At 33.4% G+C, this 288,358-nt stretch overlaps 1 protein-coding gene across 2 annotated transcripts; it reads right to left on the reverse strand.

The window, feature by feature from the left end:
• Positions 1-2,487: 2,487 nt before the first annotated feature.
• LOC114331443 (transcriptional regulator Myc) lies at positions 2,488-219,620 on the reverse strand. 2 transcript variants are annotated; one of them, XM_028281025.2, is made up of 4 exons: positions 219,242-219,620; positions 193,573-194,439; positions 12,915-13,158; positions 2,488-11,581 (listed from the first exon to the last, which is right to left on the reverse strand). In XM_028281025.2, exons 2-4 carry the CDS (start codon positions 194,336-194,338, stop codon positions 11,215-11,217), a joined length of 1,377 nt encoding a protein of 458 aa, XP_028136826.1. In that variant the 5' UTR covers positions 194,339-194,439; positions 219,242-219,620; the 3' UTR covers positions 2,488-11,214. The 2 variants fall into 2 exon arrangements, with proteins under 2 accessions (XP_028136826.1, XP_028136825.1); XM_028281024.2 differs by having other exon boundaries at positions 193,573-194,436; positions 219,242-219,618.
• Positions 219,621-288,358: the final 68,738 nt, after the last annotated feature.

Raw genomic sequence — 288,358 nt, forward strand, 5'->3', positions numbered from 1 at the left:
GTTTAAAAAAAACGGTGTATTTTACCAACTTAAAGCAAGAGTAACTTTTAATACTAGAATACCTCATCATTTAATAATCTAGTGTCAAAAATTCTTAAAAATTAAAGACAAAAAGTTAAGCGATAAAATCATTTGGCGTACCCAAAACGGGCGCATATGACCGGTACTAGAAATTCGCAATTAATGAAATTGATTCATCTCTGGAATATAAATAAATGTACCAGTTTTCGTTTTTCTAAATAGTTTTTTGGTATTCAAAAAACGAAAACTTTTCAAATCGATTTTTCTAGAAAACGGTGTATCCTATCGACTTAAAGTAAGAGTACCTTTTAGTACTACAATACCTTACGTTTTAATAATACAGACTCAAAAATGCTTAAAAATAAAAAACAAAAAAGTTATGGGATAATATAACTGTTGCCCTACCCAAAACGGACGCCTATGACCGGTACTAGAAATTTGCAATGAATGGAATCGATTTATCTCTGGAAGATAAATATGTGTATCAATTTTCGTTTGTCTAAATAGAAGTGTTCTGGAGATATTTAAGAAAAACTAATTACCAGGCGCCATTTTCAAATAGCTCTAGCTCCTTTAGGAAGTCTTTTCGGACTAGATGAATTGTATTAAATTGTCTTAAAATAATCTAAGGAATTTCCTGTCTTCGTTTGTCGGTAGAGATTCTGGACACCCTGTATAAAGATATAGTACATGTCTCTATATACGCTCCATTATTACAAAATTAGCGCTGTTCAGTTTACTATCTGCTGTTTTATCGCATGCGTCTAAATACACAAGAGAGAAAAACTACCCAACCAGTCTGTTTTCGCATAAGAGAGACTGCATGTTAAGGTCGTCCGCACATGAAGTAAACAGGTTGTAAATTTTAGTAGCTGATCAGCTGCTTATTAGTCGCTGTGCATGTATTTTAATGAGTATCCGCACACAGTGCTGCTAGTTTCTAACTGGTCAATACATACATTTTTGAAGTTATACTTCTTTAGGCATGAGGGTGAATTTTTACATTCCCTGGCGCATGCGCACACCGACACTATGGTATTAGTCGCTACATCTTTATGTAGCGCAAATAAGGTGTGCGTGAAAAGAATATATTATTAGTGTTTTTAGTAAATATATTTATTATAATTTTTGTGTCTTTGGATTTGTCTTCCTCGGGAATAAGATATTTTATAATAATAGTAAGTATATTTGAAGTATTTTTGTATACTTCACTTGGTCTATTAAATTTGTCACTATGTATGAGAAATCTTGTAACCTGTCAAAGCAAAGGGAGTAGAGCGTCTGACCGGAGATCGAGAGGTCCCCGGTTCGAATCCGTGTGTTTTCCATTTTTTTTTTATTTTTGGTATTGTTTTAATAAAAATTTGTGGAAAGTAGTAAGTAAAAATTAGTTTAATATTTAAATAAAATACAAATATCCTGTTGAAAAGTATATTTATTTCGTTGAAATCATATAATAGAAGTATAACTTCTTACGTGCGTACAAAGTACACACACATTTTTTTTCTGCTTTTTGCGTCTTCTTTTATAATAATAAAGGATAAAAATATCTTCACCGCTTGAATAGACATTTTTTACGCAATGGTTATCAATAATATTTAGTGAAGATTTATAATTTAAACATCGTATTTAATAACAAAGCTATAATCGAGAAGTGACTTGTGTTTGTTAATTTTCAGTTGCGTAGTGTGCGATTCAGTTGGTAACCAGTTGTTGGTGATTGTAGTTACCAACTAGTTTAGTTTCTAAAAATAAAATAAAAATTCCGTTTTTATTCAGTTGCAATGCGAAGGCAAAACAATTTTATTTTTCACTTAGAATACGGAGCCCAGTCCAGCACTCTGAATCGACGATTTTCGACTATTGTTGGAGTCTCATCGGAGAGAACGTAGGCCTGCTACTCCATACTCGTAAGTGACCAACACCGAGAGTTTATCCCCCACACCGCAACTGACGTGAATGGACTAGGTGACTAGCGTCATCAATTGAAAGATGAAGTAGTTTTCAATCCTAATAGCAATATTAATATTTAAAAAAAAGTTTAGTTTCTTTTTAGTTGCTTTATGTGCAGAGGGCCTAAGGGTAACTTGTTGGAATTCTATCGATTGGCTGTTGTTTTTATCTCTTCAATTAAGGAGAGTTCCCTTTTCGTAGTCTGTTCAAACCAGTACATATTACTTATAGTGAAGTTAACTAAAGCTTTTTTGTTGAAATAATTCGTCGATATTTTTTATTTTATTAATATTCGATATTCTTTGTTCTGGTATTATGTCCACCCAATATGCCTTTGTAAATTCTTTCTTATGTTTACATTCCATTTTGTTTTTATTCAGTTTTTGGTAGAATATGCTGGACTATTTATTCTTTTTCTATGTATGTCTTTTTATCCCAGCTTGTCCACATCTTTTCTACCTGTGTTGTTTTTTAATTGTGGGTGTCGGTGATAGTTGAAATAAAAAAACCAAATATATTCAAGCCAACATTTTATTATGTAAAACCTATGAGGAACTAAAGGTACAATATAATCAAATCCTTATAAATTTTACTAACAAAATTAGTTAAAGGAAGATTATGATCAATTGAAAAAGATAGATAAGTACTAAGTAACAATTGTTAGGATTATGGCATATTATCTTTATTTAATACAGTAATAAAAACGATAGACTACACTCAATAAGTTTATTAACATTACTTATACATATCGATATACACACAGGGTGGCGTGATTCTTAATATATGCCTATTGCTACGAAAATATCGATAGAACACCATACATTATTCACAATATGTTATCGATTACTAAGAGGTAATGATTTTTTTACAATCGATTATGTTTACTCGCTATAAAACTATCGATATTTATCGATTGCCTATTTATGTATTACTATCGACGGCAGTATCGATTAAATTGAATGACTACAACTAAGTTGATTACCACTATATAAGTTCACTCCACCCTGTATATTTCATTTAGGCTAAAAATCATGCCATACATCCTTAGGGCTCATTATATTATAAAACGTATATAAGATATTTGCTCATTTAGCAAAGTCACCGACTTACAACTAAGCATACAGCTCCTTCTACCAATTTCTATGTATACTTAAAGGGGGCGCGATTACCCCCGTCCCAAAGGGACCGACCTTGTCGAAGTGACCCTGCTGGTGGTCGCTAAGAGAATTGCCCTGTTATATATTTACCACTAAGAGGGACAATAGAAAAACAAAATCATTGAAGAAATCAAATATGTGCATTTATAGTCTATATATTTGGTCAACAGCGAGGTTACATCACAGGTACGTTCATCGAGCAGATATTTTGACGTTTCTTTCTCTTGCAATGTGAAGAAAACTAATATATGCCAAATAGTCTATTTAATTTTTAACGCCAACATTGAAATACCTGTTAATTGCATCTCTAGACACAACTGTCACCTCAATATGTTTTAACAGGTTCCATGACATCTCGTAACCGGACAACTGGTAACGGACAATTCGTAACAGCGACACTTCGTAACGGTGACAGTTCGTAACGGACAATTCGTAACGTCCAAATTAAATTATTCTGTTTATTTTTGTTAACGTGGAAACTAAATGTTATTACAATTATAAATGAAATTGTTATTACAATAATTTCAATTTTAAAACAATTATTGTGTTTATCAATTTAACGAATCAGTATCAGGATAAACATTTTTAAGGCATTTCATATTTCGTGTTTCAGAATATAATAAAAACATTTAAACCGAGTATTAAAGTATTAAAAGCCATCCCTCGTATCAACTATAACCGTTGATTGAATACCCCAACGCTATAACCAATCACAAGGTTTATTATATTAACGGATAATTATAATATTTCCTTTATAAAATGTTTACTAGAAAATTGGGAATGTCTGAAGACGGTTGTTGGCCTAAATATTTGAGGAATTACTTCATTATTCCTTTGTCTAGGTATATGCAAATTTAAGGAACAATAAGAGGGATAAACGTTTAAAAAGATTGTTAAAAGTTTGTGTGTATTTAAATATTTGTTTGTGTTAAAGACTTGTTAATATATTCTGAAACACGAAAAATAACATGTTTTGAACATATTTTACCCGGTACTGATTCGTTAAATTAATAAACAAAATTTTAATTATAACTGTAATAACAGTTAGTTTTCACGTTAACAAAAATAAACAGAATAATTCAATTTTGACGTTACGAATTACCCGTTACGAATTTGTATAGTTACGAACTGTCGCCGTTACGAAGTGTCGCCGTTACGAACTGTCGCTGTTACGAATTGTGCGTTACCAGTTGCCCGGTTACGAACTGTCGCGTTACGAGATGTCTGGTCACGGTTTTAACAATTAATTGAAACACTTTTGACAAAAATGTATCACTATCAAGAATGTTTCCAAAAATTTTAAAGCCACTTTTTAACAAGAATAGAGGCATTTTGATATATAAACTGTGACCGAGTTTTTATACTTTCACAACAGGAATAATGAACTCATTATACGCACATCACATTATAATAGGCATTTTGATATATAAACTGTAACCGAGTTTTTATACTTTCACAACAGGAATAATGAACTCATTATACGCACTATCACATTATAATTCATAAAACTGTCACCAGTGACAATTGTTACTCACTAGTTATTAAAACTAGTGACATTGTGCTACGTAACTTGCCACGTGACCTTTTGGTAAGCTATCAAATGTGATTTGTACGCGTTATATTTCAATGTGAGCATTTTTCTCATCCAAATGTGGATATGAAGACTAAACTACAACAATACCAAGATAAGCTGAGCTAGCTATCACTCCATCGGTGGGTATGTCGTGACATCACGACACGCCTACCGATGGGCGTGACCTCGAGCTAATATTGGTTTTGAATGTAGTATAGAAATATAATGTTGTTCTGAAGCTATTTCCTTGTGGCATTTTTATGATTAACTATTTAGATGGGAAATAAGCCACAATTAAATTGAAAAAATAATTTTATTAACGTTCCGAAGCCAAAATCTTACTAAGCAACAACATTTTTGTTTAATTTAGTAGTATTTTGTATTTTGACAACGAAACCCGATTTGGGCTTCGAAACGTTGATAAAATTATTTTTTCAATTTAATTGTGGCTTATTTCCCATCTAAATAGTTAATCATAGAAATATAATAAACTACATACACATGTCATTGGACCTCTTTATAAAATACAATTTTTTATCATTTTTTAGTTAAGCAATAAGCAATTTTTAGAAACGTTTTTTAAATTATTTATCTCTTCTAACGACATTTTCTTCTCTTTTCCTACGAATAATTAACACTAACTGTACAAAAAGAAAAAAACACTCCTGAGTTTAAAGTGCACCCTGTTACTTTTACATAATTCTAAAACCTATAACTACTTATCGATATTATCACTCAAAATTCACTAAAAGTAACGTTTACTTTATTTATCTTTTGTTTTTTATCAGGTTAACGGTTTTAAAGCATTTCAGTATATTTGTGAAAAAGTACTTATTGGTTATTAAAATGAATTTTTGAATAACCTTTTCACTCTTATAAATTATAAACAGTATTAAACTATCAAACCTACACTTATTGAAGATTATTATGTTATCATGGGATTATGTCATTATTGAGGAATCGAATTAAAAAAATGGGCAAAATAATTATTAAATAAAAAATAAAAACGTTTTTAAAAAGTATAAAATAATTTCTTATACATCTAGAGAGATTTATAAAGCTATGCATGCAGACTTATAATCCCATACAAATTGTTCTAAAAAATTGTGATATTGAATTTAAATAACTTTGAAAATACTTATAAAATAAAAAATAAAAACGGGGGGAGCCTGCTATAGCATTGAAGAGAGTAAAGAGTAAGTAGTAAATATTTATACAATAGTTCATATTATTCATTTCATAAATGTTGTCTCATTGTCTCATATAGTCTGATGTTGTATATAAAATCATACACGAAACGTTTTCCAATACAATGATCTGAACTGTGTTTAAAATTTCAAGTCTCTCTTCACCGAATAGTTGGTTCAAAATTCTATTACAAAATACCTCCCGAACAGACAGATAGAAGAAAGTTAATGAAAATAAACGTAAAATAAAAGAAGAAATATAAAAAATGCGTGAGTATAAAATCCTAAAAAAATGTCACAGATGGGTTTTTGATTACATATTATATAGTCTTTTATATCGTGATGTGAGGTTATTTTAGCGTTATTATAAACCAAGTACTTTTCCCCAAACAAATACATATCTAAGAAATACAGGTCCAACTGTGTAAATGCAACAATTTTAAACACATAATGCAAGATTAAGAAACTCTTGTAGGCCATTTTACCGGTTGAAAACCCGATTATTTTACATTTTTTTTGGTTTTTTTTATTATTTTATATTTTTTTGTATTTATAATTATTTTATCAAAAGTATAAAATACTGTAAAATATGATGAACACAACAATTCTCTTCTTCTCACGACTTTTTTTAAACTCTAAAACTACTATGTGCAGAGGAAGACTTATACAAATTTTTATCATGCACGAAAAATTCCCATTAATATAAGTAGCATATGAACTAAGAAAAAACACCACTATAATAATTATAACAAAATATATAACACTTTGAGCATTTTTTTATATATTTCACGTGTCTGTTGTGATTGGTTCTCTAAATAAACACTTTGTTAGCAATTATCATGCATAGTTCTTCAGCCATCAGTTTTCAGGTTTCAACTTAACTCCAAATCAGACCTTGTCAGAACATGATTTTAAATGAAAAGGTTAAGTATATAAGAAAATATAATTAGGTAATTATTGGTGATTTTACTGTAAATGTAAAACGTACCATGCTTTGAAGGGCACGTACAGCCGTCGATCCCCGCGCTTGTGCGCATTGACACTAGCTACTTCAAACAGGGTTAAAGATGTAATTGGTGGAACAATCCAAAAGGATCACACCCGCAAAAATTCCATATATTATTATTATTACTGTAAACTGTGAGCGGCCGTGGTGTAACGGCATAATCGCTGGCCTCATACGCCAGTGCACGTGGGTTCGAGCCCTGCCAAAGACAAACCATTTTCATTTCCAATAATGACACGAGCCGTCTCACCGTGCCTCGGAGAGCACGTTAAGCCGTCGGTCCCCCTGGGCTAGTGTACATCGGCACTAGTTACTTAAAACAGGGTTAAAGATGTAAATGGCGCCGGAACTGTCCGAAAGGATCTCCCCGGCAAAAATGCCATACGATATTATTATTATTATTACTGTAAACTAAATGTGGCAAGAACCTTGTCAACATTTTAGATGTTAAACAATGTCATCGTAGATTCGAATTTTGTTAGCAGTACTGAATGTACTTGTTTTATTTTTGATTGGCCCTTCAATTAAATTTAATATCACGTAGCAGACGATTTAGGTAAAATCTGAGTAGAACTAATAAATAAAAGGGGTTTTACCTATATTTAACGATTACCATGAACCAATAATGAATATTAAGAGACCAATACATCCAAGATGGCAACTTGAACAAAACGTATTAAACAAATCATCAAATCAGAGGATTTCTATTTAATTACTCAACAGATTTGCCTTTATTTGGGAGCAAATAATCAACATAAGAACAAGCTTACAGAAATGAAAATTCCAATTCCAACCACGAGGAAAAGACATGACAGACGTCAGATGTTCCTTAATGGGGTTCAAGTGACTTTAAGGGTTTCAGTTAAATCTGTTCAGATATACATTTCTTTCGATGATACTACGATCACTATGAATAAATAAGTAGAAATCCTCTTAACAAAAATTCATTAATGAACATTTAACACACCAAAAGATTAGTTTTGTGTATAACTCAACAATATTAAAAATAACTAACAATAAAAGCACTTAAAACTTACAAAAAGTAAAATGATAAGATTTTTACACCGTTTCGTTTCATTACATTTACATATATACAATAACACAATATTATAAAAAGCGTATTATGCGTTTTCGAACAGAATAACATAAATTTCTGTAGAAAAATAAGTTTTTAAAGGTCTATATGGATCCCACTCTAAACGGATTTCGATATATATCTATGAATTATCATTTCATATGATTTTTAAGTATGTAAAGTGTACTAAAACATGCCAAAAATTTGTTAGACCTTTATTATAAAGAAGTAAACATCAAAATTTTGATATGTTTTTGCGTTAGATAACAAATATATTTATAGGTGTAGTGCTTTCCCTATAATTATTCAATATGAACTATAAAAATGAAAATCTAACCTAAAAATGCAGGTCTGTACTTAAGACTAAATAAAAATCGTAAGCTATAACAAATATTCAAAGAGTGACTGTAGAGTCAAAGTGAACTCATCAAGAAGCTATTTTTTAAGATTCAGAACATTCGTTTAACTCATGTAAATTACTTGTATCTTGTATACTTCATTTTCAATAATAACTGTGGATGTCATTATTCTCTACTGCCCATATATGTATATCCATATCCATATTTTGTGCAAACCATGGACTAGTTTTTGAAGTTATACTTCTTTAGGTGCGAGGGCGAAATTTTATTATTCTGGGCGCATGCGCACACATACAGTATGTAGTTTGTTGCTAATCTTTCAAGTTATGTATGTATCAGCGCAAATAAGTCATTAAAAGAATATATTAGTGTTTTTAGTAAATGTATTATTAATAATAATTTTTGTGTCTTTGGATTTGTCTTCCTCGGGAGTAAGATAATAAAGTATCTATTAGAACATTGTTATCCTTCACTTGATCTATTTGTCACCGTGATGTGTAATTATATCCGAGACGTCACCTACACAGGGCTTGATAGCTTCGTTGGTAGAACATTGGACCAGAGATCGAGAGGTCCCCTGTTCAAATCGCGGACGATTTATATATATTTTTTTTATAATTTTTGGTATTGTTTTAATAAAAAATTTTTGAAAGTGGTAGGTAAGTATTAAAGTTAGTTTAATATTTAAATAAAATACAAATAAACTGTGAAGTATATTTATTTCGTTGAAATTATATAATGAAGTATAACTTCTTACGTGCGTACAAAGTACACACACATTCGTTTTTTTATCAATCACTCATCATCATTTTTTAAATATTTAAGCATAATATGCTTAAATATTATTATATTATAATAATTTCACTGCCAAAATATTTTCTTATGTACCCAACATCTTACGGTACTACAGTGACTGTATGTAGATGTGTCTGCAAAACCTGAACACTGTCTCATCATAAACACAAGTTTTGAAGGCATAACAACAATATGCTGTTTTTTAACTCACAAGTGAAAATAACTCCTGATTTAACACTTTTGAAAATTTGAAAAGACTTGCTGGTCACAATTCTTTTAGGTAACCAATCATATTTGAACCTAAGTGACGCTACAAGTAGGAGTAAATTCATTGTTTTTAACCCTCAAATTTGACAATCATAAACAAACCATTTGAGGACACAATGTGGTATAATCCATAACTATTGGTCAATTTTATTCGTCAGTTTTGGTCAATTTTTTATACCATTTATTCTTCTAATGACTTACAAGTGTGGATACTTAGGACGTATTCAAATGAATCCATATTGAATCAGAGATGGAAATAGTTCGTGACCGTCCATATTTTAAGGATCATTGACTTGGGCTGTTACTTTTGAGTATGAGTCTGTAATCCCGGACTAGATGTTAATTATGGGCCTATAGATGAGTCGCTGAAGTATGGCATTCATGTGAGCACCACTGTTTGTGTATTGAGTTCCATCAGATTTGTTAACAGTGCAGGCAAAATTTTGTGTAAAATGATAGTCACATTACAAATATAAACTTATTACTGTCGATTTAATGAGTATCAGCAACATATAAGAAGTCTGTACATGAGTCAGTAAGTGAAAACCGAGTTACAGGTTACTTTAAGTCACAATAATGTGATCAATAGCATTATCTCTATATCAAGAACGAAATGAACTCAAATAATGCTTCTACAGTCTTGTACATAGCAGGTAGAGTGGGATAACTAATCTATCGTGACCTTATAAATAAATTTATATTATTCTTAGTGGTGGACCAGCGAGTCCGTGTTAAATGAGCACTCCAAAGCGATGGAAAATATTGAAGTGAACTACCCAGCAATTAAAATATATAGTTCATCAGGAAAACCTTAGATGGTAAATCATATTTCAAATTATATGCCAGATGACGACTCTGCAATAAGTTTTCTACTTATTGCAATAAGTTTTTTTACTTATAACTGAAAGAGTGCCGTTAATTTTCTTGATAGATGTTAGGACTGTTTGATGGATCGTCAGTCCGGACGAAGATAAAAAAAAGCCAGATAAAACTCTGGCGAAATTAAAGTTCTAACTCACACACTTAAAATTGCATGACTTCAACTTAACAAAAACATTTAAAAAAATACAAAAAAAAAGAAAAACACCAGAAATATAGAATGTCTCATTAAAACAAAAGTTATTGCTTTTCAAATACCTCTAAATGTTTTGCTCTTTCTTCTTAAAGAAAATAAAAAAGAAGTAAGTAACCTACTTGAAAATTTCTAAACTAAAAAATATGCGATATACGGAAAAAATCAGGTGTTATCACAAAGATTTTTATCACCAAAAAATTCAAAAAGAGACATTATTAAAAGTATCTGACAAGTAACTAAAAACAAGTGAATCCTTGCAAACTATAAACGATAACAAAAACTATTATTCTAACCCCTAAATGATCAAATCACAGCTAATTATTATTTAACAATTTATAAATACAGGGTGTGTAGCTACTAGTGAGTGACCAAATTTCGAAAAAACAAAAACGGCATTCAAAAATCAATTACAATTAATGTAAGGTATAAAATACGACTGGTAAACGTAACATCTTTTTGTTTGTTGTATTTTTGAACTCAGGATCACTTCAGCTATCCACAATGATCGCAGGATAAAACAACCTGCTTTTGCCTATTAGTGCTTTCGAGACTGAAAATTTAAGATAATGTATATAATGTTGCTAGAACAAGTTCTGTTTTTTGAAACCAAAAATATAACAAATAACTGAGATGTTTCCCTCTTTTGAGTCACTCATTAGTCTCTCCGATACTCGGAATTTTTCTATACAATTCTAAACACACCCTTTACTACAAATCGCATTATTTCTTACAAATTATATATTTACTTAACGATTTGCTGCTAAATTCCTTCGAAGTTGTGACACTCTCCGCCTAAGGAATTCCTGCTTCTTTTTTAATTCATCGAAGTGTTTCGAATATTTTGTGGAGGTGTTGGTGAGGAAATCGCAATATTGAGCTGCCTCTCTGAGGATCACCACTTTGGCGGCTCTCTCTTTCTTGCTAACTTCGGGAACCAATACTCGCAGATCTTCAAAGGCATTGCGCAAGTCTATTCTTCGCTGCCTCTCCATGTTGTTGTGTAAACTTCTCTTCTCGGATGGTTCTGGTTCGCTATCGCTGCTGTTGCCGTATTGTCTACGTTTGTATGGAGTGCTCACCGGTGTTCTGTATTGCCGAGTTTTTTTCCCACTCCTAAAAAACAAAAAAAGTATATCAATTAAGATTTTCGAAGTATTGAAAACTACTGAAAGTCATCCGTAACTAAACATTAAACTGGACACAGACATGAATACTACGCAATTTGGGTTAAGCAAAGGCCTAGGAACGCGTGAAGCTCTTTTTTCACTTAATATAGCAATACAAAGGTGTCTGGACGTCAATCAAGGTATTATATGCGTGTTTTATTGACTATAATAAAGCATTTGACAAAGTATGACATGAACAATTAATGCATTTTTCCTGAAATCAAAGAAGATGGACTACAAGGACCTCAGGATTATATCGAATTTATACTGTAAGTAGCGAGCGAAAGTATGTATTAACGATCAGCTGTCAGAGGAAATTAAAATCAGACGTGGAGTGAGACAGGTATGCGTCTTGTCGCCAATTCTTTTTAATGCCTACTCGGAAGAGATCTTGAAAAGGCCCTTGATGGTGAAACAGCTGGAATAAAGATAAATGGAGTTCGCATTAGATATGCGGATGACACTGTCAACTTAGACGAAAATATTGATGATCTTCAGAGGCTAGTGACCAGAATAGCAGAGTATGGACAAGAATATGGTCTAACAATGAACGTCAAGACGACAAAATTTGTGAGAATATCGAAAACTCGAAAAAATAATGAGAATATTTTCATAAGCGGGACCAATGTCGAACGAGAACAATATGCATTATCTTGAAAAAAAAATGATCAACCCCACAAATGATTACTTCCAGGAAATCAAAATCAGAAAATAGAGAAGTCTAGAGGAAATTTTAACAAAACGAGAAGAGTTCCTACTCTGTTTAACAGATTTGAAGTTGGAGCTAAAAGTTAGGTTGTCTAGGTGTTACAATCCGACAAGCGAGAGCTGGCTGGTGACCTTCTCGTATTGTATATTTCTCGTAGTGTATTTTCGCGCAAGGTCAGCCGTCAGCTCTCGCTTGTCGCATTGTACGAATGGAAGCTTGGACCTTGAATGCGGCCATAATTGAAGAACTGGAATCATTCGAGCTGTGGGTGTACAGAAGAATTCTGTAAATATCGTGGACAGAACTAGTCACAAACAAAAAGGTTCTGAGAAAGAGCACAGATGGCACTTGAAGGAGAAGAAGTATTAAATATGACAAGATATGACATTTTAAACACCATGCAATTCTAAGCACCTAGGAAACATTGGAATAAAAGAAAATAGCAGATAACTGAAGAAAACTAATAAGACAAACAGCAAAAATAGATCTAAAATGTTCGATAAATGATTTGCAAAAGATTGATAACTAATAGATAAAATAAAGCTACAAATTCACAATTTCAATAATTTACCTTGTGGTTTCCACGGGTTTCCTTTTGATAGGTGACGCCTCCGGTGTGGCTGTTTTCCTAACGGGCATGATAGTCTTGATGCCTTGAGCTTGGGCTTGTATTCGCTTCTTGGATATAGCAGTTGCCATACGCATCTGGATCTGTTGGCGATCTTTCGTCGATGGATTATTGGGGAACGAAAACACCGCCGTTTTATTGAACGGGAACTTCTCGTTGTTGACATTGACAACATCTATTTCCTCCTCTGTAATTAAAAAAAAATAATTAATGATTACATCGGACAATCAGGTAAATTTATTTAACAAAGATTAACTGGAGGTAATATAACAATAATAATAGTTTTAAAAATAAAAGTGTTTTGGGAAGTTTATTTGGACACTGTCAAAATAAGTAAAATAAGTATCCGACAACAGGAAAACAAGCTTTTATTAATAGAATCTCATAGTTTTCAAATTTTCTTTAGTAAAACGGTTGCTGCATATTTTTGTTAAAAACATTGTACATTCTTCGTTGGTTATTTCGTCGGTAGAAAGCAATTACGAAGATAAATAACATAATTAACATCTTGTGCAGTTGTAGTTTAATATTTGCTTCAGAATTCGCATTCAGTTTATTGACTTCTAGAACGAGAGCGGGTGTAACAGCAAATACGTCTGATTTAGTCCAGGAACAGATGCGACAATAGTACAATATGCGGCAAAATAAACAGTACTGAAATGAATACATATTAAAATGTGTTTGTATTTATATATTTAGTACACACATACATGATATAGCCGTTCAAACATTATTCACGACGACGCCGACGTTCCCGATAAAACAATGTTAAAGATGCCCTCTTCACAAAAAAATCTTAAATTCTAGTCAGCAATTACGAAATGTCAGACAGTGGCTCGGTCTGCCTCCTTCAGCATTCTCCGTATGTACGCATCAGGTGGCGTTAGGTCTGATGAGTGGCGATCTCCCAAAATGATCGCGCAGTATTCGAAGAGACTCCCTGACCGTGTGACAGGTTGCCTCGTCCTGCTGAAACCATTGCTGATTTTAAGCTTGAACCGTTTTACGAGCTTTTTCCATATGACCGAAAATAGTACTCCACAATAAAAAATTTTTCTGCAAACCTGAGAACCATCCTGAATCACCTAACATCAACACAACATTCACATACGTTAGAACGACGTTTGAAAACCACCCAATATGTTTCGCCGCATGACACATACCAACTTGAGGCGTACGCATTTCAGTACTGTTTAGCTTGCCACATACCGTAGTAAAATCTAATTTGATTTAAATATCTATATCGTCTGATTTTTATTCATTTTTCTTCTGGATTGTACAGGTTTACGAAGCAACTGGATCACCAAATACAATAATTTAGAAAGATAAAGACATTAGATAAGACTCGATTCGTTTCTATAAAAAATAAAACAATCACCTGGCCTAACCTGGAAGAAATAAATGATGAAAAGATAAACACGGAAAGAAATGACAACACCAGTAGCATATAGTATGAACAGTATTGCACAAATCAATAAACAGCAAAAGAAATGTTGATATAATAGGTATGTATATTTAGAAAAGATTATGTTAATAATTCCTACATAGCTTAGAAAACAGGTATTGCGAGGTTACGAAGGATGCAATCAAAAATATATACATAGATCTAAATGAATGGGAATATTATTTTGCAGAATTTTCTTTGGAAAATACGATTTTCTTACTATTTAACTCTTGGGATACTTTAAAACTATGAAATATGAACTCGTAGTTCATCTAGCTCCCTAACTACGAGCTAGCGCAAATGCAAAATAGCTTGCCACTGGTCCGCGAGCAAATCGGGCATTGTGCCAAAAGAATTACGGCCTTACTTTATTGCAGTTGCTAATTTACATTTTTTTGTATCCACTAATGCTTCCCATAAAGCTTTTTGGAAATTCCGATATGAAAAATCGTTCAAATCACCTGCGTGGGCTTCGTCTCAAACCGCTGACTCATATCTTCGACGAAACCTAAATGTCATGTGGATGACGAAGGGGTAACTTTTTATTAAACATAAAACCTTTTTATTACTTGTTAATTACTAGACCACTTTTCTAACATGAACAGGAAGAAAAAGGTATGAATAAAAATTAAAGCGGTAAAATGATACGGGAGCGGAAACGGTTTATGATGTTGTTTAATGTTGTTTATTATTTAAAATTATTCGTTAGCTTCTTTTAAGTGACTTCGAAAGTAACTTAATTCAGAAAACAATTAAGAACAAAATTAAGAGGTAAGGTGCTGTAAAAATGTGACATTGCGTGAGAAAATTTATAATAATAGTAGTTTGTGCAACCAGAGTAGATATGGTTTGTACGCACACTCTATTTTTACTATGGCATATTAAAAAGTTTTAGTCCATTTTACGGTATAACGGAACACTTAAATGGAAACAAGTATCAACCACACGACCGAAAACGCATTCTGCAAAAGAACACAAATAGTAAACGAAGACTTTCCTGTTCGGTGTTTTGTAAAAGTTTGTTCCTAATATTTACCTCAATCACTGAATAGGATGTTACTTTTACACCTTTGCAGAAGAAAAACTCTCTTGGAGAAGACCAGACAGTTTCAGTTTCAAGTGATAACTGCTATCTTTTTGAGATTTACCTTCTCCTTCTTAAGGTGCCGTGTATTTCTGCGTAGGCGTCCACCGTACATTATCTTGTCAGGTGAGATGTTAGATGATCATCATTCAACCCATTCTATCCATTGCTGGATATAGCTCTCCCTCAGTCTTTTCCATCATGTACATATTCCTGTTTTGTGCCGTTTGCATCCAATTTTATGTCATCAGACCATCTTGTTGGAGGACGACCTATAGCCAATTTGCTTCTCGGCTTGGTCTCCAGTATAGTACAGTCACAGTATAAAGAGAAACAGTAGAACCACTCTCCGAAAAATTGGAAGTAAAATATGTAGTCGCGCATGGCGACCGCGCAATGTTGACAGTCGCTTTTGCCCCACTCTCGCATTGCTAGTCGCATAGAAACGTATGGATTTTAACAGGGAAAACCCGCATCCACCACTGGTGAATGGCAGCTATGTACGCCGTTGCTCCCGTTTGGCGGGGCTAGTATAGTTGGGGGTCAACGTTTTGACAATTCGTGAAGTTTGTATATGGTGTTTTTGTTTACGATTTAATAAATAATACATTATGACAGAAAAATACGGATCTTGGACTGTTTGTACGTTGAAAAACAAATTGAGGAGAAGGAATGCGAGAGCTACTGGAAATAGGAAGCCCTTTAACAGCCTCCACTGTTTATATAGTCTTCTATTTTCTAACTGCCCTGTCCCAGTTTCTTAGTCCTTTGTTGCCACAAGATAAAATTTATATTTTTTGGCTTCGTTTTTTCCTTCCTGGAATGATCCAAGTCGCTATTTTATAGTTCTTCTTTATTGCCATTATCTTGGGTTTCACCTTATTTTCCATTACTTTGGTCTTTTCTGTCTTGCTATCCATCTGTACCAAATACATTTTGTCTCCCAGCTTTCTTGCTTCATTAAAGTTTACTTTTACTCGCATTTCCTTTTCTATGAATTTTTCTACCTCATTTCCTAGCAAGAGTGGTTGATCGGTGCTAATCTGCAGTCCTTGAATAACAATATTTTTCCTTCTCCCCCCTCTTTCTAATTTTTGTACTCTTTCGTTGGAGATCTTTAATTCATTTCGTAATTGATTAATATCTTGGAAGTGCCTTTTCATTATAAAGTTTCAGGTCTTCCATTTTTTTTCGATATTCTTTTTGCTGGAATGAGTTACTATGTTAATCATCGTCTTAATATTTTATTTCTATAGCTCAGACCAAAATAAAAATATTTATGTTGATCTGAGTTTTATAGTGAAGTATTCGATTTTTTACAGTCGAATCCAGGGACAATACGTAATCTGTTTCATCAAAATGTTTATTGCAGATACGTGCATTTATTGTTAGAAGATATTTATCCCTTCTTATTGCTACAATCCACTTTTTTCTCATCAGAAATCTTTGGGAAACCTGTATCCTGATGTTCTCAATAAGCATAAAAGCACAGCACCACATTGAGCATTTTATTTTCTCAAATTAAATCCACACAGCGAAACAAATATGCAATATTTACTTGAGAAATATATTGATTTGAATAGTTGACGTAAGTTGACGTGACCTCCAACTACACAAGCGCCATCTACGTTGAGCTTTCCAGATTAGCTGCCATTACCAATTGCGTACTGCCGGTATTACTTCTTGAGATCAAAGCGCCGACAGAGGAGTGGTTTTACTGTGGAACCTCTATATAATGTAGTACAGTACAGAGATGTTAGATAGTCAAGATTAAATAATTCTGTTTTTAGCAGCATTACGAAGCATTTCGATATCTGTGGATTCTTGTCCATTGGAGAATATTACTCAGCCATGACATAGGTATAGAGATATACCTATATGTATAAATGGAATATTCTAGTAAAATATATAGGTACTGAAAAATATGTTCTTTATCTTCCTCAATGGTTTTAAACACACGTAGGTACTAGCGAAAGTGGTCAAAGTCAAAAGTCTTATCAATATCTACAAAGTAGTAAAGTTTAAATGGTTCAAAAACGGTAATATATACGCGAATCCGTAAAAATTATCACACGAAAAACTAGTAAAAATAATAAAGAATCATAAAGATATATTTTATGGTTTCCTGGTTTATATACAACTCGTCGTGTATTATTATTTGACCGATAATTACACATTTACAGCACAGCAAGCAATCTGCAACTTGCGTATAAGCCTGGGTATGCAAACATAAATTTTATTTTTATGAATACATTAATATTTATAGTGCAGCTAAGAATGGATTTTACTATGTAAAATACGCGGGAAAAGATAGCTATGACCTTTCGTACTACCTACGAATACATTCTGCATAATTTTGTTACGTTTAACTAATTTAAAATCTACCGTTTTTAATGTAAAATACCAACGAATACAATATCGAAACGTATTTTACAAAAACGACAGCTCTACGGGTTTTTCGTATGTTTTTTCCTTTCGCCACTATTTATCTTTGTGGTCACCGATTTGAAAATTTTTGGCCTGATTACTATCCTCTACACTCTACAACAAACACAATGTTAATTCGCTCATCCGGAAGAAAAAAGTCACATCTCAAAAAACAACTTTTTTGAGAAAAGACAAAAATGGAATGTTTCTAATCGTGTAAGAAGAAAAGATAAAGAAACTATATTTGGTACAACAAAGAAAAAATATTAAAATTTTGAGTTATGTCACTTTTCTTTTAAAACTTTTTTAAACGTTTACGAAAAATACCTAGGACACTTCTGGAAATACAACGGTTTTCGTGATAAATAAAGATACGTTCACCTCAGAGCAAAAGTGTCGTAACCTGAAAAGTGTCATTGTTCCGCAATAAAAATATTTTTACCGCCAAAAAAATAAAGACACTACCGCCGTCATGTTGTGACATTTTTCCTGGTAAAAGTATAGGATTTTTTGGAGTCAATTTAGATAACTGGAATTATGCATTTTTTGAGATGTGTCACTTTTCTTCCGGACGAGTGAATTGTTAGAAATTTTGATGATCTTTTATGCATTATTAAGCATAAAGTATTTGATGTATTTTTATTGTAAACAGAATTTTATTTATTAAGGTTTTACACGACTGTTTTCCACAAGAAACAGTATCTTGGTATATTCCAGCCATTAGATAGATTAATAACAATGATCTAATTGACACCCCCCGGGTAAATGAACCCAACCTACACCACTAGTGAGCAATCGACGGTGAATGATCTACGCCATTCAATTAATCGAGTTTATTTAACGTATTCAGGTTAATAAGGATTTAATAAGAGCTAACGAAATAATATTGGAATTTCCCACCTTTACATTACACAATATGAACTCTGGACAATAAATACCATGGGTAGACACTCCACAGGTACGGAGTTAGCGAATTTAGAATGCGAAAATTGTATCTGCGTGGCAATCTACAATACGTAAACAAAAAAATGTTTTTCACCCTCAATTCTTTTTAATTCAATGTTTTCTCTAGAATTAGTGCTTAAATAATAATATAGTGAAAATAAAATTAATTATGACTTTGAACCACTTTTTACTATCCACTAATCTCCGATACTTTCATAGAAAAACAACAGCCAGACAACAACAGAAATAAACAACAGTCTGCAATAGGCAACATTTAAGCGTTTATAAATTATTCAGAAAAGACCACCCATATAATAATAAGCCGACAGCTTATAATATGGTATGGAAACAAGAAAAGATGAATCACAATAAATTGCCAAACAGAGCGTTAAAATATCATCCTGCAAAATGCAAATAGAAGAAGACGCGGACGACCAAAAATAACATGGAAAAAGGAATCGAAGATGTAAACAGCATGCTATGGAACAATATGCTATGGAACCCCGTGATATGATAATTGCTATGCATTAAACGCTTACGTGTTGGCCAAACAGGCAAACTTTTTAAAAACCGCATATTCACAGCACAGGAGTCTATCAGAATATAAAACTATACACACTTGAAGTAACAGAGAACAAACATCCAATCAATGTTTTATTAACTCCAATGTTTCATTTATACAGTCAGCACCACGCTACTAGATACATGGGTAGGTACCTAATTGCTATGCATATGGGCTGGCTAATCCGGTCCGTTCTTAGATGTGACTTTCATCCCTGTCATGTTAGTGTCGCTATTCAAAATAATTGTTTTTCCATACAAAAAATACATTAATTAATAGTATTGTTACTCTGCTTTAAAATAATTTTAATCAAACACCAAGAATATTCAATACTTACAACTTACAACTTTAACAAAATAACAACTATAAACGTCAAATACAGCTGATCTATTATTTGTCAATTTTGTGTTTAATATGCAGTTTCTATACATTTCTGAAGTTCTAAACGTCACTAGACATAAAAATAAACATTGCAACAAGTGAAGGGTACAGGAATGTAATAGCTCAATGTTCCTATGTATCTAGTAGGGTGGCGGTTACTGTATAAAATCGCCTAATGTTTACACATAAAATAATTTTGATTTTCGCAAATGGAGTGCGGTCCTGGCCGCCGAACAACAATCCACAGAAACTTTCTGCCAACGAGATCGTCTACAAAGCAGTGGAAGAAGGAGAGAAGAAGAAAAAACCAAGTCCGTTACCACGATGGAATGTGAAAGGCGAGTTGTTGTTGGCGGTTCCAGTTCTGTACCGGCATTCCTCCATGTGAGGACTGATTATCTTAAAAACCAATTAAACTTTATCGAAAGGCGATCAAGTGCACAGAACGGGGTCAGTTATGACGGCGACTGACGTTTCTGCGCGTTCGGGGGTGGGCCCGAGCTCCGTTCTCCTATTGTTTTAACTTTTGCGCCGTTTCTGTTACAGCTACAAACACCGTCAATGTCTCTCATTGAAGATCAGCTAGTCTTTCCGTTTTAAATTCCAAGATTTAATAAGATTCTTAGTTTTATTTAATAATATTTATCGTTCATTCAGAAGAAAAGTGTCACAACTCAAAAAACCTTTGTCAGGGGTAGGGTTAGGGTAACCAAATCATAAACTTGAAATAACGGGACACATCCAAGGAGCAGTGGCGCACCTAGAATTTTTCCCTAGGGGGAGAGGGTTGGTTGGGCGTCGAATTTTTTTGTATTGTTTTGTGAAAGACATGTTATATTTTCCTACGATTTTTTGTATATTTTTCATATCTCCTGGGGGGTTTAACCCCCAAAACCCCCTGAGTGCGCAACTGCCAAGGAGGGTTTGGAGCGATACCCAAACAGGAAGGGGAAATTAAAACATGGTCTTTTAGCTAATTTGGGACCTATAAATCCTTTTCAATTTACTTTTGAATGTGTAATTTACGTACGATCAAGACTGCGAAACAGAAAACTATAAAACTCCGCCAGAATGGCATGGATCAACAACCCGTCAGAACAAAACAGAGAATAATACAAAATATCGAGAAAGAAAAACAACTCAACAAATAAAAAGAAGAAAACTGACTGGTTTCGCTGGAGGATATTGAAAAAGACAGAGAAAACTATCAAATACAACAATAATTTTACAAAAAAGTCAAAGCAGCAAAAAATAAGCCCAGCATTAAAACAAGAGGACTAAAAAAGCAAAAAATGAAAAACCTTGTTTGAGGACAAACAAATCAGCAAAATATGGGAAGAATATTACGAAAAAATAGTTCACTGTGAAGGAAATACACTGCGATGAAGAAGTAAGGCCGTACAAGATAACGACGAAGGAAAAATTTTCACAGAAGATGAAATAACTGGAATAAAATACGGAGGAAGAGAATTACGTAAAGGAATAAACCAGCTAATACAACAAATGAATAAAACAGACTACCAGCCGATTGGAACGCAGGTATTATAGTAGGTACCTATATATAAAAAAAGGAGATCTAGAGGAGTGCGAGAATTACAGAGCAATAACTTTATTAAACAACACATATAACATTTTAGAAAATATACGAAACATAAGACTTAAATCATGCACTGAACGAATATTAGGAAAATACCAGAACAGGTTCAGACCGGGGGAGGTCGACGATTAATTCCATACATACAGTGGAGCAAATAATTCAAAAATCGAGAGAGTACAACAGAGAAACGCACCTAATATTCATGGATTTCAAAAGTGCTTTTGATACAACCAACCGGACAAAAATGATGGAGCAGCTAGAGAATGTTGGAATCAAAGAAAAATTAAGACAACGGAACAACTTCTAAGGATATTAATGTACACAAAGGCGTGAAACAAGGTGACTCTATCTCTCCGACAGTATTATTTAATCTGATATTGATAATATCAGATATTGACATAATCTGTAATCATGAGGATGACAAACATGCAAACAAAAACATTATTACAGATCAACTTCAAATAGTAACATAATATGCAGATGATTCAGTCATCACAGTGAAGACAAAAGATAACACTTGCAGTTGGAAAATTACATAAGGAAGCGAAGAGAATAATAGGACTAGAGATAAACCAGCTCACAGCAAAATACATGGCGATAGGGAAAGATGACCCAACTCAGAAATATCTAATAACAGAACCATAAATTTGAAACTGTATCCATCTTTAGCTACTTAGGAGTAAAAATAGGGAAAACCGGAAAAAGAGAGAACAGAGGAAAGAATTCTGAAGGACAGAAAAACATCTACACGGTAGAAATCTGTCGAGAAGCAAGTATAATATGAAACTATATAAGACCTTAATAAGACTTGGTGTTACATATGGGATTGAAACAACGACGATTAACAAAAAAGAGGAAGATAGCCTTCTGAAATTTGAAAGAAAAATAATGAGAACAAACTGGGCCGCAATGTAACAAAAGAGGGAGAAGTAAGAATGAAAACAAATGCAGAAATTGAAGAAAAATTAAAGAGAGAAAATATAGTCAGATGCAAAAACTCAACCCAACGCAAATACGGGACATTTAAGAGTCCCGAGATACTTTTTCAGGACTCCGGGATAAATCGTTAAAAAACGGGACAATCCCGTTTTTACGGGACGTTTGGTCACGCTAGGGTAGGGTGACCGACCACGCGTCCCATGAAAACGGGATTGTCCCGTTTTTAATCTGCAAAATCGTTGTTTTTATTATTTATTATGCACCCCAAATTTTGAATTAAATTACATACATATTCATAGGTAAATTGAAAAAGGTTTATGTCTAAAATTAGCTTGTTTCAATGACAAAAGCATGTTTCAATGATTACGTCTCGATGGAGGCTCCTGAAGAATATCACTCCCAAACCCTCTTTGGATGTGTTCCAAGTTTATGATTTGGTCACCCTAGTGAGGAGAGACAAAATAGATTTTTTTAGATCTTAATTTAACTGTAAGTTTTAAATGGTAACTGCTAAAATTAATAAATTAACAATGGAGAATATGGATAAATTAATGTTTCTAATTGAGGCGCTCAGAGCAACAGTTGCCTAACCCCAAAAACGAAGTTTTGAGATAAATGCAATCTTTGTATTCGTATTTCCATTGTGCTTATGGAAGGCCATTAGCCAAAAATATAGAGGTAGGTTTTGTAGAACCTTGTTAATCCAAAGATTTAATGTTGCTGCTTTTATTGATATTTTAATCTAAAAATGCTCAATTTGTGGGTTAGGCCACTGTTGAGGGTTAGACCTCAATTGTGTAAGAAGCAAAACCAAAATATTTATGATAATATCTGATTGAGCAAAGAAAAAAAATCAACATTTTAAGTTGTCACTTTTCTTTTAGTATAATATACTTTTTAAAAATTAACGTAAAACACGTAGGGCACTTCTCGAAATACAACAGTTTTCGTGATAAATAACGATACGCTCACGTCGTATGTCAGAGCATGACTGAAAACTGTCATTGTTCTCGAATAAAAATATTCATTTTACCGCCAAATGAACAATGACAACTATCATCATTTAAGTAAACATTTATGTGACACTTTCCTGTTAAAAGTCTAGGATTTTTGGGGTCAATTTAACAAGATAACTGGAACTCTGCATTTTTTAAGTTGTGTCACTTTTCTTGCCGATGAGTGATTTTATTATTATTCTGTGTTCTTGATTACAACATCCTGATTTAAACGTTGTAGAATAATGAACAATCAAAACCATTCCTCAGAAACTATTTGGTAAATCTTACTTCCTTTTTATAGTTTTTTCCCTTAGAAACAAAACTAAAATAGTTTCTATGGAAGTAACCTTTGTAGATTGCCGCTAAACGTCAAATTTAATTACCTGGCAAGATTTTTTATCTTTATTTTTTATTTCAGTTCGGGCGTTCGTTGAACTACTAGAAATGAAAATAAAACGATTTCTGGCTAGACAACTAATTGGAAAGGTTCCATTGCCAAAAAGAGGGCTTTCTATTCCTGAAGAAAATGCGTTTGTCGAATTTCATTGTCATACCTTTCATTAAAAAATATGTAGACAAGGCGAAAACGGCGGGTTCGTTGAGATAAATATTCCCATGAGATTTTGTTGCATAATCACATTCGTGAGACATCCCAGAATAAGGTTCAAGAAGTCGCCCAAGTGAAAAGTGGTCCAAATTTTTTTTTAACAATTTTTTTTTAATCAAATTGCAATAATCAATATTTTTGGCCCGGAGCAATTTTTTTAGGTTACTTGGACTATTCTCGACAAAAAAGGTCTCTTATAATTTTTCTCTAGAGTTGATCGTTTTTGAGTTATAAGCAATTTAAAATTGAAAAAAAAACGAAGAATGGACATTTTCAAGGCTAAAGTTTTCGGTTAAAAGTTATTATTATGAAAGTCATAAGGTGACTAAATCAAAGTTTAAGCCCCCCTACAAGATCCTGAAGAAATTTGTCATTATTTTATTACTAAGATGTTATTTTTAAGTAATAATAATGAGCGCCATGCACGTGTTAGGCGACCGTAAATGCTGAGTGCGAGAGAGATGCCATTCCGGCAGTCCAATTGTGCATCTTACTCGCACTCACATAATATACAGCCATATCAATACGATCTAACCGCTCATTGTTATTAATTAAAAATAACAGCTTAGTAATAAATTAATGACACAAATTTCTTCAGGATCATGTAGCGGGGGCTTTAAACTTTGATTTAGTCACTTTCTAACTTGCATAATAATAATTTTTGACCGAGTTATTAAGTCTTAAAAATGGCCATTTTCGCGTTTTTCAAATTTTAAATTGCTTATAACTCGAAAAAGATCAACTTTAGAGAAAAATTATGAGACCTTTTTTGTCCAGAATGGTCCAAAAAAACCCAAAAAAAAAGTTTTCCCGGGCCAAAAATATTGAATTTTGCAATTTGATTAAAAAAAATTGTTAAAAAAAATTTGGACCACTTTTCACGTGGGCGACTTCTTGAACCTTATTCTGGAATGTCTCACGAATGTGTTTATGTAAAAAAATCTCATGGGAATATTTTTCCCAACGAACCCGCCGTTTTCGTCTTGTCGAATGTAAAAAATAGGTAATAATATGAATTATGACTTTTAAAGCTTTATAAGGTTTGCACTATACAGGGTGAGGCAAATAAAGGGCCTATTAGAAATATCTCGAGAACTAAAGGCAACAGAATCATGAAAATTTGAATTAAGGGGTTTTGAAGAGTCATCTATTTAATGAAAATATTTTCATCTATTGGCTACTTCCGGTTATGTCGTAAAACCACTAACTTCGTGCACAATGGATTTTAAATGGATGTTTACTCTTTGCACTAACGCATTCAATTGAAGTTCGCCCTCCTTGATTTGCTCCTGCGATTTCAGATATTTCTGTACAAGTGTATTTCAAGTATTGAAAGTATTATATTAAAATAAGATCAGTAATTTAAATCGTTAACGTGTTAATTGTATTTTTTAAATTTTACTTGTTTTGAATTGTACTTATTTTGTAAAACGGGTTCGCCCGTGAATAAATAAATAAATAAATAAATAATTACTGAACAGATAAGACACAAGAATAATTAAGAAAACGACAACCATAAAGAGCGAAAACCTGAAAAAATTTTAAAATACACAAATATTTGTGGAGAATCTCCAGTTTGTTTTTATTTATTATTTACGAAGTCGAGGTCAGTCACAAATTTCAAGAGAGCCCTCTAATATGCGTCATTTGATAAAATATTTGTCTGGAGTGGAAGGGGGAGAGGGAGCAAGACCTCGGGAGCAGAAATGTGGAGAAGTAGCACGGCGAAAATTTCCCTCGCTGTATTGGAGGAGAGAAATCTCAGTGGCGCTGCGCAGATGACTGTTACATTACATTATTTTTAGAATAACATGATAGGCTTAGATAGGTTAGTAAATAAGCATGAAAAACTTTAAGGGGTAATTCTACTTGAAAAAATAACGACATTATGCTCTATAAACGTATGTCCGCAAATGCTTCGATTCCAAGATACGGGGTGCTGAAATTTTTTCACACTGCGAATTTTTTTTTATTGCTCTAAGACCTTTTAAAGCTATGAAAATTAAATTTGGTGGGTTTCAAGGGGTAGCTGCGCATTTTTTGGCAAACAAATATTAATTTTATATTCATCATTGGCGCGCCTACGGGTAATGGTCTGAATTTTACGCCACTGAGATATTTCAAATTAAAAATTTTTTTTTGGTATTCCACGTTTAATTTATGATAAAGAACCTTTCTTTTCTTTTTTTCATATGGTGCACCGTTTTTATAAAAAAAAAAACATCTTCGCGCGTATTCTTCATTTCGTAATACATTATCAAGAACTCTGCAATATAATAATGCGAAACTAGAACAATAACAGAAAATATTTCTAAAAAGATTTTAACTATGTGCAAGGCTACAACAAATGTTCAAAATTACCTCCTTTAAAGGTGACGGAGTAATTTTATATTCACCATTGGCGCGCGTACGGGTAATGGCCCGAATTTTTTAAAGAAAAAAATAGTACGCCACTGATGTCAAATTAAAAATCATTCTTGAATTCCTCGTTCAATTTACGACAAAAAATCGTTTTTATCTTTTTTCATATGAGGCGCCGTTTTTATGCAAAAAAATAAAATATCTTAACGTTTACAAAGTATTTGAAATAAGTTTTAGTCCTGTCGCCAGGGGGGTACAACGGCCTCCTTAATTCAGATGGACTTACCTAAGTTTTTTTTTTATGTATTTTGACCCGTAGAACACGAATTTTTTGGGTAACAGTTGATCCGGATGTCGATAAGATTGTTATAAACAAATAACTTGAGAAATTACATAACAGCGATTTTTCGCAAAACAAATCATTTTTTTGTATTTTTGGGTGATTTTCAGCACAAAATGGTCTAGTTTTTTCGTAGGATGCATAGTTTTCGAGATAAACTCGGTTGTTAAAAAAATCGAAAAAGTGCAATTTTTGAACTCGAATAACTTTTGATTAAAAAATAAAATAGCAATTCTGCTTACTGCATTTGAAAGTTCAAGTCAAATTCTATCGGTTTTGATTATTTGCATTGCTAGAAATTAAGTTTTATTTGTTAAACAAAGCCATAAACACAAAGTATTTCCCGTGCCCAATGCATACGTTTTAATGTATGTCTACGTAGAAATTGTCTGTATGCGCGCCTACTCGGTCGATTTCAAATGAGAAATGCATTGAAAACAACATCATTCAATCATTATGTGCTTATAGCTTTGTTAACAATAAAATTAATTTTTAGCAATGAAAGTAATCAAAACCGATTGAATTTGACTTAAACTTTAAAATACGGTAAGCAGAATTGCTATTTATGTCTACGTAGAAATTGTCTGTATGCGCGCCTACTCGGTCGATTTCGAATGAGAAATGCATTGAAAACAACATCATTCAATCATTATGTGCTTATAGCATTGTTAACAATAAAATTAATTTTTAGCAATGAAAGTAATCAAAACCGATTGAATTTGACTTAAACTTTCAAATACGGTAAGCAGAATTGCTATTTTATTTTTCAATCAAAAGTTATTCGGGTTCAAAAATTGCAATTCCTCAAGTTCTTTATTTATAACAATCTTATCGACATTCGGATCGACTGTTACCCAAAAAATTCGTGTTCTACGGGTCAAAATATATAAAAAAAAAACTTGGGTAAGTCCATCTGAATTAAGGAGGCCGTTGTACCCCCACTGGCGACAGGACTATTTCTATGCATATGGAATCTACCTCGAATAATTTGTAAGCGTTAAGATGTTTTATTTTTTTGTATAAAAACGGCGCCGCATATGAAAAAAAGATAAGAATGATTTTTTGTCGTAAATTGAACGAGGAATTCAAAAATGATTTTTAATTTGACCTTTTTCAGTGGTGTACTATTTTTTTCTTTAAAAAATTCAGACCATTACCTGTACGTGCGCCAATGGTGAATATAAAATGATTATGTCACCTTTACAGGAGGTAATTTTGCACATTTGTTGTAGCTTTGCACGTAGTTAAAATCTTTTTAGTAATATTTTCTGTTATTATTCTACTTTGGTATTATCATATTGGAGAGTTCTTGATAATGTATTAAGAAATGAAAAATACGTTCGAAGATGTTTTATTTTTTCGCATAAAAACGGTGCACCATACGAAAAAATACAAGAAAAGTTCTTTTTCATAAATTAAACGTGGAATACAAAAATAATTTTGAATTTGAAATATCTCAGAGGCGTACCATTTTTTTCTTTAAAAAAATTCAGACCATTACCCGTAGGCGCGCCAATGATGAATATAAAATTGTTATTTGTTTGCCAAAAAATGCGCAATAACTACCTATTGAAACCCACCAAATGTAATTTTCATATCTCAACCGGTTTTAGAGCAATAAAAAAATTGGCAGTTTTAAATAAAAATTTCAACGCCCTGTATCTCGGAAACAAAGCATTTGCGGACACACGTTTATTTGCGGTGTGCAAGTCCTTGGAGGGGATACGAGAAACGATCGTGCGAGAATAGCGGAGAAATATTGTAACTTTCTTAAATAATTCATTGTCAATTGAAATTGTCAAATTGAGGTATATTTCATATCTAAATATCTACTGTCACTGACGAAGAAAAATGATATATTGCTCCACAATTTTGATATGATATACAATTATTATATAAAGGTAAATTTAATTAATTGTATTTTGCTTGCAGTACTGCATTTTAATAACTAATTTTATTTACTACATACAATTGTTTGCGTTTTAATAACACAACCTGATTCTTATTTTTTCTTCTTATTATTTTTTTGGACTATGGCGTTGACAATTATCCAATAACCAGGACTAATATAATTGGCAAATATAATTAAAAGTGCGAATAATGTTGCTGAGCGTAGAAACCAGGTGTCGCTTTGCCGAACTTGCACGGTCCCAATAGAGCAAACTGCCATTATTAATTCATGTAGAATTATCCCTTAAAGTTTTTCATACTTATTTACTAACACCCCGTATATGTATTTATTAGAGTGACATCGTCGTACCTTTTAGGAACAGGTATTTCATTAAAAAACCAATTAGTAATTGAAGAGTCAATGTCACGAATAAATCGTCGCGTCTTGGATGTTCCAGAAATTCGGAAGGGTGCATGCCACTGCCCGGTAAACAACCCCTCAGGACGCATGAACCGCGTCGGCTAGACAGACGCCCGTCGGACGATTCGACGCGACTCCCAATAACCTTGGATGGGATAACCGCCAAACCACCTCCCTTCTCTCCTTCTCCCGATTTCTGTCTGCAGCGCAAAAGGGATGGTCGAGCGTCGTTAAAAAAAAACAGAATACAATGTATACTTATTGCGCCTCGGAAAAAACTCCCGCCAAATTGGTCGCGTGTGTTCTATGCCCCCGAGTGCTAATTGTTTACATTTTCAACGTAAACAGAGCAGTCTGGGAGCGATTGTCAGGTTAAGAAAACAAGAATATATACTTCTTTATGGTGACTCTACTATGTACAACTTATTCCTGTGAATGAATTATCTTTCTCAATTATTTAGATGGCCTCCACATTCATAAAACTAAGTAATTCTACAGTTTGTGTACATTAAAGACCCGAGTGATATTTATCTTTGTGATATTTGTAAATAGAATAGAATTCCTTGGAGTTCTTGTTCAATATTGACTTTGTTTGATAAGAAAGAACGATAAAAATGTCAGATTTTGGTGGCACCATCCGATAATTTAAAGGTTTTAGATTAAAGAGTTTATATTTATAAAGAGTAGATATTTCGACATTTTTATCTAACTACACGTGTGTAAGTACTTGAAAATGAAAACGTTTTACAGAACTAAACATTGATATATTATTAAATAAATTTTGCAAAAGCAAATGTTAAGTTTACTGAAAATTTCGACGAAAATACATAATTTTGTTCGCGTTTCTTCTTCTTCGACTTTCTTTATAACTGAACAGATATAACTGAAACCTTCAAGGTCACTTGCACCGCATCAACTAACGTCTGTCGTGTCTTCTCTTCGCAGTTGCAGATAAATGGGTTTTACTGTACCATTTTCCAAAAAATTTTATTCAGTTTTTCTGATTGCTCTTTTGTGTTTAGTCTTTTCATATTTTTCGTACATGATGTTTCCCAAGATTTTCCTATTTCTTTTCTCATTTTATCTTTCAAAATATATATTGCCCAATCATTAACACCTCTTTCATATACATTTATGAGTGTATATAGGTATTATGTTTTTCTATTACTCAAAATTTCATACTTTTTGGCAACAAAACACGTTTTTTATGGTGGTATTGATAAGCCCAAAACTACTTTTCCTATTTTATGTCGAAATTTTTATTACTTAGTTATATTTTTTAAGAACCCTTATCTGATATCTTTTTAATAAATTCATAATTGGAATAATACTAATATCATTTTATTGAAACAATCTTGTATGGTATCTTTGTTATTTTTGTTGACAGTAGACTCATTATGGTCAATTAGATTAGATGAAATTTGTAGGAAACTGAAAAATTACTGTAAACAGACAATCATTGACAAAATAATTTCTCACAGAGATAAGTTAGTGGGTAGGAAAAATAATAAACCAGCGGTGTAGAGAAAGAAAGTATGCAGTGTATTTGAGAGGTTTGTTTGTACTCGTATATTGCGTGGATTTGGAAGTACAGGCTTGGAATTATGGGCCATTCCACGAACATACGCCTGTTTTGGATTACTTCGACAACGAATATTTTACTGTGCAAAATAAGAAGTACGAAAGTAAATGGCGCTAATAATTATTCCAATAAACAACAATGTAATTTGCAATTTACTTTCGTTCTTCTTATTTTGCACAGTAAAATATTCGTTGTCGAAATAATCCAAAACAGGCGTATATTCGTGGAATAGGGTATATCACTCAGCTAAGCCTAGTTCTAGTTACATTACGGCTTGGCTAGGTACTGGCTTACCAAGCCCGACGGTCTGGGTTTCATTCCGGCAGATACCAGAAATGTTTCAATTTATAATTTAATTGAGCCGCCACCGTGATTCGGACGCCATGTAAAGACGCCGGTCCCGGTTAGGTAAGTAGTAAAAACCTGAGCCAGAGGGTTATAACGGAAGATGTAGAATATGCCAAGTGACTGCAGTAAAACCTGGTGCTAAACATAAGTCAACTCTACAATGGTTCTCGATTTCAGTTCAGGATTAAACTTCAACATCTTTGTTACAGCACACGTCATTTATCGTGGTGCGCTCCTTGCGCGTGGCACAGTGCCTGAGGCGTAAGAGACTCGTTATTGATGGTATTTTCCTTGATGGGCCATTTGCGAGGAAACTTCACCATAATTAGCATTATTGTCTTCACGTTTGTTACGTAAAATACTTAGGTACAGCTTCTGCTTCTTCAAGCATTGTTGGTAAAAGAAACCAAAACCAAAATTCATCAATTTCAATGATCCTCGATCTTCTACGTGTTCTGAATTTGATCAAAATGTCTTACACAACCAAGATAGGATTAGTCAAGATTTCCACGAGACTTCGTAACTATGATCTAAATTACTTTTGTGGTATTTCCTTTCATTTTTAAACTATTCTTCAAAAGGTGAGTTTCACCTTTCACCGTTAGCAGAAAACTTACCTGTTGCTTCAGCATAAAGATTTTTTTGTCGCGATCTCACGATGAGTTCATTCATATTCGCGATTCCGAGAAGCAGAAATAAAAAAAGAACGAATTAATGCAGATGAATTAATTCCCATTTGCATCCGAATGACGTAAGTAACGAAAATATAAAATCCTCCTGAACCACCAGACATGAGCGCGCGGCTCACGAGACGAAGACCGTGTTGCCGGATGTAAGATTTTTGAGAGATAGTGTTTCTCCAATTAAGCACATTGTTTAGTGGTTAATTAACGAAGCTGCAGACCGTACATATAGCGGTATTTCGATGCACTTATTGTAATAAGACCAGACTGGCTGGGTACGATGCTCTGATAACAAAAAACTCTTCGAAAATCTATATGAGACGGAATATTTATAAAAAATATTGGGTTATTGAAACAGTTCATTGAAACGAGTTTTTTAAAATATTGATATTGAAAATATAAATAACAACAATTAGAGGTTTTCAGTTTTCAGTTTCAGCAACTATTTTGGAAGCACATAGTATAGTCCGTCCAGAAAGTATCCGGAATTTTATATTTTTCCTAATTTTAATAGAATTCATTTTTGTAACATTTTAAGACAAAAGTAATGCATCAAGTAGGTTGTGCCGATAGTAAGTTATGGACAAAATCGCATGACAACACCATCTGTCAAATATTGTTGTTTGTAAACAGACTCAAGATTTGTGAAATAATGTCGCAAGTAGAAAAAAGAAATGTGGTGGAATATTTGCATAGAAAGAGTGTGCGAAACGTTAAAAAATTAGTGCAATTGACTGAACTCGGCAAAAGTGCAGTGTATGAGACAATAAAGAGCATAAAAAATGGCATAGATTTTTGTCAACGTTTTCGAGAAGATAATTTTAATAATGTCTTTATAACTGATGAAAGTTGTTTCCAGCTTGGTGCAAATCATCTAGAAGTTCTATCAAGAGAAAATGTTACCGTTCAAATTTCCCACTAAAATAATGGTTTGGGGAGCAATATCTCAGCGTGGTGCTACACCTCTCTGTATAGTTAATGGTACTGTTGATGATAGTGCGAAATATTGTGACATCCTAAATGGTTTTCTTCTTGAAACGGCTCATGTTTTATATCCAGAGGGGTGGAGTTTTCAGCAAGGTAATGCAAGATGCCATACTTCTGCTTATACTCAAGCTTGGATGCAAGAACACGAATTGGCAACAATTCCGTGGCCAGCACCATCTCCAGATCTTAGCCCCATTGAAAACATATGGGGACTGATGAAGATTGAAGGGGAACGAGCAGCGCCACGAGATAAAGAAGGTTTGATTCGGTCAGTTTTACAGGGCCTGGAACACCATTACCGAAAATTATGGCCTTGAACTAGTTTCGGGTGTACCTGGACGTTTAGTTAAGTGTTTAGGTTTAAATGGAGGTTGTATAAGTAAATGTGATGAATTATTTGTTGAAATTTTATATTTCAAGTAATAGAAATAAATACCGTAAAATTATAATTCTGCTTTCTTTTTTCCGGATACTTTCTAGACGGACTATACAATCCTATAAAAATTTGAGGTAAACATTATCTCGACCATCAGATCAGTTTCTAGCGTTTGTGTCTTCTCATTAATTTCTCGTGTTACCTACTTCCATCTTTCTTATGCCTTCTTTCTACTTTTTCATTTATTCATTCTTATATTATTTATATTCTATTAATTTATAAGGTCTATCAATTTCAAATTATGGTCTATCGTCTAAATTCAAAATTTTTGTAAGAAAACAAGTTTCAGTAAAACGTATCTACATATATATTTTATTAAAATCAAACAAACCCTGGAAACACCCGCCCATGGTCTATTTACCGAGTACTACCTTCATTGTAGATAAGAAGCCTAGGGGCCTCCAAGGGCTAATCTTGGCCTGAAATAATAAATTTTTTACAGACAAAAGTTCCAGTGGAGCTCTTATCCTTTCTTTACACTTTGCGGTTCTTTTCTTCTGACGTCTCTTCCTAGAATGCCAATATTGTTATGAGTTTTAGGAAGTACCGCCTTCAGATCCTCAATTCAGAGAATTGCAGGCCCAGGTAGAATCGACAACGTTCGTTCACGTGCTAGAAATTGCATAAAGATAGCGGATAGATTTGTTAAGGTAAGGATAAGGCGTTCACACAACATAAATATTATCTCCCCCTATTCTTGGATGTCTATGAATAATATACCTATAATTTCTTTAAAATTCAATGATAATAAATTCTAATATATTATATCTACAATAATATTAACTATAATAACACGGGAGCAGTCGCGCCGTTAGAAAAAATCATTTTATCCTTTTCCGTGATAACTTAATGAAAAATTTTGCAACATATAGTCCATCCGCTATAACTTTTCCCATGAGTACGATTCATTTTCAATCAAATTAAGTCAAAACATAAATTGAAACGAACGTCGATGTGTATATACATTTTGTATACTGTATACCAGCGGTTCTGAATCTGTGGTACATGTACCACTGGTGGTACATTTCATTTGTTGAGGTGGTACACAAAACGCAAAAACAGCCAAAATCAGCACCACTATTATAGTTAATTAGATCACCTAGTTAGATATGTATTTCAGTTAGGTGGTACCAAAAATAATAAAAAGTATTTGGTGGTACATGACACAAAAAAATTGAGAACCGTTGCTGTATACTATATCGACTCATTCAGCAAAGACTGTACTAACTCATTTTTTTAAGTTTTTGAATAAAGCAAGATAAAGTTTTGATTGATGCAAAAAATCAGGGGTTCTTATTTACTAAATTGTTTTTATATTTATCCATTATGTTTACCGTATTGTTTCACTTGTGCTTTTGAACATGTCAATTTTTTTATTTATATGGTTTTTGAATGAGTTAGTACAGTATTCACTGGAAAAAATCGGGAAAATCCTGGATAGTACATCCTGGATACTTATTTATACTTATAAAATGCACCTTCTATTCACATGTATTATTTTTAATAGAAATTTATAGGCTGTACAACTTTTATAACGTAAAAAATGTTGTTCATGTACTTTACTTAACCTTAAAATGCGAAAACTATACTAACTCACGAGACAACGACGCTTCCGTTCGGAATGCCGAGGAAGACTATGACTATACTAACTTTCGATATGGGATAGTTTTCGTTTTATAATGTATACAAGTTAGTACAATATCGAAGTGCAAAATTGGTTGCCTAAACGTGAACAAATTAGCTTCTTTGTTCGTTGAAAGGCATCACGGTTATCTAATTTTTCAGAGGTGTAAAAACGCCAAAAATTGAGTTAGTACAGTCTTCGTTGGACGAGTCGATATACTACACACATCGGCGTACGTTTCACTTTCTGTTTTGACTTAATTTGATTGGAAATAAATCGTACCGCATGGGAAAAGTTATAGCGGACGGACTATAACTTTCCATTCGTAAGTGCCTCGAGAAAGGTTGTAGTAATGCGTAGGTATTTTTTTTGTGGAATTTATGGCTTTGGTGAGAACCAATTAGCTCTAAAATTGTTAGAAATATAATATATTTTTAACAGAACAAGTAAATAAAAATATTATAAAATAGAAATTTAGTTTTAAATTCGGATAGCTAATAGATAATTTAATCTAATCGCCCGACTGCTTACGTGACAGAAGTGAGCGCGACTGTTCCCGGGTTAATGTTTCTTTTTGAGTAAAACACTTGTCAAAATTGGCATATTATATATAATATACATCGTCGCTGATTTGCAAAAACGGGCCAAGTAACATTTTTATATTTTTACCAAGTGGCAAGTGGAACTTAGCTCCTTTTTTACACAACCAGTTTAAAAAAATGTTACTTGGCACCAGAAAATTATAAGACTATCTCAACAACAATAAAATACACTTGACCCCTTTTTACAGAACAGGTAGAACCTTCATACCTATCATTTTTGCACACAACCCCTCTTTTGAATAAAATGTCACTTGGCACCTTTTTGCAAATCAGCGACGACATGCAAAGAAAATCCTCAGAATTATGGGCCCTATAAGAATGGAAAACGGAGAAATGAGAAGAAGAATGAACCATGAACTAAGAGACATAATGATGGGAGAAGATATAGTTAGATTTATTAAAACACAGAGGCTGGGACACATAGAGAAGGAAAAACGACCTACTGATTAAGAAGATCACCAGTTGGAAATCAGAAACTGAAAGACCAAGGGGATGACCTAGAGAGAGATGGGAGGACCAGGTCATGAGGGACATCAAAACCCTGAAAGTGAGAAACTGGAGGGTACTATGCACCTATTGAAATAAGTGGAAGAAAACTATAACGAAAACCATACAACAACCTTTGACAATACACAACACAAGAAGAATGTCTTGAAATGAAGAATGTCAAAAAATCTTGAAAGCGGCAGACATTTCATCCGGAATGAAGTCTTGATGATGAATATATTATATGCGATATTGTTGCCCTTCTTTTTAAAACGGACAAAAACATTTATAAGCAACAACTCGTACCCTACATCCCTGTACATTTGACCTACTAAAATAATTTCTAACACCTACAGTTATAAAAACAAAATGGAATCTATTTCCATAGAAATCTATTATTTTAAAACATAAATGTTTTTCTCTCGAAAATGCAAGTCTCAGAATCAGAACTATTTTTACACGAGAGAAAAATAACACGGAAATTTTTCCAAGAAATTTGTCGCCAACACGAAAGTGAAAATGCATCAGTCTAGCCGTTAATTATGCGAATGACAGTAACGACAGTCATATGGAAAATATTAATGATAAGGTAGAGGAACAATGTATGATAAAAACTGTATAATTGTCTTGGTAATTGACTTTAAAAATAGAATTGCAATTAACACATTTTGTTTTAAAATCAGCGCAGGAAGAGGATTTTTAGCAAAAAGGGTCAAACAATCCTATAAATATCAACTTCTCAGGCCATATATCTGAGCCAAATGGAAAATCAATTTAATAATATTGTTTATTACACCAAACCGAACTGCCATTATCTCAATAAAAAAGTAGCGCCCACAGCTAAGTGGCTGGTCCTGGCTTACCAATTTACAATTTAACTGAGCCGCCAGCGAGCCTCTTTGAGCCTGTCCTTGGAGCAGCAGGATAATTTGTGATAAGAACTAACAAAGAACTTCAAGAACTTCACAAATGAAATTAGGTCCAGAAGACTCCAATGGGCAGGACACCTCAGAACACATTCTGACGAAAGAATTAATAGTAAAGCTGTTATGAGAAAAAGTCACAACTAGAAGACCACGCAGGCGACTTGGAGTCCGGTGGTGAGGTGAGATAATATTGCTGGAGATGAGCGTGGAGAATTGGAAGGAGATTAAAACTATGAGCGTGGAGAATTGGAAGGAGATTGCTCAAGACAGAGAGAAATGAAGGCAAGTCGTCTAAAATCCACGAAGGATTGTAACGCCACGAAGTAAGTAAGCCAATTTGCTTCGGAGGACCCGTAAAGCCGTCAGTCCCAGCTAAGGCTACGTATTCTTTGAAGTATTATTTAAAATATTATAAGAAGCTGAATTGTGGATACACAGGAAAAAACATACCTATGTGCTTATCCATTTATTGTTTAGCCGTATCGATTATACGGGGCCCCCAACATTGAGGGGCCCAGCGCGGCATGTCGAAACAAAATTCCATTCAAAAAATTGAACAAAATATTTTACAATTACTTCACTATTAAAACGCTTTGAATAGTGTGCATTGTTTGTTTATCGACATTTTCGTGAAATGGATTCTTTATCTACATATAAACTATATTTTTATGCACATGCACAGGTACCTATCTATTTTCTGCCTCTCGCCTCTCTATAACTACAGAGCTTTTTTGTTTTCAAGCTAATTTTTATTGTCTATCCACCGTTGGCTGTGTGAGACATTATATAATGTTAATGCCAAATTGCAATATTTGTAATCGTTTTACCTTTGAATATTAAACACTGTGTATTGTTTGCTTATATTTTCGTGTACTCTGTTCTTTATCTATAAATTGTATTTAGGTATATCTATGTATTTGCCGGTCGTTCGGCGTTGAAGTACAGAGTTTCTTTGTTTACGTTCATTTTCAATGTTAATTTACCCTTGGCTTGAAAAAACTGAATCTGTTTTAAAATAATGAGTCTCAACAATTCAAATCTATTTTTCGACTTAGGCTTATTAGGTTTATTATTATTATCTATATTTGGGTGTTATACGCAGAACTTATTAGTTCCTAAGGTTGTATTAATGCAATTTACAATTTATTTAAATTTTGCAATATACAGTTTCATTAATAATAATTGGAAATAATGTAACTGTATATTCGTGGTCTCAAAATATTAAGATTTAAGCCAAATCACCTAGTCCGAAAATGCTTCCTAAAGGAGCTAGAGCTCTTTGAAGAAGGCGTCTTATAATTAGTTTTTTTTAAATACCTCCAGAACACTTCCATTTAGAGAAACGAAAACTTCTACGCCTATTTATATTCCAGAGATTAATCGTCTCCATAAATTGTGAAGTTCTAGTACAGGTCATGGGCGTCCGTTTTGGGTAGAGCAACGGGTATTTTATCGCATAACCTTTTTGTCTTTTTACCTTTGAAGCCTTTTTGACACTGGAGTATTAAATTGTGAGATATTCTAGTAATAAAAGGTACTCTTGATTTAAGTCGGTAGGATACACCGTTTTCTAGAAATGTCGATTTGAAAATTTTGTGATTTTAATTTGAGAAAAATTAAAAAAAAAATTATGAAAACAAAAAACGAAAACTGGTTACGTTTTATATAGGTTTGTTCGTAGTACGATCCAATCGATCAGCAACCGTTGCCAACCATCAGACGCATGCGCAGTGAACAGTTAGCGTTGCGCAGTTAACAGTTAGCGTTCGTAGACTACGAACGCGCATGCGTCTGATGGTTGGCAACGGTTGCTGATCGTTCTAGGAACAAACCTTATATAATACGTCTTAATATTTTCAGCCCAGGAATCTATAGTTAAAATATTTCCAATTATTAATGAAACACCCTGTATTGTTTTGTTTTATTTTATAATCTTTTATTTTGTAAAATAATATTGACGATTTATGTAATTTCAGTCAACTGTATTTGTTATTGTTTTTTCCTAATCTTTGTAAGCTTTGTCCATAAAATTGTGAAACTTTCCGTGACAATAAAGCATATTTCTATTCTATTCTATACAAGCGATTTTGCTTCTTTTGTTGAACATTTTTTTAGCACTATGCCATATCAGTGGTGGCTGATAGAAAAGGGCCCCGCGACAAACTTTGATATGGGGCCCCTGTGAGGCTAGCTACGCCACTTGTAAAACAACTGGATGAACTTGCTGCCATACTAATAGCGAAAGAATACACTCAACTACTTTTAACTACGAAAAGCAGTTGAACCATTGAAGCAGACTAAACCATACTAAAACTGCAGCAGTTGGGAACACACCACTTGAAGGTACAAATGATGTTCTAATTAGAAATCCTTTATAAAACACATTTTACAACAGAATATATTTTCGGCAAGGTATAACATACCGCATGTCAGAGGTTAAAAGTTAATCCGCCAATAGCTTTTTTAAGGGTCAATATACATTTCTGAAGAGTGTTTTGATGAGTAGGATCTAGTTTTATGTTCGACTCGAAATGTTCAGGAAAACCTGACTTTTCCCACTATAGAAATAGAACGATATTTGGGTTACTCTTAAAATACATCGGACCATTATATCTTTCATTATATACACCTCGCGGCGAACTATTAATACCCCAGTGTTGAGTAATACTCTCGCAGTTACACTTTGTTGCAGCTTTCGTTGTGTCTCTCGAATCGAGTTTCCCGCAGAATTTATGGGAGATGAGGAATCCCGACGCAGACATATCAAATGTATTACCACACTTTTCAACTATTTCGATACCGCAGGTCGTTAGTTTACTTGAAACGACGGAAAAATGACCTAAATGTCGGACTAAGACTGTCGGTTTACGGGGGAGGACCGAAAATTTCTCAAGAAATAACGGAAAAAGAAATTTTTGTCTGATTTTGTAGAACTAAAACAATTAAATAATAAAAATTTATTAAAAATCCTTTATACAAGGTATATTTGTATACATACATCACAAAATGTTTACGAAATAAACATTTCATCATCAGTGCTGCTAGAAGGTTAACGTTTACATGCTTGAGCCACCAAAATATATGGGTGAAAACTCTTTAATGTTGTAATGTTGTAAAAAAGTTACATGTTTGTATAAAAAATTAAACTATTCCTTAATTTTACATATCGCCAGTCCGGAAGAAAAATGGCGTAACTGCAAAAGGTCAAATTTCTCAGGAAAACAAGAAAACGATTTTTAAATATTTAAAATAATGACTAAATGAGGAGTAATCGTCCAGGAGCATCGATATGGCGTTTATTCTTACAATGATGGCTTTTATTTTTATCCCTATTGGTTCGAATTTCATTATCTTGATTTAATCCCCCCCATTTTCCACCCTATCTACAGTTGCGTCATTCTTCATCTTAACATTTTTCTGTACAAAAAAAAAAGAATGTGTGTGTGTACTTTGCACGCACGTACGAAGTTATACTTCTATTATATGATTTCAACGAAATTAATATACTTTTTATTTATATTTTATTTAAATATTAAACTAATTTATACTTACTACTTCTCAAACATTTTTATTAAAACAGTGCCAAAAATTAAAATAATAAAATAATAAAACACACACAAACACATTAAAAATGCCACAAATGATTTCTGAACATTAATTGTCGGAAATTTTTTTAACTAAATACGTATATTCTGAAAATAAAATTATATAATAAATATACTTACAATCATAAAATGTATAAAAAAATAAAAGTTTCTATTGGGATTCGAACCAGCTTATCAGCGCGGTTGGTATTGGGGTTCATTCGCCTTAAACGCTTCGCCACGGAGACAATGTGTCATTATATGCGAAGATCGACTAACTAAACGGATTAAACTTTTGACATTTTTGAAATTAAATCAAATTATTTTGATTTTGAATTGAAATGATTTAGAATTGAAAAAATACAACAAAACATAGAGTAAGAAAACAATATATTAGGTGAATATTGATAGAAATTTTGATGGTAATCAAATTATGTAAATAAAAGTATTACATACTATGTATTTTGGTGGGTTCAAATAGGTAGGTACCTACCTATGAATTTTTTTATTAGGATACTGATACATTTAACAATTATTACGTACCTGTTGCTTTTAAAAACAGTCACTACAGTTATAAACTTTTTTGTTTCTGTCCTCACAACAATAAAACTAATATATTATACAACATTTGTTTACCTCCATATTGAACAATTATTTATTATTGACAGATTATTTCAACATCCAATCAGAGCCCGTATAACGACTAATACAATAGCTTTGATCGCGCAGTACGTCCTGGGTATACCCAGAGGGAGAACGCCTGCGCATTACAAAATTAGGCGTTCGCGGAGTCCAAATCTTTCCCTCTGAACACCCTCCGGATTTTTAATTCGGTGTTCGCGCAGTACAGAAAAAAGATCCTGAACGTGTCCGGGATACGCTCTCGACGTTCGAGAGTTCGATATAGTTCATAACATTTAATTAAGGGGTTTTCATCCAAATATTTTAGTGGTTCAAGCATGTAAACCTGTTAACACTGATGATGACTCACGCAACTTTTTGCGCAGCGGAGTTATTTATTTAAAAATATAAAATATGTCTTACACGTGTCTCACGTCATTGACTCTGGCTAATAGCAAAAATCTAATATTTATTCTATAAACTAAATAATAAGAGAGATAATTGCACAAAAATCTCTACTTCTGTCAAGAAAAATCTTTGGAAACAAAGTAGATTTAATACAAATTTAAAAATATAATAAAATCTGTCGTATTACACGTGTATAATGTTATTGACTCTGGCTAATAGCAAAAATCTAATATTTATTCTTTAAACTAAATAATAACAGTGATAGATAATTGCACAAAAATCTCTACTCGAGTGTCAAGAAAAATCTTTCGAAACAAAGTAGATTTAATACAAATAAATGCAAAGTGATAGTGTCAGCTTTTTTAAACTTATGTTTGTTTATATAAAAAAAGCAGATAAACGTCTTACACAACTTATCTAATAGATTATGTCACAACAACCAGGATAAATATAAATGGGAGATAGTAAATACACATATTCGCGTATGAACATTTTATTGTATTATTATTATTTAAAATATTCAAAATTGAAAATGAGATGGAAAGACTACATTAGGGAGTTCCGAAAAAACCAAAGTTTAAAACTGTTGATTTCCCCGGCTGTTTTCTAACGATGGGTATCATAAACCCTCAATTTCAAATTTCAGCCTAAAAGGTTAACCGTAACCATTGTTCCAAGCCCCCCACTTTTTTTGAGTTTTTCAAACATTTTTAATTATTTTAATCTTAAACTTTTTGTAAGAAAACAAACAAGTAAACTCAGTTTTAATTTTTTTTTATATACATAACATCAGTGGCGGCTCGTGATTTTTACAATAGGGGAGGCTATACCTAACTGTAAAATATCTAGACAAATTTGCACTAGCAAAAAAATGCGCCAAAAAATATAATTTAGGGCCCCATTTTTTATTTCTTCTTCTTCTTTCTCGAAACTCCTTATGCCCCTTAGGGGCGTCGGAGCCATTTTTTATTTACATTTCATAATATCATCATAATTCATAATTTCATATCATAGTTTAAAAATACTTAGTCTAATTGTAAAAGTTTAATACCAAAGTTTGTGTCGTTTATTTGTTAACAATTCCATCTTTGTAACTAGATATGCATATCAAAATAAATACAGATATGAAGTTTTGCAGTCCATACAGGATGAAGCTTCACATTTTTTAAGATACTCAACTGAATTTTTTTAATTCTAATCTAAATGCGGCCTACTGCGAATTCAAAAACACTATAAATTACCGATATTTTGCTTTGCGTTACAGATATCGGAAAAAGTTATTTGAACAAGTTGTCCCAAATATTAGTCTAACCCCACATACCAAATTTCATAACAAAATTCGCACTTTTAGCTTTTTCATTATTTTTAGTCAGGACCCTAAAACTTGTCCCGAGATGCACGCAACCACGCAACGGAGCCGAGAAGCTACTTAGCCTCCCTTGGGATATCTCCGGGCAGCGTGTGATGGCACCGTAACTGCTCCACTTCTCGGCTCCGTTCATGCATCTCGGGATAACCCAGGGTCCTGCCTACATACAATAATAAAAAAACTGAGACGCAATCATGCGTTCTGTTCTAATGATAATGCTCCGTACATATGGATATTGAGTGATAATATGGAATTTACACGTTGTATAATAGTGAGCGTGCTTGTTGTTTTCGCGATTCATGATAAACAAAACCGTGTAGCGTGTGTAAAAAATTTATCGGAAGGCTAAGCCTCCCTTGCCTCCTCTGACGAGCCGCCACTGCATAACATGATAACACGTTCAATATGGGGATTAAAATATAATTGTCCCGCTAACGATAAACTAATAATATGCCAATCGAGAGCTGAGAATTATAGCACATTCGTAAAATTTAAATAGATAATTTTAAATGGGTATCATTATATTGTACAGTCACTTATAAAAAAAAGTAAATGCTCTGAATACTCATTTCAAAAGCCTAGAGTGTCATTTTCTACTTCTCAGAAAAGCTTAGAAAACCACACCCCCGATAGGACAACAATAGTGTCGTTTTAAGGGTACCCAATGCAATACTTTCAGCACTGATCAGTACCTGGAGCTTTCTCTGGCTGGCAATAATGTAATGGTTTCCCTTCTCTTTATTATTTATGAATTGAATAGCTGGTCCATATGAAAATATACTGTAGGTTTAAATGTATTGAAGACATAGGCGGAGCACGAAGGGAAGCTACAAATTGACCTACACAATATATAGCAACATTGTTTTTGTCAAAATTTAGATATTTTTAACCTTTAGCGTTTGGCCACACGGGATGTTTTTTACGGCCGCCGTAAGAGCAGTAAAAATCAGCGCGAGAATGGGTCCCACGGTGAGAATAGTAGTGTTCGCGCAGTACAAATCGAGCATACCCAGAGTAAGTTCGGGATTAGTTTCCAATGCGCAGACGTCAACGTAAACTTATCCTGGACATGCTCAGGATTTTTCGCTCCGCGAACAATTTTCGGATTCGCAATGTAATGACGGGTTGCATACATTAAGGTTAGAGAAGGAAGCTTTTTGTTGTCTCTTTCTTATTTCGAAATAAATGTCATAAATAATGCAAATGCAACAATTTTGTATGTCAACAAAGAGAAAAAGAAAAGAGAATAAAGGCAACAGGCAAAGGATTAACTTTCTATTCAATAATTCAATGACTTTCTTAGAAGGTAGAAATTTGATTAGAGTCTTTCTTTATTATTTCCACAATATAATGTGGTTATTTCCACTCTGAAATCCAGCTTACATTTTTGTAGAGAGTAAAAGATTGTTGATATGTAGATATAAAAATTACCTTTAACTTCATGAGGGTTGAACATTATCTGAAGGAAGGAATAATTTAGTAAAACAATCATTTCCAATTTTGATATCTATGTATTGAATTTAATGGGTTGTGGCATTGTGTTGTGGTTTATTACACCACAAAAATAATGAAATATAACAAGACACAAGAAATAGTTTCAGAATAAGTTTGATGTATTGTTTATGTTTCATTATATTCAATAAGAGACTAATTTAACTCATAAATTAAACTGAAAAATAAACCACAAGAATATGTAGGTACTTACTTATAAGCTCATTTAGATAGAAGAAATTAAGTAAAAACAGAGTACAATTTATTGTAATACATACTACCGTAATAGATAATTATCGAATATCGAATGAAAATAATACTTGAAAAGGTACCTACTTATTTATAAACATACGAAATGGAAAACATTGACAAAAACAACTAAAAAAGCTTTAATATAAAAAATATTAAAATTTGTTTGAAGAATATTTAAATGACACAACACTTTACATAATTTCAAAACTTTAAAAACCAGAATCTACATCTACAAGTTGTTGAACAAAACAATATTTTAGGTTAAGAATTGGAAGGAGTAAGAACATAATGTCAAGAAATTCTTCCCAAATATTTTGTGCGCCTGTGCGAACTTAAAATCCGAAACAAAATCCTCGAACGTCGAGAGCGTACCCCGGGCATGTTCAGGATCTTTTTTCTGTACTGCGCGAACACCGAATTAAAAATCCGGAGGGTGTTCAGAGGGAAAGATTTGGACTCCGCGAACGCCCAATTTTGTAATGCGCAGGCGTTCTCCCTCTGGGTATATCCAGGACGTACTGCGCGATCAAAGCTAATAGTAGATGGCCAGACTGAGCTGTAAAATATCGAGCAGCAACAGTCTGGCCATCTACTATTCTCACCGTGGGACCCATTCTCGCGCTGATTCTTACTGCTCTTACGGCGGCCGTAAAAAACCGCCCGTGTGGCCAAACGCTTATGCGGTGTACCATACCGCACTGAAAATATATTTTGTTGTAAAACGTGTTTTATAAAAGATTCCTAGAACTCCATCTGGTACATTCAAGTGGTGTGCAATTGGGCCTGCTCTCAACTGCTGCGGTTTTAGTATAGTTTCGTTTTTAAGCTACGTTTACGCAAAGTTTTCTTGCGGTATCACGTACCGCATGTCAGTGTTTACGTTTCTATAGTTAAAAGCAGTACAGTGTATTTTTCCCTATTAGTATGGCATCAAGTTAATCCAGTTGTTCTACCTATCAACTTACTATGAGTATTATTTTACTATTTTTTAATTATCAATAATCAATTTTTTTTTTAAATTCGGTTTATAAAGATTGTTTAAGAACCTCCACTCCGTTCATAATTTTCTTGAAAAAATAAAGTTTATTTTATTTGGAGCAGTATTTTATTTTACAGCAGTATGAAGAATCATGTCGTAGAGGCAAACTCATATTAAAAACAAAGGATAATAGGCAACGGTAGGACATACCGCATGTCAGTGTCTACGTCCAGAAACATCTACGTCAGTAGTTACGGGTTAACTAAAGAATCATGCAAAACAATTGTGTGATAATTTTTGTGTTAAACTGGTCCGTGGCACCACGACTATTTCGTATGGCTTGTCCTTGTTATATTTTACATTCCGTCATGTAGAGACGGAATAGTCGTCAAATTAGCATATCTCTAAGTGACTGATTTTCTATCCGCCCGTATCACATAGATACACGGTACTGATTCGCTTGACTTACCTCTTGATAGGCACATAGCTATGTGAACCCGGATTTCCGTGTCTATGAATGTCTCTACGACACTACACCTGATAACAGAAAAGCCGCAAGACTTCAAAAATTAATAGCCTAGATAGAAATACAAACATTATACATATATGAGCACCACACTCTCGGCGAAGTCGATCGAAGTTCAACAAGTACGAGAGTGTAGACGGCCACTTTATGCTACTTTGCTGCGCCTCGGTCTACTTCTATTCTGAGGAGGTTTTTGCGATCGAGTCAAAGGGATCGATGTCGGTATTGCACCGCTTGAATGTGTTCCTCGCGAAGTAGAACGAGGAACGAGTGTGTAGTGAGTAGTGACGGTACTTCGGACTTCGGTCAACTTTGGCGAAGTAACTTCGCCGAGAGTGTGGTGCTCGCTTTAAATAAATATGAAAATAGAGTTGAAGTTCAGGAAGGAGGTCCAAGAAAACGATAGGTATTACAGTAACAGGCAATAATACCAATACATGAAACAAAGAAGAGGAGAAGCTATAAAGAGATAAATATGATTTTTCTTATTGTAAGTTCCACAAATTCTTATACGGGACGCCAATGTGTAAATATACCTGTGAGTGGGTACACTGTACACTATGTAGCTGAAAGTTGCACATAGAAAGTAGATATAGATCTATTCACCTTCTTGCATCTGTAATACATACTACAGACTCCTACAAACTTCCTGCTAGAGAGAACAACGCCTTTTTAATAAAGTCTTCATTATGAATGCCTTCTTGCCCAATGAATCTATTAATCAGATAATTTGTGTTTTGAAAATATATATTATAAAGATATCAATTCCTTTTGTAAATATCTCGTTAGAATAAAGCACAAAATACGATCTTTATTTGACGTTTCTGATTCCAAATCGCAAGTTATTTTCAAAATTAATTTAGAAAAAATTTTACTACAAGTTCTAGAGGAACAAAATCAAAATATCGCTTTTTACGAGGTGAATTGTTTTAACCAATTTGATTATCTTGTTTAATCTAATGTTTGTTGCTTTATATAATTTCTATGATCTTCTACTTCTTCCTGCTTCTTAACCCTTCACCACCACCACTGACATGCGGTATGCGGTATGCTATACCCCGACGAAAACATATTTTGTTGTAAAACTTGTATAAAAAATTCCTAGAAAACCATATCTGTGTATTACCTTCAAGTGGTGTGTAATGATGGCATATCTGCTTCCAACTTGTTTATCTTGTATAATTTCTATGATCTTCTACTTCTTCCTGCTTCTTAACCCTTCACCACCACCACTGACATGCGGTATGCGGTATGCTGTATGCTATACCCCGACGAAAACATATTTTGTTGTAAAACTTGTATAAAAAATTCCTAGAAAACCATATCTGTGTACCTTCAAGTGGTGTGTAATGATGGCATATCTGACGTATATTTGACGTAAGAGAACTGTCAAAACATTAGAATGTGACTTTTCATTATTGCCATGTTTATTATAAACATGGCAATGTTGATTGAAAAGATAAAGTTTATTTTATTTGGAGCAGTATTTTTTCTACAGAAGTGTGAAGAATCATTCAGTAGTTGATGTAAAAACAAATACAGTGGTAATAAGACAAATTCATATTGAAAACAAACGAGAATGGGCAACGGTATGACATACCGCAAATCAGTGTCTACGTTCTGAAACATCCACGACAGTAATTAAGGGTTAATGTATGATAACTACAGTAAACTACATCTACATCACCTGCAAAAATAATAATCGAAGAGGTGAATTCCAAAAGTCAAAAAAGTAAATTTTTCTGGAACGAATTTTTTCTATGTTTAAGAATATATGTAATTAAATGTTACTTTGGAATAGAATCAGTCATGTAATTTGCAGGTTCAAATTCTTGTTTCAAGACAATTTAAAGTAAGATTTGAACTTATTAAGAAGTTAAACATTATGTTTTTTTTTCAAAACGACCTTAAGTCAGTGAGTTAAGCACTTTTGGAAACATTACTGATTTGTAATCTGTATAGTATACAGTATACTTGACTTAGGCTGTTATGGCATGAATTGTTTTTCTAATGTTAGAAATGATGCTCTAGAATCAGCTAAAACCTCAAAATGTGAAAAAAAATGACTTCAGCCCTTTTGGAATCCACCTCTTCAATTGTGCCATGTTTTTGTTATAAAGCTTTAGTCACAAAATCTACATTCTATTTTTTCTTCTTCCTTGTATATATTTTCTCAGATCTACTTGTATAAAATGAATTACGATGAAGTACTGCACCGATCATTTTCATAGTTTTTTTTTTGAAGATATCTCTGTAATTTATTTTATTTTCCTTGAATTGTATAATATCTTTGCTATTTTCATATCTCAAACACGCAATTTTTTGTTTCCATGTGTGGTCACCGAAATAGGCAGTTGACCTTTGTTGAAGTGATAATGATAACGAAATACGCAACTGCGTGTGACTACTCACTCCGTTCGTTCGTCGATCTGGTCTCAAGTCTCAAGTGAACACGTGTGGGACATAATATACCTAACTCATTTTTAATTTCTCATAAAATAGTAAATTTATTGTCGATGTCGCGAACTTGGTGACATAACCAGACGAACATTTTTTAGGCCAGGGATTGTTTCGACAATTATGTCGTAAAATTGGCACAGCTTCTCGAAACTGGTACAAAACCATTAACGATAGAATAGAAGGAATATAATCCAGAGTAGAGCATAAAACGAGTAATAATGCGGAAAAATTTCGAATATTTTTGAATTTAATGAAAATTTAAGAACATTTTTAACTCCAAACAAATAGTTATAAAAATTAAAAATACAAAAATTATAGCTTTACAAAAACGATTTTTTTGCATAAATCGACAATTTCATCGCGTAAAATCATATTTCTGCGTAAAAGCAGACATTTTGGCATTATAACCTTATAGAAATGACATTTTAAGGTACGTGGAGCCTAGGGCATTCCAACATGCGGTCAAAATAAAATCAATATGGCGGATGGGATGCTGGGAAGCAAACTGGGAGGCAGGAGGAAATGTTTGGATTGTCGCGTTGCACAGTGGTTCCAAATGCCGAAAACGTAGTCATGAACCTTTAAAAGCGTATATTGTTTATACATTTCGGAATTACTTTCGTTCTTAGGGGTTTTTGGCATCGCTGATTACGAATTTGACATTATTTTTTCTGAAAAACAAAATGGCAGATCCAACATGGCGGAAAGAAATTGAAAGTATCAATCAAAACGCAATTTTTTTTGTCAAATTTGGTAATTTAAGGTCGTTGATTACAAATCTAACATTACTTTTTATTAAAACAAAATGGCGGATCCAATATAGCTGAAAGAATTTCGAAAATTTTATTTTAAATGCATATGTGTTTAAAAATTTATATTATAAGGGGTTTTTAAAATTGCTGATCACCAATACATTTTGATTATGAAGTACAATATTCAGAACCTATTACTTTTGTACAACCACCCATAAATACTCCACAATCGCCAGAATAGTGTAATATGCGTCATTTTCCACTTTTGCATTCAAACAACTGCCAGCAATGCATAGGCAGTTATAGGCAGCTAGACCAAAGTGATTATGTATCTTCTTACAATATATTTTAAGACTAATAAACACTAGTCGCAGAATTATGCAGAATTTTGTACTTTTTGAATGTATCTTTACAAAATTTTGATTATTTCAAGTATATTTTCACTATTTATGTAGTAACAAATTTAAGGCATTTATTGTTACTAAAACTTAAGTTAACTTACATCTTACATTACTACATACTTAAAAAAGAAGAATCTGCTTTATAGCGATAAAATTGATAAACCACAAAACGTTTTACAGCGTTTTCAATATACGCGTTCTTTTACACTTTCTCTGCCGGCCAAAATAACCTCGGACATGGCTCACTTGTTCCTGAGCTGTGAACCACAATACATCCAGTCTGATCCTCATACCTGCGTATTACGACTTTACGATAGTATGAGAAAACAACTGTAAACATGAAAATCCCTAGATAGGGACTTTTTCCTTCGCCTCATGACCACGTTTTCAGCATTTGGAACCACTGTGCGTTGGTCTCATGAAGATCAGCAACCCGCAAAAGAGACGACCCCAAGAGGAAAACAAGTTTTTTGTATGTCCTACAAACTCTGTATTACTCGGTGCCTTAATTTTTTTTAATAATTTGTTTTTCTTTTCGAAAACATCGTTTATTGGAAAAAAATTTTTCGGGGAAAGTAATAAGTTTTTGAACAGAACGTGAAGTTGCCGATATTGAGAATATTATAATCAACTAAAAATGCCGTATCTTATAATCAACTACTAAATTATATTTATAATCAACTAATATTATAATCAACTAAAAATGACGCATATAATTCGGTTGTCATTTGTTTTGGTCCCGATAAATCGAACACTTGACAGGCCTATTACTCGCCATAATACGCTGAAAAAGTTTTTTAAAAGTGACAGTACAATCCCGCGCTTTTATTATGTCAAGGTTAACCATGTCCACGTGTTATGCGGTTCACTTCCTGAACCTGTCATACTGTATATGCGGTGGTGGTGGGTTTAAAAACCATTGCTGCTGATTTGGCAACATTTAATCATTAATTTTTCAAATATTTCGAGAATAATAGCCTACATATTTTTGATGTCGTTTTAAATCGAGAGATTAGGCTTGTCTCAAATATGTATAAATGTCACAATTAATAATTTTGTCTACGTTCTGTCTACGTTCTGAAGTAAAATTTGTATGATACCTTTAAGGTAATCTCAATCGCACGTTCGTCACAAGCCAATCATTTTACAATTTATCAATGGGATTGATAAATCAGTTGTTCTCTGGCTGTTTTTCTGTGTGATGGTTTTTAGGATAAAATATTTTTAAATTTAAGTAACTGTTATTTCTCACATGTAGGCAAATGCCTATAAATTTGGTTTATAGCTTTTTATTCGACTGATATTGATCTTAATCTAACTGGACTTTAATGTTTCTTAAATGTATTGTTTACCCCTAATTAAGCCTTTTATTACCCATTTCTACTATTACAGTTTTTAATAAAAAAATGTTTCTTTGTACCAATAAAAAATTTCACTGGGGAACAATACTTTCCATGTAAGACTGTCATAAAACGCCAAATTAAATTTAAAATTAAATAAATGTACCGAGGCTTCCCAAGCTTTCCATTTTTTTTCAAATCTTTTGTTGGCGGTATCAATGAAACCGTACAAAAAGCGGCGATTACAAAAACATAAATATGATTGCGTGTTTGTGTTTATAACGTCGAAAAAAAGTAGTACCAATGTCAATGGACGTATTGACAAATTTCTATGCTAACGAACCATAAAATAACAATCGTCAAGCTTTGTTGTCGTCGTCGTCACATGTATCATCGTGCAGAACTAATATAAAAATGGTATTTTTGCGCTAAAAAGTTGCGGAATTGGGATTGTAGGTCAATTAGATCATTAGTAAAAAGGTAGACAAGGTATGTTGTTCATCTCTTTTAAAACATGCTGAATCTTATTTCCGTATCACACGGACTACGGACCAGAAAAAGTAAGACTAGGCCAAAGCCCAAAAACGATATATAATAACCACATCCATGGACATCGCATGAAAAAAACCATAAAAAAGCTCAGAAAAACGATTCAATAGAAATTATCAAAGGGATTCCTTGAAATTTGGTAGCAAATTTTTAACCCCATGAAAAAGTGGCGGCCATAGTTCAATAACTGGGAACTGGCTTAGAACAGGGAGACGCAGAATATCGTGGCTGCGCAATCTGAGAAAATGGTACGGCTGTACATCAGATGAACTTTTCAGAGCAGCCGTCTCTAAAGTCCGAATAGTGATGATGATTGCCGACCTCCGTCGCGGAGATTGCACTTAAAGAAGAAGGCATAGAAGACACATCACAACCTACATAATATACATCTTGGAGTAACTCTGGATCGGTCCTCAGATCTACAGACAACATTGCATACAAACGAGAGGGACAACTAGGAACAGCATACTAAGAAAGCTAACGGGAAGTAAATGGGGAGCATGTCTAGCGTCTTAAGAACAACGGCAAGGCACTGTGTTTTTCAATTGCTGAATAAGCGTGCCCCGCTTGGGGCAGATCTACCCACATCAAACAAGTTGATACTGCGCTAAATGAAACATGCTGGATACAGGGCCGGATTTAAGGGGGGGCAGGCTGGGCAGCTGCCCGGGGCCTCCACATTTCGGGGGCCCCCACAAAGCCCCAAACATAAGAGGTTCATTTAAACAGATATTGGCAGGAGATACAGGACCTCGACAATGTATGACAAGTATAAAATGAAGGAGCGTAGGAGTGATAATATAATTGTTCATGGTTATGTTTTTCACCTTCCACCGAATGAGTGTATTGCTTCGTTTGTAAATTCTTAAAAAAATTCTTCGTAAAATCTAGTGTAGTGTTCGCACACATTTTAGTCAGAGGATTTTGTGATTGAAAACATGCAGATAGTAGGCTTATGGATCACGAAATGTCTAAAAGCACACGAAAGAATTGGGCGTATTGATACTGAAATAGCAAAACAGGCCGAAAAAATAATGAATTATTGGAAAATGGTAACTCAAAGACTAATTTTAGTGTTATAAAGTTTATTTGTGAACGAGATTTAGCATTTCGCAGCGAAAATGAGTTGTCGAGTTCATCACAAAATGAAAATTAATTGGGAATACTCCAGTTATTAGCTGAATATGATCAATTTTTGAAGCACCATATTTTCAAAAAATATTCAAATCCTGGAAGCGGACATGTCAACTATCTTGCATCAAGCATATGTGAGGAAATTGTACATCCAATGGGTCAAAACGTATTAAATGAAATAGTTTCAAGGATTAAGAAGTTAAAATATTATTCAGTTCATACCAATCAATTAACTGTGATATTTCGTTACATAGAAGGTTGAAGGTTCACTCCTGTAGAAAGGTTTGCCAAATTTTTGCCAAATCGCGGTCATAAAGCAGAAGATATATTTAATTCTCTAATGACATTATTGCAAGAACATGATATCGATTTGAAAAACTGCAGGAGACCGTCCTACGTTAATGCCTCAACTATCAGTGGAAAATACAATGGTGTTTAGGCTGAAATTATAGAACAAAAAGGTACATATCCATACGTGGGTGCTCCGTGTAGCTGCTCAAATGGATACGGCATGCGCTCCCCTACATAAAAACCTCAAACCGGTTGAATTAAATATGCCGTGTGGCGAGCACCGACGTATCCATTATGTGGAGCTGCTACACCGAGCACAGAGCACCCACGTATGGATACGTAGGTATGTACCTTAATATCTTGGAGTTGTGGATTCCCCGTGTCGCCCACTCTCTAAATTTAGTTTCAAAAGCTGCAACTGAGTGTTATCATGCAATAGCATAGCACAGCATTCTTTAATTTCTTAGCTATGTATATGTATTTCTCAGTTCCTCTACATATAGATACAACTTAACAGAATGTTTAAAATTAAAAGCTGCGTCTTTAAGCGACAGTAACGCAGACCGTGGCAAAAATATTATTGTTCCTAAAAGAGCAAATACTAGGTACTAGATGGTCATGGAGGTAATGCCGCAAAAGTACCTACTAGTTAAAGGTCATAATCAGATTAAAGGAGCATTATCCAAAATTTCGGAAGACTATGAGCAACAATTTAAAACTCGTAGCATTGCAAATGGTTTGTACTTATAATCGAATATGTTTACTGGAAACAGAGAGGATATTAGGGAGGACAAACAGCACAAGTCGTATTCTTCAAGATCCAAATACTGACCTTAATTCAGGAGTGGCAGCACTTAGATCACTTAAATAAATTATACCGTCAATACGTGACAATTTCGAAAAATATGCGAACATCAGAGAAGTTTAGAACTCAAAATTTTATCGCTATTATAGATCACTTCATTACCTCTTTAAGTCAGAGGCTTCCTGCATATATTAATTCATTCCAATTTTGGGTTTTTACATCATTTTGGAAAATTGGAAAATTTAACTCTCAATGAAATTGAAGCTCACTCACTAAAGCTAACCAACATTTATAGCAATGATTTAGATTTAGATGAAAACTTATGTGTCCATCTGGTACAGTTTTTAAGATTCTTCAATTCATTTAAAGAGGAAATCGGCTCATCAAATATAAGCCAAGAACTTCAAATGTACCAATTGCCAAAAGAAAAGAATATGAATGATGCTTTTCCAAATGTTGAGGTGACACTTTGTTTATATTTAGTTCTGATGCGAACTAACTGCAGTGGTTAGAGATCATTCTCAAAATTTAAGTTAATTAAAAATCGACTTCGGTCTATAATGGACCAAGAGTGTTTGAATTATCTCTCTACAATGAGCATTGGTGACGATGTCTTAATGCAACTAGATAATAGAATGCAACATAATCAACAAAATTTTCAATTAAAATATCTCGAAAAGTTCCCGGACTTTAACCATACTTACAATCTTACTATTATTTTTAATATTTTACTGGAACAAGTTACAGCTCTTGTACTTTTTATTATTTAAAATTATATTTATAAAAGTAGATCAACATTTTTTTAATGGTAGGAGGTAGGGCCCCCACACCAATTCTGCCCAGGGGCCCCCACACCAATTCTGCCCAGGGGCCCCCACTGCCTTAAATCCGGCTCTGGCTGGATAGGATAAGAACGGGGGGTCGTTCCAGTAAAATCAAACATGGTAAAATGGGTGAAAACAGACCAAGATGATATGAACTGTGACTGTGGAGAACATGACAGCGGACATGATAAAGTAAAGACGCCATTAAGCCGCAACTGTGTTTCGGAGGGCACGTAAAGCCGTCGGTCCCGACTGCATAAGTACTCGTTACAACACTAAAATCTGAGTCAGAGGGTGACACGAATATATGACGTACAATAAACCAATTGGCGTATTGCAGTATGACCGGTTACAACAACAAAACTGCCGAAGAAAGAAAACGATAATACGTAATTTAAACTTTAGAATTAAAACATTAAAGTATAAACGAATATGTCAACGAAAGGGAAGACAGTGATAAAGCAGTGAAAAATCTGAACATAAATCTTATGTTATTAAAAGTTTTTGGAGGGATTTTGCCTTATTTTTTATTTATATAATATTTCTCGAGATGATGGCTCGTTTCGCTTCGGATACGGTGTTATATCGACCAATGTATAGAATTAGTATTCTGTTTATGTCATTTATTTTTCCCATACAGTCTTGAAAAGCTCAAGAATCGTGCCAGGAATATCTGTATTCAGAAATTTTATTTTGGGGGAGAGTGTGCATGTATTTAAAAAAATATGTTTTTGTGTTACAGAAAAATAAAATTTACATATATCGTCGGTGTGAAATTAAAACGGTATAAGTGCAAAAAATCAACAAAATATTTCTCTTATTTTTGTCTTTTTTTATGTCAAACCGCCATAAAATTATGTCAAAAGAAAGTATGTCAAATGGCGTTAGGCCGGTTGGCATAATGTTTTAATCATTTCTTTCCTGAATAGAAGACCTACCGCCTCACTTCCTAAACTTTAAGATGAAAGGTTACGCGACCTGTAAGTAAAACTGAATTATCTCACATCCTAAATCTGAATTAGTGGCAGATAATCAGTTGTCACTGCGGCTTAAGTGCATACAGTAATCACACTTTAAAATCATAGTGGCATATCTGCATATTTCTCTGAATTTAGTCAATAACCTGGTTATTTGGTAACAATACTTCAAGCAAGCAAGACTTTTCATAATTTTATCCAAGCAAATCGTACCCCTATATTATATTATGAATTAAACGATACTAAGCGATAAAACATGAATTCCAAAATCTTTCAAACGCTCTGGTGAAAAATGTCTCTTTTGCATTTATGTCGGTTTAATTTCACAGCGACGAATATGTGTAGAACATAAGTGAATACTTATAGTGCAGAGAGAGATTCATGTTAAGATAATTTGTTAAGTAATTTACAATTTTTATCAAATCAACGGTTCATTAATAAAAAAGTGTTCCCACAAATCTAATCTCTCCCCCTATTTCTTCCTCTTCTCCACCACAACCGATATACAAATGTTCGGCGTTGTGTGGTTTCACAATTTTATCTAATCGTTTTTTTTTCGTTAATTTTTTTTGGTTGATAGCCGGCCTGAGAATATGTTTTAAAACAGTTTTATCTAACTCGGCATTGGACCACAGCGATATACAAATAATGTTTTATTTAATAGCATTTTTCATATCTTCTCAGTGAAGTAAGCGAAGGTTACTGGGTGGTTTTATAGGAAGTTGGAAAATACAATTTGAAATAATCAAGGGGTATAATCATTAGAATGAAGTAAAGTACAAAAAGTTCTATAAAAACTACAATTTTGAGTTTGCTACGTTCTATGTAAATACCTATTTATTTTCATATTTCTGATGTCTCTGTTTAAAAGACCAAAAAATAAGCATTTCTTCAAGATTTTTTTCTCAAAACCTTTATTAAAAATGAACGTGAAGCTTTTTATATATTAATATCTAACTCTTAGAGAATGCAAAAAATATATATACACGTACACTAATATTGTAGAGGGCGCCAAAGTAGAGGCCTCGAAAAAAAGTAGTTCCGATGGCGGACAGTTAATCTCAGGATTGTGATCTCTGAAACAAAAAAATCGTACGGCATTTGAAAAATGAAGGTTTCTTACGTGACAATTTACCACCGTTAGTGAAAAATTCCGCAAAAAAAAGATTTTACGGAAATTTGAAAAATTTTTGTGAAAAAATCGCCCGTTTTTCTTCAGTTGTTCATGGTTAAAAATATTTATTTTAATTTTTGATCAAATTGTGGTAAATTGTCACGTAAGAAACCTTCCTTTTTCAAATGCAGTACGATTTTTTTGTTTCAGATATCCCAATCCTGAGTTTAACTGTCCGCCATCACTTTTCGAGGCTTCGACTTTTGCGTCCTCTACAATATTAGTGTACACACCATTCAAATACAAATGACTTTGTAATAAGCTCAAGATTAACGCTTTCTGCAACAACTTGATGGCAACTATACGTGCAAGATTTTCGTCTATTGCTTTTATTGTTTTAAAACTTCTTTTGATCATAACGTTGGATAATTCTGTGTTCTACCCAAACCCAAGATAGCCTTTTCGTTGTCCTTCCCAGCTCCCTTCTTTTTACTTTGCTGGGTTGCTTCTTTTCTAGACATTTTATCTCTTCTTTATAAGATACATTCAACCTTCGTTTTAATATACCTATTCCTATCAGTATTTTATTTTGTATATTGAATTAGTGTTGTATCCAAACAATAATATTGACGTACAACGTATTTATTTACTAGAAAATTTCATTGAGTTTATTAACATATTAACACCAATTATTGCTTATTGTACAAAGTACGGTGTTTGACATCAAAACGGGAAGTTTAAAGTTTCTGTAACATGTTGCAAACGCTGACTATTGTGTATTTTTTTCGCTTTATGACATTCCTAGAATTCCATTGATATCTAAGTAAAATGCACTGAACTTTGTACAAATGTTTTGAACAATATTCTATTTCGCTGAAATTTAATAGTCACAGTATGTTTGTATTATCATAGTATCATTTTGGCATCTGATAACACTGCCATTGATATCATTAAGATGTGATTGTTCAATCTTTCCTATTTCCATAAGTTTTATGACCCTCTCTTCCAAACAGTTTCAAAATATTTCATAGTTTCTAGATATTTATAAGTATAATGTAGATATAATATAAGTAGAAATAGTAAATAGTATAATATAAATAGAAAATAAACATTTGTAATCAGTAACAGTTAGAAATAGAGATAAGCAAAAATTTAGGTTATCAAAAATGCCAAAAATGTCGAAAATAAGGAAGTAAAATATTCTTGCAAATTTTAATTGATAAGGTGTCCCACATCTGAAGGTAATCTAGTGGTTGATTTTTGAACAGAATTTTGCCCAATAAAGTTCAAAAATTTCAAATTTTAAATTCTTAACCTCTATGTATAAAACATAATCAATAAGTACCAAAACACGATGGTTCTTTTTTAGCTCAAAATAATTACGTTTACATGCTGTAATCGTTTGTAAAAAGCGATCTAATGAAGGCCCACGCTACGGTACTAATGTTCGCACCTCATTACGTTCATTAGAAGGTAGATAACGCGTGTCGAAAACTTTTCTGATTACAGTGTTAAGTCAGAAGAATTTCGTGTGATATACCTCTTCAAGGCGAACGACTCACCAGGGAAAGTTTTCGTAAATATTTGATTTCTGCTGTAAGTAGCAGTCGTACCGGTTGGTAATATTCATTCATACTGTTCTTCTGTAAAGCATTGATGAACAATTTTTTTATCAATGGAGCCTAGAGCCTACCGATTTGTTTTGCCCTCGTGACACTTTCGACATAATTTTAAAATTAATAAAGTGTCACTCGGTATACAAATCGGTAATTTTAGAGCTCTCGCGTAATTACTACTGAAAATTTAACATCCAGAACCAAAAATGTTAATATAAAAGTTTGAATAATACAAAAAACATTTAAAACTCAAATTTTATATACATAGTTAAATTAATAGAAATCCACTTTATGGGCGTTTAGTATATAATGTATTGTTTGTGTAATTGCCAATAAATACTTGAAATCTCGTTTCCCTTTACGATCAGCAGTATAATAACTAAAGCATTTTACAAGCCAAAGTTTTCAACTTAATAAAATATAAAATAATATTAAATTAAAAATTTTATTGGGACCATTTTCTGCTTCGTGGCTTCTAAAAATGCAAGCCAAGCGGATGCTGGAGAAAAGGGAGATGAGGGAATTCTATAATTTGCAATTCACATCCACCTGTCCAGCGCGGAAAAATTCCAACGGAAATGGAACTCTACATACTCAGGTAGGAGTAATACATACTAATAGAAATAAAAATTAATAGGTAACCATTTTTATCTCGTTGCGACACGAAGCTAAAGCCGTCTTATTATCTGATGAAAAACTAACGAGTTTTGAAACCGTTCGGTCAGAGTGCTTGTTGCGCTCTCTAAACGAACTTAAATATAACTTAATATTTGTTTGTTGCGTGTTGCATTTTTATTTATATTAGTATTACTCCTATCAGAGTATACAGGGTTCCAATCTCGTTGTAATTTTTCCGCGCTGGACAGACGAGATGTGAATTGCAAATTATAGGATTCCCTCATCTTCCATTGCTTCAGCATCCGCTTTTCTTGAATTTTAGAAGTCACGGAGGTGTAACCAAAAATAGTCCCAAACTTATTACATATTATATAGCCGACAAAAGGTAACAAATGACGCCATGATCCTGTGAAGTGATATTTTTAATTCAACGAGACCACATAAAATTTGGTGCTTGTTGCCTTGGTGCAACAACCTCTTATATCAAAGAAAATATTTTTAACAACAGTAAATATATATAAAAACTAACTTCCAACATTTCTCATTCGAATTATTTTTATGTCCCAATTCAAAGCAAAAGAAATCGTTTATGTCGAAAGTCCACCTTTAAGTTCATTATGTATACACTGTTTACCTAGTTTCGGTTTACGACTGGCCGTAAAAAGTGCCTTTAATAGAACAATTAAAACCCCAACACATATAATATCAAACGTAAATATCAAAAACAATCAAGAAGTAAAATGTTTGCCTCTAACCCTTCCCAATACAACTCGAATCGATAGATTAATGGACAAGTTCGCATCATGATTTTACTAATAAAATTTAGGATATTCATTGTTGTCGGACCTACAAAAATATCTTGGATCTGGAGAATACGATGTGAAAAAATGCTCTGATCGAGTCCACTCTTCAGGAAAAAATTTTTGAAACATGTTATGGCGAATTTGCGACACTGAATTGAATTATCAAAGCAATCGGGTCTGTAGATTGGTGGGTGGTATGGCAAGTTAAGGTCTCATAGTTCGACAAGACTCATTGATTCTTGTGAGAAGACGCAAGAAATGTGAAACATGCATAAATAATTTACGCTTCTCAAAAAAATAATAATTAAAAGAAAGATATTTGTAGACAAACTAGTACAAAGGGGCCGTAAGGACAAGAAAACAAAAAACGGATCAGATATTTGAAAAATTGTATTTTTTAACGGACGACAACATAGAGTACTGAATAAACATTAAAAATGAGAAGTGCTCAAAATGGACAAAGGTAGAATCTCAAAACAAGTCCGTAATTGGACACCAGGATAAAAATAAGACCTGGAGCAACCAGAATGAGCTGGAGAAGAATCGATCAAGAGATGGTAGAAAAGAACCTGGAGGACTTATGGAATGACCAATCGAAGTAGATATTTGGATAAAAGAAGCTTTTTTTCACAAAAAAAAAGGAGGATACAAACAATACTGCCTGAAGTACGAAAACACTTATAGCACTTACGTATAATTATTGATGACTTATAAGTGTTAGGTTCTCAAAAGCGGAATGTCGCTGTATACAAAGCATGATATAACACTTTTAGCTGTTTATATTGGGCGATCAGCCGACTTGGCAACGTTGCCGGTATAGATATTTTAAAATGGGACTACTACCGGTTGATGGAGCCAAAACATTAGCATTATTTAGATATGCGTAATTCAGACCTTGGCTAGAAAAGTTTTGAATTATCTAGTTCTCCTCGAAAAAAGTTTCTAATGAAATTTCTCACAATCAAAATTTTTAATTTAAACGATTTGATTTTTATGTAAGATCGATACTGTCGTGTGTATGCTAATTCAGAAACATTTCCATATATTATGGGGTTTTTAAATGACCCATTGGCATTTTTAATCATGTTGAGAGGTTGTCTCAATAAATCGACCATATACGATTAAGATGCAGAGAGTTATTGTTTTCTACGTTCATATTAAAAAACGATTTATGAAAGAAAGACAGAGTATCTTAAAATAGGAGATGAGGAAGAAGGACCAGAGTTAGAAATTAGAACCATAAAAACATGTAAAGAATATAAATATCTTGGATCTATAATATCTAAAGAAGGCACTATCCAAAAGAGATATCGAAAACAGAACGCAGCAGGGCAAAAAAGCGGTAAAATTCTAAGCTCTCTACTATGGTCTACGACAAAAAACGAAATTGACAATCTATCGAACCTTAGTAGAGCCTATTATGACTTATGAAGCAGAAGTTTGGCAGATTACGAAAAAAGACAGAAAAAGAACAGAAGTAGTAGAAATGGATTATCTAAGGAGAGCATCTAATGTAGCATCATAAGAAGAGATTATCTAAGATCACATCAGGAATGAAGATATTAAAAGAAGGACAAATACTGTAAATTATTCCAGTGTAGATAGAATTAAAACTTGACAACTAGTGTGGTATGGTCACGTGAAACGAATGAATGAAGATAGATGGCCGAAGAAAGCTTTGAATTACATACCACAACAAAGAAAAAGAAGGAGAAATGTCTCCCCAGTTGCCTGGGAAGAAAATGTACGGCACACAACGAGAGATACGAGTCATCAAAGAGAACAAATGGATGGACAGAAAACGATAGCGGTCGAAATGCGAGAAGCGGAAGAGGCTGTAGGAACCTCGCCCATAGCTAGATAGATAGATGAACGTTGACAACTCTATAACAACTAATAATTTCTTTGTATGTCTGGTTATCTCTTTTGTTAATAAATTTAAAGTATTCAAAGGGACTGACTGTGCGAATGTTTTTTTAAGCAATAACTATTTATTTACCTAAACCCGTTTAAAAATGGAAGTTCAGCAAGATTGAGCTCTTTACCTTCTTCATGTATTCATAAAAAAATTTGTACAGAATCAAAAATTCGATTTAATTTTTTGTAATAATGAAACCTGTTTGAAAATAATACGTTTTCTAAAATACAACAATATAAATGGGTATTATACTTATACATCAAACAATACAATTCGGCAAAAATCTGTCAAGACGTAGATATTTATCAAGCAATTATTGTCAAATTCATGTAACAGTAAATTCAATTCGTTCTTGAATATCTCGAAACTGTGAGGATTAAAAATATTCTTAAGAATTTAACAAGGCCTCACAAGTTATTTATTCATTAACGTATGTAAAAATACCAGAAAGCAAAAAAGCAGCAATTATGTGGTTAGGATTAGTATTTCTATAGGGAAACAACAATTCCCTTTCATAAAAACTACAAAACAAGCTTAGTTAGCAACAAAAAACTGTACAACAATATCTACCCCCTTTTTCATAGAGTTCTCTAATCCTCTACTCATTAGGCAAATTGGTAATTTTTTTAGGGTGCCTAGAGGTCACGGTTAACACCTATTCCCAATTTAACCAGAAATACTAGAACATCTCCCCTTACATTTCGACCTGAACTAAAAATAACGATTTCTCTATTTTTACAAAATGTTCTTGTCCTCTAGGGCATTGACACATATAGTCGGTATTACGTTCCCGGTGACTCACTTTCCTCGACCGGCTAATTTACAGGGGGAACAATCATACCCGTGAAATTTAAAATTATTAGAAAAAAAAGTTAGAAAACATCTATATGGGATTAAGTAACTCTCCATCCAATTAAATTTTTAGGAATAAGAGAACCGAAGCCAATTTGAAAGCTTAAAAATTTTATCGTGAATCTGATAGGAAATGGACAAGGGCCTGTGGGAAAATAAGATATTATACGAAGGAAAAATACAAAATGGGAACAATGTCTATAAAACACAAGCTTTAATTAAATATAATGAATCATCGAAATCGCAGGATTAAAACAATTGAAAAAGTCAACATTTACAGTTTAAAATGAAATAACAGTGATAAAGAAACTGATAAAAAAACCAAATAGCTGATATAAAATTATTATCAAAATAATGTAGGAAACATTCAGAAAACATAATACGAGAAAAAATAATAGCTTAAAACACAAATAAAACAACAATTTGAAAGAGTTATCATCTAAAGTTCGGATTATAAGCATTTCGCTTTTTTCTTGCTTTTTTTGCTTATAATTAGGATTTTTAGTAAAAATGCTTATTTTAAAGATATGTTGCTTATCTTTGTTTATTTTACTTCTTATGATAAACTATAGTGAAATTTCATGTTACTTCCTGTCGTAAGCAAAATTCTATGAAGTATACAGAGCTATAAAACTAAAATAATTCAATAAACCATAAGAATTTTAATTTATTAGGCTTAGGAGATAACCGGGAAACTCATCTTTATACCTGTCCATGTAATAAACTAATATTTGTCTGCAGACAGCCCAAATTTATTATATTGTTGTAAAATAGTATCGGTACATTTGTCTAAATTTAAATACGCACCAATCACATCTGCAGATGTTGAAAGAACTTTTTCTACCTATAAATATAATATATTTATAGGTAGAATATAGTATACATAAATTGGAAGAAAGTTGTACAGTCAGCCAGGATCCACCCAGGGTTGTAGCGCTACGTGATGATGATGATGAATATAGTATACAGATAGAAGACATAGCTTTTTACAAGAAAATTTTGAAAAACATTGTTAATTGTTTTTATGCTAATGGCCATGAATAAAAAATATTTCGATTTTTTTATTACATTATAGCTTAACACTTTTGTCATTTTTTTATTTATTGTTAATAATACGATAATTAAATATTAATGTAATTTAATGTTAACGTCGTTTATTCATATTTATATCATTATATCCATGTTAACTTACGTTTTTTTTCTTAAACCTTGCTTATTTCATAAAAACTTTGCTTATTTTGCGACATTTTTTGCTTATTTTGTGACATTTTTTGATAAGTGCTTATTTTGACCTTTCTGTCATGCTTATAATCCGGACTTTAGTTATCACCATTACGAACAAGAATGAAAGTATAATTAACCCATAACTAATGACGTGGATGTTTCAGGACGCAGACTCTGACAGGCGGTATGTCATACCGCTGCCTATTCTCCTTTGTTTTTAATATGAATTTGTATTTATATGACTGTTTTTGTTTTTTTAATCAACTACGGCATATAAAGTACTACTGCAAATAAAATAAACTTTATTTTTTCAGGAAAATCGGGGAAATATTTAAAAAATGGTGGAGGTTCTTACAAAATCCTTTTAAACTACAAAAAAACTTTAGTTTAACTAAACTTAGCTAACTTAAAAATAGTAAAATAGTGCTTTTCTCCTTAAAGGTAGAACAACTGGATGGACTTGCTGCCATACTAATAGCGAAAGAATATACTGGACTGGACTCTTTTTAACTATAGAAACGTAAACACCGATATGCGGTACGTGATACCGCAAGATAACTTTACGTCAACGTAGTTCAAAGACTAAACCATATTAAAACTGTAGCAGTTAAGAGCAGGTGCAATTATACACCGCTTGAAGGTACACAAATGGTGTTCTATGAGTCGGATAGAGATGAACAATATACGGATAGAGATGAAAAATAAAGTGTCAAAATGAATCAAAAAAACTTAGGACAAAGAAAAACAACAAGAGGACATTGTGAACACTAAAAGTTCAATCAGAAGTAGTTTTGATTAAAGATAGCGAACAGGAGAATGAAAAAAATAATAAATAAAAAATGACAAAAATGTGTAACTATCATAATAGGCTATTGATTATGTTCAAAATAAGCGAGCTAAAAGGAACTACAACGTTAACGGGATTTTATTATCTCATATAGTCAACGGACCTCTAAATTTGAAAAAACCGCGGAGTGCTACCATTTAAATGGGTGCGTTTTTGAGAAATGGGTGAATTAGTCCCTAGGCACAGAGTGAATTAGGGTGAGTGCCATGCACTTTTGGTACGAAGAAGTCTACAGGAAAATTGTTTCAGGTTAAATTTACTATCGAAATATTACATTTTAGAGTAAAAAATATTTTATTTACAAAAATATATTCAAAAGAAAAGCAAAAAACAACACGAAAAAAGCAATTTTGTTTTATGCCCCATAACTTTTTTCCACGGGGATATAGGTATAGACACTGCTTCAGCAAAAAATAACTTACATTCTTTCTCTTTAAAATGACGTTTAATAGAAGTCTCTAGGATTTATATTTTCCGAAATAGGATTTTTCAAAATTCGCCGCTTACAGCATTTTTGGGCCATTTTCCCCATTATTTCGCAAACATTGTTCTGTAACTTTTTTTACGCATTTCTAGGTATATGCAATGGTACATTTATTAGAAAAAGGAGTCAATTACCTTTAAAATGGTCTATTTTATAAGGTTGCTTGACTATTTTGAAGCAAGTTCTGCTTTTTCAAACTTTTATACTTTTAATGATTTTTGATATTTTTTATGGTTATTTTTTAAATTTCTCATTATGACTTTTTTCTTGTACATTTAGGGATATACATTGTACAATAGAAAACTACATATTTTCTTTACTTTAAAATGGTGTATTCCAAAAAAATCGAGGGCTATTTTTAAACAAGATATCGGTAGGATATCCAAGAGTATCCGTAATTTGAAAAAAAAAATTAAAATTTTTATTTTTTTTTCAATTAGAAGAATATAATTGCATATTATAATATAATTTTTAATTCCAAATAATTTTTCTTAACACTTTTCGATATTGTGAAATATAAAGGTACTTTACTCCCGAGCAAATTCATATTTTTAACATACCTACCTCGTACACTATTAATAAAATTTTATATCTGGTGATTGCATTTTAGGTTTTAGACTAGGCAGAGCATTTTATAAAGAATAACTTTTTTTCATAAAATTAATACTAAAAAATTTTTCTATATGGTTCCAACTACATATTGCATGTGTATATTATGTATTATGTCACACTTTGAAAAAGCATATCTTGTTTAAAAATAGTCCTAGAATTTTTTTGCAGTACACCATTTTAAAGAAAATGAGCTGTCCTTTTTATTACACAATGTATATACCCAAATGTACAATAAAAAAAAGTTATAATGGGAAATATAAAAATAATCGTAAAATATATCAAAAATCATTAAAAGTATAAAATTTTGAAAAACCATATCTTGCTAAATATAGACATACGGCCTTCTACGACAGAACATTTTAAAGGTACATATTATGTAATTAACTAACTGTAAGAAGTCAATTACATATTATGTAATTGACTTCTATTTCTACTAAATGTACCATTGCGTATACCTAGAGATGCGTAGAAAAAAGTTACAGAACAATGTTTTCGAAGTAACAATGAAAATATTCCAAAATCGCTGTGAGAGGCGAAATTTGAAAAATCATATTTTGGAAATTTTAAATCACAGGGACTTCTACCAAACGCCAGTTTAAAGAGGAAGGATGGAAGATTCTTTTCTGTGAAGCAATGCCTATACCTATATCCCCGTGGAAAAAAGTTATGGGGCAAAAAACAAAATTGCTCTTTCATGTTTTTTCTTGCTTTTCTTTTGGATATATTTTTGTAAACAAACATGTTTTTGACTTTAAAATTTGATATTTCGGTAGTAAATTTAACGTGGAACAATTTTCCTAATTCGCCCTGTGTCTAGGAACTAATTCACCCCTTTCTCAAAAACGCACCCATTTAAATGGTAGCACTCCGCGGTTTTTTCAAATATAGAGGTCCATTGACTATGAAACAATAAAACCCTGTTAACGTTATAGTTCCTTTCTAAAATACATAATCAATAGCCTATAATATTTTACCGTGTAAACAAAATTAATACATAGCAAATGAGGAGTAAATTTTCGAAGATCCAAAAATGTCATCAGTATGATTATTGCATGGCATGAATATTTTTGAGTTTTTTGTAATGCAGAGGTGATTTTAATAAAGGTGATATCAGACATCTCAAAACATCCTCGAGATACAAAAATATTCGTCCCAGCCTTCTGCTCGAACAATAAATTGATATAATGAGTCTCATATCAACACGAGCAGCATTATTTATATAATATCTTTATCTTACTAGGTCACAAAAGTGTCTATATTTACGCTTTTTTTTTTCGAAAACTACATCTCGTGGTAGTGGTAATAAATATTAACGGAAACTTGACGAAAACGGCTCCGGACGGCATGTGTGAATATCGTAAACTTAAAAAAGTAGAGCGAAGATGCCATAACAATTAATAAATCAGCACTCACTATCAAAGACCCACGCGCAGATATTCCTGCACGACCTTCCCGTTTTTATTTTTGTTCGATTATTTTATTGCACGGCGAGTTTTTCATTTTCGATACATGGAAAGGATTGCAGTATTGGCAACGGAATGTTTCAAGGCAAGAGGTCCCTAAGGAGAAACAGCTCAAGCTAGAGTTAAAAAATTAGCTCGCTCATCCGGAAGAAAGGTGACAACTCAAAAAAATGCATAATTCCAGTTATTTAATACTGTCGCCAGGGGGGTACAACGGCTTCCTTTATTTAGATGGACTTACCCAAGTTTTTTTTTATATATTTTGACCCGTATAACACGATTTTTTTGGATCATAGTTGTTGGTCCGGATGTCGATAAGATTGTTATAAACAAAAAACTTGCAAAGTTACAAAAAAGCAATTTTTCCCAAAACAAAACATTTGTTTGTATTTTTTGGGTCATTCTACGCAAAAAGTGTTCTTACAGGTTTTTTCATAGGATGCATAGTTTTAGAGATAAACCCGGTTGAACTTTCAAAAAGTCGAAAAGTTGCAATTTTTGAACCCGAGTAACTTTTAATTCGAAAATAAAATAGCAATTCTGCTTACATTATTTGAAAGTTCAAGTCAAATTATACCGGGTTTGATCATTTGCATTGTTAAAAATTAATTTTTTTATTGTTAACACGTTTTTCCACGTCAATTTCCATTGATGTAATGTGACACAACGTCTATAGACGTTGCATTTTTCCCTATTCTACTTTGCGAAATATATATATATTATAGTGTCACAACACTTGCTTATACATTTGACGCACTGTCCGTCAACGTGTCAAAGCTGTTTAAGCATTTTGTGTGTCCGTCAATAGTGTTTAAGCATTTTGACGTGAGCCCAATGCATGCTACGTTTACGTAGAAATTACCTGTTTGCCAGGCGCTTGCACTTGTATCTACTCGTTCGATTTTAAATGAGAGATACATTGAAAACATCACTCAAGCACTATGTGTTTATAGCTTTGTTTAACAATAGAATACTTAATTTTTAGCAATGCAAATAATCAAAACCGGTATAATTTGACTTGAACTTTTAAAATGTTGTAAGCAGAATTGCTATTTTATTTTTGAATCAAAAGTTATTCGGGTTCAAAAATTGCAATTTTTCGATTTTTTGAAAGTTCAACCGCGTTGATCTTGAAAACTATGCATCCTACGAAAAAATATGTATTTTTTGCTTAAAATAACCCAAAAAATGTTTTGTTTTGCACAAAATCGCTTTTTTGTAATTTTGCAAGTTTTTTGTTGATGTCTTATCGACATGCTGACCAACTCCTACCCAAAAAATTCGTGTTTTACCGTTCAAAATACATAAAAAAACTTGGGTAAGTCCATCTAAATAAAGCAGGCCGTTGTACTATATCTTGCCCCTAGCACTGTATCTTGTTGCTTCACAAATCCTATACTTTTACCAGGAAAAGTGTCATTTACTTCCAACTTCGTAATAAATGTGGCGGTATATTTTTATATTTTTATTCGGGAACAAGGACACTTTTCAGTTATGCTCTGAAATTTGACATGAACCGTTATTTATCACGAAAACAGTTGTACAAATCTGAGATCCAAAAGTTTTTTGGATCCAAAATTGAGTTAACACCTGAGTCACCCGCTCTGCTTCTACTGTTTATCGGACACCGCACATTAGTGCACATCGTCCACATTCTAGATTCACAATTCACATAGAATGTGGACGATGTGCAGAATGTGCAATGCCCCAATTTCAATATTTTGTCACATAGATATTTACTTCCAACTTAGTAATAAATATGGCGGTATGTAGTGTCATTATTCATTTGACTGTAAAATGAATATTTTTATTCGGTAACATGAACCGTTATGTATCACGAAAACAGTTGTAGGTACAAATTGGAGATCCAAAATTGCGTTAACACCTGAGTTACCTGCTCTGCTTCTGCTGTTTATCGGACACCGCACATTCGTGCACATCGTCCACATTCCACATTCACAATTCACATAGAATGTGGACGATGTGCACAATGTGCAATGCCCCAATGCCTTCACTACCATCACCACTCTTCTAAATGACGAGATTTGATCATCACTGCAACTCTAATCTAAAATAATAGATCGTTAGATCAATCATGATTAGTGTGACCAACTTCCAAGTCAGTCCAATTCGGGACAAGGCTGAAAAAAAACCTAAATCCGGGACTTTTCAATCAAAATCGGGCCATTTTTTAAAATAGAACTTTAATATCATTTTATTGTTTATTTAACATTTTTATGCTGACAAACATTTTTTTGATGGGATGGGTTGTAATGATAATTACATTTTTATTAGTTTTTGATGTTTCGACTTCCAATGTTGAAATCGTTCTCAAAAAGGGAAAAATTAGAAAATATAACTGATGTTCGATTTCCATGTAAATAGAACCTTAAGTTAATATCAAAATCTAATTATCTATTTGATATTCATGTTTTTGAATCGTCTTTCAAAAGACGATAATTAAAATACAGAAACGGAAAAAAGTCCAGGGTTTGCGTTTTTGTAGAACAACTGTAGTAATACCACGATATAAAATGCATTGGATGTGATATTAGTATTACACTCTAGAAATCGTCGACTTTTTTTCGTCCCACCAATTCAATTTGATGTGAATTCTTACAAGAATAACGTATTCAAAATTTCACAATAGAATTTTACCAAAACGTTGAAAATTCGGATGGCCCGGAAGCCTTGCCCGGGACGTCGGGATACGACTTCGTAATTCGGTCCATGTCCCGGATTTTTCGGGCTAGTTGGTCACACTAATCATGATGCAACTCTATACTTAAATCGTAAGTACGGTACGGGTTTCATTATTTCATATTTCACAATTCTTGTTTTGATTATTTGTGGGCCGATCCCGGCGGTACTGCAGTAACCCGTGATAGAAGTGGAGCAAGCCCCTTAACCTTCCATATACATATTTCCAAAAATCAGTTTAATATACGAGAAGTGTTAGCTATTTTACATTAATTTTTAAAAATTTTAAGTAATTATTTAATTTTTAGTAATTTTTCATTATATTAATTTTTAAAAAAGTGATCAATATTTTAAAAGAAAAGTGACAACTCAAAATTTAGATGTTTTTTTATCATAGTTTTGTTTTGACTCTTACAAAATTAGAATCATTCACTTATCCATACTCTTCGTTTTTCATTTATAAATTTTAGCCGTTACCGTTTAAAACTTACGGTTAAATTAATATCTAAAAAAATCATTTTTGTCTCCCATGAAAAAAATTTGTTTATTGAGTTGTGAGTTGTGACACTTTTCTAGTGGATGAGTGAGCTTTAGTCAAATTTTTATTGTCAAAACAGTGTGCAGTGTCCTTTGTGCAAAAAAGCGCAACAGTTAATACAAAGGCTGTTGTAATTATGTCGATATTCAGTGATATTTGAAGTACTGGTGCTAACAACCGCAAAACCAAACAGTAATTATGTTCAAATTGGAGACTACATACTTAAAAGTATTAAATTAAACGACAAGTCGATAAAAGTAGATAGGGAAACAAGTTATGTCCCTACTGGAAACAGCAATTAGATCATTTTTGGTCTGTAATAGCCTGCCAACTCAATACGTCAAAACGCAAAAATGAGAGACGTCAGAAAGATAAAACGTATTATAATGATCTCATTGACCTACCTCCATTAGGATTTTGGTGAATAAATACGTGTTTCTTACACCTATCATTAATGAGACATCAAACTTGCAAAGCTTAAATCACCTACAATGATTTTGTCTAGAAGTCTAGAATACTAGTATTACTACAAAAACGTGTTTATTATATGCAATTTCTGTCGTAGACAGCCAAATCTAACACTCGGGGTAATGCCTTTCTATGCGTGTCTTATCACTGCTTTAGAAAAAATTATAACAACGACCAAAGTAATTTAATATGCGCTTTTATGGCCAGAAAGATGTAAGTTTTACGATATATATGTACCTTTTTTCCGTTTTATAGTCGGAACAAAACATTTTGACGTTGTTAAGCAAACTTAGTCCTAATTTGAAAAATCGCACATCCCGTTCAAAAGTGTATTAACTCTTTATCTCACCAACAAAATGCATTATTAAATCTTTTTTCTCAGAAAACTGTAGTATCGCAGCCTTAAAAATATTTCAGTAGATGAAGCGAAACGATATAGGCCTGGATCCCGCGTAACAAAAAAAGTTGATAAATGGCAAGCTAAAAATTTGTTAACAGCTTAACGGTGTCTAGTCGGACAAACTTTGATGTACGGGAACACTGGAACAGGGGAAGTTTTAATTGTGGAACAGTTTAAAAATTTGGAACGTCAGATTACGAAAACGCCCCATGTATTTTGTCGGACAGAACTTCCAATTGATTTGTTACCGTTTCATTAAACTCTCATGCAAAAATCAGACTGCTAATTATTTATCACCAATATAATTCCGGTCCAATATGGTCCGGTAAAAATAGTACCATTCGAACTTGTGACAGGAAGGTGCGCTAGTTTCCCGTGAAAAACGTATTACAAATGTATTAATTCAAAATGCGTCCATATAACACCAATGGGTTTTAACGTTTCTTTCGGGAAAAAGTGTCGCAAATCAAAATTTTTGGAGGAAAACTATTATTTCGAATTAAAATGTCGTTTTTTAGTTATTTTCTTACAACTAATATACAAATATTTTTCGTATGTTACTCTAGCCGCTAGCCCAATAATTGTATTAACAGGTAAAATATTGATACAAAAGTTAAATGTGCCTAAGATCAAAATATACTAGGAAATAAAGCAAATGTTGTTTTCGCTCTTCTGTAAAACTTTCATATTTTGAGTTGGTACAGTTTAGAACTTTATGTGTGAAATAGCGTATTTGTGTTCATTAATGATTGAATTTAACTGTCAAAAACAATAAATAGCATCTTTCATATCAGACATGATTTTTTATAATCTGGCATCTCGTCTGCTTCGTTGTTTTTCACACCAAAGTCTATAACCTTCATTATAAATGCAATACCATTACGAAATACCTGCCTGAAAATCTTACTTTACTTAATAAAAGAAGTACTTTAGAGAACATAATATTTCATGTTATAAAAATTTATATTAAGAGAGTTAGTTGTCAGGCAGGAACATAATATTTTCCTCCCTTGTTATTAAATAACTGCTCTGAGGCTACATAGTTAATAAAAATATTTTTGGATCTACAGACGACACTGTACTATTAGACACATCTTATGTAAATAAAGTATAGTATAGTAACGTAAAATGTATATTATAATAGTTACCTCCTATTTAGTTCAATATTGAAGTGTTCACTGTTGCTTACCTGAAAAGAAGAAAAACAAATATTAAAAGGAAATAAAAAACGTAGGTTGTATGATATTTTACAATTATTACTCTATTCAATTAGAATTAGAGCTAAAAAAATTGGATTTTGGCGCTAAAAATTCTTAGCGTCCTGTATACATACTGCCATTTGCACTTGAGATGTGATACTATAGAAGGATTGCGAAAATACCATGGATCCAACGAGTTATAAATGCAGAAGTGTTAGAAGGCTACAAAAAGATTGCGAGGTGATAAAGAACATCAAAACAAGAAAGCTGGAATATTTGAGCCACATTACCAGAGATGCGAAATATGAGATATTAAGGCTCATAATGCAGGGAAAATTAAGGGTAAAAGATTGATTGGTAGAAGAATTTCCTGACTGAGAAACATAAGAGAGTGGTAGGGAATGGGTGCCAACCTCCGATAGGAGAAGGGACAAGAAGAAAAACAAGAAGTCATAATTTGAAAAATAGCGTATTTGTGTTCATTAATAATTAATTATTAATGAACCAGGTGGAATAAAGGACCAGGTGGAAGACGACTATATAGCGAGTGTTAGCGAGTGCGAAATTGGAAAACCATGGCGAAGGATAAAAAAGGAATGGAAACTGATTCTGGAACAGGCCAAGACTCACCATGGGTTGTAGAGACAATGATGATGATAAATATTTATTAAAAATCCACGAGGAAAAAGTTTTCCTGTAGTTGGCTGTATACCATATATTACAAAAAACAAGTAAAATTATTTATAAAAGGTATATTAATATTTATTAAAATTCCGTAAAAAGGGATACATCACAGAACTAGTTTTCGATCTGATAACAGATCACCATCAGTGCTGACAAGATGCTAACATGCTAACTACCAAAATTAGAGCTTCACGATACGATACAATATCGATACTTTTTAAGTATTGAGTATTGTATTGGTTATGCCAATGAAGTATTGTATCGTGTATCGATATCGGCAATACTTTCTTTCAAATATATCGTATTGATATTGATTTCGATACGATATCCATACAATACTCGATGAAATATCGACATAAAAAGGATTAAATTAATAAAAAACAATTCTTTATTCAAATGTTGAATGGGTTGCATGTGAGAGTTCATTTTAAATGTAGAAAAAGACAGACGTACTCTCAATCATTTAATTGTGTACTTCCGACGACCGGTTTCGCTCTCTATAGGTTGCAGAGCATCATCAGGTCAACGGTTACAAGTCACTAAATGCTACAAATAAAACCAGAGTTAGAACAATGTCTGGTTATAAAAGATGCTAAAGATCCATAAGGTCAAGCCAATGTTGAACAACATACATAAAATAGTAAAAACAGCAGACAAATACATATGCATGTAAAAAAGGGGGGCCGTAACAAACGTCCCCAAGCTTACAAACACATGCAGATGTATACTGTCAACAATCATGCAATTATAACGTGTCGTACTTACATTCGGATACAAGAAGCTATAACCTCATTATTCCATAACATGATGTTTCTGCTTAAGTTATGCTAACGGGATATGGTGGAAAAGACGGAGAAACCGTAAGCATATATAGAAACGGCCCAAGAAGTTGTTTGAGGACAAATTCGCCGGTTCAGAAAAAGAATGACGCAACCGCATATTGCAAAATTCTTAAGAAGAGCAAAAAACGAATTTTTGATATCAATCATAAAATATGATCAAAATTAGCCATTCACCACACCGTAATCAGGATCTCGAGATATAAGCGTTTTTTGGGGTGTGCCGCTTATTTATGAAGTAACATAACTTTTTTCCTATTGTATATTTTTACTTAAAATTTTCCAAAAAACTTCTTCATGAATTATATTTTATTGTTGTGTTGGTTAAAATAAACGAAAAAGTTTGTCACTCAACTTTTTTAAGTAAACATGAAACTAACGAAATATGATGACAAAATGTTTAAAAACTAACAACTCCTTTTTTAACGTGTTTAAATATTTAGGACAAATTCCATTATTATCTACATACTTCAAAGATTACACAGTAACATTTTCAAAAGGAAATATTTACAGCGACCAAAGATACAGCGAGGTAAATTTGAAAAATCATCAAAATTGATTTTCAGCATTTTTGTATAAAATTTTATTTTTAAACATGTTCCACCAAATCTAGATAAAAATAAACTTCATATGCGGATTCACCGACCTCGAAAACATAAAAATAGACCAAAATTGGGCATTCACCTTAAATTTGATTTTCGTGGTCGGCATAACGATTGCTGCCGCTCGACTAATATATAGATAGAAAAGTATTTTTTTTTATTGTATTCCTATGAGAATTCGAGAATCTGGTCAAGATTGGAGCGCTGTAAAACCTAGATAATAAATAAAATTAAACAACTTTCTAGCGAAAATTGTTCATTGAAAAATCCTCTACAAAATAGCTTTGATGTTATTTTATTGTGAAATGAACGAAAAAAAAGTTATAACCTCCAAAAGAAAACTTCTTACAAAATTTTCTCGTATTTTTATTTATAACTTTTTTGTTGGTCACTTGACGATAAAAAGTAATAGATATAAAATTGTAGAAATTTTAATTTGCTACATTTTATGTGTCATTAAATTTTCTGTAGGATTGCTAGTTTAGAAGATACAGCGCGAAAGCCTTTTGCACCACTTTTTCCAATATGGCGGCCGGGGGACAAGGGTGGCGACCCCAAAAACTTGAACGTAAGCTTCTACTGAACCCCTTTACACATTAAAAAAATAAAATTAACTCCTCTAAGAAATGCAACCTAAATGTAACATTTTAATGGACTATTAATTAATTATTGAGAATAATTATTCTTCAATTAATTGTCATAAATCTTACATCTTTCATATCAGACATGATTTTTTATATTGAGGCAAATCTCGTCTGCTTCGGTGTTCCGCCCATGGTTAGAGGAAGAGGGAAATCTCGTAGGGAGGTACCTATGCGGCAGCTGCAAACGCAAAGAAAAGGTAACAGCAGGCAATGTGGAAGCACGGCGACCAGCAAGTACAAGTACAGACAGGTCGAGACCTGTTGTTTGTGTAATTTCTGTGTGAATGTATGTCGGAGCGACTGCGGTTTTCGTTGGCCGGGTCAAGAGAGGAGTGCCCTTTGTGACGATGATGCATGTATTTTGGCAATGTCTCGACGGCGTTTGATCCCCTTTCGAGCAGACGGCGAGGAAAGCTTCGCGACACATTCATTAAAATGATTTCGTAATGCTATAAAATAAATTCAGAAAAGGTGCATAAAAGATGCAAACGGCGAAAAACAGAAAACGTTATTAGGTAGACAGATAATTCAGCACTTCTCACGTTAGAAAAATCTAAATATCTGCAATTAATCCGAAATAAGGAATCGAAATAATGAGGAATTTGCTTTATTAACAACTCGCTCATCCGGAAGAAAAGTGTCCCAACTCAAAATGCAACTTTTTTTCGAGAGAGAAAAATAGATTTTTTAGATCTTAATTTAACTGTAAGTTTTAAACAGCAACTACTAAAATTTATTAATTAAAAACGAAGAATATGGATAAGTGAATGTTTCTATAACCAATAAAACTATGATATCTGATTTAACAAAAAAAGAGGTATCCAAATTTTGAGTTGTGTCACTTTTCTTTTAAAATATTGTTCACTTTTTCTAAAATTAACGAAATATATCTAGTACACTTCTCGAAATACAACGGATTTTGTTAAATTAATAACGATAAGTTCACGTCGCGTCGAATCTCAGAGCATAACTGAAAAGTGTCATTCTTGCAGAATAAAAGTATTCATTGCACCGCCAAAGGAACATTAAACTACCGCCATCTTTCGATGTTGGAAGTAAACATCTATATGACATTTTTCCAGATAAAAGTATAGAATATTTGGAGTCAATTTAACAAGATAACTCAATTTGTTTATGCATTTTTTGAGTTGTGTCACTTTTCTTCCGGATGAACGAAATATTAACTTAAAAACATAAAATGTATGAATAACAGAAGAAACTTGATTGAGCAAGGTACAATAATAATTTTAAATGTGAATGTACCTACGGAAATATAAAAAAAGGTAAATTACCAATGAAAGAAAAAGTCCATTTTAGAAAGAATTAATATTTAGGTATATGTAACTGGAATCTTTTATTTAATTGAAGTAGTTCGTTTAAGAATACAAGAAGTTGTAGTTCTTCTTCGTTCAGTACCCTGTCCGATTATCGAACGTTGGCGATCATATTGACAATAATAACTTTGTTTACGACAGCAGTGGCGGCCGGTGAGGTAGTGCCATGGAGCCATGGCACTACCATATTTTTATGCAGGAACATATTTTTTTATCTTTAAACCGTTTTAATGCCCCTTCATTTTTTGTGCGTATTTCTTTTCTCTTTATAAATTATATAAAATCTGGCAACTGTGCAGTGTAGTACAACCATCGCATCGCCACTTACAGCGGACGGGATGATCGCATAAGATGGCTCAGCTGAAAAGAGAAAGATTTTACGGGCATTCTATATAAGTGACAGAGATAGCTATATTGCACTTTTAATACACGTTTAAATGAGACTATTCGTGCCTGGCTCGACAAGGAAGATCTAATATTTTTTACTATGCTCATCATAGTGAATAGTGGATCGTAGATCCAAAAAGTCGTACAGGGTAGTACATTATATATTCGAGTTTTTTTACGCGCTCGCTCGCTCGTTTTTGTATTTATAATTATTACATTTTTAATGATTAAACTTTTTATTATAAACTATTATATTTTTAAGTAATTTAAATTTTTTTAATTTTTAATAAAACCCGAGTAAAATTCAGCTTATCCTGATAGTCTAATTAAACACAATGAACAAGAAGTGGATAAAGAATCGATATGTTTTGAATCAAATTAAAAATTATATCTATATAAACTAAAAGGGAAGTTCCCTAGATTGGCTGTATACCATGTAGTTAAAAAAACTCTAACATGAATGAATAACATATCTATATAGTCCAGAAAGCCACTGCGCATCCGCTAGGAAAAATATTCTGATTCGAATTTGTTGCACAATCTTACTCAAAAAGGACTCCTTTTAACAAATTTGCATGTTGCCAGGACCAAAAGGTGGTCAAAAATTTTTTAAACGTTTTTTTTTGTTTTTATCCTAAAATTTTTTTTTACATGGAAAAAAGTTTTTTTAGGTTTTTTGGATCATTCCAAGCAGAAAAGGTCTTTAGTTACATTTCTCTAAAAATGATAATTTTTGACATATAAGCGATTCAAAATTGAAAAATTGCGGAATCGGCCATTTTTAACCCTCAAAAACTATGTGAAAAACTGAAAATTTGAATATTGCCAAGATAGGTAGATATTCTTTAAACATCGATTGATGAAATCCCGAAGAGTTTTTTGCAATACAATATTCAAAACTCCTTTGTTTTTTAATTGCTAATCCAGCGTGCGCGACACTATTTTCCACCGACAGTATGGTGCAAATGAAAGGAATAAATTCGTTATTTCGTAAACCGGCGACTTTAAGGAAAAATCCTGAAACAGGTCGATTTTTATTTTTAAGTTATGATATTGTGGCATATATGGTATACTAGTGACGTCATCCATCTGGACGTGATGACGTAATCGATGATTTTTTTAAATGAGAATAGGGGTCGTGGGCTAACTCATTTGAAAGGTTCTTCAATTCTCTATTCAGTAATATAAACATTTACATAATTATTTATACAGGGTGTGCAAAAATTTTTTATTAAATTAAATTATTTGACAAAAAAAGAAGTAGAAGGACACCCTGTATAAATAATTATGTAAATGTTTACATTACTGAATAGAGAATTGAAGAACCTTTCAAATGAGCTACCACACGACCCCTATTCTCATTTTAAAAAATCATCGATTACGTCATCACGCCCAGACGGATGACGTCACTAATATACCATTATATGCCACAATATCATAACTTAAAAATAAAAATCGACCTGTTTCGGGTTTTTTCCTTAAAGCCGCCGGTTTACGAAATAACGAATTTATTCCTTTCGTTTGCACCATACTGTCGGTGGAAAATAGTGCCGCGCACGCTTGATTAGCAATTAAAAAACAAAGGAGTTTTGAATATTGTATTGCAAAAAACTCTTCGAGATTTCATCAATCGATGTTTAAAGAATATCTACCTACCTTGGCAACATTCAAATTTTCAGTTTTTCACATAGTTATTTAGGGTTAAAAATGGCCGATTTCGCAATTTTTCAATTTTTAATCGCTTATATGTCAAAAACTATCATTTTTAGAGAAAAGTCACTAAAGACCTTTTCTGTTTGGAATGATCCAAAAAACCTAAAAAAACTTTTTTCCACGCAAGAAAAATAATTTTAGAAAAAAAAAACAAAAAAAAAACGTTTAAAAAATTTTTGACCACCTTTTGGTCCTGGCAACATGCAAATTTGTTAAAAGGAGTCCTTTCTGAGTAAGATTGTGCAAAAAATCCGAATTAGAATATTTTTCCTAGCGGATGCGCAGTGGCTTTCTGGACTAATATGGTTTTGTGGAGCTTTTGAGTTAGTTTTGAGAAATCACGACGAAAAGGAAAATTCAGAAAATAGAGGCATCTTTATGGAACTGTTCAATGTTAACCGAATTAGACAACGACTTGGGTTCATATTCAAAGTTCCAAATCTTTAAAAGCATGTGCCTCAAAACAACACAAAATGAACTCCTTCAGTGCATCTTAGATGTTTATCACGAGGAAATGAGGAAAGAAATTTAAAATTATCTTTGTGTTGCAGTGATTGCCGATGAAACGACAGACGTCCCTGGTGAATTTCAGTTAGTTATAGTTTTCCGATATTTGTGTAAAGGGTGATAATTTAAGAGATTTTGGAGATTTTACTTATTGGACGGACATGATCAATCACTGAGTGTATTTTAAATGTTTGAATTTCTTGACACCCCAGAAATGGTATATACCTACAGAATGTAAAAGTATCCGTACCTATTTTTTTACATATCTATTTTATACCTTTTTTGACAATATCGTGAACCCGTCACTAAAAATTTAGGCAGCTGCCCGAATTCTGGCACTACCTACTTAAAGGCCGCCACTGTACGACAGCTAATATTTATGCTCATTTAACCCTTGCCATTTGCTAAGTATTTTCTTGTAATTATTTGTAATTTTGATACAACATGGCAAGGAAATATTTAAAATTTATGCTGTTTTTTGGCCTTCTTTTTTTATTAATATTGAAATTTCTTTTTAAATGTACTTATAATAAAAATATCAATAGTAATATCATCTTTTATTTGTCACTGTTATTTCTTTTTGTTCAGATTTGCATTTAATATATACACCTGAACATAGAGCTAGCCGAAAACCAAAACAATTTACGGTTTTGTTTAACAATTTACATTGTTACAATACACAAATTCCTCTAAAATTAATTTTTGATGAATAATGGTAGGGGAACCCAAGCGGGGATTTTTGCAGTTAATCGAGCGCGTCAGATTATCATATGGGGAGAAACCTGGTACCCTGTAGATGTACCTCTACCATATATTGGCTCTTAACACAGGGAAGTTCGTTAAGGGGGGCCCGAAAAATAAAATCTATCCTTAAAAAAACTCGAAATTGTCAGATTAAGATAAGGTAAGTTAAGTACATGCAAAAGAGTGTATATTTCAAAAATCTGACGATTTGGGCCGGGCGTAAGGAAATGGGTGAGTTCCAAAATTTCACAAGAAAAAAGCGAATATTTCGCGATATGAGTGACAGATCGAAAAACTAAAAAATATGTGCTCAATATTTTTTTAAAATCTATCGAATGATACCAAACACGACTTCCCACGGAGAGGGGTGGGGGGTAAATTTAATATTTTAAATACGAATCCCGCGATATTTCGCGAAATGAACATCAGATCGAAAAACTGTAAAATACACTTATTCAATATTTTTGAAAAATCTATCGAATGGCACCAAACACGACCCCCCACGAAGGTGGGATGGGGGGTTACTTTAAAATCTTAAATAGGAGCCCCATTTTTTATTGCAGATTTGAAATCCTTATGTAAAAATAAGTAACTTTTATTCGAAACATTTTTTCGAATTATGGATAGATGGCGTTATAATCGGAAAAAACGATTATTGGAAATGGAAAATTAAAAAATGGCAAGCGCCCACTAAAATGGAAAACTTTATTTACCTTTTTTTGATTTTAGGACCTACTCTTCACAACCCAATAGGTCCCCAAAGCGCTCGAGTGACTGCACATTTAGCATACTTTGCTCCCCTACCATAATGAATAAAATAAAAGTCGTTGCATGATAAGGCGACTGAAAAACTGCATTCAAGTGCAGTGGGTACCTAACACACTTTTGCAATTCGTACAGATATGCACTAATATGACCTCAATTTTATATCCAGTTTACTGTTTTTTATTTATTATTTATGTAATTATTTTGTGGGACAACCTTTAGTAACAAAGCAGTAGCATTGCATATTTTTATGAATGGACTAAAAGCACAGAAGGTTAGAGCAATTATTGTTTATTTTCCCATTCACAGAACAGCTAAGTGCGTGTCACATGAGATAGATATCTCTCAATGTTTATATTATACGAAGTTGTTTTGAATTGTTTCCCAAACTGACACAGTGACTGTGTTGTTCCACTCTGTAGGCCATCGTCTCTCTTGTCACACACACACAGAACAGATACACAAACATAAGTACACCTGGCATGACGGTTTTAAAAAAAAAATTACCATAGGAACCTGATTTCTTATCGAATGTTTCTTTAAAAAGTAAAAATGCTGTGTAAATTCTAATTAACAAATTTATGAATTATTATAATTCCCCAGGCTGAAAAAATATGTAAATTTCAAGTTTAATCACCCAATAGCTAGTCTGAAGGTCTCGAGTTTAAAGTTTTCGGAAGGCAGACGAAGCATGACCATGAAGTAGGGGGCCACTATTGGATCCGTGGAATTATTTATATCAAGAGACCTCGAACTGTTATACAATCATCTACATAATATTACAATTTCCTGGGGACAATATACTATCGATTTCCTTTTCGTTACGTCAACGACACACCAAAGGTTTCCTCCTTACGAGGAATAATAAAAAGTTTTCCGAGAGGAACTTTTCAAAAGATAATTTATATAAGTTCCGCAAAGCAGTTAATCTTAGAAATAACATTAATAAAAAAAATCAACAGGAACAAAAGAATAAAGTGGACTCCAACAAGAGATATATGTATAGTGAGGGGCAAAATTATGGAATACATTTATTTTCTTCAGAATGGACAATTTTGGAGATAAATCCCGAAACAGCTCGATTTTTGTTTTTAAATTATAATTTTTTGGCACATATTATATCATACTAGTGACGTCATAACGTAATCGTATGGGCGTGATGACGTAATCGATGATTTTTTAAATGGGAATTAATAGAGGTCGTGTGGTAGCTCACTTGAAAGGTTGTTCAATTCTCTATTCAGTAATATAAACATTAACATCATTATTTATACAGAGTGGCCAAAAAAATAATTTTTGAATTAAATTAATTTATTTAAAAAGAAGAATTTATTTAACTTACAATACATTTTACTGCTGTCAGAAAATAGAAAAAATGTTTATTTAACAAATAATTGATTTTCGCTTAAATTAAAAGTCAGACCTGCCTATAATAGGCAATAATTGGCAGTTTGAACATTGGATTTAAGCAGAAAATAATGTCTATTTACCAAATAAACATTTTTTTTATATTTTCTGACAGCAGTAAAATGTACTGTAACAAAATAATTATTGACCTACCCTCGTATACCAGCTCCCGTCTCCGCACAGACAGAACACTATCGATGTTTCGAGATACGCCGATGCAGCGCCGATGACGTGCAAGCGGTCGAGTCACATGGACATAGCTGGAGATATATAGATATTTCTGGAATATCTGTATCGCATATATAAATAGGACATATTTGTAAATAGAGTTAGTCTTAAGCTAAAGTTTGTAAAGTAAACTTGTATAAATAAATAATAAAGTCGTATATAAATTACGAACCGCTAGTTTTATTGTAATTAGAAGTAATTACACTAATCACGCTACAGTTGGTGTCGGTGTTCGGTAAAGTTAGTGCGATATAAATAAGTGAATTACAGAGAGACTTTAAAAGACTTTTGAACTTTATTCGTCGGGAATAACCGGAGTGCGTTAATTGTTCGGTATTCGGAAAGGCTTTAAAAGACTTTTGGACTCTATTCGTCGGGAATAGTTAAAGTGCGTTGATTGTTCGGTATTCGGAAAGACTTTTAAAAGACTTTTGGAAAGTACGTGTGTGCCGACCAAAGATGTTGCTACAAGAACTTACAGTAAAACAGCTCCGTGAACAGCTAGAGGAACGGGACGTGGACAGCAGTGGGCTCAAGATAGTCCTACAAGCACGACTCGAGGAAGTCCTCAAGGAGAATGGAGATGACCCAAAGACGTTCCACTTCCAATCAGCAGAACAAGCGATCTTATCGAAATTTGAAAGTATTTCTCAAAAGATCGATGAAACTTCTATAAAGAACAACGAGAAACTTGAAGAAGTTAGTAGAAAAAGCGACGAGAAATTTGAAAGTGTTTCTCAAGTAATTAAAGACGTTTGTAGACAGAATGACGAGAAATTTGAAGAAGTTTCTAGAACATTCGATAAGATGCAGAAAAGTGTAGAGACCGTAGAAGAAAAGATCAAACAACTAGAGAGCATGATAACCGATACAAAAGTACAACCATCAGTTAATGCAGCAGCGTTAGATCCGGTAGTGAAAGATGAACTACCGAGAGACGAAACGTCGCATAATATGAGATTCAAATTACCACCATTCGATGGGAAGTCCTCTTGGTCCATATACCTTAGACAATTCGAAGCTATTGCGACCGCCAACCATTGGACCGAACAAGAAAAGGCTGTTTTCTTGACTGCTGCTTTGCGAGGTGATGCTGCAGATATATTAAGATCAATTCCTAAGGGTCAAGAAAAATGTTACCAGACCTTGTTCACTCGTCTAGAAAAACGCTATGGAGATGCCCATCTACAACAAGTATACAAAGCACAACTGAGAAATAGAAGTCAACGAGCAAGTGAGAATCTGCAAGAATTTGAAGCAGATGTGGCTCGTGTGGTGCGGTTGGCTTATCCGGAGGTGCCAGACAGCGTTTTAGAAGAAATTGCGGTAGATACCTTTGTCAATGGGCTGAAAGATAATGAACTACAGAAAGCTTTACGACTAGCAAGACCGAAAGTTTTAGATGAAGCACTTGCTATTGCCTTGGAACACGAAGCAGCTAGCCAAGCTTCACGAAACAATCGAGTAATAACCGTGGAAAAAGGCGATAAGAGAAAAGATGAACGTTTGGTGGAAATGGTACGGAGGGTGATTCGTGACACGATGCCGAAGAGACGCATGAAGAGGGCTGGAAGAGTTGGTTCAAATACAGATGCTTCCTCGATACGGCCATGCAGTGAAAGTTGTAATCACCGGCTTAAAGTAGATGAACAGCTTTGCCCTGTGAGACGAACTACCGTCGTTAATGAGCAATGGCAGCCACAACAGTTACAAGAAGCCCAAGAAGACGATCCATGTATAAAAAGAGTATTGGATTGGATGCGGCAAGGTGAGAGACCTAGTTGGCAGAACATTAGTGCATGTAGTCCAGAAGTCAAGGCCTACTGGAGCCAATGGAATTGCCTGGTACTAAAAGATGATCTTCTGTACAGAACCTTTGAGAACGATGATGGTACAGAATCTAAGCTTCAGTTAATTGTACCTAAAAGTAAAGTGTCAGAAGTATTGCGTCAGTTGCATGACGGTACATCAGGTGGACACTTTGGTATTACGAAGACTCTGCAAAAGGTTCGAGAACGGTTCTATTGGGTGAACTGTAAAGATGATGTAAGAAGATGGTGCCGAAAATGTGAACTGTGTGCATCCGGTAATGGTCCGGTTGGTAAAAAGAGAGCACCCATGAGACAGTACAATGTTGGAAGTCCTATGGAAAGAGTAGCTATCGACATTGCAGGTCCATTTCCAGAAACCGATGCTGGAAATAAATACATCCTGGTAGCCATGGATTATTTTACAAAATGGACTGAGGCCTATGCATTACCAAATCAAGAAGCTGCTACCGTTGCAGAGGTACTTGTTAAAGAATTCTTTAGCCGATTTGGTGTTCCCTTGGAGATCCACTCCGACCAAGGGCGAAACTTTGAGTCAGCTCTTTTCCAAAACGTTTGTAAATTGATTGGTGCCAATAAGACCAGAACAACACCCCTGCATCCTCAATCAGATGGGATGGTCGAGAGGATGAACCGAACGATGGGTAAACACTTGTCCAAAGTTGTATCTGAACATCAGCGAGATTGGGACCAACACATTCATTTATTCCTGATGGCCTACCGCTCGGCCGTAAATGAAACTACAGGTCAAACACCAACCTGCCTGATGTTGGGTCGTGAAGTTCGGTTGCCCTGCGACCTAGAGTTTGGCTGCGGACCTTCCGAGGAACATGTTGCAGGCGAAGACTACGTTGACCGCCTGAAATTACGAATGAACAACATTCATGAACTTGCCCGACAACACATCCAGATAGCCAGTGACAGAATGAAAGATTAATATGATTCTCGATGCAAGAATGAAAGCTTCGAAGTAGGTGATCTTGTCTGGCTTTATAATCCGCAACGTCGTCGAGGCTTATGTCCTAAACTGCAAAGACAATGGGAAGGTCCATATGAAGTTAAGAAGAAAATAAATGACGTAATATATAGAATTAAGAAGTTGCCAAACGGTAAACCAAAAGTTATTCACATAAATCGTCTTGCACCATATGCTGGCTCAAATGAAACAGAAGAAGCACGAGTCCTCCAACAGAAGATGAAAGATGTCGCACAGCCAAGTTTTAATCAATTTATGTCAAATTACGCAGCGAGAAAGAGTGCTAGATTCGGCGTGACCACAGAAGTTCAGCAAGATCTGTTTGGTGTTCCAGAAAACGTCTCTCTGGCCCACTGTGTTGCCCAAGACCTCGAGATGACTAAAGGAATATCGTCCGTATTCAATAGAAAGTTCGGCCGCCTGGACGAGTTAAGAAATCAGCAGCCTAAAATTGGAGGAGTACTGCGATTGGAAGATGGTCCTCGATCTTTGCTGTATATGGTGACCAGAAAGTCTTATACGGACACGCCAAGCTACGAGAACATGTGGCGTGCTCTAACTAATTTGAAGAAAATCGTGTGTAATTATGACATCAAAAATTGGCCATGCAGTAGAAAATCTGGATTGGAAGATTGTGAGAAGCATGCTGGAAGTGATCTTCAGAGAAACTGGCGTACGGATTACTGTGTGTTGCATGAACCCGAAGATGTCATACCCTTCAAAGACAGTAGACTGTTACTTCTTTTCTAGGGGTGTATGCAGAGCTGGAGAATCCTGTAGATTCCGCCATCCTGGGCCATCTAGAGTTGCTGATCGGGACGCTCAGATCTTAAGAGGGGAGCAGTGTAACAAAATAATTATTGACCTACCCTCGTATACCAGCTCCCGTCTCCGCACAGACAGAACACTATCGATGTTTCGAGATACGCCGATGCAGCGCCGATGACGTGCAAGCGGTCGAGTCACATGGACATAGCTGGAGATATATAGATATTTCTGGAATATCTGTATCGCATATATAAATAGGACATATTTGTAAATAGAGTTAGTCTTAAGCTAAAGTTTGTAAAGTAAACTTGTATAAATAAATAATAAAGTCGTATATAAATTACGAACCGCTAGTTTTATTGTAATTAGAAGTAATTACACTAATCACGCTACAGTACTTTAAGTTAAATAAATTACATACATTGTTCCTTTTCTGTCAATTAATTTAATTCAAAAATTATTTTTTTGGGCACCCTGTATAAATATTGATGTTAATGTTTTTCTTCTTCTTCTTCCTCTTTATAAGCAATTCTGCTTGTTCATTGGCGGATTGATACCTCTATGGAAGGTTGTCACTCCATCTTTTGCAAGGTTGGCAGATACTTCTTCTGCCGATTGGTGATTTATCTCGTGCTATTTTGACCTCACGTGTCTCCCCCATTCTGGTTATGTGGTTGTTTCATTCTTTTTTTCTATTTAGTGTCCATTCGTTTATACACTGTACGTTACATTGTCTTCTAATATCTTCGCTCCTCTTTGGATCTCTCAGTGTATTTCCTGTAATTCTTCTCAGTACTCTCATCTCTGCCGTTTCCAGTAGTCTTTGTGCTGTGGCTGCATCGGGTCTTGTTTCTGATGCATATGTCATAATTGGTCTTGCACTGGCTTTATAAACTCTTGACTCCATCTCAGTGTTAATCTCTTGACGCCATATAGTGTTATTAAGTGTTATTAAGGCATCCTGCCAATCTATTTGCTTTTTGTACTTGATTTCTCACTTCTTTGTCTAGGTCTCCGTAACTTGACAATGTAATTCCAAGGTATTTTACTTCCATTACTTTTTCAATACTGATACCATCAATTTCTATTTTGCATCTGATTGGTTCTTTACGTTTTGGTTTTCTGAGATGAGTTAATGTTTTTATAATACTGAATAGAGAATTGAATAACCTCTCCAATGAGGTACCACACGACCCCTATTCCCATTTAAAAATATCATCGATTACGTCATCACGCCCAAATGGATGACGTCACTATTATGGCATATATGTCAAAAAAGCATAATTTTAAAATAAAAATCGACCTGTCTAGGAATTTTTCTCCAAAGTGGCCTATTCTCGAAAAAATGAATTTATTCCATAATTTTGAACCTCTTTGTATAGACGGTTGATATAGATTTCAAAAACGTCGTCTTTAGTCCGAAAAAAATTAAGCTATCACTAAAATAAATTTTTTAACAAATTTTTTCAACTTTATTGTGCACAACTTTCTCTTCAGCTAATAAACTTTTATGTTTGTCTTTAATTTTTTGATCGTAAAATAGTTTTATCTATCGAATCTATTAAACACTCCAGTTCAGTTCAATTCCAGAAAATGATGTTAGTTCTGAAAGCTGGTGTTATTCCTTTCTTTTTTAAGTGTGGCTTTTTTGGTTGATATCTTGCTTGTATATGTGATAGAGCAGAAGGTATTGGGTTTTTTTTGTGGTAGTGGGAAGACTAATTTCAGGAAATTAGTCGTTCAGCCTTAAATTAGTCTTCTCACTACCACAGAAAAAACCCCGTATCTTCTGCAAGATCAGAATCTATAACAACAGTAAGAGCCAAAATAAAAAGCAATTACAGAGTGGTGCATACAAACTACAAACTGACATGTGGTGATTATCCAAAAACTTACATTAGTCAAACTGGCAGAACCTTTGACAAACTCATAGCAGAACACGAAACGGCTTTCAATAATGGAAAAACAGATTCTACGTACGCATTTCTCCTTCTAGGTATATTAGTTCTCTTAATGACAAAGTTAAATCAGGACATAGTAGAATAACGAATGAAACTAATGATGCCGAATGGATGATGATCTGACCATATGACATCAAGATACAAGCCTGAAGTCTGACCATATGACATCAAGATACAATGCCTGAAGTGGGCAAAAGTGAACATTTGCCCACGAGACAAGTGGGACAGAGGAAACTCTAGATCCAGGCTGCACAGTTGCACCTGGTATACGGACGGGTCTAAAACTGCAGACGGTTCGGGCGCAGCTGTAGTGGTGGAAATTTCAACATTTCTATTCCACTGGGAGAATATACCTCCGTATTTCAGGCAGAGATTTTTTCAATCTTGCAGTGTGCAAGAGAAAACAACTTGAGGGCATTCGAACTACAGCGGGTCAACATATGCACAGATAGTCAAGCATCCATTGGGGCTCTTATAAGCCCTAAGGTGAACTCTAGACTGGTGTGGGAATGTCGACAAGAACTTGATAGACTGGCACAACATAAGTGTTATACTTGTATGGGTTCCAGGTCATCGGGGCATATACGGCAATGAAAGAGCTGATGCACTTGCCAAGAGAGGATCAGCTACAAAATACCTGGGTCCAGAGCCGGCCGTGGGAGTGACAAAAAGCACCGTCCGTGAACGAAAAAAAGCCTGGATCCGAAGCCAACACAACTCACACTGGGAGAGTGTACCCGGTCAAACGGTCAAACACATGGCAAGCTGTATGTCGGACGGACATGTGCTAGTAGGGCTGAGTTACTGCTGAAAACAAGCAGGAATCAGCTCAGAGTCATAACAGGTCTCCTCACTGGACATGCGCCAGTTAAGGGTCACCTGCATACAATGGGGCTGTTTCATGGAGACTTGAGCTGCAGACTCTGTAACAGAGAATCTGAAACAGTCAACCATATTTTGCATGACTGAGGCATTGGATCGGAGGCGGCAAACACTTTTCGGAGACATCGAAGTGACCCCAAATTTATATGGCACCCACCCACTAGACCTGTACAAGCGTACAGGGTTCCAGAATTCTGGAATGGGTTTCATAAACGAATGGAAGATGTACAATAAGCCAAGTGGCTGCAGTACAACCGGTTCACAACAGACGGCTTCCAGAAAAAAAAAGTGACAATTTTAAATTCTCCATATTCAATATTAAGGCCTTAAACGATCTTTATGAGCATCTATGTAAATTTAATTTAAGAAATTATGTAAATCTATGTATATTTTTAGTGTTTTATTGTTAAAAAGAAGATATAAGAGCAATGAATGTGAAAGACTCGGTGCAAGGCAAAATGGAGAAACGATTCACCGACAGCAGCAAAGACACAGCAAGTTGTAAATGGCATAGTAGAGATCCACCTCACCCAAGAGTAAAACTTTTAACGTCATGGCGTTAGCTATAATCCTTAGGGATTGTAATGCTTAATTAATTAATGAATGAACTACAAAAAAAGTTAAAATCGCACAATACTGTTGGTGTTAAACACAGATTGTTAATGAACAAATCATTAATATCAGAATCAGCCATAAATTCCTCTATTTTTTTTATTTTTTTTCGACCAAGAAACTGCACCGCATAGAATTCCCACAAAATCGCATACTGACAATAATTTTTTGTACCTCATGCATTATTCATCTCCGAATTGAGTCGGTCAATGTGAGGCAGAGGTCGATTTTCTAAGCGGCGGCGGCGACTGAGAAGTAGATCCATTCCGTTCTTGTTGTTTGTATGTCTACCAAACTAATCACGCTAATAATACCATTTCGTGTGCCGGTATAAAAGAAAAAAGATTCATCTCTAAGCGCGATTTTTGAATGGATTGTTATTAGAGGATCGGGTCGCGGCCAGAGGCGACGAGCAGGTTTGAAAAACAGGATATCTTAATCAGGATCTAAATGGGTCTGATGTAAGGTTAAGATATGCGATTATTCGGCAAATAGCAGGATATTTTACATGTCTTCAACCAAATAACTACAATTTAGTGCAGTCACTTAAGGTGGATATGAACTATTAGCTCTGATTTCGTTGAACCTCCATCGATTTTCTGGAAAATTGGTGAGTGGTTAGAGGATATCTCAAGGAACAAAGGTGACATGGTGCCAACTTGCGCTTTTACCCCGGGGTGGATGCCACCCTTTCTCGGAGTGTGAAAATTATTTTATTAAAAATTATCCCATAATTCCATAGAGGAACAAATTCTAAGCAAAATTTGTTATATAAAGTTATTAAAATAAATCAGAACTTTTTGAGTTATTAAAGATAAAAGATTTTATTTTTCGTGAGACAAATTCATGTTTTTAACCGATTTTTCATAAATAACTCAAAAAATATAAGTATCTACAAATAAGTTATTATTATTACCAAAATTGAAGGTAATAAAAAGTGAAATAAACCCCTTACTAAAAAAACCTTTTAATGTTAACTGAAAGTGAGTTATAGGTAATTGAATGTATATTTTTTTCGGCAAGGACTCAAATCTAAGTATTCAAGCCCTAATAACGGGAAAATGATACATTTTATAACATAAACTTATTAAGCATTTGTCAAAGTACTTGAAATATCTATCAAATGAGTCCTCGAACAAGTTGATAGCATTAAAATTTATGCTCCAAAAATTTTTCATTATCTTTTAAAATTTTTTCCAAAAAATGATATTGTTTTTTGAAATAACTCCGTTAATTTTTAGGATATCAGGTTTACCTAAAAACCATTTGAAAGCTAATTCCAAAGGCAATTAAACTACGTTGAATTTAATCTTTTAAACCCCTTACTTTTTTAAAAATAAAAGGTTAAATGGCCCCGGTTACATGGTTCAAGCAGCAAAATTTAAGCTTTAAACGTTTCTATCTCGGTTATTTTTTACCCCATAGAAAGAATAAAAAAGGTAAAATATTTGATACAGAAAAAAATAAAATTTGGTTAAATCATTTTTTACGTATAGAGTATTTTTGGAGTTATTATCAAAAGAAAATGAAAATTACGATCATTTTAACAATTCTGATTTTTTTAAATTATACCTTTTTTTCAAAAAATTTAATTTTAAACCGGTCAAAATTGTTGAAATCATTACTTATTCTAATATAAAGAAATTATTGTAAGGATTACTATAAATTTTAATTTTTGTGGAAATAACGTATGTTTTATTTTTCACTTTTTCCAAAAAAATTCGAAAGGGTTCTCTTAGTTTCATCATAACTTGCTTAATTTTAATGCTATTAACTTTTTCTGAAGCTTAATTGATAGGTAATCCGAAGTGCTTTGACAAACGCTTAACTTTCCAATGCCAAATGCATCGTTTTCCCGTTATCAACTTACTTTGACTAGTGAGGAGTGTATTCAATTTTTTATTATCTTCAATTTTGGTAATAACTTTTTTGTAAAAGCTTATAGTTTTTGAGTTACACGTGAAAAACAGCTGTAAAGCATGCATTTTTTCACGAAAAAATAAAATATTTGATTCTCAATATTTACTTAAAACTGATCCTCAATATTGACTAAACTCAAAAAGCATTGATTTATATTAATAACTCCGTAAAAGGACTTATGGTATTATTTTTAATAAAATATTTTTCACCCCCGAGAAGGGGTGGCTTCCACCCCCAAGGTAAAAGCGCAAGTTTGCATCATGTCACCTTTGTTGCTTGAGGTATCCTCTAACTACTCACCAATTTTCATGAAAATCGATGGAGGTTCAACGAAATTGAATGAGAAAACCTTCAGTGACTCTACTAATTCATATAATTGATGACACGAGTTCGATCAAAACGGTCGAAATAACGATTAGACCTAGATCCTGAGTACCAAAAAAAAGTTGATTAATAGCAACTTGAAAATTTGTTAATAGCTTAACGGTGTCTAGTCAAACAAACTTTGATGTATGGGAACACTGGAACAGGGGAGTTTTAATTGTGGAACGGGTTAAAAATTTGGAACGTCAGAGTACGAAAACGTTCCAAGTATTTTGTCGTAAAGAACTTTCAATTGATTTGTTACCATTTCAATAAACTCTCATGCAAAAATCAGACTGGTGTTTATCACCAACTAGGCATTTTAATGAATGGAACACGAAGAACATGACAGGAATCATGTTGGTTCGTAATAGCAGTCTGATTTTCATGGGACGTTTTCGTAATCTGACGTTCCAGATTTTTAAACTGTTCCACAATTAAAACTTCCCGTGTTCCCGTACATCAAAGTTTGTCCGACTAGACACCGTTAGCTATCAACAAATTTTCAGCTTGCTATTAATCAACTTTTTTTGGTACGCGGGATCCAGGCCTAGATATGGAAATGTCAATTTAAATCATTTTTTATATAAATTCTGTTAGGTAAATTGAACCTGATAAATAGCTGATGGTCTGCAATAGCGACACAACTCATATTTTGTGATAAATGGATGTAAAGTTTTCATCGCTAAGGAAAATGCATAAAAAATGCATTAAACGAAGATTATCTTCTAAATTAATAATACCGTATCTACAGGATGTGTGTATAATTTTGATATTAATTTTTTAGATTCATATTTTAAATGACAATTTTGAAAAATATTTTGAGTTATGCCACTATTGTAGCACGACCTTTTTTTATTAAATAGACTAACTAGCTATTATAAAAACTGCAATCATGACCCAACTCAAAATGTGCCTCTCTTGATGACAAGAACGTACTTCAAGCTTGGCTTGAACTTCGAACTGCAGGTTGAGCTCGTGGCTCGTGTCGGCTAGGTTAGAATATTTCAAGCCGAGCTCGGCTGGAATTTATTCCATATTTTACGGACACACTGTATATTGAAAATACATATTTGTAGTCTGAATTACTTATCCTTTATTCTCAAACAAAAGTATCAGTCATAGCAGAAATAAATGAATTAGAAAAAAGTATTAAGTGTTAGCTAAAATATTGACAAGCTAGGGAAAGCTCGGCTCGCAAGAAAAAACGGCTTGAGCTCGAAGCTCGGCTCCTCGGGCCGAGCTGAGTTAAACTCGAGCTTGTGACCATCCCTAAAACTGAGTAGTAATGCAGACAATATTTGAGACAATCACATAATACAATAGCGACACTTCTGCCACTTTACGGCCTAATAATGAGCTATGAGTTGTACCGGTATTGATGCGAAAAGAATGTATATTTTAACATTTACAGCTATTCATTACCAAGTATTTTGAGTTGTGCCACTATTGCAGCCCATGAGCGATATATATATTTTATCATACAACAAACAATACTTTGTTGCACCTACGAAAACACACAAAAAAATTGAAAAAAATACAGTACTTGTGTAGGTTTGTAGGAATTATAGGATTTTTGAATTCTTAACCAGTTGAGATTTTTTAAGCAGTAGCTGAATATCATGACATCACAATTCGAAAACGACTTATGGGAAGGTGAATGAAAAACAAAAATACACAAAACACAAAAAGCGGTTACTGCTGCCATGATGAAGGAACAATAGGATTGGCCAAGAAACTCACCGGACTTTAATCTGATTGAAACTCAGTGGGTGTGTGATTACTAGCAGGTATTAAACGAAACAAGTAATAAAATCAAAACAAGTAATAAAATCAAAACAAGCAATAAACACTAATTACAACACCTTCTAATGCCCCTTCTGATAGCCAATAAATATGGTGAGAAAGTGGAATTTCTCCATAAGCGCAATACAATACACAAACTCAAATTAATCTGATTGCTAAATATTTCAAAAACGAAACAAAGGAGATATATAGGTAATAACAAAACTACAAGGTAAAAACTTACAATCAGGACGTCATTGACGAAGTCAACACTATTTCGCGTCTGTACACTCGAGGGGTCTGGATCCATCTCGTGCCTTATCTCAGGGGGAAAGAATTTCTGGCTTCAAGTGGTAATACCCCGAACGTCGGCCACCGCGATATGTGGTGTTTTCGATACAATCATAAAGGAACACGGGTATCGACATGGGTAAAAGGGATATGATTTCGAATTATTTAAACAACCAAATCAATTTTATGGGATTTCCAACAGTGGGTAAGTGCAAAAAACTTGACTTTAAAGTGGATGGCATAACAAAAACCAGATAAGAATTCGAGAAATTGTAATATTTCGCCTATTTCAAAGTATAGTTTCTCTATGCATTAATTCGCCAATACTATGCTGGTTCCTGTATCTGAATTTGTTTTTTGTTTATAGACACACATTACAATACATTCACTTGACGTTGTAGATGCGAAAAAACTTATTTACGAATCTCTCACATCCTGTATTCTCTTTCAAAAGGGAACATTCCCACTGTTAGTAGTTTCGTCACCCCTTTTCCCGGTGTCATTGTCGAGAATTTCGGTGGGACCGACGACGCAGATGAAAGACGTAATTCGAAACCAGCGAAATTTTGGTTCAAGATGCGTGTCCGCACCAACATTCCATTTGTGCGATCTCTTATTAATTTAAATTTCGCAAGAACTCGCGCTCTAGACTGATGTTACTGGATGCGATGTTGCCTGATTTGCGAGAAAATGAAAGGGTTTAATGAAATGCACGCCTTATTGACATTTATATTAATTTTGAAATTAGTCTTCTTCTTCTTAAAGTTCCGCTCCTATCGGAGATTGGAAATCATTCTGGCAATTGTAATTTTGTTGGTTACGCGCCGGAATAGTTCAATTGAGCTGCATCCAAACCATTCACGGAGATTGCGTAGCCACGAGATTTTACGTCTTCCTACGCTTCTTCTGCCTTCGATTTTGCCCTGCATTATATTCCTTAATAGTTCGTATTTTTCACCTCTCATGATGTGCCCCAAGTATTCCAACTTCCTGATTTTTATGGAATTTAAAACTTCGCATTGTTTTCCTAGTTGTTCGAGCACTTGTGCGTTTGTTTTACGATCTGTCCATTATATTTTCAGAATACGTCTATAACACCACATTTCGAATGCTTCCAGGTTTTTAATGTTGGATTGTTTTAGTGTCCATGCCTCAACCCCATACAAAATGGTGGAGAAAATATAACAACGAAGCATTCTTATCCGGATATTGATATTGCGATTACAGAAAAGTTTCCTCATTCTGTTAAAAATGGATCGTGCAATTTCAATGCGGTATCTTATTTCTTTTGTCTGATCAGTATCTTCTGTGATCCATGCTCCAAGGTATTTATTTGTACGAAGATATTTGCTCAATTTCTGTATTATCCAGTACTAGTCTAACTCTGATGTTTTGTGCTTTTGTAAATACCATGAACTTGGTTTTCTTCAAATTTATTTAGTCCATAATCGTTGCAATATATATTTAGTTGTTGAGCAAGGTGTTGCAATTCTTCCAGTGTTCCCGCTAGAAGTACGGTATCGTCAGCATATCTTATTTAAGTTGCCCACCGTTTATTATTAGCCACTCATTGACTTCGGCCAACGCTAATTCTGAGATGGCTTCACTATATAAATTAAATAACAATGGCGATAAAATACACCCTTGGCGCACCCCACGGCGAATCTGGATATCCTCAGTCAGTTCATTTTCAACTTTCACTTTTGCTGTTTGATTCCAATAGAGGTTACATATAATTCTAATGTCTACTGTCTATGTTTTTATTTAACAAAATTTCTTTGAGACGATTATGCTGCACTTTGTCAAATGCCTTCTCAAAATCAATGAAACAGGCATATACTTCCTGATTCATATCTAGACATCTCTGCGAAAGAACACTTACTGCAAACAGTGTGTCCCGTGTTCCCAGGCCTTTCCTAAATCCCATTTGTGTATCACTTATGCCTTCGTCTAATTTCTTACGTATTCTATTGTGAATCACTTTTAAAAACAATTTCAAGACATGACTCATTAAGGCTATGGTGCGATGTTCATTGCACTCCTTTGCATTGGCTTTTTTGGGTAGCAGTATAAATGTCGATTGGAAATATAGTCGAAATTAGTCTGTAATGATACAAATATCGCTGCAAGTAATACAATATAAGAGCCTGGATACTAGGCCCGGGTAATAACGCAAAAATATACCCTGTTCGTGACACTTCAACAGCCAGGGTAATGAAGCGTTTTTTCACCTATACCTATAAAAACAAATCGTAACTATTTCCTGCGTAGGATCTGGCAGGTAGGTTTATAAACAATTTTTTTATTGTTAATACAATTGTGAAAAAAGGTCGAAATTGCAAAAAAAAAATAATTTCGCAATAACTATTGTAAAAATTAGTGTACAGCTTTGAAAGTTTTTTCAAAAGAGGGTTCTTTGGTGCTTAATACGTGATCAAAATTTCAAAGAGATTCATTCACTTGTTTAAATTTTATTCAAATTGTTTATCCTAGGGAGCTTTTTTTGCAATAACATAAGTTAGAAAGAGATCATTTTAGAACCATTCTACAGGTATCAAATGAAAGAGCATGAGCTAAACTTTCAAATTGGTTCAAAAAGATTGAATAAAAAATACATTTATTAGTGATAAATAATTATGCAAAAGTATCGTAAATTTTCCTTTATAAACTTTTTTAATAACTTCTATTAAAAAAAATCTATTTTTTACTGTTTTTTAGGTGCAAAACTACCAAGTAATATTATGTATGTAATAATTGATAAAAAATTGTAATAAATATAATTTATTATATAAAAAAATAAAAAGTTTATACGAAAAAATTGACGATAGGTTTGTTCGTAGAACGATCAGCAATCGTTACCAACCGTCAGACGCAAGCGCGTTCGTAGTCTACGAACTCTAACTGTTAACTGCGCATGCGTCTGATGGTTGGCAACGGTTGCTGATCGATTGGATCGTACTACAACAAACCTGATAGTTTTGCATAATTATTTATTACTAATAAATACATCTTTTATTCACATTTTTTCCCCAATTTGAAAATTTAGCTCATGCTCTTTCATTGAATGACACCTGTAGAATGGTTCTAACATCATTTTTTTCTGACTTATGTTATTGCAAAAACAAGCTCTCTGGGATAAACAATTTGAATAAAATTTAAACAATTGAATAAATCACTTGAAATTTTTGTCACATATTAAGCACCAAACAACCCTCATTTCACAAAAATTTCAAACCTGTACACTAATTTTTTACAATAGTTATTGCAAAATTAATTTTTTTTTGCAATTTCGACCTTTTTTTCGCGATTATATTAACAATAAGTATTAAGTGAGTGTATAAAACTTTTTGTAATACGCTATTTTTCCATGCTCTCGAAGATATTTGTACTAAAAAAACCATAAGTTTCACTGTTTTCCTTTCATTTGAAAAAAAAGGCCGTTTTTTGACACTAAATTGTTTATAAATAAAAATGGCCGCCAGATCCTACGCAGGAAATACATATAGTTACAATTTGTTCTTATATGTATTACCTGTCGAAAAAACGCTTCAGTACCCTGGCTGTTATAGTGTCACGAACAGGGTATATTTTTGCCTTATTACCCTGGCCTATACGCATTTTCGTGAAGTTTACGTTGAATGTGGATTTAATTCGTAAATAACATTCACACGTGTTTTAGTATATTGTGTTAATACTACCAATACCTACCAATGATAAACTGTTTAGCATATACTTCGGAAATGAACATGTTTTTAGTGCACGAAGTTTCTTTATTTGCTTTACAAATCGAACGAAAACAATACCAATCCCCATAAAAATTCAACACTTCATGAGGTTACGTAAATGATTGTGTGAACCTGCTACTTATTGTCTAATGCATTTTTAATTTTTATTAATAACGCATAATTCACTGCGTTTATCTAAGTTAGACTTCTATCAACCTAGAGAACAAGCTGGATTTAGATCTGGATATAGCACTAACGACCACTTACTGGTAATAAAAAATCTAATAGAGAAGTCTGCGGAATACAACAAACCATTGGCACTGATATTCGTGGACTACAAGAAAGCATTTGATACCATAAGCCAGCAGGAAATGTTAAAAGCATTGACAGAATGCCGAATAGACCATCGCTACATTAACATGATCAAATATATCTACCAAACGGCAACGGCTAGCGTAAGACTGTCTGAACAACAAACAAATACATTCTGTATACAGCGAGGAGTACGGCAGGGAGACACCATCTCACCAAAGCTGTTCACAACCCTTTTAGAACACACATTTAAGAAGGCAGATCTAAACGAATATGGTATCAATATAAATGGAGAGAAGCTCAGTCATTTGAGATTCGCAGATGACATTGTCCTTATAGCCGATCGTATGGATGATGCAATAATAATGTTGAACAAATTATATTACGCTTCCTTAGAGGTCGGACTAAAGATTAATATCAACAAGACGCAAATAATGACTAATCTGGTGCTAAATCGTAATATTGTTGTTGATGGAATGGATATTGAGCAGACTGCATCTTATAAGTACTTAGGACATGAAATTCGGTTGGGACGAGATAACCAGACGTGCGAACTCCCACGTCGCATAGGATTAGCCTGGGCAGCGTTTGGTAAACTTAACTATGTATTTAAATCGGACTTGCCCATATGCCTCAAAAGGAAAATCTTTGACCAATGTGTGTTGCCTGTACTCACTTATGGAGCCGAAACATTAACACTAACAAAAAAGGTAGTGAACAAGATTCGCGTAACTCAGAGGGCTATGGAGCGCCAGATGTTGGGTGTCTCCCTGAGAGACCGAATCCCAAACGAAGAAATACGCCGTAGAACAAAAACAACAGACGCTGTCGAAAAAATCGCGTCGCTTATAGCTTGTTTACATGGGCGGTTTGCCAACGTTTGACGCCGCGGTTTACCTGAAAAACCCAACCGCCGCGGTTCGTACACATGAGAGCGATTGACTGGCGGTCTCATTCCTCCCCTAGTAAACTTACAACCGCCGCGATTTGACGACGGAAAGGTTGCATGTGTACGATGTTGAGCGGTTGCATTTGTTTCTATGTTAAACTTGAACCGCGGCGGTTGGGTTTTTCAGGTAAACTGCGGCGTCAAACGTTGGCAAACCGCCCATGTAAACAAAGCGTTAAGTGGAATTGGGCAGGACACGTCGCCAGATTGCCAGACAACCGATGGACAAAACGTATTGTCGAGTGGAGGCCGCGAGAAGAAGCACTACGGAGCAGAGGACGCCCACTAACCAGATGGGCCGATGATTTGAAACATGTTGTCGGTAACTGGATGCAAGCCGCACAAAATAGAGATGAATGGAAAGAGCTGAGGGAGACCTATGTCCAGCAGTGGACGCGTACGGGTTGATGATGATGATGATGATGATCTGTTTTTTTGCGTCTTTTATTGATTTTTTGAATCCAAAGTCCGTTCGATGTCTACGCAGAATATTATGCAAGTTATTTCTCGTGAAATAAGAACTTTTATAGTTTAAATGTTGAATGGGTTACAAATGTGAGTTCATGGTAAACGAATAAAAGAGAGATACGTACTCACAATCATTTATTGTAATATTCCGACGACCGATTTCGCTGTCTAAAATTTGCACAGCATCTTCAGGTCCCGGTTACAGTAAAACTAAGGCTACGGCTCCACGGGCTGGAAATTGACGCTAGCAGTAGCTGCAAAACGAACTTAAGGTTCCGCAGAACGGAATAGGAATAGCCGAACTGTACCGACTACAGGACTTGTGCGTAATCGGTTCAGTTCGGCTATTCCTATTCCGTTCCGTGGAACCTTAAGTTCGTTTTGCGGCTACTGCTAGCGTCAATTTCCAGCCCGTGGAGCCGTAGCCTAAATGATGCCGATAAACGTTTGCTAATCAATGCAGCTTATTCCATCCTTCCTATCAGTTGCCTATTAGTAAAAATTGACTATGCAGACTTTGCAAATCATTCCTTATATCGGCATCATTTAGTTTTACCGTAACCAGGACCTGAAGATGCTGTGGAAATTTTAGACAGCGAAACTATTCGTCAGAGTATTACAATAAGTGAATGTGAGTACTTACGTCTTTCTCTTTTATTCATTTTATAGTTTAGTTAATGTTCGAAAAAATAAAATGTACGACCACTTCTCTAAACAATAAATTTTAATTAGATGGGGATATAGATATTCAGTTCAAGTGACAAGGAAAATGAAATACAACGATAAGCTACAAACGTTAACCCTGGATTGCTACACTTATTTTCTAAACTCAATCTGCTACACAGGGGTACAGTGGTACCCCAAATAAAATCGACCTAAAAATATTTATATAAATATGTATATTTAAGAACGTATGACAAAAACAATCGAAAACATTACATGTCGAGTATTTTGTATACAAAAATATTTTATTATATTATTATCCACAAATTAGGCATATTTTTTTTGATGCTGCAAACAAATGAATTTTTTGCATAGGGCACAGCTAACTCTGGATTTCCGATCTTCGCTTCTGGGACAAAATGTGCATCTGCCTGTGGTAGCAACCGGTCTTGTTGGTACTTCTACTGGATTAGGTATTTTTAGTACATTGCAAGTAGTTTCGCGAAGTTTACGCCTCAAAATCGAACATTCCAAACGACTTTCCATTTGAGGTTTCACTAAATCAAGTGCCAGTTTTTTTACGTAAGCTCTTCGCTCTTCTGTTGACAAGAATTTAATTTTGTGGCGCATTAGAACCACGTAAAAGGATCATCGAGTTATATCCCACAATGTTGAGCAGATTGTAAAAAAGGCATAATGGCCAACGCATCTTTCTATTAGTCTTTCTATAAACATACGCTGGGGTACAAATTTACCCCCTTGGTTATCCGAAGATTAACATAATGTACGAGATTATAATGATTATAAAAAAATATATTATTCTGCTACACTGGGGTACACGTATACCCCGGACCTCAAATATCTCAAGAACTAAAAATCCACAGTGCGTTATCAATATCACATCTAAACTGCCGTCACGAAAAGATGAAACTACCGAGGTTCTCATGACCGCAGCCCCCACTCCTGCAGATTGGTGTAACTTTTAAACACGTTTGGGGTACAAGTGTACCCCAGGTAGCATTCCAGGGTTAATAACTTAGCGGTTGCCTAAACTACTGAACATGGAGACAAACATCTTGGTATAGACATGAAAACTAAAAACAACAATACGCTCCACTGTAACCTAAACTACAGAAACAAGGCCTGACAAGTAGAACCAAACAGCAAAGTTCAAAATGGAAACGGCTAAGTTCCAAATGCTTAGAATTATGATTATTAATTATATTAACCGCCAAAACTCTATGAGATACGAAAAAAAAGTGAAAAATACTCGAAAGCAGTGCAAAACAGATCCAATAACTCACGTACAAAGATGCTGATGTACTGCCAACGTACTTACGGAAAATACCTAATATTGAACAGGCGCTTCTTTCCCATTCAATATTTACTTGGTAAATGTTAACAACATGCCAATGTATTTGAAAAAGAAGACGTTCGACCAATGTGTGCTCTCGGTGATGACTTAGGGCGCCGAAACACTTTCCTTAACCCAGGCCACAGCAATCAAACTCAAGAGTGACCCAAGGAAAAATGGAACTGTTGTTGCTTGGACTGACTGGAGATTTGCTCTAGCTGAATTTGGACTAAAGATTTTTTGATGGAGTAGTGCAAAAAATAGTCGAAAAATAAAGACAATAATTATAAAAAAAATTGAAAAATATGTAAAAAAGACTTGATATGGTCTCATCATGGGAGTTCTTTAATTTTGATTTACAATAATTTTTTGAAAACAATTTCCGCATTGGAAATCGAAACATCAAAAAAATTTAAAATCCAATTTTAATTACAATAAATTGTGGTTTCATACCATGTAAATAGATTATTTAAACATTATTCACCACTCAATACCCCTATTTAACTGTGAATTATATGATGGGCCAAATTGGTGAATTTATTTTCAGGACTCCCTATTTAAGTTATCAAAGAAAAAGAGGAATCGAATGCTTTTCCTCGCATCGTTAATTCTCGCGTGACACAAGTGGCCCCTTCTGATCTGGCCGGCGCCTTGAAGAAGACCCTTTATTAGCCGAAACGCCGTCGTTATCGTATGGCCATCAAGTTCGATGGGTCATCTTACTTGTGAATGATTTTCCGCATCGCCGTCCCCGACGTGCACCTCCCGGCTCCTCTTCTGCCGTCCAAAAACCGGCCAGTGACCTGGATTACGTCAAGGTCAGCGTTCGCATGACACACCGTGACGTTGCCGGCAGCGCGGTCGATTTTGCCGTGTTGCCGATGCCAAAACGCCGGCCGGCGGCACGTGAACTCGCTGGGTGGAGCAATTTACAGATCTATCAAGAATTTATTTATATATTTACAACAATAGGCATCAATGTTTGTCATAATATGCGGATGACATCCTTTTTATCATCACGAATAAAGCAGAAACCAAAAAGATTTTAAAAAACTTGAAAAAAAAAGGAAAGCTTTCGTTGTAAACGTACAAAATGTCAATTCAATACAGCTTTTTATTGCGGATCATTCAACTTCATTAAAAACTTGTTCTGAGGCCGCGATTTCTGTTCACCAAAAAATGTCAACTTTAAACAAATCAAACAAGGTGCCAGGCGAAATTTTTGGGCAGAAATTGTTTACAATTGTTTTTAAACAAATTCATCAAAAGTAAACAAGTTACGCTCAAAATAAAGTTAGTCCCTTTTTTTTTTGGTAAAAAAATCGGGAAAATCACTAATTAGTATCTAAAATGAACTTAATCGTTACGACTTCACAAGTTTCTTGACTCGTGTATGTATTGTTTATAGGATCTGTAAGTTTCATCGGTTCAAAGTCCTTATTTTTGAAAGGGTTGTAGTTAAAAGGGGTTGAACGAGTCACTGATCACGAATGTATGCAAATATAGAAACACCAAATCTTAATCAATTTTTGTCTGAACAGAAAAACAACAAAATACATGATATTCAGAAAAGCAATGCTGACTTTTTTTGTTTTTTGAGATTTTTGGTATCTCTAACATTTTTAGTTATTTTGAAAAAAGCATATTTTTCAAAATTAAAATTTTTGAAAATTTTAATTTAAAACCAAATTTTTTAAAAAATAAGCACTTTGAATCGATGAAACTTACAGATCATATAAACACAACAAAGTAAAATAATTTGTGGAGCGGTAACGATTAATTTCATTTAAGTTGCTAATTAGGGGGTGGTCTTCCCGATTATTTTTTTGCCAAAACAAAAGTGACCAACTTTATTTTAAGCGTAACTTGCTTAAATTTAATTTAACTTTTTATAAAAATAAAAATAAAGCTTTTTTGAAACACTTAAAAAAGTTATAATGGGTTTTCTCCAAAAATTGCTTAATTTTTTGGATATTTCACTTCGAAATATTCTATTTGAAATTTGGTGAATATGAATCTATATTTCATTGGCTATAACTCTGGTTCTACGAGGTCCAGAGACCTAACGCGTACACCATGTTTTTTACTTTATTACATGCTATATTTTTGCTAAAAACGTTTTTTTCGATAACATACTTACTTTTTGAGTTATTTGCGAAACACCGTCTAAAAATGTAGTTATTTTGTTGAAAAATGAACATATTCACTCGCAAATAACTCGAAAAGTGTCGACTTGGCGAAAAAGCTCTATAGAACAAAAGTTACTTAAAATTAGTCAGTTTATCCATTTCCGGACTTATTTTGGACATATATTTTTCACCCCCAAGAGGGGGTGAAAGTCACCCCCAGGGGAAAAGCACACATCGGCACAATATCAGTTTTTTTCTTTGACATGTAAGCTATGCGTATGCCAAAAATTTCATGCCAATCCAAGCGGTTCTTTAAAATTTAGAGCAAAAACCGTGAAAGAATGGACTATGGGTGCTTATTTCACTTTACACCGTTGTTTTTCAATTGTAAACTATGCATTGCCGGCACTATATGATTGACGTATTTAATTTGCAATAATTAATTGAATAAATAAATAAATTATTAAAAAATCGATGTTATAATAAATTATATAATTTTAATAAATGTCAAGTATTTGTTGGGAATTTTTCGCATAAGTACGTATAATAATATGTATAATAAGTGCTACAGGGACGCACCATATAGTGCGGCGCCCCACGGCGCGACGACTTAAAAGTCGAGTGAACGCTCATAATTAACAATTATTATTGAAAAACAACGGTCTAAATTGAAATAAGCCCCGATTACTCTTTAGAATCTTGAAATTGAATGATTAAACTTTAATTTAGGCACTTGTCAACCTCAAAAATAATAATTTATATGTGCCTTTTCACATTTTCAAGACTTTTCGCATATAACTCAAAAGCTATCAACTTCTAAGAAAGATGTCAAGAGACCTTTATTTAAAATGACCCAAAAAACCTAAAAAATATATATTCCATAGCAAAAAAGGCGATTTTTTGAATTTGTTTAAAAAACTGTTTAAACATTAATCCACGATTAATCCACAAACAAACCGAATCAGAATTTTTTTATCCAAAAGCGGCCTCACAACATAATATACTAAATTGAAATGTGTTAGATCGACCACATAAACTTTTTATTTTTTGTCACTGTTTTTATACCAACAATTAATTATATTCACGAACGTCCAAAACTCACACCCATTTCCCCCTTAACCTTCATGTAATCGTCGTGGGAATTCAGAATTCACTCGTATGTAAAAAAAGTACCAAGGTCGTCCGTTAACCCCTACGCACCCTTGAACGACGACACCCCAACGTCGTTAGTAGAAAGTGAAACGACTATTTTTACCGACGAAAACAGAAAACATCAATTAGCTCATAAATAATGCAGAAACACTTGATCTAACAGTAGGACAGCGACAGGGCACACGTAGTTCATTCATCAATTTACGATGAGTATGAAGAGGGGGTGTTGAACCCGCAGGACAAAACATTAAATTTCTTTTAAATTCTCGGGGATGAATTATAAAAAAAGATAGAATCAATTAAATGCAGGCAAATTATATAAGACATAAAAAATTATGACATTAGTTTGAAAGAGTGGAAAAAAATGTTCTATAATGGTTTTTGTATATTAAACAATAATTTATTTCGTCATGATTACAATTTAACGCATTTTTTAATTAACTGAAATCAATTAATTCAAATTCAACTAATTGAAAAATGCATGGAGTACTACAACATACCACTGCTTCTTGCATTTGTAGATTACGAGAAGGCTTTTGATTCTGTAGAGTTTGAAACAGTACCCGAGTAGACTACAGGTACTACAGGTCACTAATGAAAAACGTCTATGAGAACGCTAAATCATGTATACGACTACACGAAGACACAGAAAAATTCAGCTTTGGTCGAGGTAAGACAAGAAGACAATATTTCACCTAAATTGTTTTGAGCTGTCATGACTCTAGTCAATATTTAAGAACACTCAATGGCAAGATATGAGCACCAATATAGATGGAGAGAGATTAAATAATCATCTGAGGTTTGTTGATGATGTTGTATTAATCGCAGATATAACTTACAGGAAACTGAGAGAGCAGGATTAAAACTAAACTTATGACAAATCTCGTAATGAGTGGAAATGTAACTATGTATTGACATTAACACCATACAACAAACACTGGGACACGAGATCAAAATAAGCAGAGACAATCAAACACATGACATACAGAGGTGAATAGGCCTTACGTGGGCAGCATTTGGCAAACTAAGCCATATTCTAAAAAGTTCAATTACCATTGTGTTTTGCCTGTACAAACTTATGGAGCAGAGACTTTCGACACTGACGTAAAAATCCGCAAATAACCGAGTTAATACACAACGAGCCATGGAACGTGCAATGCTGAACGTGAGCCTTCGAGACCACATAACCAACCAACAAATCCGGCAAAGATCAGGTGTTCAAGACGTCATCGAAAGAGCTACAACGCTTAAGTGGAACTGGGCAGGGCACTTAGCTAGAACACAAGATGGACGGTGGACACGATGAATCATGGAATGGAGGTCCAGAAATAATAAAAGAAGTCGAGGACCACCACCGACTAGATGGTTATTATTACCACTGTTATAGCTAAAATTCGGAATTCCTTATTATTCCAAATTACCTATACAATATGAAAAATTTAAATTTGTCTTTCTTCGTGTTTTTGCGTATTCAGACTCAAGTGCTGTTTCCCCTTTCATATTTCAATTCAGATTCAATATTTTGTCGAGTGCTGTTTCCCCATTTAAAAAACAATGGATACAAAACTAAAAATAACATTAAGAAATCCTTTATGCCATATAAAAATGCGTAAATTTATCGTCGTACTCGGTTTATATTTATATTCTACATACGCACATAATAATTGGCGGTTCATTCATCAATTTATCATAATATAATATATTCCAGCTGGTGACGTCCCACCAGATAAAAAATGTCGCCTTGTTACTACAGTCCTTGGGCGGAATTTAAATTGACAATCAAAAATTTTGCTTGTCCGTGAATATTAAATACTTATTTCAAATAGGAAACCGTTCTACATGCTATTAAAACAATATAGCAGGGTTTAAGAAGAAACTGTGATGACCTAGTTTTGTCTCATTGATTGTGGTCTTTAATCTATATACATTAGGTCAAACAGGCCCTAAAGGCCCATGGCTTCAATGGTTTTTTCCATTTCTTCTTATCTTGTGTTAGGTTTTTCCAGTTTTGTACTCCTAACAATCCCAAGTCTTCTTTTACCGATTCCATCCATTTTCTTCGTGGTTGTCCTGTTTTCCTTGTTGTGCTAGCTTCAGTATTTATTAATTCTTTGAGGACTGTTCCTTCCTGCATTATAACTACGTGTCCCAGCAATCTTAGCCTTTGAGCTTTCGCGATGTTTGAAATTTTTTGTTGTCCATACATTTGAATTATTTCATTATGTGTTCTTCTCCAGATATGCCCATTTTTTATACCTCCGTATATTCTTCTGACTATGTTCCGCTCCCATCTATCCAGTTTCTGTTCTATGGTTTTGCTATAAGATTCAGGTCTCGCTAGCATAAAGCACTATTGGTCGGATAACCGTAGTACCTATATATTCTTCTTTTTGCTCCTCTGGATATTTTCTTTGATCTCAGCATCTTATTTAGACTTTCAGCTCTTTTACTACCTTCTTTTTTCGACTGTTTCGAGTCTCTTCATTTCTATTTGTTAACGTTACTTCCAAATAATCGAACTGTCCAAGTATCTCACAGGTATATTCCTTGTCTTAGGTAACTTTCCAAAACTGTCGTAACTGTTGATTATTCCCCCCCAAATTCATATTCTTTGTCTTCTCCTCATTTACTTCCAGCCCAAACTCACTGGCTTTTCTCTGGAATCTTTTTAAAAATTTCTCTTAATTCTGTTGGTCTTCTTGTGATTAGGGCAAGGTCGTCCGCGTATGCTATGCATTGATGTCTGTGGTCATAGATTGAGCCTTTAGTGTGAATATTGCTTTCCCTTAAAATTCTTTCCAATATTAAGTTAAAAAATACGGTGGACAGGGGATCACCATGTCGTAGGCCTCTAGTGATGTCTTTGATCTAGGGACATGATGCTCTACCAAATGGTGGTACTATTACTTCTTTTCATCGGAAATATAATGTAACAAAAAATAAGAGTAGCTGGTACACATAGATGGAATTTTCATTGCTTAACCAATGCTGCTGATTTTTGGGTAGTGTTTCAGAAAAATTACTTTGTTAAATTTGTTATTATTTCAAGTCCTTAATATTTGTATTTCTAGAGACCTGTGTCTCTTCTGTTATAAAACGGTGTGCTTGTGACACCGTGTAAGCCGTGAATGTACATTCTGTCATACAAGTCGACAACTGAACGACGTATTAATAAATATTCATGAGTCAGAATGAGGAAATACCAGATTCTTTTCTCACCGTAGTAATTGCTATGCCAAAGACCGATTTTCATTTCGTTTTCAAAACGTAGTACAGGATGTCCGGATAAACAAAGAAGAAATTTTTCGTGCCTTATTGTTTGTGTGTTATAGACGAAACTAGTCTTGACCCCTTAAAAAGCCGGTTTTTGATGATCGATGTACGAAAAAAATGCATAAAATTTAAATCGGGAGATTTAATTATACAATAGACAAACATCCCGATTTTTTCTATAAGAATTTTGGAACATAAAATTATTATTCATGAAGTGACGTTCTGCCAATTAATATGTTAATTCAAAAAGGTTAGCAAAATCATAAGAAGTAGATTTAGAGGTTGTCAGCAAATGTAAAGAACGGGTGCCTTCTTCCATTTTGCATAAATAGTGTAAAGACCGGACGCTACATGCGCATTTATAAGCATTTTCTTCACTCGGCCGCAATCTTATAGATTCTGAGTTAATTAAACAAATTACTAAACCGTCGTAATGAGTAGGTTGATGGTATATGATTATAACACTATTATCCAGCACACGAAGGGGGGGAAGTACCTCTCCGACTGTTCGCTAAACACACGATGCATGTCATTTTTGCAGGCGCCTGCTGAATTCACCTGTTTATTCGCCAGAACGAATGGTAACCAGCGAGATCATTATTATACACGTGCCTGCTGGTTTAATACCACCGTAATGATGTTTAATATGCATAATTTTTGTATATCCTCTTAACTAGTACCCTCCAAAATCATGTACAGAGAGGTAACATAAAGAGTCGGTAGGCGGACTCAGACCGATACGTACATAATGTGACCTCTTTTCGAGTAGGGGCTAATATTATGTCCCAGAAAGTTATCCGCTTTCATCGGCTGGAAGTCGTTTATTTTGTACAATTTTTGTAACGATTAGGTTAAATCCAACCACTCTTTGGTTTTGGGGCTACTTACTGAAGATGGACTGATAAGTCCGAAAACGTTTGTTCTGAACACTTACGTCATCCTTTTCATCATTATCATCATCAATGGCGCTACAACTCTTCGTGAGTCTTTGCCGCGTTTACTATTGCCTTCCATGTTTGTCGGTCCTGTGCCACTAATTCCCATTTTCGCACTCCCATTTTTTCTAGATCTTCTTTGACTGCATCTTTCCACCTTTTTCTAGGCCGCCCTACAGACCTTCTTCCATCTGGCCTTTCCCAGAACACATTGTTTATAAGGCGATTGTCGTTACTGCTTATCACATGCCCTGCCCATCTGAGTCTATTTACCTTTACATATCTGACTAGATTTCCTTTTCCGAATAGAGACTCCAGCTCGTTTGTCACGCTGTCTCTGCAAGGGCCATATATCATTCGAAGGATTTTACGTTCCCACACCAGCAATTTATTTACTTCTCTTTTTGTTCGCATCCATGTTTCGCTTCCATACGCGACTGCTGGTCGTATTATGGTCTTATATACCTGGATTTTTGCATCTCGTGAAAGAAGTTTTGACTTCATTAGATGTTACATTGCAAAGAAAGATCTGTTTCCTGCCATTATTCTCGTTTCAACTTCTTACTCTAATTTGTTGTCATTTGTGATTGTTGTTTCTAGATATTTAAATTATTTAACCACTTCGAAGTTGTGATCGTTTATAGTAATGTTTTGCCCTATTCGCCGTCTTTCTTGTTTTGAGACGACCATGTATTTTGTTTTGTCTTTATTTATTTTTAGACCGATGTTTAATGCAGCTTCTTCAAAGCTCGAGAAAATATCCTTAATTTCTAATGTTGATTGTGCTACTGCGTCTACGTCATCGGCAAAGGTGAGTATGATTTTTGCTCCTCCAGCAGTTATGTCTGGTTTGGTTTAGTTGAATCATAAGCCTGTTTGAAGTCTATAAAGATCTGATGCACGTCCCGATTATACTCACAATACTTTTCAAGCATTTGTCTTATTGTAAATATTTGATCAATAGTCGATCTGCCAGGCCTGAAACCACACTGGTAGTCACCAACTATTTCTTCGGCTTATGGTACTAATCTTTTTTAATAATATCGAAGCCAATATTTTATACGTAGTGTTGATTAGTGAGATTCCTCTGTAATTCATGCATGATTCCTTTTTTTCTTTCTTGTGTATGGGTACAATAATACTACCACACCATTCTTTCGGCATTATTTCTTATTGTCAAGCCTTTTCTATTAATTGATGGATTTTACTTATGAGTTCATGACCGCCTGTCAGCCCTTTAGATTTTTAAATTTTAATTTCTAATTAAAATAAAACCAATTACATACAACAGTAATATGTATTTCGATGTTAAAGCATCATAAACTTTTCTTACTACTTTTCATGAAAATAGTGATAGAGCTAAGAATTTGAGAACAAACATGACGTTTCGGTACAAGATTTTAGCAAGATTTTGCTATTGGTGCTACAACCTCTGATCTAGAATCAGCTTCCATTCCTTCTTATTCTTCGCCTTGGTTTTCCAATTTTGTACTTTAAACACTCGTAAAGTCGTCTAGGTACCACCTGATTCTTAAATCGTACTCTGGGCCTTCCTCTTTTTCTCACTCCATCCGGTCTTTGGTTATAAAAATGTGTTTTGACGGCTCCACAGGCTTTTGATCCTGAGGATTTTACGTTCAAAACAGCCTAAACTAAACGTTCTTCCTCGCTTTTTGTCATGGTCTCATCTCACTTCAATCCTGACCCACGGGAGGGAGTGGATTGTCAGTCTCCAAAGATCTCTGTCTCTGGTCATTTCACTCGTGCATAGGTCTTTTGCATATTCCTGTAATTTGATCGATCCATCTTGTTGGGGATCTTCCTCGTGATCTTCGGCCTTCCACCTTTCCTTGTATAATGAGTCTTTCCATGTTTTCTGTGTTTGCTCTCATAACATGTCCAAAGTATTTTAATTGTTGGAGATGGATTTTACTGGAGAGTCGTTGGCTAACTTTTAGCTCTCTTAAAATTGAATTATTTGTCCTATGGTCAGTCCATCGTCTCATAGTATGCTCTATTTGTTAATATACGTCAAGATTTTGCTATAAGCAAACAAAAATAATGTAAAAATCACTGGGTCAGTTAGAAATACAGAGATACAAAACGTCAATTAATAGTAATTTTATGCAAGTGCCTTTTGGGTATTCGTGTGATGAAATTTAGTTTGTAGAAAATATTGAAAAAAAAACCCGAACTGATTTGTTTAAACGAAGACAGCACTACATACACAAACATAAAACTAAAAAGATAATGCAGTATATTATCAGTTTTGTAAAAGTTTCTTTAAGTACTTTTCAAATCAATGTTTTAGTCTCTCTGCAGAGCTACCCCCTTCTTTTCTAACTTTTCGAAGTCGGCTTTTAATTATGCAGCACCCTAAATTTCTTGAAAATTTAATGAAGAATAATGAATTCTGGGAAATATACGGAAAGAAAAGTCTTGTTTTTTAAACGTTATAAAACTATACACTTACCTTATCTATAATGTATTGTTTATATGTCTGGGGGCTTACCTGAAAAAGAAGAAAATCAATAAATACTAGAATAAAATATGACATACAAGAAAGTCTAAATATTGCCAGCGCATGAGAAAATAATAATATCGACTGTGGCAAATGCGTAAAGTACTAAGATTGAAAACTGCTAAATAGAAAGATGTCAAAAGATTTCATTGAGATACGATTATTTTCTTCTTGTCCATTCTAATTTCCTTTGTATATTAATCAAATAGATCTGTATAAATGAGCGGATTTCTAATTCCATTATCAAATACCACGATAAACATCATCTGACATAAACTTTTGTTTATTTTGACGAAAAAAATTACGTAAGCGAATAGCACTGTTCGTTGACCGTATCGGTAGAAAGACCCGACATTTTGGTTCGAGTATAATTAATACGATTCTAAAGGATCCTCTTTGGCACCTCTTCCAGCTTGAAAATAATTATTGGACCGTCGAAAATTGGCTGTATAAACTTTTCCAGTTGTAAATCAGAAAAGTTATTATGAAATTAATGGAATTAAGTTTGTTGGCTCGGCTGTGATTGGGGTCAAGCGGTGTAAAAACGAGAACTATTAGTACGTTAAGGTGTTGGGTTAGTAAGTGTACGGCTTTTTAGGAAAACATGGGACTTGGAATGTCATAAAGTACTGAGTACTAGAAAAAGAACCAATTTAATCCAAGGTTAGTAGCCTTGGAAACAATTATTGTGTAATCACTCAACTGACGTTCTGCTATGTTAGTTATGTTTGTAAACGTCACACTGATCGGGTCCTGATTTGTATTTTACTCTGGTTTTATTTAAGTAATGTGACTTAAAAATGGTGTTTTGTTAACAATCCGTCCAAATATAATCAGCGTGCGGTCATTCAATTTTTGTGTGTTGAAGGTATGCAACCATTGCAAGTTCATACGCAAATGCAAATCTTCTTCTTCTTTTTGTATAGACTGACTCGGTCTGTTTTTTCAATGTGCCTCCAATAAGTTGTCGTTCCATCGTTTTCGTGGTCTTCCTATTGGGGGACCCGTCTCTCGCTGTCCTTACTACTCTATTTGTTGTCATTCGGCTATGTGGTCATTCCATTCTACTCTTCTGTGTAATGAAAGAAAATCTAGCATCCACTCTATATTCCCGATTTCTCGGCTTGAGATTTTCACATCTTTGGGCTACTCAGGAGCTGTAGCTTTAAAATGCTTGTATTAAGTTTTTAAGAGTAGAACAAAAAGTAGCCTGTGAACAAATGGTCAGGTTTTGTATATACCGTAAGCTGGAGCGCTTATATGTAACTGCACCAACGACATTTTCAGTTCTAAAACTTATACGAGCCGTTCACCGTGCTTCGGAGGGCACATAAAGCCATCGATCGCCCTGGATTAAGGTGGCATCCACACTAGCTACTTGAAACAGGATCAAAGATGTAATTAGTGCTGGAACCTATCCGAAAGAATCTCTCCGGTAAAAATGCCATACGATATTATTATAGCCGTAGGAATAGAAAGGTAATGATATCAAAACACTTCAATAAATATATCCATACCTAAATATATAATTTTCTTGGTGTTTATTCGTTCTTACCCCGATCTACCCTATTCATGCTCTCGATTTCCTAGAAATACCCACTAGATCGTTGGTTCAATGCACTTTCCGCCAAAAAGTGTTCGTTTTTTTGTCATTGATCGACATTGGCTCCTTTTATAATACTTGGTGAGTTAAATGTCCGCAGCAGCAAGGTCAAGACTAAAGTAATACACTAATATTTTAGACATCGTTAATTGGGATTTATTATTTATCAGAAAAAAACTGCTCACGACTCACACTGAATGCCTATTATTAAAGGTTGTTTACTTTCTTAATTAGCCGTAATAACGTTGAAAAAAAAACTATTAAAGACGGGAATTAATGGACGTTGGGCTGCTAGCTCGGAAATGGGGGAATTGTTTACTTCCGATATACCCATACACGTGCCATGGAAGCTAGATATTATTGATAAATTTATAATGCAAAATTTATAAAGCTGGCCTTTGGAAATGTTTTAGACTACTTAAAAATTTGCGCAACTAAAATAATTGTGAATAATGAATATTTATGACATGGTTAGACTGAAGATGCTATAGGTCCTCAACCTTGCTCTACGGTTCGGGAAAACAAGGAAGCATATCACACGATTCAAAAAATTAAGATATAATTAACAACCACAAAGAAATAACTTGAAATACCTTGAATACATTATCAGATGACCTAAGCATTATCTGCTACAAAAAATATTCGCAGGTAAAATAAAAAAGGCAATAGAAGCTAGAGAGAAGAATAACATCTTGGTATAAGAACTTGATTAAAGATTGGGCACATAAGGGTAAGACGTTTTCAAGGTGAGAGACGAAATTAATATAGACTTAGCTGTTGAACGTCATACAGCAAGACAACTAGGATTTATGGCATGGAATGCTATTATATGTTTGGGAAGCAGATCACCTCTAGTTCTTATTAACGACACTCATGATAGCTCGACGATATTATTGGTGAGGTACTGCAACTGGTTTTACATCCCTACCTACAAACCATTCCAAATGAGACCTTTCAACAGGATAACGCAAGACCTCACATATCCCGTGAAACCATGGAGTTCATACAAGAATCTGATATAGGGGCCGTTCAAGTATTACGTAACGCAGGTTGGGGGGAGGGGGTTAAAAATCTTCAAAAATTGCGTTACGTAATACGTGAACGCCCCATTAAGGTGCGTTACGTAGCGGGGGAGGGGGGGGGTCAAAAATCTTCAAAAACCACGTTACGTAATACTTGAACGCTCCCTACTTTGAAATGACCATTATTAAGATCAGCTGATTTGTCACCACCCACCGAACATGTGTGAGATATGGTATGTCGAAACTTAAATCGATTGTTACGTCCTCAAGCAAACTTAGAATACCTGTTGCATGCCATAGGAAGAATCTAGATAATTATTTCGCAATATGATGTAGATCAGTGATTCCCTAAGTGGTCCAGGTGTACCCCAAGGGGTCCACGAGGAACTTAACGGGGGTCTACGTTGGCGTGAAATAAAAATGGAGGTTCACAAGTTGTAAGAGGGGGTCCACGAAAATTTTATAGTGATTTGGTATTTATTTAAACAAATTTGCATTTTTTTAACGTAAAATATCAATGGAAAAAATCATGTTTCAAATAGGCACTTAAAAATGTCATTATAACGCATTATAACAAGTTATTTTGATTAAAAACAAGTTTTTGATCAAATTTTAGTGTAGAAAACGTTAAAATATCGTTGTTTACATTTTCCTCCATTCCCAAAATACATGTCCTTCGATTTGACTGAAAATTTGCCCAGATAGCCAAAATACAGGGCTTTAAGTGGTTAAAAGAATTTGTATAGTTTTACAATACAAAAAAATATGTGGAATAATATCAGAGTCAAAAATATAGGCGTCTACTGTAAGTACAATTAACTCAGAAAATATCGACCGTACAAAAAAAAATGGTTAAAAAAAAATTGTAATAATTATTGTAAACATGATTTGTTTGGAACCATTTCAGTTCCTACAATTTTTGTCGAAAAATTGAAAATGGCGGAGATATTGAACAAAAACCACTGCTATTAAACCAAGTAGGTCTTATATTCGCGCTTTTACCGCATACGTACTAGTGATGTAACGAATGTCATTTTTTGAACATTCGCGAATACGAATGCGAATGCGAATATCTGCTACCGACATTCGCGAATGCGGATGCGAATGCGAATGTCCAGTTTTTTAATAATTTGTTTCTATTTTTGTAATGTTTCCTAAATTTATAATGAAAAGTTATTGGTATTTAGTGTAAATCAATCTGAATCTTAATCTTTATCACATAATACCAAATAATACAATAAAGTGAAAGCTGATAATGTGATTATTCGAGGTTAAGTTATGTACCTTTAGTTTTTTAATAATATGTTTCTATTTTTGTAATGTTTCCTAAATTTATAATGAAAAGTTATTGGTATTTAGTGTAAATCAATCTGAATCTTAATCTTTATCACATAATACCAAATAATACAATAAAGTGAAAGCTGATAATGTGATTATTCGAGGTTAAGTTATGTACCTTTTCTTAATAAAAAAAGTTGAGAAGTGAATAGATTTTGATTTTATTAACCTAATATTATCTTCAAATGATTTTTTTTTCTGATATTCATATTCGCAAAATATTCGCACAAAATTCGCGAATGCGGATGCGAATGCGAATATGCAAAAATATGCGAATATTCGCGAATGCGAATACAAATATTCGTTACATCACTAATACGTACTACCTGAAATATTGATTTCGGCAAAAAAATTAAAGAGATCAAAATTGTATAAAATTTAATTCTCTCCATTTTTATATAGATACATTTTTGTTCTAAAACTAATAATAAACGAGATAATTCAATAATTATGCTCTAACTATTACCCCCCCCCCCCCCATAACTCGGAAAATATCGACGGCACAAAGAAATTTATAATAAAAGAAATTATAAGAAATCATATGTTCAACAATTTCGTATCCCGAAATAACCAAAGTACGTGCCTCCTAGCGGCGGGATACGGGCAACAATACATTGGCTTATAGGGCAGTCCTTACAGTAGGGATCCTGGCCTATACAGAAAAATGCAGGCGGGTGTGGGGTAATACTGCACTTTGGTTGCATTGGTGGTGTATTGGCTAAACGTGCAGGGCAGGGTATGGTGCTGATAGAAAAGGCATTCAGGCATCAAATATCCAAAAATCTTTTCAGGCCATAATAATGAAAAGACCTTCTCCAAACGCAGTAAAAACTTATACTGAAATGATGGCATCTCCTGAGGTAAAATGTTCCGGAAGTAAAATGAGCCTCCGTTCGGATCTCCGGGTGAGGACTATCTCAGGGGGAACACCATTGCAGGTTAGAAAAATCAGGATAGGGTCTTGGAATCTTGGTAGTCTTACAGGTAAGAGTCTGGAGTTAGTGGATGCGCTCAAACGAAGAAGAGTTCAAATTGCTTGTATTCAAGAAACTAGGTGGAAAGGACAAAGGGCGAAAGAACTAGGTGAAGGATACAAATTGTGGTATGTAGGGAGTAGTAACACTAGAAATGGAGTTGGTATAATTGCTGATAGTGAAATGAAAGGTAACGTAGTAGAAGTTGTAAGAACGAGTGATAGAATGATGTCAGTGAAATTTGTAATTGATAAAGAGGTATTGAATGTTGTTTGTGTGTATGCTCCCCAAACAGGTCTGGGTGAGAATGAAAGAAGAGCTTTCTATGATCAATTAGGAGACGTACTGAGTGATATTCCAGCAGAGGAGAAAGTTATAATAGGAGGTGATTTCAATGCACATGTGGGCCAAACCAAGACAGGATATGAAACAATACATGGGGGATTAGGCTTTGGAACTAGAAATGAAGCTGGAGATGACATGCTTGAATTAGCAACAGCATTGGATATGGCGATTGTTAACACATTCTTTAAAAAGAGAGAAACTCAACTTATTACCTACAAAAGTGGACAACATCAATCCCAAATAGACTACTTCATGATAAGGAAAGAAGACATACGTGAATGCAAGGACTGCAAGGTAATACTGAGTGAGACAGTAAGCCAACAACATAAGCTGCTTGTTCTGGACATCGAAGTAAAAAGCGAAACTAAACAAAAATATCGGAGAGGACCACAAAAAATCAAATGGTGGCTGCTGAAAGATGAGAAAGAAGGTCTATTCAGGAGAAGAATAGTAGAAAAAATATGTTGGAACATGAAAGGAAGCCCTAATACAATTTGGAGAAAAATTGCCAGTAGTATTAGAGAGACTGCTATTGAAATACTTGGGAAAACGTCAGGAAAAAAGTTTGAGGATAAAGAGACTTGGTGGTGGTCAAACGAAGTACAAGGAAAAATAAAAGAGAAGAGAAAATTATATAAAAAGTGGCAAGAAACCAGATCCGACACAGATCTTCAAAACTATATGGTGGCGAAAAAGGAAGCGAAAGTAGCAGTAGCAAAAGCCAAAGCAGAAGCGTATTCAAGCCTATATGATCAACTTGATACCAGGGAAGGCGAAACGAAGATATATAAAATAGCCAAACAGAGAGCAAGGAAAGCAAAAGATTTTAATCAGATTAGATGTATCCGAGATGAAAATAATAAAATACTAGTTCACGAAAGGGAAGTCAAAAAGAGATGGAGAAAGTACTTTGACAGCTTATTAAATGAAGAATTTGACAGACAGCCTGTAGAGTCAACGGAGACAGTAGCAGCAATGGTCACCAAAATAACCAACGAGGAAGTGGCTCAAGCGCTTCAAAAAATAAAGAAAGGAAAAGCGGTAGGACCAGATGATATTCCTGGGGAAGTATGGAGAGCATTGGGAGAGACAGGAACAAGGTGGCTAGCAGGTCTATTTAATAGAATTATGGAAGTCGGACAAATGCCAGACGAATGGAGAAGCAGTATACTGGTACCTGTTTACAAAAACAAGGGAGATATACAACAATGTACAAACTACAGGGATATAAAACTGCTTAGCCACACCATGAAAATATGGGAAAGAGTAATTGACAGACGGATACGTGAAGAGACCGAAATATCCGAGAATCAATCTGGCTTTATGCAGGGTAGATCAACAACAGATGCAATTTTCATTATAAGGCAGTTGATGGAAAAATACAGGAGTAAAGAAACAAACGCTCATATGGTATTCATTGATCTTGAGAAAGCATATGATAGAGTTCCTCGAGAGATTCTGTGGTGGGCACTCAATAAGAAAGGAGTCCCTGGTGAATATGTAAAGATTGTGAGGGATATGTATGAGGGAGTAACGACTAGTGTTAGGACAGGTGTGGGAGAGACTGATAAATTTCATGTGAAAGTAGGATTGCACCAAGGCTCTGTGCTTAGTCCGTATTTATTCTCATTAGTTTTGGACCAGATAACAGCGAAACTACAGGGTAACATTCCATGGTGCTTAATGTATGCTGATGATGTCGTGTTAGTAGGAAATAGTGAAAGAGACTTAGAACAAAAACTGGAACAGTGGAGACAAGCTCTGGAGGAAAAAGGTTTAAAACTTAGTAGGACAAAAACAGAGTATTTGGAATGTTCATTTAAAGATGGAGCTACTACAAATAAAATGGTATCTTTGGATGGTGAAATGATTGTGAAAAGCAATAGTTTTAAGTACCTAGGATCGGTATTACAGAGTAATGGAGAAATAGATGGAGATGCATGCAGTAGAATTAGGGCTGGATGGATGAAGTGGAAAGAAGCGAGTGGTGTGTTGTGTGACAGAAAAATTCCAATGAAGCTGAAGGGAAAATTCTATAAAACAGCCATAAGACCGGCTATGATGTACGGAACTGAATGTTGGGCAGTGAAAAAGAAAGAGGAACAACGAATGCATGTGGCGGAAATGAGAATGCTTAGATGGATGAGTGGAGTGACAAAGAAGGATAAAATTAGAAATGAGTATATTAGGGGAAGTCTAGGTGTGGCACCAATTGATGCCAAAATGAGAGAGCATAGGTTAAGATGGTTCGGTCATGTTCAACGTCGAGACGTTAATCACCCAATACGAAGAATAGCTGAAGTGCAGATTCCTGGAAGGAGTAGGAGAGGAAGACCAAAGAAGACCTGGGGGGAGGCGATAAGGCAGGACATGTTGGTAAAGGGGATTAACATTGATATGACCCAAGACAGAATTGTGTGGAGAAATGCAATTAGGGAAGCCGACCCCGCATAGGGATAAGGCAAAGAGAATGATGATGATATGTTCAACAATTTCAGTCCGTACACTATTTGTCGATTTTTTTTATTTAATGGCAGTACATTAGACATTCAGCCAGTTGCAATAACAAATATACAATCCTATTCCTAATACAAAATTAAACAGATAATTAAATCAATATGTCGAAAAGTTAAAAATGGCGGAGATATTGAGCAAAAACGGTTCTCCTTTAAAATCAATATGGCGGCTAACACAACGGCGGAATTCATTCGCGATTTTAAATTTACGCTACTATTGACCCCGTAAAGATTAGAAAAATAAAATATTGTTTGAGTAGCTCGGCATGCAAGATCAAATGCTAACCCGACTGGACTATATAATTTTGACTCTGATATTATTGCATGTAACTTTTCTTGTATTGTAAAACTATACAACTCCTTTTAACCACTAAAGTCCTGTTTTGGTTATATGTTGGCAAATTTTCAGCCAAATAGACAAACGTATTTTGGGAATGGATCTTCACATTTGGGACGAGTTTTGGGAATATGGTAAAAATGTCCACCGAATGGCACCGAAACCCTTAAATCTTTTAAAGTGGTCTACGAGAAAAATTAGTTTGGGGACCTTTGATGTAGATCACTTAATTCGATAAATGCCCCATAGAGTAACTGAGTGTATAGAAAATCAAGGAGAAGCCACTCATTATTATTAATTTTTTGACGAAAATGACGATTAAAATTTGTGTAATATTATCAAATATTAAGAACACTATAATGTATACTTCCATAAATAAATATTTATTTTTCTCGGTGCTTATTATGCTATTCCATATATTATAGTTTCTTAAATTATGCTTCTCGGTTTTGCATGTTTTTTGGCCGTTCAGTATTTTCCGCTGTAAATAAAATCAAAATTGCCATAATGATCTCCAACCTCCGTCTACATTCTAGACTCTAGAACTCTAGAATGAACTTAAAGAAGAAATCTGAAGATGTTCTTACAAACTTATGAACGAATTTTTCATAAACGATGTGTCATATTTTGCAATGTATGTTTAGTATGGTATAGTTGACCCAAACCCAGACATCCAAAGTGAAAGTTATCCTCCAACAACAAATTGTTCTATATGGTCCACATAATGTTCAGAAAAAAGTCAGACCATTTTGAGCGTCGGGTTTGGGGGGAAGAGGGGGGAGAAATCTGCAAATTCGTAGTTTTTTACGTTTTTCGTCAATATTTCTAAAACTAAGCGGTTTAGCAGGAACAACCTTCTATACAAAATTGTTCTACATTAAATTTGAAATAAAAAAGGCCCGAGGCATAACCCTTCTAAAATGAACGGTTCCAAAGTTACGGAGGTAGTATAGTATAATTGGTCCAAAAAAAGGCCTAACCCAGACATCCAAAGTAAAAGTTTTCCTTCAACACCAAATTGTTCTATATGGTCCACATATTGTTCAGTAAAAAGTTACACCATTTTGAGCGTCCGGTTTGGGAGGGAGATGGGAGAGAAACCGGTAAATTAGTAGTTTTTTTTACGTTTTTCGTCAATATTTCTAAAACTATGCTTTAGCGTAAGCACAATGTTCTACAGAAAAATGATCTACATAAAATTTAAAACAAAAAAGGTTCTATACATATTTGTTATAAAATCAACGGTTCCAGAGTTACGGAGGGTGAAATGTGGAGGTTTTCGATACTTTTTATATTTACCAATTTCTCCCCCCCCCCCCCCAAACCCGACGCTCAAAATGGTGTGACTTTTTTCTGAACATTATGTGGACCATATAGAACAATTTGGTGTTGGAGGATAACTTTCACTTTGGATGTCTGGGTTTTTGGTATAGTTATATTATAAATATTGCCCAAAAAATATAAAAAGTATCGAAAACCTCGACTTTTCACCCTCCGTAACTCTGGAACCGTTGATTTTGTAACAATTATGTATAGAACCTTTTTTTGTTTTAAATTTCATGTAGAACATTTTTGTATATAACATTGTTTACGCTTAAGCATAGTTTTAGAAATATTGACGAAAAACGTAAAAAAACTACTAATTTACCGGCTTCTCTCCCATCTCCCTCCCAAACCGGACGCTCAAAATGGTGTAACTTTTTACTGAACAATATGTGGACCATATAGAACATTTTGGTGTTGGAGGAAAACTTTTACTTTGGATGTTTGGGTTAGGCCTTTTTTTGGACCAGTTATACTATACTACCTCCGTAACTTTGGAACCATTCATTTTAGAAAGATTATGCATAGGGCCTTTTTTATTTCAAATTTAATGTAGAACAATTTTGTATAGAAGGTTGTTCATGCTAAACCGCATAGTTTTAGAAATATTGGCGAAAAACTTAAACTACGAATTTACCGATTTCTCCCCCTCTGCCCAAACCCGACGCTCAAAATGGTGTGACTTTTTTCTGGACATTGTGTGGACCATATAGAACAATTTGGTGTTGAAGGATAACTTTCACTTTGGATGTCTGGGTTATGCCATCTTTTGGATCAACTATACTATACTAGTTTTATATTTTATCGCTGTCTAGAGGGGATTCTCACATATGCATATTTTTAGATTATAATATATTAGATTAAGGGCCGGTTGTTCGAACGCTAATCAAGAAGTTGATTATAATCAATCATTTATTGTAATCAATTTTCTTGATGGGAATCAAATCGCGACATGAAAAATACATGTAAAACACTAATCAGTTATTGATTGTAGGTAAATCAGTAATTAAAATATAGCCGCAGCTCTTAAATTATTAAAAATTGCTTATTATTATTATTGATTTGTAAGTAAAAACAAGAAATTAACATCAGAAAGAGTTTAATTATGTTTTATTTTAAATTAAAACCAAAATAATAAAATAAATCAGTCAACATAACCTCAAAATGCGACATCTGTCAGAAGTACGCTTAATCAAATATAATTGTAATTAAATATTTGATAATGATCAGTTTTGATTAGCGTTCGAACAAACGGCCCTAGATGAATCAGTCATTGTTTCCGTTAACTAATCTCTTTACATATTTTTCCTCTCAAACAAGTTCGCAAAATTTGTTACATTGTTGTAGATTGAATTTTTTATAGCCATTCAACAAATTGATTTCTGTCCCACCTATTAGCGGACATACCAGAGATGACTAACCAGCAAATCCTCGAATGACAGACAAGAAGGTTGAACGAACCAATTTTTTTTCGGTAGCTTTTTTTGCGGACTCACAGATCAGATAAAGACGAGTTTGGCGAATGTGTCGAGTGGCTTTCATGCGAGCTTTTTTAACTCGTGTGGGAGGCAATGTACATATTGTTTCATCTCGTGAACATCGTGCGAACGTTGGTGTGACACTTTGCTCCAATTTTCTCTACGAGAACCTGTTCGGACGAGTTTTTACCGACGTCAAGAGTGATTATTTCATTCACCTTTATTTCGTACATTAAGATTTGCGAAAAGAATTCGCAAGATGGTATTGACCAGGAAATCCACTTTCTTTACGTCTGTCTCTAGTAAGAATTAAATGAATCTACAATTCTTAAAGAAACCAGAATATAAAATGAATAATAGATAAATGAAGTACATAAAATTGATGGGAGTATAAATCTGTGCATTAGGACACTAGCTGGAGACCATCAATAGCAGCACATTTAGAGGTAGAACTAAAATTAAGTAGATTAACAATAAAAAGACATTTATTACAGAGTAATTTACCTTTTCCTGGGACTATTCCCTAGAAATCAAGATCTGCATTTCAAAAAATGTCTAAACTATTTAAATTTCATGATTTATCAATAGCCATAAAAATCAGGTTACTATGATGTTGTATCTTCTCTATACTGTTGTACGGAGTTAAGTTGTGGACTCTCACAGACGCTACCTACACGAAAATTGAGGCTTTCGAATCATCGAATCCTAAAGATATCTTAGACCACGTTACTAATCAGGACGTCTTATTAAGAATTCAAAAAAAGAGTTGTTAACCAGAACCACAATAAAAACAGCCAAAATCGAATACCTCGATGACATAATCAGGAACAGCGAAAGATATAGATTGCTGCAACTAATTTTACAGGGAAAAGTAAAAGGAAAACGCGGACCAGGAAGGCGAAAGACTTCCTGGCTCAAAAATCTACGTACGTGGTTCGACACAACCACAAATCTTTTCACAGCAGCAGTGTGTAAAGTAGAGATTGGGAAACGGAGGGGCACTAAAAAAAGAACACACCTTCAGAAAAGGAATGCATTTGGTAAAATCATCACAATCAAAGAAAAATTAAAACTACCAAAAATGGAATGACAGAAAATAATATAAAAATGATGATTTTTAAGAACTGGGAGGATAACATGGAACTCACACCAATTTTTCGATTCTGTAGAAAAACGTTATCATTTTTGTACCATACATTATACATAATATATTCATTGGCCACAAAACTACTATACAAATATACGCAAAACTGCTATCCTCCTTCCTTCCACAATGCGACCTTGTTATAGCCCTTATGTGGCTTATAAACGCCTTCCAGAAACAGTATTGATAATATAACCTGTATGTTTTTGCTAAACTATATAGCTAGCGGTCAGGAAATTGATAATACAATTTATTTAAAAACTGATATAAATATTTTATTATCGGATCCGTTGGTTCCCATTGACGTAACTTTTATCGATGTACTTCCTTTAGCTCAATGATACTAATTTCATTCAGATTTAATAGGCCTCAGTGCGGTATAGAAGCCCATATCAGGGTGAATTGGTTTTTTTGTGTGTAATATGTTTATATGACCTTTGGCTGCACGATAAGGCTTTGACGTAAGGCATATCGATAGAGTTCTGGTTACATCAGATGCCAAGTAAACGGTATTCCAAGGGGAAAAGGGGAATTTACAGGATCTCGATTTATACAAATATGTATAGCATAATGAAGGCATTATTATCTCGAGTGGGCAGTTTTATGAATCAAGATAACGATGTTAGAGAATCAGATTGTTGTATAGGATCATTAATTAAACGCTTCCTCTCTTTCAATTTAAATAAAACTGTGTGTGAGATATCAAATTTTTTATTCGTTTGGTAAGGCCTTTCTATGCCATTATGTACGAAATACGTTATGTAAGCTTTGAAAGCATTTTTGGCTTGTAGTTTGTTCGTATTGACCTTCGATTTAAGAAAAGCCCACAGAAAAGTCTAATGAGGTCAAATCACATGATATCGGTGGCCAGTTCACATGCCCTCAAATCGCTAAGGCAGAATGTCCAATTGGTAATAGCGCTGTCCTGTTGAAACCACATATTGTGGTACTGGACTCGCTTGAATTTTATCTGGATTCGTATCATCCCAGATTCGACAATTCTTTTTGTTGATGTACCCATTCATCTAAGATGATATTTCGGTGAAAAGTAGGATCAGTTTCGAATGGCTCCAGATCTCATTAATGGAACACTGTCGTTATAATGATCGTTTATCTTCAGCTCTTCGATTAAGTTGAATAATTGAAGACCCTGGTCCCAAAGCAAAATTCGACTTGAAAGTTGTTGTCATTAGTATCGTTCGCGGTAACGATTCCGTACTTGTCCAGGACAACTTCGCATGCGCACTTTTAAAAAGAGCGTTCTCTTTTTTAAAGTGCGCATGCGATTTTTAAAGTGCGCATGCGAAGTTGTCCTGGACAAGTACGGAATCGTTACCGCGAACGATACTTATGAAAGGCAGAGTTATTGGGAGCGATGTGAAATCGCCTGCCCCGGATTCTCCTCCACACTCTCACGGACAATGACAATGTTTTCAGTAGATCTTGCGTTTAGTCTACGTAGGGACGTTGGCTGATTATTTACTGAACCAGTGGACTCAAATTTATCCACCATATTTCAAATAGTTCCCTCGGTTGAAGATTATGGCTACCGTAAGACGAACGAAGCACGACTAAATAAATGACAATCAATTTGACAGATGTAGCTTCAACAGTATGGCCGCTACCAATTGTTGGAATCAAAGTTCGGGACTCCCTATTGGAAGTTTTTCGAAGAATTTTTTCCGGCCTCTAACCAGTTCAATCATGTTTAGCTAGTTTCTAATCGTCCTAAGAAGGTCTCATGTAACTAATGGCCGAGAAGCATTCCAGTAGAGATTGTTAACATGACGATAGCTAACGCTTGAAAACAGGCATTGCACAGAGAAAAAGTACAGTCTGGACTGCTCGTCTTGAGATTTACTTTTTCCGAACACACAAAAATACAGGGTGTAACAAAAATACAGGTCACAAATTAAACCACATATTCTGGGACCAAAAGTAGTTCGATTGAACATAACTTACCTTAGTACAAATATGCCTACAAAAAAAGTTATAGCCCTTTGAAGTTACAAAGTGAAAATTGATTTTTTCCAATATATCGAAAACAATTATAGATTTTTTATCGAAAATGGCCATGTCGCATTCTTATGTCAGGAACATCTTAAAAAGAAATTATAGTAAAATTTGTGCACCCCATAAAAAATTTATGGGGGTTTGGTTCCCTTAAACAACCCCAAACTTTTATGTACGCTCCAATTAAATTATTGTTGTGGTACCATTAGTTAAACACAATGTTTTTAAAACTTTTTTGCCTCCTAGTATTTTTTTGATAAACCAGTTTTAATCGAGTTGCGGCTTCTTTTTTAATATATTTACATAAAAATTTTATGGGGGTTTTGTGCCTTTAAGTCCCCCAAATGTTTGTGTACGTTCCAATTAAACTATAATTGCGGTACCATTAGTAAAACACAATGTTTTTAAAACTTTATATCTAAACTTTATATTATAAAACTATTAAACTTTATATTATAAAACTAAATATCTCAAACTGTAATTTATACATAAATTTTCATATTACTACCAGGTCTCCTCTTGTCAGTATACAAATATGTGGTGGATTTGACAAATATTCAAAATATCTCGATAAAAACTAGCTTTTCGAAAAAGTAATAAGAGGAAAAAAAGTTTTAAAAATATTGTGTTTAGCTAATGGTGTCACAATAATAATTTTATTGGAACGTACGCAAAAGTTTGGGGGGGTTCAAGGGAACAAAACCCCCATAAATTTTTTATGGGGTTCACAAATTTCACTATAATGTCTTTTTAAGATGTTCCTGCCATAAGAATACCACATATCCATTTTCATTCAAAAATCTGTAATAGTTTTCGATATATCGAAAAAAATCGATTTTCATTTTGTAACTTCAAAAGGCTAACTTTTTTTGTATGCATATTTGTACTAAGGTAAGTTAGGTTCAATCCAACTATTTTTGGTCCCAGAATATGTGATTTAATTTATGACCTGTATTTTTGTTACACCCTGTATAATACGGATCCTTAACTAAGAAAAAAATTCGCATTGATGAGTCCATATTGAGTTACTCCAACTTGACTTCATTCAACTTAATTATAGACAGCTGGAATTAAATAGTTGTCTTCTGGTCGGTTAGACATTTTTATAGTTACCTAAAGGATCGTTTAAACACAGCGATAAATCAAACAACTTATCAAGGTCAATCGAGTTGTTGCAACTTATCATTGTGTGTAAAGGATCGTTTAAACACAGCGATAAATCAAACAACTTATCAAGGTCAATCGAGTTGTTGCAACTTATCATTGTGTGTAAACGGTGCATCGCACAACTTATCAAAGTTGGAGTTGAGTTGAAGGTGGTATCGCATTGAATCGCAGCGTCTAAACAGCGTTTCAACTTGTCATCACAACTAGTTGCTGTGACTTATCGTTGTGTTTAAACGACGCTTAAACGGTGCATCGCACAACTTATCAAAGTTGGAGTTGGGTTGAAGGTGGTATCGCATTGAATCGCAGCGTCTAAACAGCGTTTCAACTTGTCATCACAACTAGTTGCTGTGACTTGTCGTTGTGTTTAAACGACGCTTAATGTAGAATTTTCAGAAGGTTCTTGATAAAAAATTGACATTACAAGCCCGAAATTATTATCGTTACCTTGATTAAGTAAGCACAATAGACTCTTTATTTTTATTGTTATACTCAAAAATAAAAATGTCCCATTAACACAATTTGATTACAATACACAGTGTTATCAATAAAAAAGCCATAAAATCGATACCAAAGAGGAAACTGCTGACACGTGTAAGATATTATTTACCATTTCATTAATAAATTTGGCGTAGTACTTTTGGGATTGACGTTCGCGGTATGAAAAAAAAAATACCTGATAAAACAATGTTTTGCTTTGAGGTCTGAGTGTCTTATCTTCGTTATGTAATACCGTTGCCGGACAAACGACAATCTCATACCATAGTAAATTGGCGATAAGAAAACAAAGATGCGACTTGTATTATTGTTGTTGGTAATTGTATCGTCGTTATCTTTTGATATACAAGCTATCAATTGACATTATATATGCTTGAAAAGCAAATTCTGTCTAAAATGGCTCTAATAAAATTACAAGAAAATTTTTTGAAAATGTAATTATATGGATGATAAACAAAAATAATAGCACATTTAAAATTTTAAATACCGTTTTATCGCTGGCACCTATGATTAATGTGATTCCTAATACATTTCCAGTGAAAATAAACTCTTTGATAAGTGTTAGTTGGCGATACAATTTTTTTATATGCGTGTCCGCGAAGATTATAACTCCCAAAATATTTATAACGAAAAGATTTAGTTCATAATAATAGATGCAGGCGAAAACAATTATTTCCCTTTCTGTTTCTGTTCATGCCGAACGAAAACAATTATTTCTGAGAACTTTTTAGTAATTATAATTTTCGTGGACCCACAAACAGAAATGATGCTTTTTGCCGATACTCCTCAAGAAATAAATTTTTTCGCTAACACTTTATTAGGGATTATAATTTTCACAGTCATATAATCGAAAATAATATTTTTCGGCGTTCATTGAAACGGCAACTCTTAACGGCATTTTTCGGAGTTATACCCAGACTAAAAACGATGGAAAACCTTCTCTGGTTACACCATCCAAGGCTTCTAAAAATGCAAGCCTACGGATTCTGAGACTATAGGAAGACGAGGGAATTTTACAATTTATAATTCACATCCCATCTGTTCAGGCGGTATAAATTCATTCCACGAATATACGACTGTTTTGGATTATCGCGACAACGAATATTTTAGTATTTTAAAGGGGTGATACACACGCGAGTAAGTACGCGAACTTATGGCTCGCGACCTTTTTCGCGCGTGTATCACCGCAAGTACGCGTACTTTAAGTCCGCCGTCGATCCAACAAGTTTGAAATCTTACTCGTAACCCGTACGTGTATCACTGCCACGAGCCACGAGCCTCGAGCCATCATGTTATTGCGTTTAAAGTTACACTTATATTTTCACTAATTAAGCAAATTGCCTAGAAATAATTCAATCGTTTATTGTTGAAAGGAGACAAGTTACATTTTATAATTTTAGAGAAAACCGTAAAACACTATTTTAAGCTATACTAAATTATTTTGATTATTTGTTTTTGAGTAAACCTAATTATTTATAGGCTGTTTTATCCTTCTGATGAAAATATTACCATCTTATCTATGATATTTTGTTTGTTTATGCCTACCTTGTATTAATTAAAATAGATCAAAAACAAGTGCTATACTTCACATCATAATTTTGACAGCTTACCACTTATAAAAAATCAAATTATTCTTCTATTTAACAAAACCTGATCAAAAATTAATCAAACTCTACTAAAAAACACAAGATTTCAGCAAAGTTAGGTACAAAGAAAATAAAAAATTTAACCACGAGGACAGTTTCTAAATTTTTTGCTACTGACGGCGACCGCGATCTTTAAAACCGCGTACTTTAAGTCTGCCGTGTATCACCGACGGCGAGCCGAGTAAGTCCGCGATCTTTAAACCCGCGTACTTAAAGATTGCGTGTGTATCACGCGCTTTAGTGTGCAACATAAGAAGTACGAAAGTAAATTGCTCCAATAATTATTCCAATAAACAATGTTATTTGCAATAATTTACTTTCGTTCTTCATATTTTGCACAGTAAAAATATTCGTTGTCGCGATAATTAAAAACAGTCGTATATTCGTGGAATAGGGTATAGAGTTCCAGCGAGAATGATTCCCTTCGTACTCCAAATAGAAGAATATAAATTAAAAATGAATAAACATTCAATTATTACATATTTGCAAACCGACACTGCAGTCGCACTATATTCTAGTATTCTAGTTCAATCAGAGAGTACAGCAATCATCTCTACCGGTTTCGGGGACCCTTAGGCACTCATCAGGAGATACATATGCTCTTCTCTCTGACGGAACCAGTATAATACCCCGCGTGCAGTCAGGGATTGCAACGAAAGAAATGGCAGGGATGTCCTAGCGACATCTGCTCGAAAAAAGTTTAAGTTTCAATCTAATAGCACATAAAATGATATTTAAAATACCATTTTATAACCTACCAGACTAAAAACAATTGAAAACCTTCTCTGGTTACACCATCCGAGGCTTCTAAAAATGCGAGCCATACGGATTCTGAGACTATAGGAAGATGAAGGAAATTATGTTATTCATTTTTAAAAAATAATAAAGTTCGAAATCTTTTCTAAAGTTCAAGTGTGGCGTCTAGTATGTGTGTCTTATACACGGTGTAATTTATACCATTCTGACTTTATTACCAAAAAACAATACCGCAGCCTCTTTATAATATGCGATATAGTTTTTCCGGCCTTATTGGTTCTTTTGACAGGCAGGACGTAACCTTCCTTGAAGCTGTCGAGTAAAACTTATATGTCAAGTCGTAAAAGGCAGTGTTTTTATGGGATAGAGATAAAATGAAAGCACGGAAATAACAGTCGTAAACATCACGACTTTACTATGATCGTGAAAAAAAGTAAGGCCGAATTATTATTGAAAACGTAGCGCCTAAATATAAAGGGTATTTACCCCACTAAACATGGAAGAATGCAGTAAGAGTACTTTCACAGAAATACTTCTTTATTGGAGTATTTTGCATATTATAATCACTCGAATTGTACTGTCAAAGATTCCATGAGCTAAAGAGCTTTTATTCTTCATTGAATTCAGAACATAATTCCTTTTGCTGTCAAATGTCAAAGAAATATTAAATGACAATAATTATAAAGTGCAGTTTACAAACTGTTGTGAAGAGTATCTAGACACTTTTCGGACAATCAAAGTGACTACGCATGCCGGAGCATTTCTGCCATAAGCCAGATCTATTAGAAAACAAAATATCCAAATTTTATGAAAATTTAATTGTTTTAATTATAATTTTTATAATATTTACTTTAAATAACCTTCCCCAGTTATATATTTACATAAAATGTTATATCATCGACACTTCGAAATCAAAACTTGACACTTATATAGTTTTGGATTTCTTAAATCGCTTGACCTCTAGATTAGAGACGTGACCCAATTCGAATTGATAAAAACGTTGATTAATACAACTTTGAAAATGAAAAGATTATATAAAAATGGCAGTTCCGACGTTTGGTAGGAAATAAAGACTCTAATGGAAGTTTTTGGTTAGGTATATTCGTGGTTTCCATTACTTGCAAACCAAAAGAATGAGGAATGAAAGAAGACACGGGGAAATTTAAAAGTTGCACTACCTGAAATATTTTATTTCAATAATGAATGTTGGAACAGAAGTAATCGAAAGATGGTGATAATAAATGGGAAGCAAAAGAGTGGCTCTACTTACGAAAAGAGGACAGTATTACAATAATGACCATATAATAAAAACATAACTGGCAAACAGAGCATGGGAATCGAAAAGAACATAGCACAGAACATCTCAGGAGAATAGTAGCGAAAATAAGATGGGACAGTACTATAAATGAGACTATTAGGGAAAAAAGGAGAATATAAATTAACAAAAAAGGGAAAGAACAAGGAAATAAAAAGACCCGAAAGGTGTTGGTATTTAGAGTCAAGAAAAAACTTATCGACTTCAAAAGAAGAGAAAGAGAGAAACAATGAAAGCTGAAGAGTAAGGTTTGAACAAAAAAAAATCGATTTAATAAAACTGAATTCTGTGTCTGATGATTGAAAAAATATCAGGAAAAGTATTCGAACGTATTGTTTTAAAAAAGTTACTTTTCAGAATATGTATTTAGTATTTGAAACTATAATTGATGTAAGATTTTCCAACACTACTTTACCCCAATGGGAAGCCTTAGAGAGGACTATCAAATGACGCACCAAGTGGCCTTCCAGCGAGGTTTTTTTATAATTTTCTTGACGGGATCACAACAAAAATGTTGATAAAATGAATTAATATTATATGGAGACATTTTGTCGTTTAAAGTTTAATTGGAAAAAACGATTTGCAATAATTTTAGACAACGTTTAAAAATCGACACAAAAGAATACAGAACAATGAAATTATCATTTAGTAGAATATGTGTATTGTCCATTTACTTTCCTGTGCAAATATGTCTTCATAATAAACTAATTTCACTTTTATGTCTTTCTCACCATCGAGTTTATTTGTTAGTTCTCGTCGATTGATCCTAGATATGACAAAAGAGATTGCTTAGGAATAAAAGGGACCAACGTTCGGGAAAACGTGTATAGATTCATAAAAGGTTTCTGGAGTGTACATAGAGGACTAATTTTGCCCCATAGAGTGTTTTGGGTACACACACCTTCCAGTTGTAATTAAATTAGGGCTATATTTGAATTGGATATTTATATACGCGAGTGAGTGATCACAAAAAAACGTCAGTGATATAAAAGACTTTAATGGAGTATTTTCGGCTTAGTCTAGAATTATATACGAAGAGACATCATGAGATCTTGAATAACAACTAGAACTCAAACTAAATACCAAAAATACTAAATACGCGGAAATACAGGGTGTCCAGAAACTCTACTGACAAATGAAGACAGGAGATTCCTAAGGCAATTTAACCCAATTCACCTAGTCCGAGAATGCTTCCTAAGGGAGCTAGAGCTCTTTGAAGATGGCGCCATGTAATTAGTTTTTCTTAAATACCTCCAGAACGCTTCTATTTAGAAAAACGAAAATTTGTATACATATTTACTTTCCAGAAATGAATCGATTCCATCCATTGCGAATTTCTAGTACCGGTCATAGGCGTCCGTTTTGGGTAGGGCAACGGTTATTTTATCGCATAATTTTTTTGTCTTCAAGTTTTAAGCATTTTTGATCTGGATTATTAAATTGTGAGGTATTCTAGTACTAAAAGGTACTCTTACTAAGTCGGTAGGACACACCGTTTTCTAGAAAAAGCGATTTGAAAGTTTTTAGTTTTGGGAATTTGAAAAAAAAATGAAAAAAATTAAAACAAAAAAAGATGAATTTTTCCAACTTAAAGCAAGAGTAACTTTTAGTACTCGAATATCTCATAATTAAATAATCTAGTTTCAAAAATACAAATTAAGGACAATAAAGTTATGCTATAAATCTGTTGACCTACCCAAAACGGACGCCTATGACCGGTACTAGATATTCGCCATTAATGAAATAGATTAATTAATCTCTGGAATATAAATAAATGTACCAGTTTTCATCTTTCTAAATAGTTTTTTTTAATCTTTTTTTTTTAAATTCAAAGAACGAAAAATTTTCAAATCGTTTTTTCTAGAAAACGGTGTATCCTATCGACTTAAAGTAAGAGTACCTTTTAGTACTAGAACACCTCACAATTTAATAATTAAAATTTAATAATTTAGAGTCAAAAATGCTTATAAATTAAAGACAAAAAAGTTAGGCGATAAAATAACCGTTGCCCTACCCAAAACGGACGCCTATGACCGGTACTAGAAAGTCGCAATGGATGGAATCGATTCATTTCTGGAAAGTTAATACTCATACCAATTTTCGTTTTTCTAAATAGAAGCGTTCTGGAGGTATTTAAGAAAAACTAATTACATGACGCCATCTTCAAAGAGCTCTAGCTCCCTTAGGAAGCATTTTCGGACTAGGTGAATTGGGTTAAATTGTCTTAAAATTATCTGAGGAATCTCCTGTCTTCGTTTGTCGGTAGAGTTTCTGGACACCCTGTATAAGCGAACAGTAATGTATACGAAACAACGATGATCATGACTCTCATTCTCAATGAGCTAGTAGAAATCGAGAAATCATCCATAGAAGTTGTGGAAAGAAGTTGTGTATTTGGATCACAAAAAGATTAACGCGAGATGACCAACACGTGAACTACTCAGAAGAACAAGTTCGGAAAAATGAGAGACATGATTAAAACAAATGTCCAAATCCATTTAAAAAGGAAAGCTTTCGACCAGTGTATTCTACCATTCCTTACATACAGAGCAGAAACCTTTACAAAACATCAGAAGAGAAATAATCAATGTAAAATGGAGGGATCATAATGCTTGGCATCAGTTTAAGAAATAAAAGTAAGAAACGAGGAAATTCGTAGACGAATACTAGTGGAAGATATTATCGAACGTATTACAAGACAAAAATGAAGACATTATGTTGCAAGAATGAAAGACGATAGACGACCAAATTGCTTAAGTGGAGACCACGGGCAGACAAGCGAAGCAATTCAAAAGAATTGTGACCAATTGGATAGAGACGTAGAACAGAAAAATATGGAAATATCTGGAAGAGGTTTATGTTCAACAATGGACAAATCAGGACCGATTAAAGCTGATGATTGTATACGAAACAATGAAGAAAATTAGCTGAAACTTACTAAACATTTAAAAAGTTTGCATTCATAAGATTTTTCTAGAAAAAAATTGTAATTCGAAGTCGAAGTAGGTAATCAATTAGTTTTGAAAAAGGTAGTTCAAGAAAGAACGTAGGATACGTAGGTAGATTGTCTCGGAACTACTGCTTTGTTACTAACGGCCGGTTTCACAAAGTAAAGTTAACTTGTGGTTAAGAGATAACCTCAAAATTACCCCAAAATATGCGTTTCAGTTTCATAATTGTTACCCTTCTGGGTATACCCATAAGGGTAACCCACTCCAACCTCTGGTTAAAAATTCTGTGAGTTAACCATACTTCGCCGTTGACCTGAAACTAAAACGCATATTTTGGGGTAACCTCTGGTTATCTCTTAACCACAAGTTAACTTTACTTTGTGAAACCGGCCGTTAGAATCACAATTATTTTAGTTGTTTACGTCATTGGCAAAGTGTAGATATATTTAACATCATGCGGTGCTTACTCCTTCGTTAAGTAATGAGAGTATTAACTCCAGAGTTCAATATTTTGCGTTGGATTACAATATTTATATAACGCTCAAAACCTGTTTACATCTTGGCATAGTCACAAATTTTTTGTATAAGTTCAACAAACGGCGAAACTTTGAGATAAAAAAGTATCGACTATATTTGACTATATCCCCAGTACCAGAGAATTGGTTCGTTGAAAGGAAGGAAGTTGTTATCAACGTATTGAAATTTTGTGGGTGGTTCATTGGAAATACCAAAATCTGGGGACCTACAGGAACTGCATTCTAAAGATTAAATAACTTCGTAATATTTTATAATCCAAGATCAAAATCACTTGGTGATAAATATGGATTACAAGGTCTACTGATTACATAAGTTTTAATACATTTTTCGATTAATGATTGTACTGCATTCCTGAAGTGAATGGCAACAAATATTTTTTTTAATTAAAAACAAAATGGGCGCCAAAACTGATTAAATTTATTTGATGATGGAAATTCGAAAAAGAATGGCATTGTTCTACCTACAAGTATATAAAACGGAGGCACACGAGGCAAATATTTATTTTCAAAGTTTATATTCATACTGAACTATGTGGGGTTTAGTTGTGTAAATTTAGATTGCAGGAGAAGGTTAGTTAATGAAACATTGTGGTTTTAGACCCGGAAATAAACTGGGTCAAGTAATGAATGAAGAATCAGCAGGTCGTCTTTAATCTAAGGTTTAAATTTAAATGATTTTGCGAAAAGATGTAATGATTTTATTTATAACGTATGCCAAGGTTGAGATTTCTTCAATGTAAAATAGAAATTTCTCTAGGATTAGTTACCATAATAAACAAATTTTTCCGAAATTCCAATTTCATTTGGCACTTGTGAACCTTTTTAATGAATTATCCCAATATAAGAAAAATGCTCTATCTAATCTAGAATTACTTAAGGGGGTATGGTTTTAAAATTTTGAAATTTTCAATTTTTTATTATATAAAATGAAAGTACATAACTTCAAAAATATTCTCTAAAAATTTTAGATTGATCGGATTAAAATTACAGCAGATCGATTAGTACTAAAGACCGGAATTACAGCATGTTGAATACACAGCAGCTTCGCGCCAGCGCGCTTGAGTGTAGTGAGAAACGTTCAACAGCTGTGCTCCTTCCCTTTTGTAAATTACTCCGTGATCCAAAACATTTCGGTGTGCATCACTTTATGATTTGACAGACAAAAAAGAAATTGAAAATAAAGTTGTCCAAACTTATCAACGCGTTTTTCTCAAAACTGCTTTTTTCAAAGGCGGTTGACATAGTAACTAAAAAACTACTTAACTAATCCCCCTGAAATTTTGCACAGATTTTCTTTAGACATTTCGTGAGGTAACACTCTCGAGATATTTTTTGTTTATATTGACTTTTTCCGTTTTTTTTTACAAGAAATTTAGATATTTTGATTTCTGAGTGATGCCAAAGACTCAAAAATCGTTAAAACTAAAAAAACTCAACAGCGTTACTTCGAGAAACTCATAAGCTAAGTAATAAAAGCTTTTTTAATTTTTTTTTTCACCAGATCTAATAACGAATTCTGATGTCCACCGCAAAATCCGTTTTATTTAAGGTGTCTGTAAAAATTTGCCACCGTTGGCATATTTTTCAATATTTTGACTTCATTTTTTTTTTAAATTATATCAGTTGTACTGAATATAAAATATAATTATTTAATTGAAAAATTAAATAATTTCTACCAGAGTTAAAAAAAATCACAAAAGTTTGCTTGAAATGTTGATTTTAAACACATATCCTAGCAAATAAAAAAACTGTCGAGATAGGATTTTCCGAAGAACAGCAGGGTTTCCGTCCAAATATACTTCCCTCAAAATTATCAGGACACGTAAAATTTAAACTGGTAAAGCATCTGACATGGTAAAACTTGAGGATGTAACAATTAAACCAAAACGGGGTTGGAGAAACCGCGTAGGACGGATGGATCCAGAGCGAATTGCAAAGCAAAAATTGCAAGTGGGATAAAACACAAAAACCAGAATCACGACGGCGACGCCTAGTTGATTGTCAAGCCAAAACGTTGGTATGATAGCTGGACATCATACCAACGGAATAGACAGAATGGACGACGTCCTCCTATTAAAATAATAAGAAAAATACGAATTGTTAACTCACAGTTTGTTTAGACTTTCGGCAATTTACGTCGATGTATAGCATTATCTTTACTGCTATATTGTAATATGGAATTTTCTGTTATGTAATGACCATTAGTTGTTTTTCTGTGAATCTCAGATAATAAACGACGCGCGACGTCCGAACCAGATTGCAGAAATATTCGTTGTGTTCCACTTCTCAATACTACAGAATTCGTTCTAATTTGTCTACCTGGTTTCCATTATTCCATATTTATTTCAATTTACCTTTACCATTGTATTGAGAAGCAGATGTTTCGTGTATATACCCGGATCTGCAAAGCATCTCGAAATGTTTGGTATAGAGGTGGGTATATCCCAATTCAATGGTTTAATTCGGCAGATCGCAAGTGAATCGAATAAAGCAAGATTTTATGTAATTAGATATGATGGCAATTGTATGGGAAGATTTCAAATATTTGAAACGCAATTTTTCATTCTAAACATATCTGTTGAACGAATTATATAATAGATTCTAAAATATTTTGAAGGAGATGTAGTATGAAAAATAGTTGCATCAAGTAGGTAGGTCACGGATAAGGGATGTATTATACCGATGAAATAATATGTTGGGGTTATAAGTTGCAAAGGAAAGCCTAAAATATATTACTCTTACAGAGCATCCAGGGAGCGTACTGCCGGGATTTTGTAAACGAATTATAAGAATCAATCGAATCTTTAAAAGGAACGGTTTTGCCGATCTCTATTTTTAAGATGTCTACAATGTGTATGTGAATTCTAACGGAAATATCAATTAGCTTACTCTAATGCACCTAGTGAATCAGCAATAATTAGCTTTTTACACTTTTAGAGCTCCAAAAGTAGTTTAAAACGAGGCAATTAACTGTTGTCAATTTTTTTTACTAATTAACCCAGCAATAAAAATATCAAATTATTCTTGATATGATTTATTTAATCTTGACAGTCTTTTTCAGTGAGGCTATATATTGATGCTTTTTCGTTGAAGACTTCCATAATATGTTACTTTGTGACAATACATACAGAATATATGGTGGTAATTACTATGGAATGCGGTTTCCCGTCGCGTTTAAAAACGCATAAATAAGAAAAATGAATGTAATTCATGGACAATGATTTTGCGTTTTTAATTGTACATATATTTATTCTAAGTTATATTTTACAAAAATTATTGTATATAGCCGGATCATTAAGGTTAGGTGTCTTTCCAGAGATATGGAAGAAAAGTTATATTACCCCAGTCCATCTGAGCCATATGACCATATCAAAATTTCAGTTTTTGTTCAATACATATTTTGAAGGAATGGAATTGTAGCTGCAAAATTTGGTTTGGTATTGAATCTGAATCCTACTTTACTGCCCGACCAACATGGGTATGATAGTATGATCTGGTTGATTTTCACCAAGACATTCTATTAGAGTGAATCATACTGTCTTAACCTTTAAACGATATAAAGCATGTTTACATGGACGATTATTAGGTTGGATGGAATGCTACCTAACTAATATAACTCAAGCTGTAAAAATCTTTATGATCTATTATCAAAGTAACCTCTGGCGTTCCACAGGATGGAGATTTATCTCCTCTGCTTTTTAATTGTTTTGTAAATGATGACTTTCACTTTCGCTGTTTTGATTCGGATAGAGGCTACATATATAATAATTGTAATGTCTCTACCGTCTATATGTTTTAAGAAAACGTTTTTAACATGATTATGCCGCACTCTGTCAAATGCCTTCTCAAAATCAATGAAGCAGGCACATACTTCCTAATTCATATCTACGCGTCTCTGCGAAAGAACACTCACTGCAAACAGTGCATCCCGTGTTCCCAGACCTTTCCTAAATCCCATTTGTATATTTATTACTTATGTTTTCGTCTAATTTATTATGTATTCTATTGTGAATTCTTTCCATAATATGTTAATTGCTGGCAATACATACAGAATTTATTATGAAAATAAACATAATTCGTGGAATAAATGTATGTAATGTTTTTGCGTTTTTTCTGGTTAAATGACTTAATTGTTTCGTTTTATGATAATAAATAACCGCTACAGCCACCGGCTATCCACACCAACTCATGTTCTCTCCGCGGGCATCCTGTACCACAAGCGAAGCAGTTTCTCTTGACCGTATGTAAATCTGGTTAGTGAAAGATATCGATCACTTACTAGTCTTTTTTATTGTCATAGAAAATCGGTTCTAAAAAATGTCGTAAATGTAACTTTCTATTCCATATTGTGAGTACCAACCTGTATCTGTCAGTCGACTTTGGTGAATTCCTGATGGGATTTTGTAACATTTTTTTAATATAGCTGTAATTTTAATGAGGTGTCTGAGATCTGATGTTGTCATTCTGGCATTGTAGAAAGTACTGTCTGGGTCGAAAAGTATACAAACCAGTCAGAAGTTTTACGAAAAATTAATTTACATAACTCATTCAACAAAATTGCGACTTCTATTATTAGTCGAGGAAATGAAGCTGAAAAAACTGGCAAAACCTCGCAATTTTTTCGTCCAACATCGATTTGTACAAAAATTTGGGATTAGGCTCATTACACCCTCTAGTTCATTTTCTATATTGATCCGTTGTACGCTTTTGGTTTTTTGAAAACTAACCCTAATTGTAAAAAATTATAAAATAACATTTTAAACTTTAATATTGTCAACATTTGGTTCTTATTAGTTACATAATGATTGTTTTATGCTTTAAGGTATACTATCATAATATTTCAACCCTTAAAACCACCCTTGTTGGAGCTATATTAAAAATTTACTTATCCTAAAAGAATAATTTCGGCTTGCATCGATTAACATAAAAATTTGGGATTAGGATCATCTCACCCTGTACTTCATATTCTATATCATGCTTAACGGCGTTGATTATTTTTAGGGGTGTAAACTACCCCTTATTGTCAAAAATTATATAAAAATATTGTGAACTTTAATATGTGTAAAATTTGGATTTGATTGGTTAAAAATGATTGTTTTATACTTTAGAATATAATATCATAATAGTTCAACCCTTAAAAATCACCCTTAATAACATAACAGTTTTTAAGTAGATATTTTAATATGTAGATCTATACAGAAAAAAAGTAGAATTAAGGAATTACAAAAACATTTATTTACACAAAAATACGAATTTACAAATATGTACAAATACAAATAGTTTTTTAGTCATCTTTCAGTATACGAACCAGTTCTGTGGTATTATACATACATTGAAAATTATCCATAAGCGGACTATTCGAATTTTTCGAAAAAAAAAATCGTTTTATAAACATAGCTCCTTCATTTTTGGCGATAAAAAGTTTTTTAAAAACTTACGTTGTAGGATTTTTGAAGAGTTATAAGATTGTGTAAAGTAAATTCCGTAAGATCCCTTAGATTTTAATTAGGGTGGGTTTAAAGGGCTCGAATAAGGGGGTGTTTGCTCGTAAATAGAGGTTTTAAACAGCTATATCTCTCTAACTGTTCACTTAAATGAAAATCTATGCACAAGAAAATTTTAGTTATTAAAAAAGCTACAATTTAGTGGTCCATCATTTTTCTCGTATCTCCAGTATTTTCGGAGATATTTTGAAGTAAAAGGTGAAAAATGGGAAATTGCAAAAAAATAATTTTTCTTTAAACTACAATTTTTCTAAAATTAGGCCCTTTAAATAGGTCAAACTTCTTGGGTGTATTGATAATACAAATATAAAAGGAATTACAGAAAGGTGAAGACCAATTTTTAATTAGGAGGGTAGTTAGGGGGTTGTTTTCACTGATTTTTTTCATAGAGAAAAGCAGGTACCGACTTTTTTTGATCATAAGTCGCTTAATTTTCAGGCTATAAACTTTTTATTATGTATTATGTTTTGAAAGATCTAACTGTATACTTGAAAAATATTATATAAGATTTCCTCGAAAAATGCAAAGTTTTTCCGTTATTTGGCTTTGAATATTTCAAATTATGCATTTGACGAAAAAAGCTAACTTTTAACATGCCGTATCTCGGTTTTTATTGGTCTTAAAGATATTACAGAAAAAGAATTTGGTTTGTGTTACTAAATGATACTTGATATCTATAGTTTTTTTGATTAAATGCATATTTTTCGAGGTATTCTCGAAAAACCCTCTAAAGAAGTCGATTTTTTCGTCGAAAAACTGTTACTTTCAACCGCGAATAACTCGAAAAATATTAGTTTTACGAAGAAAATGTAAAAAACATTTTTTTCTTAGAATTAATTTTTACATCGATTTACATGGTTAAAATTTAATAAAAAAATCCCGCCCCCCCGAGATGGGGTGGCAACCACCCCCCAAGGTTTTAGCGTACAGCAGCATGATATAGAAAATGATCCTTGGACTATTCCCCACCTTCTGTGAAAATTTCAAGTAAATCCATGTTGGACGAAAAAATTGCGAGCCAAAATGCTTCATTTCCTCGACTATATTAGGATAAATTATCTTGAAGCATAATTTTTTTAAGCAATAAGTATGTTTTAGTCAAAACTACGTTATTCAATCTAATTTCCATTAGTTATTTAATAAAATTTATATAAATAAAATTTTTACTAAAATTTGCTGTAACTGCTTTTTAGCTGATAAGACCAGATAAAAGGTCAAGTTTTGACGTATCAGCAAATTAAAATCATAGATGATTTTCCCACCAGGAAATTTTATAAAAATTTCGCTGATTCGGTCAAAAATTCATGGTGATTTTAAAGTTCAAGTTTCTACGATGTATTTTGTGAATTTTTTTTATTTGAAATTAGATTGAAATCTAATAAATATTACGTAAAATATCATATCAGTGCTGTATTTTACATATATGTTTTTATATTTTTCAGAGAAATGTAAAAAAAAACATCGAAACATTGAAATTTATCACAGTAGTGTTTTCAATTTGTAAGAAAAAAATGGTAGAATAGAAAATGAATACAAAAATCTAGAAGACGAAGAACAAGCGAAATTTAGGGCAAGGAGATCAACTATTGACCATTTGTTGCGCCTTACACAGATTATTATTTAAAAGTTGCCGACAACTAGGAAATTCATTTATTTTATGTAGACTTGAGAGAGGCATATGACAGTATCCCACAAAATAAACTATGGGTAGCATTGGAGAAAATAAAAAATATAAACATGAGTTTAATACCTGCAACGAAATAAATGTACTTATTATAATTATAATACAAGGGTAAAAATTGGAAACAGCCTATCCAGGGGATTCTAAACCAACAAGCAAGCATCTTTTTTTTCTCGCCTGCATTATTTATCATCATTATTCAACCCGAATCTATCAACTGTTGGATATAGATCTCCTCAGTATTTTCCATGTATTTCTGTTTTTTGCTGTTTGCATCCAATTTTGATGATCCGTTTTATGTCACCAGACCGTCTTGTTGGCGGGCGACAAGATTTACCTCGAACAAACTCAAAAATGTTGGTAGCACAAATGCAAAAATATGTGATGACCATTAAACACCATGAAAATAAATAATACATTAGTAGTAGAAGATATTGGTACCCGACAACTAAGATGGTATGGACATTTCCAAAGAATGGTTAAACAAATCCTAACATGGCAACCTCATGATAGAAGGAAAAGAGGAAGACCTTGCCACAGTATATAGAGGTTACTCCTCTTTATACTGTGACCTTGCCTTAGTTGGAGAGAAGGCATAAATCGGAAAATGAGAGATAGAGAAATGGAGGTAAACCTATGGACGAACTGAGAAAAATGACGATTAGGTATCCGAAGATGTAAATGTAAGTATCCAATTAATAATATTAATAAATAAAATTAAATTAATAATCTATTTGTTTAAATAAAACCATGTAGTGCAGCTTAAAGAACAGTAAAATTACAAGGACAGACAGGCCAAATTTCCTAAAAACGAATTGCGAAACACCACTAGCAACAATTTGCCATGAACAATAAGCAGAAAAGCAATGAACAATAAGACAAATTAATATACTCGTAACAATCTACGGTTATAATTTATATATGACACTAACAACTACTTATTCCCTAACTAGATCTAGGATTTATAGCAACTATTTTAGAACAACTAGTAATCCATTTTGACATTAATTATTAACAGATTTGTTCTTTTTTCGTTCAATACAAGTTCTAGATGTCCTTCTCAAATGCCTAACCTTATGACTACTGACCGATATGCTGTTGTAATACGCCTTTCACTCCATTTAGCCGCTATTCAAATATTTGATACGATTGTTTGATTGCAATTTAATAACATATAGGGCAGTTACGCCTACTACGAAACTATGCAATTTGTTTCTCAGGGATTTTATGATAGATCTGAGCGAAAACATTTCATCAGATTGTGTCCAGTGGCTATTTTAGTTATTATTAACAATAACTAATATTTTCAGCAAAATAAACTTAATTGTTGATTTGTTCTTATGGATTAACAAAAGTATATTTCAAGTCTATTGTGTCATGTCTCAATAGTCTTCGTTTGCAACGTTAAGCGATTATTTTGCGCTGTTCCGGACTTGAATATCCGACAAGAACGTCACATAGGCCAGGAAATGTTCTATTAGCGCATTGTTCTTGCCGCACTTATCTGCCCAGCATTAAGTGGTTTTAAAGTTCACTGGCCTAATTATAGGCGCTCTACAACCAGATATACTCCATTGCACTTCGGCTAATTGAGCAGACGAATCGGAAGCTTGGGTTCAATTATAGTACGCAAATATACAAAAAAAAACATTGACAGAAAAAATATGCATTGGCATTGGATATACAGGATGTGTATTAAATTAATCATTTAATATTACATTTAAGATAACAAGAATTGAAAAGCTGCAGGTAAACATGGAATACCAAACAAATTACTGAAATATTGTGGAGCTGGAATGCAATGGCAAAACAATTAACAGCGTCAATAATTAACAAAATTATGAAACACAATAAAATACCGAATGGAGAACGAGCGAACTAATTCTACTATTCAAAAAAGGAGACAAAAAGCAGACAGACAACTACAGAGGTATCAATTTGTTAAATGAAGGTGTTAAAACCAAAGTGGTATGTCATATTTTTGAAAAGATGTAAGTCTTGCTTTATAATCTCGATATATTTTTTACTCAAGGTTTTACTGTATTTTGCTACATCACTTTTCCTGATTTTCCTGATGGCAAGAGGTTTCTATATCAAGGTTGTATTTATGACTTACACCACTTTGGCTTTAAGCCAGCGGCCAGCGTAAGACTCAAAAGATGTATTCCATTTTCTGTTTAATAGAGAAGTTCCCCTAGATATCATAAAAACCATTGAAAACATCTACCAAAACAACAAAATGGAAGTCAGAACGATGTCTGAAAAGATTAGTCTACAAATTTAACATAAGAGCTAAAGAATTTAATATGTCAATTTCAACCCAAAAAACTAAAACAATAGTAATCAGCAAAGAACCACTCAGATATGGTGGCAACAGTATTGAACAAGTAATGGAAATAAAATATGTACCTTGAAATTAGTACAAAAGAAAATCAAGTACAAAAAGCCAACTATACTAGCAGGATGCGTTAATAACACTATACGGCGAAACTGACATATTAACAGTGAGATGAAGTCAATAATTTAAAAAGTCAGTGTAAGACCAATAATGATATGCATCAGAAACAAGGCCCGATACAGCCACAACACAAATAGTACTGGAAATGACAAAGATGAGAATACTGAGAATAATTACAGAAAATACGCTGAGAGATCGAAAAAATACTGAAGACATTAAAAGAAAATGTAAGCTGTATGCGAATGGAGACTAAATAAAAAAAGAACGAAATAACCACAGAATAGGGGAAACACATGTGGTCAAAATATAGAAGTAATAAACAAGCAGAATTGCATAAAAGAGGAAGAAGAATTCACGAACCTTCAAAAAGAGCCACTTTTACAAGAAAAATACCACCATCCTATGCCCTTCGTACTTTCCTTCGATCGCAATTATAGCCTTATACCAATAAACCACTTATTATTTGTGTTACTTAATCTGACCGTATTTCTGATTACGATTAAAAGTGTAATTGCAGACGGAAATGCATTTAATGAACACCTTTGCCAATACTATCGAGCTGCATAGTACCTACCTATCGTAATAACTTTCAGGTTTGTTTTGCAAAATAAATGCCAGTGAGATTGCCGCTTGAAATATCCGAAAGAAAGCGTAAAAACAATAGAACTCAATTAGTGGGAGTGATTGTGAGGTGTTGACATTGCTTTACAAGTTTTTGCTGTATGAATAGATATGTTTTGTAGACAATGTTATAGTATTAACTATTATTACACTGCCACAATGATAAAAGTAAAACAATACACATTTTCACAAAATTTAATAAAAATAGCATGTCTCGATAACAAACCATTCCTCGTAAGCTCCGAAAAATGTCTTTTAAAAAATATAAAATATGTTTATTGGATATACAGGTCGGATCTATAAGCTCCTATGGTCCAGTTCAATAGAATCAGTGCTGATTCTCCATATTTCTTGTTTTCCGCTGTTTTATATTAATTTTTGTTCCGTAGTTTGTTCTTGCATTCTCATCTACATCATCATTTCATCAAATTTTGGGCTATCTCTACGTCCCCTTCCTGTAGTTGTGACGTCGGAGGATCTTCTGTTGGGATCGTGCTCATAATGGTCTTCCTATTGTTAAGGTATTGTATAAGAGATATCAAGTCTTTTCATATTTATATCATTCATAGATGTATCAGATGAGAGATGATAAATGTTGCTAAATGAGCCGGAAAAAATAATGGGAAACTGGCAAAACTATTTCACAGAACTGCTAAATAAGAGCGAAGTACAAAAGGAAACAAACCATGAAATTGAAGATGATCAGATAGCAATAGAAATACTCACAGAACAAGAAATAGAGAACGAAATAAAGAGCTTGAAAAATAACAAAAGCCCAAGAATAACAGAAATATTGGGCGAAATGATAAAATCAGGAGGGAAAAGACACAGATACATGACCCGATAAAAAGAATATGGGAAGTAGAAAAAATGCCAGAAGAGTGGACCATAGCAAGGATATGCCCTATACATAAAAAAGGTGATATGCGAAAACTACAGAGGCATCGCACTACTAGAAATAGTTTACAAAATCTTGGCAAACTATAAGAAAAAGGCTAAGTCAATATTCGGAAAAAATACTGGGAGAATACCAGGCAGGTTTTAGAAACAACAGATCAACGACTGACCAAATATTTGCCTTAAAAGAAATACAGACTACCTGTTACGAACATAAAACAGTACTATAATAATATGCTTTGTTCATCGACTTTAAGCAGGCCTACGACACAGTAAACAGACAGCAGATGTACGAACTGATGAAAGAATTGGGGATACCAAGTAAAATTGTCAGGATGGTAAAGATGACGATGGAAAATAACAAACGAAATAGTTTGGAAAGGATATACATCCAAAAGTTTGAAACCAAGGAAGGATTACGACAAGGAGACCCACTACCAACAACTGCATTCAATCTAACATTGGAAGGAACAATCAGGAAAAGCAGAATAAACATACAAGAAACGATATTTAAAAACGGCCACCAATGCATAGCATTTGCAGATGATCTGACGCTATTAGCAACAAGCAAAAAAGAACTACAAAAGTTAATGAAAAACATAACAGAAGCAAAAAAATTCGGACTTAAAATAAATGAAGAAAAGACAAAGTATATGATAATGGGAGAGATCCAAAAAGAAAAAGAGAATAACATCATAGTTCAAATAAATGGAGAAAAAACATACTCGTTCAAAAGAGCCAAAGAAATTATTTAGCTGGGAGCCAAAATAGATGAAAATGGTCTGAAGAAGGGGAGATAAAGGCAAGAATAAAAATGCATAAAGGAAATAAAAAATATGGAGCATTACGGATATTATTGAAATCCGAATACGTATCAAGAAAAACAAAAATAAGAATTTATAAGACTGTTATCAGACCTACAGTAACATATGCATGCGAAACATGGGAGCTCAAAAAGTCAGAAAAATACCTTTTAGAAAGATGATACCTTTTAGAAAGATGGGAGAGAAAAATGCAAAGAGCAATATATGGAGGTGTGAAAATAGAAGGTCAGTGAAGAAGAACCGGTAAAGAATTGGAAGAACTATATCAAGAGCCAACGATCACGACGACAATCAAAGCACACAGAATACGATATTTGGGGCACATCGAGAGAATGGGAAGTAAACGAATGCCAAAAATGGTACTCTCACGAAGGCCAATACAAAAGAGGAGGAAAGGCACGGCAAGGAAAAGATGGAAGGACAGTGTGTATGAAGACTTGAAGAAAAGTAAGATTGAGAGATGGAAAGAACTAGCATTGGACAGAAGGAGATAGAGGGAGGTGGTGAAGAAGTGTATAAAAAGACTACAGTGTAATTAAATAAAATTTATAAGTTTATGTAAGTTATATTAAGTTATTTATTATTTATGTAATCAGAAATGGAAACATTTTAGCCCTAGGCCTACAAGGCCTGTTGCGCTTAATAAATATAATAATATAGTTGTATCAACTCATCTTTTTCATAGATCTTTCAACTTTCTCTTTTCAGGGTTCTTCCTGTAAGATGAGTGAAAGGTTTTTATCTCGTTTGAAGACTAGATCATACTGACTAGCCAGTTCGCCAGTATACAATACACTCAATACAGACTGGGCGAGAAAAGTTCTTATCCCTACACAGCGTGAAGGAACAGCTTCTATAAGCAACGGGGAACATCTTATGAGACTGTAGGTCTATAGAACAGGTGTAAATAAGATAAAATCAAATAAACACCAGCGGATCAAGTGAAAAACAAGAAATATGTGCAGTAGATATGTCATACACCATAAAAACTGGCAAATTATAACCTAGACACGGTTATGGTGCCTGACAGCGTTTCGTTTTGAATCGTTCGAATAAAATAAGTCGAGATAAGTCAAAAAGATGACAGAAGAACTCAGAATTGAGTGAATCTTTTTCACAAAGTTGCAGAGGAACGACCAGAAAGGCGACCACGGTCACAGACTCTGTCTCTGCCCAAACTAAGTTTTGATGACTAGAATCAGAGTCTTACAGACGAACTTTCAGCAACTACAAAACGGCTTCAGCAGAACTTACTGTTTCTCTCAGTAGGTTCATTATCAGCTTGATCCCAGTTACTTGAATTCAGGCTAGTGCATCAACGCTAGATGAGATGATCTTTGGACACACATTCGAATTTCAACATTTACTTTAACTCTTCATGTACTGTTAAATACAGACTTCTTTCATCGGAATTCTATCTCTTGATTAAATCATTTATCTTCTTTTTAGATGTGACCGAGTCTTACAAGATCTTGCCGGATGATTTTTGTTCAAGAAATTTATTGTTACTTCTTAAAGTTGTTGTCCTTTCAAAAAAACTGTACTACCCAGTCACACTGCTCTGACTGATCTGAATAGAAAAATCGGTGCCAAAACTATATTACACTTTTTTTATTTATATAATTTTATATACGACTCACAAAAGGTTATTTTAGATTTGATTCAACAATACAATAAATTTCATCTATGTGGCCATGGGATTTATTTAAGAACGTAATCACATGCGCGATGTATGGGAAATAAAAAATTAATATTACGGTATTTAGTTACAGCAAAAAAATGCATTTTGTTGGGTTACATAATACAAGAATTAGTAGAAGGTTACGATAAAAAATATAATGCATGTATATGGTATAATAATTTTGATGCGATTTCTATTCATTTTTATGTACAAGCATAAATAAACAAATTATTGCGTAGTTTTTATGCTTTTTCCGATTAACATTGACAAAACATTTTGATTGATAGAAACATTACATTCATAATCATTCAGTAGTTTAACACAATTTATGACATTTAGATTAGGCTAACTGAAACTACAGATCTAGCTCATATTATAATGCTGATTATTTCATTCTTAGGAGATTCTGACCAATAGAAAGCTACAGAAATCTGAATTAAATCGGTAATTTTTGATAATCTCCCGTCGTTAAGTATATTACGTCAGATGCCCTTCGTTGCTACGAAAAAATACATTCAGTGACATTAATTACAATTAATGTTTTAAAAATTATAAAAGTGATGACTTTCAATCGTCAAATATTTATAAAAACTGTGTGTTTAATGGTACTTACATAAATAAATTACAATAAAATTTTGGTTTTGAACAGTTTTATTCATGAAATAATCGCAACAAATTGCACTCGACCTCTAAAATTAATATAGAATTTTTGCTCTCGTGACACTTTTGACATAATTTCACTCGCCTTCGGCTCGTGAAATTAAAACTGTCAAAGTGTCACTCGGGAAAAATTCAATAATTTCAGAGCTCTTGTGCAATTACTACTGATAATTTTGATTGCATGCTGACAACTAAATAATTCTAAGTTAAAATACTTCAAAAAAGCACTGCAATGAACAATATTTGGACCGCAGACGTTCGGATATAATAAGTGTCTCTTTGGAACTACAACGAAGTCGACTTTACAAAGTAACAAGACATCTACTCAACACACACACTAATATTACTCCTCTGAGCTAGTGATAAATTATAATCTGATTGCGACTGACCTGAATGATTATTTATATTGTTAAAAAAACTGGATTCTGTTCTAATATGTAGAAGGAAAATGCATAGTAAATTAGGTAACAGAAAGACAAAAAACATTACTTAAAATAAGCCAGGCAGCACGACAATGTTATGATATAATATAGATTTAGTCAAAGCTTTTGACATAATCACTCAATGAAGCTAGGCTTTTGACAGAATCCTTAGTTTTTTGCATTTTACATAAGTTTTTGACACAGTCTCTTAGTGAAGGTAAGTGTTCGATTTTGTCTCCTCAGCTCTCATAATCTTGCGCACACAGGGCCACTCGATCTCACCACCAAAAAGTACAATCAAGATTTAACTGTATCGGTAACACCGGTAGCAGCAAGACCAACCCCCTAGCGGATGAGTTTTCATCATTGGAGACCAAAAAATATGAATTTGGCAGATGTAGGTACTCTCTTATGACTCAAGATATGTGTCTTCTAACACTTCTTTGTCATATAGTTTCCACAAAAGTAGAAATTTAACTTGATATTATTAACAGCTTCAGTATTAGATAAAAATGCTGAATTGGGATTTTGCAAATTGATTATCTTTAATGATAAAAGTACTTTGAATACTTCACAATTACGGAAAAAGATAAAACTTGATTTTATCGATAACCATAATAAATGCCACTACTCATCGACATTTTTGTAGGCTATTCTACTTGAGACTGACATTCTTATATGGATGAGATTATGATACCAATAATATATTATCACTTAAGCTCACTGTTATGTAATAATTTTTTTTACATAAGTTTTTTTATTTTCTATTAAGTTGCCGGGACTTTTTGTTAAATTGTAATTTCGTTCAAATCCAAAATTTTAAAATTACGGAATTTTATGTATTCAAAGATTATGTTAGTATTTTACGCGGTTCCATCGTAAATAAAGCATGGTCCTACTAATTCCTGAAACTATTTGATAGTATTTGTTAAGCTGTTCCATGGTAAACAAAGCATGCTCCTGCTAATTCCTGAAACTATCTGATAGTAATAAAATAATGTTCTTCACAAAAAATCACGCAACAAGTGAGGTTATATATCACCTAGCAGTATTAACGAAACAGAAAGAGGTGTTAATAAAGAATCCATGAAAAAGCTGCATAGAGAATTGTCCTAAAAGAAATACAGAACCAGCTGATCAAAAATCTACTATAGAGAAATAATACATTTTGACAATGTTTTAGACAGTCGTTGAATGAAAACAAATTTGGTCATCGGTCAATAGAAGCTTTGCAGTAAATAGTTCGACAGGATAATTAGGTCCTGGCTTACCAAGCTGGACGGCATGGATAATGTCTCCGACACAAACAATACAAATTTCTAATTTAAATCAGCTGTTCTCGTGCTTCGGAGGGCACTTAAAAAAAATTCGACAGTGTTATCAAAAAATTAAACAATAATGCAATGTCAGTATATTATGTGCTCTGCACAGGATTTCGATATTTATGGATGGAAAACACTGGAATATTACATGAATTGCAAATACGTCATATACGTCTATTGAAGGTGACATCTTGATACTAAACTAACACATTTAAGAATAAAAATGCAAATATTTGTTTCTAAAGCGTCCAGCTACCATCTACCAATTGCGTTTATTGTGCATATTCAGACATGCTAATATTTTTAGAGGATCAGTTCTCAGATAATTCTTTTTGTTAAAAAGATTGCAAATATTTACAGAGAAAGTATTTCGGTGCAGATGTCACATGCCAACCGTTTATTTGGTGCATTTTTATTTGCGGTGGGATACAAAATTCTAAATTAAAGTAAAAATAATCTTATTGTTATAAAAAAAGATTGGTCATCAAATCTCTAAAAAAAAGTTTTGTATTTACACTGTCATTGAATATGTACAGATATGACTTAATACATAGAAATTAGAAGAGTATAATCCCAGTGTTATACAAAGACAAAGAAAAAATGGGCCTACAGTACTGATATCACAGTATGCTATGAACTCATGATCTGGGATGTATGTCACTACGTGGTTCCACTAGAACGTGTACTTTGCACAGTGTAGACAATCTGCATTACTATAGTGTTTTACACTACTAATACAGAGTGTGTAAATAACTATTTTATGTTATTTGCAGTAGAGATGAAAACCCTTCGAAAAATCGATGGTAAGACACAACGCTGATAGAGCTACAAGTGCAGATATACGACGGAGATGCAAGATGGACAACATTTATAACTGGGTAAAAAACACAAGAGTAGAATGGAACGAGTAAGCCGAATAACAACAAATGGAGTACGCAGTAAGAACGACGAGAGACGGTTCCCCAATAGTAGTCCAAGAGGCAGTTTTTCACAGTTGATTACTGTGATTGTGTAGAGAAACATACTGCGGTCGGTCAAACGAAACGTAGAACAGGTGGTACTGACAGCTTGTCAAAGTTGCTTACCTGCGCAGGTAATTAAATCCATTTACTAAGGCTAAAAATCAGTACACACATTCTAAATTGAATATAAATAAAAGTTATTATAGTCGGTCAGCTGTACGACGGGACAGAGCCGGTCGGTCGGCCCCAATGAATGTACACGGTTATTCACTATATTTTGACCCCCCTCTAAACTGCTTTATTTACAGAATTAGAAAAAAAATGTAAAATACAAAAGTAAAATACATCACGCCTAGATGGATGACGTCACTAGTACGATATAGTGATGTAACGAATATTCGTATTCGCATTCGCGAAGTTTGTGCGAATGTGAATATCGGAAAGGAAAATAATTTGAAGATAATATTAGATTAATAAAATTAAAATCTATTCACTTCTCATCTTTTTTTTTATAAAGAAAAGGTAACTTAACCTCGTATAATCACGTTATCAGCCTTCACGTTATTTTATTATTTGGTATTATGTATATAATAAAGCTTAAGATTCAGATTGATATACACTAAATATCAATTAACTTCTTATTATAAATTTAGAAACATTACAAAAATAGAAACAAATTAAAAAACTGAATATATGCATTCACATCCGCATTCGCGAATGTCAGTAGCAGATATTCGCATCCGCATTCGTATTCGCGAATGTTCAAAAAATGATATTCATTACGTCACTAAGTACGATATAATATATTATATTATGTCAGAAAATCATAATTAAAAAATCGAATAACTTTTGAATTTTACATTTTTTTCTAATTCTGTAAATAAAGAAGCAGTTTACAAGGGGGTCAAAATATAGTGAATAACCTTGTACATTCAGTGGGACCGACCGACCGGCTCTGTCCCGTCATACAGCTGACCGACTATAATATCTTTTATTTATATTCAATTTAGAATGTGTGTACTGATTTTCAGCCTTAGTAAATGGATTTAATTACCTCCGCAGGTAAGCAACTTTGACAAGCTGTCAGTACCACCTGTTCTACGTTTCGCTTGACCGACCGCAGTATGTTTCTCTACACAATCACGGTAATCAACTGTGAAAAAACTAGCTTTAGTAAATTCAGAGAGATTTTTCGGCGCTGCCTCTCCGTCTATAGGAAGATGATCAGTGGGAAGACCACGTAAACGAAGGAATAACAACTTACTGGAGGTTCATTCAAAAAATAGACAGGGTCATGTCTACACAAAAAGAAGAGATAATAGGTTAACCATATCCCATATCACTCATAAATTTCAGAAATATGTTAATATGTAGAAGTGATATTTGGATATAAATTTGCATCTTTTTAAATTACGGAAAAATATTTGAAAAATACGTAATGGAAGAAGGACGTAAGAAGTACATTCAAAGTATGTATATGTATATGAATCTTATTAGATGTCATATAATTTTTATTATACATACTACGCAATCGTTATTGGCAAAAAATTAACTCGTTTCAAGTTCACAGAGTTATTGCCCCCTTTCAACGCTCGAACATTTTCTGCGTAGTTGATATCCTCCAAATTATTCGTCCAAATAGATAGAATCTAAATTAGGCTCGCTAACATAGTCGAAAAAAGCAAGTGAATGCACCTTCATGGCCAGTCAGGTGAATTTTAAGTCATCTCGTTGTTCTTTTCGGCTGGCCCCAAGGTCAAACAATTTTGGCGAACGCTGGACACCCATTCGTTGTTTTTGTTATGTGTGAGTGTGTATGAATTCAAACGCCAATTAAAGAACAACTCACGCCATGTCTAGCAATTGGCGGGCGGAATAAAAATCATAACAAAACACTCGGCCCGGTTTTTGGGTGGCTCTGTTGTTTTGTCTACCGGGCTGATTGTTATTGTAGGGGAATTCGCCGACAGAGATCTTGTGTTACATTTGCTAATTTGTCAATGCCATGAACTTTGAGATTAGTTTTATACCTCCATCCAACATTGAACTCAGTTGCTCCAAAATTCTCACCCACAAAGAATTGTTTTTTAACACAATGTAATAGCTATTAAATCACTTGATTAATTAATTTAAGTAATTATGATTCACAACATCAAATATTTTACAAGATTATGGGAAAGTCTTCGACAAAGTCTTAGGTTATACATATTATTAATAACACCAAATTAGCTCCATCTCGTATATAAATAAAAAAAGTCATGGTAGGCGCAATCATAGGTATAAAGAAGACGGTAAAAAAATGGGAGAGTAACAGAACACTAGATATCTAAAAGCTGTAGTGAAAAATTATGTGTCAAAATATAAAGTAGATATCCAAAAATCCATAGTAAATCTAACTAAATCATATATGTTGTTCTGAAGCTATTTTCTTGTGGTATTTTATATATAATCAATTACTTTTAATGGGAAATAAGCCAAAATTTTACCAAAAAAATGATTTTATTAACGTTTCGAAGCCCAAATCGGGTTTCGTTGTCAAAATACAAAATACTACTTCGTTAAAATAAAAATTTCGAAACGTTAATAAGATCATTTTTTTGGTAAAATTGTGGCTTATTTCCCATTAAAAGTAATTAAATCATATACTTTCAACATAATAAAATCCAGGAAACTAGAATAGTTTGGGCATGTAATATGATTGATTACCTGGACCAACTTGAGGAAGACTTATTTTACTGGTAATATTATTTAGCATTAGTAAGTGACGGGTCGAATACTAGCAGGCAACAAAACATACTGGAGATAGCATAGGCTTATGAAGGACAAGAACTTATCCAGAAATACAAAACTGAAAATATACAGAGTTGCAATCAAACCAGTAGTTACGTACGCAGCTGAGACAATCTGTCTCACGGAGAAAAATTGAGAATATTCGAAAGGAAAATCCTCAGACGGATTATGGGCCCAATAAGAATGGACAACGGAGAAATGAGAAGAAGAATGAACCAAGAACTAAGAGACATAATGAAGGGAGAAGATATAGTTAGATTTATTAAAGCACAGAGACTGAGATGGCTGGGACACATAGAGAGAAGGAAAAACGACCTACTGATTAAGAAGATCACCAGATAGAAACCAGAAACTAAAGACCAACGGGAAGACCCAGAGAGAGATGGGAGGACCAGGTCATGAGAGATATCAAAATTCTGGAAGTGAGAATCTGGCGGGAACTATGCACATATCGAAATGAGTGGAAGAAAATTATAACGAAAGCCAAGTCATACCACGAACTTTGACAACATACAAGTGGAATGCGGAGTGATTCACCGCAATAAGCGAATCAGAGAGCTCTAAGTAAGAGCGGCAAACATTCCATCCGGAATAAAAACGCCCTGATGATGAAGTGACGCCACTCTTTTTCGATAAATTCCTTTTTAAGCTCCTTTTTTTATTGATAATCTAACCCTTCCAAGGTACTTCATTTTAAAAGCCTGAATTTTATTGTTTGAATTGTTATGTCACTATTCGCAAAGAGAAATTAAAACAGTGACGTATTTTTAGTGCATATCATACATTAGTATTTTATGTATTCTACTGTTTAGTTTTTTTTTCTACTCTCTTACACTTCCTTTACTATGTATTGCTGGTTTCGATCACCAATTTCTGTCTGTTCTCACCATTTTTGAAATTTCGTTAAAAATCTCTGTTTCCTTGATAGCAGTTTTACAAAATATAGAAAGTAAAGAAGGCGCTAGAGCTCTGAAAATTAAGAAAAAATACAAAAATTTGTCACGGAGTTTTACTTTTCCCTTGTAGTTCTGGATCCCGCGTATGAAAAAAAAGTTGATTAACAGCAAGCTGAAAATTTGTTAATAGCTTAAGGGTGTCTAGTCGGACAAACTTTGATATATGGAAACACTGGAACAGGGGAAGTTTTAATTGTGGAACAGATTAAAAATTTGGAACGGTCAGACCACGAAACCGGCACATGTATTTTGTCCGACAGAACAGACTTAAACTCTCCGAACAGAGATTAAACTCTCATGCAAAAATCAGACTGCTATTTATCACCAAATGGGCGTTTTAATGAGGAACATGTAGAATATGTCAAATGACAGGAATTATGACAGGTGATAAATAGCAGTCTGATTTTTGCATGAGAGTTTAATCTCTGTTCGGAGCGTTTAAGTCTGTTCTGTCGGACAAAATAAATGTGCCGTTTTCGTGGTCTGACCGTTCCAAATTTTTAACCTTTTCCACAATTAAAACTGCTCCTGTTACAGTGTTCCCATATATCAAAGTTTATCCGACTAGACACCCTTAAGCTATTAACAAATTTTCAGCTTGCTATTAATCAACTTTTTTTTCATACGCGGGATCCAGATCTATTGACTTCCACCTAAATTGCATGTATATTTTTGTCAATAACAACCATTTCCATAACATTTGTACCAAAAACACCGGCAACTCAAATAGCAATTTCTAAATTTCATTTGACCCTCATAATTTTATTTTTAAAACCAATTACATTCGAATACACAAAACATACAATAGTGAATTATAGCACACATCTACTTATACCTGTATATATTCCGAGTATATACAATTAGAACTTGAGGAGAGTGTGTTGAAATTGTAAATTTCGGCCAAAGGTTATGGGAATAAAAAATACAACCTTTTGTTTCATTTGAATTCATTTGCGATGTGATTACTAGGTTTAAAAATGGAATTTTGCAAGAAATGCTTTATAAATAGTGTGATCAACTAGTCCGAAAAATCCGGGACATGGCCCGAAATAAAAAGTCGTGTCCCGGCGTCCCGGACAAGTCTTCCGGGCCATCCGAATTTTCAACGTTTTGGTAAAATTCTATTTTGAAATTTTGAATACGTTATTCTTCAAATAATTCACAGCAAATTGAATTGGTGGGACGAAAAAAAGTCGATAATTTCTTGAGTGTATTACGAACGCCACATCCAAAACGCATGCATTTTATATCGTGGTATTATAGTTCTACGAAACCTATAACGGTCGACTTTTTATCGTTTCTGGACGGAAAGCTAGACTAAGAAATTGCAAATGGGACAAAGAAAGCTACAAGAATAAATTATGCGGTTATTAATTCGATACTGGGAAAAAGGGAAATCAGCCAGGAAACTAAAATAAATGTAGGTATACAATCACAGTACCAACTCTTCTATATGCAAGCGAGACATGAGTTACCTACAAATAAAAGACATGAAAGTGCCATAAATGCAGCAGAAATAAAGCAACTGAGCAAAATAGCTGGAAAGATGAAGCTAGACAGGTAAAGGAACGGAAACATCAAAAACGTGCTAATAAGACAGGAAACAATAGAAAAAAAATTGAAAAAAGAAAACAAACGAATTAATTTGGACATAATATAACTAGAATGAACGAGAATAAAGAGACTAGTAAAGAAGGTGACAGATGCGAAAAGACAGGGGAATAAATGAAGGGGCAGACCTAGAAAGGGGTGGATGGAACAAATCCAGGAAATCGGGACCAAGAGAGGGAAAACAGTGCAACAGATGCAAGGAAATCGGAGGAGACCGGAAGGCATGGAAGAAATGTGTAACAGATAGATAGGTGATAGCAAAGTCTGACATTCTGCATCTAGCAAAGTTCTTATTGGGCATAAGGACAACGAGAAGAAGTATTATAATTATCGTCTTCTGAAAAAATAATGGCCCGATTTTCTGGTCCGACTGAGTTGGAGTTGGTGACACTATAATTATAAACAATCAATATTTTGATATTGACTGTCGATATTAAACGACTGGTCATAATATTTTGTGGATTAAGAGAGCCCGTTTGGTTCTCCTCCTGATCTCTTCGTATTTGGTCAGAAGAAGAACCAAGGTGACTGATGTCATCGAAAGCATAACCAGACTAAAATGAAGATGGGCAGGAGATGGCCAGAATGACAGATGGGTGATGGACAACGAGAGAACCGTCGGTCTACCACCTAAATGACGGACTGATGATTTAAGAAGGCTAAATAAAAACTGGAAGAGAGTGAGGCTGGAAGAGAGAAGAGGCTTATGTTCAGCTGTAGACTTTTGAGGCTGGATGATGATGAGAAAGAGTTTTACTGGATTAACGCAAATAAAAAAGCACAACAGCAAGTGTGAAACTTTCTTATAATAAACTTAAAATGGAACGCCGAGTAAGGCAACATTTCACTAAAGTTGTTTGGTGATGGTATTATATTAAACCACTGGTTTAAGTTTATTGATTTAACCAAATGTTTTGACAGAATCACTCAGTGAAATTAAGTGCTATTTTTGTATTTTACCAAGTTTTTGACTTAATAGTCTCTTAGTAAAGGTAAGTAAGTGTTTTGTCTCCTCAGATCTCATAATCTTGCGCACACAGGGCCACTCGATCCCACCACCAAAAAGTACAATCAATATTTAACTGTATCGGTAACACCGGCAGCAGCAAGACCAACCCCCTAGCGAATGAGCTTTCATCATTGGAGACAGAAAAATATGAATTTGGCAGATTATGTACTGTCTTAGGACTCACCGAAGATGTGGTCGAATGTGACAATATCGTGCCGATTTCAAATAATGTTGTTAATAAAAAGAGTTGCATAAATAATTCCTTATCAGAAAAAAAAAAACAGGCATAACAAAAAAAAAAGAATGTATGTGTACTTTGTACGCACGTAAGAAGTTATACTTCTATTATATGATTTCTTAAAAATAAATATACTTTAAACAGTTTGTTTTAATTTTTTTTAAACACCAAACTAATTTTGAACTTACCGCTTTCAAAAAAATATAGGATTGCTCCGGATTCGAACTCAAGACCTCTCGATCTCTGGCCGATTGCTATACCAAATACGCTACGAGGACTGTGTCTGTATAGGTTCGGACGTACCTAATGACAATTCACATTCCCCACCTAATTGGGCAAGACAAATCCAAAGACACAAAAATTATAATAAATATATTTACTAAAAACACTAAGTATAATGTCGCCAACATTGTTCAGAAGGAGTAGTTAAGAGAGCCTTTTATAACGGCTCAAAATATCATATCCATTTGAAATCAATACAGGAGTCAGACCTGATTTCTCTTCTACTGTCTGAGATTGGACAGCAAGCATACTGTCTTCGGACACAGAAGGATCTGAAGGTGAACTGCTCACTGTTTGTCGATAACTCTGCTCTTGTAGCTGTACTGTAACTATAGGTACCGAATAAGTATCTCAAACATGATAGCCTACCTTCGTAACGGAGAAGGCACTTTACAAAGAATCATACTTCCAAACTGCATCTTGTATGGTTCTTGGATGGGAAGGAGACAAGTAACTTAAATAAATGACAGCAGGGACATATAAAGTTGTTTGAATGACGAGCGTTAGTAGAAATGTGAGTAAAAGGAATAGCAAAAGCACGAAAAAAGAAAGAAAATATAAATACTAGTTAGTACTCTACTACTATTTTGACATACGCGATTTAAAAAAGTTGTTTTTGTTTTTATAAATTTGAGCGCATTTTAAAAATTTTTAAAAGTGAAAGGAACTGGTATGTCTCTTGGCATATTTCCATATTCATGTAACTGATTTTTTATCACACAAATTTAATACGCAATAAGAATAAATTAATATTGTTATACTATAAAATGATAAAATTTTCATATTATATTATTTAAGAGTTAATTTAATTCAAGGCTGAACACAATCGTAAAATACTGAAATCGGCGAAATATTCATTTCTGACTATAAATTGTCGTAAAATATGAGCGGTTTGACGATCTATACTGTTAGAATGGAATAGTATACAGGAAAAGTTTAAAGTTTAAAGAATTGTCACCTTTAACCTATCAAAATAGAACAAATTAGTAATAAGGAAGTGAACTTTAGTAAAAACAAGAAAATAATCGTATTAGTATTAAAAATATTTAATTTATGATAAAACTGATCACAACTAATAGTATTTCAAGTTACCGGATCTTGTCTAGTGTGAGATAAACGTAGATGATGAAAAAAACTGATTTCTTATCCAGACACACCTATATAACGCTAAAGACTCGTAAGCTAGCAGAAAAAAGGAGTAAAGACATACGGAAATACCGAAATTATTAATTAACAAATTGATTCTTTCTGGGACCAATAATTGTGTATATAGATCCATGATACCAAGTACTGCAGCCAGGCGCGGACACAGGGGGGTCAAAGGGTCTATAGACTCCCCTATTGTATTAAGTCTATAAGTATTTTTTTATTATTCATTATTTTTTTCTGCCAACTCTAAACTTTAAGCCATCAGTAGAACACTAAATTAAACGACAACCGCTGCCAAAGAATCATTGAAAGAAGCAATAAAATCTAATAAAACCAGCCTTTTCTGAAAAATAAATTGAAGCCGTATTTGTTTGGGTACCGATGGAGCCATAACTGAAATATTTTTCTCAATTCAAAGAATAACAGAAATGATATCTTAAAATGCAAATACATTATGTACACTGGGTATAAACCTTACCTCATGAAAAGTCACGTTTCAAATTTGCGGTAGGTATAATAAAAATATAAGGATTTGAATTTTACTAGATAATCCAGGGGCGCGTACCTATTCATTGATGGTAGAAACGTTAATCTTTACACCTCTACACCTCCAGTTGGAAAAAAGTGACCAGTGAGATTAATAGTTGTGAATTGTGTTTGCTAGCGTTGCGTTGACTAATAATTATTCATTAATAATTAATAGTGAATATGTCCAAACGAAAGATTCAAACCGACATAATGCAGTTCATAAACTGTATTGTATAATTGTATATTTATATTTATTTTATTGCATTACATTTTATTAACTGCATTTTGTGCGAATCTGTCTTTATTAGATATCATTATTATTTACTATTATTCTGTCATTCAAAGTTAATTCATTGTTTTTGTACCATTCTAACGTACATAATACTCATTTATGACATCATTTGACGAATTCCAAATTCGTCTCTATCTTCTGCTTTTCTTAAAAGCGTCTGTGTGTTAAACCCAGTCCAGTCGCGAGTGTTTTTAGCCAGGACATTTGTCGTCTGCCAGGACCCATTTTTCCTTCGAGGTTACCCTTCATAATTAGCTATAACAAATCGTATTTATCATTTCTAAGTATGTGCCCAAAATATGCTGTTTTCCTCCTTGTAATGGTGGTCAAAGGTTCTCTGTCTCCTCCGGTTTTTGCAACACCATTTCGTTCGTAATATGATCAGTCCATGGTATTTTCAAAATTTTTCTAAGAAGGCACATCTCAAAACTTAAAAGTCTTCAACTTTCTAATTATGTCAACATTAGCAGTCCAAGCTTCAGTACCTTAAAAGAAAAATAGAGTAGAGTGGACATTTTACCACTCGATATAGGAGTTGCAATTTGAGTCTTTAGATTACTCATAGTAATTTCCTTATCTTCAAAAAGGCTGCTTTTGATTGGTCTATTCTTGATTAAATTTCTGATTGCATATAGGAAGTTTTCTTAGATAAACTAGGATAACTTAGTTTTGTTTTCTTTATGTGTATTAACTGTTCCCAGTATCACAAATTGTGTTTAGTAGCGTATGTATTGCTTTCTGTAAATCTGGTTTATATTTACTTTATTCACAACTTGTAGAAACCATTATATTAATATATTTGTCTTTATTGTTTCCCACCTTTGATAATTGTTTCTGTTTCCCCGATTATTCCCGACCTTAGATAAAGATATTTGTCACTTCATATTTAAAATTGTGTATATTAATAATGATTTAATATTAAATGTATTTATTCCGTTTTATTTTACTTGCAACTACGGCTTGATAATAGGGAAAGAGTCCCATCAGAGCTCAATCTTTTTGATACTGTAGGTATCTGGGATTATAAATATAGTGTAGTTTATCGTTAGAGTAAGTGTGAGTCGTAGGTATGGCTAAATCTGGAAAATATAATATTTGAGGTAAGTCTGACCATATTATGAATTTCTAGATCCGCGCCTGACTGCAGCCTTGTAGTGAAAACAGAATCTGCTACTTGATTTCTTATCATCATCAGTGGCTTCAGGCTTCACAGCTCGTTATGAACAAAAACCTTCTTCCCCCCATTCACCTCTGTCTCTGCCAACTCTTTCCCATGCTCTAACTCCAATATATTTTAAAATCATCCTTTTAATTGTCTTGATACCTAAGTCTCTGTTTTCTTCTGGCTCATTGTCCAATCGGTCCTTTTCTGACTGTTGCAGTTTCCTCTCGCCTGATTACATGCCCTATCCATCTAAGATGCGCTACCTTTAATGAATTTTACAACGTTAAGTGTCCCGAAACTTCTATACAACTTCAAAAGTTGCAACGACTGCGCCACAAACCTTGCTTTTTTATTCCTCCATATATTCTTTTGAGGATTTTTCGTCGAAACGTTTAAGCAGTTCTTGGTTCTTCTCTATAAATAACCACAGGTTTCTCCTCCATATGTTAGCACTGGTCTTATTAGTGTTTTATAGACGGTCATTTTATATGGTCTGGGCAGTTTTGCGGCCATTTGTCTTCTCAATCCCTAGTAAACTTATTGGCAAGCACTATTCTTCTTTTAATTTCTTTAACGAGTCTAGGTTTATGAAGTTGTTCACACCTTCCAGTTTTAAATCATCTATTATTATTCTTATAGGTGTCTGGTTGCTTGAATTAGTACAACACATAGAAGTATTTGGTCTTTTGGGCATTATTATTTAGTCCCATTCTCTTTGCAGATGCCCTTAACGACCGGAATGCATCAGTCAGAGATTCTGTGGACCTAGCAATGATGTCGATGTCCTCAGCATATCCAACAACTTGTTTGCATTTGTAAAAGATAGTTACTGTGCCTTTCGAATTACTTTTCCTAAAGGACGTTTAAAAGACATGAGATTATCCATTGTCTTAGTCCATTTTTGCAATGGAAGGGTCGTCAAGTATTTTTATACCATTCTAGGTAAAGCATAGTAAAGTAAAGGTATTTGGTAAAAGAAAAAAAATCTTATACTCTTTTAAAAGTATCATTATTTCTGTCTGCCTTTTATTCCTGATTTCTAGTTTCATTGTAACTGACTTTATTGTTTACATGCCATTACATAAGCATCTTAGTCTACGTTTTTCTCAACTATAGAATATGCATCTTTCACTTTTTGTTCTTGTTGGTATCTTCAATAGAGTTTAAAGAAGTTAAAAAATGGTGAGAAGTATTTCAATAATGCCAAAAACATTTGGCACCAGGAACCCATTTCGTAATCCACGCCACATTATAGCTACTACATATTATAAAAATTACGCACGTTTCGAAATATTTCCTCTCAGATGTGGATTAACATAAATTTTCAATAAAGTCGTCTATAAAAATGTCTTTCTCGGCCACGCGCGTCCTTGGCGTCTATTCATTCGCGAGGATATAGCTCGAGTAAGAATAAGAATGCGAAAGTAACTGAAAACAACATAAATATGGAAGTATAAAAGTAAAATGTTATCATCAATGAACGCGCCAGACATGTGTGGGAAAGTGTGTTATAAGGAAAACGAATGGAATATGCCGAAAGGTCACCAGATTAGAATAAATAAACATACTAACGGATTGTGGGAATATTTGCAAAATGAATAACTTGTTGAAGGTAATACCTACATATATTATTTAAGCAGATAAGATATGAGCTAAAATATATTCTGATAATACCTAAAACTGCATAGAAATAAGTTATTTGCGACAATGTCGCAATATAGAACGATGTTTTCGAAAAAATAGGGAAAAGGGCCTAAAAACACTGTGAGTGGCGATCCCTAAAAACTTGTACCAAACGTCATTTTGAAAAGGAAGGACAGAAGTTTTTTATATGCAGCAATGCCTATATACGTGCCTGTACCCATATCCCTGTTATGGGACAAAAAACAAAATGGCTTTCTGTCGTGTATTTTTTGCTTCGTTTTTTGAATACTTTTGTCAAATAAAAAAATATTTTTACTTTTGAAAATGACATTTTGATAAAAAATTTAATTTTGAACAACCTTTCTGTAGATGTACCTGTAGATCTGTATAGGTACCTATATGTGGGAAGAGCTCATAGAATCAATGTTAATGTACCCTAGTGTGTAGGGACTAATTCACCCCATAATAAACAGCCTACAAACGGAAGTTTAAAACGAATGTTTCGCGAAATGAACATCAGATCGAAAAACTGAAAAATACGTGTTCAATGTTTTTCAAAAATCTATCGAATGAACAAACAAGACCCCCACGAAGGGAGGAAGGGTGTAAATTTAGAATCTTACAATATGAAATCCCCGATATTTCGCGAAATGAACATCAGATTGAAAACCTGAAAAATAGGTGTTCAATATTTTTCAAAAATATATCGAATGACACCAAACACGACCCCCTTCCCCCCAAGGAGGTGTGGTTGGGTTCCATTTTTTGGAAACTTTTTTGGTTCTAGACCTAATCTTCACAATCTGGATCCCGCGTACCAAAAAAAAGTTGATTAATAGCAAGCTGAAAATTTGTTAATAGCTTAACGGTATCTAGTCGGACAAACTTTAATGTACGGGAACACTGGAACAGGGGAAGTTTTAATTGTGGAACAGGTTTAAAATTTGGAACGTCAGACTACGAAAACGTCCCATGTATTTTGTCGGACGGAACTTCTAATTATTGATTTGTTACCATTTCCTTAAACTCTCATGCAAAAATCAGACTTCCATTTATTACCAAGATAATTCCTGTCATTTGACATATTCTACGTGTCGGAGTTATTAAAATGCCCTACTTCTTCTTGCAGTACCGTCTCCTATCGGAGGTTGGCTACCATCACAGCAATCTTAACTTTGTTGGCTGCAGCTCTGAACAACTGTATTGAACTGCACCCATACCACTCCCTTAAATTTCGCAACCAGGAAATCCTCCTACGTCCCACATTTCTCTTTCCCGAGATTTTTCCTTGGATTATGAGTCTTAGCAGAGAGTACTTTTCTCCTCTCATTATGTGGCCTAGATACTCCAGTTTTTTCGTTTATATGGCTTTTATGACTTCGCATTCCTTCCCCATCTTCAGCAAAACATCTTGATTTGTTACTCTTTCTGTCCATGGTATTTTCCACATTCTCCTGTAACACCACATCTCGAATGCCTCAATGTTTTTGATGTTTATCTTTTTCAGTGTCCAAGCTTCCATGCCGTACAGCAGAACGGAGAAAACATAGCACCTTAACATTCTCGTTCTTAACTTTATATTTATGTCCCGGCTGCATAGGAACTTTTTCATTTTGACAAACGATTGTCTCGCTATCTCAATTCGCCTCTTGATTTCTCTTGTCTGGTCATTAGTATCAGTGAAGCAAACCCCTAAATATTTGTAGGACGTAATTCTTTCAACTGGCTGATTATTTATAGTAAATGCCCAGTTGGTGATAAATATCAGTCTGATTTTTGCACGAGAGTTTAATGAAAGGGTAACAAATTAATTGGAAGTTCTGTCCGACAAAATACATGGGACGTTTTCGTAGTATGACGTTCCAAATTTTTAACTTGTTCCACAATTAAAGCTTACCCTGTTCCAGTGTTTCGTACACCAAAGTTTGTCCGACTAGACACCGATAAGCTAGTAACAAATTTTAGGCTTGCTATTAATCAACTTTTTTTGGTACGCGGGATCCAGGCCTATAGGTCCGCATGACGTTTTAGTAACTGAAAATTTTAGCATCTAAGCCTTCCGTACTATAAATGTATGTGATTATCGACTCTTTTCCAAGTTCAAGCTCCTTGTGGTTTTCCTGAACAATTGAAACAGTTTTTGTGTTAATTTTTGGTAGTTCGCTCCAGTTTTCATATAATCCATCACAATATTCCTCCTTGTGCTATTCTGTTTACTTTTTTGATCCTACTTTATATTTAATTAGAGCTATACTTTAATAAATTTCGATTCAATTCTTCATCAAATCCTTTGATGATTTATAATATTCTATACACGTGTATTAAGTGCGATAAGATTAAAGGCTTTGTTTCGATAATGGCGATAAAACACCAAGCAGAAAGGTCGTGTGTCGATAAAAAAATGGGCAACATTTTTGTGAACCGTACTTGACACCAATGCCAAGGAGGGCTATTTCAAAAATTGAGATAAAAATTCGACCGAGAGTACTTATTATTAATTTGAATTGCAAAATACTGAGTGAAGAGAGGAATAAAAGGTCTTGAACGGGAGGAAAAATGCGTAATGAATTTTGAAGACGTAGATTATATCGGTATTTTCACACTTCCATCTTTTCTAGACTATTTTTTATTCAATTCTGTTTAAGTAACATCCTAAGTGTAATAAAGTAATGGTATCTTATGCGGATGATATAATTATAGTGACGACAGACAAGAGAATATTCATATAAAAAGTCCAAATGAAAATTTTGTTTTTTTTGCAAATAAAAAAATATAACGCAAGACCATACACACAAGAGAATATTTCGGACAGAACATGGATATAGGAAACAGAAAAGGAAGTGAAACGTAAACAAAACGAAATAGGGATAGTAGAAAACATCAAAACGTATTACAAATTGTTTTAAAAGGTTCAGCTGATCTTTCACATATTTATGTGTACAAATATCAAAACGTAAACAAAACGAAATAGGGATAGTAGAAAACATCAAAACGTATTACAAATTGTTTTAAAAGGTTCAGCTGATCTTTCACATATTTATGTGTACAAATATCAAAGGAGTTTCTCTATTGAAATAAGCTGAACTTTGTGAAAACTAGGAATGCTTTTAAAAATCCTATAATCGGTACGCCCACTTGATACGCAGTAAAATTACCGGAAATATTTTAGTAGAAGTAAACTGGACATGTCAAATACGTATCAAATCACTTAGCCGAGTCCCGATGTGTTCCAACTCTTTCTTTCCCTGTGCTAATCTACAACATTTCGAAAGTCATTCCTAAAACGAATTGTATATTAATTGCTTACGGTATTTTTTAGTAATTGAGCAAAAGGTCTAATACAAATTTAATAAAATATAGCAGAAATACATTTAGGTATAGGAGTATTATTTAATATAAAAGATAGGTACTACGAATTTACTTACGTAATCTAAAAATCGGAATATAAGTAAGTGATCCATTTGAAAAAAAGGGAAAAGAAATTACTCTTTGTTCTATATTATCGCAAAAGATCTGACAAACCACTACCATATGAAAATTGGCTATATTACACAAATTTTATAATTATTCTATTAGCCATTCCTTACATTTCTCAAATTATACATTATATATTTTAGATATATTAAATATAATTTCGCATTTCATATGAACGTCTATGTTAGATCGCTGATCCTCAATTACATTTAATTGGCTTCTTAAAAGTACCGAAAGATTCGTGTAAATACCCAATTTGGCAGCAGATTAAAGATTCGACGATCCGTTTTTGGATGCATGAGAACCCGTTTGAGAATTCGACCGGACAACAAATCAGGAACGCACTTGAACACCATGCACCGAATAAAATTAACTTGGAAAGGTGATGGAGACGCAGAAATATTGTGAAAATCTGCAGCAAAACAACGATCAACATTTAGTCTAAAGCTATGATTACCTATTCTTCTTTAGCAGCCTCTTTTGGTCCAATCCTGAACATAGGCTTCCCCTTGTGTTTTCCATGTTCGTCTGTCTTGATCTATCTGGTGCCAGTTTCTTCCAACCTTTTCTTTAATGTCCTCGATCCATCTTTTTTGCGTCTTCCTATTCCTCGTTTATGTGCTCTTGGTCGCCATTGTATTATTCTCTTGGTCCACTTCTCTTCGCTTTCTCTTGCCACATGTCCTGCATATTTCCATTTAAATTTTGCGAGAACTCCTTTTACTACTTTGGTTCTTCTTCTAAGATCTTCGTTTCTCATGTGATCCCTTAAGGGGCCGTTCAAGTATTACGTAACACAGGTTGGGGGGGGGGCGTTAAAAATCTTCAAAAACCGCGTTACGTAATACTTGAACGCTCCCTAAGCATACATTTTGGCAATAGGTCTTTCGAGTTGTTCTAAGTTGTTTTTCCTACCTAAGCAACGCTATGACTACGTAAATAAAAATAAGAAAGAGAGCCCGACAGTAAATGACACTTATAGTATATTCTGGTGTTACATTCAATATTGCAGAAAACACTCGATCCCATTATAGCCATTAACATCTTACCAGATGTGTTGTGGCTCATCAGTCATCACTGAGCTTTACCAGCTCGGATAGTTTGATTAACGATGTTTATCCAGTGGTCGCGATTATCTGCTATACTGCCTCAGTGTATTATTTTTTGAGAAGCTTTTTCGTAATGTCTTGCCTAATGACCAAAGAACTTACGAGTAAACAGTACCTACTAGAGATGACGAGTTTAATTTGATCTAGAACCGAGACATTCGTGAGGCAAGGAATTCGAAACAGTTGTCTCCATGTCCACTTTTGAAAAGCGTTAATGCTCCGCGTCGTTTATCTGATTCTTTGACTATCTATATCTCGCATGTATAGTAAAATATGGAAAAGAGCAGAGTTGAAACGAGTCTTTTCTTATTTGTCATAAGCCGGATTTATACTCAGCCTTTGCCACTGCTGCTGCCGCTGCCGGGAATATTGCCCGAAATACAATATCGACGCGAGTGACGTGTTCACATCAGTCCTCACCAATGTCCTCATAACTCATTTACCGAACGATTCTCAAGGATGGAATGTGACGACAACATCGTCTTGCTCACTTACTCACTTGCCGCTTTGCCGGCAAGTGAGTAACGCTTTTGGTTGAATGTGAACACGCACTCGCGCTGCCAGTCCTTTGATTTCCGTTCCGAAAACCGACTTTTTAGGGAGCGCCGTGCAATGGCAGTAGCATGAGCAGTGGCAGCGCGAGTGAGCTATTTACACATTCACGCTGCACACTTCCCTGTCCAACAGGACTGCGTGTAAATCCGGTAATAGTAATGTGACGATCACGCCAAACCCCGTTTAGTTCAGTCATTGCTGCTCTATGGGTACTAGGTCATGTACTAGGTATCTTCGAATTTTTATTCACAACTGCCTGTGTTTTTAACCAGAGCTCCAAGATATATCATAGTGGAGACTGCCTCGTACCCCACAGTAGTTAGGGATTCAGGAAAGTGTTGTTGGCGATCAGTAACCATGATTTTGGTTTTGTTGTAGTCAAAACTTAGCACTTTTTACCTCGAGTTTCCTGAAGTAGAGGGTAGAAGTGTAGCGTCGTCTGCAAAAACAAATATCTTGACACAGCCTATGTTTACTCCTCCCTCCCAACCACTCTATCTAATCATAAACAAATGGAGACAATAGAAATACTTCCCAATATGTGATACAGACTAAAAGCAAAACATTTTTGAATGCTTACCAGACATTTTTAAACCAAATATATCATATTCTCATATAACTCACATAGTTGAGGCAACTAGAGACTCAGATATATGGCAGGAAAGGGAAGACAAAAAAAACTTACAATAAATGGCTAATTTATTAGTTTTCACGATCAACGAATGAAAGAAGGAAGAACCTATTTCGGTAAATGTCAGAATAATTTAATGCAACCCATGATTTTCGTTGCAGTTTGTGAGTACGGATCTGCAGGCTGAGGAATTCGGCATACCAATTGCCAACGGGTCTCTCGCAAAAATTCCGCCGTGTCTGTTTTTTGGGCTAGTTTCTTAGAATCCATCCGCTCTTATTAGTATCGAGAATATCGGAAAGGACACGAGAGGCTGAATTTTAGCACTTTCTTAATCAACTCTTTAAACACTTCATCTACTTCGCTGATCAACCGTAATTATTATAATATTATAAAAACCTGAGGTTCGTCTGGTGCATTTTTTTCTGCAGCTTATAGTAGACCAGGGCGCATCTGTAAAAATATTAGTACATTTGGACGTTGAGAGGTGACTCAATTTTTTTTGCAGAAATTGCTTGAAAATAACTCAAATAATAATATTTGAGTTATCCTCCCTCTCAAAAAGGTCCGGAATATTGTTTAAATAATTAAAATGTCAAACAATGAAGGAAAAATTCGATTTTTTTCTTCGTTTTTTGATTATAACTTTAAAAGTATTATTTCCGATAAAAGTTGTACTGACATAAAAGTTGCGTAATTAAATTTCCTACAATATAGAATTATTTAAAAATTTAAAAAATAGTCACCCTTGTTGCAAAATAGCAATAATTGCGAAAAAACCATACAAAAACAAGTATTCGCATTTTACGTTTTTCAACCATTTATGCTACACTTAGGACCTTCAATATGACACAGTAGAACAATACTGTTTTGGTTAAGATCAGTTCAATAGATTTTGCAAAATAAATTTTGCAATCCAGCTTTCGCAAAAAAATAATTGTTTCAAAATGTTACAGGACTGAAAATAAAGCAGATAGCAAGTTGAAATTTTTTTTTATTATAGAAGTGTACTGTAACTTTCATTTGCAATTTGCAAAATTAAAATCGATTAACTACCACGGCGTCAGCAATTTGTTTAAATAAACATTAATTATTGGTGCTACGCGCAGGACAGCGGATAGTTTGCTATGATTGGGCATTCCAATGACCTTTGATAATGAATGATACATTTTAATTTTTATTACATTTCGATATAGATAAATAAATTTGTTTATTGTAAAATAAAAACACAATCTATCTTTTGAAATCATACTTTTTTTAGCAAAAACTTTCTTTGTTCATATATTTTAACATAGAGAATAAAAGTTTATTATTTTTAAACATAAGCAATTGTTTAAACAATATTTCACAAACAATAATAAAATTAGTTTGATTTTTGTGTAATTAAAATATTAAAATACAACAAAATATAGAGTAAGAAAATAATATATTAGATAAAGATTGGAAGAAATTTTGGTGGAAATCAACTTGTGTGAATTGAACACCGCTGTCCTGCGCGTAGCACCAAAAATTAATGTTTAATTAAAAAATTTCCTGACGCCGTGGTAATTATTCGATTTTAATTTTGCAAATTGTAAATGAAAGTTACAGTACACTTCTATACGCAAAAAAAATTTCAATTTGCTATCTGCTTTATTTCCAGTCCTGTAACATTTTGAAAAAATGATTTTTTTTTGCGAAAGCTGGATTGCAAAATTTATTTTGCAAAATCTATTAAACCTATCTTAACGAAATTTACAGGGTTGTTTTATTATATCATAAAGTTTTTCTGTGTAAAATATGAAGGTCTTAAGTGTAGCGGAAATGGTTGAAAAACGTAAAATGCAAATACTTGTTTTTGTATGGTTTTTTTCGCAATTATTGCTATTTTGCAACAAGGGTGACTATTTTTTAAATTATTAACCAATTCTATATTGTAGGAAATTTAATTACGCAACTTTTATGTCAGTACAACTTTTCTCGGTCAGTACAACTTTTAAAGTTATAATCAAAAAACGAAGAAAAAAATCGAATTTTTCCTTCATTTTTTGACATTTTAATTATTTAAACAATGTTCCGGACCTTTTTGTGAGAGATGATAACTCAAATATTATTATGTATTTGAGTTATTTTCAAGCAATTCCTGCAAAAAAATTTGAGTCACCTCTCAACGTTCATCTCAAAACAGATGCGCCCTGGACTATAGTTGCTATAAATCGGTTCTCTTTTGACGGCTTGTTTCCAAGAGAAACTGAAAGGTCTAAAAATGGGAACCTTTTTGATCATCGGTTATATATTTAGCGTGGGATATACATCCATTTATGAATATATACAGTACTCCTTTTAAGGGATCTTGCAATGAATCTAACGCCAGCTTAGCATATTGAGTTCACTAGTTATATACTTTCACAATTATTTATTTCATAGTATGGTGGCTCTGCATACTCTGTGGGGTATAGATTTTATCCACATTATTTTATTATCATTCTCAATCAAACGCTATCGACAAAATGATAACATGATTTATCATAATGTGATGTGAATTTAATATATTTTTATTCATAATTTAATTTAAAGGTTTCAGGAAGCAACCAAGGAACCAACCTATAGAAAGCAATGGAAGACATTGAAGTTCCACGAATATTAATAAAAGCAGTGAAAGCACAAGAATAACAAAGTAGCTATCAAAACGGGCAGAGAATAAATATACAGTCCATTGAAGACGACAAACAGACTACTACAGGGCTGCTCCACACCCACACCTTGTTCAAAATATTCACGGAAAAACCCTGAAACCACGGAAAAGAAAGTGCGAAGGAATGAATTATGTACTAGTAAGGAACACATATGCATACCCTAAGGCTAAGGCTCCACGGGCGAGAAATTCACGCTAGCAGTAGCCGTAAAACGAACTTAAGGTTCCGCGGAACGGAATGGGAATAGCCGAACTGAACCGACTACGCACAAGTCCTGTAGTCGGTACAGTTCGGCTATTCCTATTCCGTTTTGCGGAACCTTAAGTTCATTTTACTGCTACTGCTAGCGTCAATTTCTCGCCCGTGGAGCCGTAGCCTAAGTTTTGCTGACGACCACATAGTGATCGCACAAGACGAAGATGACCTCATGAGAAAACTGCAACAGGAATATACAAAGAATGGGATGGAAATAAACCTAAAGAAAACTGAATATCTAACAACGGAAAATACAAAAATAAAAGCTGGAAATAGAGGTGAAGGTAAACAAATCAAAGGAACAGACAAGTAAATACAAGTATTTAGGAAATATCAAACAAAGGAAAAACGGAAGAAGATATCAAAAATAGACTAGGACAAACAAGAGACTCCATACGAAAATTGAACCCGGTACTGTGGGATAAGAACATTAGCATAAAAACAAAAAGAAGAATATACAGGGTGTAACAAAAATACAGGTCATAAATTTAATCACATATTCTGGGACCAAAAATAGTTCGATTGAACGTAACTTACCTTAGTACAAATGTGCACATAAAAAAAGTTACATCCCTTTGAACTTACAAAATGAAAATCGATTTTTTCCAATATATCGAAAACTATTAGAGATTTTTTATTGAAAATGGACATGTGGTATTCTTATGGCAGTAGTATTTTAAGAAAAAATTTCACCCCATAAAAATTATATGGGGGTTTTGTTCCTTTAAACCCCCCCAAACTTTTGTGTACGTTACAATTTAATTATTATTGTAGTACCATTACAGTAGAGCGTCGATAATCCGAACCCTGGTAATCCGAACGTTCGCTAATCCGAACACAAAAAAAATTATAAAATTAAAAAATATGACCGAATTCTTGGATTTAATATGACAATATGGGCAAAATATGACCGCGGATTTTTGTTTTGTTTATGCAGAAATGCATACAATTATTTGTTTATTATGTAGGTGTTTTATTCCTTATAACTAAAACGTATGTACATATGTGCTATGTTTATGAGCTTTGTATGTATTTTGAACATATGTTCGATAATCCGAACTACCCCTGTACCAATTAGTTCCGATTATCGACGCTCTACTGTAGTTAAACACAATGTTTTAAAAACTTTTTTGCCTCTTAGTACTTTTTCGAAAAATCAGTTTATATCGAGATATTTCGAATATTTGTCAAATCCACCACATATTTGTATATGGTTAAGTACGATTATGGAGACTTGGTAATAATATGAACATTTATTTATGATTTACATTTTTAGGTATATTTTGAACCATATTAAAAAAGAAGCCACATCTTGATAAAAGATGCCTTATCGAAAAAATACAAAGAGGCAAAAAAGTTTTAAAAACACTGTGTTTAACTAATGGTATCGCAATAATAGTTTAACTGGAACGTACACAAACATTTGGGGGGTTTAAAGGAACAAAACCCGCATAAAATTTTTTTGTAAACATATTAAAAAAAAGCTGCAACTCGATAAAAACTGCCTTATCGAAAAAATACTAGGAGGCAAAAGTTTTAAAAAGATTTAATTCAACTAATGGGACCACAAAAATAATTTAATTGGAATGTACACAAAAGTTTGGGGTGCATTAAGGGAACACCCATAAAATTTTTATGGGGTGCACAAATTTCACTATAATTTTTCTTTAAGATGTTCCTGCCATAAGAATGCCACATGTCCATTTTCAATAAAAACTTCTCTAATAGTTTTCGATATATTCGAAAAAATCGATTTTCATTTTGTAACTTCAAAGGGCTGTAACTTTTTTATGTGCATATTTGTACTAAGGTAATAAGTCTGGATCCCGCGTATGAAAAAAAGTTGATTATTACCAAGCTGAAAATTTGTTAATAGCTTAAGGGTGTCTAGTCGGATAAACTTTTGATATATGGGAACACTGGAAGAGGGGCAGTTTTAATTGTGGAACAGGTTAAAAATTTGGAACGGTCAGACCACAAAAACGGCACATTTATTTTGTCCGACAGAATAGACTTAAACTCTCCGAACAGAGATTAAACTCTCATGCAAAAATCAGACTGCTATTTATCACCCGTCATAATTCCTGTCATTTGACATATTCTACATGTTCCACTCATTAAAACGCCCATTTGGTGATAAATAGCAGTCTGATTTTTGCATGAGAGTTTAATATCTGTTCGGAGAGTTTAAGTCTGTTCTGTCGGACAAAATACATGTACCGTTTTCGTGGTCTGACCGTTCCAAATTTTTAACCTGTTCCACAATTAAAACTGCCCCTGTTCCAGTGTTCCCATATATCAAAGGTTGTCCGACTAGACACCCTTAAGCAATTAACAAATTTTCAGCTTGCTATTAATCAACTTTTTTTGCATACGCGGGATCCAGACCTATAAGTTAGGTTCATTCGAACTATTTTTGGTCCCAGAAGATGTAATTTAATTTATGACCTGTATTTTTGTTACACCCTGTATACCATCACAAAAAGTATCCTCACTTATGGATATGAAAATTGGACAATAATTAAAAAAACCTCAAACAAAGTAAGAGCAACAGAAATAGAATTCCTACGGAGAAGCTGCAGAGTAACAAGAAAAGATAAAATAAATAACATAGAGATTAAGAATATAATGGGAATAAACTCAGATATAATAAACTAATCGTTGGATAAATAGAATAAAAGGAGCCCGATACGAAGAAGGAAGAGAGGCCGACCCCGAAGATCTTTCAGAGATGAAGTGGAGGAAGCAACGGAAAGAAGAAATGTACAGGAAGGGGACTGACGAAGCAGAAAGAACAGGAGAGAACGGTTGAATGAAGGAATACAGTGAAAACTGTGGAAATCCTTACTACATAATAAAATATTAAGCGGTTAAAAATCTCATTTTAGCGACAGCTTAATTTTTCGGAACAAATGCAGCTCTTTGTTAGAAATATCGAGAGTTAGAGATATCGACCGTTGACGAGCAATGTACTATACACGAAAGAACGCTGAAATATACCATGCTACGCAGTGTCGTGTTTATGTTTTCATAATTTTAATCCTGTTGATGATTAGTAGGAGTTAAGGATCTCTCCTGTTCTCAAACACATCCAAACCCACGATCGACAACATTCTTTAGTGTCTCGAGAAGAAAAAAATTTCCGTTGTTACTGACAGTACGTTGTGTCGTCCAACCAGTAATTCGCCACAATGTTTCTTGGTAATTCAACTCCTTATGAAGTTGTTGACTTGTCTCGACCAGCCGATGAGGCATTCTTCTTGCTTCCAGTCCCACCGGAAGTAGGAGACAACCGCATATGTTTGCCGTAGCAAACTTGCGAATGCAAATAACAAGAAGACAAGAACTTTTTTCCCAGAACGGCTCGTTACATAACATAGCGACCTTATCGTTGTTGGATATTTGAATTATTTCAGTAAACATTCATGTGATAGGTATATCGGTGATAGGCGATCAAATATTTATTTTCGATACGTATTCTTTTAATTTTTCGGTTGTCAAGGTAACGCTTTAACGCTACCTACTTCCTTGAATCGGGTTATATCAATAGCTTCAAGAGTCTCCTTGTTTATTTGGAAAGATAATCTATCAATATTAATACATTTTCTCGTTACATTTTACAATGTTCGATTATTTTAGGACAAAAAATCCATTGATTGCGTAAAAGAAAGAGTGCGCATGTATCCAAAACTGGATGTAGATTTTGATTTTACGAACCTAAATTTGATATTTTTTTTTCATTATTAAGAGGAAAGGAACATTTTGCCGCCTGTCAAAATTTTCAATGTATTTTAAATGTAATCATTTTTTCCGAATCCTGAGAAAACTAAGAAGTATTTTTGAAAAATTTAAACGCAGAATGAAAGATTACTTTATTACCGAGGGCCGAAAGTCCCTTAGAATGAACAAAAAGTTTCTTTTGAATGAGATATTATTTGAAATTAAAAATCATACTAAATTTTCTTTTTAGTTTTTCACCCCTGTAACTTATTAAAATAAACATTATAGAAGTTCTTAGGGACTTTCGGCCCTCGCTAATAACGTAATCTTTCATTCTGCGTTTAAATTTTTCAAAAATACTTATTAGTTTTTCAGGATTCGAAAAAAATGAATCCCCATTTAAATAGCATTGCAGCCGAAAATACGTACCCATCCCCTGAAGTATTTAATGATTTTAATTTCCAATTATGTAGTAATATTTTCCATCACGTATTTAATTCTGTCCAATCAGATTATTATTATACTGGGAATAATCTACTTACATTATTATACTGAGAACAAATTTAAGTATTTTATTTCTATTTAATTACAACGAGTTTTATAGTTTTGACAACTATCCAACGATCACATTTAAGAAAATGAATCAAAATCTGCAATTTTAAGAGCTCGAGCTTAATTCGGTACGTCGATGGATTCCAATACAGGCTGTACGCATCTACATTGGAGGCTGTATGTATAGAGGCATAGAGGCTGTACCGCGTTTATTGGGTACAGTTATATTAAAAAAAAAAGGGTACAAGTATTAGAAAGGGAAGTTAACGTCATCCTATTTGTGTACAACCGGCTGGGATTTTTGGAGGTTATCAAATGTCATAAGTGATCAAAAATGCAACTCATAGACGTCAAAGACGTTTAATTTGATAGAAGGTTTAACGTTACGTACAATAAAAAATTAATATGCCTCGTCATTTAAGTGAGATTGAAAAGGCTCAAATAATTACGAAAATGGAAGAAGGATGGTCAATTCGTGCGCTAGCAAATTTCTATAATAGAAATTTGAAAACAGTCTTCAGAATTAAGCAACGATGGGTCCAACAACAATCATTAAAAAGAAAAGTTGGTTCAGGGCGTTCCAAAGTATCCACTCCTCAACAAGATGCTGTTTTAGTTCAATTCTTAAGAGATAATCCATTTGCGACGTCGAAGGATTCAAGGATTCATACGGGATTTCCTGGTGCCCAACCTACTGTAAGCAGAAGGATCAATGAATCTGAATTAAAAAACCGACCAGCTGCTAAAAAACCATTAGTAACTGTTGAACATCGGCAAGCAAGAGTAATATTTGCACTTAACTATATTTACCGCAACCCACAATTTTGGAACAACGTCATTTTTACTGATGAAAAGACTTTTCAGTCGACCTTTAACGGTCAAATCCGTGTTTATCGTCCAGCCAATACTAGGTTTGAAGAACGATATATTCACTCTCATAATAAATCTGGACGTTTTTCTGTAAATGTATGGGGTTGGATTAGTATACATGGACCTGGTGTTTGTTGGCGATTAGAGGGAAGATTTACTGCCGACAATTACATTAACGTTTTGGAACACGTAATGCTCCCTTCTATTGAGCAATTGTATCCTAATAATACTTTTATATACCAACAAGATAATTGTTCAGTCCACACTGCCCATGCCGTAAGGAATTGGTTTCAAACGCAAAACCTGGAAGTATTGCCATGGCCTGCGCACAATCCAGATATAAATCCAATTGAAAACATTTGGTGCATAATTGTTAAAAAATATATATAAAAGAAATTTTATGCCACAAAATTCAGATCAATTGTGGGATACAATCTTAGAGTGCTGGGAAGATCTTGATCCAAATATGATATCTAATATAATTCAAAGTATGCCAAATAGACTAAATAAAGTTATAGAAGCAGACGGTTCTATCACCAAATACTAAATTCTATTTGTAACAGTCATTAAAATTATTCTTTATATAATTGTTGAATAAATGGTTTCGTCTAATTAATGCTCAACGCCAATGATTTATATTTTTAATAACCTGTGACATTTAATAACCTCCAAAAATCCCAGCCGGTTTTACACAAATAGGATGACGTTAACTTCTCTTTCTAATACTTGTACCCTTTTTTTTTTAATATAACTGTACCACCGGCAAAGTCGCTGGACATTTCAATTCACCCCGTAATTTGCACTTGTTTTAGAATCACTCTTTTTAACTATTTTCGGTTCTGAGATGGTTTTTGTCCTTCAAAGTTTATTAGAAGTAGCGAAAATGAACAATGTACCTACGGCCTAGACGTTGTACGCAGCCTACAGCGTCTATTGGATTGATTGACCACAGTGTTAGATTATTTCATGAATGAAATTGTATAAATAATTTTAACTTATATTTTTTGATATCTTCGTCAGAATATTCGCTAAGCCTGCTCATGCTGTTAACTTTGACAAGTTGTAAAACATTGAACCCAGCTCGACTCAGCCAAGCGTTAGTGTAATACGAGGTCTATTTATTTGTCTCATGTCTCATAACGCAGCCAAGGTGTAAAAAGCTTTCGAATATCACACGACAGTAAGAAAATAAGAAAACAATGCTCCAGTTTGTTTCTCAAACTTGTTGCCATTCGGCAATAGTCACTCTAGCCCTGTGGGCTCTCGCGTCTATTGCCAGCCAACAAGTTTTCGAAAAATTGTAGCATTATTTTTAATTTATTCTCACTCTCTTGTGATTTATATTAGTATGTAAGTATATATGTAACTGTATGTTTATTTTCGACAACTAAAAAGCAATTTAACAACAAGTCCTAGGTTTTCACCCAACATGACCGAAAGTAGAACTGCTCGTTTTACTAAGGCGCGCTGAATAATATAATATAGAAAAAATATAGAAAAGCCTATTTTTAGGAAATTCAACGCATCACTTACATTTATGCATGCTTCTGGCTCAAACTAATTTCAGATTATCATCTCATCATAAAGACATTTTATACGAACATTATTTGTTAATTAAACAGCTAGATATAAACTTATTTATGTTTTATCTTACATTTTACGAGAAATCTCGCTCATCTTATGCGATTTCTTCATGTACGATTACCACTTTGTATACATAGATGTCACTCTGAACTCTGAAGAAATCAAGATCAGAATAGAAAAAGCTAGAGCTACTTTTACCAAAATGAAAACAGTTTTATGCGGAAGAGAGCTAAGTTTAAATCTTAAAATTCGCCTCATGAGATGTTACGTGCTGTCAGTTCTTTTCTATGGAATGGAAGCTTGGACACTGAAAAAGATCGATACAAGGAAAATAGAAGCATTCGAGATGTGGATGTACCGCAGGATACTGAGAATATCGTGGACAGAGAGAGTGACAAACATGGAAGTGTTGCGAAGGATGCAGAAAGAAAAAGAACTTGCGCTTACTATTAAAAAGCGCAAACTGCAATACTTGGGACATATAATGAGGGGACAAAAGTACCAGCTACTACAATTAATTATTCAGGGAAAAATAATAGGTAAAAGATCCATTGGCAGAAGAAAACATTCATGGTTGAAGAATTTAAGAGATTGGTACAAGTGCAGCAGCTGCCAATTATTTAGATCTACGGTATCAAAAATACGCATAGCCTTGATGATAGCCAAACTTCGGAACGAGGACGACACCTGAAGAAGAAGATACATAGATCAATAAACTTACTAAACTCAAGATTTAATTCAAAACAGCAACAAAACCAGATAAACCAAAGCAATAAAATTGTTTCTAACCGACATTACATTATGCGAAACATAGCAATCATCGAAAACTATCTTAATTACTATAATTACTGGTAAAAACCGTCATTTGGTTCCCACAATCATCCGGCGATAATTTGTTAATGGATTGTATGAAAAGTTACACCAGACGCTAAAAAAATTGATCGCTTCTGACCAGATGGTTTTGTAGAAGGCAAAATGAAAAAAGACACCTAACGGGAATATCATCCGTTCACTTTTGAAATAGCGATGACGTCAATATCACCAAAATAATTATTGGAATAGTAAATGTGAAATTAATTTTAAATATACGAAATAACAAATAGTGTATTTTACAGTTACAACAATACATGTAAATAATACATAGCAACAATGAATTTGTCTAAAATCAGACCATAATAGAGATTTTCCAGGAGTCTATTTTTTTGCAGGAATCACTGCAGGATGTACCTTCTATAAGGCTAAATTTTTTATTTAAAAAAATCTGAAAAAATAATTTTTGCGTCAATATTTTCGGCTCTAGCTCCAACAAAACAAATATATGTATATGTATATAAAATACGAGTTTCATTTTTCAACTTTCCATAAATAATAAAGGAAGCTAGAAATTGAAAATTTAATGTTTATTGTTAAGAAAATAGCAATAACTGGGAAGAAAAATGCAACAAATGGAGTTTTTCCTTCATTTTTTTCAGCCCTTCAAACATAATCTGCAACCTTCATATTCAGCAAAACATTATACATATGTGTAATACAATTGAAACACTTACATACTAAATTTCGTTAGAATCGGCTTAATAATTTTTGCATATTAATTTTTGATAATTTTGATTAATAATTATTTATTCTTGGGTTCGCAAGCATATGTAAAATTATGCTTGGCCCAAAATAACCCCTTTAAATAGTCGAAAGGCTCTTTTTTTACATAGGTATAAAGAAATATTATTACATAATAAACTTTGAAAATTGAAATCGGTCATCTAAGAAAGCCTAGTCTATTTTTTAAAATTAAACAATTTTTGGCTTATAAATAAATAAAATATCTAATAATAAATTAAAATTCTTTTAAAAAGTTACTTTATTTATTTATAAGTCAAAAATGGCTTATAACTTTAAAAAATTCCCTAGGCTTTCTTAGATGACCGATTTCAATTTTCAAAGTTGATGTAAAAAATATATATTTCTTTATATGTAAAAGAGCCTTTCGACTTTAAAGTTTATTTTGGGCCCAGCATAATTTTGCAAAATTATTTTTGATGCGGACCCATAAATACAAAATTATCAAAAATTATTATGCAAAAATTATTAAACAGATTCTAATGAAATTTAGAATGTGTATCAATCGTATTATAAGGTTTTGCGGAATATAAAGGCTGTAGATTATGTTTAAAGGACTGAAAAAATTGAAGGAAAAACTCAATTTGTTGAACTTTTCTTCCCAATTATTGCTATTTTCTTAACAATTAACATTAAATTTTCGATTTCTAGCTAGCAAAATATTATGTAAAATTGAAAAAACCAAACTTTTATTTTATATATTTTCATTTTTTCACTCTTGTTCTCTTCTCGTGTGCACGTATTATCTCAGTACCTTGGCTTCATTATTTATCAATTATTAGTGTTTAAATCTAATAAATATTTTTATTTAGAATTTCTTCTTGACGACACTCATTTACGAATATTCGTTCATTTTACCTCCATCAAAAATTATTTATTTCAGGTGAACTAAATTTCTTCCATCTATTTTCTTGTTTCCTGGATCTGTTTTGACCCACTACCGCCCACTCGTGGATCCGTTTACACGAAAGCCGGCCGGCGATCCTTAGTTAATGAAAAGCCTACGCGATTTGGCAATAGCGTAACTGCAACCCAATCGTTCGCGCCCATTTTCTTTCTGACTGATACCCCGCAAATCAAGCAGGCCGCAATCACCGCTGCCTACGACGGTTGTGTAATCATACTAAAATGCTAGCGTAGGTAGTAACGATGATTGTATGTGCATATTACGTCAACATGCACTTCCGAACCACGTTGTCAAGTCGTTACGGTTTCAGTGGGCTTCGAGATTTTTGTAAACAGATCTTACATGATAGAAAATGGCACTTATCTTCAGCTAGTATATTTACAAATACATAATATAATAGCAAAGAGGACTACAAAGACAGAACAAAACATCAAGGAAGACTATTATTCTTCTCCATGTACTTCATCGTTTAAGGACATTGGTGATGGTGATCATCATGGCCCATTTTACTCAGTCTGCAGAGGTTCTGTATTATTCTATTGTTATTTTTTCACTCCACTGTTGTTAACTCTTTCATCCAGGACAAACGTCGTCTCTCTGGTAGTCCTTTTCCTTCCACTTTTTTCTTTCGTAAAGTGGAGAATGTTCGTTGCATCAAAATAAATTTCAGAAATCATCTCAAAGAGATGGATTCCATGGTATGGTTTCACAGTAGAAGAATTATTTGGCGCAGCAGCTGATAGAGAAAGGTTTTTAGAAAATTGTTAAAGTGATGACGGCCAACGCACAGTCTAAAAAGGGACAGTAAAACCACTTCTCTGTCGGCACTTTGATCTTAAGAAGTAATACCGGCAGTACGCAATTGATAATTCACCAGTGGTGGATGCGGGTTTTAAATGCGACTAGCAATGCGAGAGTGGGGCAAAAGCGACTAAGAACATTGCGCGGTCGCCATGCGCGACTACAGATTTTACTTCCAATTTTTCGGAAAGTGGTTCTACTGTCCCTATTTATACTGTGGCCAACGTCTGCATAAGGACACGACACCTAGGCGAAGGAAAGCATCCTGGTAGCAGAGTAAAATAGCCACCCTTAAAGCCAATAATGTTGCGTCAATGAATAGAGTACAAAAAATTTTGTATCGATGTTATTGGTTATCAATAGTCATTAGTTATTAATTGTTGTTAACAAATTAATAGTAAGAAATAAAATACCGGAAATAGAAAGTTGGTAAACAAAACAAATCTAGGATAGCATATCTTCCTTTAAAAATTATTTTTGGAATGGGATAAAAAATGAAATGAAATAACTCGACTTATTCACCTACAAGATCTTAGTTTGTGTTTGTATTAATGAGCTGACAACACTGCACGGAAAGCGCAAAGTGCATTATACTATCCTGCGAATGTATGAAGTTGGCGGCGCGCGCATTTGGCGGGACGATCGTGGATTGTTTAATGCCGGCGCCTGCTTTAAGTCCGCGTAAAATTTCAAACCATTAGTCGATCGAGGCAACGAATTGTTTTTTTATGGCTAGACGCGTCGTTCGGGCTTTCCGAGAAACAAGGCGGCGGTGCTGACAATATATGCAATGACTAATAATATGGGTGAGTAAATTCTGTGGAAGAACGTTTACCCGGAGAGAATGGATGGAAGATGCCGTTCACGTGCTAATCGGATGCTGGGTATGAATGACAAATAGACTTCCGCGGAATGCATTCCGCGATCTAATTCGTGCGTTTTTATCCATAAACGATTTCGGGTTTATGGAGCTCTAAATTTTTTATGCGTTTCCGCCAATATAAACGGATTAAAATTCCGGGAACTGAATTCAGATGGGGGTATTAAAAGCAGAAAATTCTCATCTACGGAAATATTTGCGTTTGCTGTAAACACTGCATGTATTCAGCAGATGTGATGTATTCTACAAATAGGGAATTAGGAAGCAACATAATATGCTACCAATGTTCGCGATTTGTAGTCAACACGGAATCGTATGAAACATTAAAAGACCACGAAGAATGTAACCCTGCGCTTTTCTGATCTATTTTCTTCGAAATTATCAACATTTCAATCACAATAACATTTTTTTGAGAGATCTTCTTCTTGATGTACCATCTCCTCTAAGATGGTCGGTAACCATCATGGCAATTCGCACTTTCGATACCCTTGCTAAATAAAGAGATCAGGAGAAGTGCAGTTAAACCAAGCTTTCAAATTGTTTAACCAAGAGATGGCCTTCTTCCACGACCTCTTCTACCCTGTATTCTTCCTTGTATTATTAACTGCAACAAGTAACTTGTTGTAACTGTTATAACGCTGGCCGCTCATCACATGTCCCAGATATTGCAGTTTTTTAAGACTCCAGATCTCTTTTTGAGAGATCTACATATTGCAAAAAAACCAACATGTATTTTATTTATATGGAAGTAAAAGAAGCATATATGCGCCCATACTCATGGGCATGGGGCAGTGGACCCCCTAGCTTTTCGGGATACAAAATGTAATGTGCAACATCTTCACGTCTGTCCCCCCACCTAAAATTTTTTATACTGGCGCCCATAAAAAGAAGTAAATTCACACGGGATGAAGGTTTGAAACAAGCATGTTTTCTTTAAAGGGCACTATAGAAGCAATCAGGAACTACCATGAAGAAGAGCATTGTAGATGATCAGCCGGCAAATAATAAGGAAAATAAGAAGTAGATAAGAAAGTTAGGCAAGGAACAGAAGAAATGGGCTCTTATACTTGGGAACAACGAAAAAAACCCAATACACCAAACCCATTCCAACCCATTTGAGACCCAACACATCAAATATTGTAGAAGAGGACAGAAATGATATAGAGACACAAATCTAGAAACAATGCTTAATTGAAATGGAACAGACATGCAAAAAATTAACACCAGAATTAGTACACGCAAAAAACGACAGGCTGAAATTCTGATTAAAACTGCTATTGTACGGCTGTGAAACGTGGGAACTAGAATGTGAGAAACAGAAAAAAATAAAAGTTAAGGAAATGAATGTAATGAGGCGAACACTGCAGATTTTATAGAGGAAAGAATCAGAAAGGAAGAAATCAGAGAAACTAAAGAAATGAGGGTAAAATGGAGATGGACTGACGAAGATTATCGACAATGCTTTCAATGGGCAGAGTTTAAAACTAACAAACATGAGACATAAGGAAGGTTCGAAAGAACATTGTGAAAAAAATACATGAGAAAATCCGATGGGATGTGCATGTATAAAGAACTGATGAAAACTAGATACCCAAAAGAGTAGGTAATTTATTACATAAGCAATGTCAAAAATTAAACGCTGCGTACAGCAACATTCAGAAGATGCAGAGAAAATGTAGCAGATATTTCAGGGAATAGTATTGAAGGAAGAAAATTTTAATTACATGATTACTATACATGAGTAAGAACAGAGATTCAGAGTAAGGATTCAGATCCGGAAGATCCTGCGTAGACGCCGTATTTGTACTGAGACAAATCACAGAAAAGGCCATTGAGTACAATAAACCAGCATATCTATGTTTCATAGACCTGACAAAGGCTTTCGATCGCATCTAAGTCGAAGACGTCTTACATTTACTGTTTAACTGAAAACATCTATTTTCATAATCGAATACAGGCAAAGATAAATGGAAAACTAGCACAGTTTATACCAGTACAAAGCGGAGTCAGACAAGGTGACTCATTAAGTCGACTCCTCTTTAATATAATAATGGACGAAATAATAGAAGCATTGGTCATGGTTACAGAATGGGGATTCAAGAAATCCAAATATTATGTTATGCAGACGACGCCGCAATAATCGCCGAGACAGAAGACGATCTCCAAAGATCAACACACATCTTCAATACAACAGCCAAGAAATACAATATGATAATATCAGCAGAAAAAACCAAATGTATGACAACATCTGAATACCCACTACGATGTAAAATCAAAATGGATGGGAAAATAATAAAGCAGGAAGCAAGGTTTAGATATCTGAGAATATATTATATAACCAGTTACGGAGATGTTGAAGAGGAAGTACGACAACAAAGCTTAAAAGCAAGTAAAGCGGCGGGATCTCTAATAAATGACACAATCTGGAAGAACAAACACCTAAGACAAGACACAAAAGCAAGAATCTATAGAGCAGCAATTAGGCCTATATTGACATACACGGCGGAGACAAGACCTGACACATCTAAAACGAGATGACTACTAGGAACAACAGAGATGAAAATACTCCGACGAATATCGGGAAAAGTCTGTTTGGTAGGGAGAGAAGAGAAAACATAAGATCATGCAATGTAGAAGACATAAATGGATAGATGTCAAATCGGAAACAGGAGTGGAACGAACACATTAGTAGAATGGTAGAGGATAGGATAGTACGAATAGCACGAGATAAGTCACCAAATGGACGAAGAAGTATTGGCAGACCAAGAAAAAGATGGTGCTATAACTTAAACAATTTAGGAGGGTAATATTGAAGAAGAAACAGGCTTTAAAGCCTACATACAAGAAGGAAGAAGAAGAAGAGTAAGAACAGTATTACGTTGCTGCATTTATTACCCCAGAAAAGTACCCCCTGTCAATGTTTCGTTTACGAATTTAAAGAATATCAATGAGATTCGCGCGCTGGCATTTATTTACCATTAATAAACATTGGTTTACGAAATCCGGGCATAATTTTATTGGTCCGTCATCCATATTCAACACATCAAACTGTCAAGGTGAATCTACTATTGGATCATTTCGATTTTTAAGATTCATTCGCCCTTGGCACTTGGCCCATCGCAGTATACATATGCGTACCATTTGCATATGTTATGCGAGTCCTTCCTGATTGTAAATAATACAAAGAATCAGGTGCCACTTCTCGAGCCTGTTTAATATTCATAATACAACTCGTTAGTTTAGGGTGAGAAAGGTGTCGGATCGGAGAAAGGGGTTTTCTACCTAGTCTCATTGCTCTAGATTTGTTATATTGTCGAAGGGACAATTGCATTTTGATTATCCTGGTTTTGGGCTTATTTCGCACCCCCATTATAACGAAAAACTTTTTTTGACTAGATCAGGTAGAATTTGTTTTGCCGATTGGTAGGCAATTGTGACTCTTTTGTGGCGCATATGGGGAAAGGAGAAAATAACTTTTACACAATAAAAATTCTTGCAAAATAAACAAATTTGATTGATTGAAAGGTAAATACTAACAACCAAGTTACCAAGCACCAAGTTACGTAGATTGCAAAGAATAAGAAAAAATTTAAAACACTCCAAAATAAACGCAACAGACTAGACACTCTTCAAAATAAACAGACAAAAAGGAAAAAGAGAAAAATATCGTTTTTTATGAATCTAGTTTGATCTAACAACCTAGTGTTACCTTTGCTTACTTAGTTTACATGGGGTAGATGGGTAGTTTCGAAAACAATAAAAGAGCCGATAGAGACAGGTCAACATTGTATCGTGATTATATTCTTATTCTATCACAGGTGCTCTGAGGGACACACCATCTGCATGTAGGACATACTGGACCTCAGTCCTTTATAGTGATGTTAGAAGAGAATATTCTCGAGAACGAGAATATTCTCGGCCAGAAAATTCTCTCGAGAATATTCTCGGCAAAAATTTTCTATATTTTCAAAAACCGAAACAAAAATAAAAACTAGATACGGGTCAAATTATTATAATTTAAAAAATATGTAGGTATATTGTTTTTGCCAATCCCATGAACCACTAGCAAGGGTGTTTACAGTATCGATATTTATTGTTTTGGTGCAATATTAACGTGCTAAATTTAGAATGGTATTCATTTAAGCAGAGAAGAACAAGTTGAGGAAACCGAGTTTGTTGATAATTTAGCAACTTTAAAATATGGTGATGAGTCGGCTGAAATAATGGCAGATTTGGCACTTTATCGGTCTAAGGAGGTATTTTTGGAAAACCATACGTTGTAAAATCAATTGAAAAACTAGACTTAATCATATGATGAAAAGGTACATGTTTCGGAATAAAATTAACTAAAATAGTAGTTGATATATTAAGCATGCCTTCATCCAGTGCAGCGACTGGATGAAGTCAGCGACTGGATGACTTCAGTGCTGAAAGAAGTTTCAGTACTTATGGTTTTTTTATCCACTCCTCTAAAAGAAACCGGCTCACTGCTTAACGGGCTCGTAAGGTAACTTTTATTGCTCACAATTTAACATTGTTATGGAGAATTCTCACGACGAGGTCGAGGCGCGTGTTGAAGCGAGATTCAAGTGGGTCCTAATTTAAACGTCGGCAAAGAGAGATATAATATATATAATAGTGGAAAAGAAAGAGAACGCAGATACCCCACAAGACGGTAAAATTAGTAATATTTACACTTTGTGATAAAATGTCCCGAAGAATACAGGCAACCAAAAAGTTGACCGCTCTCAGTGGTGGAGATAAAAATATTAGTTGGTTTTTTTAATTCTCACAATGATAAAAATTAGAACAAAACGTAGTTTGACCATAAAATTACCACGCCACTGATCATACCCTCGGCTGACGAGACATCCACACTATCCACAGGCTAATAAATTTTAGCATTTGGTGTTATTTTAAGGGTCATAAATACCAAATTTTGACAGAATTTTCTCTATCTCTTCTTAAGTTTAATCTTTTTCACGTTGGGTTGAATTCCGTCTTCAGTTTTTATCTTTTTCTGTTACATTTTTTTATTTCACTCATAATGTCGCAACACGCTCTGTCAGTTTTCCTCTTTAGACGTAGACCAATCCATGAATGAGCTGGCCACTCATGAAAAACAAAATCCCACAACTAATCAGTACATTGAAATGCAGATTGTAGATGACTAGGATGAGCTAATGATAGAAATAGATTGTGAATCTGAGGTCTCATCTTTTATCATACCACATCGATTATTTGCTGTTAAGAAAATTTCATTTTTTTATCAAAGGAATTTTGTGTTTTCTGTTGTTTTTGTATTTTTTTTATATACAAAGAACACTGCTGTTTCGTCTCATAATTTTGTATATAAGATCATGATTTCTAAAACCCTATTTTTCATCTTCAACAATATTCTTAAGTACGTCATAGTGTTCATTCTCAGAAAATTCTCCATATCGAGAATATTCTCCAATTTTTCATTCTCGAGAATTTTCCAACACTAGTCCTTTACATATAATAATTATAAAGGGGGGACGAGAGTGGGATATTATAGACTGCTAGGAGACCTAATTAACGTAAGGATTAGATCAGGACATAGTAAATAACATCATAAATGAAATTAGGGATACCGGATGGATGATGAAGTATCTTTCCAAGTGGACATCTGCCCACGAGAGGGGCGAGACAGATTTTGGATACAATCAATTGATTCCAAAAATATATGTACCTACCCATCCACTAGACCTGTATGTATATAAGCTGGTACAGGGTTCCAGAATTATTCTGGAATGGGTATCATGAATGAATGGAAGATGGACAATTAGCCAACTAGCTAGAGAAAGACCGGTTTATAAGAAAAAAAATTCTTATTCTAATATTTACCTAATACATAATATGTACATTTATTATATACGTTACGAAAAAACTGTTACGTAATTAGAAAAAATATAGTCAACGGAGAATACACAAAATACTTGCGTTTTCTTTGCTTGTTTATTTATACGGCGATTAGTTTTGTGCAGAAAAATTGCTACAAATTGGTTAATATACATTAGAAAACTTTTCTGGATAAATTTCTTCTCCAAGGAACAATAATTATGATATCTTGTTTTGTCAGTACTTACTTTGAACTATATACAAAACTTGTAACAAACTGAACTATAATTTTTTGATGAATGTTGTTAGTAAAACGCACCTTTTCAATACATGCATAATTCATAACATTCACATTTATGATGTAAACGTAGCATTTTGAAAAACCCAATGCAATCATATAATCTGAAAATAGCACTACGCAGACGGCAACATATCAAGAATTTTTCTCCACGGTCTACTGTAATTATGACATATATGTATGTACATACATCTAAAGAAAACATTACCTGTGGCGAGGTCGTACGTATTTGGACACGTGCCAGAGACATGGACTTTTATATTTCCCTCCGCAGGAATGGGGAACTTCTTGGATGATCGTAGACGCCAGAAGCAGGATCGTAATAAAGTATTGAAAAACGTCACAAATACGAGAAGTTTTGTTTCAAATGGACGCAGTCTACTAACTGCATAACTACAGCAGTTTGGCACGAGGAATTTTTATTTAAAGGAATATGAGTTATTTTAAACAAGAAAGTAAGTGAATATACTACATTAAAAACATTGATGTTTAGGATTTTGAATGTAATCATTATGATAGGGGAGCAAAGTATGCTAAATGTGCAGTCACTCGAGCGTTATAGGGACCTATTGGGTTGTGAAGAGTAGGTCCTAAAACCAAAACAAGTTAAGTAAAGTTTTCCATTTTAGCGGGCGCTTGCCATTTATTAATTTAATTTTCAATTTCCAACAATCGTTTTTTCCGATTATAACGCCACCTATCCATAATTCGAAAAAATGCTTCGAATAAAAGTTACTTATTTTTACATAAGGATTCCAAACCTGCAATAAAAAATGGGGGCTTCTTAAGATTTTAGTAACCCCTCACCCCACCTCCGTAAGGAGTCGTGTTTGGTGTCATTCGATAGATTTTTCAAAAATATTGAATAAGTTTATTTTACAGTTTTTCGAGCTGATGTTCATTTCGCGAAATATCGTGGGATTCGTATTTAAAATATTAAATTTACCCCCCACCTCTCTCCGTGGGAAATCGTGTTTGGTATTATTCGATAGATTTTTAAAAAATATTAATCAATTTTTTAGTTTTTCGATGTGTCATTTATTTCGCGAAATATTCGCTTTTTTCTTGTGAAACTTTGGGACTCACCCATTTCCTACGCCCGGCCCAAATCGTCATATTTTCGAAATATACACTCTTTTGCATGTACTTAACTTACCTTATCTTAATCTGACAATTTCGAGTTTTTTTAAGGATAGATTTTTTTTTTCGGGCCCCGCTTAACGAACCCCCCTGTGTTAAGAGCCAATATATGGTAGAGGTACATCTGCAGGGTACCAGGTGACTCCCCGTATGATAATCTGACGCGCTCGAGTAACTGCAAAAATACCCGCTTGGGCTCCCCTACATGAATTTGAATGTAAATAACAAGGATCCAGATAAAAAATGGTGATATTGAAGAAGTGGACAAAATGAAAAACTTAGGAGTCTGGATTACGGAAGTTGGATGGTAAAATGTGATATCCGCTCTATTCTTCTTTATTGTGCCGAAGCTTGTGACTGTTAGTGTAGACTTAATGCGAAAGCTGTAAGATTTTGAGATGTGGCTTTTTAGGAGAATTTTGAAAATGCCATGGACCGATCATATTACGAAGGAAATGGTGTTGCACAGAATGGGAAGAGACAGAGAACTTTTGACCACCACTAAAAGGAGAAGCATATTTGGGGCACATACTTAGGCTACGGCTCCACGGGCTGGAAATTGACGCTAGCAGTAGCCGCAAAACGAACTTAAGGTTCCGAAGAACGGAATAGGAATAGCCGAACTGTACCGACTACAGGACTTGTGCGTAGTCGGTTCAGTTCGGCTATTCCTATTCCGTTCCGTGGAACCTTAAGTTCGTTTTGCGGCTACTGCTAGCGTCAATTTCCAGCCCGTGGAGCCGTAGCCTTAATGATAAGTGCGAGTAGTTGCAGCTGATTAAAAATGATAAAATCGAAGGAAAAGTGGATCTTGGTAGAAAACAAATATCCTGGCTGAAAAACATTCGTGACTGGACCGGGTTTAACACACAAACGTGTTTCAGAAAAGCAGAAGATTGAGACTAATTTGCAATGGATATATCCAACCTTCATTAGAAGAGTCTAAATACAAATAGTCTAGTCGCAACATAGGGAGTTCCGTGGACACTTTTAGTTCGCCGCGATTTGATGGTGGTATTATAGGTTTTTTGGGTCGCTGAATCCAATGGAAGTGGTCTGGAAGTCCAAATGTGGTGCGTTTAATTGTTATTAACAAATTATGGTAAAATTAGGTGTTTTTCAGGAATTATTAGAAGCCCTGTAAATAATTTGATAGTGTTAAGGTCTTCTCTGGTGTATGTTTGGTCGCTGAATCGAATGAGACTAGTCACGATTACTCAAAATATGTTATTATTTTGTTAATAACAAAATAATAGTTTATTCGCCGAAAAGCTCGAAATGCGCTATCTACAGCGAGGTTGTAGTCTTTTTCAAAGTATTTTTATACGCTAAATCGACTGCTGCTAGTCGTGATAGCTTAAACCACGTTTCGACTTTGTTATTAATAAATTATTGCAAAAATAACGGTTTATAGTACGTTTACTCACGGTTTTTGCTTTTAAATTTTAAAAAAGCACTTGGATTGACATGAAATTTGGCATACAAGTAGCTAACATATCAAACAAAACAAGTGATATTGTGCCGATGTTTACCCTGGGGATGAGTTTCACCCCTTTTCGGGGGTGAAAAAAGAAACCTTTAAAATAAGTCCGGAAGTGGATAAACTGATTAATTCTAAGCAACTTTTGTTCTATACAGTTTTTTCACTAAGTCAATACTTTTCGAGTTATTTGGTTTTTTTGTTGAAAAATGAACATATTCACTCGCAAATAACTCAAAAAGTATTGACTTAGTGAAAAAACTGTATAGCAGTGGCGGCCCGTGAGGTAGTGCCATAGAGCCATGGCACTACTTTGCTAACTATGCAGAAACATATTTTTTATCTTAAAAACATTTTAATGCCTGTTTATTTTTTTTTGTGAATATTTCTCTTTATTTTTATAAATTACATCAAATCTGGCAACTGTGTAGCGCAATGCAAATCTACCGACTCTGGCCACCCACAGCTGACCGGATAAAGGATGAAAATCATAAAAATCCCAGTGCCGAACGGCATAGTGGCTCGTGAGAAAAGAGAAAGATTGTATGAGCATCCTGTGTAAGTGACAGAGAGAGAGCGGTATTGCACTTTTAACATACGTTTAAATTGGAGTCTCCGTGCCAGGCTCGAAATCTCGAAAAGGAAGTTAGTGGATCTTAAGATACAATGTTTTAGATCTACATATTTCTAGTTTCTTTACGCGTTCGCTTGACGCTATTGTGTTTATTGTCTACTACTGTATTGTATATTTGTGTTTATACTCTACTATATTTTTTAATTTGTAATTATTAGTTAGTGCGTTGTGATCGTGGGTGTCGTAGGTATAAAAATAATATTTTGATTATTTTCTACGTTTAATTTATTTATTGACAATGAATCAAATTAGTAGATATATTAAAAAACTCTTTTGGTGGTTTTTCGTTAGAAAAAAAAACTACAAATTAAAGAACTCGGTCGGCCTTTACCCGATTTAAAAATTGAAAAACAAAGTGGAAATGGACAAAAACTTCGCTGTCGTAAGTTTAATAAAATTATTTATAATAAAAATAGCTGGTTGTGTGGTTGCGAACAAACTAATAAACTCTTCTGTTTTGTATGCGTTTTGTTTGGAGGTGACGAGACTTGGTCAAACAAAGGCACCGATGATCTTGTACATATATGGGAGAAATTGAAATCCCATGAAAAATCTAAAGTGCACATGAATAACGTTTTTAGCTTTTCAATGCTTGGTAAGTTAAATATAAAAACCCAATTAAATTCAGCTTATCGTGATACTCTATTTATATTTTATATCCTTTTTGACCATATCGTAAAACCGCCACAAAAAATTTAGGCAGCTGCCCGGATTCTGGCACTACCTTCCTAAAGTTATACGAGCCGCCACTGCTGTATAGAACAAACGTTGCTTAGAATTAATCAGTTTATCCAATTACGGACTTATTTTAAAGGTTTCTTCTTTCACCCCGAAACGGGATGAAACTCACCCCCAGAGTAAAAGAACATCAGCACAATATCACTTGTTTTGTTTGACATGTTAGCTACGTGCATGCCAAATTTAATGTCATTATAAGTGGTTTTTTAAAATTTAGAGCAAAAACCGTGAGTAAACGTACTACAAACCGCTAGTTTTGCAATAATTTATTAATAACAAAGTCGGAACGTGGTTTAAGTTATCACGAGTAGTGACAATCGATTTAGCGTATAAAAATACTATGAAAAAGACTACAAAATTGCTGTAGATAATGCATTTCGAGCTTTTCGGCGAATAAACAATTATTTTGTTATTAACAAAATAAGAACACATTATGAGTAATCGCGACTAGTCGCAATCGATTCAGCGACCAAAAATACACCAGAGAAGACCTTACCACTATCGATTTATTCACAGGGCTTCTAATAATTCCTGAAAAACACCTAATTTTAACATAATTTGTTAATAACAATTAAACACACCACATTTGGGCTTCCAGGCCACTTCCATTGGATTCAGCGACCCAAAAAACCTATAATACCACCATCAAATGGCGGCGAACTAAAAGTGTCCACGGGACCCCCTATGTTGCGACTAGACTAAAAGGATGTTAGAATTAGAAATAAATATAATCCAGATGTTGAAAACAGTAGCAATGATAAGGGTCAATCTAATAAATCTTGAACATTCACCTTTTGACATAGGTCTCCTCTTTGCATCCATCTCGGTCAAGCATGTTTTATTTTATCCTATGTAGAAGCAATTTCCTGAATATTTAGGAAGATTCAATCTTCATGATAGAATTACCAGAAATTAGTTAGCAAAGACAAGAAAAGCCACATAGAAGTGAGGCATTGATATTTGACAGAAAAGGATTCTGAGTTTGTGGTTTTGGAAAAAGATTCAACTTGTTGATGATATGCGTAATATGTGGGCATATAATTTGGAAAAAAAAATTACAACGCTCTTTATACAGGTCTATTCAAAGAAGAAAAGTTAAAAAATCAATAATGTTCAAACAGTATAATCACATTTGATATTGAAAATCACTCACCTGAATCAGAAGGAGTCTCGATTCCAAAGGTAGCCATCTGCATGGCACTCTGCTTGCCCTTGTGGTAGCTATGATCGCTCTCGGCAGCATGGTAAAGTCTGCTGACGCTAGGTTTCACATCATGTTCTTCAATCTTAATTTCAACTTCTTCCTCCTCTTCTTCTTCTTCCTCCTCCTCCTCCTCTTCGTCTTTCAAATCTTTATCTTTGAAATAGTCCGACAAATCGCTGTCCGCTTCTATATCATATTCATCTATAGCGTCATGCAGCAATTTTAATATGTTAGAAGATTTTGCTTTCGCTTCTTCATCGTCGGACATGGGGGGAGTCTGAAGAATAGCTGGAGCCGCAGCTCTGACGTGTGATTTGAGCAAGCTCTGTTGGCCCGAGGGTTTGGGATTCTCCTGTTTGATTTCCATCACCGGTGGCTTCATGATAGGCGGCGGCACCGGGATGATGCATCCGGTTGACATTCGTGGTTCGTCTGCGGGATGCTCTTTGCTGGCGCAGTGCCCGGCCCACATACAATCGTGGTTTCTGATCTCTGGGTGTCCGCCGAGAGGACATAGCAGATCGTCTGTGATCTTCGACGCGTCTGCGAGAATGCTGTCTAGAGCAGTCCAATCGGATAGATCTATTTCGAATTTATTCCATATATCGTCGGGGAGAAGGAAATCTGAAATGGGGTTCGAGGTGTCGTCGGTTAAGTAATCGATCAGATTCATCTTGGGACCGAAGTCAAAAACGTCTTCGAATTTAACAGGCATTTCTATATTATATTTTTATCTAACGTCTCTACTACTTTTATCACTTATAATCTAGTATCACAAATGGCCCTGAATAAAGGCAGCTTCTTGATAGGCAGCTGCTGAAACAAAACAAAAAACTAATCAATATCCACCGTTTACTAGCCAGAGGATACATATATAATATAATATGATATGACAAATCTTTTAGAAATCATTTCTCAACTTAAGATTTATGAAGAGTGTTGTAATAACAATTGAAAAGCAGGATGCTACTTTTGGTCCAACACTTTTTCAAAGACAGAAAGCCTATACCGGCGAAATGAAATTCATCCGGTTCATTTTATGACACCATGAAATTGGTCTGAATTTATTTTAGCTCTCAAAAGTAACCATGAAATTCTTCCGATGCTACCATGAAATTCGTCCGATTTTAATTTTGTTCATTTTAACCAAATATGTATTATCGGAATTTGTAATATAATATATCATGTAATAGAGATGAATGCATTAAAAAGTCATTAGAAAAACCAAGGTTTTAAAATTTGACTGTTTACTTTGGCCAGGTAAAATTAATTTTCATTGTTTTTTGTCTGTAATCTTCATTGTCATCATTCATGGCGCTATATACATAGTTGCAAATTACTTAGTATTAATTTGTTGTTTTGAACTATTCTTGTTTTGATGGGAGTAGTATAGAGGTAAATTGAAGTGAATAAAGTGCCGAATTTCTCTAAGAGAACGTTAGTAGATACATACAAAGAGGTCCTAAATTATGGAATAAATTCATTTTCTCTAAAATGGACGACTATAGAGAAAAATCCTGAAACAGGTCGATTTTTTGTTTTTAAATTACAACTTTTTGGCATATATTTCATACTAGTGACGTCATCCATCTGAGCGTGATGACGTAATCGATGATTTTTTAAATGGGAATAGGGGTCGTGGGGCACCTCATTTGAAAGGGCGTTCAACTCTCTATTCAGTAATACAAACATTAATATCATTATTTATACAGGGTGACCAAAAAAATAATATTTGAAATAAATTAATTGACGAAAAAAGAAGAATGTATGCAATTTATTTAACTCAAAATACATTCTATCGCTGTCACAAAATAGAAAAAAATGTTTATTTGGCAAATAAACCTTGCTGTTCGCTTAAATTAAATGTTCAAACTGCCAAGTGGTAGGTGGGAGGCTGTTTGTGATTTAATTTAAGCGAAAAGAAATGTTTGTCAAATAAACATTTTTTTTGTATTTGCTGACAGCACTATAATGTATTTTGAGTTAAATAAATTGCACATTCTTCTTTTTGCGTCAATTAATTAAATTCAAAAAATATTTTTGGTCACCCTGTATAAATAATATTATTGTTTATATTACTGAATAGAGAATTGAAAACCCTTTCAAATGAGGTGCCACACAACCCCTATTCTCATTTAAAAAAATCATCGATTACGTCAGATGGATGACATCACTAGTATGAAATATATGTCAAAAAGTTATAATTTAAAAACAAAAATCGACCTGTTTCCGGATTTTTCTCTATAGTCGTCCATTTTAGAGAAAATGAATTTATTCCATAATTTAGGACCTCTCTGTATATTGGTATACATGCTTCATTTCCTCCTTCAATTCGGACAGAAAAATGTTCGTCGCTTCAAAATACAATAAATAATTGTGAGTCTTTCCATTCACATTTTACAAATAATTATTTTTATCGGGCTCATCCCTCAGTTTTAATTTTGTTGACGCGCTAAAAAAAGTTCAGGTAGAAACTTATATCAAAATAATTCAAAGTGTTAGAACTTCTATTACAATTAGAGCAGATATTCTTAAAATTTATAATTATATACAGAAAAAAATAGATTTATATAATGCCAATAGAACTACCAGAAAATAATTTGTTAGAATATTAGCATATAGATATAAAGTGCAGAATATGTATATAATTTATGTATTTCTATGTTTATAACCTATTTATGTGTACACAGTAAAATGTTCATATTATTTTTTATAATGTGTGTACTAGTTATTTCACGAATTTTGTCCTAATTTATACTATTTTATATTATTAAGGGACGAATTTCATGGTCATAAAATGAAGAATTATTTACCTGATTCGAAGGTTTAACTCAACTGGACGAATTTCATTGCAAGCCGGACCAATTTCATTGCGCCCGTCTATAAATAGTTTTCCAAATATGTACTGCGTTTATAAATTTGCACTGGAAGATTTTAATTTGTGTCAAAAAATAAAGGTACGTATGTATCTACCCTTCAGTGAAAACCATAAATATGTGCGTAGTACAAAAAAAAATTCAAATAGAAAATGTGTCTCTAACATTACTACCTCAACCTCATTACTAAAGAGCGGAATAATATATGCAACACAACATTACCAAAATATGCGCATATATGCATTACCTTAATTAAAAATGTGCAGCTATTTTTCCTAAATTTGCCTAAATATGCAAATTTAAAAATACTCAAATTTTGTTTAAAATACAAAATAAATATCAAAATTTATGTTTAATACATATTTATTTATTTTTCACATAAAAAAAATTAAATGACAGAAAAACTGATATTATAAATAAGAATCTACTTCATTAACATACATATGTAATATGTATATGAATATAACTTAAAAAATTTAAATTTTTTTTTTTTTAAATTTAACTAAAAACTTCTATTATTAAAAATGTATTTCGTCACAGAAAAAGTTCGTTCTACATATACTGACGTTATATGATGGGGCAATATTTTAAATAAGGCAGTAAACTAATTCGCCAAGTCATAAGATATTCAGAAAAGCTGCCTTCAAAAATACATACCGGGTGGTGAATTGGAAAACGGGCCATAGGAAACTCAATGTCAAATTCTAAAATGTTGAATTCCTGCTTCCCTAATTATTTTACATCAAAAGACATTAGAAACTATTTGTAGAGGATTGAAATCTGTATTGAAAACAACTGTTAAAATTGTTCTACGAATTAAACATACATATTCCAAAATTTTGTAAAAATGTTATAATACATGTTTCAGTTTTTCAGCCCAAAATTAGGCCACACACAGTGCAGGGTGTCACAATGAAGTTATTATTTTCACATTTTTGAACTGTCAATATTTTATTTTATCATTTATTGTTTAAAAACAATACAGTTGATAAGATACCCTCCGTTGCGGAGAAAGTATTAATAATAAAGATTTTTTATTCAGTCAATGGTGTGAGCACTGTCAGTTAAATAGTAACGTGTGGCCTAACTTTTACACACATACCTACTGTGGCAAATGTATTATATTTTTCAAATTTTGGAATGCGTTAAAATCGTAGAACAATTTTAACTTTTGATTTTAATACAGATTTCAATTCTCTACAAATATTCTCTCATGACTTTTGACGTAAAATAATTAGGGAAGCAGGAATTCAACAGTTTAGAATTTTACATTGAGTTTCCCACGGCCCGTTTTACGATTCACCACCCACTTTCCTCAAACAATCAGTCTGTCTCAGTTTTTTCTAGTTTTAATCCCTGTATTTCCGGGAATTTTTTGACAATGAGCAGAAAAAGTATTAACAAGATTAACCGAATCCCTTAATTATTGTGCATTCCTTTGTTCTAATTACTGTATTAGATCTGGTAAAAAACTAAAATTATCTTTTATGAACATAAGTTCTTTAGTCATTTGTACGTTACTTAAAAGTTCTTTACTTTCAGCTACACACTATGAGTCATTTTGAATATCTTAACATATCTTTTATGACATCAGAATGATTTGCATAGAAGATTGCTGCTTTAATCCATGTTTTCCATCTTATAAGTCCGGCCTCTGGAGTCAAGCTTACACATAGTAATTTGTCTTTTATAGATTTGCACATGTAAAGGTGCTTTCAAAAACACTTTTTTAACGTTTGAAATTAATTTATTGACTAAATCAAATTCACTTCTAAGAACTTCTGCTAGGTAAATACCATATTTAATACAAAATATGTTTTTTGCAATATTTTTGTCATGAAAGGAATAAGGAAATCAGTTTGGATATTTGTCAAATTTTACACATTACTGTATGACAATAAAAAATGTTTTGCTGCACTTTAACATTTAATCCTTCTTTCCAAGAATTACATGACCGCCCATGGACTTATTACCCCCGGAAAAATCTCACTCCTCTATTTTTAATATACCCCATATGCGGGTACATGTGTGTAATGGAACCGAATGAAAAAATCATCTTTTTCTGTTTTAGAATAGGTCAACGCGCGTTGGTCGTTGAACCAGGTTTTCTGTATGGTGAAGTAAAGTGACTGGTGTGGTTGCTGTAATTAGTGTGACGGATGTATGTGTATATTTCTGGAACGCGAGCTATTTTTTGGTGCTAATGACTATATTGCGAAAAAAGGCTTTTCGAACTATTATATCATCGGAATTTTAAGCGACTCGGTAGGGGAAGTGTCATTTTTATAAATGACGGAAGTAGAAAACATTTGGATAATATCGAAGTCGTATATTTCAACTATACTCGGTTTGGATATTTACAAAAAAATTTAAAACAGATTTAAAACACGCAAAAAATTGGCGAAGGAAATAAAACAAGAATACTGTAATAAACAATGAAAAAAGGTATGTAAGGTTCTGAAACTCTTCTAGTTAAATATCATGTTTATATGAAATTAACCACAGTTGATTCTAATGACAACTATTTTACCTAAAAAACTTGACATTATGAGCTCCACTCCGGAAATTGTTTTCAAAAAAGATTATCAAAGAAACGAAATTGTGTTGAAAGAGTGTATAGTCTAGGCGCCAGAGGGGTCACCGTGTCCTTTTCAATTCTGATGGACAAACTCAACGGTTACTTATGAATTTTTGGCTCCTGATTACGAATTTCGAGGGTGGATTTCGATCCGAGTGGTAAAAAAAATTGTTATAAACAATTTAATTGTTTATAAATTGTTTATAAGGCTCTGGCTCATAAACTAAAAGAGATCAAAAGAATGTTTCAAATAAAATTTTTTCGTTAATAAAAAACGAAGAAAAAAGCGTTTACCAAACTTAAATCCAACAATTATAACTCAAGATATTGTAAAATTAGTGCACAATGCAAATTGAAAATTGCAAAATAAGTATTTTTCGAAGCTTTATCGATCGTAACTCGGCTTCTACGCATGAAAATGAGCCTTAGAAGGTCTCATTTTAAAGCCTCATTGATAGGCTTCCAAACAGAGTTTGTTATATTACTAGATCTTCATTTGTTCTAAAGTTATATCCATTTGAAGTAATCATTTTCTTAAAAAATTATACATTAATTTGTTTATAAGGGTTTCAAGTAAATTTGAGCTATAAACATTTATACTTTAATTAACAATAATGATAGAACAACTCAAAAAGAATAATTTGAGCTGAAGAAAATGTTCGTAAGTTTATTTTTGGTCAAGATATCGATATTTTAATGGCGCGCTATGAGGCGCAACATCGTTTCAGTCAAGTATTTTTCGACGCTTTATCGATCGTAGCTCGGCTTCTACACATGCAAATGAGCCAATATGTGATATCCATATAAAAATGGATCGAGATATTTTGCAGCATCATCATTGCATATAAAACGAGCATATTGACGTGCCTTGATGATGCTACAAAAGAACTAGATCCACTTTATATGGATACTATCCACTGGATATCTATATGATATAGATTATATCTATATCATATAGATTATATCTATATAGATAATTAGACTCTGAATCCCCAGAAAGTTTTAGTTTTACTGCCTACAAGAACAGATTTAGTACCACCATGTAACTGTAAAAATTGCTCTAAGAACTTATGCAGATGTAAAAAAGCTGAGATTCCCTGTATATCTCGATTCAGATGCATGGAACCAAAAGTTTGTAAAAATAGTATTAATAAATAATATCAACGTACTTTTTAGTTCTATTTCTGAAATATTACTTTTTAATGTTTTTTTTTCGATTTAGTACAAAAAATAGAAGACAAAGTAAATAGAATGAAAGGTGATACGAGGTACAGTATCAGGAGCGTCATTTGAAATTTTGTTTGGGGGGGGGGGCAAGCACTATATATACAATACATTACATATGATGTTATGATGAATATTGGTGTATTTTCTGTAAATTTCAGTCATTTTCAGGGCCCCTGTACAGTATGATGATTTAATTATAAGAATTATATAATAGAATTTTATTAGGATCTTCAAAAATGGAAAATGAAGATAACGTATATATACATAGACATTATAATTTGCATCGAGAAGTTAGCAAGTGAACCTTTACGCGGTGAGCCGATCTTGCGCCTCAGAGCGCACTATTAAAATATCGATATCTTGGCCAAAAATAAACTTACAAACATTTTCGTAAGCTCAAAATGTTCCTTTTGAGTTATTCTATCATTATTGTTAATTAAAGTATAAATGTTTATAGCTTGAATTTGCTTGAAACCCTTATAAACAAATTAATATACAATTTGTTTAAGAAAATTATAACTTCAAATGGGTATAACTTTAAAACAAATGAAGGTCAAGTAATTTAACAAACTATGTTTGGAAGCCTAATAATGAAGCTTTAAAAAGAGACCTTTTAAGGCTCATTTGCATGCCTAGAAGCCGAGTTACGATCTATAAATCTTCGAAAAATAATTATTTTGCAATTTGCATTGTGTACTAATTTTACAATATCTTGAGTTCTAATTGTTGGATTAAACGCTTTTTTCTTCGTTTTTTATTAATGAACAAATTTTATTTGAAACATTCTTTTTTATCTCTTTTAGTTTATGAGCCAGAGCCTTATAAACAATTTATAAACAATTAAATTGTTTATAACAATTTTTTGACCACTCGGATCAAAATCCACCCTCGAAATTCGTAATCAGCAGCCAAAAATCCATAAGAAACCGTTTAGTTTGTCCATCAGAATTGAAAAGGACACGGTGACCTCTATTTGGCGCCTAGACTAGTAATAACCGCCAAGGTTTTGATGAGGATATGTTTTATCAAAAAAAAAAACAGCAAATTGTAGTTGTACAAAATAAAAAATATTTGGGTAAAAACCCTTTAGCACTGATGAAGATCAGATCGAAAACGTTATGTATATGTGATGTAGCCCTTTTTAGGGAATTTTAATAAATTATATACCTTGTATACAGGATTTTACTTATAGTCCAGAGAAATAAGGTTTTTCTCGTGACACATCCCCCTCCAGGCCGAAACCAAATTTTTTGAGTAGTATGGACATCTATATTATTAACCTATATGTTTCCTGCAGCCGATTTTGATGATATACATAGTTACAAACAAATGAAGATCGAAAAACGGTAAATTATCGCTTTTTTCGTCTATTACCAAAAAGTTAAGAACTTTAAACAAATTTGAGAGTAAGAAACTCATAAATCGTATAAAAAACTTCAATATGGCATTCGCTGAATATGTCCAACCTTATTGGTTGCTTAGGAAATTGCAAAATAAATCATAAATATTGAGTTTTTATAAATATTCGTAACTTAGGTAAAAATTAACTTAGAATCTTCTTATTACGCGGAATGCCGAGACTTCTTGTACTTAAATTATATTTTAAATTTCAAAGCAATTGGTCAAATAGTTTTAAAGTTATTTAATTTATTTTTCCCAAATTCATTTTTTTGCAACACTATAAGTCAGAAAATTATGAGGTTACAATAATACTTCGGACAGTTTATGAAAGAAAAACATTTATACTATTACCTTAATTAAAAATAAATGACAAAAAATAATTTTAAACAGTGTAAAATTATTTTGCAAAAACATGTCCATTTTTTGCTTACTTATAAACAATTAGAATAACTTTTTAACCGTTACCCGTAGAAAATTTATTTTTTCATATTTAGAAAGCCTGAATTTTTATACACATTTAGAAAGAAAAACAACTGTTCTAGGACATTTAGGGACAAAGTTAGCCCCCCCATTTTTTTAATTCACATGTTTTTGCAAAATTATTTTGCAATATCTATAATTATTTTTTGCCATTTTTTTTTAAATTAAATTAATACTGTAAATTTTCTTCTTTCATAAACTATCCAAAATATTACTGTAACTTCATCATTTTCTGACTTACAGTGTTGCAAAAAAAAATAATTTTGGATAAACAAATTAAATAACTTTTAAACTATTTGACCAATTGCTTTGGAATTTAGGGTGTAATTTAAGCACCATAAGTCTCAGCATTCCATGTAATAAGAAGGTTCTAAGTTAATTTTTACATAAGATGAATATTTATAAAAACTCAAAATTTATGATTTATTTGGCAATTTTCTAAGTAACCAATAAGGATAGACATATTCAGCGAACGCCATATTGAAGTTTTTTATACGGTTTATGAGTTTATTACTCTCAAATTTGTTTAAAATGCCCAATTTTTAGTAAGAGACGAAAAAAGCGAAAATTTACCGTTTTTTGATCTTCATTTGTTTATAACTATGTATATCATCAAAATCGGCTGCAGGAAACATATAGGTTATTATTATAGATGACCATATTACTCGAAAAATTTGGTTTCAGCCTGGAGGGGGATGTGTCACCAACACGATATTTTTTTTCCTTATTTCTCTGAACTATTAAATTTTTTGTGATATGTATACCTATGGTATACAGCCAGCTACAGGAAAACCTTTTTTCTTGTGGATTTGTAAATTGTTAATGTTTATTATCATGAATGCGCAAAATGACAATATTTATACAAACAAAAAACTTACAATGTCGCAAAATTATCAATGGCAAATCAATTCATTGTTTATAAACGACAAGGTGACCGAAAACTCCGTCGTGCGCATATAAAATTGAGCGATATTTGGCGTAAAAATAATCGAAAGCAACTTTGTACTGATAAAAACGATAACAGTGGATTACATAAAACAGTCAGATTTTGCATTCCGGCGCCAGTCGAGGAAACATTTGAATATCGAGATAAAACATGGAGCCGATTTTTATAATCGTTTTTGACCTACTTGATAACTTAGATTAATTAGTATATAGGGTGTATAAATTAAATTAAGCCGTTAATTGCGGATTTAAATAAAAATTCATAGGATTTAACCTTTAACTACCCGCGCATCAAGTTAGAACATAACTACACGCGTGGCGTACTTTATACGCCACAAGAAAATAACCTTAAAAACAACGGATTTATTTATTTTTTTTTTGAAAAAAGTCACTTAGTTGTTTGTTATAAACCTTATTCGGCATCAGTGAATACTTGGAGTTCCTTCTCAGTAAGCCAATTGGGATTTATAACTGTAATCATGGAATGACTGGAGTCCATGATAATTAATAATAAAAATTTTTTGGAAATGTGATTTTTTACAGGAGAAAAAGTATTGTTTATAAAGAAAAATATATTTTGTGCCATAGTGACTAAAAAACAATTGAAATATGCACTTATATTACTACTTATATTAATATAATCGTGGCGTATATTGTCCACCACCCGAACCAACAATAATAAACTGTAAACTACGATCTTCCCAGAACGCCGATTATAACGAAACTAAAACCAAATTGTAAAGCACATTCCAGTGACAGGTTAGAGAAATAAACAAGGTCAAAAACTTAATTTTTAAATATATTTGCAGTAGAATTCTTATATCTGGCGTACTAAATACGCCAGCGCGTGTAGTTAAAGGTTAACTACACGCGTTAAAGGTTAACTACACGCGCTGGCGTATTTTGTACGCCAGATATAAGAATTCTACTGCAAATATATTTAAAAATTTAGTTTTTGATCTTGTTTATCTCTCTAACCTGTCACTGGAATGTGCTTTACAATTTGGTTTTAGTTTCGTCACAGTATAAAGAGGGACAGTAGAACCACTCTCCGAAAAATTGGAAGTAAAATGTGTAATCGCGCATGGCGACCGCGCAATGTTGGCAGTCGCTTTTGCCCCACTCTCGCATTGCTATTCGCATAGAAACGTACGGCCTTTAACAGGGAAAACCCGCATCCACCACTGGTGAATTACCAATTGCGTATTGCCGGTATTACTTCCTGAGATCAAAGCGCCGACAGAAGAGTGATTTTACTGTGGAACCTCTATATACTGTGGTTTCGTTATAACCAGCGTTCTGGGAAGATCGAAATTTACAGTTTATTATTTGTTGTTTCCGGTGGTGGACAATATAAGTCACGATTATATTAATATAAGTCGTAATATAAAAGTATATATTTCAACTGTTTTTTAGTCATTATGGCACAAAATATATTTTTCTTTATAAACAGTACTTTTTCTCCTGTAAAAAATCACATTTAAAAAAAATTTATTAGTAATTTTATTTATCATGGATTGCGGTTATTCCATGATTCCAGTTATAAATCCCAATTGGCTTACTGAGAAGGAACTCAAGTATTCACTGATGCCGAATAAGGTTTATAACAAACAACTAAGTGTATTTTTTCAAAAAAAAAAAATAAATCCGCTGTTTTTAAGTATATTTTCTTGTGGCGTATAAAGTACGCCACGCGTGTAGTTATGTTATAACTTGATGCACGGGTAGTTAAAGGTTCAATCGGGCGAAATGGGAGGGAGAAAGAATGTTTCCCATGACGCCGTTCGTTATTATTATTATGTATTCACCTATTTATTCGCGTGTAACAGAGTCATTAAACAATTAAACATTCTAATAAACGATTTCAATAAAAATCCATATGGTTTAAATCGGGCGATATGGGAGGGAGAACGAATGTTTCCCATGGCGCCGTTCGTTATATTCACCTATTTATTCGCGTGTAACAGTCATTAAACAATTAAACATTCTAATAAACGATTCCAATAAAAATCCATAGGGTTTAAATCGGGCGATATGGGAGGGAGAAAGAATATTTCTCATGGCGCCGGTATTATATTATTATGTATGCACCAATTTGTTCGCGTGTAGCAGCGTCATTAAACAATTAAACGTTCTAATAAACGATTTAAATAAATATGTAAATAGGATTTGAGCAAACCAGTTAAGGAAATACCAATTTTCTCTGTTTCTCGGTACCACCAATGGCGTAATTTACACTACTCGAACGGTACTGTTATTGTAATACTGGGAATAATCGGTACTATTGGTATGCGGAGAACGTTTTAAAACGACATTTTGTAGGTGGACTGAATGCTTGGGCCGTACCCGATTGGTACCTACGTACTTTTTTTTTTCAATTGAAGCATTTTGATTGATATTTGAGAGAAAGCGGTGAGATCTTATGATAGCTGTATAATTAGCTTACATTACAAAAGAAAGTCATACAAATGATTAAGCGAAAGATAATAAGCAACAATTGTACCGTTTAAAAGAGTTAAAAGGGTTGAAAGAAGTAACAGAAACACGACTAATTACCAACAAAAACAGTTTAGCGTAGAAAACAAAACAGTTAGTGCGGGTACTCAATTTTTGACAGCTTATTGGTGAGCCCACATATTTTTGTTTTGTTATGAATTTTTTTGTTATGAAATCTTTCGGAATTTTGCGAGCGTAATTAGAAATGCTTATGGAAGGTGTATCTTTCTTTATGATTATTTCATTCATAGAGATTCTGACCAACAGAAAGCTACATAAATAAAAATTCTAGCGATTATTTTTTAATGACTTTAACTTCCAATCGTATAGTAAGATATTTGATCACGTGTTTAATTCTGTCCAATCAGATTAAAATTATACTGAGAATTATCTACTGTAGAAAATTACCGATAGAATTTTTTTAGGTAGATTGTTTCTGTTTAATGGCAACCAGTTCCTAGTTTTGACAACTGTCACATTTAAGAAAATATCCATAATATACGTATTAAAAAATAATCTTACGAATATCACACGGCAGTAAGAATAAATAAGAAAATAATGCTTCATTTTTACTCAAATTTGTTGTCATTGGGCAATAGCCACTCGAGCCCTGCGGGCTCTCGTGTCTATTGCCAGACAACAAATTTTCGAAAAACTGTCGCATTATTTTCAATTTATTCTCACTCTCTTGTGATATTATACCCGATAATTTTTGATAATTTCCCGTCGTCAAGTATTACGTCAGATGACCTTCGTTGCTACGCAAAAATACATTCAGTGACATTAATGACAATGACAGTTAATGTTTTACAACTTGTCACAGAACACCAAGAAACAAACAGGTTTAGCAAATATTCAGGTGAAGATTTCAATAAAATATTAGTTAAAATGATTTAAAAAGACAGTTTTATTAATGAAATAATCTTACCGAATTACTCTCGAGTTTGTTTGCCCTCGTGACACTTTGACATAATTTCACTCCCCTTCGGGTCGTGAAATTAAAACTATCAAAGTGTCACTCGGGATACAAATCGATAATTTTGGAGCTCTCGTGTAATTACTGCTGATAATCATTTGAAGTCGACAAAACGAATATTAACGTAGAGTTTCAGAACAGTACTAGATTGGAATGTAGATGGATAAAATCAAATTAGACATAATATAATAAATAGACATGAATACATAAAAAAGGACATAACAGCTTGGTGTTGTTTTTTTGCAGTTTTCACCATTAAGATATGAAAACCTTGAATTATGCATGTTTGTCTGACCGTCTGCAAACACAACTCCTTCGTCATCAGGACAAATACAATGACAAATGAGGTGTTAAATGAAAGCTTACAACCTAAAAATGGTATTAAAAGTAGGAAATTTGAGCTCAGACTTCCGGTAAGTTGCAACAGAACTGTTTTAAATTCGCCGAAATAGTACAAGCCATATATTATTCGACGCGCCTTAGAAAGACGAGAACAAATATACACTTCTGGTTTCATGCCCGTATGTCGCTCCGTCTGTCCGTCCATAACTACAACTTCTCCGTTATTAGAACAGATAGAATGACAAATTAGATGCCGAATGAAAGTTTTTAACTCAAAGGTGGTATTAAAGGTGAGAAATTTGATCTAGGACTTCCGGTTTCAGAGCTGCAACCGGAAGTATTGTTTTAAAGTCGCCGAAATAGTACAAACGATATATTATTCGACGCGCTTTAGAAAGACGAGAACAAATATATACCTACTTCCGGTTTCATGTCTGTCTGTCACTCCGTCTGACTGTCTGTGATCTCAACTCCTTCGTTATTAGGACATATAGAATGACAAATGAGGTATCGAATGAAAGCTAATACCGCAAAGATGGTATTATAATAAAGATGATATTTCATCTCAGTGGCGACGCGTGACTTTTTCTAAAGCGTTATCAAACCCAGATGTAAAAATCTTGTTTAAAAGAACCTCGCAAATATAAGTTTTTGTTTATTTTATCTGGAAAAATGTTAATAACATAATCATAGAAAGACGGTTCTGTCATTAATCCATTTAAAAAGCGTTACTCAATGAAAATTACAGAAAATGACGACCTTTGATCTTGCAATTGGGTATTTCTTTGGCATGTTCTAATCCGTTTCATTGCTGAAAACTTCTTTCAACGGATGCACTTGTAGCCGGAATTATTAAAAATAGGTTTGTCAATTTAAAGGGTTCCTGAAATGCATTGGGTCTATTGAATAAAAAGAAGTATTTGCTTTTACTTCCTCGTATTTAAGTATTTACTTAATAGTATTTAAATAAAGCATTAAATAAATGACTTTATTCAATTACAATTAAGTAAATACTTGTGTAAAAGCAAATACTTCTTTTTATTCAATAGACCCATTATCAAGTTCTGAAAACGTTAAATATTGATACAATTCTTGTACATTTTTTTTAATATAATCTGGATCATTATAAAGAACTGTCAATTCTGTTTTTTAACTTTACTGTGTCAAATTGTTGTCCATATAGCTGTACAAATTGATGAAAGGCCCTATCTGAAAATTTTTTGCTTTAAATTAGAAAACCTATTTTTAAGTTGGATAATCATAGTGTCAAAAATTTCAAAAAAAAGTCGTCAACGACACTCATCCATGTTTAATTGCACGCACACTGTAATAGGTAAGTAACCATTGTAAACATTCCAAAAAGTGGTAACAAGAATACTAAATACAGAGCGCTTACGCATTCGCCTTTCAAAATTTTCAGACACGAGCCGTCTTCGACCGTCCGGCCGATAGCCGATGAACCTTCATTTGTATCCACATTTAAAAGTGGTAACATTAACCTGCAACCGAGTAGCATAAATTCGCCAATATTTTCCTGCGTCTAGTTGGCTTTTTAGTGAATTACTATTAACACTCATATTTCTGTTGAAAAAAAATAGAAAGCAATTATTTCACAGTAGTCATAAAATATTTATTAGCAAGATTTTTAACTGTTACCAATGGTAACAGTGGTTACATGGACGCTTCGCCAGTGTTTCATCTAGAGTTCTAAAGAGTTCAAATATCAACTTCTAGTCACGTTGAGTGAGAACCTAGGACTTACGAAGTTAATTGCAAAAGTCGCTGGAATACAACAAACAAGCATATTATATGTGCCTGGCCTGATAGATTTGAAGAAAGCCTTTGACAGTGAGATTTCGGGACGCGATACATTTATTATACGAAAAGGGAACATTGGATTTAGTAAAAACCATTGAGAATATGTATATATAAAGACAACATAGTGATGGTAAGATGTAAAGGAAAACGATCGCACCCTATCAAGTATGAAACTAGCATTGGACAAGGAGATTCGCCGAGCCCATTAATATTATTTAATCTGATAATGGATGAAATCATAAAGAAAGTTAAAAAAGAAGAGGATATAGAATGGGAGAAAAGGAAATAAAGATGTTACGCCCATGACGCCATAACGGCCGAAAACACAAAGACTGCTGGAAACAGCAGAAATGAAGTCTTATGAAAAATAACAAACCATAAAAAGGCAGAGTAAGAAGTGAGGAAATATGAGTGAGATGTGTATAGAAGAAATAAACATGTGGACCAAAAGAAGAAAAATAGAATGGAATCAACACATAGAAAGAATGACATAAAATAGAATAGTACGAATAGCAAGAGACAAATCGCCAAAAATGGAAGAAGATCGTTGGGACAACCGAGTAAAAGATGGTCAGACGTCGATTGAGGCTAAAAACCTAAGTAAAACAGGCACCGAGCCTATTTATAAAAAGAAGGAAGAAGAAGAATTTCGTGTTTAAATTATGTTTAATACCCAATAATAGAACTAATAAAATAAAAAGATGGCATAAAAAATATATTGAGTACATTGGTAACACGATAAAGACGTAATGCAGAATAGTAAATAAGGACCCAAATAGAACCTAATCGTCATTTGTTTATCGCCAACCGTCACTAAAGTCATTTATTATTGTACTCATTTGCCCTCATTTGCGGCAGTAAAGTAGCACTTTATTGTACTGAAAGAAGAATTTTACTTTACCTGCCGCGATTAATCAAATTAACCGAGATTGAATGTAAGTGGTCGATGGCAGTAATCGAATGGCGATTATTTGAGTGGACTTAAAATTTATTTACTTTAATTATTAAAAATATTGTACGCAATTTGCTATATTATCAATTAAATTTATGTCAAAAAGTGAAATTCTGTAGTATTTTGCAATTATATTCATATAAAATAAATTAAAACTTTACCGATTTAGTAATTATTCAATATTGATAACTATCGATTAAAAATCGAAAGCGGCCATCTTGCAAGTTATCTGTCATCACTGTCATGAAATTATTTATTATGACGTCTAAAATTTGAAAAGTTCTTAAATTGTAAATTGCAAGTAAGTGTTTTAATATGACGTCTAAAATTTGAGAAGTTCTTAAATTGTAAATTGCAAGTAAGTGTAAGCAGCAAACGAGAAGTAAACTCAACCTTCCCAGGGACATATATGAGCTTCTTAGGCTACGGCTCCACGGGCTGGAAATTGACGCTAGCAGGAGCCGCAAAACGAACTTAAGGTTCCACGGAACGGAATAGGAATAGCCGAACTGAACCGACTACGCACAAGTCCTGTAGACACAATACAAATATCGACAATATCATACTACAGTTTTTAACGGAAATAGGAATAAAATAAATTTAATTGTATCACAAATTTTTCAGGTATACTTTTTGTTAGTACATTATGTATTTACTTAATATTATAATCTCTTTTTATTTTTAATACCTATGTATTTTCCATTGTTGTCGTTTATAACCCCAGTGGTTAGGACGACATTAAATTAAAAAAAAAATATGTTGACGATAAAATTTTGTATGCACCACGTCAGTAAAGACTCCTTATCGAACTCGTCTGTTACTCGCCTCGCTCGCTCTTCTCGTAATATCAGACTCATTCGATAAAGAGTCACTTTACTGACTTGGTACATAAATAACTATTTTCAATTTTATCTTAAAATATTTTTTTAAATTAAAGAGAAAATAAAATGGTATTACATACTTATAACATAGCCGAGCAAACGAATCTTCTTCAAGAAACCGTAAACTGACTCAACTAAATAAACTCTGGTACGAAGCTCCAGAATCCAAAGAGAGCATAAAAATTCCGCCGCAATTGTTTCCTCGCACGGAAGATTTTGTGTATTTGTTGTCAGAGAAGTCCATCACTGACAGTAATTCTTTTATCTGGCCCAAGACGCTGCCTGCTGCCGCGGCGTGGCAGCTGGCGAAGAAATTAGCATTAAAAGAAGACGGCCGGCAGCTGCTAGCCTCAATTATTATGTCATCTATCTTCCGAAGGCAGAGGCTTATGCTCGAGACTTTTCAAAAGGCACGAACCGTTTTTGATTTGGGGAGAAAAAGAGGAAATTTTCCACATTAACGGAAATATCAAAGAACATAGAAAATCTTTTTGATAAAAAAATTGTATTTCGCTAAAAGAACCAACGATAGGATTCTGTTCCGGATATAGAAGACAGATTTGTAACTGAATATAATATATTATGTAGATACTGTATATTATATACATATTATGTAGATAGACAAGGCAATCTGATTGATAAGAAAACAGAAATTACGAAAAAATGACAAGCAAAAGGAAAATATCGAAAGACAGGAAAATAAAGATAACAATAGATAGAGATGATAGCAGTTATCAAAAGAAATTTGAAGAAAGAATGCCCAAAGCCTAAAACAAAGCTTCAATTCTACCAACCTCTATAAAAGGAAACATCTCCGACTACAGTAGGTAATTCTCAGGGCACAGTACAAGACAAAAATCACTGAAGGACTGAAAATATTTGCAAACTTGTAAATAACAAAGAAGAAACTAAAAACGAAGACACATTGAGAGAGCTAGGCTCAAGACGTAGTGAGATGGACAAGAGCACGACGACGCATGTGGAGAGACCACGTAGATCGGATGGACCCTGAACGTATGGCGAAATGGGCGAAGAAACAGAAGCCCAACACCAAGCGACCCATCTCTCTCTCCTGTCGTTTCCCCATTACTGAGGATCGTGATTTCTTCCAATATTCCTAACAATGTTTTTCCATTGGTCTCTATCTTCAGCTGCTCTAAGAGCTTCGCAGAATGAGTTTCCAGCTGAATGCTTTATTTGGTCAGACCATCTAGATGGTGATCGTCCTCTGGATCTTCTCCCCGGAACGTTTCCAGAAACAATTAATCTCTCCAAACTGTCGTCACCTCTGCGAACCACGTGACCAAAGAATTGCAGAATTCGTTGCAGACATATTGTGGACAGCCTTTTTTTAATATTGAGTTGGTTTAGAATGGAAACGTTTGTCCTATGAGCTGTCCAACGTATGCGCAGCATTCTTCTCCAGCCCCACATCTCAAAGGCATAAATTTTTTGGCGCTCGCATGCGCGAAGAGTCCCAAGTCTCTGCTCCGTATAGAAATATTGAGAATACAAGGGCATTCACCAGTCTCATCTTGATATTTTGAGAGAGAGATCTGTCTTTCCAAAGTTTAGTTAGGCGACTCATCGCATTTTTTGCCATACCAATACGTCTCCGAACTTCTGCTTCACAGTTACCATCGTTAGTTATACTAGACCCGAGATAGACAAAGGTGTTTACTATCTGGTATTCCTGTAATATGTTAGTCAGTTGAATAGTGTCAAATCTGTCGACCACCATTATTTTTGTCTTAGCTTTATTGATTTTCAAACCAACTTTATTGCTTTCGTACTCAACTCTTCGCAGAAGATCAAATATTTCTTGCTCATTTGCTGCTATAAGTGTAGTGTCATCAGCAAATCTTAAATTGGAGATTTTTCTACCAGCTACTGTTACTCCACCGGCCCATCCTTCTAAAACCATCCTCATGACATGTTCACCATAAATGTTAAATAAGTCAGGTGACAACACGCATCCTTGTCTAACACCTCTCTCGGTCTTGAATTGGTTTGAGAACTTCTGATCTAGTCGTACTGTCGCTATATTAGACTGGTACAGATTTTTAATAAGTGTCACCAGGTGCATTGGTGCGCCCATTTCTATTAAAATTGACCACCGATTTATCCAGCTTACACAATCAAATGCCTTTTGGTAGTCAACGAAGCATATGATCATAGGTATACCTGAAATTCTCTAGACTTTTCAATGAGTTGTCTCAGGTTCAGGATTTGTTCCCTTGTACCTTTACCCTTTACAAACCCCGCTTGTTCCTGATGTATTTGGTAATGTAGATAGGTTTTTAATCTGTTTTTGATGATATGCAACAAGATTTTACTAGCATGTGTTATTAGTGACAGTGTGCGGTAGTTTTCACACATCTGGTAGTAGTTCCTTTTTTGTGTAGTGGGATATAAATTGAGGTACACCAATCAGATGGCCATTTTCCTGAATTCCAAATAGCGACACAGATAGAATGGATGATATGTAATCCTTTGTCACCTAGTAACTGTAGTATTTCACATGGTATTGAATCAATGCCTGGGGATTGATTTCTCTTTAGTCATTTAATTGCATCTTTGACTTCAGCGAGTAAGACAGTAGGTTCTCTAGGGTAGTCAGAAGGCCACTGATTTTCTGCTGATACCTCGTTATTTTTATATAGCTCGCCACAGTAGTTTCGCCATGTTTCCAATATTTCATCAGTATCGGTCTTTAAATTATAGGAGACCCAAAAGCGACCCATAGGAAGACCCAAAAAACGATGGTACGAGAGCTGGAGTTCCAGATCGCAGCAGAGACTGTAGCAGAAGAAACAGGACGTAGTCCTATCAAAAGAAGAAGAAACTAAAAAACAAATAAGGAAGATATTTTTAAAATTAAGTACTTAGATTCTTAGTCAGACTTGTATAAACGAGAAGAACTTCCAGATCCTAACCAAAGTCAAATATCAAGATTCCAAGAGCTCTCTCTCGGAGATGAAAAACAATAAATCGCCTGGATAGGATGGGATAGTCATAGAACAAACCAAAGAAGGAGGAGAAACGTTAATAAATGTGTTGAAAAAGATGTTCAATGTTTGTTTTACAAGAGGCGCAACCCCATCCCAATGGCATTATGCACAAACAAGGTGAAATTTCTGATCTTAAGAACTACAGACCTATTGGTTTGCTCTCCTATACATACAAACTATTCATGAGGATAATAACAAAACCCCTTGTGAACAAACTGTACAGCTACAAAACCTTGCGAACAGGCTGGGTTCCTCTCCAGATACGGAAGAAATTAATGATCATCTTCAGTCGGAAAAATGAAAGAATACCCATGAACGGTCACGTCAATCACCTATTTTGTATTTGCTGTCTTTTTCTGTAAATAACAAACGTTTGTTATAGAAAAAGATAGCAAATACAAAATAAGTGATTTATGTGATCGTTCATGGATCGCTTCATTTTTTCGACTGTACAGGTTATTAAAACGCTAATAGAAAAGTGCACAGAATACAAGCTTATTTTTCTTATATTTGTAGCATACGAAACGGCGTTTGATACTGATCATTATAAATTGCTTCGACCATTGGCTGACTGCCACATTGACTACCGATATATTGCCTTGATTAAGACTACGAAATTTGTACAGCTTGTGTCCGACTTCACGAAGATAAGTGTTAAGGATCAAGTATGGAAATATACGGAAGAGAGCGCTAAAGAGGAATGACTTAAAGTTAAAAACCAAAAAACAAAATACCCTGGAGTTAAGAATCTCAGGATAGGAAGAAATAAAAAAAATACGCCTATATGGCAAAAAGTTGATATTTTTCAAAAATTATGAACATACACTTTAGCAGATATTTAGTACAATGCTGCTAAATTCTATACCGAAGTTGTTGCACTGTTTGTCAAAGGTATTTATCAACAGTAGGATCAAATAAATAAGCATGTGGCGTCTAAAATAATTTGACTTTATAATATGGGGGATTTTTGTTGTTATTCATTGCTGGAAATATTGCATATCTTGTCACAGATAAATAAAGCGATTAAAAATAGACTGTTCTCTGAATTACCTTGCGTTTTTACCAGTGTTATCTTAAAGTGCTTTAACAAAATATGCATAATTATTATGCAAGCGGCTATTTTAAGACGATAAAAAACCACAAAACTCGATAATCTGCTGTTCAAAAATCGATAACAAAGTTTAAATAATATTTTTGTATCACATACAATGTACATCTTTGCCAATGATAAATCTTGGCACTTACATATTTCTGGGTATTTCCGTGTTCTTTTTAAGATGCAAATATGTGATGATTGTTAAACAATTGATCAAGTTTCTTACGTTAAAATCGTGGAATATTGATTAGTCGTATTGTAGATGCTAATCATAAATTAAACATTGCTATAGTACATCTTAAAAATATACCGGAAGTAGGTGCATACCTACCTATATACAATGATTTGGGATTTTGTCAAATCTAGGAACAAGTTTGACAAACTAACCTTCGTTTACAGCATTTGCTTATGCCATGATTTGTAAATTCTTGTCTACTATTGTGTTCTTGCAAGTTTATGATATACATGGACATTTCATTCTTCTGGTAAAACAACTGTAAGCAGCACAGCGTATCACTAACCCAATACTATTTAGAACTTAATGTTACCAATAGACTCGTTAGTATTCATTTTCGAAGTAAAACATGCACAAGGAAGAGATGAAACACCAATAGTAAACAATGGCATAACGTCACTACCTATATCCCTACGGAGGATATAAAGGGCAAAGGACGAGAGGTAATGTTTTTTTTGTTGGAAAAAATGTATAAAATTTGTATTCTTGCAGCTTGTGACATTATCTTACACCGGAACTTGTTATTTGTTACGAGAAATAGGTCACCCACATATTCAACCTTAATTTTATTAATGCTTATTAATTAATTCTATTGTGCCTTAATCTTCGTATTATGTGGCTTAATGTTTGATATACTGTGACTTATATTCAACATGATTCTCAATTCTATTGGTGCTTAGTTGATCTCATTATTTTGCTCCACATTCATAACTCAGATAACTCATTTTAAAATGTAGCATTTCTTTACTTTATCTGACTTCGTATAACCTTATTTGGCGTTTTAATTAATGAATCAATAGATAAGTAGTTCTGTTCTTCCTGATAGTATTTTCATGTAAAACTATTTCCCGACGCAACAAGTAGTTGCAAGGTCATTGATAATCTGTGTAAAATCCATAAAGAAGGTCGTATAAGAACTGATTGTATAAATTGAAAATCGTAGACTTTATTATTATCATTATTATTGTTAATGAAGGCAAAAGCTACGTCAATGTTGAAGCAACTAGGAAATCAAACCCTATTGTATAGTTTTTACAACGTAGTAGAGGAAAAGACGGTATGATTAGTGATGTTAGAAGAGAATATTCTCAAGAGAATATTCTCGAGAACGAGAATATTCTCGGCCAGAAAACTCTCTCGAGAATATTCTCGGCAAAATTTTTCTATATTTTCAAAAACCGAAACAAAAATAAAAACTAGATACGGGTCAAATTATTATAATTTAAAAAATATGTAGCTATATTGTTTTTGCCAATCCCATGAACCACTAGCAAGGGTGTTAACAGTGTCAATATTTATTGTTTTGGTGCAATATTAACGTGCAAATATTTAGAATGGTGTTCATTTAAGCAGAGAAGAACAAGTTGAGGAAACTGAGTTTGTAGATAATTTTAGCAACTTTAAAATATGGTGATGAGTCGGCTGAAATAATGGCAGATTTGGCACTTTATCGGTATTCACGAATATTTTTTTAACCAAGAAACTTTTTCTTTCTATACCTCTACGGCCCTCTATTTTTTCGTTTTCGTTTTTTTCACTTCGCAGAATTTTTTCCTTCATAAAATTACGTGTATCAATAAAAACGGTTAAATCTTATCTATCCATCGATAAGGTAAATTATCAATAATTCTGACTACTTTTTGAAGGTTACATAACGAAAAATAAACAGTACTCTCATGTTTTAAATACTATACAATGAATTGTAAAAGCTGATAAAACGAATCACCACTCAGAAACTTTCGAGGAAAGAGTTGGGCTCCTTGACAGTACCTATATTATCTACAAATATTTGTTTACAGGCGCCAACGTATACAAGGAGATCTGAGATCTTGATAGATTTGCATGAAATATGGGACAGACGCCACAAGTATTTGAATACAGATTTAGAGAACATTCAGAATACTATGCAGATATTAAAGCCCAAGATGAAGTCCACGATGTATACACAGAAAAATAGAATTAAAACACACAAAAACTGTGTAAAGGAACAGAAGAATGTAGTTGCAGAAGCAGAAACAGATAAAAACGATTTGAATCGATATCTCATTGGAATGACATACTCTTTAGTATTTAACTATGTTGTGGACAACAAACTGGACCAGCTGCGGTTAAGACACTAAAAAATCAAAATATAGGACCAAAACAATTCAAGTCACCAAAACAAAACATGGGAAAAATATTTTGGCAGTTTTTAAATGTTTTGACAGAACTGGAAAATAGATGAAACAAAATAACCCAAAAAGCACACATAATTAAAGATATTCAGGAAATATGTATTTACCTGAATTGCTAATGATCCATAATTCCAAAATTTTTTGAACCTCTAGCAAACAAGCTATTTATAGATAATATTGATAACCAAATTATTTACAAAAGTAGTAAACACTAAACACAAACGCCAAAACAAAATTAGTTTTACAAATTACCGCCTCCACAGGCAAAAATCTTAAAACTGATTTAACCAGGTAACATAACTTCATGAAAAAAAAAAAAAAAACAGGTAACAAATGACCATCGCCCCATTCATCAACAGGTAAAAGGTAAACAAAAAAATAACTGGTGTCAGGTTGTTGTTTAGAAGATTAAATTATACAAAAAGATGCCCGGAACTCGTTCAAAAATGATTTAACCTAATGAAGAAGAAACGAGATGATTATTCACCTTGATTTAATAATTGTTTTGATGCAACATCATATTAGCTGTCATCCATAATTTTGCAAATGTCAGCCTTTTCGCAAAATTTTGCAATTTTAGTACCAGAAGAGAGGTATCTCAAACCACTAGATTGCAATTAAGGGCAAATTTAGGAGCATAGCTTAGAGCTTTTAAAGATGATTTTCTAAAGTTTAGAATCTAAACTAACGATGTACATTTTGATAATCTTTTTGAAAACAGCGACAAAGCCCAAAGTGATGCTAGAACCAATCTCAGGAGGTTGTTCCAAATGATGTCTCCATTCATAATTATTACTTATTTTGTTTAAAGTTAGTTCCAAATGGTAACAATATAACAATACACAATAATAAGCTATGAATATCAAAAATTATTGAATATTCGCGGTATTATCAATCATTTTCTAGCATTTTAAAATATAAGGTATCGTATCAATTGTTATTTTATAAACTATTGTCTACATAACATGTCAATACAATCAATAATTTCATTTGAGAACATACATTACTTATAAAATATATAATTTAGTTAAAGTTGTATAAAGTAAAACATTCATATCGTTAACCATTCTCAACTGTCACTCGGATAAATTGTTGTTATGATTTGCCTGAAATATGAAATCATCATTAAACAATCAAATGAAAAAGTAATTAGAAACTATTTTTAGATACATTTATTATCATTTGTGATAGTTACATAGTATTGTGAAACAAGAAACAAATATTCAACTTCGGTTGCTAGAAGTTGTGCAATACGAAGAAAAATTAGTTGTTTGAATACAACAGTTATAAAAATTTTAATAACATCCGTAGTTATTTAAGAAAGTGACTCATTTTTAAATGTCTTATAATTAGATATCTGTCTGGCAAGAATGGCTCAACTAAAAGCAAATTTTCAGCTAAAAAAGTACCTATTCAAAGAAAAATTATGTTTTGGATTAATAAATAATTAATATGCAGTACCATCCCAAAATTTAGGAAAAAAGGATTACTGTATAGTCTTCGTGTTCAAACTAGATGACCATGTAACCCCAAAAGGTACATAGAAGATGCAGGGCTAGATACCAACCCTTTTGTAGATGTCAGATCGTATTTTCTATCAATTAAAAATCTTATTGCCTGTGGTATAATAACCAACCGTACTGACAAAAATTTTTGGAAATGATACCAGACACATAAAAAAAAATGACAAAACAAATTTTGTTTTAGTTTATTTCACTTGTTTTATCATCAAGTTAAATAATTATAAGAATCAAGTCAGTTTCTAAAATAATTAAGGATGTTATGAAATATCAAAACATTGTTGATGTGTGTATTTTCTCACTTAAAAAACGCGATTAAGCTAATGACAGTACCATTTAAGCGTACTAAATAATTTCATTATTTTCTATTGATTAATTTGAAGCTACTAATGATGTTCGATGGTTAAAAAAGGCAAACGAATTGCGGCAGTTTTTAACTTTCACAGTTATCTATAAAATTGAAATGTTAGGAATGCCAGCGATAGGAATGCAATTACCAATGCAATAAGCCACGTAGCCGGCAACATTTAACATATTGCACCGACAAAAAACAACACAAACGTAACAATAAACACAAACTTAGTTAAAATATGGTAAAAAATAAACTTACCGTACAGCTACGAGGTATGTCAAATTAAAAAAAGCACAGTGTCAAACAAGAACTTCAACTCGAAAAAAGTTTTTTTCTTACGCACGGTATATGTAGCAGCGCGGATAATAAATCAGTAGATGGTGCGAAAACGTTTATAACAAAACCACTTTCCTTAAATTCTACTGTCAACTTTGTATACATTTCTCAGGAGAAAGATTACCGGCTAGATATCGCCAACGTCTTGCAGTTGTAACAGTCAAGTCGCGACTGATCCAAAAACGTAGATTGCAATTGAAGAAGAAGAAAATTCACTCACGAGTCTCGAAGCCGGCTCGGACGTAGTTTGCCGGTGTCTGGCGTGCAGCGTTGCCAAGCCTTCCAGACTGGCGATCGACCGACCGTACGGGGTGATGCCTGGGACAAAATGAGTGTAAATATAAATAAGTGCGGCTTCGTATTTTATTTATTATATTCCAAATAAGATAATTATTTTTAGCATTATGTATTTAATTAGATGTTAATAGTAAATAGGCCTGGAGCCCGCGTACCAAAAAAAAGTTGATTAGGAGCAAGCTGAAAATCTGTTAATAGTTTAAAGGGGTCTAGTCGGACACATTTTGATGTACGGGAACACTGACAATTTCAGGGGAAGTTTCAATTGTTTAAAAAGTAAAAAGTTTCGAACGTCAGACTACGAAAACATCCCATGTATTATATCGAACAGAACTTCCAACTGATTTGTTACCCTTTCACTAAACTCTCATGCAAACATCATTCCTGTCATTTGACATGTTCTACGTGTCGGAATTAAAAATTAAAAAATTAAAATGCCCAACATATTTGTCGGGGAAACATTTTTTCATATATCGACAACCCCATCGAACAAGGTTTTTTAGCGATTTTACAGGAGAGGCAAAAAACGAAAACATGACTTTATAAAAATTTGTTTCGAAATGATTAGACTCTTTTACACTAATGTGATATGATATTTATATCATAATAAGGGATTTAGTCCAGTCAGGTTAGACGAATAACAGGCCTAACCTTGCATTAGGAGCTGCCCCAAATTTTATTTTTCTAATCTTTAGGGAGGGTCAATATTAGTATAAATTTAAAATCTCGACTGAATTCCACCGTTGCGTTAGCCGCCATCTTGATTTTAAACGAGAACCGTTTTTGCTCAATATCTCCCGCCATTTTCAATTTTTTGACAAAAAGTGTGGAAACTGAAATTGTTTAAAATGCGATTTTCTATAATTTCATTAATTATAATTTTTTCGTGCGGTCGATATTTTCCGAGTTATGAGGGGAAAATAGTGAGAGTTGGAGCATAATTATTGAATTATCTCGTTTATTATTAGTTTTACAACAAATATGTACCTATACAAAAATAAAGAGAATTCAATTCTACAGAATTTTGGTCTCTTTCATTTTTTGCTAAAATTAATATTTAAGGTAGTACGTATGCGGTAATGGCGCGAGCGTAAGACCGGATTGATTTTATAGCAATTGTTTTTGTTCAATATCTACGCCATTTTCAACTAAAATTGTTCAACATAAAATTTCCTACAATTTCTTTTTAAAAATTTTTTTCATGCGGTTGATATTTTCCGAGTTACATGGGAAAATAGTAAAAAGTGGTTGGGGAAGCATAATTATTGAATTGAATTTTGTTTCCGAGCTGCCCCAAATTTTATAATTCTATCCTTTAGCAGAGATCAATAGTAGTGTAAATTTAAAATCTCGACTGAATTCCGCGGTTGCATTAGCCGCCATATTAATTTAAAATGAGAACTGTTGTTGCTTAATATCTCCGCCATTTTCAACTTTTCAACCTAAATGGTGGGAAAGATAATTGTTGGAAATGCAATTTCCTACAATTCCTTTGGCACAATCTTTTTATACGATCAATTTTCTCCGAGTTAAGGGGGAAAATAATAGAAGCGGAGGGGAAGCATAATTATTGAATTGTCTCATTTATTATTAACTTTACGACATAATTGTACATAAACAAAAATAAAGAGAATTATATTTTATACAATTTTTGAAACTTCCAATGAAACATCAACCAAACTAAGTATATAAAAGACATAAAAAGACATTATATGCATTAAGTTCACTTAATTTTATTAACTAGCGGGTTTGATTGGTTGAATTTGTTTGTCGATATTTTAAGTTTTATGTCAGCTAATATATCGTGATGTTTCAACAATTTTTTTTAAGTTTTGGACCCTGTTGGGGGAATTTTCCCATTTCCCCCCTTGTAGACCCGCCACTGGTTCTCTCGAAAAATTGTAGTAAATCGTAATTGCAACAATTTCAATTTTTGGACACGCGCCAACTCGTAACTTTTAATGACAACAATTTTCAAATCAAAATGTACACCGGCCAATTCGTAACTTTTTTTACCTGACCTGCCAACCCAAAACTTTCTTCAAGTGAATTCGAAACCATTGATTAAATCTAATACCTTAAATCTAAACCGAATGTTTCTTGGTTTGTTTAAAAACATTATATTTGTACTATATGTACCTATAAAAATAGAAAAAATTGAAATATCTTAATAAAATAATTGAAACAATTATTATAGTGTTTCATTAACACGTGTTAAAATATTATTTCCATCAAGTATAGCTCTACACGAGCTTGGTTTTTATCAAGTAATTGTAAATTTAATATTTTTTAGATGTTTAGCAATGATAAATTATTTAAATCCATCTGATAATTTAAAAGCAAAGAGATTTTCCATATGTTTATTTCAAGTCTAAAAGATTATACCGTTATTTAGTTACGAATTCACCGGTAGTTGATCGGTTACCGAAAAATTACCTGAGAGGGCCAGAGTTACCAATTGGCCTGTAATTAGGATGGGGGATTAAAATAGTTACGAATTCACCGGGACCCCAATTTTTACACTTTTTGTCGAAAAGTTGAAAATGGCGGAGATATTGATAAAAAACAATTGCTACAAAATCAATCAGGTCTTACGCTCGCACCTTTACCACATACGTACTACCTTAAATATTGATTTCATCAAAAAAATGTACGACATCAAAACTGTACAAAATTTAATTCTCTTCATTTTTATATAGGTATATATTTGTTGTAAAACTAATAATAAACGAGATAATTCAATAATTCAATAATTATGCTACAACTGTCAATATTTTCCCCTCATAACTCGGAAAATATCGACCGCACGAAAAAAATTATAATAAATGAAACTATAGAAAATCGTATTTTCAACAATTTCAGTTTCTACACTTTTTGTCAAAAAATTGAAAATGGCGGAGATATTGAGCAAAAACGGTTCTCGTTTAAAATCAAGATGGCGGCTAACGCAACGGCGGAATTCAGTCGAGATTTTAAATTTATACTAATATTGACCCTTCCTAAAGATTAGAAAAATAAAATTTGGGGCAGCTCCTAATGCAATGTCAAATGCTATCCCGACTGGGCTAATTACTGTGAGATGTATGTTTTGTAATTTTAATAACTATTGAAAATCTTGAGTTTGATTGGTATACAACCTTGAGATTAAACATGAGCATTCGTAGAAAAAGGTTGTAAGTCGCATAACAACCATTTTACACTCTCTGTGTTAATTATTTTTACCGTTTAACTATTAAAAGGTTGTATGTTTTGAGTTATTTGCAGTATAGCTAGGAGAAAATGAGTTTTTAAGGGATATTTAAACAAAATATCAACTAACAGTTTTCACAATTTTAATTGGAAATTATAAATTTTACATAACAATAATATTCTATCACTATGAAAAAATCATGGTATAAAATATTCCAAATTTTTTGCATTTTTTTGCGTATCTGTAAATATTTAATTCTAGACCATTTTACTTAATTACTTTAGTCTTTGACTATTAATATCTACTTCAAAATTAACATGTGTGTCCTTAAATAGGTTAAAATTTAGAATTTGATTCTGATTTAATTCAGTTACGGATTTAGGCTTGCCTGATGCTTTGCCATATCGTATCATGGTTATCCATTGGTCTGGAGCATATACGACTTAATGTTTTTTCCGTTTTTCTATAAGAGCATGCATTGAATCACCCTCGTTTTGTGAATGTGCTATTTCGAAAAATACATGTGTAATGTTAATATTACACTATTTCACTATATAGAAGTATGTAGCAAAAACTATTCTACAATAAATTTATTTTGTCAACCGCAAACCGCAACTATCAAAATGGAAAAAAGTCTTTACATCCTTTTTTTATTTTCATTTCGATAAATTGACTTGTGAGATACACCATATGTTTAAATACTTAATAAATTAAACATACGTGCAACAAAGTTGTAACTCATTTAACAACCTTGTTAATCGTCAAGTATAAAGAAAGTAAATATTTAACATAGGGAGTATCCAGTGTTACTGCCTTTTTCACGCTAAAATGGCACACGTAAGTTAAAATACAACTTTTTTCAATGGAGTATTAGCCAAACTATTGAGAATTAAACAATGTCGTTAATATTGACGTGTGCGCAATTTTTTGCTGAATTCGCCTGTGTTTAAATCTGAAAATAGATGTAACTTGAGTTACAACCTTGTTCGATGGGGGTGTCGATATGTATTGGATATATAAAGTGCTATTGAATAAACTTAAAAACAACCTGCTAGTTTTCACAATCATAAACTTGTCAGGATGACACGTTCCACAATTAAAATCAAGTTCCACAATTAAAACTTCCCCTATTCCAGTGTTTCCATATATCAAAGTTTGTCCGACTATACATCGTTAAGCTATTAACACATTTTCAGCTTGCTATTAATCAACTAGTTTTTTTGGTACGCGGGATCCAGGCCTAAAAATGTTAAAGCTGTACCTATTGGTATTAATTCATTAATTTAATGTGCAATAATATCAAGTACATAGGTATTATGTCTATACTGCCCTACTAAGAAAAAACCCCGTATCTCCACTATAGCTAGTTTTGAGAAAAACGCGAATAGTCATTTTTGGCGTTTACGGGGAAACTATTTCCTTTCATAAAATATTTAGAAATGTAAAATACGGGGTTTCCTCTATGTGAATATGTTATATAAATCATAATTATTCATATGGTGCCAATATCTCAAATTTTGAAATTTTGGAGATACGGGGTTCTTTCTTAGTAGGGCAGTATATAGCCCGATCAGGAACACACAATTTTACGAAAACCTCCAAAAAAATAAAGAAAGGATGAAAATTTGGGAATAGGTAATTGAAATTGTCTATTATGATATAAGAAAAAGTTTACCCCTTCATTTTACAAAAATTGGGAAATAAGGGGTGAAAAATATTTTCTGGGGGGGGGGTAAAAAAATATACGTTCAAAATAAGTCCGAAATTGTATAAAATGACTAATTCTAAGTAACTTTTGTTCCATAGAGTTTTTTCACTAAGTTAATGCTTTTCGAGTTATTTGCGAGTGAATAATTATGTTCATTTTTAACAAAAAAAAAAAAAAACATGTTTTTGGACGGTTTTTCGCAGATAACTCAAAAAGTATTTTATCGAAAAAAATATTCTTAGCAAAAATATAGCTTATAAAAAACTGAAAAAAAAAATGGTGTATGCATGAGATCTGTAGACCCAGTAGAAGCAGAGTTGTCGCTAATGGAAAGTAGATTGTTCTTCGTCAAATTCCAAATCGAATATTTCAATTTGAAATAACCCAAAAACGGAGCTCTTTTCGGGGAAAATTCATTATAACTTTTTTAAAGTGTTTAAAAAAGTTTATTTTTGTTTTTTAAAAAAACTTTAAAAACTTTAAAAAAACATTAAAAGTAAGTGAGTTAGGCTCAAAATATTGCTGGTCTTTTTTTTGCTAAAAAAATCACGAAAATCACCCCCTAATTAGCTTCCCAAATAAAGTTAATCGTTACCGCTTCACAAGTTACTTTACTTATGTATTGTTTCATTAGTTCAAAGTGCTCATTTTTGAACTACTAAAATTGTTTTTTAGTATATAATATAAATAAATTTTATATTATTAGGACACTTAGAATGACGAATGGGGTGTCAAATGAAAGCTTATAATAACCCAAAGATGGTAGCTGAGAAATTTGACCTCGGACTTCCGGTTTTAAAGTTGCAACCGAAAATACTGCTGTAAATTCACCGAAATAGTACAAGCGATAAGCGATATATACTTCCGGTTCCATTCCATGCATGTATGGCCGCAGTCCGTCTGTCCTTCCAAAAATACATCCTCCGTTATTAGAACAGATAGAATGACAAATTTGACGTGGAATGGAAGCTTATACCCCAAAGATGGTATTAAAGGTGAGAAATTTGACCTCAGACTTCCGGTTTCAGAGTTTCAACCGGAAGTACTGTTAAAGTCACCGAAATAGTACAAACGGTATATTATTCGACACGTCTTAGAAAGGCGAGAACAAAATATTTACTCCCGATTTCATGCCTGTCTGTCCGTGCACACAACTCCTCCGTTGTTGAAGCAGATAGAATAACAAATGGGCATCGAATGAAAGCTAATAACTAAAAGATGGTGATACAAATGAGAAATTTGACCTAGGACTTCCGGTTTCAGAGTTGTAACCGAAAGTACTGTTTTAAAGTCGCCTATATAGTATAAGCGATATATTATTCGACGCGCCTTAGCACGACGAGGGCAAATATATACTTCCGGTTTTTATATCACTTTCGGCATATATTATATCTTCCGGTTAAAATGTTGTATCGGAAGTTTTCATTATAATCGCAGAAAAATACACGTGATATACAGGGTGCGCCAAACCACTGGTTTTCTTTGATTACGGCTAAACTATGGGATATGCAAAAAAATGTTTTTAACAAAACTAATGTATATCAAAACCGTCTATAATTTAAAATTATTTTCGATTATACAGGATGAGTCAGAACGACGGTACGAACCAAAGTTGTGTTTTTTTAAATGGAACACCCTATATATTAAATCATTTTTAAATATAGTTTTTAAAAATATGAAAAATTTGTATAAGGTCTTATAGGTCTAAAGTTAATAATTTTCGAAATATTTACATTTTTATTGAGAAAAATGGTTATATTTATAGGGCTGTGGATTATGTTTCCAAGGTAATAAAAATTTAAGTGATAGGTCAAAGTTTTTATAATATAGTGTTATTTTTAAATAATTTAAAATCTTTTACTTATAGCCATAAAATATACAGTGTGATCACTATTTGCAAATACAAAATTTTCTCATTTTTTTTATATGGTACACCCTGTATATTAGTATTGAATTTTGTAGTAAATATTACAACCTTTTTTTTGGTCTAAGGTTGTATGTACATAGCATATTTGATTTTGTAAATATTTAAAAAAGAACTGTAGATTTTACGTTTCGCGGATATTTTATATTCGCGATAATTTTATTTAAATTTTTTTGCAAAAAAAAATTATAATCTGATTTTAGAAACATACACTAAAATATATAATACTAATAATAGTATCCCGTTTTATACCGCTGTGGCTTTGGGAGTATAGCAGGATAGTCTGCTATATCTAGGGCCTACGGTATACAAGGAAGGTAACAGGGCCAGTGTTACGCTTCAACCGCCTATTATGACCCCTGAATTTACCCAAGGTATTCATTTTATTCAGGCTGAGTCGACCTGGGGCCTATAAACATTTTAAAAATGTCTAGTTGTTCTTGCCGGCGGTAGGATTTGAACTCCGGACCACCGGCACGCGAGCCAAGCACACTACCACTTTGCTACGCCGGCCCACCACACTAAAATATCAAAGATAAAAATAAAAACGTAATTAAAGATTAAAATAAAACGTATGCAAGTGCAACTTAATTGAATTTAATAACTTTAAAATTATGTTACAAACAATATTTTACCATACTAATAAGTAATAAAAATGGATAAATTAATTATTAAATTAAACAACCAATTTTAAAATCTACCCTAGAAATTTTTCTACCCTAGTAACTTTATTGTACCCAATTTTGTTATAAAGTGTATTTATGAGTAAGATCAGTTAATAACTTTTTAATTTACCTACATCTTGAGAACGTAGAAAGTATGCTTTGAAACAAATGAACGTTATAGAAGTATATTATGAAGTAAATAGTATCTATGTAGTCGTGTCACAAAAGCTAGTAATAATTTCTAATGGTTTCGCTCAAAACAAAGTCATATCCACCAATTGTCCGGTTGAAAAATTAAAATTTAAAATATAAAAAATTGTTACAAAAATTTCAACTACAAAAGTATTACCAGCTATTGTGACAATAAATAATTTTTCTGATACATTTAACATTCATTTGTTTCAAAGCATACTTTATAATTATTATTATGTTCTCAAGATGTAAGTAAATTTAAAAGGTAAATTAAAAGTTTAACTGACCTTACTCGTAAATACAATATAACTAACAATTAATTTGGTACAGGAAATTTGCTGTGGTAGAAAAATTACTAGGGTAGAATCAAAAGTTGTTTATTTAATTTAGTAACTAATTTATGCATTCATTAGTATGGTAAAATATTTTTTGGAAAATAATTTTAAGGTATTAAATCAATTGAATTATGAGTATTTTTCTAAAACCAGATTACAATTATTTTTTTTGCAAAAAAAATTTTTAATAAAAAATCCGCAAAAACGTAAAATCTATAGTTTTTTTTAAATATCTACAAAACGAAACACGCTAGGTACATACAACCTTATACCAAAAGAAAGGTTGTAATATTTACTACAAAAGGCAATACTAATATACAGGGTGTCCTATTTAAAAAAAATGAGAAAATTTTGTATTTTCAAATAGTGATCACACTGTATATTTTATGGTTATATGTCAAATATGTTAATTTATTTAAAAATGACAGTATACTAAAAATACTTTGACATATCATTTACATTTTTATTACCTTGACAGCCTAATTCACAGCCCTTTGAATATTACCATTTTTCTCAATAAAAGTGTACATATTTCGAAAATTGTTAACTTTAGGCCCATAATACCTTATATAAATTCTTAATATTTTTAAAAAATATATTTAAAAATGATTTAATATATAGGGCGTTCCATTAAAAAAAAAACAACTTTGGTTCGTACCGTCGTTCTAACTCACCCTGTGTAATCAAAAATAATTTTAAATTATAGACGGCTTCGATATACATTAATGTTGTTAAAAACATTTTTTTGTATATCTCATAGTTTAGCCCTAATCAAAGAAAACCAGAGGTTTGGCGCACCCTGTATAATTTATGGGCATTGAAAATTCGAGCTCGAATATTTAGTTCCGGTTTTGATGTCATTTCCTTTTAAAAGTTATCACTGGAAGTTGCAGCAAAAATTACTTAAAATTAGTCAAATCGTATATCAATCGACACTTTTCGACAATCGACATTCACACAAAGAATTCTAATATCGATTATTCGTTCCATATACTTTTGTGGAACCATCTTATTCTCGAGTAAGAAACAAATCTCAATTTCTTTGTTTACTAAACATTTGAAAGTTCTTAACCTCTCATGACTAAAATTCTATACATTTTAATATCTTTTGTCTTAAAGAGTAGATACTTACTTAACAAACAATGGCAGTACTGTGTTAGGTACTATAGACACTTAATTTAGTCATTAACATTGAAAATTGTCGGTCTAAATACATAGATAAACGTGTCGTAAAGCAGACATCTACAATCTACACCAAAATGTAGTGTAAAATAAGAAACATCCGTTAATTTTAATAGTTTAAATAATTAGTATAGTCCATTCGCTAAGCTTGGGAATATTTTGGCAGATTCATTTTTTTGGCAGTAGGAAACATACTACAACACAAAAATTCCTACCTCTCAGTATCTATTAATAGCTCAAACAAACTTACTGCTGCAGGCTATTTTAATTGGAAAAAGAAGAATAATGAATAATGGAAGCGTATATCCATTCAAAATTTTACTGTTCCAAGAATTTGGAAAAACTCAACCATAACAGTGCACACGAAATTAAGACTGGTTTGGAGCACTCGTTTATCCCATAGCACTACATGGGAATGCAGTTTCAGCATGTTTTAGATTCAGATTACGCATAAATCTGAAACGTCCATCCTGAAGAAAGCATATAACAAAATAGAGGATTCTGAGGTGTGGATATACCGCCGAATGTTAAGAATATCCTGGGTTGCACATGGAACAAATGAATCCATAATAAGAACTCAATATAAATGATAATTTCCCGCAATCCTTCGCCTCCCTTGGTAGACCGCAAGCAATAGCAGAAGCGCATCAGTAGATCGCATACTATAGTAGCACCATACGTTGTTCTCCCGGAACAGACTTTGAGTAACAAACTCACTCACATGATCTGACAACAGCTGGTACATACATTTGAGGCATACAGAACGAATCAGTATTAGCCCAATAAAATAAAATAAAATCAAAATGTAATTCCGTACAGGTTGGAATAAATTTTTTATTTAAGTTTAGGTCAAGACATAAGATATTTTCAAGAAAGTATATAATTCATATGAGGGGATCATTGTTTAAATAATTAAAAATTGGAAATTTTTGCACAAAATTTACTTTTTTAACTGCTGCGGCAATTCTTGTTTTTATTAAGGATTTTACAATTTTTTTCTGCAAAGATGAAGAAACAGTATTTTATATGAGACTTACTAAATTAAATTTGACCCTTAATTTATTTAAATAATTGTAAATTAAAATTGAAAAACAAATTTCCAAAAAATATTATTTTCAATATAAATAAGCACTATAAAATATTTTATTTTGCAGAAAAAAGTTGCGCTATAAGCTATAATATCACTATAAATCGACAAAAAAATTGGTTGATAAATATTGAGTAGTTTATGAGATATTTAATTTGTTTATAAAAAATTACCATTTTTTCAATTGCAAAAATGCGGTTGCTGCCGATAGAGTACCTATACAAGTTTTAAAGGTCTCATTTTGTTTGCCTTTATGTATGTTTTCGATAAATATATTGACAAATTAAAATTTTAATTAAACACCCCTTCAAAATGGCGTTTGAAAATGGTTGTAATTTGTTTAAAACTTGTTTTTTTAATAACATCACCGGGATTAAAAATTTTGAAATTATTTTTCGATATTCGTGTTCTTGGTAGTTTTTGACACACTTTTTTTGAACCATTTTTTGCCGAGATAGCTTTTCCAAGCTTAAAAACTCATAATTTGTTTATTTATCATTATTGATATTTTAAAGTTTGTGAGTACATCTATCAACCCTACTACTACTTAACAATGTCATTTATACATAGAGTTAAAATTTTAGAATATTTTAAAAAATAATGATTTTCGTAGCGACCTTAACTGAAAACTTTTTGCATGAAGAGTGATGCAGTAAGTACTTTGCAATATCTTCGTTAATAATGGACCAATTTCAATGCTCTTTTTTAGTTTATGATAGCTTATTAAAATAGTAACATCTAAATGACACTTTTAACAATAAATATTCGTAAATTTGTTATAAACAATTTTTTTTCAAATTTTTTGTTCTCTAGATGTTATAATGTAAAAGCTGACACAAAAGATTTTTTATAAAAAAAAATAATACTGAATTAGCATTAAAAATTTGTTTAAGACTTTTTCTTTGTACAATATTAAAATATATATGTATTTTACATTTAATTTTATAATTTTTTTAACAGGTAATACACTAAAAATTGTGTGTATATTTGTTAATTTATATTCACTTACATACATTTATTTATATAGAGGTTGTCCTCCATTTTTTATATACAGTATGTCCCTGTAAGTTGTATCCATATGGAAAACTTTTTCAACAAAAACTTTTCGTTTATAAATTCGCAAAAGTGTATGTGTTATTGCGTTGCCGCTCCTGCAATACTCAGATCAGATTTATCAATGGGTTCTTATGTAGTTTTTTCTTCTGAATCCAAATCTGAAAACGACATTTCGATATCTCTAACCGTCTTCAAGATAATCGCCCTCAAAGTCTAAAATGTGACGGCACAATCCATTTATTTTCTTCCGACACACTACACCTCAGCTGAAGTCGTTGATAGTAAGTAGGCTAGTTTTTGAATCTCGATTTGTTAAGCAAAGCATAGGTTATTTATATTATTTGAGTTTGACACTTCGTGAATGTCAAACTAAATTTTAAATTAAGTATTAATAAAAAAATATCAATGACATTTGATAGTGAATTTAATTAGGTATTATATAAAATAAATAAGATGTACAAAAATACAATTTGAGTATATTTTAAAAGCAATAATTTATTAACCGCTTTAAAAAGGTTTATACGAGTATACGCCCTCCCCTTTAATGATAAATGGACTGTTCCATTCGTTATGAAATGAAAATTGTTATTATAGTCGGTTCGCTAAACTCGACCTAGTGATTTTAGTAGGTAATTTTTTTGTTTTTTGCGAATTTTGCCAAAATTGGCAAAATTACTAGTTATTTCGTACTTATTAACTATTTAGTAATTTTTTTTTTTGCCAAATTGGCAAAATTATTGACTAAAATCACTAGCCAGTTGTGTCTGAGTTTAGCGAACCAAATACATGAAATAATATTGTTTGGAATAAAAAATTATGGTCTGATATGTGTAATTACATTCTTCTAATAGAAAAAAATATTTGAACATTTTTCTCAAATTATGGATACCAACAACATTTTCATTTATAACTCTTTTATTTTAAATTTGACGAAGAAAAGTTATTCTTCATAAAAAGCTCTTCGTGGTCTAAGATTTATGATGCAACCATCATAATACATAAAATTTTATTAATTTTATACGAGGTGTATAAAAAATATGAATTTCGATCAAGAGTAAAGTGCCTTTATTGTTCATAACATTTAAATTAGAATGATATAATTGCACATTAAAACATAATTATTAATTCTAAACAACTTTTCATAATAGCAACTTTCCATATTATGAATTAAAATACGTAAATAAACAAAGTTTTCGTTATGATAATGCTCGCATTTTCAGCTTGTTATTATTAATTTTACGAAAAAAACTTATTCTTCATAAAAAGCTCTGCATGGTCCGAAACCTAAGATTTAACCATCAAATATTAAATTTTTTGAATATTATATGAGGTATGTCAAAAAGTTTGAATTTCACTTAAGAGTAAAGTAGCTTTATTTTTCACAATATTGAAAATTGCTATTATGAAAAGTTGTTTGGAATTAAAAACTATATTCTAGTATGGAATTACATCCTTCTAATTGAAAAATTTTTTTTTTGAAAAATTATGGATAACTAACATTATTTTCAGTTATTTCAATTCAGATAACTCTTTTATTATTAATTTTACGAAAAAAGTGATTCTTAATAAAAAATCTGCATGGTCTAAAACCTTTTTTATGCGAGGATGTCAAAAAATAAATGAATCTCGCTCAAGAGTAAAATGCGTTTATTTTTCACAATATCGAAAATTGTTAGTATGAAAAGTTATTTAGAATTAAAAACTATGTTTTAGTATGTAATTACATCATTCTAATTGAAATATTCTGAACTATAAAGGTACTTTACTTTTGATCTAAATTTATCTTTTTTGACATACCTCGTATAAAATTGATAAAATTTGGTATAAGATGGTTTTATTTTAGGTTTTAAACCATACAGAACTTTTTATTAAGAATCACTTTTTTCGTAAAATTAATAATAAAAGAGTAAAAAGAGTTATCAGAATTGAAATACATAAGTGAAAATAATGTTAGTTATCCATAATTTTTCAAAAAAAAAAAATTTCAATTAGAAGGATGTAATGCATATTAGAATATAGTTTTTAATTCCAAACAACTTTTCATAATAGCAATTTTCAATATTGTGAAAAATAAAGCTACTTTACTCTTGAGTGAAATTCAAACTTTTTGACATACCTCGTGTAACATTCCTAAAATTTGATATCTGATGGTTGAATCTTGGGTTTTGGACCATGCAGAACTTTTTATAAAGAATAACTTTTTTCGTAAAACTAATAATAAAAAAGTTTTCCATATGGATACAACTTATACAGCGACATAGTGTATATTATATTTTGTATTCACATTATCTTTGCGAAATTTTGCCAATGATTTGTACAAAGAAAAAAGTTTTTATGATTCTTTAACAAAATTTTACTATTTTGGTAAATTTTTAAAATAAAAATTTGTTTTAATACTATTTTGTGATTATCTTTGGTGCCAACTTCTATTTACCATAATACCAGAAAAAAAATTTTTTTTGAAAAAAAAATTGTTTAAAACTAGTTAATGATTATTATTGGCAAAAAGGGTCATGCAGATGCTATTATTTTTATATGCTACCCCAAATTAAAAGAAAACATTGAAACTGGCCCATTATTATCGGAGATATTGGAAACTACTCCTCCGCCAATGAAAAAGTTTTCATTTAAGGTGCAACGAATATAATAATTTTTAAAAATATGCTACAATTTATATTATGTGTATAAATTGTTAAGTATTAATAGGTTAATAGATGTACTCACGTACTTTTAAATGTCAATATTGATAAATAAACAAATAATTATGAATTTTTAAACTGGGAAAAGCTATCTCGGCCAAAAATGCTCTTAGAAAATTTTTATTCTTTTGTGGATATGTCAAAAATTACCAACAATACGAATATCGAAAAATAATTTCAAAATTTTTAATTCCGGCGATGTTATTAAAAAAATAAGTTTTAAACAAATTACACCAATTTTCAAACGCCATTTTGGAGGGGTGTTTAATTGAAATTTTGATTTGTCAATACATTTATCGAAAACATATATAAAATCAAAACAAATGAGACCTTAAAAACTTGTATGCTCTATCGGCAACAACCGCGTTTTTGCGATTGAAAAAATGATAATTTTTTATAAACAAATTAAATATCTCATAAACTACTCAATATTTATCAACCAATTTTTTTGTCAATTTATAGTGATATCATAGCGCAAATTTTTCTGCAAAACAAAATATTTGATATGCTTTTTCTCATGAGCATCTTTCAGTGCGTCACAGTTTTTCGAATTCTTTCTAACGCATTAAATTGTATGTGACAGAAAAAAACGCACGTCGGTGATAACATTTCGTCGGTGACATTTATAACATTTATTCTAGTTGTCAATAGATGGCGCTATAATCGAAAAAAAATTATTTACGAATTATATAATATATCTACGAATATAATCTGTACAATTTATAAGACTATACGAATCAAAGAAAATACCATTTTATAAATGCAATAAACACAATTGATTTGTTTTTATGCCAAATTACAAATAAATGTGACAACTGTCAGATTTAACTAAAATGTCGTGTTAGAATAAATGTTATAAATGTGTATTATCACGGACTTACCGTTTTTCTATCATTTGTGACGCACTGAAAAATGCTCATGAAAAGAAGCATAGTGCTTATTTATATTGCAAATAATATTTTTTTGGAAATTTGTTTCTCAATTTTAATTTACAATTATTTAAATAAATTAAGGATCAAATTTAATTTAGTAAGTCTGGTATAAAAGACTGTTTGTTCATCTTTGCAGAAAAAAATTGCAAAATCCTTAATAAAAACACGAATTACCGCAGCAGTTAAAAAAGTAAATTTTGTGCAAAAATTACCCATTTTTAATTATTTAAACAATGATCCCCTCATATGAATCATATACTTTCTTGAAAATACACTTTTGTTTGGACCTAAACTTTGATAAAAAATTTATTCCAACCTGCACGGAATTACATTTTGATTTACATGTATTGTAATTTTATTTGATCGGTCTATATTTAAGAAGTTAATCTGCAAAATTGTTATGAAGCTTGTTTGCACCGCAATCAGGCGCGGATCTAGAAATTCAAAATAGGGGGGTTAGACTTACAGCAAATCTTTTATTGTCCAGATTTAGCCATACGACTCATGCTTACTCTAAGGATAAAATTCAGTCATCTCAGATACCTACGGTATCAAAAGAATTGAGCTCTGGTTGACAGAAAAAAATAATAAATAATAAAAAAATACTTATAGACTAAATACAATAGGGGGGTCCATAGACCCGTTGACCCCTCTGTATCAGCGCCTGACCGCAATGGTGCATAATTTGAACATATAAATTATGCAAATTAAATAATAAATACACTTTTGGCATCTCTATTGTGGATTCTGTATTTACCAATATTTTGAATATACATGGATTCTTTTTTTTTAGATAAATATGTATAATATTTCCAGTGTTCTAATCTTTAAGTGTTCTGTCTTGTATTCATATCTTTTAATAGCTAGTATACTTTTTCATTTATTTTTTCTCTTTCATGTTGTCTTTTCATTGTCTTCTCCTGGTGCTTTGTCATTTTTGTCCTGTCCTTGGCGTACTTCTTCCTTAGTTGGTTACTATTTCTCCTGTCTCTTCATGTTCTAACTGTTATTGCCATTTTTTACTTCTTCTTCCTCTTTTTTGTGTTTCTTCTTATTTAGGATTGAGTAGAAATATTACTGCTATGTTTCTTTTATATATCGCCCCACTCTTATATTCTTATTTTATTCTTATCCCCTTTTTTGTCCTTCATTCCTCTCGCTGTATACATTTACGTATTATATCCGGTTTTTATTTTTTTAAAGATTCTTTTAATTATTAACTATTCTTCTCCTTTCTCTCTCTCTCTCTCTCTCTCTCTCTCTCTCTCTCTCTCTCTCTCTCGATATTATGTGTTTTAGTGTCTTCTTTGTTTTCATTTATTTATTGTCTGTTTTTCTAATGTTCTGATTATTTGGAACTCTAGATTCCATCGTCGTTTTCTTTTGCATCTGTTGTATGATTTTGCTCTTGTCATATTCTACTTCCACTATTATTTATTTCTTTTGGTATTTGGTAACCTTTCCATTTCGTATCACTCTGTTGTGATCTCCATGGAGTGATATGCAACAATACTCTAACCAAAAAAAAAAACAAAAAAAAAGGATATTTCAGAGCATAGTGCTGAATATTACCCTAGATTGAAGGGGAAGTATGGCCAATGACAACAACAATACGAAATAAAATACGAACAGTTGAATTGGACTTTAATAGAAGATGGGGAGCACGGAAGGAGACTCCACGCAAGTGATATTATAAGAATAAAGGGATCAGAATTAACGCCAGAAGTAACACCATACGAAGTTAAAAAGACACTTTCAGAAATGAAAAATAATAAATCCCCTGGCGATGACGGAGTAGTGATCGAGGCAATCAAACAAGGTGGAAATAAAATTATCCAGGTTTTGGCCAAACTTTTCACCGAATGCATTTACCAAGGAAAAACGCCTTCTCAATGGAACAATGCAGTCATTGTTTTATTGCACAAGAAAGGTGACATAACAGATCTAAAAAACTACCGTCCTATCAGTCTGCTATCACACATATATAAACTTTTCACAAAAGTTATCAAAAAGAGACTGGAGGCTAAGTTAGACTTCTATCAGCCTAGAGAACAAGCTGGCTTCAGATCCGGATACAGCACTAACGACCACTTACTGGTAATAAAAAACTTGATCGAGAAGTCTGCGGAATACAACAAACCATTGGCACTGATATTCGTGGACTACGAGAAAGCGTTCGATACCATAAACCAGCAGAAAATGTTAAAAGCATTGACAGAATGCCGAATAGATTATCGCTATACTAACATGATAAAGTATATCTACCACAACGCAACGGCTAGCGTAAGACTATCTGATCAACAAACAAATAAATTCTGTATACAGCGAGGAGTACGGCAAGGAGACACCATCTCACCAAAGCTCAGTGGCGGCTCGTCAGAGGAGGCAAGGGAGGCTCAGCCTCCCCATAAATTTTTTACACACTCTATACTGTTTTGTTTATCATGAATCGCGAAAACAACAATTACTCTCACTATTATACAACGTGTAAATTCCATATTATCTCTAATTATCCATACGTACGGAGCATTAGCATTAGAACGCATGATCGCGTCTCAGTTTTATTACATATTATTGTAGGCAGGACCCTGGGTTATCCCGAGATGCACGAACGGAGCCGAGAAGCCCAGCATTCTCCGTTGCTAATGCTCCGTGCAGCGCAGCAGGCGTTTAAGGAGACCCGGTCTCCTAACAGTGGTATCTACGGCGCCATCTCACGCTGCCCGGAGATATACCAAGGGAGGCAGAGTACCTTCTCAGCTCCGTTGGGTGGTTGGGTGCGTCTCGGGACAACGAATTTTAGGGTCCTGACTAAAAATAATGAAAAATCTAAAAGTGCGAATTTTGTTATGAAATTTGGTATGTGGGATTATAATAATATTTGGAACAACTTGCTCAAATAACTTTTTCCGATATCTCTAACTCAAAGCAAAATATCGGTAATTTATCGTGTTTTTGAATTCGCAGTAGGCCGCGTTTAGAATTAAAAAAATTCAGTTGAGTATCTTAAAAAATTTGAAGCTTCATTATGTATGGACTGCAAAACTTCAAATCTGTATTTATTTTGATATGCATAGGTATCTATTTACAAATAGATGGAATTGTTAACAAATAAACGACACAAACTTTGGTATTAAACTTTTACTATTAGACTAACTATTTTTAAAATGATGATATCATGAAATTATTAATTAGGATGATATTATGAAATGTAAATAAAAAATGGTCAAAAGATGGGGCCTTAAATTACATTTTTTGGCGCATTTTTTTGCTAGTGCAAATTTGTCTAGATATTTTACAGTTAGGTATAGCCTCCCCTATTGTAAAAATCACGAGCCGCCACTGCCAAAGCTGTTCACAACCCTTTTGGAACACAGTTTTAAGAAGGCAGATCTGAACGAATATGGTATCAACATAAATGGAGAGAAGCTCAGTCATTTGAGATTCGCAGATGACATCGTCCTTATAGCCGATCGTATGGATGATGCAATAATAATGTTGAACAAGTTATATCACGCTTCCTTAGAGGTCGGACTAAAGATTAACATCAACAAGACGCAAATAATGACTAATCTGGTGCTAAATCGTAATATTGTTCTTGATGGAATGAATTTTGAGCAGACTGCATCTTATAAGTACTTGGGACATGAAATTCGATTGGGAAGAGATAACCAGACGTGCGAGCTCCCACGTCGCATAGGATTAGCCTGGGCAGCGGCTAATCTGTATAACCTTCCTCATACAAATCTCTCACAATCTTTACATATTCGCCAGGGACTCCTTTCTTATTGAGTGCCCACCACAGAATCTCTCGAGGAACTCTATCATATGCTTTCTCAAGATCAATGAATACCAAATGAGCGTTGGTCTCTTTATTCCTGTATTTTGCCATCAGTTACCTTACAATGAAAATTGCATCTGTTGTGTTGTTGATCTGCCCTGCATAAAGCCAAATTGATTATCGGTTATTTCGGTTTCTTCACGTATCCGTCTATCAATTACTCTCTCCCATATTTTCATGGTGTGGCTAAGTAGTTTTATAACCCTGTAGTTTGTACATTGTTGTATGCCTCCCTTGTTTTTGTAGACAGGTACTAATATACTGCTTCTCCATTCGCCTGGCATTTGTCCAACTTCCATAATTCTATTAAATAGACCTGCTAGCCAATTTATTCCCGTCTCTCCCAGTGCTCTCTATACTTCCCCAGGAATATCATCTGGCCCTACCGCTTTTCCTTTCTTTATTTTTTGAAGCGCTTGAGCCACTTCCTCGCTTGTTATTCTGGTAACCATTGCTGTTACTGTCCCCGTTAACTCCACAGGATGTTTGTCAAATTCTTCATTTAATGAAGAGGAAGATCTGCTATGAGATGGAAACGGATAGGAAATGCTATGATAGATAGATAGATAGATAGATAGATAGATAGATAGATAGATAGATAGATAGATAGATAGATAGATAGATAGATAGATAGATAGATAGATAGATAGATAGATAGATAGATAGATAGATAGATAGATAGATAGATAGATAGATAGATAGATAGATAGATAGATAGATAGATAGATAGATAGATAGATAGATAGATAGATAGATAGATAGATAGATAGATAGATAGATAGATAGATAGATAGATAGATAGATAGATAGATAGATAGATAGATAGATAGATAGATAGATAGATAGATAGATAGATAGATAGATAGATAGATAGATAGATAGATAGATAGATAGATAGATAGATAGATAGATAGATAGATAGATAGATAGATAGATAGATAGATAGATAGATAGATAGATAGATAGATAGATAGATAGATAGATAGATAGATAGATAGATAGATAGATAGATAGATAGATAGATAGATAGATAGATAGATAGATAGATAGATAGATAGATAGATAGATAGATAGATAGATAGATAGATAGATAGATAGATAGATAGATAGATAGATAGATAGATAGATAGATAGATAGATAGATAGATAGATAGATAGATAGATAGATAGATAGATAGATAGATAGATAGATAGATAGATAGATAGATAGATAGATAGATAGATAGATAGATAGATAGATAGATAGATAGATAGATAGATAGATAGATAGATAGATAGATAGATAGATAGATAGATAGATAGATAGATAGATAGATAGATAGATAGATAGATAGATAGATAGATAGATAGATAGATAGATAGATAGATAGATAGATAGATAGATAGATAGATAGATAGATAGATAGATAGATAGATAGATAGATAGATAGATAGATAGATAGATAGATAGATAGATAGATAGATAGATAGATAGATAGATAGATAGATAGATAGATAGATAGATAGATAGATAGATAGATAGATAGATAGATAGATAGATAGATAGATAGATAGATAGATAGATAGATAGATAGATAGATAGATAGATAGATAGATAGATAGATAGATAGATAGATAGATAGATAGATAGATAGATAGATAGATAGATAGATAGATAGATAGATAGATAGATAGATAGATAGATAGATAGATAGATAGATAGATAGATAGATAGATAGATAGATAGATAGATAGATAGATAGATAGATAGATAGATAGATAGATAGATAGATAGATAGATAGATAGATAGATAGATAGATAGATAGATAGATAGATAGATAGATAGATAGATAGATAGATAGATAGATAGATAGATAGATAGATAGATAGATAGATAGATAGATAGATAGATAGATAGATAGATAGATAGATAGATAGATAGATAGATAGATAGATAGATAGATAGATAGATAGATAGATAGATAGATAGATAGATAGATAGATAGATAGATAGATAGATAGATAGATAGATAGATAGATAGATAGATAGATAGATAGATAGATAGATAGATAGATAGATAGATAGATAGATAGATAGATAGATAGATAGATAGATAGATAGATAGATAGATAGATAGATAGATAGATAGATAGATAGATAGATAGATAGATAGATAGATAGATAGATAGATAGATAGATAGATAGATAGATAGATAGATAGATAGATAGATAGATAGATAGATAGATAGATAGATAGATAGATAGATAGATAGATAGATAGATAGATAGATAGATAGATAGATAGATAGATAGATAGATAGATAGATAGATAGATAGATAGATAGATAGATAGATAGATAGATAGATAGATAGATAGATAGATAGATAGATAGATAGATAGATAGATAGATAGATAGATAGATAGATAGATAGATAGATAGATAGATAGATAGATAGATAGATAGATAGATAGATAGATAGATAGATAGATAGATAGATAGATAGATAGATAGATAGATAGATAGATAGATAGATAGATAGATAGATAGATAGATAGATAGATAGATAGATAGATAGATAGATAGATAGATAGATAGATAGATAGATAGATAGATAGATAGATAGATAGATAGATAGATAGATAGATAGATAGATAGATAGATAGATAGATAGATAGATAGATAGATAGATAGATAGATAGATAGATAGATAGATAGATAGATAGATAGATAGATAGATAGATAGATAGATAGATAGATAGATAGATAGATAGATAGATAGATAGATAGATAGATAGATAGATAGATAGATAGATAGATAGATAGATAGATAGATAGATAGATAGATAGATAGATAGATAGATAGATAGATAGATAGATAGATAGATAGATAGATAGATAGATAGATAGATAGATAGATAGATAGATAGATAGATAGATAGATAGATAGATAGATAGATAGATAGATAGATAGATAGATAGATAGATAGATAGATAGATAGATAGATAGATAGATAGATAGATAGATAGATAGATAGATAGATAGATAGATAGATAGATAGATAGATAGATAGATAGATAGATAGATAGATAGATAGATAGATAGATAGATAGATAGATAGATAGATAGATAGATAGATAGATAGATAGATAGATAGATAGATAGATAGATAGATAGATAGATAGATAGATAGATAGATAGATAGATAGATAGATAGATAGATAGATAGATAGATAGATAGATAGATAGATAGATAGATAGATAGATAGATAGATAGATAGATAGATAGATAGATAGATAGATAGATAGATAGATAGATAGATAGATAGATAGATAGATAGATAGATAGATAGATAGATAGATAGATAGATAGATAGATAGATAGATAGATAGATAGATAGATAGATAGATAGATAGATAGATAGATAGATAGATAGATAGATAGATAGATAGATAGATAGATAGATAGATAGATAGATAGATAGATAGATAGATAGATAGATAGATAGATAGATAGATAGATAGATAGATAGATAGATAGATAGATAGATAGATAGATAGATAGATAGATAGATAGATAGATAGATAGATAGATAGATAGATAGATAGATAGATAGATAGATAGATAGATAGATAGATAGATAGATAGATAGATAGATAGATAGATAGATAGATAGATAGATAGATAGATAGATAGATAGATAGATAGATAGATAGATAGATAGATAGATAGATAGATAGATAGATAGATAGATAGATAGATAGATAGATAGATAGATAGATAGATAGATAGATAGATAGATAGATAGATAGATAGATAGATAGATAGATAGATAGATAGATAGATAGATAGATAGATAGATAGATAGATAGATAGATAGATAGATAGATAGATAGATAGATAGATAGATAGATAGATAGATAGATAGATAGATAGATAGATAGATAGATAGATAGATAGATAGATAGATAGATAGATAGATAGATAGATAGATAGATAGATAGATAGATAGATAGATAGATAGATAGATAGATAGATAGATAGATAGATAGATAGATAGATAGATAGATAGATAGATAGATAGATAGATAGATAGATAGATAGATAGATAGATAGATAGATAGATAGATAGATAGATAGATAGATAGATAGATAGATAGATAGATAGATAGATAGATAGATAGATAGATAGATAGATAGATAGATAGATAGATAGATAGATAGATAGATAGATAGATAGAGAACGAAAATGGAAACTCATAAGGGAAAAAAGCCGAAGAAGAAGAAGAATAAAAAGACGGGAATATTAGATGATAGAGTGACGATTGTAAAAATATATGTTGCAATCAAATGGACGAAAACAGCGCTGTACATAGACTAGTAGTAGAAGATACAAAGGAAGGCTTTTAGAAAGTATTTGAAAAGCAGATAAAAAATCTCTACAACTATACACCTACCGTAAAATAGGGTGAAGTCGAGTTCGCTCCGCTTCGTTCAGGTATATTTTAGAAGGGTACGAATTGGCTCCCGCATGAATGCGGGTAGGCTCTCATATAATCGCGGAAACATTAGACATTGGTGCCAAATCGTGTAATATTTATACTACTTAGGAAATTTACATAGTGATATAGACTTTTTATAGGAAAATTATACTTTTAGACAAATACTTTTAGAGTTTGTTTTAGTTCAACATTGGCATATGTGGCAATTTAACACAAATTATCGGTGTCGGCCGGTATGCGCTCGACCGTTTTGCGCTCTTACCTGAAATCGGCCGAAATACCCGAAAGTTAAGTTAGGACCGAAGGGTTAGGTCTTCCTCCTTTCCCATAGATATTTCTAGGAAGGTACCTGTTTCTAACAAAAAGAGAAAATTTGAAAGAAGTGACAACGCTGGGTGATATTTTCGACATGTTTAGGTAAAATAAATTTTGTCTATGGGAGCCAATTCGGACTCTACCTTTTTTAGTTCAGGTAAAATTCTTACCATTGGGAGCGAACTCGACCCCGTCTGTAAAATAGAATCCTTTTCCGATATTCAAATTTCTAGAATCAAAAATTTTCTATAGAAAACCAAAATACCGTACTTCTGGGAAAATAGAAAGTTGTTCAGATGTGATTTTAGTGAACCTCATTAGGAATTACTAACGACAGCAACAGTAATGTCAAAAGTAGTAGGTATTGTTCCAATCGCATTATTCTACACCAGGTAAATTGTCCATTCAATTACAAAGCTGGTATTAAGAGGAATCTAATTGATAAATAATTATGGTTCCAATACTTGGAATGTATTAGTTCTGTGGGGAAAGTATGAGTACAGTGGTACAGTAAAGACAAAACGTACAGAGTGAAGTAGTAAAACCAGGTATTTTAGTCAAGGGGAAAGGCGCAAAATGTCGCCTGTCAAAATTTTCAATGTGTTTTAAATGTATTTAGTTTTTTCGAATCCTGAGAAAACTAATAAGTATTTTTGAAAAATTTAACGCAGAATGAAAGATTACGTTATAGATCAGGGCGCATCTGTTTTGAGATGGACGTTGACTCTGGTTGAGAGGTGACTCATATTTTTTTGCAGAAATTGCTTAGAATTAACTCATATAATAATAATTGAGTTATCCTCCCACTCAAAAAGGTCCGGAACATTGTGTTTAAATAATCAAAATGTCAAAAAATGTCAAATTTTAAAAATTGTCACCCTTGTTGCAAAATAGCAACAATTGCGAAAAATCCATAAAAAAACACGTATTTGCATTTTACGTTTTCCAATCATTTATTCTACACTTAGGAACTTCATATTTTATCCAGAAAAACTTTATGATATAATAAAACAATACTGTAAATTTCATTAAGATCGGTTTAACAAATTTTGCAAAATAAATTTTGCAATCCAGCTTTCGCACCAAAAATTCATTTTTTAAAAATGTTGCAGGACTGAAAATAAAGCAGATAGCAAGTTGAATTGTTTTTTACTTATAGAAGAATACTTTACCTTTCAAAAATGAAAAATAAATAACCATTTTCAATTTCGTTGAAACTACAGCCACATCATTATTCCAGTTCAATCAGAGAGTGCAGCAAGCACCTCTACCGGTTTCGAAACTTATTAGTCTCTCATCAGGAGGCACATATGCTGCTCTCTCTGACCCAACTAGGACAATCCCCGGCGTGCAGTCACGGATTGCAACGAACGAAATGGCAGGGATGCCCTAGCGGCAACTGCTAGCAAAAAACTAAGTTTTTAATCTAATAGCACATAAAACAACATCCAAAAATGTTACTCTACATCCTACCAGACTGAAAACAATGGGGACCTTCTCTGGTAACACCTCCGAGGCTTCTACAATTTGCAAGCCATAACGGATGCTGAGACTAAGGAAGATGAGGGAATTTTACAATTTATAATTCACGTCCCATCTGCTCAGCGCGGTAAAGTTCCAACGAGAATGGTTCCCTTCGTACTCCAATCAGAGTAAACATGTAAATCAAAAATGAATAACCATTTTCAATTCCGTTGCAACACGAAACTACAGTCACATCATTATTCCAGTTCAATCAGAGAGTGCAGCAAGCACCTCTGTTTCTGTTTTTTACTTTACCTTTCATTTGCAATATTCAAAATTAAAATCGGTTAACTACCACGACGTCAGAAATTTTTTTAAATAAACATTAATTTTTGGTGCTACGCGCAGGGCCGCGGTGTGATTCACACAAGTTGATTTACACCAAAATTTGTACCATCTTTATCTAATATAGTATTTTCTTACTCTATATTTTGTTGTATTTTAATATTTTAATTCCACAAAAACCAAACTAATTTGATTATTGTTTGTGAAATATTGTTTAAACAATTGCATATGTTTAAAAATAAAAAACTTTTTTTCTTAAGTTAAAATATATGCACAAAGAAAGTTTTTGCTAAAAAAAGTGTTATTTCAAAGGACACAGTATGTGTTTTTATTTTGCAATAAACAAATTTATTTATTTATATCGAAATGTGCTAAAAATTAAAATTTATCAATCATTATCAAAGGTCCCAAATGCCCAATCAGAGCAAACGTATCCGTTGTCATGCGCGTAGCACCAAAAATTAATGTTTATTTAAAAAAATTCCTGACGTCTCGTGGTAATTAACTGATTTTAATTTTGCAAATTGCAAGTGAAAGGTACAGTATTCTTCTATATGTAAAAAAAATTCAACTTGCTGTCTGCGTTATTTTCAGTCCTGTAACATTTTGAAAAAATTAATTTTCTTTGCGAAAGCTGGATTGCAAAATTTATTTTGAAAAATCTATGAAACGGATGTTATAAAATTTACAGTATTATTTTATTATGTCATTAAGTTTTTCCTGGGTGAAATATGAAGGTCCTAAGTGTAGCATAAATGGTTGAAAAACGTAAAATGCGAATACTTGTTTTTTTATGATTCTTTCGCAATTATTGCTATTTTGGAACAATAGCGACAATTTTTAAAATTTTTAACTAATGTTATATTGTAGCAAATTTAATTACACAACTTTTATGTCAGTACAACTTTTCTCGGAAATGAATACTTTTGAAGTTATAATTAAAAAACGAAGAAAAAAATCGAATTTTTTCTTCATTTTTTGACATTTTGATTATTTAAACAATATTCCGGACCTTTTTGAGTGGGAGGATAACTCAAATATTATTATATGAGTTATTTTCAAGCAATTTTTGCAAAAAAATATGAGTCACCTCTCAACATCCAAATTACTAATATTTTTACAGATGCGCCCTAGTCTATTATTACCGAGAGCCGAAAGTCCCTTCGAATAAATTAAAAGTTTCTTTTGAATGAAATATTTGCAATTTTCTCTTTTATTTTCACTCCTGGAACTTATTAAAATAAACATTAAGAAGTTTTCAGGGACTTCCGGCCCACAGTAATAATGTAATCTTTCATTCTGCATTTAAATTTTTCAAAAAAATTTATTAGTTTTCTCAGGATACGAAAAAAATTTACACATTTAAAACACATTGAAAATTTTGACAGGCTACATTTTGCGCCTTTCCCCGTCGTGTTTCTGCCGCGTATGTCATTATTGGTTTAATGACTCTTTTGTAAACTCTGCCTTTAATTTCTTTCTTGATATATTTATTTTTCCATATTGCTCCATTCAAGCAACTTAAGGTTCTGTTTGCTCTATTCTAGATTCAATTGATCTTCTACTTCTTTTCTTGCTTTCTATAGCTAGATAGTGTGATGCCTAGATATTTCATCAGGCATCAGGCCTAACTTCATCACTTGTTCTATTATCTGACCCTCCATCTTTAATTTACATCTTAGTATTTTTGCTGTTATAACGATGTATTTTATCTTTTTTGGGGAAATTAACACGTTTAATTTTCTGGCGGTGATACTACATTGATGCAACATACTTTGAGAGATTAGTATTGCATCGCCTGCATAGCAAATTATTTTAAGTTGTTTTTCTCCCATTTAGTATCATTTTTTAGGTATTAATCAACGAAAACTTTTCGTCTATAAATTCGCAGTCTGTTCGTTCGTTTGTGCGTTGCCACCCCTGCAATACTTAGGCTACGGCTCCACGGGCGAGAAATTGACGCTAGCAGTAGCAGTAAAATGAACTTAAGGTTCCGCGGAACGGAATGGGAATAGCCGAACTGTACCGACTATACAGGACTTGTGCGTAGTCGGTTCAGTTCGGCTACTCCCATTCCGTTCCGCGGAACCTTAAGTTCATTTTACTGCTACTGCTAGCGTCAATTTCTCGCCCGTGGAGCCGTAGCCTTAGAGAGAATCTACCGATACATTCTTATGTAGTTTTGTCTCCTGAATCAAAATCTGGAATCGACGTTTCGATATGTGTAACCATCTTAGAGTTAACCGACCTTAATTTCGAAAATCGTGATGGCATAATCCTTGTAGTATATTTTTTCTTTTCGGCTGACACCAATAAACTTCAGATCGAATTTGAAACGCCAAATAAATAAATTTTATTTCAAAAATGAATAACCATTTTCAATTTCGTTGCAACACAAAACTACAACCGCATAATTATTCCAGTTCAATCAGAGAGTGCAGCAAGCACCTCTACCGGTTTCGAAACTTATTAGTCTCTCATAAGGAGATGAGACTCTAGGAGAACTAGGACAAACTCCGGCGTGCAGTCACGGATTGCAACGAACGAAATGGCAAGGATGCCCTAGTGGCAACTGCTAGCAAAAAAAAAAACTAAGTTTTCAATCTAATAGCACATAAAACAACACCCAAAAATGTTATTCTACACCCTACCAGACTGAAAACAATGGGAACCTTCTATGGTAACACCTTCGAGGTTTCTACAATTTGCAAGCCATAACGAATGCTGAGACTAAGGAAGAGGAGGAAATTTTACAATTTATAATTCACGTCCCATCTGCTCAGCGCGGTAAAGTTTCAACGAGAATGGTTCCCTTCGTACTCCAATCAGAGTAAACATGTAAATCAAAAATGAATAACCATTTTCAATTTCGTTGCAACACGAAACTACAGCCGCATCATTATTTCAGTTCAATCAGAGAGTGCAGCAAGCACCTCTACCGGTTTCGAAACTTATTAGTCTCTCATCAGGAGGCACATATGCTGCTCTCTCTGACCCAACTAGGACAAACTCCGGCGTGCAGTCAAGGATTGCAACGAACGAAATGGCAGGGATGCCCTAGCGGCAACTGCTAGCAAAAAACTAAGTTTTCAATAATCTAATAGCACATAAAACAATACCCAAAAATGCTATTCTACATCCTACCAGACTGAAAACAATGGGAACCTTCTCTGGTAACACCTCTGAGGCTTCTACAATTTGCAAGCCATATCGGATGCTTAGACTAAGGAAGATGAGGATTTAGATGAGGATTTAGATGAGGAGAGTATTTAGTTTAATTTTTTTTTAGTTTTTTTTTAAATTTTATTTATTAATGTTAATGGCGGCTTACTATTATCAACAAAAACTTTGTTTATTAAATATTTATTTATTTATTTATTAAATAATTTATATTTATTTATATTTATATTTATATTTTAAATAATTTACATATTTATTTATTAAATATAAACAACGGAATTTTATTATGAATTTGTTATTTAGCGTATGTATCAACAAAGAGTACGTTGTAAACATTTGAGTTTGACAGATCCGTCAAAGTCTGCTTGCACTTAGTAAGACGTAAAAAATAAAAGCAATAAAAATACATAAATGCAACATGGTTCTGGCAAAAATTCAAACAAAAATGTATAGAGATAAACAAGCAACAATACTAGAACAGGAAATACAGATGTTAAAGAATAGGAAAAGTACCATAAAGTAGAGCAAAGTAGGACATGATTGAAGTTCCAGCGAATAACTGAAATACGAGAAGGAAATTTGGTGTAACAGTTTACAATATTGCTTCAGAATATTTTTTGTCACCTTAAAATCTCAAATGAATGGCGAATAAACACTTCTCCACAAAGAATAAGAGAATATACTTCTGTATTTCAGGCAGAGATATACAGAGACACTAAAAACCATGTGATAGTAAAAATATGATATCTGACCAGTTCAGAATAACTGAAGGTGTAAGACAAGGAGGCAGCTTGAACCCGTTACTGTTTATTAAAACAAAAGTCATACTACGGTTTAGAAATCTGAAAATTACAGAGATAACAGATTGTACATTTGCCGACGATGTAGATAGTAATTTTAGCATCGAATGAAGACGAGTTATAAAGAAGCGTAAAAACATGGAACAGAGTTTTAAAAAAGTATGGTATGACTATAAACAAAGAAAAATCGAAAGTAATGATAATAGCCAAAGAAAGAGAGGAGGTACATGTTCAGATAGGTGATACAGAAATTAGACAGGCACAATTATTTGGAGTACATACTTGAAAGTAACCATTGAAGAAACCGGTAGACAGGGAGCTGAGATCAATAAAAGAATTGATAAAGTGAATAAACTGTACCACGCAATAGGAAAAACAATTATTAACAGGAAAAAAGTATCGAAACATACGAAAATAAAGGTATTTAAGGTTATATACACACCAGTACTTACATACGGATGTGAATCCTGGGTACTAAATAGACAACAGAAAAGTAAGATACAGGCAGCATAGATGAGGTATCTACGCAGAGCTTAAGGAGTCACTAGAATGTATAGGGTAAGAAATAACTACATAAGCAGAGAAGAACTGAAAATCGAGACAATGATGGAGTATGTTGAAAAAAGAAGTTGGTGGGGGCATTTACAACGACTACAGAAAGAGGTACCAGTTAAATCGATATGGAAAACGAAGGTGGAGGAGAAAAGAAATAGAGGAAGACCGAGATAGACATGGAACGAAGTCATGGCAAGGATCAAGGATTCTTGACAAAAAAAAGAGTATCATGGAATGAAGGTAAGGGTATGGCACAGGACAGGAAGCGCAATGAAAGAGATTTGTGCACTGTTAACAGAGCACACGTCATACCTCCACCCATTGATTATAAACTACACAGGTAGTTTATAATCAATGCTCCACTCAAGAGGGTAGAAGGGTCTAAATATTATATTTCAGGCAGAGATTTTTGCCACAGAAAAATATATATTATCTAGATATTGGACGAACATATGCTAATAAAGCTGAAACACTACGGAACACAAGCAGAGATCAGCTCGGGGTCATAACAGGTTTCTTTACTTAACATGCGCTAGTCATTGATATCTAGATACAATGGGACTGTTTCATGGAGACTTCAGCTTTGAGCTGCAGACTCTGTAGAAGAAAACTTAAAACAGTCAACCATATCTTGCATTACGGCCAGGTATTAGATCACAGACGGCAAAATTTTTTTGGAGAAAGCCTTTTCTTCTTCTTTTTGTATAGACATGACTCTGTCTGTTTTTAATGTGCCTCTAGTAAGTTGTCGTTCCATCGTTTTCGTGGTCTTCCCACTGATCGTCTTCGTATTGGGGAACCGTCTCTCGCTGTCCTGACTATCCTATTTGTTGTCATTCGGCTTATGTGGTCATTCCATTCTATTCTTCTGTTTCTTACCCAGTTATTAATGTTATACACCTTGCATCTCCGTCGTATATCTGTACTTCTAGCTCTGTCCCACAGAGTCTTACCATCAATTTTTCGAAGCGTTTTCATCTCCGCTGTTTCGAACAATCTTTTTGTCCTCTCTGTGTCGGGTCGTGTTTCTGCCGCATATGTCATTATTGGTCTGATGACTGTTTTGTAAATTCTGCCTTTTATTTCTTTTCCGATATTTTTATTTCTCCATATTGTGTCATTCAGGCAGCCTGTGGCTCTGTTTGCTCTATTCAGTTGATCTTCCACTTCTGTTTCGAGCCTTCCGTAGCTAGATAGTGTAATGCCTAGGTATTTAAACTCCATCATTTGTTCTATTATCTGACCTTCCTGCTCCAATTTACATCTTATTGGATCTGCTGTTATAACCATGCATTTTGTCTTATGTGAGGAAATTAACATGTTAAATTTTCTGGCGATTATATTGAATTGGTGCATCATACGTTGTAAACCATCTTCACTTTGAGAGATTATTATTGCATCGCCGGCATAGCATTATTTTAAGTTGTTTTTTTCCCATTTGGTATCCTTTTTTAGTTCTTACATTTTTTTAAATATTTCGTCCATGATCGTTGAATTGATGAGGTTGAACAATAAAGGACTCAAGGAATCCCCCTATCTTACCCCATTGCCGGCTTCAATTGGGTCAGTTAATTGTGTTATTGTGTTGTTCTGGTAGATGTATTCCATCGTTTTAATTATTCCTAGAGGTACCTCTCTCGAGTGTAACAAATGGATAACGTCCTTTAATTTGACCCTATCAAATGCTTTCTTAAGGTCCACGAAACATAAATATGCCGGTTTGTTGTATTCCAACGATTTCTCTTGAACTCGCCTCATAAAAATAGCCTCAGTGTATGACCTTCCCGACCTAAAACATTGTTGTTCTTCTGCTAATGTTATAATTTCATGCAATTTGTTTGTTATCACTTTGATTGCTAATTTTAATGTTGTGTTTAATAAGTTAATTCATCTGTAATTCCCCGGGTCTGATTTGTCTCCTTTTTTGAAGAGAGGTATTAGGATGCTTGATCTCCATTCTTGTGATATTCTGTTTAGAAAAGTATTAGAAAGCCATGTCTCCAAAAATATATGGTACCCATCAACTAGATCTGTAAAGCTGGTACAGGGTGCTAGAATTCTGGAATAAGTGTTATGAAGGATTGAAAGATGTACGGCTGAAGTGCGACCGGTTTATAACAGATCATTTCCATGAAAAACAAATCGCAACACATAAATTTATATTAGAAATGCATTTTTGGCATCAACTCAAAAGTATTGTAGTTTTTTTTTTAGAAAATATACGTTGTTTAGTTATTTATCTTCGAGCTATTTACATGTCGGAAATCGGAAACATAAAATTTTACCCCGATACAAAAAAAATTGCCTGAAAATCGTTAAACGAATGCTACCGATATATTTTAATCTCTAATGGTAGGGGAGCCCAAGCGGGGATTTTTGCAGTTACTCGAGCGCGTCAGATTAGCATATGGGGAGAAACCTGGTACTCTGTAGATGTACCTCTACCATATATTGGCTCTTAACACAGGGGAGTTCGTTAAGGGGGGCCCGAGAAAAAAAATCTATCCTTAAAAAAACTCGAAATTGTCAGATTAAGATACGGTAAGTTAAGTACATGCAGAAGAGTGTATATTTAAAAAATCTGACGATTTGAGCCGGGCGTAAGGAAATGGGCGAGTCCCAAAGTTTCACAAGAAAAAAGCGAATAATTCGCGAAATGATTGACAGATCGAAAAACTAAAAAATATGTGCTCAATATTTTTTAAAAATCTATCGAATGATACCAAACACGACTTCCCACGGAGAGGGGGGAGGGGTAAATTTAATATTTTAAATACGAATCCCGCGATATTTCGCGAAATGAACATCAGATCGAAAAACTGTAAAATACACTTATTCAATATTTTTGAAAAATCTATCAAATTGCACCAAACACGACCCTCCATGGACGTGGGGTGGGGGGTTACTTTAAAATCTTAAATAGGAGCCCTCATTTTTTATTGCAGATTTGGATTCCTTACGTAAAAATAAATAACTTTTATTCAAAACATTTTTTCGAATTATGGATAGATGGCGTTATAATCGAAAAAAAACGATTGTTGGAAATGGAAAATTAAATTAAACAATGGCAAGCGCCCACTAAAATGGAAAACTTTACTTATCTTTTTTTGGTTTTAGGACCTACTCATCACAACCCAATAGGTCCCCAAAGCGCTCGAGTGACTGCATATTTAGCATACTTTGCTCCCCTACCATAATCAAACAATAACCTATGTAGAGTGACTAAGCAAATTAAACAAAATCATTTTCTATACTCTTATCGGTTACTTTCCGAAATAAACAGTTATAGATAAATATATTTTAGCATATTTGGGGGTTCTATAACGATGGGTTTCATTAATAAACGAGATGATTAACTCGTGTTTACTATGATCTATTTACTATTTTGATTTTACGGAATTCGAACTTTAAACTCAGCAGACGCAGGGAGTGAACACAAACTAGTCCTAGCAAAAATAAGAATGAAAATAACACCAAAACATTTTCTACAGGAAATCACCGAGGAAAAATTCAATGTAGAATCATTGTGGAACGATTCTATAAGAGAAATGTACCAAAGGAGGCTAGCACAGAAGATAGAGCTGAAACAAATAGACGACATCGAAGATATAAACGCGAGCTGGGAGAAAATTAAAAACAACATTGAAGAGGCAGCAGCAGAAGCTCTATAAAAACGCAAAGTCATACTGAACAAAAGAAATAACAACAATACGGGCAGATTGCAATTGCGCGCAGCGGTCAGGGTTCTCAACAGGGTGTCTAAGCCAATGGTGCAATTGCGCGCACGTCTTTAAAAAGGTATGCTGTGATTGCGCGCAAAGTCGTAAATTATAGTAAACGGAAGTTTTCTTTACTTCTTATTCGTTTTGAACGGAAATTTTGCTAATTTTAAAAAATTAAGATAATAACAAGTGAATACTACATTGAAATAGTTGTGATAAAAAAAACTAAATAGTGTTTCTTTTATAATTAATATTTATTGTATTAAATAATGTACATGCAGACATTTAACTTGAACATGCCTTATAACATATAGTGGTGCTACTTCGGTATGCGGTCTACGGCAGAGTTTCTAGTTTGGTATGCGGTCTACCGTCTGATATGCGATCTACGGCAGTTTAGCTGATTCGGCATGCGGTCTACGTACAAAAACAAATTAGAGAAACTATTACAAACTTTTTATTTATTATTTATATTTATACTTGACTTTACTTGTCATACTTGTGCTTTACTTCACACTTCACGTGTTATTCTGTCTAAATCCCGAACCGAGGATTAGCGGCGTGTAATTTGGGTTGCCTATATAAACTTGAATCAACGAAATGGGCCTTGAGTGTTAATTTAAAACGCTGAAAAGACCGTTTAGTGATAATAAAAAGGGTGGGTTGTGATTGCGCGCAGCGGTCAAATACCTCCTGCCCTGCGGTTCTCTCACTCTAATACCCGTAAGTTGGGTTTGGACCGAAGGGTTAGGTCTTCCTCCTTTCAGGCAAAAACCGATATTTACTGCGGTTGCATGATATTTAATATTAAAATAGTATTGGATGTGGTAGAATGTAGACTCTTTGTATAATTACCAATTGAACAGTGAAGCTGTTAGTAATAATAAAATAGTAATGTTTGTAATAGTTTCTCTAATTTGTTTTTGTACGTAGACCGCATGCCGAATCAGCTAAATTGCCGTAGACCACATATTAGACGGTAGACCGCATACCGAAGTGGCACCCATATAGTTTTAACAAATTCTATTCTGGATATTTCTTTATTTTTAAATTTCTCTATCTCATGTGAATTGCAGAACTCGCTATCGCTCATTCTGCAAATTTTCACATGCGTGCCTTAAACGTGTACTTTTAACACTTATATCATAAATAACTATTATGATATAAGTGTTAAAAGTACAATTTTAAGGCACGCATGTGAAAGTTTACAGAATGAGCGAAGCGAATTCTGCAATTCACATGAGTGCCTTAAAAATGTACTTTTTAACACGTATATCATACAATACTTTTTCTACAAACGTCTTATATATCAACAATTATAATTTATTCATTCTCAATTACAGGACAATATCTACAAAAACTTTTACTTGAACTTGACTGACATTCCATTTTTATATTTCTCTTGACATTACATCAAAACTGCCTATACTGTCAATACGTATTAAATCATAACAACTATAGAATAACATCTTACTTTTATTGTTGTAAATTCTAACAAATTTTAATAGTTTTTTTCTACAAACGTGTTAAAAATGCAATAATACAGTTTAAATTAAATTTTAAAAAACCTTTTAAACCACCTTTTTCAAATTGCGCAAGTTGTACTATTAATATTAATGTTAATAAATGAAATATAAATATTTTGACGTTTCACAATTTGACAATTCACTTTTAACTGCAGTGCCTTAAAAATTTTAAAGCACTAGCGCTTTAAAGTAGCATTTTTAACGCTCGTATGGAGTGCTAAAAATTGCATTTTTACCACGGTTGTAGAAAAAATTTATTATAAACATTAATAACTTTCGCAATAATGGTACTAAGCAAAACACTACATAAGGAATATGAGGCCTTCTTCTTGTAGCGCCTATCCGTTTCAGATGTTGGCGAACATCATGGCAATCTGTACCTACTTTGCACTCTGCTGCTCTGAAAGATTTGTTGTTGTTGTGTTGAACCACATACGTAGATTTTCTAGCCAAGATATCCTTCGCCTTCCTGGTCATCGTTTTCCTTTAACTTTTCCCTACAAGATTAGTTGCAGCACAGTGGCGTAGCTAGAACCACAGGGGCCCCCTATAAAATTTTGTCGCGTGGCCCTTTACACGACTGATCTGGGATAGTGCTAAAAAAATGTTTAACAAAAGCAGCAAAAACGCATGTATAGAATAGAATAGAAAAATATACTTTATTGTCACTGAACATTTTACAAATTTATGGACAAAGCTTACAAAGAGTAGGAAAAAATAACACAACAAATACAGTTTACTGAAATTACATAAATGGTCAATATTACAAAATTAAAGATAATAAAATAAAGCAAAAACAATCTATTGCAAAATTTAAATAAATTTGGCCCAAGAGTAGTGCATCAAGGTTTACCACAAGGATCAGTCCTCAGTCCCTTGTTGTTTAATCTATACACTCTAGATCTCCACAGTATAGGAATTAGATGCAGTATATTACAATATGCAGATGATTTCTGCTTTTACAATGTGAATAAGTTGTACCAACAAAGTATTAATTCAACTAAGATGGTACTGGGTGATGCAAGAGAGTATTTTTTTAAACAAGGATTTGACCTTACTGCAAATAAATCAGCGGTGGTGTTTTTTACGCGACATCGCTTACCAGTTATGGCCAGCATCATGACTAACAACCTAAGTATACCCGTTCATAAGCACTACACTTATCTTGGTATTACATTGGACACCAAGTTAACATGGGATGAACACATTAATAAGTGCTTAATAAAATGTGAGAAAAGTTTAAATATTCTTAAAGTAGTTAATCGCTATCGATGGGTGCTGACCCTAAAATTAATTTAATGTTTTATCGTGCATATACCAGATCCATTCTCGACTATGGAAGCATTCTATATGGATCTGCCACAAACAGTCGCCTTAAAAAACTAGATCGCATTCAATATAAGGCTCTGCGGTTAGTTCTAGGTGCGCTCAAGTCTACGCCTATAGAGAATCTTTTAGCTGAATCCATGGAGCCTCCTTTACATTTAAGACGACTATTTTTGGCTGAAAAATTTATTCTTAAATGCCAATCTTACAACCAAACTGAACTACTACAAAAAATATGTGACATCTCTGTTTCTAATCTTGTCGACAAATGGTGGCACAACAGGAATTCTCCTATTTTAGCAGTAGCATACTCGAACGTTTCTCAGCACCTAAACAGTAAAGGTGAATTAACTTTCTTTAAATCGAGTTTTAATATATCTTATGCCAATGTTAATGTTTGGTTCCCAAATTTTGACAGTGAGAATCCAGTTGACTTTCAGCAACATATAGCCAAACTTGATAATCCATGCAGGATTTTCACGGATGGTTCAAAATCAAGATTGGGAGTTGGATGTGCTGTATATATTCCGGATCACCAAGAATCCTTGATGTTCAAGTTAGATAAACAATGTTCCATATACTCTGCAGAAATGTTCGCGATTTATCAAGCTCTAGAATGGGCTGTCAACAAAAAAATCTCTAACAAGCAAGTTGTAATTATGTCAGATTCAAGATCTTCGTTATTAGCTCTAGAAAATACACGTAAACATTTATATAAAAATAGCCTTGTCGTCAAAATTTTAGAAAACCAACTAAAGCTACTGGAAAAACAGACTTCTGTAACTTTCGTCTGGGTAAAAGGACATATTGGTATTTCCGGTAACATAAAAGCAGATTTTTTTGCTAAAGAGGCAATCTTAAAAGGATCGGAAATAACTTGGCTAGATAGAAGCGATCTAACAGCTACTCGCAGGAAAAGTTTGAAACAAAATTGGGATATTGAGTGGCACGCTTTCTGCAATCGAAGCAACAATCTCTACACCAAAATTCATCCTAGTTTACCTACTGAGCCTTTTGCTATCAGAAGTTATCCCAATAGAAATATATATGCCATGTTTATTAGATGTCTCTTTAATCATGCCACTGTCAAGTCATACCTCTATAGATTTAACCTATCCGAATCAGATCTTTGCGATTGCAATGGATATGTTGACGATATTAATCATTGGTTGTTTGGATGCAAACATAATGATGTTGCAATTAAGTTTTTGATGAACAATCTGGTTCAAGAAGAAATACCTTTCCCACAAAATAATGCTTCTCTTTTATATTTGTCTCGTAGAAATTCTAAAATTAAACAAATCATCTGGAAGTTTTTAAAAAGGACTAAGAGGAAAATTTAACTTGCACTGAATGAGTCCGGTTGAATGTGTTTAGCAATAATTATTGTTTTTTTATGTTTATCCTTATTATGTAATATTGTCTCCCTGTGAAAGTTCATTAAGTAGATTTTGCAGGGAGGTAATAAGAATAGAATTGTATAAAAGTTTATATTGAAAAATTAAAAAAAAAAAAAAAAAAAAAATTATACAAAAAAATATGTATACTAAAAAAAATTATATAAAAAAAATTAAATCTTATTAAATAAAAAAAAAATAAATAAATAAATAAATAAAAAAAAGTATAATAAATTATAAAAAAAAATATAAAAGAGAAAAAAAAAATTAAAAACACAAAGAGGGTGTAAACCTCCGCGGGGTTGATCCGGGTTGAAGCCTTATCGCTGTGTAAAAAAAACATATATTTATTAGCATTTAGTATTAGTATTTAGTATTAGCATGTAGTTTTTTTTTGTCGATTTAATTATTTGTAAATTAATTTAAGTTGGTTAGGGCCATGAATGAGGAGTATACCTACTGGTCAATTAAATGTTTCCACTTCTACATATGTATGTATGTATGTGCGTGCATAAGTATTATATGTGCGCACATGTACCTAATGTATTATGTAATGCAATGTATTATATTTGGAATATTGTAGCAAACAGTAATTTATTATCTATCGTGGCTGAATGGATCAAGTAATCCAAAGCCAATAAGGAAGAAAAAAAAAATTAAATAAATTGCAAATTGCATAATACAACTTTAGGAACTAATAAGTTCTCCGTATCACACCCAAATATAGATAAAAATACTTGTACTTGTACATAAGGATAACAAACTGTACTTTCTTAGTTATTCGTTAAGAAACTCTTCTATTGAATAATAATATAGTCTTTCAGATAGATAGGCTTTTGTCATTTTACGGAACTTACGGAAAGATGTTACAGATTTAAGTTGTAAAGGGAGATGATTGTATGTTTTTTTTTGCAGAATTTAATATTTCTTCACTAACTGAAGACCGCGTCCCACCATCAAATAATTTGATCAAACTGGTTTGAGCAAACTGAAAGTGACAGTTAGTGACGTCACATCCTGAGTGTTCATTGTGGATAATAATGAAAAATTGTAATTTTAAATAAAGTACAAACAAGTTAGACAACTCAATACAAATAATTTGATCAAACTAGACTGATAGTGAGAGCACAGATTTTTAGAATTTCAAAAAAACTGCAATTGTGACGTCACTTTGACGTACTTCCTCAAGTACGTCAAGTTTGCTCAAACTGTTTGATCAAATTATTTGATGGTGAGACGCGGCCTTGAGTGGACGGGATCGGTAAATAGAGATCAAAGGTTGAATTTCTGGTGGATTAGTCATGATTAGGTCTGGCTGGAAAGGCATGTAGGTAAGTGTTTACAAATTAAGCAAACAGTTGTTTCTATAATATAGAATATGGAAGAAAGTGTTAAACTTCCGTGATCTTTGAAGCAGCTTCTGTAATGTGTTGTTCTTTTGAGGCCAAACAGATACCTTATTGCTCTTTTTTGTAATTTAAAAATAATACCGGATTGGGCAGCTATACTAGAACTCCAAAAAAGAAGACCATATCGAAGATGAGACTCGAACAAAGAAGAATATGTTATTTTGTAAGATGCTAAATTGATTTCTTTCGAAACAGATCTTATAGCATAGCAAGCGGAGGCTAGTTTCTTACTTAACAAACCAATAAGAAGGGACCATTTAAGTTGGCTGTCTAAAAAATACCAAGAAATTTTACAGAATCAACGGTACGAATCTGGCTATATCCACCTTAAAAGGGAGTAAATTAGAGTTGGGGTTTTTATTGTAAGTAGATCAGAAACTATAGTTGCAGAAGAGTTGCAATATTTAAATTGGTCCAAGTAATAGGTACTCGTATTATCATCAAAAAGAAAAATGTTTCCATCGATTTTTTAATTAGTGATGTCATTTATAAGGATAAGAAAAAGTAGAGGACCCAAAACTGAACCCTGTGGTACCCCACATGCAATGTATGTGAGACTAAAGTCAGTATCATTTGCTCTGACCAGTTGTTTCCTCGAAGAAGAAATACTTCGAATTCCGTAGAGATTTATATACTTAAATAAATACAATTTATAGATAAAGAATAGATTACAGGAAAATATACCTAAACAATAAACACTATTTCAAATATTCAAAGGTATAGCCTCCACAGTCAACACAGCCACAGTCAACGGTGAATAGACAATGAAAAGTAGCTTGAAAACAAAAAAAGCTCTGTTTTTATTGAATAACGGCGAGCGGCGTGAAATATATATACATAGGTTACATACAATTTATAATAAGATAGATAAAGATCCATTACACGAAAATGTCGATTTCCAAACAATACACATTGCTTCAAAGCGGTTTAACATTGAAATTGTAGAATATCTTGTTCAATTTTTTTAAATGAAACAGTTCATATAAATCGCTGTTCCTCATGATCTGACCGAGGTATTCGATTTTGGCTGTTTTTATTGTGGATAACAGCCCTTTTTATTTTTGCATTCTCAAGAAAACACCCTGATTAGTAACGTGGTCGGTATTATTAATTAAAATTAAGAGTTGGCGCAATGATACGAAATGATCGTAAATTTAAGACGAATCTATTCATGTAAATTTTGGGCGACTACGAATTCCCCCACGCTACCTAGATTTTAATGGGTTCAGTTTTATATTAGGATTAAAAGCGACTACGAACTATCCCATGCTACCTAGGTACTTAGATAATATTTTTGAGAACATTATATAGTTTCTATTTTATTTTATTGTATTCAAAAAGGAACCCAATTCCCAAAGCATGAGCGAAAATTTTAGATGATTAAATAATGAAACTATAACAATATAATCGAATAAAGTTTATTTATAAATCTACATTAACTTATATACAATAACAAAAACTACACTTAAACAATAACAATGCTTAATTCTAATGTCTGATTAGTGATTAAAATAAGTAAGAGTGAACACTATATTTTAGATTTTAAAAGATAGCTGCATAATAATTGCAAACTGACTTAATGAAGTCTAATTTAGTAATGTTTTGATGAACGTAATATTCATTTAGCCTATTTTCAATAAAATCAACTTTTCTTTTTGCCGTTTTATCAAGTTTTTTTTTCGAATCTATGTGCAGTTCTAATTTTCACATATACTTCTGCTTGAAAATTTAACAAAATGTCTGTAAATTTAAATATGTCAAGATGTGATTTATAAAAACATTTGTTAAATTTCGAGTGAAATGATTCACATTCGTTTGTAGTAAATATAAGAGATGATGAATTTGAAGCCCACATGTAAGGTGGAAATGTTGAATCTTCCGTTAAATAATTATCACCTAGGTAATCACAAAATTGCAAAACTCTGTCATCTTCTGGCATAATATTAAAAAGTTCATCAGAAGAAAAGTCACCAACATCATTTGGATCTAAATAAGGAATGCCGAAAAATTTTTTAAATATTTTCCAATAACAGTTTGATTTTTATATTCCGAGGACAAACCTAAATTTTGAATTTTTCGGTACCAATTTTGTGTTAAATAAAATTTGCAACAAAAAATAATAATGTCGGGCGGCACTAACTTGGCTGCATTTTGAATCGCTATTTCAAAATCAGAAATTATTCGTTTCGGTTTGTAATTTAAATTCAAATCTGTACATATTGTTATTAATGTATCAAAAGTACTTTTGTATGATTGCTGTGATTTATTTTGTAACAAACAAAATACTAGAGGAACATAAAAACCATTTTTGTAGCCATGTATAGTAAATAGTAAACATCTGACAAAAATATTTAGAACAGTATTGAAAAGTTCCATCTACATACAAAGAATCTACATTACACAAAAAGTAAAGATTCGCGAAACAACTAAAAATTGCGGAATTATTTTTCGTAGATAATAAAAAGTTTTCACCTGTATTTGTTTTTAAATTTAAGTTCACTAACACTTGTAGAACTTCTTCCTGTGACTTGGGCAATGATGGTGTGGATTTTCGTCTTGCAGCATAGATATTTCTTCGAACGCAAGAAATGTCTTTCGTCGTCAGCGGTAAATTGCTGAAATTTTCCTTCCTCAATTCCTTGTGGACAATCTTTAAAGGTCTTTCACATATATCTTCTATACCCCATTCCACGAATATACGACTCTCTTGGATTATCACGACATCGAATATTTTACTGTGCAAAATATGAAGAACGAAAATAAATTACAAATTATATTGTTGTTTATTGGAGTAATTATTAGAGCAAAATACTTTCGTACTCCTTATGTTGCACACTAAAATATTCGTTGTCGCGATAATCCAAAATAGTCGTATATTCGTGGAATACACCATATAGCTTTCCTCTTTGTAGAATTACTAAAAATTTGCCGGTCAACGTGGATTTCTGGAGCATGATTATGCTCCACCGATGGTTTTTCAAGAATAACGTAATTTTCATCACCTTTCTTTGTGTACACTTTTTGTTGACAACCTTTTTTGATGCATCGCCATCTAACTTTTCCATCTTTGGAGACATGGGCCTTTAAATATTCATATTCATTAATTATTAATAAAAGTTCTCCCCTTTGACTAAACATAGTCGTTGGATTCGCCATTTAAAAGTTAAACACTAACGGACAAAACCGGACACTATACCGTAATACTTGCAACTGAAGTGAATAACTGAAAATATTTATATTCTTACTTTCAACTATAATCAAATTTGGAATTTCCGGTCATTAAGACTTAATCCCCAACTTTCTCGGCGATGGGGCAGCAGGTACTTGGGATTAATGGGCCCAGGTAGTTCGTGGGGCAGTTAGATAACGCCGTCAACATCATCGTTCCATCCGGCGGGTGTAATTTCCTCACCAAAATAATCTTTTACCTGCGTTTATAAGGGTATGTCATAATCCCACAGGTATTTTCCTCACCAAGACCAAAATGGTTATTTCAGTTATTTCAGGTAGATTTTACTAAAAGGCATTCAATTGAATTATTTATCTACTATTTCATTACAGTAGGTACCTATAATTATCATAATTAATTAATTAATTATAATATTTTATTTTTAGTCACAATCACAATTGGAATTTTGACAAAAATGGCATGTTTAATAGAAAGTGATCGCGGTAAACCTTACGCGGTATTGGTATTTGAAAATTTTATTTTTTATAAAGTGAAAATTTTAAGAAGTGAAGAAGTGTTCTGGACGATAAAACAACTTGTAGTGCGAAATTTTTTACTATTGGTGCAACTTTTACAATATCTAGAAGTAACCGACAACATAATCATGAACCAGATTGTCAGAAGTTAGATCGAAAAATTGTTTCTAACTATTGCAAACGTAAAGCCGAAGAGAATTGAAAAACAAGCAAAAATTAGACGCCAAGCACTTGCAGCTAATTTGTCTGAAACAATTACTATAGGTCTGGATCCCGCGTATGAAAAAAAAGTTGATTAATAGCAAGCTGAAAATTTGTTAATAGCTTAAGGGTGTCTAGTCGGATAAACTTTGATATATGGGAACACTGGAACAGGGGCTGTTTTAATTGTGGAACAGGTTAAGAATTTGGAACGGTCAGATCACGAAAACGGCACATTTATTTTGTCCGACAGAATAGACTTAAACTCTCCGAACAGAGATTAAACTCTCATGCAAAAATCAGACTGCTATTTATCACCTGTCATAATTCCTGTCATTTGACATATTCTACATGTTCCACTCATTAAAACGCCCATTTGGTTATAAATAGCAGTCTGATTTTTTCATGAGAGTTTAATCTCTGTTCGGAGAGTTTAAGTCTGTTCTGTCGGACAAAATAAACGTGCCGTTTTCGTGGTCTGACCGTTCCAAATTTTTAACCTGTTCCGCAATTAAAACTTCCCCTGTTCCAGTTTTCTCATATATCAAAGTTTGTCCGACTAGACACCCTTAAGCTATTAACACATTTTCAGCTTGCTATTAATCAACTTTTTTTTCATACGCGGGATCCAGACCTACTACGATTGTTGTCAGATACATAAGAAAAAATATATAATTATCGACGAAAAATGATGGCTGGTCGACTTCCTTCCAATACTGATGAGGTTCAAGAATTTGTGACGGCGTGTGCTCAAAAAACCAACCAAGAGAGAAAATTTTCTCTTTATAAACTGTGTCAAAAGTAGGATAATTGTATTTAGTTGTGAAACAACTATAAGACTATTAGCCACATTGAATTTTTTTATATGGATGGCACATTGCAATTATTCATTATTCATGGGGTAATTAATGTGCATTATATTTCTTTATTATACTGTTTACTGCCAAACAAAAAAACAGAAATTTACAACAATATTTTTTCTAACAATAAAACACTGAAAACGTTTGTTTTCTATACTTCCACAAAATTTATTATAACTAAGTGACTACAGCTGTTTCGGCGAAGTGCCTTTCTCAAGTGATATAGTTTACGATGTGTTTGCCTTTTTAAGTCTTCAACTGAAGAGGTTGAGGAGTGGGGAGCTGTTTGTCTCGAGTTGGTCATTCAGAATTATATCTGTATTTTTCAGTTTATTAATTTCCATAGATTCTAAAAAAGATAGCTTAAGGCCTTTATTTTGAATATGTAGAATTTGAAACTCTTTATTGAAAGAATGATTATGATCTAGAAGGTGAAGTGCGTATGTAGAACTGTCTGTTTTTCTATTGTTGAATGCCCTTTTGTGTTCTGCTATCCGTTTGTCAAAAGTTCTGCCAGTTTGACCGATGTACGTTTTCGGACAGTCACCACAAGTTAGTTTGTACACACCACTCTGTAGTTGCTTTCTATTTCGGCTTTTATTGTTCTTAATATATTTGCTTAAGTTGTTGTTAGTTCTGAAAGCTGGTGTTATTCCTTTCTTTTTTATGTATCTGGCTATCTTTGTTGTTATCTTGCCAGTATATGTGAGAGAGCAGAAGGTACTGGGTTCTTTCTGTGGTGGTGGATACACTAATTTCAGGGCTTTCTTATGGAGTTTTTGGTTTAAAATTTTGTTAACTGTTTGTTCGTTATAGCCGTTGTTTACTGCTATTTGTTTAATGATGTTTAGTTCTATCTCGAAGTTATTTTTTGTCATGGGAATTTCTGTCAGTCTATGTATCATGCTATGGTAGGCTGCTAATTTGTGTTGTGTAGGATGGGATGATGAATTGTGTATAGTTGTGTCAGTATGGGTAGGTTTATGATATACGGAGAACTCATGTTTGTTGTGTAGTCTGGAAATCGTTACATCTAGAAAGTTTATGGAGTTATTCTGTTCTGTTTCTATTGTAAACTCAATATTATTATGAAGTGAATTAATATATGATAGAAATTGGTCAAGTTGTCTGTTAGTTCCTGTAAAGCATACTAGTATATCATCCACGTATCTCCACCAATATAAGAACTGTTTAAATACGGGATGTTTAGAAATTGTTGTTTCAAGTTGGTTCATAAATATATCTGATAGCAATGGGCTTAGAGGTTTACCCATAATAAGTCCTGCACTGTTGTTTGTGTATATTTGATTATTGAATTCAAAATAGTCTTGATTTATGCAAATTTCAAGAAGGTGTAAAATTTCAGATGCAATGATCGGATTTGTACTATTATGGTCTAAAAGATTTTTAACTAAAACAAAAGTTTCTGTAGGAGGAACACTAGGAAAAAGATTTTTTACGTCAAATGAAATTAGTCTGGAGTTGTTGGGCAATTGAAAATGTTGTATTTTATTAACTAGTTCTACTGTATTTTTTACGGTGAATTTAGGTGAAAATTTAGTGTATTCTGTAATAATATCTGACAGTTTTTTTGAAAGTTTATATGACGGAGCTGTATAAAAAGAAACTACAGGTCTTATTGGGTGGTCAGGTTTGTGTAGTTTAATAAAAGAGTATAATTTAGGAGGTTGTGGGTTCATAATATTAAGGTATTTCTGTTCTGTTGGATTTAGTATTGATTTTGAATTTTCAATGGCTAGTTTAATTTGTTTTCGGTATTTTTCTGTGGGGTCTTTGTTTAGTTTTATACTGTTTTGGTTAGTTAAAAATTCTATTGTTTTGTTATTATAGTCTCGTTTGTCGATAGCAATAGTAGTGTTACCTTTGTCTGCTTTTGTAAATATTATGTCATGTTTTATTGATTTATTTTTAATTGAAACGGCTATTTGGTTTTCTTTGAAACAGGAATTATTAGTTTCACTACATACATCAGTAATAGATTTTGAAATGATGCTTTTTTCTATGTTTTTGGCAGTTTTGTTTAACGCTACTTCACATTCTACACCTAGATATTCTAAATTTTTTTGATTATTATGTTGAGGCAAGTTATGTTTGAATCCTTTCTCTAAAAGTTCTATTTCACTATTATTGAATTTAGTATCTGTTAAGTTTATAAATCTATTGAAAAAACTATGATTTGAAAAATTTGTTGTATGAGTATTGAGTTTTTTACTATTGCAAATTAGATTATTTAGTTTTTTACATTGTGTATTAAATTTTTTGTCTATTATATTATCTACTTCAGTTCTTACTTTAGAATCTAGGATATCAAATTCTATATTATCTAATCTATAATGTAATTCTGAATGACATACCTTAAGATAAACAGCTATAATATCTCGTTTTCTGTACTGGGTGCTCCTATCCCGTTTCAGCCATCTGGTTTGACCCTGGTGGATACCTGCTATGGCAGCGGCACTGCGGTTGTTGGTTTTTAACTTTGTGTATTTCCTGCCATAGCAGGTATCCACCAGGGTCAAACCAGATGGCTGAAACGGGATAGGAGCACCCAGTACAGAAAACGAGATATTATAGCTGTTTATCTTAAGGTATGTCATTCAGAATTACATTATAGATTAGATAATATAGAATTTGATATCCTAGATTCTAAAGTAAGAACTGAAGTAGATAATATAATAGACAAAAAATTTAATACACAATGTAAAAAACTAAATAATCTAATTTGCAATAGTAAAAAACTCAATACTCATACAACAAATTTTTCAAATCATAGTTTTTTCAATAGATTTATAAACTTAACAGATACTAAATTCAATAATAGTGAAATAGAACTTTTAGAGAAAGGATTCAAACATAACTTGCCTCAACATAATAATCAAAAAAATTTAGAATATCTAGGTGTAGAATGTGAAGTAGCGTTAAACAAAACTGCCAAAAACATAGAAAAAAGCATCATTTCAAAATCTATTACTGATGTATGTAGTGAAACTAATAATTCCTGTTTCAAAGAAAACCAAATAGCCGTTTCAATTAAAAATAAATCAATAAAACATGACATAATATTTACAAAAGCAGACAAAGGTAACACTACTATTGCTATCGACAAACGAGACTATAATAACAAAACAATAGAATTTTTAACTAACCAAAACAGTATAAAACTAAACAAAGACCCCACAGAAAAATACCGAAAACAAATTAAACTAGCCATTGAAAATTCAAAATCAATACTAAATCCAACAGAACAGAAATACCTTAATATTATGAACCCACAACCTCCTAAATTATACTCTTTTATTAAACTACACAAACCTGACCACCCAATAAGACCTGTAGTTTCTTTTTATACAGCTCCGTCATATAAACTTTCAAAAAAACTGTCAGATATTATTACAGAATACACTAAATTTTCACCTAAATTCACCGTAAAAAATACAGTAGAACTAGTTAATAAAATACAACATTTTCAATTGCCCAACAACTCCAGACTAATTTCATTTGACGTAAAAAATCTTTTTCCTAGTGTTCCTCCTACAGAAACTTTTGTTTTAGTTAAAAATCTTTTAGACCATAATAGTACAAATCCGATCATTGCATCTGAAATTTTACACCTTCTTGAAATTTGCATAAATCAAGACTATTTTGAATTCAATAATCAAATATACACAAACAACAGTGCAGGACTTATTATGGGTAAACCTCTAAGCCCATTGCTATCAGATATATTTATGAACCAACTTGAAACAACAATTTCTAAACATCCCGTATTTAAACAGTTCTTATATTGGTGGAGATACGTGGATGATATACTAGTATGCTTTACAGGAACTAACAGACAACTTGACCAATTTCTATCATATATTAATTCACTTCATAATAATATTGAGTTTACAATAGAAACAGAACAGAATAACTCCATAAACTTTCTAGATGTAACGATTTCCAGACTACACAACAAACATGAGTTCTCCGTATATCATAAACCTACCCATACTGACACAACTATACACAATTCATCATCCCATCCTACACAACACAAATTAGCAGCCTACCATAGCATGATACATAGACTGACAGAAATTCCCATGACAAAAAATAACTTCGAGATAGAACTAAACATCATTAAACAAATAGCAGTAAACAACGGCTATAACGAACAAACAGTTAACAAAATTTTAAACCAAAAACTCCATAAGAAAGCCCTGAAATTAGTGTATCCACCACCACAGAAAGAACCCAGTACCTTCTGCTCTCTCACATATACTGGCAAGATAACAACAAAGATAGCCAGATACATAAAAAAGAAAGGAATAACACCAGCTTTCAGAACTAACAACAACTTAAGCAAATATATTAAGAACAATAAAAGCCGAAATAGAAAGCAACTACAGAGTGGTGTGTACAAACTAACTTGTGGTGACTGTCCGAAAACGTACATCGGTCAAACTGGCAGAACTTTTGACAAACGGATAGCAGAACACAAAAGGGCATTCAACAATAGAAAAACAGACAGTTCTACATACGCACTTCACCTTCTAGATCATAATCATTCTTTCAATAAAGAGTTTCAAATTCTACATATTCAAAATAAAGGCCTTAAGCTATCTTTTTTAGAATCTATGGAAATTAATAAACTGAAAAATACAGATATAATTCTGAATGACCAACTCGAGACAAACAGCTCCCCACTCCTCAACCTCTTCAGTTGAAGACTTAAAAAGGCAAACACATCGTAAACTATATCACTTGAGAAAGGCACTTCGCCGAAACAGCTGTAGTCACTTAGTTATAATAAATTTTGTGGAAGTATAGAAAACAAACGTTTTCAGTGTTTTATTGTTAGATAAAATGAACTTCCATCAAGTAACGGTCGAATCCATCAACAATATTTTTATTTGTTAACATCAGAAATTTTTAAAGCTCTCAAAATTGAGTTTATTGCTAGTAAAATTTTTGAAGATTTTGAAAAGGAATGCAATCATTGAAATGTGTCCGAACACTGAAATACATGGTTGTAAATTTCAGCTACACTAAGCTTGGTATAGAAATGTCTTGGGTCTCTTGATTGAATATCAGAATATAAAAATGATTCTGAAAGAGGAAGTGGCTCAAACATACTTTTGGCCTTACATATATAAAGCCAGAAGACGTATCAGATTGTTTTGTGTTTGATTTAATGTCATGCAAACCAGGAAATGAAATTTAAGATAGATATGTCGATTATTTAGTTGAAACATATAGACGAAAATGCCATATTCTCCATATATTTGTGGACAGAGGCAAATTCTTCTGTTATTCGTATTACGAATGCTTGCGAATCTTTTCATTCGCATTTTAATTTATCGTTTTGTAATACGCATCCATCCATATATATTTTCTTTAAAAAAATTAAAGAATTTCAGGTAGATACGTATGTTAAAATTTAAAGTTTGCATATTGCAAAACCTATCAAAGATAAACAAGTTAAACTGAAACTGTAAAATGTAGTAAATTTATTAATAAGATATCAGTCTAATCAAATGACTAGAATGGATTTTGTAAAGTGTCTGTCTTATTATAGTAAATATTAAATAATAATTTATACGTCTTGCATATTATCTATAGTATAAACTATTATTATAATGTAAGGAAATTAATTTCTTGTATTCGGATTTCGGATGCTTTCATAATAGACATTCTTAAATTAAACCTATATTTTTATATTCTTACCGTAGTGAGTTGGTGAGGAAAATACCTACCGGATTAATATAAACCTTTAAATTTGGTGAGGAAAATACCTGTCGGATTATATGTTTTTACTGGTTGGTGAGGAATTTACCTCCGCCCCTTCCATCTTTTTCTGAGACGGCGATCTTCTACCGTCTGGTCTCTGAAAAACACTGTCTTTAACACTCTGTCTTCCTCTGATCTGACCACAGGACCTGCCAATCTTATCCGGTTAGCTTTTATATGTCTCACGATGTTTTCAGTACCTTACAGAGTCACCAATTCAATATTGCGACAAATTCTCCACTCTCCTATTAATCAATCTCTTTGAGGGCTTAATATCATTCTGAGAACCTTCCTTTCAAATTCCAGCAGCTTATTTATTTCTCGCTGATGTAGAGTCCATCTTACACTTCCGACTGAGCGAATAATTTATATGTACCTACAGTTTTAATTTATATTGGGTCTATTGAATAAAAAGAAGTATTTGCTTTTACTTACAAGTATTTAAGTATTTACTTAATAGTAATTGAATAAAGTCATTTCTTTAATGCTTTATTTAATTACTATGTATTAAGTAAATACTTAAATACGAGGAAGTAAAAGCAAATACTTTTTTTATTCAATAGACCCATTGTCTTTTAGCAGCTTAGATCTTAATAAGGAGCATAATGATCTATTCCCCGCAGCTATCCTTGCTGAGACCTCTTTGTCTATGTGGTTGTCATCTGTGATTACCGCACCCAGATATACAGGGTGTCCAGAAACTCTACCGACAAACGAAGACAGGAGATTCCTCAGATAATTTTTAAGACAATTTAACCCAATTCACCTAGTCCGAAAATGCTTCCTAAGGGTTTGCTCACTACGGAGACCAAAGGATGGTATCCTCGCCTAGAGCATGGTATCGTACTCTTCATATTAGTGAATTACTCATCATATTCGTGAATTCTCGCATTTAAAATAATGTACTTATTTATTTTACCTGGCGATCTAAACTATATTATCGATCGCTATGTAAAATAAATGCATTATTTTGAATGCCAGAATTCACAAATATGAAGAGTAGGATACTATGCTCTAGGCTAGGATACTATCCTTTGGTCTCCTTAAGTTGTGCTCATGACGAGGTGCCGACCCTCGCTCCCTGGTATCGTATCCCTCGTACTGCTCGTACCAGTATCGTTCGCGGTACCTGTTCCGTACTTGTCCAGGATTACTTCGCATGCGCACTTTAAAAATCGCATGCGCACTTTAGTAAAAAGAACGCTCTTTTTTAAAGTGCGCATGCGAAGTAATCCTGGACAAGTACGAAACAGGTACCGCGAACGATACTATTATCGATCGCCAGATGCATTATTTTAAATGCGCGCGTTCACCAAAATTAAGAGTAGGATACTAGCGATACCATCCTTTGGTCTCCGTAGTAAACAAACCCTTAGGGCTCTATTAGTCTAGGTAACTGGTAGCGCAACTAGTGGCGCAACTAGTGGGCCCACCAAATTGTGAGTACGGGCAACTGGTGGTCGAGAATAGCCACCAGCAAAAATAATAAAATGAATTGGAATTGGAAAAATAATCAAATGAAATTGGAAACTTGTTTGTTATCAATTTTACGAAAAAAAGTTATTCTTCATAAAATGCTCTTAATAGTATAAAATATAAGATGCAACCATTAGATTCAAATTTTGTGAATTTTATACGAGGTATGTCAAAAAAGATGAATTTCGCTCAAGAGTAAAGTATCCTTATATTAAACAATATCGAAAAATGTTTTATAAAAAGTTGTTCGGAATTAAAAGCTATGTTTGAATATGCAATTACATTCTTCTAATTCAAATATTGTGAACTGTAAAGGTACTTTACTCTTGGACGAAATTCATATTTTTTAACATACCTCGTATAGAATTGATAAAAGTTTATATATTATGATTGCATCTTAGATTTTAGACCATATAAAGCTTTTTGTAAAAAATAACTTTTTTCGTAAAATTAATAATAAAATACTTATAGCTATTTGTAATAAAATGATGTTGGGTATCCGTAATGTAAAAAAAATTGCATTTTTATGCATCTAATAAAATTAATGCGTCCCAAAACATAGTTTTTTAATTCTTAACAACTTTTCATAATAACAATTTTCGATGTTGTGAAATCTAAAGGTACTTTACATACAATTGTTTTGACATACCTCGTATAACATAGACTATGCAGAGCATTTTATAAAGAATATTTTTTTTCGTAAAATTGATAAGAAAAAAGTTTCCCATATGGTTCCAAGTTACGCAGACATACTGTACCTATATATAAAAGCTCAATTTTTTTTAAATTTTCCAATTAACGTCACATTCGGATTCAGCATAATCAAAAACAAAATAGAAACATTTTTGATCAAGGTAAAGTGATGAATTCACCGATATTTCTAAAATATAAAAAGAGCTTTTATTGTCTAAACAATGAATGAACAATTAACGGCTAAATCTGCGAGAAGAACTTTTTAATATAGCATATTTATAAATCAACAAAAAAGGTTTTAGAAAAATATACGCTTGTTAATAGAAAATATAGAAGTTAATAGAAAAGAAATACGAAGCACTAGATTACAATACAAATGAACTAGTGGTGGCCGACACCAGTTGCTCAGTCTAATAGGGTCCATATAACATAATGCTCCGACTTGGTGGCGCCACCAGACCCGGTTACCCGGCTGGTGGACTGGTTCGGCCACCAGATCGACAACAATTTCTGGTGGCGCAACCAGTGGCCGTAGTCTAATAGGTCTCATTTACTTAAATGCCCCGTGACGTCATGAGTCACTGGTGGAGCAACTTGGTGGCGTCACCAGTTGCCTAATATAATAGCGGCCTTAGTGAGCACACGCTACCTAGCTCTTGGAAGATGGCATCTGGTAATTAGTTTTTCTTAAATACCTCCAGAACACTTCTATTCAGAAAAACGAAATTTGGTAAGCTCATTTATCTTCCAGGGATAAATCGATTCCATCCATTGCGAATTTCTAGTACCGGTCATGGGCGTCAGTTTTGGGTAGGGCAACGGTTATTTTATCGCATATTTTTTGTCTTTAACGTTTAAGCATTTTTGACTCTGGATTATTCAATTCTGAGGTATTCTAGAACTAAAAGGTACTCTTGCTTTAAGTCGGTAGGACACACCGTTTTCTAGAAAAATCGATTTAAAAATTTTTGGTTTTTTAAATTTGAAAAAAAGTTGAAAAAATTTTTCAAAAAAAAAGAACGGTATATTTTACCAACTTTAAGCAAGAGTAACTTTAAGTACCAGAAAACCTAATAATTTCATAATCTAGTGTCAAAAAATGCTTAGAAATTAAAGACAAAAAAGTTATGCGATAAAATTACCTTTGACCTACCCAAAACGGAGGCATATGACATGTACTAGCAATTTGCAATTAATGAAATGAATTCATATCTGGAATATAAATAAACGTACCAGTTTTCTATTTTCGAAATAGTTTTTTTTTTAATTTTTTTTAATTCAAGAAACGAAAAACTTTCAAATCGATTTTTCTAGAAAACGATGTATCCTATAGACTTAAAGCAAAAGTACCTTTTAGTACTAGAATACCTCACAATTTAATAATCCATAGTCAAAAATGCTTAAAAATTAAATACAAAAAAGTTATGGGATAAAATATCCGTTGCTCTACCTGAAACGGGCGCCTATGACCGGTACTTGAAATTCACAATGAATGGAATCGATTTATCTCTGGATGATAAATATGCGTACCAATTTTAGTTTTGCTAAACAGAAGCGTTCTGGGGGTATTTAAGAAAAACTAATTATAAAACGCCATCTTTAAAGAGCTCTAGCTCCATTAGGAAACATTTTCGGACTAAGTGAATTGGGTTAAATTATCTTAAAATCATCTGAGGAATCTCCTATTTTCGTTTGTCGGTAGAGTTTCTGGGCACCCTGATTAAATTCTTATTATATTTAATTTAAGCCGAAACACATTTTAATTAGTCAAAACTATTGTTTTCTGGTTTCTATCTGAAATAAGATGTATTTTGCATTAAACAAATTACATGCATAATTCAAAAATTAAATTTTTCTTGGCCATCCTGTATACATAATTTTGGTAATGTTAATATTACTATATTACTGAATAGAGAATTAAATAACCTTTTAAATGAGATGGCACACGATCCCTATTCTCATTTAAAAAACTAATTTATTACGTTATTACGCCTAGATGGATTACGTCACTGGTACTCGTATGACATATGTATATCAAAAAATATAATTTTAAAATAAAAATCGACCGGTTTCGGGATTTGTCTCCAAAATCGCCCCCTCTCGAAAAAATGAATTTATTTAATAATATTGCTCCTCACTATACGTACCTATATGCGCAAATTTGAAATATAACTTTTTAACGTAAATAAATTTCCCGTCTTCTAATTGGTCAGGATAATGTGTTATTTAAATAACTTCAAAATCGAATTCGTAACCACATTTTTCTTAAATTTATTCAAGTGTTTCTCGGAAACCGTTAAACAATAGTTACGTTAGATAAGTATTAATTAAAATAAATCAAAATGGAATGTTTATAGTTTTTGCTTAATAATTAGAGTTAATTAAACAAAAATGTTTATCGAGTCCATTAAGTAGCCTTAGTACATTAACAAATTTTGTATTAATGGGAAATTTTTTTTATACATATTAGAAATTATTTAAACCTAAAAAAACATTTATAGCTATCGTGAAAGTCTGCAATTAAAACGATTTTCGTTTAAATTGGGCTAAGGATAAATACTCATACTTTGTATACTTTGTATACTTTGTAGTATTAATTATTAGATATAATAGTAAACGATATTTTTATATAATTATATAAGTCCAATTTAAACGAAAATAGCTTTAATTGCATACTTTCACGATATCTATAAATGTATTTATCTAAGTTTTTACTTCGTGAAAACTGTCACTATAAAATATGTAGATAGCAGCACGTAAAGTCTTTAAAAGTTTAAAGTGTGCTTGAAGTAACAGTCTATTCGCAACATAGGGGGAAATTCTAGCTCGCCGTGATTTGATGGTGGTATTATAGGTTTTTTGGGTCGCTGAATCCAATGCGGCGTAGTGAAATTTGTCCGGTTCATTTTATGACACCATGAAATTGGTACGGATTTATTTTAGCCCTCAAAAGTAACCATGAAACTCGTCCGGAGCACACTAGTTCGCTCCCAAGGTCAAAAAACCCTCGTGATTACATACTAGTTCGCTCCGAAAACCATAACCTAATTCGCTCCCATGGTTAAGCGGATTAAGTATTTATCTTTTAAGTTCTAGGAAAATTAACATCGGAAAAATTGGTACTGTGACTTATGTATTTTATATAGAAACAATATTTATAAAATATTGGTTGTTACATATTTATATAAATACATAATATGTGACAGTGCAATTAGATTATTTAGATTTAGCTCAATAAATTACCGTTTTGAAGTGTAATTTTACTCCTTAATACTGATTTGCTTGAAAATCTAAATTCAGGTTCTACTTACCCTCCACTTCAAAGTTGGACTTGTGCCGTTGGTTGCTTTTACTTGAGGGGTGAAAGTCACCCCTTCTTATGGGTGAGAAAACATACATTTGAAATAAGTCCAGAACTGGACAAATTGACTAATTCTAAGGAATTTTTATTCTAGAGAGTTTTTTAACTGAGTTAATAATTTTCGAGTAACTTGCGAGTAAAAATGTTTATTTTTCGACAAAAAACACGTTTTCGGGTGTTTTTTCTCAAATAACTGAAAAAATAAGTATTTTGTTGAAAAAAGAATATGCTTAGCAAAAATACAGCTTGTTTAATTTCGCTGTGTATCAACTTCAATGGTCTTTCACACAAATCGTCCATTACCTACCGCTTAACACCATTACTGAATTTTTGCCGGTTTAACGCTGTTTTTGATAAACTTTCATGGGTATGGTTATCACTATATTCAACTATATATAAAGTTTTATCAACAAATATATAAAGTTTTACCAAATGCTTTGCAACTTCTTTCTACACACTACCAACGTTATTAGCAAGCATTTTATGGAAGTTATACTTGGAATTGTCAATAAATAACAATATACTTGCCCTTTTCGCTTAACATTTCACTTATTTCAGATTTCTCTATCATGAACTAAAGACATTCAAACCGTAGGTAACTAAAGTAGTAATGTTGAGATTTGCACCACCCCTGTATCTTATCATAAAATTTCAGGTGACTACTAATTACCAATCTTTTCAAAGGAGTATATCCCTTGCAATTTCTTATAGGAAAAAACCCAATCAAATATTTAACAAGGGAATATGAGCTCTAACATCATACCACTTTAGTGATACATATAGGGTTATAATAATTTTAATATAATTTTAAGTAAGAAGTATTTTTATATTTAGGTAAATACAAAGTTTCAGAAATATTTATTAAACATTGCGTTAATAAAATGTATCAAAGTACCTGCTTGATGAAGGAATCATTGTTTATATTCGCTGACCCTGGCTATTAATTATTATTCATTATGTACCCAGTGAAGGCATTTTTAAACTATCTTTTCTAAGAAATATATGGCGGAGCGAATTTACCTATGCCCCTTTTCTATAGGGCATTAAAATCTGGCCGCCGGAGCGAACTAGTATACGCCCAACTCGTCCGATGCCGAAGATTTCTTTTTTCACCCCCGAAAAGGGGTTAAATTCACCCCCAGGGTAAAAGCACACATCGGCACAATATCACATGTTTTGTTTGACATGTTAGCTACGTGTATGCCAAATTTCATGTCAATCCAAGTGGTTTTTTAAAATTCAGAGCAAAAACCGTAAGTAAACGTACTATAAACTGTTATTTTTGCAATAATTCATTAATAACAAAGTCGGAACGTGATTGCCACGACTAGTGGCAATCGATTTAGCATATAAAATTACTATGGAAAAAACCTACAAACTTACTGTAGATAGCGCATTATTTCGAGCTTTTCGACGAATAAACAATTATTTTGTTATTAACAAAATAAGAACATATTTTGAGTAATCGCGACTAGTCGCATTCGATTCAGCGACCAAAAATACACCAGAGAAGACCTTAACACTATCAATTTCTTTACAGGGCTTCTAATAATACCTGAAAAATGTCTAATTTTACCATAATTTGTTAATAACAATTAAACGCACCATATTTGGGCTTCCAGACCACTTCCATTGGATTCAGCGACCCAAAAAACCTATAATACGACCATCAAATCACAGCGAGCTAGAATTTCCCACGGGACCCCCTATGTTGCGACTAGACTAAATATTTGAAATGAGATTTACTTTTTCGCACTGTTCGCACTTTTTTTATTGGCACACTTTCATAAATCAAATATCCTTAGGTTCCGCGTTGTCATGGTGATGACATGTGAGTGAGCAATAAATTACAACAAAAGTTTTGGCAGTTTTGTGGTTTGAATTCAAGAAGTTTGAATTTTTAAATGTCAAATTTCTAAAACTTGTAGAATAGAAATGTATTCCAGTGACGAAGAGTTGCAGTTTACTCCACCAGAAATTGCAAATCAAGTAAAAAGATATTTTGCACCACAAATCATATAAAAAAGCATACGATGAATTTTTGGATTGGTGCAGCAAGAGTCAAGTACAAAATTATTCGGAAAACGTTTTTTTAGCATATTTTGCAAAAAAACTAAAATATTTAAAGCATCTACCTTATGGTCATATTATTCCATGCTAAAATCCACATTTCAAATTTACCAAAATATCAACATTAATAAATATTTTAAAGTCCAAAATTATAGTCCAAGTAATGAAGCTTAAAATGGGACAAAACCTCGCAATTTTTACAGAATGGATCGATTTGCTTGAAAATTTGAGAATAAGTAGTGGATCGTCCAAGTATCAAAATCTATATGATGCCGAAAGGCGCTTTTACCATGGGGGTAGTTGCCACACCATCCCGGGGGTGGAAATTTTTTATTATATTTTGACCGCAAAGATTGGTAAAAACGTTGATTCTAAGGAAAAAACGTTCTATACATTTTTTTGATAAAATTAACAGTTTTCGATTTATTGGCTATCGAAAGTGTTAGTTTTATATCGAAAAAAAAACAATGTTTTTAATCAGTTTTCTGCTTATAACTCCAAAAGTTTTAGTTTTATCAAAACAACTTTACTTAACAAAAATGTAGCTTTTAAAAAACAAACAAGACCGTTTTTATCAATTTGTCAATCTTCAATTTGTTCCCAATTGGGATCTTCTTCAAAACGGTACACTCCATGTTTTAAGCTACTGTATGCAGGTCATAAAAGTCATTAACTTCAGTTCTGAAGTTATTTTTTTCTTGTTGCATAATATTGCCACGGTGTGTAAAGGGGTAGTGAAGCGCAATACATGATGTCGTATCCTGTTGGCATCACTTAGCCTCTCCTACTCAATTCCTATCTTCACCTCCAAGCTGGTACACACCGGTAACCTGAGCAACCCCACTGGAGATTGGGTAACCAACCCCAGTGGAAGGTGGGGTCAGGGCTGACGAAGAAGGGAGTCCTGGTCCTCCGATGAATAGGGGGTTGGGCTGAAGGTTAACTACCTCCTCCTAGAAAAACTATGAGTTATGAATGTGAAAGGAAGAAAAGCCGGACTGATCAAACGACGACGACTGTGCGAGAAAAAGGAATACGATTTGAGGGTTGCGACATGGAATATTCGAACCTTGTATAGATTGGGAGCTCTCCAAAATCTCTTAAATGAACTAAATAGATACAAAATAGACATAACTGCCATACAAGAAATGAGGTGGATTGGAAACAATATAATGGAAAAAAGAAGCCACACGATTTTCTACAGCTGCGATCCTAAAGATCACGTCTTGGGCACTGGATGCATAGTAAACAAGAGAGTAAAACATACTATAAGAGATTTCAGAGCAATTAGCCCCAGAATGTGCATTTTAAGAGTTAAAGGACGTTTCTTTAATTACAGTCTAATTAATGCGCATGCCCCGACAGAAGAAAAAGAAGATGAAACTAAAGAAGAGTTTTATGATGAACTAGAGTCCGCATATCAGTCATGCCCAAAAAATGATATAAAAATAATCTATGGAGACCTAAACGCCAAAGTTGGAAGAGAACAGCAATTCCAACCCACAATAGGTAGGCACAGTCTCCATGAGCAATCAAATGACAATGGCAATAGGTTAATAAACCTAGCAAGATCACTTAACATGGTGATTGCTAGCACATACTTCGCTCGCAAAGATATACACAAGGGTACCTGGAAGTCCCCAGATGGAATGACAGTAAATATGATAGATCATGTTATTGTAGACTCGAGACACCAATCGAATATAATAAACGTCTGCACCAGAAGAGGGGCAAATGCGGATTCTGATCACTACCTGGTCGAAAGTAGAGTAAGGGCTAGAATTTCAAACATCAAAAAGGAAAGAGGCTCTAAACATGAACGATACAAGGTAGAAGGACTCAACGAAACAAACAAAAATAAAGAGTATAAAGAAAAGATAAGCATCAAACTAGAAAACAGACCAAAACATGAAAACCCAAATAAGGAGTGGGAAGAGTGCAGAGAAATCATAAAAGAGACAGCTAAAGAAGTGTTAGGCATAGAAGGTAAAGAAAGAAGAACAAGAACGAATGACTGGTTTGACGAAGAATGTCAGATTATAACAGACAGAAAAAACAGAGCATATTTACTGATGCAACAGGGGCATAGAACCCGACAAGCAGAGGAAGAATATAAACAACTACGCAGAGAAGAAAAGAAAACTCACCGAAGAAAAAAGAGAGAATATATGAACAAAGAACTTCAGGAACTGCAAGAACTAAGTAGATCGACAGAGACAAGAAAATTTTATCAGAAACTGAACAAAAGCAGAAAAGACTTCAAACCGAGAACGACGATGTGTAGAGATAAGGAAGGTAATATATTGACAGAACAGCAAGAGATACTAAGAAGATGGACAGAACATTTTACGGAAAAGCTTGAAGGAGATGGGAGTGAGACGAACCCTGATATATCATTAGACCAAGCAGACAACAGAGAAAAGAGTCCACCAACAATAGCCGAGATTAGAACAGCAGTAGACAAATTAAAGAACAATAAATCACCGGGATCGGATCAAGTAGCATCGGAATTACTGAAGGAAGGAGGAGACGCACTACAGAAAACAATACATGTATTGATAACAAAGATATGGTCAAATAAACAGCTACCAGCGGAGTGGAATAGTGGTATTATTGTACCATTACATAAAAAAGGGAATCAGTCAGAATGTGGAAACTACCGTGGAATCACGCTGCTGAATGCAGCATACAAAATAATGTCCAACGTCATTTATGAAAGACTTAGACCACACGCTGAAAAAATAGTTGGCAGGTACCAAAGTGGCTTCTGTAGACAGAAGTCAACAATAGACCAGATATTTGTTCTGCGACAGATCCTTGAAAAAACAAGTGAACATAACATCGACACACATCATCTCTTCATAGACTTCGAAAGCGTATATGACAATATAAACCGAGAATTCTTAATAAAAGCAATGAAAGAATTTAATATACCAACACAACTAATAGAACTGATAAAAGAATCTCTAAAAGTAGAAAGTAAAATCCGGATACAAAACGAACTAACGGAAACAATAGATGTGAAAAAAGGGACTACGCCAGGGAGACGTTCTATCATGCATCTTGTTCAACATTGCACTCGAGAAAATAATGAGGGACACAACAGTCAATACTCGAGGAACAATAATTAATAAAAGCGTGCAAATACTAGCAATTGCAGATGATGTTGACATAATCGCAAGATCAAGAAGAGAAATGATAGAGGCATTCAATCAAATAGAACGAGCTGCACAAAATAGTGGCCTGAAAATCAACCAGAACAAAACAAAATATATGCAGGTAAGTAAAAACACAGACATAAGGCAGCCACAAAATATAACAATAGGAGAATACAACATTGAGGGGGTAAAAAACTTTACATACTTGGGATCCCTAGTCACATCTGATAATAACGTAGCAGAGGAAGTGAAGAGGCGAATATTTATTGCCAATAAAAGTTATCATGGCTTAATTCGGCAACTAAGATCAGACAACGTCGCAAGGAAAACAAAATGCCAAATATACAAAACCCTAATAAGACCGGTACTCACATACTGCTCAGAAACCTGGACACTCACTAAAAGAGAGGAAACATTGCTAGCCACCTTTGAAAGAAAAATCTTGCGACACATATATAAGGGCACAAAAGAAAATGGAATTTGGCGAAGAAGGTACAACTTTGAACTATACGAAATATACCAGGATCCAGATATCATAACATTCATTAAAATAGGACGGCTGCGTTGGATGGGACATGTAGAAAGAATGGAAGAAGGCGAAATACCAAACAAAATATTCAAACAGATGCCAGTAGGAAAAAGAACAAGAGGAAGACCGAAGCTGAGATATTTAGAACAAATAGAAAATGATATAAAAACCTTAAAAATAAAAAACTGGAGAAAAAAAGCACGAAACAGATCAGAGTGGAGAAGAATCCTGGAACAGGCCAAGACCCAGAAAGGGCTGTCGAGCCAATGATGATGATGATGATAATATTGCCACGCCTAAGAAAGGGTTTTACATTAACTGATAAGAACTGTTCTTCTTTTCTTCTGGTCAAAGCTGGGAAGACGGTCCGATGAGAGGTGTAACAGAAATTTATCATCAACCCAACGTAAATACGGGATATTAGGCGTCCCGGAAGACTTTTTCGAGACCCCAGATACGATCATTAAAAACCGAGACAATCCCGTTTTTACGGGACGTTTGGTCACCCTAGTATAAGCAAATAAGCTAGGATATCCTTGTTTCTGATTATTAAAGTACAGCAATAAATAAACCAAAAATTAATATGGACACCTCTAAATTTGTATAAATTATCTTCTATTTATAAACCTAGTATTTTGATAATTGTTCTAATCGTAAATGTAGGCCAGGTCACTTGATAATGTCTATCTTCGAGAGTCTTGTTTAAAAATAGATAAGATTAATCCCAAAACTCATTATTATATTGTATATTATTACAAAAAATGCTAATTTTTTAACATGATTTATTTTCGAGTAGGGTTTAACTTCATGAAATGTAACTACTTGTAAATTAGTTGATAAAGTACAGTAACTTGTCCTGGTACCTAATTTGAATGAAAAATATACTTATTTCTACGAGCTCTCTGTACAGGGAGGTCTAGTTGAGTCTATATCAGCTAACAATGTAGGTAAGGTCTACAAAAACACTTCTTCTTCAGAACATTGGCGGTCATCATCAGGCCCGGCCCTAGGGATTTTGCCACCCTGGGCAAGATCGGCGACCGCCGCCCAGTTTAAAACCCACCCCTTGGTAAACCCAAAAACTCAAAAATTTCACCATGGCTCTTAATTTGCTGAAATCTATCACTTGAGGCAATAACGGTTGTGTCTATAATTTTTAAATAGAAGTCTAAGAAGTCGACTTAATATCGTGTCTCTGGATCTAGGTCCATACTTTCATCTTCAGCCTCATGGCCAAATTGTCTTTTCAATTTCCTTTGTAAAAATCACAGTGATTTCAACAAGAGCATCGTAAATTTCTTCAATTTGGTATCTGATGGTAGTAATTGCATCAATTCTAGTTTCCCATCTAGTATCGGACAAAGGTTTCAATGTTAGGCTAGAAATATGATTCTTCAGTATAGCCCAACGATAAATAGATGCTCAGAACAAGTTCTAAATTTTTACCACTAAGGAAAAGAAAGGAACTGCAAACTGTGGGGCTTTAGCAGCATTGTTCACGACTAAGTTGAGTGAATGGCTAAAACATGGGACAAAAATGGGTCAAATTTTCCAAAGAGCTCAACAAGCTTTAAAAGATTACCATTGTTGTGACGAAAAAGTTTATCAGTATCGCTCCTCAATGGAAGACACTGTTGTGCTAAAAACTTTATTATTGATATAAGTCGTTCTATTACATTTTTTTAATGACGAGTTTCTGAATTTAGAACTTTTTGTGTTAATTCATCTATGGTTTTGTCCAATTCTTGTCAAATTGCTAGTTCTACCCATTATCGCTGTGACTCTGTGACTGTAATAGATGGGTTGGAGACTTAGTGTGACTGGACAAGCAAATTTAATTTTGACATTGGAATAGTTATTTTCCTAACAAGTGCAGAAAGTCATTCTTATTTTACAGAAAAACCAATACACATAATTATTTGTCTTAGAATAAATGAACCATTTTCTCTCAACAGTTTGACCATTGCAAATATTGTAACTGTAGTAGTTAGTTGTAAATCTACGATCTGAATTATATTTCGGGCATAACTGAGCCTCTGCAACGAATAATTTTGGCGGAGGCCTCTTGTTACCATAGTTGCTCTAACAAAATCAATAATTTTATTGGGCCACTTTGTTGGATCATAATCAGTAATAACATCGTTTCCTGTGACGGTAGTAGTGGCATCAGTAGCTGACGTAGATGCTGATGATTGTCCTAAATGACTGTCGATGGACTGATAGGGGGCGGCAGCTGACGTGGATGCCTAAGTCTGGGTGAATATTGTCAGACTCAAAGCAAGCAGTAACAGCTGTATGCTCTCTAGGATGAGCAATATTGTCAGCATCAGTGTGTAACGATTTTAAAAATTTACCTAGGGAAATCTTAAGCCTTTTTGTTTCCATCTCCTTCTTTGGTCTCTTTTTTCTATACTGACAACCAGAAAAACGTTTTCTACCGTTCATTATTGCACTCACAGAATTATTTTTAATAACACTAAACACATAATAGTATTCTGGTACACAACGGTACGCAAATTACACTGTAACAATTATTGATCTAAACTGATTTAAAAACTAAACACAGTAAAATACCTACAAGCCTATACAATTAAACGAAATACAAAAACACAATATAATTGTTAACAGCACATCTATGATCTATGGAAACTTGGTAACAATTTATACGAAAAGCGCGACTCAACAGATATCAGTTATCTGTCGGTCGGTGCTACTGCACAAGAACCATAAAAACAATCCTGGGAGGGAGGTATGGTGAGGGGTAGTTCTGATCCCACTATTCTTATGCGATGAAGAAGAAGGCCTTGTTGTCGATTTCTCGTCGAATCAACCTTGCAATTGATATTGTTTCACTTATTTAATTCTCGTTTGCACAGTTGCGTTTTTGCCGCTATTGTTCATAATATTTATTTTTTATACTATTAAAAAAATAATTTATTATTTCTTCGATTTCAAAAATTGGTGTTCTTTAAAATTTTCCGTCCCTAAAAGTGCCGCCCTGGGCATCCGCCTAGGTCGCCCACCCCTGAGGCTGGGCCTGCTCATCATGGCACATTTTACTCTGTCTGCAGCAGTTCTGAAGAGTTCTATTGTTGTTTTTCCACTCCACTGCTATAAAATTTTCAACCCAGAACGTGCGTCGTCTCCCTGATGCTCTTTTTGGGTCCCGCTGAATTTGTAACTATTTTAATCCCCCATCCTAAATACAGGCCAACTGGCAACTCTGGCGCGCAGTTATTTTTCGATAACCCACTAACTACCGGTGAATTTGTAACTTTCATTTTTGAAGTCTTCTTCTTTTAGTGCCTATTCGTTACGAATATTGGCGATCATTCTGGCTATAATTATTATTAGTTGTTGTTGTGGAGAACCATTTCCTCAGCTTCTTTCCCCATGATATTCTTCTTCTCCCAATTCCTCGCTTTCCGAATACTTTACCTGGGAGGATTACCTTCAGTAATCTGTATTCAGTGCCGTTTCTCATTATGTGTCCAAGATATTCTAACTTTCTCCTTTTAATGGTATACATCACCTCTCTTTCTTTACCCACTCTCCGTAATACGGTCATAATTTTTAAGTAATGTTGATAATCTAATACCGGTATTCCAGGTATGTACCTGTATAAATTACCCTCTTTGAAGGTGGTGTAATAGGTATTCATCATTTATGTATTGTTCCTTGTAACAGTTACTAGAGAAAATCCAAATACATTTTCTGAAAATGGGTGAAATTCTTGTAACAGATTTCGTAATGAGTGAACGTGGGTGTTAAGTTATTGGTGGTAAATAATTTTAAATTTCACTTAAAGAAAGTGCTAAAAAGTGGAAAACATTTATGGTACTGCTCACTGCTCTGCATCTGGTTGCAAGGCAACCTGTTATACCGACGGTAAGTTTTTTTAAATCTATTGAGTAGTAACAAACACTTATGTTGGTTATCAACAATTTGATGTCAAAAATGCACATTTTTGCTATTTTTTGTCTACCAGTAAGAAGAAAAGCATTTAAAACAAAATTTAAGGTAACCGCGTTATAGTGCATGTAAAACAATTATTTAACCAAATTTTTATAAATCTTGCTATACTTAATTATTGCTTATAAAACTATAAATTAAGTCAGTTAAACGTTAATAACTTAAGTAAAAATAAAACTTCTATCTCGATATTACGTGAAATAATCCAAAGAAATGAGTAACAATACACGGTTTTTATGACACTCAGTGTAACTACTATATTATGTAACAATTGTTTTAATTTCTTTATGGATAAAATAACAAATTTTATGTAAATCTGAACAATTTTTTCTCAATTTATTTATTTATTGACAATTTAAATAAAAAATAGCCGGTTTAAGAATTTTCGTCTATAAGTTACGGCATTTTACCAAAAAACTGAAAAAAGAATCGACTGGTTTATTGAAATAGCTTTAAAATAAGTTGAAGTAAAATAGAATTGGAGCTTTGTTTATCAATAAACATTAATGAAAGGTATACATTTACGATAGGCTCCGTGTTGGCTTAATCCGTTACTGTTCAAATTTATTTCTTACGTTTTAACCTAACTACCTGAGGTATTAGATTTAATCTATGGTTTCGAATTCACCTGTAGAAGGTTTCGAGTTCACCTGTAGAAGGTTTCGAGTTGGCTGGTTCAGGTAATAGAAAAGTTACGAATTAGCCGGTGTACATGTTAATTTGAAAATGCTTGTCATTAAAAGTTGCGAGTTCGCGCGTGTCCCTCTTTTTCCTTCCACTTTCCCTTGTATAACTAATCGCATCAACTCATATTTTTCATTTCTTAGTACGTGACCAAAATAGCTCATTTTTCTTTCCTTCATAGTGTTGAGTATGTCTTTTTCTTTTTTCCTCTTTCTTACTATTTCCGTGTTTGTTACATGTTGTGTCCATGACATTTTCCACATTCTTCGATAACACCACATCTCAAAGCTGGTAAGTCTTTTTCAGTTGCGTCCATAAATGTCCAGGCTTCAACTCCATTTAAAAAGACAGAGAATACATAACATCTCAATACTTGAATTCTAATTTCTATTCTCAGTTTCCCATTGCATAATACTGTATTCATCTTATTGAAAGTCTTTGTTTGAATTTCGAACGAGACAGTCGATATTACCAGTTTGCTTATCTATAGTTAAATATAAATACAAAAATAAAAATCCAGTTTTTATGGTGAAACAAAACATCATCACAGCCACATATGCAGATGACACAGCAATCATTGCAGCTCACTCAAACCCGTACATCGCCTCGCAACTGCTCCAGACAAATCTCGACAGTATAAATATCTGGTTACAAACATGGCGAATTAAAGTAAACGAAAGCAAGTCAGTACATATAACGTTCACTAATCGAAAAGATACGTGCCCAACCGTCTCAATAAATAATCAAGTACTACAACAAAAGGATGACGTGAAATACCTAGGTATGCACTTGGACCGCAGATTAACGTGGAACAACCCGTGACAGCTGATTCTTCCTCCTTCCTGTTTTTCTGGTCAGTCCGTTGTTTTCTGTCCTGTATTTAAGCTGATGATGGCTTGTGTAAAGCCGAAACGGGTCCTTTTATATGTTTTTTAACAATAATAAATAACCTTGTGGTACATCTTCGAGTTTTTTGTAATTGGTTATTTTATATGTTATTAGATTGAAACTTTGTCTTTTGATATGCCTTCATTGATGTCTTCCAGTCAGAGGTGTAACCAGGATGATCCTAAGAGGGGGGGGTTGGGTTACAACTACTTGATGGCCTCTGGGGGTATGGAATAGTAATGATGTTAAGCGTATAGAGCTCAAAGTATATCCAAATGGGGGGTTATAACCCAGAAACCCCCCTCGTTACGCCTATGCTTCCAGTGCCTCTTTAAACATTTATCCTGAGCACATATTAATAAGTAGAGGGGATAGTACACATCCTTGTCGTACGGCTCTTCTTATTGAAATCTCATTAGATTTTTTTGGTCTACTCGAATTATGGCTTTCTGATATCGCTGAGACAGGGATGCGTATTGTCGCCAGTTCTCTTTAATGCCTACTCGGAAGAGATCCTAAAAAACTCTTGAGGGTGAAACAGCTGGAATAAAGGTGAACGGAGTTCCCATTAACAACATTAGATACGCGGATGACACTGTCGTCTTAGCCGAAAATATTGAAGATCTTCAGAGACTGGTTAACAGAATAGCGATATATAGCCAAGAATACGGTCTAACAATGAACATCAAGAAGACAAAATTTATGAGAATATCTAAAACTCAAAGAAATAACGAGAATCTCCTCATAAACGGAACCAATATCGATTGTCGAACGAGTAGACCAATGTGCATATCTTGGAACAATGATAAACTCCACAAATGATTACTTCTAGGAGATTAAAATTAGAATAGAATAGGCTAGAGCGAATTTTAACAAAATGAGAAAAGTGCTCTGCACAAGTGATCTAAAGCTAGAGCTAAGAGTAAGGTTGGCTAGGTGCTACGTTTTCTCGACTCTGTTTTACGGAATGGAAGCTGGGATCTTTAATGCGGCACCAATGAAAAAACTGGAATCATTTGAGTTGTGGGTCAAGGGCGGATCCACGGAGGGGGCCATGGGGGCCATGGCCCCTCCGAGAATTTAAGAAAATATAAATTTAAATATTTGCAGTTCAAATGTTTTTAGTTTAAAACACATATATATCTACAAAACAGGGGATAAATATATTTTCTGGACTAGAATTGAACAAAAGGAGTAACGGAAGCTTCAAGAATGACATAGGGTATTTTGTAAATCAAAATGTTGATAATTTTACAAATTGCCAATTGTTAGAACGACCGTGCCAGTCATCAAAATCGTATCAATTTCCATACTTTGTACACACAAAGAATCAAAAAGAAATGGAGGGATACTTGGGTCACCTGCACTTACAACAAAGGCGTTGGTTGGTACTTTCACACAGTCAAAAGGGATTGTTTTACAAGTATGTATTGCGTTTTATTTTTCTAATGAAAAATATGGTCGCAATAAAGGGATAACAGCCCAAGGCCTTGTCACGAAACCTTTAACATCTTTCGCCAAATTCATGAGCAAAGATGGAGCCATAACAATCCATGAAAAAACATTATACCACAAGGAGTGAGTTCAGGTTGGACTGGATTTTCTACAAAGTTATCGCAACCCACAAAAGTCAGTCATTAACCAGATAGAATCTCGGAGGTCTAAACAGATATAAGAAAACAGAGCAAGACTACGCAAGACAGAGCAAGACCAATAGTAGAGTCTATAGTGTTCTTAGGTCGACAAAATATTCCTCTAAGAGGCCATCGTGATGATGGCCTCCTGCTTCTGGATGAAGATGCTGGACCTAGCAATGAGGGGAATTGTTAAGGTTTAAAATCACATCAGGAGATAAAACTCTTAAATAACACCTATCCACAGCATCTTCCCAAGCAACATACATTAGTAGCACTAGTCAAAATAAATTATTGATAACATGTTGTGGTAAAGAAATAATTGAACAAATAAAAGAATCAGCTTCAAAGTGCACATTATTACTCTGTCATATTTGACGAAAC

The sequence above is a fragment of the Diabrotica virgifera genome, chromosome 1 (genome assembly GCF_917563875.1).
Source record: "Diabrotica virgifera virgifera chromosome 1, PGI_DIABVI_V3a".
Classification (NCBI taxonomy): domain Eukaryota; kingdom Metazoa; phylum Arthropoda; class Insecta; order Coleoptera; family Chrysomelidae; genus Diabrotica; species Diabrotica virgifera.

Coding starts and splice junctions, on each gene's coding strand:
- LOC114331443 (XM_028281025.2), bottom strand. CDS start 194,338: ATGCCTGTTAAATTCGAAGACGTTTTTGACTTCGGTCCCAAGATGAAT. Junction 13,159..193,572: donor CGAGACTCCTTCTGATTCAG/GTGAGTGATTTT, acceptor TTTTAATTACAG/AGGAGGAAATAGATGTTGTC. Junction 11,582..12,914: donor AAACCCGTGGAAACCACAAG/GTAAATTATTGA, acceptor TTTGTTTTTTAG/GAGTGGGAAAAAAACTCGGC.